The sequence below is a fragment of the Microtus pennsylvanicus genome, chromosome 5 (assembly GCF_037038515.1).
Source record: "Microtus pennsylvanicus isolate mMicPen1 chromosome 5, mMicPen1.hap1, whole genome shotgun sequence".
NCBI classification, from domain to species: domain Eukaryota; kingdom Metazoa; phylum Chordata; class Mammalia; order Rodentia; family Cricetidae; genus Microtus; species Microtus pennsylvanicus.
This window is the reverse complement of record NC_134583.1, coordinates 89125552-89358916: the sequence shown is the minus strand read 5'-3', so window position 1 is coordinate 89358916 and position 233365 is coordinate 89125552. Positions and strand designations below refer to the sequence as shown.

At 48.9% G+C, this 233365-nt stretch overlaps 16 protein-coding genes across 30 annotated transcripts; 9 read left to right on the top strand and 7 right to left on the bottom strand.

Moving 5' to 3' along the window:
* Positions 1 to 23110: 23110 nt before the first annotated feature.
* Batf2 (basic leucine zipper ATF-like transcription factor 2) lies at positions 23111 to 30564 on the bottom strand. Of its 2 annotated transcripts, none has more exons than XM_075973235.1 (3): positions 30332 to 30564; positions 28112 to 28216; positions 23111 to 24353 (listed from the first exon to the last, which is right to left on the bottom strand). In XM_075973235.1, exons 1-3 carry the CDS (start codon positions 30368 to 30370, stop codon positions 23667 to 23669), a joined length of 831 nt encoding a protein of 276 aa, XP_075829350.1. In that variant the 5' UTR covers positions 30371 to 30564; the 3' UTR covers positions 23111 to 23666. The 2 variants fall into 2 exon arrangements, with proteins under 2 accessions (XP_075829350.1, XP_075829349.1); XM_075973234.1 differs by having other exon boundaries at positions 23111 to 24356; positions 30332 to 30558.
* LOC142850117 (sororin-like) lies at positions 28229 to 120326 on the bottom strand. 2 transcript variants are annotated; one of them, XR_012910654.1, is made up of 7 exons: positions 120203 to 120326; positions 119934 to 120025; positions 119785 to 119850; positions 119665 to 119700; positions 116891 to 117316; positions 116238 to 116733; positions 28229 to 29243 (listed from the first exon to the last, which is right to left on the bottom strand). XR_012910654.1 is itself a non-coding variant. In XM_075973236.1 (6 exons), exons 1-6 carry the CDS (start codon positions 120246 to 120248, stop codon positions 116653 to 116655), a joined length of 747 nt encoding a protein of 248 aa, XP_075829351.1. In that variant the 5' UTR covers positions 120249 to 120326; the 3' UTR covers positions 115589 to 116652. The 2 variants fall into 2 exon arrangements, 1 of the variants encoding a protein (XP_075829351.1); XM_075973236.1 differs by lacking the exon at positions 28229 to 29243 and having other exon boundaries at positions 115589 to 116733.
* Positions 46578 to 53861, top strand: Arl2 (ARF like GTPase 2). The gene is made up of 5 exons (XM_075973232.1): positions 46578 to 47102; positions 50414 to 50524; positions 50718 to 50880; positions 52275 to 52355; positions 53438 to 53861. Exons 1-5 carry the CDS (start codon positions 47038 to 47040, stop codon positions 53570 to 53572), a joined length of 555 nt encoding a protein of 184 aa, XP_075829347.1. The 5' UTR covers positions 46578 to 47037; the 3' UTR covers positions 53573 to 53861.
* Positions 63758 to 74833, top strand: Snx15 (sorting nexin 15). The gene is made up of 8 exons (XM_075973230.1): positions 63758 to 63991; positions 68288 to 68323; positions 68511 to 68631; positions 70427 to 70542; positions 70647 to 70794; positions 71044 to 71187; positions 73408 to 73665; positions 74295 to 74833. Exons 1-8 carry the CDS (start codon positions 63893 to 63895, stop codon positions 74384 to 74386), a joined length of 1014 nt encoding a protein of 337 aa, XP_075829345.1. The 5' UTR covers positions 63758 to 63892; the 3' UTR covers positions 74387 to 74833.
* On the top strand, positions 75259 to 78593 carry Sac3d1 (SAC3 domain containing 1). The gene is made up of 2 exons (XM_075973231.1): positions 75259 to 76050; positions 78006 to 78593. Exons 1-2 carry the CDS (start codon positions 75285 to 75287, stop codon positions 78500 to 78502), a joined length of 1263 nt encoding a protein of 420 aa, XP_075829346.1. The 5' UTR covers positions 75259 to 75284; the 3' UTR covers positions 78503 to 78593.
* Positions 78658 to 90984, bottom strand: Naaladl1 (N-acetylated alpha-linked acidic dipeptidase like 1). Its single transcript, XM_075973229.1, has 18 exons — positions 90785 to 90984; positions 90533 to 90705; positions 90335 to 90456; positions 89895 to 90017; positions 84963 to 85246; positions 84776 to 84880; positions 84211 to 84296; positions 83970 to 84089; positions 81933 to 82018; positions 81787 to 81850; positions 81637 to 81704; positions 81416 to 81507; positions 81239 to 81329; positions 79874 to 79955; positions 79622 to 79795; positions 79458 to 79545; positions 79267 to 79359; positions 78658 to 79051 (listed from the first exon to the last, which is right to left on the bottom strand). The coding sequence occupies exons 1-18, from the start codon at positions 90982 to 90984 to the stop codon at positions 78865 to 78867; spliced, it is 2238 nt and encodes a 745-aa protein (XP_075829344.1). The 3' UTR covers positions 78658 to 78864.
* Positions 120327 to 120466: 140 nt separating the features above from the next.
* Zfpl1 (zinc finger protein like 1) lies at positions 120467 to 125173 on the top strand. Of its 4 annotated transcripts, none has more exons than XM_075973223.1 (8): positions 120467 to 120620; positions 120931 to 121040; positions 121257 to 121368; positions 122961 to 123154; positions 123269 to 123341; positions 123415 to 123561; positions 124172 to 124289; positions 124724 to 125173. In XM_075973223.1, exons 2-8 carry the CDS (start codon positions 120939 to 120941, stop codon positions 124908 to 124910), a joined length of 933 nt encoding a protein of 310 aa, XP_075829338.1. In that variant the 5' UTR covers positions 120467 to 120620; positions 120931 to 120938; the 3' UTR covers positions 124911 to 125173. The 4 variants fall into 4 exon arrangements, with proteins under 4 accessions (XP_075829338.1, XP_075829339.1, XP_075829340.1 ...); XM_075973224.1 differs by having other exon boundaries at positions 120475 to 120609; positions 124724 to 125172; XM_075973225.1 differs by lacking the exon at positions 120467 to 120620 and adding an exon at positions 120697 to 120775 and having other exon boundaries at positions 124724 to 125059.
* Catsperh (catsper channel auxiliary subunit eta) lies at positions 125173 to 125784 on the bottom strand. Of its 2 annotated transcripts, none has more exons than XM_075973227.1 (3): positions 125611 to 125784; positions 125415 to 125514; positions 125173 to 125310 (listed from the first exon to the last, which is right to left on the bottom strand). In XM_075973227.1, exons 1-3 carry the CDS (start codon positions 125782 to 125784, stop codon positions 125234 to 125236), a joined length of 351 nt encoding a protein of 116 aa, XP_075829342.1. In that variant the 3' UTR covers positions 125173 to 125233. The 2 variants fall into 2 exon arrangements, with proteins under 2 accessions (XP_075829342.1, XP_075829343.1); XM_075973228.1 differs by having other exon boundaries at positions 125447 to 125514.
* Positions 125785 to 130060: 4276 nt separating this feature from the next.
* On the top strand, positions 130061 to 140646 carry Vps51 (VPS51 subunit of GARP complex). The gene is made up of 10 exons (XM_075973219.1): positions 130061 to 130356; positions 130822 to 130951; positions 136920 to 137066; positions 137142 to 137361; positions 137471 to 138188; positions 138540 to 138755; positions 138909 to 139127; positions 139463 to 139584; positions 139670 to 139757; positions 140266 to 140646. The coding sequence occupies exons 1-10, from the start codon at positions 130141 to 130143 to the stop codon at positions 140524 to 140526; spliced, it is 2337 nt and encodes a 778-aa protein (XP_075829334.1). The 5' UTR covers positions 130061 to 130140; the 3' UTR covers positions 140527 to 140646.
* A 103-nt stretch (positions 140647 to 140749) lies between these two features.
* Tm7sf2 (transmembrane 7 superfamily member 2) lies at positions 140750 to 145149 on the top strand. The gene is made up of 10 exons (XM_075973222.1): positions 140750 to 140971; positions 141321 to 141517; positions 141612 to 141666; positions 141958 to 142152; positions 142231 to 142334; positions 143800 to 143919; positions 144006 to 144174; positions 144373 to 144453; positions 144538 to 144660; positions 144828 to 145149. The coding sequence occupies exons 1-10, from the start codon at positions 140920 to 140922 to the stop codon at positions 144986 to 144988; spliced, it is 1257 nt and encodes a 418-aa protein (XP_075829337.1). The 5' UTR covers positions 140750 to 140919; the 3' UTR covers positions 144989 to 145149.
* Positions 145150 to 145674: 525 nt separating this feature from the next.
* On the bottom strand, positions 145675 to 146999 carry Znhit2 (zinc finger HIT-type containing 2). Its single transcript, XM_075973221.1, has one exon. It carries the CDS (start codon positions 146918 to 146920, stop codon positions 145721 to 145723), a length of 1200 nt encoding a protein of 399 aa, XP_075829336.1. The 5' UTR covers positions 146921 to 146999; the 3' UTR covers positions 145675 to 145720.
* Positions 147000 to 148390: 1391 nt separating this feature from the next.
* Positions 148391 to 150045, bottom strand: Fau (FAU ubiquitin like and ribosomal protein S30 fusion). 2 transcript variants are annotated; one of them, XM_075973217.1, is made up of 5 exons: positions 149914 to 150045; positions 149590 to 149672; positions 149345 to 149489; positions 148725 to 148780; positions 148391 to 148563 (listed from the first exon to the last, which is right to left on the bottom strand). In XM_075973217.1, exons 2-5 carry the CDS (start codon positions 149662 to 149664, stop codon positions 148438 to 148440), a joined length of 402 nt encoding a protein of 133 aa, XP_075829332.1. In that variant the 5' UTR covers positions 149665 to 149672; positions 149914 to 150045; the 3' UTR covers positions 148391 to 148437. The 2 variants fall into 2 exon arrangements, with proteins under 2 accessions (XP_075829332.1, XP_075829333.1); XM_075973218.1 differs by having other exon boundaries at positions 149847 to 149975.
* Positions 150046 to 150116: 71 nt separating this feature from the next.
* Positions 150117 to 153668, top strand: Mrpl49 (mitochondrial ribosomal protein L49). Its single transcript, XM_075973216.1, has 4 exons — positions 150117 to 150257; positions 150817 to 150967; positions 152457 to 152581; positions 152670 to 153668. The coding sequence occupies exons 1-4, from the start codon at positions 150153 to 150155 to the stop codon at positions 152814 to 152816; spliced, it is 528 nt and encodes a 175-aa protein (XP_075829331.1). The 5' UTR covers positions 150117 to 150152; the 3' UTR covers positions 152817 to 153668.
* Syvn1 (synoviolin 1) lies at positions 153571 to 161323 on the bottom strand. Of its 2 annotated transcripts, none has more exons than XM_075973215.1 (16): positions 160222 to 161323; positions 159257 to 159405; positions 158946 to 159038; positions 158708 to 158860; positions 158567 to 158615; positions 158073 to 158176; positions 157387 to 157513; positions 157197 to 157296; positions 157041 to 157106; positions 156831 to 156947; positions 156591 to 156754; positions 156199 to 156327; positions 155956 to 156111; positions 155685 to 155871; positions 154801 to 154946; positions 153571 to 154729 (listed from the first exon to the last, which is right to left on the bottom strand). In XM_075973215.1, the coding sequence occupies exons 2-16, from the start codon at positions 159386 to 159388 to the stop codon at positions 154620 to 154622; spliced, it is 1833 nt and encodes a 610-aa protein (XP_075829330.1). In that variant the 5' UTR covers positions 159389 to 159405; positions 160222 to 161323; the 3' UTR covers positions 153571 to 154619. The 2 variants fall into 2 exon arrangements, with proteins under 2 accessions (XP_075829330.1, XP_075829329.1); XM_075973214.1 differs by having other exon boundaries at positions 161009 to 161112.
* A 24724-nt stretch (positions 161324 to 186047) lies between these two features.
* Capn1 (calpain 1) lies at positions 186048 to 210880 on the top strand. 7 transcript variants are annotated; one of them, XM_075973212.1, is made up of 22 exons: positions 186048 to 186136; positions 187373 to 187640; positions 187773 to 187842; positions 188115 to 188233; positions 190053 to 190186; positions 190285 to 190453; positions 192026 to 192109; positions 192434 to 192519; positions 193093 to 193167; positions 193252 to 193412; positions 201763 to 201938; positions 203114 to 203125; positions 204964 to 205172; positions 205268 to 205307; positions 205824 to 205889; positions 205979 to 206036; positions 207449 to 207513; positions 207903 to 207971; positions 208197 to 208275; positions 209130 to 209246; positions 209544 to 209602; positions 210125 to 210302. In XM_075973212.1, the coding sequence occupies exons 2-22, from the start codon at positions 187374 to 187376 to the stop codon at positions 210149 to 210151; spliced, it is 2142 nt and encodes a 713-aa protein (XP_075829327.1). In that variant the 5' UTR covers positions 186048 to 186136; position 187373; the 3' UTR covers positions 210152 to 210302. The 7 variants fall into 7 exon arrangements, 4 of the variants coding, with proteins under 4 accessions (XP_075829327.1, XP_075829326.1, XP_075829325.1 ...); XM_075973211.1 differs by having other exon boundaries at positions 186107 to 186511; XM_075973210.1 differs by lacking the exon at positions 186048 to 186136 and adding an exon at positions 186146 to 186221.
* Positions 210881 to 215606: 4726 nt separating this feature from the next.
* Positions 215607 to 229297, top strand: LOC142851064 (solute carrier family 22 member 20). The gene is made up of 10 exons (XM_075974960.1): positions 215607 to 215981; positions 216060 to 216163; positions 216842 to 216996; positions 218779 to 218947; positions 220123 to 220246; positions 221535 to 221650; positions 226963 to 227177; positions 228247 to 228355; positions 228469 to 228675; positions 229201 to 229297. Exons 1-10 carry the CDS (start codon positions 215607 to 215609, stop codon positions 229295 to 229297), a joined length of 1671 nt encoding a protein of 556 aa, XP_075831075.1.
* Positions 229298 to 233365: the final 4068 nt, after the last annotated feature.

The window sequence follows — 233365 nt, the reverse complement described above, 5'->3', positions numbered from 1 at the left end:
CAACTAAAGAAATGCTTCCTTCAGATTGACCTGTGGGCAAGTCTGTGGGGCATTGTCTTGATTAGTGACTGCTGTGGGAGGACCCAGCCCACTGTGGGAAGTACTACCCCTCCTCAGGTGGCCCTGGGTTGTATGGGAAAGTAGGCTGACCAAGCCAGGGGAGCAATGGTCTCTGCTTCAGTTCCTGCCTTGGCTTTCCCCGATGATGGACTGTAACTCCTCAGCCAAATAGATCCCTTCATCTCCAACTTGCAGTGGTCATGGAGACTTACTGCACTAAGAGAAAGAAAACCAAGACAGCTCACATTTGGCATGAGCTCAGGGATAAAATCAAGGACACTATGATTCCCTAAATTACTAGGGTTTTTCTGTGCCTCCCTTCATTTTATAGTAGAGATAATAAATACTTCAGTCCCTTGGCCTTAATATGTAGAACTCTAAATGATAAGTAGGCCCACAGTTTCCAAGGATCAAGGTTTCCTATATACAACTCCTAGACATTGATTTTAGAAGAAGCAACTGAGATGTAATAAACAGGATAGGCAAAAAAGAGAATTTTTAATCTCAGCCTTAATGTCCCTACTTGGTTTCTGAATGTCTGTCTCTCCTCTCTTCTCTCCATCTTTCCTTTTCCTCTTTAATAGGAAAATTTTCAGACAAGTTCTTACTTTGTAACCCAGGCTGGCTTGAAACAATGTAGCCTATGCTACCTTCAGACTCATGGTAATCCTCCAGCCTCAAGCTTGAGCCTTAGTTTTCTTACAGAGTAACAACTGTTGTTTTTGCTTTTTGAACATTGAGTCCTTTGTAGTTCAGGATGGCCTTCTATACCCTATGTGTCCACCCTGAGACCACCTAAGGATGACCTCGAACTGATCTCAGCCCTCTAACTCCCAAGGGCTGGGACAATAAGAGTTTTTGTTGTTGTTGTATTTGTTTTGAAAATGGGTCTTGGTATGTTACCCGGTCTGGCCCTGTCTTAGTCAGGGTTTCTATTGCTGTGACAAAACACCATGACCAAAAACACAAGTTGGGGAGGAAAGGGTTAATTAGGCTTATACTTAGCATTGCTGTTCATCACTGAAGGGAGTTAGGGCAGGATCCTGGAGGCAGGAGCTGATGCACAGGCCACGGAGGGGTTTGATTACTGCCTTGCTTCCCATGGCTTGTTCAGCCTTTTTTCTTATAGAAACCAGGACTAGCAGCCCAGGAATGACACCACCCACCATGGGCTGGGCCCTCCCCCATTGATCACTAAATGAGAAAATGCCTTACAGGTGGATCTCAAGGAGGCATTTCCTCAGCTGAGGCTCCTTCCTATATGACTCTATAGTTTGTGTCAAACTGACACACAAAACCACATACTAGCAGCCTAGATCTCAAGGGATCTTCCTGCTTCAGCCTTCTGAATAGTTGGGGCTACAGGGTATGTCACATGACCAACTAACAATTACTTTTGCTACACTCTATTCTAAATGCTTAATATGTATTTATCTCACTTGCTACAAGCCTATGCAACAAGTAGTATAAACCTAACATACTAGGAAACTGAAACACTATTGAAGGAGTGTATGTCCATCAACCACTCTGTTAGCCCAACTTATCAAGATAATAAGCATATCTTTTTTTTTTTTTGGTTTTTCGAGACAGGGTTTCTCTGTGGCTTTGGAGCCTGTCCTGGAACTAGCTCTATAGACCAGGCTGGTCTCGAACTCACAGAGATTCGCCTGCCTCTGCCTCCCGAGTGCTGGGCATAAAATCATTTTGTAAGTAGTAAAATATCATATAGATAGTCATAAAAAGAATTTTCTTTTTTCTTATTTTCTCTTTTGGTTATTTGTTCTTTTTTTTAAGATTTATTTATTATGACAACTTTCTGCCTCCATTTATACTCACATGCCAGAGGAGGGCGCCAGATCTCTTTACAGATGGTTTGGAGCCACCATGTGGTTGCTGGGAATTGAACTTAGGACCTCTGGAAGAGCAGACAGTGCTCTTAACCACTGAGCCATCTCTCCAGCCCCTTTTGGTTATTTGAAACAGGATTTCTCTATGCATCACAGAAAAGCCTTGAGCTCATCATTAATCTGGCTAATTAGCCCAGACTTGCCTCTCATTCACAGCAATCCTCCTGCCTCAGTATCCCAGAGTGCTGGAATTACAGGTATGTACCACCACATTCTGTATTATTTTCATTATTTTTTCCTCTATATCATCTTATACCATTTCTATTCATCAGCAGAAAATCTTATATGGCAGAATTATAAAAGCTATGTGCCAAAAGAAAAGGAATTTTCTGAAATTTCCAAAGTTCAAGTTTGAGCTGTCAGTAAGGAGATATTCCAGTGTCTGATCCTGGCTATTTGGGAACAGAATGAGAGGTGGTTGGAACAGGGACTATTTAGACAGAATTTCAGTCAAAACTGAAAAGCAATGGTTGCTATGTGTAGAGTTATCCAAGGGATATGCTATGCATGAGGGGAAAAGCAGTGAACGACCCTTGGACAAGGCACGGCAGGAATCCCAGGTAAAGCTGATCAGTCTGGGTTCCAGGTGATTTTTCTAAGTAGGTAGGGAGGCTTAGGCTGCTGCCTAGGAACTCAGTTATTCAGAGTTGTAGATGCAGCAACTTCCCCACAACCTAAGACATGGGGGCACCTGAGCAAAAGAAAGGACGTTTGCTAAAAATGACTATCCAAAGAGGAACCTTCTTATGCTGCACCACAGCTGGCTGAGAAAAGAAAAACAACTCCCTTCTCGCTGAGGCCTGTTCACCTATTAGTTGCTGGCTGCCTGCTTCAGATACAAACACCACACTAATTACCTCATCTGAAAATGAAGATTAGATAGCATTGTCCTAAACAACCACAGGCAGTAGCGGCTCAGGGGTTCACAGGGCTGTTTTCCACCTCTGACTACTGCAGTCATGGTGACACTAGGTGACAGTAACTATTTTAAGTTGACGGACCCTCACAGAGTAAAGGTTAGACTCTCAGCCCATTTGTAGGTGACTACAAGTCATGATGGAAGAAAGCAAAGAAAAATTACAGGAAGCAAGGCATTGTGCAGAAGACATAAGAGATGAGATCAGGAAACCATAGCTTGAGTTGTTTTTTTCTTTCCCAAATAGGGTCTCACTATGTAGCCCATTCTGGCCTGGAGTTCAGAATCCTCCTGCCACCCAAAGAAAAACATATAGGCATCCTCCTGAATATTAACCTTCATCAGGCGATGAAAGGAGACAGAGACAGAGTCCCACATTGGAGCACCAGACAGAAATCTCAAGGTCCAAATCAGGAGCAGAAGGAGAGGGAGCACGAGCAAGGAACTCAGGACAGCGAGGGGGTGCACCCACACACTGAGACAATGGGGATGTTCTATCGGGAATTCACCAAGGCCAGCTGGCCTGGGTCTGAAAAGGCCTGGGATAAAACCGGACTCGCTGAACATAGCGGACAATGAGGACTACTGAGAACTCAAGAACAATGGCAATGGGTTTTTGATCCTACTGCATGTACTGGCTTTGTGGGAGCCTAGGCAGTTTGGATGCTCACCTTACTAGACCTGGATGGAGGTGGGTGGTCCTTGGACTTCCCACAGGGCAGGGAACCCTGATTGCTCTTTGGGCAGACGAGGGAGGGGGACGGAAATGGGAGGCGGTGGCAGGGAAGAGACAGAAATCTTTAATAAAGAAAGAAAGAAAAACCAAATAAATAAATAAATAAAAAACAAAATCCTTCTGCCTTGGCCTCCCAAATGCTTTAGCAGACTTCTGCTTCATAGAAACCATTAGGCCCTGAGAACTGTAACTCAGCCTCTTCATTTCTTAGTTTCTACCACAGATACAGCGATGATCCTACTTACTCCTAGAATTGCAGGATTAAGTGAAATACTGTTATAAATAACCACCTCATAAACCCCAAGATTTTATACAAGCATCAGCTATTAATGATGGATTTTTTTGTGTATGTGTGTATAGTATACACGAGTGTGTGAGTGGATGCTCCTATCTGTGCAATGTGGAAGCCAGAGCTGGACATGAATCTCTGCCTTCTGCCTCCAGACCAGGTTTCTCACTAACCAGTGATCTCCTGGCATCCTCCTGTCCCAAACCTTCAATGCTGGGGTTACAGGCAAGTGCAGCCTGCCTGGCTTTTTATGTGGGTGTTGAAGATTCAAACTCACACCCCATGACTGCAGAGCAAACACTATTCTCCACTGTCCCCATCCAGACCCTCACTATTGAAGAGGTTTTCTCTTAATGCTTTACAAAAAAAGCAAATTTAAGAGAGCAAAACTGAGGGACTGGAGAGATGGCTCAGTGGTTAAGAGTATTGCCTGCTCTTCCAAAGGTCCTGAGTTCAATTCCCAGCAACCACATGGTGGCTCTCAACCATCTGTAAAGAGGTCTGGCGCCCTCTTCTGGCCTTCAGGCATACAGACAGAATATTGTGTACATAATAAACAAACAAACAAATAAATAAATAAAGCAAAACTGGGTCTGGGTGACGTCTTTAATCCCAGCACTTGGGAGGCAGAGACAGGTGGATCTCTGTGAGTTTGAGGCCAGCCTGATCTATAGAGTGAGTTCCAGGACAGTTAGGGCTGTTACACAGAGAAACCTTGTTTTGAAAAACCACAAAAAAAAGGAAGCAAAAACAAAACAACCCTGCTTAGATTTAACACAGACACACCATCTGACATGAGCTTCCCAAATATTAGATTTAAATGACATCTAAGAAAGATTTTTCAAGGTTTGAATAATTTGTTTAACACAAACATCTGGGTCACTGCACAGAATCTGATGTAGGACTGAAGGCAAATGAGGACAGGAAAAAGTCACCTGGAAGACAACAGTAAGGATGTGCAGTCACTACACACAGCTGGAGGAAAAACGCCTACAACATGAGAGAATAAAGAAGGCCTACATTTATTCAGCACATCTACACAGCAAGCTAACGTGGCAGGCCGCTGCGACCACGAATGAATGTGGACGACAATGTAGCAGAATGTACTAATGTACAAATCCAGCTTTCAGGACTGAGATCAAGGGTTTATGACCACTTCCTCCTCCTTACAAAGTCCTTGGTAGGAGACTCAGAATCTCTGAAAGCCTGTATTTTCAACTAGAGCAGTGGTTCTCAACTGCGGTCACAACCCCTCTGGGAACAGAACAACCCTTTCACAGTGGTCGCATATCATATAATCAAATATTCACATTATGACTCATAACAGTATCAAAATTATACAGTAGCAATGAAAATGATTTTATGGTTGGGAGTCTGTAGCAATTTTTTTTTTTGGTTTTTCAGACAGGGTTTCCCTGTGTAACAGTCCTAGCTGTCCTGGAACTAGCTCTTGTAGACCAGGCTGGCCTCGAACTCACAGAGATCCGCCTGCCTCTGCCTCCTGCGTGCTGGGATTTAAGGCGTGTGCCACCACTGCCTGGCTTTTCATTTGTATTTTTAATAAATAAAGCTTGCCTGAAGTTAAGAGAGTAAAACAGTCACATTGATCAGCCTTACACACCAGGCAGTAATGACACACACCTTTAATTTCAGTAGCCACATTAGTTTGACACAAAAACTGGGCAGGAGTAGTTAGTGCATGCCTTTAATCCCAGCCTTAGAGAGGAATTTAAGATGGGAGGAGACAGCTCTCAGACAAGTCTCATTCTGAGATTCCTAGAGGCAGTATTGCTGTTTCGGACTGAGGTAGGGGTAAGAGCCAGTGGCTGTTTTGCTTTTCTGACATTCAGGTTAAACCCCAATTTCTGTCTCTGGGTTTTTATGAATCGTGCTATAGAGGTCACCACGACAAGAGGACTGTATTAAAGAGTCGTGGCATGAGGAAGGTAGAAAACCACTACCTTCTGCACACAGGACACTTACAGTTCAAAGTATGTAATTTCAGAGGGCATTGGAGGGAAGCAACTTCACCAATGGAGGAAATCTTTCATGGTCACATAGTTCTGTATGGAAACAGGCTGAGGCATGACTGCCAAGAGTAAGATTCCTTTGGTTCACGAAATGTTCGCTACAGCCTACATCTTTCAGTCATTTCATTAAATTATATCCCTGGGCATTTTCTTGAGTCAGGTAATTCTAGGCAAATTCATTCTGGTTCAAATCATCAAGCCAAAATATAAACTTTTCTGATTAGTGCTTATTAAAATTATAATTTGGGGTATGAAGTGTTAAATCGTATTTCTCTTCAAGATGCACTTTCATGAGCTGGGCATGGTGAGTGGTGTTTATCTTTAATCTCAACAGACGCAAGATGATCTCTAGAAGTTTGAGTCCAGGCTTATCTACATAGTGAGTTCCAGGACAGCTAGGGCTACACAGAAAAACCTGTCTAGACAAAACAAAACAAAAACAAGAAGTGTTAAATTGTGTGGTGGTGATGCACTCCTTTAATCCCAACTCTCCAGAGGCAGAGGCAGAGGCAGGTGGATCTCTGAGTTCCAGGTCAGCCTGGTCTACATAGCAAGACCCTGTTTCAAGAAAAAAAAATGTGAGCTGGGCGGTGGTGGCGCACGCCTGTAATCCCAGCACTCGGGAGGCAGAGGCAGGAGGATCTCTGTGAGTTCGAGGCCAGCCTGGTCTACAAAGGGAGTTCCAGGACAGGCTCCAAAGCTACAGAGAAACCCCGTTTCTAAAAACCAAAAAAAAAAAAAAAAAGAAAAGAAAAGAAAGAAAAGAAAAAAAATGTGTTCAGATATAGAACAGGAAAAGACTGATGACCTGGTCCAGATTTCTGGAAATTTCCACATTATTGAGATTATTCTGTTCTTTCACCTGTTTATTCCCACTCTTTCTAGTAAACACAGCCTTTAACATTGGCCTGTGTGATAAAAGTCTTGCCTTTAGAGCTGTGCCAGATTTGGTTTTATTTAGTAGAAAAGGGGAACCTTAACAGTTGCAAAGATATCCTGAAAATCAAATTAAAAGACTTTGGTGGACAACCCTACAAGCCAGGAGTCAAAGTTAAACTCTTTTTTTTTTTTTTTTTTTTTTAAAGTGGCTGGAGAGACAGCCGTGGGTGCTGGGAACCGAACTCTTTATATTTATGGTTGTGAGCCTAGCCTTTAACGGCTGAGCCATCTCTCCAGCCCAAAGTTAAACTCTTAAATTCCTCATTGCACCTGAGTGCATCTTCCACATCTCCCTTAGCCGTACTGAGCGCTAATAGAGACTGGCTCTGCTCAACAGATCCAGGACTGTGTTCCTATTCTGGAAAACACTATTTTCTCATCTCTCTGCCCTGCCCAATGTCAGGCCCCAAAGAGCCGGAACAAATGGCTAACTGTGGTGCCTATTCGCACACCAAAGCGCATGCTGGCATCCTGGCTCCTCTCAGTTCCTCACCCTGCCCTAATCGTCTCCAGCTCATGGGTTTCTCTTTCCCATATAACCCTTCCACTTCGGCCATGCCCTCTCTTGGTCCTTTTGATCCTCTTGCTCTCCCCACCCTCTTCTCTCCTCTCATAGCCTGGTTCAGTCTACTGGTCACGTCTAGTCTACTTTCTCTCCCTGCTCTGGCCTCTTCCAGATGCCTGTGGCTGTACTCTCCCTTACAGCCACAATAAAAGCCTTCCCCTCGACCAGTCATGTCCTCATTTTACACCCCTAGTTCTGAAACCTGTAAGGGTCGCAGATGAGCTCCCTTCCAAGGGGCTTGGCCTCTCCTAACTGAACCAAGCTGCTGATGTGACTCTTCCGATGTATGTACGTGTGGAGCATTTGTTTCTGCTGGCTTCTGCCACCCACCACTGGTGGCCTGTGACATGATGAACAACCTGAGTTAGCACTCTATTGCACTGATTCTCTGCAGCACTCAAGATTCTACCTGTCCCAGGAACCTAAAATCATTTGGATGGAAACTACAGGTAATAGGAGACGCTTTATTTTTGATTATACCAACCGGGCCCACTGCTTAAAGCTACAAACTAGGACATTACAAAAGAACGTGAGGCAGAGTCTGTTGTTTCCAGAGAGCAAGATTGCAAGAGAAAGCTTCTGTTACAATGCTGGGCTATAGGCCCTGTGTCTCTGAGATATATAACTCAAGGGTCTTAGAGGCGGAAGACAGGAAAAAGGAAGTGTGAAAGAAAGCTCCTAAAATATACATCTTTGTTCTTGGCAAGAAACAATGGTAGACTCTGAGGAAATTAAATTAATATGAAAACTGAAGCTGGGTGTGGTGCCTCCTGACTGCAATTCTAGCACTGAGGAAGCTGAAGTAGAAGGCCTGTTGTAAATTCAAAGTCAGCTGGGCTACACAGCAAAACTCTGTCTTAACAAAGAAAAGACAATGAAAGAGAAACTTTTTATATAAGAAAAGAAAATTTCACTCAGGGAATCTGAAATATTTCGGTGAGATTTGGGATATAATAATTGTACTCACAAAGTTTATGAAGATAGATTTGAAAAGGCTTATAGGAAATATAGGCCTATAATCTCGGCTACTCTAGAGGCTGACACAGGTTCCAAGTTCAAGACCTGATGGGGATATAGACTGAGTTCAAGGTCAACCCAGGCAATTTAGTGAAATGTGATCTCAAATTGTAAGTGTATGGAAACAAAGGCTCAGTTGTAGAGGACTTGCTTAGCATGCATAAAACCCCAGGTTCTATTTCTACTACACACACAAAGACAAAAATAGTGGGTCTGCCATGAGGTCATCTGATTTGAACAAAGTTAAGACTAGGCAAGCAGCCATGTATAGTGACACACACTTTTAATCTCACAGTGTTTGTGTTTTGAAAATTTTGTTTGTGGGTGTACATGTGCCACAGCAAACACACTGAGGTCAGAGGTCAGCTCTGCTGAGTGGAACCCCTAGATGAAACTTAGTTATCAGGGTTGGCAGAAGGCACTTTACCCACTGAACTATCTCACTGGCCCTGCTTTAGGGATTTTGGTATCTGGCTGCTAAGATGAAAAGGACGAAACACAAGCGCAGAAGCCGAGCAGCCAGTCAGAATGCTGCTGCCACTCCAGCAGAAAGCTCTGCAGTCCGCAGTGAATAACTGGACTGGAGAAAGGCTTTACCTTCTCGGAAGGGCTGGAAATGGGAATCAGGAATGGCTTTTGGAAACTGGGTAAGCAATGGTGCTTCCTCTTTCCTGAGGACTCTGGAGAAGGGTTCTGTGGTTGTGCTGAAGAGGTAGTGTTCTCCTGTGCAAAGATGGAAATGTAATGGCAGGCATCAGTGTTTCAGTGGCACTTGAAGCTGTCAGGAGGGGGGAGATCATCAGGAAGGACAGAGAAGGGACGAGGGCCTTCCTTATGAAGATGGTTATGGATCATAGAGCCTATGCTAAGTCAGAAAGAAAGCATTGAAGGGCATCATAAAAAACTCTGGCTTCTGCACACACATGTGCCTGCACATCTGTGCACACCCTCATATTAACATGTATAACACACACATACATGATGGTTGATTTTTGCTTTGCTTTGTTGTTTTGACACAGACTCTCTAGTAGCCCTGGCTGGCCTTTATCTGAACCTAAGGATGATCTTGAACTCCTGATTCTCTTGCCTCTACCTTGCAAGTTCTGGAATTACTTCTGTACAGTTTACTGGTTGTAATGTTGGGGAAAAAAAAACTTGTATGGTGTGGTGGTTTGAATGAGAATGGCCTCTATAGGCTCATATATTTGAAGGCTTGATCTGCAGTTGGCAAATTGTTTGAGAAGGTTAAGAAGAATTAGGACATGCAGCCTTACTGGAGTAGGTGTGGCCTTGGAGTAATTGTGTTGTTGTGGGTGGGCTTTGAGATTTCAAAAGCCAACAGTAGGCCCAGTGTATCTTTCTTGGCCTGCTGCCTGTAGATCAGGATGTAGCTCTCTGCTACTTCTCCAGCATCATGCCTGTCTGCCACCATGCTCCCCATCATGAAATTGGACTAACCCTCTGAAAATGTAAGCAAATCCCCAATTAAATGCTTTCCTTTCTAAGAGTTGCCTTGGTCATGGTGTCTCTTCACAGCAATAGAACAGTGATTAAGACAACCTGGAACATAGAAAATGAAAAGGATCAGATTAAGGAGACATCTGTAGTTCCAGACAGAAGTTAATGATCTTTGTGATAAAAATAGCTGAGGCTGAGTGGTGGTGGTTCATGCCTTTAATCCTAGTACTGGGGAGGCAGAGGCAGGTGAATCTCTGAGTTCGAGGCCAGCCTGGTGTACAGAATGAGTTTCAAGACATCTAGGGCTATACAGAGAAACCCTGTCTCAAAAAACAAAACAAACAAACAAACAAACAAAAAAAACCCAACACAGACCTGAAATGTAGAGTGACTTGAAAAATACCCATTCGTGGTTGGTGACCTGACAACGTGAAGGAAATGGAGCAGTCAGGATGACCCCCATGGTCATGTGTCATGTTTCACACCTGCAGCCCAAACACTCACGAGAATGAAGGAGAACTATTAAGTTTGATGGCTGCTTGGGCTCAAGAGTCAGACTCTGTTCTCAAAACAGGAAAGAGCTGAGGAGATGGCTCATGGGTTAAAGTGTTTGCCAAGCAAGTATGAGGACCAGAGTTAGAGTCTCCAGAACCCACGTAAATGCCAGCGGCTTGTAATTCCAGCCTCAGAAGGCGGAGACCGGGGCGCTCAGGTGCAAGCTGACTAGAAAGACTAATTGTATTGACAAGCTCTGTGTTTGCCTGAGACTCCGCCTCAATTAATGAGGTGAAGAGTAATGGAGGTTAATTCCGACATCAATCTCACACCTATTGCACAAGTGAATACACACGCACACCACATACACATGAAAATGGAAAGAGAAAAATAATTGTTAAAAAAAAAAAAAGCAAAGCCGGGCAATGGTGGCGCACGCCTTTAATCCCAGCACTCGGGAGGCAGAGGCAGGTGGATCTCTGTGAGTTCGAGACCAGCCTGGTCTACAGAGCTAGTTCCAGGACAGGCTCCAAAGCCACAGAGAAACCCTGTCTCGAAAAAGCAAAAAAAAAAAAAGCAAACCAAGAGAGATGCCCAGTTACTTGAACACCTAACTGAAGATATAGACATGCCCTCCCTGGGGAAAACAGGGGTCTTGGAAAAGAAGCTCTTTGTTTTTTTCTTTAAATATTATTCTTTTTGCTATCATTTTATTACTTTGTGTGTATGGGTGTTTTGCCTCTGTGTATTTCTCTGCAGCACACTGAGCTTGGTGCCCACAGAGGCCAGAAGAGGACATCAGATCCCCTGGAACTGGAGTTACTAATAGCTGTGACCCTCCCCCAACGGTACTCAGAACCAAACCTGGGGTCCTCTGGAAGAACAGTCTCTGCTCTTAATTGCTGAGCCATCTCTCCAGCCCCAGAGAATAAGTCAGTAGCTCACACTTCTCATCCTACTACTTAGGGGGTAGAGGCAGGAGAATCATTAAGTTCAAGGTCATCCTTAGCTATATGATGAGTTTCAGGCCAATTAGAGCTATAGGAGACCCTGTTCTCCATGAGACTCCAAAACGCAAATGCGTAAAAAAAAAAAACCCAAAATATGTGACTAAGGAAAAGAACAACACCAACAACAAAAAATATGTTGTGACAGGAAGAAGTCTTGTGGATTTTTTTTTCATGGCAATTGATAAACCTGAATTAGGGAGTGGTTATGAACTAGGATGAACACTTTGATTATCTGGAAATTTTTGTGTAGAAGGGTTGCCTGCGGGGAAGCTGGGGACCCTGAAAAGCTGAACAGGTGTCAAGGGCCACATGGCGCGGCCTTAGGAGTGCCAGGGTAGAACAGTCCTCAGTAGCCCTGAAGACAAAGGTTCTCGTCATCTCTGAGCTGGCCACCCTCTGGAGTCAGGGGACCTGGAGGCTGGCTGAGGTGGCGGGAGGCTATTGCTCAAGGCCGCCATTTCCCCCTCACTGCAGCCCAGCCCCCCCCTACCCGCGCCTCCACTTGGAGGCCGGACAGTAGCACAGCCCACTCGACGACACGCACGGGACAGTCTTCAAGCCGCGCAGAGAAGGTGACCTCACGGAGAAGGGATCGCTACAAAGGCTGAGGAGTGGGGCCGGGGCCCAGAAACTTCCCTCAAAGCCGCGCTCCAGGGAGCCCCGACAACGGGGCTGTTACCTCAGCTTGAAGTGCCCAGCTCAGCCACACTTTGTCACTCGCACACCTCAGAAAAGTGGCCACGCTTGAGTTCCCGCTCAGAAACCTTTTCTCAGAGATAGCGCCGATCCCAGACTTCAGACTACGGACTATGCTCTAGTCCATCTCTGAACTCGGCCTCGAGACAAATCGTCTGCGCAAGCGCAGCCTCAGAACTTTCCCGCCAGATCTTCTGCGCATGCGCAGGTTTGAGGCGATTCCACAAAATCTAAAAGCTGTGCAAGCACACACAATTTCCGGGCCTTACATGCAGCCTTATGATCGATCAGAGCATTTATAGTCTCTGAGGTGGCTGCAGGGTGCTGTGAAGGGCTCTTTTTTGGTGTGTGTGTGTGTGTGTGTGTGGGTGTGTGTGGGTGTGTGTGTGTGTGAGGCATTTCTCTTCCTTCCACTATGTGGGTTCTGGGAAGTGAACTCAGGCCATCAGGGTTAGCCTGCGAGTGCCTCTACTGAGCTAGGTCGCAGTCTGCCTTGCTTAGTTTTTACAGGACCACACAAGTCCATAATGGGCCGGACGCCCAGATACGTTTTACTCTGAGGTTTATTCATTAATTACTCCCCCGCCCACCTACTCCATGCTGGGCACGGTCCAGCCAGGTCCACGCCACTTTATGGCATCTACTGTGTGCCGGCGTTGTGCAGAGCGCTGCGGTACACTTTCTTTTAATCCTCGCCATACCCTAAGGCAGGTCTTCCACGTTCCGATTTTAAAGCGCCCAGGGGATGGAAGGATTTACGGAGGCATTTCCTGTTGCCCAGGTTTTGGGTTGTGAATCATTAGGTAATCGGGCATCCACGTGTACGCAGGGCATGCTGGATTGGTGACGACGGGCCTGCCTCTGTGGGAGATGACCCCTGGCCTCATGCTGTCCAAACTCTACATTTCTCTGTTTAATCTGCCATTCTCTGCAGGAAAACCCCCCTCGTTTATTCCACGAATCTCATTTTTGTATTCAGAGCAATTAAGCAGCTACTGGTTTAGGGAACAGGAACTGTTTCATCTACAGAGGACATCAAGGCCTGGGACGTGGCTCAGCTGGTAGAGTGCTTGCCCGCCATGTACAAGGCTCCAGCAGTGCGCACGTGTCCTGAGCTGGAGCTCCCCTGTAATCCTGGCATTCAGCAGTGAAGGGGCAGAAGTTCAAGGTCATCCTCAGGAATTTGAGGACAGCCTGGGTACAGGAGACCCTGCCTCTACAACAACAAACAGAACCAGAAGGCTGGTCATGGTGGTGCACCTCTAACCCCAGAGAGAGAAGCCGATACAGGTAGATCTGAATTCAAGACCAGCCTGCTAGCCCGTCTCTTTGAAGCCTGACCCCAGACTGGTTGGTTCTTTGCTCACAGAGACTCCTGTCCATGGAAAGGGAGAAAGGGCGAAACACCCTGAAGACTTGGGATCCTCTTGGAAGGGGAAGGGTCAAGACAGGGCATGTCTCCTTTAAGAACCCCTGCTGCCTATATAGCTCTTGGGTTCCTAGAGCTGAGGGAGGGGCTACTTAATCAATAGCTTTACTTCCAACCACAACCCTTCCCAGTCCCTCCCCATCTCCCTTTGAGCTTCCCAGGGTCCATTCCTTGCCCAACAACAGCCTTCAGCTCAGGGAAGCCAGTAGGCCAGACTGGAGCCTGGTAGGGTCACTGGGAACAAAGCTGGCTGGCTCGGACAGGCAGTCCTGGGTATGGGGCAAAGCGTCTCCAAGGACAGAGACTGCTATCTCTCTGTGTCAGACTATCTGGGTCACTGTACGTGGGTAAAACCTGCTGGGCACCCAGGTGTGTGATGTAGGGCTTAGAGAAGGGATGGTATGGCCTCCAGCTGATCTGAGGCCCTCTCCAGGTCCTGGCTGCCTTTGTGGGTAGTTGAGTAGTGGAACTGGTTACTGCAGGTGGTGGCTGCATAGAACAGAAGGCAAAAATCCCAGGCAGAATGTGAAATTCCTAAAAAGATGAGCAACGGCCCAGAAATACACACACGCACACACACGCACACACACACAAACACCGCCGCTCACCACCCCATACCAGGAGAAAGCTCTTTGGAAGACTGCTCCTTGCAACAGCTCAGACGTGCCCATGGCACATAGGGCCAGGAGTCTGGCTATACTTGAGCTTCTAAGAAATTTGGGTGTCTCTGCCATGTTCTTCCATGCCAGATAAACACAAGCCTGTGATGGACAGGAAGAAAAGTCTCCGACTGGGGACAGCCACTGGATCTGTGCGACCCAGGGAGACTTCAGCATTCACAGGTTTAAAAAGACAAGGGGCTGTAGACCCTTTACCCGGAAAATCTGCACATAGACTACACGGACACAGTCCTCGGGAATCCTCTTCTGGCTGCTGGACTGGAATTACCCAAAAAGCACAGACAAGCCCTCATCCAGAGGCAGGTCCGAATAGTCTTTCCTGACGTGAGACACCTCTGTGAGACCTGAAACCCCTTCTCCCTCAGCCCTCGTCAGGGGTCCTTTAAGGGCAGCCTCAGCTCTGTCCATGGTTCTGATGGTTAATGACGTCAACCTGGCAGCAAGATGCTCCGTGCTTCTCTCCCCCAAGCCCTTCACTCTTCTATTTTTTTCCTTCCCTTCCTTCCTCTTTGCATGCCTTTTGTTCATGGTGCACATGCTAGGCAAGCATTCTGCCACTGAGTTTGTTTTGAGAGAAGACCTTGTGCAGTAGCCCAGGCTGCTGGCCTCCACCTCCCAAATACAACTGGGCTCATGCTACTGCAATCTTTTCCTTCTCTTTCTTCTTTCTTTGTGTGGATGTTTACATGAATGTGTTTGATTGCCTTTTAAATAAACAAACAAACAAAAAACCCAGAATCTTACATAGCCCATCCTGGTCTCAAACTCATGACTCTTCTGCCTCACCTCCTGTATTACAGAATTATAGCCACATTCTACTCCTAGATCTGGGGAGGGGAGGAATAGACAGATTGTCACTATATAGACCAGGCTAGCTTAGAATTCACAGCAATCCTCCTGCCTCTGCCTCCCAAGTGCCACGAACCACCAAGCCTGGCTTCATTCTTTCTTAAGAGTTAGCATTTAGGCCAGGCAGTGATGGTAGCACACACCTTTAATCCCAGCACTCAGGAGGCCAAGGTGGGCAGAGTTTTGAGTTAGAGGCCAGCCCGATCAACAGAGCGAGTTCCAGGACAGCCAGGGCTACACAGAGAAACCCTGTTTGAAAAAACAAACAACTGAAAGAGAGAGAGAGAGAGAGAGAGAGAGAGAGAGAGAGAGAGAAAGAGAGAGAGAGAGAGAGAGAATAGGAAGGATGAGGAAAATGGGGGGGGGTGCAGGAAAGGAGCCCCCTTCCCAGAGTCTGAACGAAGCTTCTCACCAGCTGAGAAACAAACTTTAGTACAATTAGCATTTCTGTAAGAGCTGCAGAAATAAAGACACCAGGCCTCTGCTTATAGATATTTTCCATTAAAAAAGCAAAGAGTTAAGGCCTGCAAGGTATATGACCTTGGCTGGGCTTTGTTTCTTTTTTTTTTAGACATGTTCTGGGGATCCCAAACAAGGCTATAAGCTTGGTTTACAGTAATGGTACCTTTACATTTTGGTCTTTTAACAATTTATGGGTTTTTGTTTTATTTGTATGGGGTTTATCTTCATGCCTGGTACTCCTGAAGGTCAGAGAGGGTGTCAAATCCCCTGGAATTGAATTTACAGATGGTTGTGACCTACCGTGTGGGTGCTGGGATTCAAACTTGTGTTCTCTGGAATCACCTCTCCAACTGCTTGGTTCCCTTTGTTAACAGTATTGATTTGTCATCCTGTCAGAAACCCTGGGGTCTCATTTGGAGTGCAGAATAGCTCTTTGGAGGTAATAGCTTCAAACACAACCAAAATCCTATGTGTGGTCATCATGAAGACAGTGAAGAGAGCTGCTTTGTGAAGACCGCACCATACTCCGGGGTGGGTCCCTCTTTCTGAATGCCTCTTTCTCCTAGTCCTCACCCTTAAATATGTATTAAAATATCCTTAACACACCTCATTTGGCTTTGTACTAGCTAGTCCTGAAGTTCTTTTCCACAGAGGAGCCAAGGATCAGTCCAACTTTACCTGTTCTGAGGTCTCCAAGAGCTAAGGGAACTCTTGGGCTGTTGACTGGAAACCGGAGCTGTCACTCACAGCCCCTGCTTGTGTTGACATTTGTGACGTTTATCGCATGGTCCTAGACAGCTGTGTACCTTACTCACTCCCACAGTTGTATAGTGTGGCCCACGTAAAATATTCTAGCTTATTCATTTTTAGTTGATAGGGGTTAGGTATTTGGGTTGTTTCCAGTTTTCTTCCATTATGAATATTACTGATTCCCAGCACTCAGGAGGCAGAGGCAGGCGGATCTCTGTGAGTTCGAGACCAGCCTGGTCTACAGAGCTAGTTTCAGGACAGGCTCCAAAGCCACAGAGAAACCCTGTTTTGAAAAAACCGAAAAAAAAAAGGTATTACTGATGCAAGCATTTTTGGTATTTTTGTTATTGTTATTTCCTTTTAGAAACAAACTGGCTTCAAACCCCCTTTACTCTCTATGTAGCTGAGTCTGGCTTTGAACTCCTGATCCTCCTGCCTCTACCTTCTGTCACACCTAAATCTACTTTTATTTTGGGGGTGGTGGTGAACATATATTTCTTATTTTTTTTAAAGATTTATTTATTAATTATATATACGGCATTCTGCTTGCACGTGTCCCTGTAGGCCAGAAGAGGGCACCAGATCTTATTACAGATGGTTGGTAGCCACCATGTGGTTGCTGGGAATTGAACTCAGAACCTCTGGAAGAACAGTCAGTGCTCTTAACCTACCTCTGAGCCATCTTTCCAGCCCTATTTCTTATAGATTTCTATTTTACATATGCAAATATTTATGTTTGCTATATACATATAAACAAAATGGGTTGTAAATGGCTACTTTTTCTTTTTATTTCTATTTTACAGATTTAAAACAAAACGGAACAGAACGAAAACACCTGAATCTGGAATGAGTTGGACCAGAAGCATGAAGACCTATGTTTGGATCCCAGAATCCATATAAACACCCAAGAGCAGTGGTGTGTCAGCCCAGAACTAGCAGTTGGAGAGTGGGAGACAGGCGAATCCCTGAGGCTCATTGGCTAGCTCACTGCAAGGCCTGTCTCAGGATAGACATAGAGAGTGATTGAGCAGATACATGTGCACACACACACGCACAATTAAGCCAGGAAATAGTCAAGCCAAGACTTAACCCCACTCCTGTTTGGCATGGGGCCTGAGCTCTCTGGTAATTATGGTGGATTACCTCCTATAGCAAGGGCTGTTGACAAGTGTCCATGGGACCAGGAATTTAGTTAGAAGGTGCAAAGCAGGCCCTGGGCTCCATCTCAGTACACACACACACACACACACACGATAGTATTTGTGGAATACCATACTTGTGGCTGGCATTGCTGGAGACAAGAAGATGAGAAAACAAGGTGACACATAGGAAGGAAAGCCATAGGTGCTGTTGACAGGCTTTAGAAACCCTAGTCTTGGCTGGGTGGTGGTGGTGCACACCTTTAATCCAAGCACTCAGGAGGCAGGCGGAACTTGGTGAGTTTGAGGCCAGCCTGGTCTACAGAGCAGGTACCAGGACAGGCTCCAAACCTACACAGAGAAACCCTGTCTTGAGAAACAAAAAAAGAAAAAAGAAAAAGAAAAAGAAACCCTACTCTTCTGGGATCAAAGCCCTGAGTCACCAAGTCTGCATTAAACACTTTATTTTGAATTGCAGATTCCCCTACGCTGACACTCCTGATCCTTCTTCTCTTACCCCCTCACCTCTGCCCTCATCTCACCAAGATGCAAGATTCATGTAGACAGACATTTGCAGGTATTTTGTTCTTATTTTTAGTGCCTTGAATAGTACTTGAATAGCATGCAGTAGCAATCAATTCATAACTGTTCTGGTGTTTTGTTTTGGAGATAGAAGACAGACAGAAGGAAGGAAGGAAGGAAGGAAGGAAGGAAGGAAGGAAGGAAGGAAGGAAGGAAGGAAGGAAGGAAGGAAGGAGGAGAGTACACACATGTGCAAGATGTGCATGCTGAGAGACAGACATGTGAGCTGTGCGTGTGTGCTGGTGCCCATGCGCCACAGATCGCATGTGGAGGTCAGAGGACAGCTTTGAAGTAGTTAGTTCTCTTTCCACCTCAGAACTGGGGACTGATGTAGGCCTGTCATGCTTGCACAGCAGATCATGGCAAACGCTTTACCCACCTGCTCACCTTGCCCCACTTTTGTTGCTGAGACACTTTCACAGGTAGCATAAGCTGGCCTTCAACTTATGTAGTAGACCAGGCTGGCCTTGAACTGAACTTGTGGTGATCCTCCTACCTCTGTCTCTCAAGTTCTGGGATTCTAGGCATGTCAACTAATGGATTTTTTAAAAATTAATTTATTTTATCTTATGTGTGAGAAAAAGAAGAGAGAGCAGGTTGGACTATGAGGTGAAACATATACGGAGCTCGGAGGTCAGCTCCTGGGAGGGGTTCTCTCTTGTCCTCTTTTGAGATCTGGGGAAACCCAACTCAGATTATTAGTTTTGGTCATTACTGCCTCTGCCTACTGAGTTAACTCGCTGACCTTCAAGAAATTGTTCTAAGGTTTTCACTATTTTGTGAGACACAAAATAGTGGCACACACCTCAAATCTCAGCAGTTGGGAGGAATAGGCAGGAGGATCAGAAGATCAAAGCTAGCCTTGGTACATAGAGAGTTTGAGGCCAGATTAAACTACAAGGCCCTCTCTCAAACAAACGTGTGTGTGTGTGTGTGTGTGTGTGTGTGTGTGTGTGTGTGTGTGCGCATGTTAAACCACCTCCACAAACAAGACAACTTACAGTGTTCCGGGGTCTGCTCACTCATCCCATATTATTTCCTCTGTGGGCTGCACAGTCTCATGGCCCACGCTCCAGCTTCATGCTGGTCTTTCCCCTCATTGATGGGACTCTGGTCACATCAGTCTTCTTTCTTGTCTTCAGACACAGTTAACTTGTTCCAACCAAGAATCTTTGCTCATTGCCTGTCCTCTGCTTAGGGCATCCCTAGCCCAAGTTTCTACATAACCAACTCCCTACTACCCAGGACTTGGCCATGAATGTTACCTCCCTAGAGATTCTATTCCTTTAACTCTGATTTTTTTCTTTCCTTTTCTTTTCTCTCTCTCACTTTTTTTTTTGAGGCAGAATCTCATTATGTAGCCCAGGCTGTCTGGAACTTGCTCTGTACACCAGGCTGCCCTCGAACTCACAGAAATCTGCCTGCCTCTGCCTCCCTAGTGCTGCAATTGAAGGCGTGTGCCACTATTACCTGGTCATTCTTAGCTATCTAATTCTACTTTCTGAATTTTTTTGTGAATTGGTGCAGGAGACTGAACCAAAGGGTTCACACATGCTAAGCAGGCACCCTACCGCTAAACTATATCAACAGTTTACTTCCTAGATTTTTGTGTGTATGTTTATGTGTGTGGATATACAGGCATGCACAAATGTGTGTACATGAGTGTGCTTATGTTTGTGGAAGCCAGCGGATAACCTTGGGTATCATTCCTCAAGTACCATGTATCTCCTTCTCTTCCTCCCTTTTCTTCTCCCCCTCCTTCTTTTTCAGAATCTCTGGCTGGTCTGAAATTCACCAAATAGCCTAGGCTAGCTGAAAGCAAGTCCCAGGGATCTGCCAGTCTCTGTCTCCAGGACTGAGATTACAAGCATGTTCTATAATGCACCATTTTTTTTGTTTGTTTAAGGTGATTTCTGCAGATTGAATTTAGGCATTCATGCTTGCAAAGCAAACATTTTACTAACTAATCTATCTTCCCAGACCAATGTTTACTTAAGTTTTTGCAATATTAAGGATGAACCAATGCTTCATGTATGCTAGGCAAGCACTCTGTCATTAAGCCACATCCCCATCCCTTTAATATTTTTAAAAGGTTTATTTTAATTATGTGTATATGTCTGTGGAATATGCACATATAAAGGAAGGTGGCCAAGGAGTTCAGAAGAGGGCATCGGATCCCACTGAGCTGGAATTAACAGGTGGCTATGAGCTGTCTGACATGCTGGAAACCAAACTTGGGTCCTTTGCAAGAACAGTATGGGCTCTTTTTTGTTTTGTTTTGGTTTTTGGAGACAGGGTTTCTCTGTGTAGTTTTGGAGCCTGTCATGGAACTTGCTCTGTAGACCAGGCTGGCCTTGAACTCACAGAGATTCACCTGCCTCTGCCTCTCAGTGCTGGGATTAAAGGCATGCACCACCACTGCCCGGCCCCTTTTTGTATTTTTGATACAACGTTTTGTTATATATTCCCTGACTGGCCTAGAGTTGTCCATGTAGACCAATCTGACTTCAAACTCAGAGATCCACCTAACTTTGCCTCCCCAAGGTCTGGAACTAAAGGTGTGTGTCAGCTTTCCCAATCTGACTTCAAACTCAGAGATCCACCTAACTCTGCCTCCCCCAAGGTCTGGAACTAAAGGTGTGTGTCAGCTTTCCCAATCTGACTTCAAACTCAGAGATCCACCTAACTCTGCCTCCCCCAAGGTCTGGAACTAAAGGTGTGTGTCAGCTTTCCCAATCTGACTTCAAACTCAGAGATCCACCTAATTCTGCCTCCCCCAAGGTCTGGAACTAAAGGTGTGTGTCAGCTTTCCCAATCTGACTTCAAACTCAGAGATCCACCTAACTCTGCCTCCCCCAAGGTCTGGAACTAAAGGTGTGTGTCAGCTTTCCCAGCTCTATAATTTTTTTCTTCAAAAAGTCAAGCGTGGAAGTCGGGTGGGGTGGCGGCGGCACATACCTTTAATCCCAGCACTTACGAGGCAGAGGTAGGTGAGTTTGAGACCAGCGTGGTCTACAGAGCAAGTTCTAGGACAACCAGAAACCCCATTTTGAAAAACCAAAACCAAAACCAAAAAAAAAAAAAAAAAAAAAAAGCAAGCGTTGCTGTAATCCCAGCACTTGGAAGGCAGAAACAGAAAACAGAAAGAGAAAGATTACCTTGAATTCAAGGCCTGTGTGAGCTACAGTATAAGACTGTATCTTTAAAAAAAAACGAAAGGAAGAAGAAAGAGAGGAAGGAGGGAAGGAAGGAAAAAGAACTGTTTGGTGCTACTAAGTTTTGGAGTCATTGTCACATAGCAACAGATCACTAGCACGCCCGTGCTGTCTTCGGAACGTATCACGCCTCCTGGAAAGCTCTGCTAGCTAGCGAGCTGTGTTTGCACATTTGTAGATGCACAGAGAGTGCCTGCTACTCTCAGAGCCCCAGCTTTCCTCCCACTGCTGTGATTCTGTTTATGTTTTTAAGCAAACGTAGGATCAAACTACAATTCAAGTGCTAGATTCTAGTTTTTTTGCTTAAGATGTTGACAACATCGCCTCCTCTCACTTGATCTACAAAGCACTATGGTTCTTCACTGTGTGCAGGGATGATGTGTGGGGTGGGGTGCACCGTGGCACACCTGTAGAGATCCTTGGGATGATGTGTGGGGTGGGGTGCACTGCGGCACACCTGTAGAGACCCTCGGGATGATGTGTGGGGTGGGGTGCGCCATGGCGCACCTGTGGAGACCCAAAGACAACTTTGTGGAGTCAATTCTCTTCTACTTTTATGTGAAGCGCAGCTCATCAGCGCTAAATGGCAAGAAAGTTGTTTTGCCATCTGGCCGGCCCTCCGAAATATTTTCTCTTCTTAGAAACTCTTCATCAGTCACCAAATGAGCAGCAGCCTAAGTGCAGCCCTTTCATATTTGAGCAGAAGATCGAGGGTTGCCCCCTGAGCCCCTTCCAAGCAGCATGTCTGCCCTTCTGCTCAGGGTTTGCAATCAGAGTTCAGGGAAGACGCAGCCATGGTGGCTCATGTCTGTAATCTTAGCGTTTGGGATGCTGAGGCACAGAGACAGATGCGCGTTCAAGGCTAACCTGGACTACATAGTGAATTCCTGGGCAAGTCTGGACCACCCAGTGAGAACCCTGATGACTAACATGCCTGAGCAACTGCATCTCATCTCTACTTTGCTGTCTTGTTTTTGCTTTCAAAGTGTGTGTGTTCACGTGTGTAAGACACACCTTGTTTGAGGCAGATTCTCTTGTTCTCTACTGCGCGTGCGGGGCTAGCTGGCATCACAAGGAGTGCCCGTGGGCTCTCCTGTCTCTGCGTCATTCTGCAGCTGGGGTGACAGGATTACAGCACACGCCCCTGGCCTTGGCTTGAGTACAAGTCTGGAGATTTGAATTGAGTCCTTGGGCTTGTGCCTTACCCCCTGAGCCATCCCCCAGTCACCCATCTTCGTCCCCAGGCCTCTCTTGAGATTCTAGAGCTCTTTCCTTAAAAAAAAAAAAACAAAAAAACCTTATCATGGGCGGAGGACACCTGTGCCACGGCTGATGGAGGACAGCTTTGTAGAATCAACTCTCCTTCCCACCATTCGGGTTCCTGGGCTCCTATCTGATTGCCAGGCTTGCGTGGCAAGCAAGCCTATGCACCGAGCCGTCCATTGGACCTACTCCATCTTTGTGAAGACTCTGAGGTTTCAACAGTTAGTGTGTGGGCTAGAGAGCTGTCTCTGGTTAACCAGAGGTTCCTGCAGAGGATCCAGGTTCAGTGCTGAACGTCCACATGATGATGGCTCACAACCATTTGTAACTCTAGGCCCAGGGAAGCTGATGACCTTTTCTGACCTCCACAGGCACCAAGTGTGTATGTGGTACACAAACATACATGCAGGCAAAACACTCATACACATAATTTTGCTTTCTTTCCTGAGACAGGTTCTCTCCACACAGCCCTGGCTGTCCTGGAACTCAGTATGTAGACCAGGCTGGCCTAAAACTCACAGACTTCCACCTGCCTCTGTCTCCCAGGTATTAGGATTAGAGGAGTATACCACTAGACCCAGTTCACACATATATGTTTCTATATAATATATATTTATATAAAATATATAATCAACAGAGTGTATCCAGTTTCAACAACTCAGAAAAACAGAGGCCTGAGAAACACTTTTTCTCAGCAACACACGCACCAAGATGCGTGTTCTGACCCAGGAGTGAGTCCACTTCCGATACACCGCCCCACTCAGTTCCATGTGTGAAAAACCTGCCGAGCTCGAGGCCCTTTGGAGTGCTGAGAGTGAATGATGGCCCTTTTCAGAGATGATAACCCTGCAGAGCTCCCACCTATGCTCCGAGCTGTCACGGCCAGGTCCCAAGAGTCATGAAGGAGCCACTTTAGGGGAGCCCGAGGGTCACGGGACCTGGTACTGTGCAGGGCTGGGAGAGCCACCAAGGAAAACACAGGTAATATTGCAGCCAGGTTCAAGGCTCTTGCATTTGGCCCTTCCATCGTCTTTTCCTGGAGCCTCTGGTGAGGGAGAGGATGGCTTTGCTTGGTCCACAGGGGTAGGCACTTGGTGACATGAGCAGAAGTGGAGGAGCTGCCTGGGTGCTGAGGCTGTTTCAGGAGCCCAGGGAAGGCAGCCCAGCTCGAGATACAGGCTAGAAATGGACTTTTGCAGAAGAGAGCAGCGGGAAGGCCACGAGGGCGTGTGGGCTTGGGTCCACAGACATCTTCTGCCAATCTGCCAAGGAGCTAGACAGTGCAGGCAAGCGTTCTATGTTCTGTGGACACTCTGGTCCGGGAGCAGTTGGAGTGCTGGAGGAGGATGCCAGACTCCTGTTGGTGGGGTGTTCCAGCCTGAGGGGCTGTGGAGGGACCAGCTGGTCTGGGGGGCTGGGCATGAGAGCATCAAACTTAGAGGAAGACCCCAGCAAGCTGGAGCCACGGGGCGATGCAGACAGTACATGGCTGGGGGATAGCTGGGCTAGAGGAGCCCTCACCATGAGAGGGTCAAAGGGCAGTGAGGGCAGTGGGGAAGGGAGGAGGCCGGGAGCCTCCTGTAAGCATGGACCTGGGGAGAGTTGCTGGGCTGGGGGAGAGGAGCCAGGAGTCTGGAACAGGCCCAACTGTTCCTGGCAGCCACGGTATCCATGGGAGGCAGGTTGTCCTGAGAGTTGCTCAGCCTGGACTGGGCATCCAGAGGGCAGCAGAGCAGGGGAGGAGCCACAGTCCACTTGGCACAGGCGTTCATGCAGATGCAGCGTCCGGCCCCAGCGTGCCAGCTCAGCCTGCAAGACCTGGATCTCCTTCCGAAGGGCGTGGTTGTGCTTCTCCAAGGACTCGTGCTGCTAGAGGAGAAAGGGGGGGGGTGTCAGCATCAGGACCCTGCAGGGTGCTCACTGCTGCAGGCTATGGATAGCCACACAGAACCTCTTGGCTACTCTCTGGCACTCATCATGTCCCCCTATTCCTCATGTCCAGAGCTGGGACCTTGCTCTCTGCCCATTATGGGTCCTCTGAGAAGCACCCCTTCTCATCCAGGATCTCCACCTGGCCTCTCACTAACTGCCCCACTCCCTACTTCCTGTCACTTCATTGGCCCATTCAGGGACTGTGTCTTGTCTGATGGGTTTAAACTGTAGGTTGGGGAGGGGGCACTGTGAGCAAATGAGGTGACAGGAAGACATTGCATATCTTCTATTGTTCTCTGCGCTATATTCCCTTAAGTCTGGATTCTCACCAAACCTGGAGCTGGACATTTTGGTCAGCAGGCTCCTGGGATGTGCCCGTGTCTGCCTCTAGTGCTGCAGTTATGGGCACAGCATTCTAAGACGGCAGTAGAGATTTGAACTTAGGTCCTCATGCTTGCGCAGCAAATGCTCTCACCTAAGTCATATCCTCAGGGCTTTTGAGACAAAGTCTTTCTCTACAGCTCAGGCTAGCCTTGAACTTACTGCAGCCCTCTTTGCCTCAGCCCCCCACATTCTGGAATTACAGGCATGTACCACCACGCTCTCCTATGCCATTAATTATAGATTGAAGTCATTAAAGATTCCCAAGACTCCAGAATCTGCGTGCACTGCTTTGGGCTCAAGGTTTCTCTCTTAATTCCCGTCCTTCTGGAATCTGTGTCTTTCACACAGCTGCTAACTGCTCTGCCTGAACACTTTGACCCCTGCTCCCACGGCACTTTCGATATGGCCTTTACAGGGCAATTTCAGTGCAATTCTTTCCTGGATACAGACAGTCTGCTACAGGCCAGGGCTCAGCCTCCGGGCCCCTGTAAGGCACCAACAAAAGGCTATAAAGTACTCAGAACACCGCTGCATAGGTTGGCAGGTACCCCGAGTCAGCATTTTCTAAGCCCTGTTTGGCTGAGCGATAGGTTCTGAAAACCCACAGGGCAAATCATCAACATGCAACTTTGTTCTGTTCTCAATATAGTTGCATGTAGCCCAGCCTGGCCTTGAACCCTGTGTGTACACATGCCAACGCTGGCCTTGAACTCCTGATCCTCCGGACTCTAGCTTCCAAATCTTAGAATTATAGGCACACACCACCATGCCCAACTCCGCCGTTCTTCTCTTGGATTGGAGACCCATCTGCATAAGTGTGTCATGCAAGGATTGTGCTTCTATTTTTTTTTATCATTTTGGGGGCGTGGCATGTGCCATGACCCAAGTGTGGAGATCAGAGTAAGTGCTCTCTTCCCTCTGCTCAAACTCCCGGGACCAGATTTTTTTACCCACCAAAGCATCTTGCCTCCCTCCTCTCCACATTTGCGCTTCTGAACAGCATTTAAAGTGACAGTAACGGTGAAGACACAGAGAGAATTTGATTTCCATATCTTGTAAGTCCCCCTCGAGGGACACTGTAAAAGGTGCATTTTCAAGGGCATTCTGCAGAATGTGGCATAGGCCATGAACTGGTTCTGAGAGGCCGCAGAGCCACAGCAGCCCCATCTGCACAATGATTTCTACAGATGGGAAGGAGATTTCTTTTTCCCTTTACAGAAATTTAAAGTGCATTTTATTTATGTGTTTGTTTAGTGTGTGTGTGTGTGTGTGTGTGTGTGTGTGTGTGTGTGTGTGTACTTGGGCAGATGCACATCACAGTGCAAGTGTAGGGTCAGAAGACAACTTTCGGGAGGTAGCTCTCTTCCCCCACTGTGTGGGTCTTAGAGATTGAAGTCACGTCCTCTTACCTGTTGAGCCCTCCCTACAGCCCCAGAATGGCTACTTCTATCTAGAGACATATACCAGTCAGTAGAGAGCTCATCTAGCGTAAATGATGTCCTGAGATCACTCCCTCACACCACATAAACTGGGCATGGAGGCCCATGCCCGTAATTCTAGCACCAGAGAGGCAGAGGCAGATCAGTGGTTAAGAGACTGAACTGGTCTTCTAGAGTATCCAAGTTCAGTTGCCAGCACCCATGCCAGGTGGCTTATACCACCTGCAAACCCAGTTCCAGGGTATCTGACATCTCTGTCTCCTGTGGGCACTGCACCTATAAGCACATAGACACATATATACATAATAAAAAATAAATTAAAGCTGGGTGGCGGTGGTGGTGCATGCTTTTAATCCCAGTACTCGGGAGGCAGAGGCAGGCGGATCTCTGAGTTCGAGGCTAGCCTGGTCTACAAGAGCTAGTTCCAGGACAGCTCCAAAGCCACAGAGAAACCCTATCTCGAAAAACCAAAAAAAAAAATTAATTAATTAAAACTAAGTGTGTAGTGCATGTCTTTAATACTAGCACTTGACAAGCAGAAGTAGGCCAGCCTGGTCCACATAGTGAATTCCAGGACAGTCAGGGCTACACAAAGAAACCTTGTCTCTAAATGAATACATGAAATGAAATGAAATGAAAGGTGAGCCAATCCAGTGAGATGGTGCAGCAGGCACAGGCACTTTGTCCACAGCCTAATGGAAGGACAAAACTGACTTCACAAAGTTGTCCTCCGACCTCACATGCAAGCTGTGGTCCATATGCACCCCAAACTCACAAAACAACCAATCAAAATCTAATAAATAAACAAAAGTGGGGGCTGGAGATGTAGCTCAGGGATAGAGAGCAGCTGCCCAGCACCGCATCCTTGATCTGTAGCGGTGCGGCCCAGCATCCAGCTCTCTGGAGAAATGTTGACTGCGTGTGGGTTAAGCCAGTCTGCGGTGCTCCGTCCTCCCACTATGTGCTTCCAGCTCTTTATCCCGATGCTGTCATTTGCTCTACAGTAAACTGTGGAGCCTCCTTTTTTCTGCCTGGCCCTGTCATAGGTGATTGCAAGCAGAATGCAATGGGACAGTTCCCTGTCTGCCTGGCACCTGGACTCAGTGGAGAAGCAATGTGGAGGAGGCAGGGAAGGCTCCCGTGAGGGATAACTGATCTGCTCCCAGGCTAATGACTCAAAGTAACAGTGTGGACAAAGTGTGGCATGGAGGCCGTTGCAAAGGACGGCCTGGTCCGCTCGTGGGCTACTGGGTGATGTTTCTGATATACTCCTTCCTTACCAGGTCATATCCTTACTTTCCCATGACTCCCCAAGAGGTCCCTCCTAGGTGCTGGGCAGATACTGGATCATGTTCTGGACTTTGCAGCCCCCAGAACCAAGAGCTAAATGAAACTCTTCTGGGTCTAGAGCTATGGCTCATTGGTTAAGAGCACTGACTGCTCTTCCAGAGGACCAGGCTCCATTCCCAGCACCTTTATGGGGGCTCACAACCATCTGTAAATCTAATCCTAGGGGATCTGCTGCCCTCTTCTGTCCTCTAGAACATGGCACACATGTGGTGCACAGACATATATGCAGGCAAAATACCCATACCCACACATATAAAATAAAACTAACTCTTAACTAGGTGGTGGTGGTGCACTCCTTTAATCCCAACACTTGGACGGCAGAAGTAGGTGGATCTCTGTGAGTTCGAGGTCAGCCTGGTCTACAGAGTGAGTTCCAGGACAGCCAGGGCTTCACAGAGAAACCTTGTCTTAAAACAAAACAAAACAACAAACAAACAAATAAGATACACTTTTAAAAGAAAGAGAACTCTTTCCTCTGTAAGATACTCAGTCTTTTGAAGCAGAAGAGGGCATCCCTACCTGGTGCAGAGCATCTGCCTTGTCAGTGTGCTTCTGCCGGCTGCGCTGGGCAGCCAGTCGGTTCTTCTGCTTCTTCTTCAGCAGCTTCTGACACTCCTCGGGGTCCTATAAAGCATGAGGCAGAGGGTTCCGGGGTCCTGGCTGCGGCTTGTCTTCTCTACCCTCATCAGCTGTTTGGAAAGCTATCTTTCTCAGGTCTAGTCCTTGAGAATCCTTGTTCTCTCAAAATCTGTTTCCTCCCATGGAAACAACCCCTCTACAATCCCCCTATGACCCCGCTAAAGACACTGCACTCCTTATTGTAAAGCCAACGCTATCCGATGTCCAGCTCACCACTTACATAAATAGGGAGGCTGGGATTCGAACTCAGAACAGAGCAACCTCAAACACACGTTCTCAAAAGCCAGCATTGACTTTTCTGAGTACAATAATCCCAGCAGTACAACAGAGGCACATGGTCCTTCCCCAGCTGTCCACGGAGAGTAGAGGAGAGAAGCTAGGAGTAGACAAACCAGTGAGCTGCCATTTCTATAAGCCAAGGCCAGAGCTCCACAAAGACAGGGTCAGGGCCTGATAAAGTTCCAAGTGCCTGTGCCCACCTCAGTCCCAAAGTGCTGGAATTCACTTACTCAAAAAAGATTTATTTTTAATGTGTGTGTGGTGTGTGTGTATGCAGACAAACGTGTATAGAGAGACCAGAAACACAACCTTAAGTATCATTCATGCTCAGACGTCATCTACTTTAACTTTTAAAATCATATGTGTAAGTGTGTGGTGACAGGTATGTGTGAGAGTGTAGGTACCCGTGGAGGCCAGAAGAGGGCGTTAAATCCCCTGGAGCTGGAGTTACAGGTGGTTTGGTTGTGAGGTGCCCCGTGTAGATTCTGGGAACCAAACTCAGATCTCTCTAAGAGCAGTAGTAAATGCTCCTTGACCGATGAGCCATCTCTTCAACCTCCACTTACTTTTTTTTGTGTGTTTTGTTTTGTTTTTCGAGACAGGGTTTCTCTGGCTTTGGGGCCTGTCCTGGAACTAGCTCTTGTAGACCAGGCTGGTCTCGAACTCACAGAGATCCGCCTGCCTCTGCCTCCCGAGTGCTGGGATTAAAGGCGTGCGCCACCACCGCCCGGCCCTCCACTTACTTTTTGAGGGCGGAGTCTCTCACTGGCCTGGGGTTCACCACCAAGGCTAGGCTACCTGTCATTGCACAGAGATCGGCTGGTGTCACCTTCCCCAGTGCTTGACACCAGACTCTTTAAGTGGATGCTAGGGATCAAACTCAGGTCTTCATGCTTACAAGGCAAGCACTTCATCAACTAAGCCATCTCCCCATCCTTTCAACAAACATTTATTAAGTACCTACTGTGTACCAGGCCCTAAGCTAGGAGGGCACATAAGTGGGAAGAGAAAACCAACCAACCAATAAACAAAGAAAAACAAAACCAGGCAAAATGGCCAGAGGTGGTGGTGCCTGCCTATAATAATAATAATAATATCCCAACAGGAGGATTAGGTCAAGTCCAGGCTGGCTGCAGAGTAAGGCCAGGAAGGCATACATGAGGTCTTTCCTCAAACAAACAATGAAGAAGGTAGGACCTAGCTTAGAAGGGGTCACAGAATTCCATGCTCCCACTGAAATGAGGTGGTTGCCTAGAACGAATGAATGGAGAGTCAGTCTGTCTGGCAGAAAATAGGACTCTAACGACAGCTCTGAGCCTAATCCTGAAGACCATGAAACTTAAGTGGAACTTGAGGCCAAATGCCCTGAGCTGTACCCTGCTCTACCCCAGGCAAGACCCCAGCCACCCTGGCCTAGGACTCCACACGTTCCTTGGTTTGTGGCTACCCAGTGGCTATATCTTCTTCAGGACAAACCGCAGAACCCAGAGGGCCAGAAGAATAGACTAGAGAGGCTGGGGGAAGAGTCTGAGAAAAGAAAGAAGCTGCGATTTGAGGGATTGAGAAGAGAGAAAAAAAAGGTCTGGAAAACAGAGCAGCAAGGTGAGGATAAATGGGACAAGAGAAAGCAGGTCTGCAGAGTCCAGAGAGCCGGGAAGGCTCCGCTCCAACCCCAGGAGGAACTGAACCCGGAGATGGGAGTGTAGAGCCACAGACGTGTGGAGAGGGGACCAGAGCTCCTCACTGCGTCCTCCCTCATCTGTCCCTGGGACCCTTGGCTGTGTCTCTCCAGGTGTTTCTTTCCTAGTCCCCTGTACTCACTGTCCCAGGCAGCAGCGCACCACTCCCACAGAGTTGCATGGCTTAGGCAGGGGGAGCAGATGTTCAGTCGGTCCTGAGTGTCCCCTCAGCAGCTTTGCCCTCCCAATGCCCTCTGGAGGCCCAAGGAAGTGGTGGCTCTTTAAATCCCCAGTGACCACTCCGCCCCCAGCACACCCAGTTTCAGTTTCTCCTAAAGCCACCGGCTGCTCAGAATCCTTGGCTCCTGCTTGCTCACGTGGCTGGAACTTCCTAACATGAACTGCCTTCCGGTTGGCCCCTTCTCTGGAAGAAGGATGGTGGAGGGTAGACAGGAGGAACACCAGGACAGTATCCTGGAAAGGGCTGGCAGGCTACCAGGAGAAACAGGAGGGTGGGGGATGGGGTGTGTGTGTGTGCATGAAGGAGCCCAGGTTCATAGTTCACACAAGAGCTGTGCAGCTTTGAGAAGGTGACTCATCTTCTCTGAACTTCAGTTTCTTCATTTATAAAGGATGTGGTAGGATGGAACACATTCCCAGGCTTGGGGCAGGGTGAGGTCAGCAGGGTGCTTGGGGCAGGGTGTGGTCAGCAGGGTGCTTGCACTACAGAAGCAGGGCCTGACTGTGAGGCCAACCCTGGTTACACAGTAAAAGTCCCCAGGTCCGACAAAGGAGCTTAGGCAGTGCCACCTCTGCAAACTCTCGGAGACCAATGTGGCAGGCATGACTGCAAAAACAGCCAGGACTGGCACAGTGGCGCATACCTTTAAATTCCAGTGCTCAGAAGCAAAGCCAGGAGGGTGTCCGTGAGTTGAAGACTATCTATCAAGTTACAGGGTAGCCAGTACTAAACAACTGAGACCCTGTCTCAATGACGATGGCCAGGCAGTTGTGTCCTACGCCTTTAATCCCAGCACTCGGAGGCAGAGGCAGACAGATCTGAGTTTGAGGCCAGCCTAGTCTACAGAGTGAGTTCCAAGACAGCCAGGGCTACACACAAGAGAAATTCTATCTTAATAAGAAAAAGGAATGATGAAGAAGAATTTTTAATTTTAACTTTATGCCTGTGAATATGTCTGTGTACAACATATGTGCCCAGTATGCTCAGAAGTCCAAAGAGGGCATTAGTTCCCTTTGGCAGTTGTGAGCTGCCAAGAGGGTGTTGGGAATTGGGTCTGGGTCCCCTGGAAAAATAGTCAGTGCTCTTAACCACTGAGACATCTCTAGCCCCCAAAATAAAAATTTCAAAAGAATTCTTAGGTCTAGGTTTTTTTTTTTAAAGGTGCTAAATCTGGGCATGGTGGCAGATGCCGATAATACCAGCAGTCAGGAAATGGAGGCAAGAAGATCAGAAAATCAAGCCCATTTATAGCTACACAGAGAGTCGGAGATTAACCTGAGCTATAAGAGGCAGTGTTTCTTAATAAATAAGTAAATAAATAAAAATAAAAGAGCACTGAAATTGACCAGCAATATCTGCCATGTCATGATTGATTAATGATGTCTGTAATGACCAGGGCTATGGAGCACAACAATCCTTTGTCATCTCTAGAACTGTTTCTGAAGCCAGTCTGGGCTTCATAGTTGGAAGACTTAACTGAGTCCTGGTGCTCTGCCCACCAGGTTTAAGGCCCAGAGATTTTAGTATGCTCATCCCTTTTCTGGAAATGATAAAATAAGTCTTAAACCAGGCGGTGGTGGCACATGCCTTTAATCCCAACATTTGGGAGGCAGAGGCAGGTGGATGGATCTCTGTAGGCAGAAGCTGCTTGTTTGTTGCAGCGATATGCCTCTGTCAATTCTAGAGTTTTGGAAGTTGCTTACAATACACTTCATGTTTACTTAGGTAATATTATATCCTTCTAGAGTCTTTGATGGAGTTGAAGAATATAGTTATAATTATAATTTTCCTTAGTTATGATAAAAGACAAAATAGACATAAATATTATAACTATAATTTTTGCTTGATACCTGTTTTGTTATATGTAATTTTTAATAAATTATTTTAAAATTTAATTTATTATTATTTTATGTTTATTGGTGTGGAACAGGAGTTACGGACAGTTGTGAGCTGCTATGTGAGTGCTGGGAAATGAACTCAGGACCTCTGGAAGAACAGTCAGTGCTCCTAACTGCTGAGCCATCTCTCCAGCCCGTTATATGTAATTTTACTATGTTAAGTTAAAAACTTTCCTTTTTATTTAGACAAAAAAAGGGAGGTGATGTATGCTGTGAATATGTTTTATGGCCTTTGGTTAATAAAGAAGCTGCTTTTGGCCAATGGCTTAACAAAATATAACCAGTCTGGAAAAGGCATATAGAGAGAGTAGGTGAAGTCAGGGAGAAGCCATATAGCTGCCACAGGAGACAGACACCAGACGAAACCTTACCTGTAGGCCATAATCATATGGCAATACACAGATTAATAGAAATGAGTTTAATTTAGGATATAGGAGCTACCCAATAAGAAGCATGAGCTAATAGGCTAAACAGCGTTGTAATAATACAGTTTCTGTGTGATTATTTCTGGTCTGGGTGGCAGGGAACAAACAAGCAGCTTCTGCCAACAGATTTCTGTGAGTTCAAGGCCAACCTGGACTACAGAATAAATTCCAGGACAGGCTCCAAAAGCTACAGAGAGAAATTCTGTCTTGAAAAAAAAAAGACAAAACAACAACAACCACAACAAAAATCTGTCTGAGTTTACAGAGCTATCTGAGGGAAAGAACAGGATGAGGAGAAAGTCCTTCCCCTATCAGAAAGTACTGCCAGGCTAGGTGCAATCCCTCATCTGAGATTTGTAATGAACCTGGAGTCTAAGATCGTTGATGTACGTTCATAATTAAAACTATCTGGGTAGGTGAGATTAGATATGACAGCTGGACCCCGTCACCTTGCTTCTGAGAGCCTTACGTGAGAGGCTGAAATGCGGTACCCCATACAATGAGGCTGCCCATTTCCTGAAATTAGTTTTGTTTCCCAGATATCAGAAGACTAGGGCCGCTAGCTTGAGGCATGCACCTAAGGGACTTATTAAGCCAGTCTGTGAACTTCACTAGGGAACAATCAGGAGGCTCAGGCATGATGTCACACCCCACCCCACCCCACCCCCGCCAAAAAAAAAAAACACCTCTGGGGGAGGCTAGGGCCTAGTGTCCCTACTTCAGCCTCTAGCTCTAACTAGAGTCAGATTCCCTTGACCTTCTAGACCAGCGACTTCTAGTAGAGGGTAGAGTCTGCAAGAGTGTGTCCTCCTGGGAGATAGTACTCCCAGAGGAAGAGGAAAGGAGGTGTTTATGGCTTGATCGCCAGGAAAAGGGAGAGGGTGTGGCAGGCAGGGAGGGGTACGAGGTAATATTTAACCTTAAATGGTCCTGGAAAGCTTCCTTGAGAGGTGAACGGGCTCCCAGGCCAGTGGGGCCACACACTCTGACCCCTCACTCAGAAAGTGCCCTGGTTACCTCACACCAACACAATACTGTAGCCTGAATGGCTTAAGCAATGTTTATTTCCCATAACTTTGGGGGCAGAGAAGTCCAAAGATGCCAGCAGATTTGGCTCCTTCAGAAGGTTGCCGGAGTGTCATTTTGTAGCCCAGGCTAAACTTAAACTAAGGAAAAGCTTTCATCGTAGCCTCCAGAGCACTGGGATTACAGGTGTGTGGCTCCAAATTCCATAGTCCTGTGGTAGTGCTTTTTTGTTTTATTTTGTTTAGCTTTTCTTTTTGTTTCTATTTTTTGAGACAGGGTTTCTCTGTAGCTTTGGAACATGTCCTGGAACTTGCTCTGTAGACCAGGCTGGCCTCAAATTCACAGAAATTCACTGGCCTCTGCCTCCCAAGTGCTGGGATTAAAGGTGTGCACCACCACTGCCCAACAGAAAATCTTGGTTTAAATCTTCCCATTAAATGCACCACTTGGGGGCTGGAAAGATGGCTCAGTGGTTAAGAGCATTGCCTGCTCTTCCAAAGGTCCTGAGTTCAATTCCCGGCAACTACATGGTGGCTCACAACCATCTGTAATGAGGTCTGGTGCCCTCTTCTGGCCTGCAGACATACACACAGACAGAATATTATATACATAATAATAAATAAATAAATAAAAATAATAATAAATGCATCGCTTGTTTAGGCCTGGCCTCCTCAGCCCTTGAAGTGAACAGAAGAGGCCTAACTTCTTTTTTTTATTTTTATTTTTGACTTATTTTTTTAATGATTATTTTTATTTTATATTCATTGGTATTTTGCCTGATGTATGTCTGTGTGGAGGTTTTGGGTCACCTAGAGGTAGAGTTACAGGCAGTTGTACACTGTCATGTAGGTGCTGGGAATTGAACTCAGGACCTCTGAAAGAGAGGCCAGTGCTCTTAACTTCCGAGTCATCTCTCCAGCCTGGGCTGACTTCTCATGAAGAATGAAGGACCTACTGAAAGTGAAGCCACGGCTGCTCACACTCCTGTTCGGGAGGTGGGGGCACAGCTCTGTGGCAGTGCAGCAGGGAAGTTGGTTCTGTGCTTGTCTGGAATCTGTCCTGGACCCATCACCGGACTAAGTTCTGTGTCCCCTCTGGAAAGTGGGCTAATAAGGGTTAGATGAAGTAGGAAGTGTAAAAGCCCTAGAAAATGCACAGCAGACAGTGAGTCAAACTTTCAGGAAATTTTTTTGGGTTTTGCTTTTTTCTAACAGTCTTTTACTTTTTTTGTGGTTATTTTTTTCAGACAGGGTTTCTGTCTAGCCCTGACTGTCCTGAAACTCAATTTGTAGAACTGGCTGGTCTTAAACCAGCCTGCCTCTGCCTCCTGAGTGCTGGGATTAAAGGTGTGTACCAGCACCACCCAGAAGAAAATCATTTTCATATTCTGTGTGTGTGTGAGAGAGATAGACAGAGAGAGACAGAGACAGACAGAGAGACAGAGACAGAGATTCTAGCTAGCCTAAAACTCACTACTTAGAATTTGTGGGTGATCTTCCCACCTTCTGCACAGCCAGAGTTTTTTGGGAGCCACTAGCTCACCAAAAGTGACAGGAGACTTATTAATTATGAAAACTCAGCCTTAGCTTAGACTTATTTTCAACTAGTTTTTATAACTTAAATAAACTTACTTTTTAAATCTACATTCTTCCAAATGCCTGTAACCTCATCTCTATTTTGCCCATGCTGCTTCTTCTACTTCTGGCTAGTGTCCCTGCCTTTCTTCTTCCCAGAGCTCTCTCTGTCCAGAAGTCCTGCCTACCTCCTGCCTGGCTATTGGCCATTTAGCTTTTTATTAAAGCAATCACAGTGACACATCTTCACATAGTGTAAAGGATATTCCACAGCATTTCCCCCTTTTGTCTAAATATAAAGAATATGTTTTAACTCTAACAATAAGAACAATTATCAGGTAAGATTACATTCACAATGTCCAGACCACATGTATTTAGAAAATTTGAAGCCACTATTGTAGCATCTATCCTATCGTAGTGAGTCCAAAGCTATATACTAGTGAAACTGTTTTCTATCATGGTTTGTATTACCAACCTAAAAATATCTTTTTAGACCTTAAAACATTTTCTTAAACAATATATTTCTCAACCTTACAGATTTTACATCTCTTTTGTAGGTTTTTTCCTGAATTTGGAAGAAATGGCTGTAACTATAACTGTCTTGTCTTCAACTCCATTAGAGCCCTGAGAAAGATAAAATATTACTTGAGAGCCGGGTGGCGGTGGTGCACGCCTTTAATCCCAGCACTCGGCCAGCCTGGTCTATAAGAGCTAGTTCCGGGACAGGCACCAAAGCTACAGAGAAATATCTCGAAAAACAAAAACATTATATATATATATATCTTGAATAAAAAGGAAGAGCAGACCAAACAACTTCCAAAACTAAGAACTAAGAAACTACAGAGAAGGCTAACTGTCTCAACATGAAACATCTTATATTATTATAACATTTTAAATGCCATATTCTGTAGGTCTTTGAAGTGTTTGAATATCACCTATCTATCTAATATGTATCTCTGTATGACCTTAAAAACATACCTAAAATGACTATAAGTTTCATTGTTATAAATCACTATTAAACCTGTATTTCTTTATTATCCTAAATAGCTTTCAAGGATTAAACTTTAAAATACATTTTTAAATGAGTGTCATAGATATAATACCTTAAACAAGAGCAGAAACATATATACAGTATAACAGAAATAATTTTAAGTTTGTATCAAATCCATACCAATGTAAAATATTTGAGACTAGTGGTTTGTTTAAAAGTAGACTCAACAATTCACAATTTTATTCTATCATTTCTATACTATATCCCCCTTTCTCCTTTCAGAAATGGATCCCTGAATCTAATCTCATTTGTTTAGCCTTTTCCCTGGCCAGGATCAGTACCACTTTGTAACTAACCACCCTAAAAGATGATAAACATCCATAACCCACTGAATGATCAAAATTCACCCATCATACCTCTTAAGACTTTGGGAATTGTGTTCTCTAGACTGATTCCTGTTGTCTGGGGACAATGGCAACTTTTAGAGATCATGAGAAAATTAGAATCACAGTCAAACCCTGGGAGAGCTAGCTGTAACATTTATTGACCCGTTTCTGTGCAATGGGAAAGCACAAGGTTTATCTGTAGTCCCAGCTAGAACAGGCTTTGAGGCTGGACCATATCAGCCAGCAGCCTTGAAGCTGTTTTGTATGCAGAACTCTGAGAAAACTGCAACAGAGGCTGGAGCACCTGGGTCACCTGTTTTCATTGGTGTCTGATTCCCTTTAGTCCTCTTGTTCTGAAAACACACAAACTTTTAAAGGTAACATACATATCTGCATTAACACAAGTATGGACTATGCACTATACACAAGTCAGCCAAAGATGATATTTTTGTTTATGTTTGAGTAGATAAAATATACATCACTGTCTTGTAGTTTTTCTAGGTTTATTTCCTTATTTCTGTAGCCAGAATTTTCAGGGGATCTCCCTGGATGAAATCTGATTTCTATTAACCTTGAATGAATCCACAACCTTTCATTTCCTATGGAAACAAAAGCATAAAAAACCTCTTCCCCAACGTGAAATATTTTTTACTTCCATTTTGAAGTTAAGACATTTTAAAAATATATAGCTTGGTTTAATTTATCAGTTTCCATAATCCAATGTCTCTAAGCAGCTATTGTTCACTCATCAGCAATCAAAAAATTTAAAGTCAGCCGGGCAGTGGCGCACACCATTAATCTCAGCACCTGGAGGACAGAGGCAGGTGGATCTCTGTGAGTTCAAGGCCAGCCTGGTCTACAAGAGTTAGTTCCAGGACAGGCTCCAAAGCTACAGCAAAACCCTGTCTCGGAAAGAAAAAAAATTTAAGTCAACAAGACACCACACAGGATCCAGACTGTGTATTTTCCATCTTTACAAGGCTTATATCTTTTGTATTATTTTATTCTCTCTTTAAAAAATTCATCTTTTTATTTATAAACTTTTTTTCTATGACTGCCTATAACCATTTTCTTTTCTAAATCTATGAACATTTTTTGAACTCACGATAACCTGTTTAGAGGTTTTTTCCCATCTGGACCTGTCTTTGCTGAACAACTGCAGTGTTCTCTGATCCCATGGGACAAATCTGAAACTGCTATGTTAGCCACCATGCAGGTTAGCTTAGTGCATGGTGCTGGCGCATGGTGCTAGCAGCTGGCTCCAGCTCGCAGCAAGTGCCAAGCCTACCCAAGAGACTGTGGTCACTAAGAAGCCACATTTGACTCTGTTTCAAACTTTTTAAGCTTTCTCAGTCCTTTTGTGGATCTACATGGCCCATGTGTAGTTGGCTTTTCCTTTGGGCTGCCAGCTCACAAAAAAACAGTATGAAGACAGTATTAATTATGAGAACTCGACCTATAGTTTAGGCTTGTTTCTAACTAGCTCTCATAAGTTAAATTAACTCATGCTTTAAAATCTACGTTCTTCCACACACTTGTTTCCTCGTGTCCATTTTGCCCATTTTGTTTCTTCCACGTCCGGCAGGCGACTCTGTCTTTCTTCTTCCCAGATCTCTCTACATCCAAAAGTCCCTGTTATACCTCCTGCCTAGCTATTGGCCAGTTAGCTTTTTATTAAACCAAAAACAATGACACATTTTCACACAGCGTACAGAGATATTCCACAACACTTTTGTCTTTAGTTCTAAGTGATACAGGTTCCCACTATGTTGTCTGTAACTCACTATGTAGGCCAGGCTAGCCTCAGACTCACAGAGATCTGTCTTTCTCTGCTTACTGAGTGCTGAGGCTAAAGGTGTGTACGGCCACATCTAAAACTTAAAAGTGACATCTTTCAACCTACTATAAACAACTTAGTGGTTTACAACTAGGACTAGGGAAGTAGGGGCAGCTGGATCAGAAAGTCAAGGTTATTTTCAGCTACATAGTAAATAAGAATATTTGGCCCTCTTTTTAACATAATTTTTAATTTATCCTTTAGGAACGTCACACCAGACACTCCAGTCCCACTCGTTCTCTAGTCCACTCTTGTAACTCCCCACCCCCTAGAAAAGAAAATAAGTCTAAAAAGCCATCTTGCCAACCCCTCTGGGCCTCCATAGCAGGCTGCCCACAAGAGGCAGCACCTTAGTTGTCCCAGGAAAGGGGAGTCCCCCACATTTTCTCAATAGGTATGACAAACACTTCCAGGCTTTTCTCTCCTTGGTCTGACTTGAGTCTCCTGTTATTACTAATATCCACGAACTGGGCAAGCCAAGGTCCCAAGCTCACTCTGTGCCAGGGGGTGGAGTTAGCCTTTTCTGAACCAAAGGAACTAGGAGTGAGGAAGGGGCAACTCCCAAGACCACCAGGACAATGCTGTCAGAAGAAGGGCTCGTGGATGAGTGGGCCCTGGGTGGGTCCTGCGCTCAGAGCAATCTGTTATGAAGAGTCTAAGCATCTAGGTTGTCTCCCCCCAGTCACTTTGCCAGGGAGGGACAGACTCTGGTTGTTTGAAATGGAGTCTTTTATATACCCCAGGGTAACCACAAATACCCTATATAGCTAAAGATGCCTTGAACTCTTTTTTAAAAAATTTATTATTTTGTTTGCATGTGTATTTTGCTTGCAAATGTATATGTGTACCCTTGCATGCCTGATGCCCAAGAAGGCCAGAAGGAAGCTCCTGGAACTAGGATTACAGATGTTTATGACCCACTGTATGGGTACCGGAAATTTAACCCAGGTCCTCTGGAGGAGCAGCCAGTGCTCTCGGCTACTGAGCTCTATTTCCAGCCCAAGCCTATGAATTCTTGATCCTCCTCCCAAGTGCTGGGAGGCATGTGCCACCTGCCCTTGGGGGGACTTTGATCCCTACCCATCTCTTTCCACTCCTTCCCAGCAGGTATATGGGAAGTAAGGTCTTGAGAGTCACCTATACACAGGAAGGCAAAGGTTTGCCAAAGGGAACCATTCTAGGCCACTGATTGCTACCTGGGACTGGGGAAGCTACTCCTGGGGGACATTACCCAGGAAGAACCACTTTCAGTTTCGGCTTTGTGTGCTAGTGATGAGAACAGGAGGTAGGAATGGGGCAGGAGGCTGGGTCCACGAAGAACAAGACAAGAGCATGTCACAGGCTGGGGACCGCTCAATGCTTGCTGTGCAGACATGGGGACTTGAGTTGGAACCCCACAAGCCACATCTAAAGCAAAACAAAAGTCAAGCAAACAAAAAGCCCCATGGGGCCTGGTTTCACCTATCCAGAAGCCTGCTGGTCACCTAGCTAAGCCTAATGGATGGATTGCAGACTCCAAGAGGACGTCCTAAAAACCAGGTCAAGAGGCTGGAGAGATGGCTCAGGGGCTCCAAGTGTTTACTGCACCTGCAGAGTCCCTGTGCTTGGTTCCCAGCTCCCATGCTGTGTGGCTCACAATCACCTGCAGCCCCAGCTCTAGATCTGAGCCCGCTTCAGGCCTCCACAGGCATCTGCACATACACACACATGGGGAAGGGGGGATGGAGGAGAGACAGAAATCCCAACAAGGTAGAGAGGACTAAGGAAGACACAGAGCTTGACCTCTGTCCTCCACATATAGGACATAGAGGTTCCTAGACACATATAGGAACATGTACACACACACACACACACACACACACACACACACACACACACACACACACAAGAACATGCCGAGACTGACAGAACCTGAGTCTCCTTGGTTTTGCCATTTTGACTTTACTGTCCTCTCCTCTTACTGAGCCTCAGTTTCCCCCAGTTAGAAAGCCAGGAGACTGGATAAACAATTTTTAGAATGCTCTGGTTGTGGTCACCTGTCCACTTGCCTAGCTCTAGTGCTCCCTGGTCCATCTCTACCCTCTTGGCACCATTCAAGGTGCTGGTAGCCAAGGCAGCCTCATGTGTTGGGGCCTGTGAATTGCTGTCCTCTCTGGAATGGGTAGTCTTCGCTCTGCTCCCACCCACCCAACTCTCTGGGTACTTGCTCCTTGACCCTTGATGGCTGCTCTCAAAGGACAAGAGCAAGGGGATGCTGACTTCCTGAGCTCACAAGTGACCACTATCCAGTCGTGATGATAGCACTTGCAAAGGGGGGGTTGGGGGAGGAGTCATTTTATAGACAAGGAAACTGAGGCCCAAAAAAACCAGGCCACAAAGATAATAGGCTTTGGGAGAATCTAGGAGCTGGGGTTCCAACCACCGCCTCCACAGCTGGGTTGTTTACTATTTATACTTCCTGCCCTCCTCCAGAAGTTCACTGCACTTCCTGGACATGTCTGCGGGTAAAGGAAAGCAGAGCTTGGGAGGCAGCAGAGGGCTCTGCAGGGAGGTGATCTTGGGGATGTGTCATCTCTCACTTCCTCTCAACCAGCACCACCCACCACCAGGGAAGGCCTGACGACAGGGGTGAGTGACTCATGGACCTCCAGGTGCAGCCACCTGTCCCTTGGGAGACCTTTTCATTCTGTGGCAATGCTGTACCAAAACTGGATCTCTGGGAGTTCAAGGCCAGCCTGGTCTACAAGAGCTAGTTTCAAGACTGGCTCCATAGCTATAGAGAAACCCTGTCTCGAAAAAAAAAAAAATAAGAAAACAGGCTGGGCACTGGTGGTGCATGCCTTTAATTCCAGCACGTGGGAGGCAGAAGCAGAGGCAGGTGGGTCTCTGTGAGTTTGGGGCCAGTCTGGTTTACAAAGCTAGTTCTAGGACAACCAAGGCCAAACAAAGAAACCTTGTCTTGAAAAAAACAAAAATAAGAACAAAACCAGCAGGTGCTGGAGCGATGCTGCAGCAGTTAAGAAGACTTGCTGCACTTCCAGAGGATGGAGTTTAGTTCCCATCACCGCGCAGGGCAGCTCACAACTGTCTGTAACTCCTGTTCCAGAGGACTCAATACCCTCTTCTGGCTTCCACAGGTACCAGGCATGCACATGGAGCACAGACATACAAAGAGGCAAACACACATAAACACAAGTTCTTAAATTATTATTTATTTTTGTTTTTTTGAGACAGGGTCTATGTGACTCTTGCTATCCTAGAACTCACTCTGTAGACTAAGCTGCTCTCAAACTCACAGAGATCTGTCCGCCTCTGCCTCCCGAGTGCTGGGACTAGAGGTGTGCATCACCACATCCAGTAATTTTTAATGGAGTCATGTTGGGCTTCAAGGTGTTGTGTTTTTGTTTTTTTGTTTTTCGAGACAGGGTTTCTCTGTGGTTTTGGAGCCTGTCCTGGAACTAGCTCTTGTAGACCAGGCTGGTCTCGAACTCACAGAGATCCTCCTGCCTCTGCCTCCCGAGTGCTGGGATTAAAGGCGGGCGCCACCACCGCCCGGCTAAGGTGTTATTATTGTCTTTATTGTTTTTGGATGAGACTGAGTCTCCTGTAGCCTAGACTGTCCTGTCCCTTCCAACTTGCTATGCAGTTGACAATGGCAGAGAACTTATTTATTTTTGGTTTTCTATGCAGCCCAGATTGTTTTGGAACTCAATTGACCCAGACCTCTTGATCTTTCTGCCTGCATTTCCCAACTACTAGAATTAAGGTTTATATCACCATTCCCAACTATTTTAATTAAGATATTGCTAGACTGATTGCTTAACTGTTTATGGTGCTGGAGACTTACCCCTGGGCCCTGTATACACGAGGCAAGCACTCCAAGCTAAAGTCCCAGCCAATATCTACACAAGAACATACAGTTTTAGATATTGGACGGAGAGGCACTGGGAGGCAGGCAGAGGAGGGTAGTGTACTCCAGGCCCAGGTAGGATTAACATGGAGAGAAACAGTAGACCAGGACTGATCCAAGCAACCAAATAGTAAGCACTAGCAGACATGCTTAGGTTCTCAAACTACCAAGGTTAAAAGGAACCTGTGAAGCTGGGCAATCCTGGCACTCAAGTGGCTGTAGCAAGAGGATGGATGGCCAAAGGTCAAGGACAGCCTAGGCTACAAACAAGATCCTGTCTCAAAGAAACAACAGGAGCAGAGGAACCAGCCAGGAGCCGCCCAGCTTTCCAGGTGAACAGAAGCTGTGTGGGTGGAGACTCTCAGGTGGCCAAGTGAGGCCCAGCCAGGCTGGACACCTGAAAACACAGAGCCATTCCCATCACCAGTCATTATGGCCCTTAGGAATCATGAGCAAACAACTGAGACACTGTGACCAAAGTTTTGTTTGTTTCTTTAATAGCTTTCTCTGTTGTTGGGTTTTGATTTTATGATTTCTTTCTCTCCTTCCTTCCTTCCTTCCTTCCTCCTTTTGTTTTTGTTGCTGTTGTGGTTGTTTGGTTTTTCAAGACAGGGTTTCTCTGTGTATCCCTGGCTGTCCTGGAACTCACTCTGTAGACCAGATGTCATTGAACTCAAAAGTGCCAAGATTAGCTGGGAGGTGGTGGCACATGCCCTTAATCCCAGCACTCGAGAGGCAGAGGCTGGTGGATCTCGATGAGTTCGAGGCCAGCCTGGTCTCCAGAGTGAGTTCTAGGACAGCCAAAGCTACACAGAGAAACCCTGTCTCGAAAAACAAAAACAAAACAAAACAAAAAAAGAGTGCTAAAATTAAAAGCACGCACTGCCACCACCCTGGTGTTCTGTTTGTTTGTTTAAAGACAGAGTCTATGTAGCCGTGCCTGTCTTGAAACTCCCTATGTAGACTGGACTGACCTCAAACTCACGGAGATCTGCCTAACTCTGCCTCTCCAGTGCTGGGCCTAAAGACTGGGGCCACCATACCCAGCATGCTTTGTTTGAGACAGGGTCTCACTCTATGTAGTCTAACTTAAGCTGGAACTCACTATGTAGCTCAAGCTGGCCTCAGACTGGTGTCAATCCTCCTGCCTCACTCCTTAGTGCTGGGATTACAGGTATGAGGGTTGTGCGGGATACTGCCCCTCTACCGTCCTGTTCTAAAGGAAGCCACGGGCAACAGATGAAGTGAGCAGGAAAATGGCTGCTGGCCATGTGAGTCTGCGTACGTCCCAACACCTAAGGTCCCTGTGAGGCCTGAGGATGGCATATGCTCACCAGTGACTGGCTGCGGGAGAATAATCACTCCTTGCATCACCTGCAAATGGGACAGGCTGCTGCTTGTGTCGCCCACATGAGGCAGCTGGGCCAAGACCTGTAATGAAGACATCTGAGTGCTCTGACCTGTCTTCTGAAGCACTTGACAGAGTCCTGCGTGGGGCACACGCCCACTGAACAGTCAGGAGCAAACACTGAGGACAGGGTTTGTCTTGGCCATTGGAGACTCCCTCCGAGATGAGCGAGAGTCTTCAAGCAGGCCGGGGCAGAACTAGTCTGTACGCAGTTACCACTTCAATTTTAGGCTGCACATTCTACTTTCCGAGTCTCTGCTATTCAGTGGACAAATGTATATTTGAGTATGCTGCCACCAAGTGCTGGTTGGTGCCTCTGTTATGGGCACGGGACATGGAAAGTAAGACTAGCATCTTGGCCTTACAGAGAGTTCCAAGTTGGCCATGTGGGTGCTGGGAATTGAACTTGGGTCCTCTGGCAGAGCAGACAGTACTCTTACCCACCGAGCCATCTGTCTAGCCCAGCGATTTTCAGTTAAACAGATGTTCTTGAGTCCTAGCAGTTTTCATTTTTGTTCCAGAATAAAAAGTTTGGTTATGGTCACTTGAAGGTGACAGGGGAGTAGAGCGGCTCTTTGGAAGGTGACACCTGCTTTCTTTCTTTCTTTCTTTATTTATTTGTTTATTTATTGTTTTTGGGAAGAAGTCTCACTCTGTCATCCTGCCAGTCCTGGAGTCCTGGTTCAAGCGAGGACTAGCCTCAGCAGGCCAAGTCACTCCCGGCTCAGCAAGCACCAGCCATCGCCTGCAGCACAGGTCACGCTCAGCTGTTTCATTCGCATAAATGGAGCCCTCCCTGCCCAGAGACGCAGAAGTCAGCTTAGGTCACAGTCCACTTCAGGAGCCCCCTCTCTTCAAAGGCAGCTTTCCCAACTGTCGGCATTTGGTTAAATTGTTTTGTCTCGTGTTTTGAGACTAAGTCTAGGATAGCTCTTCACTCTCTAAGTAGCTGAAGATGGACCTTGATCCTGATCCTGCACCCACCTCCATAGTGCCAGGACTGGAGGCATGCATTGCCCACATTCAGCTTGGCTGTAACAATTTGAACGTTTTAATTTCACTATTGTTTTGTTTTTCGAGACAGGGTTTCTCTGTGGCTTTGGAGCCTGTCCTGGAACTAGCTCTTGTAGACCAGACTGGGCTCGAACTCACAGAGATCTGCCTGCCTCTGCCTCCCAAGTGCTGGAAGTGTAGCTCAGTTGGTAGAATGATTCCCTAGTATTCGTGAGGCCCTGTATTCGCTCCCCAGCACTCAATAGGCCTTTACTGGTAGTGGTAAACACTTGCAATCCCAGATTTGGGAAGTAAAGACAAGAGGATCAGGGAGCTCAAGGCCAGCATGGACTACAGGAGGCCTTGTCCCACAAAGCAACAACAAAGGGGGCTGGAGAGATGGTGCATCAGCTAACAGCACTTACTGCTCCATTCCCAGCACCTGCATGGCAGCTGAGGGCTGACCATAATTCCAGATCCAGGGGCTCCCTCTTCTGACCCCCAGGGGCACCAGGCACTCATGCTGCCCAGACAAGCATGGAAGCAAACTTTTATAGACATATAAATGGAACAGCAAATGTAAACAAAAACAAAACAAACCCACAAACAATGGGCAGGACTTAGTGGACCAGTCTATAATCTCGGCACTTGGGAAGTGGGAGGAGGATCCAGAGTTCATCACTTTCCTCAGCTACACAGAAAGTTTAAGGCCAGCCTTGGCTGCCTGAGACCCTGTTTCAACAACTCAAAAAAGATAAGAATGGCCTCAAGGGAAGAGCTGAGAAGAGGCTGACTCTCTGAGCCACTGAGCCAGTTCAGCAGGGAAAAGCACTTGCTGAGAAAGTCTGTGATGAGCTTGCTGCCCGGAACCCACGTGAAGTGAGGAGAGTAAGCTCCACAAAGTTGTCCTCTGACCTCCAGCTGTATGTGCACCCTCCCACACACACAATTTACACACAATAATATTATTTTTTTGGTTTTTCGAGACAATAATATTTTTTTGAGTCAAGAGTCTCACTATATGTAGCCCTGGCTGTCCTGGAACTCCATATACTAACTAGGCTGGCCTCATCTACTTGCCTCTGTTTCCCACAGGCTAGGATTAAAAGTGTGTGCCACCAACTAAGTGGCGGTGCACGCATTTAATCCTAGCACTCAGGAGGCAGTCAGGTGTATTTCTGTGAGTTCGAGACCAGCCTGATCCACAGAGGGAGTTTCAGGACAGCCAAGACTATACACTATAGAACCCTGTCTCAATACAAAAACAAAAAACTAACTCTTCGGCAAGGCCACCTGCTCCATGCCAGCAAGGGGGCTTCAAGTTCTTGTTTTTGTTTGTTTTGTTTTTAATCTGCTTGCTTATTTATTTGGAGACAGGGTCTCTCTACATAGCACTGGCTGTCCTGGAACAAATACAGAGATCCACCCGTCTCTGCCTCCCTGGTGCTGGGATTAAAAGCGTGTGCTATCACCGCCCGGCTAGCCCGTCCAGATCCAAAACAGAGCTTCTTAACCTGATGGCTTCCTAGCCGGGCAATCCTTTGTGCGGGTCTGATCGCTGCACTGCAGGAAGTTTAGAGTTTTAAATGACTGTGACTGTTGTGTCACTGAAACCCAAAGGAGCCCTTACTGCCCGCTCATTTCCAAACGGCCCCTAGAGGGCATCATCACCCTCGACTGAACGCACAATCAGCCATTTCCGACAGAGTCCCAGACCAGGATCAATCCGTTCTCCGTCACTGGCAGAGGAGGATAAAGCAAGTCACAAGAAACGCGGAAACCAGGCCATAGCACGATCCGCGGATGATTCGTCAGACCCTTGTGAAGGAGGTTCGGACACCTGGCTCAGAATCCCTTCGCGGGTTCTCCCTACCCACAGGAGATACTGCTCGAGATGTCAGCTTCGCGTCCCGGCCGAGGCCTCGGAGTCTGAGGCATAGGGGACTTTGCCCTAGTCCCCCCCAACCCTCAGCCATCCGGAAGCGAAGAGTTAACCCAGCAGGCAGCAAGTTCGCCGCCGCGCCGCTAGGGGGCAACGCCCCGCACTCCGACGGTCACGTGGTGTCGAGGGCGGAACCAAGCACCAGACTGGCCAATAGGAACCGGGAGCGGGGTCCCGGGCCTAGAAGAAACGGCAGCCGGGAGGGGGCTACGAGATCATGGGGCTTCTGACCATTCTGAAGAAGATGAAGCAGAAAGAACGAGAACTGCGGCTGCTCATGCTGTATCCTCAGAGCGACCCAGCGGCCGCGAGGGTAGCGGGACCCGCCGGGTGGGCGGGGCCGGGCGCGGGGGCGCGGCCGCCGCGGGTACCCACTGCCGGTGGTGCGTCACGCACGCGGCGCTACCACTGCTCGGCGCGGGGCAGGGGCGGGCCGTACCACTCTGCGGGGCGGGGGGTTGCGTGCTAACGTCCGCCGTTGAGCCTGAAGGCCGGGCCTGGACCGGGGTCTCCAGTGTCATGGGGAGGCGCGGCGTGGTGGTGGTGACTCGGACGTCACGGTCTCTCGGGCTGGCTCGACGTGGGTCCTGCTCCTCCCCAACGCTGACCCCCCTTCCCTTCGTGTGGGCCCGGCTGTTCCCTCCGGGTTGGAATCTCAGGGGCGTGAGGACCGCCCAGGCCTGCGGGTAGGCGTGGACTTGGCCACAGGTCTAACTGTCACTCAGGGCCCCTGCCGACCTTGTGTTGCATCAACTGGCACCTGCATCACCCGCTTTGCGCTTTGCGTTGTGCCTGTCTGCCTGAGCATCTGTGATCCACAAACTGGCAGGGAGAGAAGAAGGAAATTAATGTGCCCTTAGAACTTTACCACTCTTGTCCATTTTAGACAGTTCTGGGAAAGACAGTCATTAGGTTACTATTTATTGATCACCTTCTGTGATTAGGGAAACGAAAAAGCCTTCGTTATGGATGACAGGAGAAAAAAAACAATAAAGCAAATAAAAAGTGTAGTTTGGGTTGAGAAGAATGCAGTCCAGAATGGTCAAAGAGCACATCAAGACAGTAGCTATTGGGCAGAGACTTGAGAGGGTAGAGCCTGGAAAACTTAGCGGACCTGCAAGTGCGAAGGCTCTAGGAGAGGATGAGCCTGGCGTGTTCAAGAGAAGAAGGGGAGAGTGGCTGGAAAGAGGCAGAGCCCATGGGCTGGGAGCACGATGGAGGAAGTGAGGTCATGGAAGTGGGAGGAAATGATAGTAGTGCTGGTAGGACCTGCTGCAGGATTGGAGGAGAATGTGAGGGGGGAACTGAAGCCCCAGTCTCTGGTCTCTGGCCAGAGTAATCAGAACAAGGAGACACTTGCTAAGCTAGAAGGGGAAGGTCCCTGGGAAGACACCAGCCCCGGCTCTGTTTGGGCAGGTGGGTGACAATCGTCAGCATAGAAACGACTCTGGGAACCACCTGGGGAGCCCTGAGAACCAGATGTTCAGACACTCGTGGGAGGTCAGATGAGTAGCAGGGATCCAGATGACGTAAAAGTGGCAGTGCTTGGGTGGTGCACAAGATGGCCACCTAGCCACTGGGGAGCAGTAAGGATGAGGGACCCACCTAGCCACTGGGGAGCAGTAAGGATGAGGGACTCACCTAGCCACTGGGGAGCAGTAAGGATGAGGGACCCACCTAGCCACTGGGGAGCAGTAAGGATGAGGGACCCACCTGGCGAGATGAGGCTTGGGAAGCGTCAGGGGAAGAGTAGATGGGCCACTTAGCCACTGGGGAGCAGTAAGGATGAGGGACCCACCTGGTGAGATGAGGCTTGGGAAGCATCAGGGGAAAAGTAGATGCTCAGTAGCTAAGAGCACTTGCTCTCATAGAGAGCAGAGGTTCCGTTCCCAGTATCCACTTGGTGCCTCAGAGCCATGGGTGACCAGTCCAAGGGTCCTCTTCTGGCTTCTGTGGGCACTTCACTCATTTGTTGCATATATATGCATGCAGGCAAAACAATTATACTTAAAACAAGTCGGGCGATGGTGGCGCACGCCTTTAATTCCAGCACTCGGGAGGTAGAGGCAGGTGGATCTCTGTGAGTTCGAGACCAGCCTGGTTTACAGAGCTAGTTCCAGGACAGGCTCCAAAGCCACAGAGAAACCCTGTCTCAAAAAACCAAATAAATAAATAAAAATAAAATACTTAAAACAAAAACAGGCGTGGTACCACACACCTTTAATCCCAGCACTTGGGAGGCAGAGGCAGGCAAATACTGAGGCCAGCCTGGTCTACATAGTGAGTTCTAGGCCAGCCAGGGCTACACAGAGAGAGACCTTGTCTCAAAAACAAAACAGCGGGAAAGGACCAACATAATGTTACATGCCTGTAATTCTAGCACTCAGGAGGCGGAGGCATAGTCTGGAGAATCACCACAAGTTTGATAGCAGTCTCTTTACATAGAGTTACAGATCAGATAGTAAGGCCCTGTCTTTGAAGAAAAGCAGGAGGATAGAGGTTGGTGCAGCCGCATGTAAACACCGGTTCCCAGGAACCGCACCTGAATCACTAGATGGGAGAGGGTGGACATGGGGTGCTGGTGCAGGAGAGATGAGAGTTTGCTAATGAGGAAGACACGGAGAGAGGGACCCATGAGAGGTGGAATGACGTGGGAAAGCACAGGATGACAGCGACCAGCTTCCCAAGCTAAGGTGTGGCCGCAGATGATGAGAGGTACTCTGCTCCCCTCTCACAGATGGGGGTCCCAGGACCTGCATCAGGTGAGCAGGGAGAGGTTCCAAACACAAAGCCTGTTCCTTCCCTCACCCCTCCATTCAGACTGTGGTCACCCCAACTTCTCACCTGCTGTTGAGCTTACCCAATGGTTTGTTTTCTGCAGCAGAGGCTGCGGATCTTTCCAGAAACAGATGAAGGTGGGTCCCACCTCTAGGTGGTGGTTCCTATCTAGAAAGTGGGTCCCACTTCACTTGGTCCTTCAGAAGACTGGGCCCGTCTATTTTGGGCCTCAAGACCACACAGAACCTTATCTGGTACCTAAGGGGAAAGTCACTCCTTTCAGGAATGTCTCTCACTGGTCTCAGGAACCCCAGGTACTCAACTTTCTCCTCTCCTGCTTTACTTAGTCTTTAATTTTTTTAGACTTTTTTCTGTGAGTATTTTACCTATATGTATGTATGTGCATTATGTGATGTGCCTGGTGTCCATAGAGGTCAGTGTTTGGTTGTGAATCACCATGTGGGTGTTGGGAACTGGACCCAGGTCTTCTGCAAGAGCAGCTAGTGCTCTTTACTGATGGCCGTCTCTCCAGCCCCATTGTTTGGTTTCTTTTGCTAGTGTTTAAGTGCATCAGGGCAGAGACTTTTTCCATCAACAACTGAGGGGCTTGACACATAATAGGCACTTAATATTTGTTGCATAAATTATGTTACTTTGAGTAACATAATTATCTTCCACATTTATCTCAAGCCAAGTATGGGCCAGGCATGTGCTCAACTTGCTTCAGTATACAGTAGGAAAATACTAGTCCCTAAGAGGTGTGATGACATCCTCCAGCAGAGCTCAGGGACTTCTCCTTAGCCTATGTGCCCCAGTGGCTTGGACAATGCTGGCAAAACAACCATCCTTAAGAAGTTCAACGGGGAAGATGTGGATACCATCTCCCCAACGCTGGGCTTCAACATCAAAACCCTAGAACACCGGGGGTGAGTAGGGTCACCTGGGAGTGAGTAGGGTCGCTGAGGGCCACGTGGGGCTGGGGGAAGAGACCAGGGGTAAGTAGGGTTGCTGAAGGCCATGTGGGGCTGGGGGTGAATAGGGTCACTGGGGGCCACGTGGGGCTGGGGGAAGGCAGTGGGGACAGGACCAACCTGACCTTCATTGCTCCTTCCTTCCCAGATTCAAACTGAACATCTGGGATGTGGGTGGCCAGAAGTCTCTGCGCTCCTACTGGCGGAACTACTTTGAGAGCACAGATGGCCTCATCTGGGTGGTGGACAGTGCTGACCGCCAGCGCATGCAGGACTGTCAGCGTGAGCTGCAGAGCCTGCTGGTGGAGGAGGTGCGCCCTGGGCTTCCACCTGCAGCCAGGCCAAATATCTGCCACATGGGCTGTGATTCGCCAGATAGTGAAGCGGGTGATCTTTCACTGGGCCCTAGGCAAAGACCTGGACTCCTGTCTCTTTGGTTTTACCCATCATCACCCTGAATTTCAGTCCCATGACTGCAGAAGCTGCCTCAAGACCAGGGCAGGGGCGAAGCTCAGGAAGCCAGTGAAATTTGCATAGAATCTAACCTTGCTATGTGGCTTTGAGAAGACACAACCTCTTTGAGCCTCAGCTGCCACATTCCTCAGATCATAATTAGGCTAATCTTGACATTTGTTGTCTGGACCAAAATACCTTTTTTGTTTTGTTGACACAGGGTTTTACTCTGTGTCTCAGGCTGGCCTCAGCTGGCTGAGGCTGGCCTTGAACTCCTGATCCCCTGACCTCCACTTCCCAAAAAATGGGATTACTGGAGTGTGCTGCCACATCCCATTATTAGCTATTTATTTTGGCAGGGTTGATTTTGGGGGAGCTGGGGTCAGGTTTCCCTAGTAGCCCAGGCTGGCTTCAAATTCTGTATCCTTCTGCCTTAGCCTCCTGAGTGTGAAGATTACAGTTGGGCACCACTAAGCCATGCTCAGGAATTGCCATAAGCTCCAAGTTTTGTTTGGATACTGCCAACTTGAATCATGTTCCCACATTTCAGTTAGTTGAGGCCAAGGCACTTTTGAGAGGGTAAGAGGGAGCTGCTAATGCCTGTGCAGAAACCAACAGGAATGCATAGGAAGGCCAGGCTAACAGACACACGCCACCAGTATGCATGCAACCCCTTCTGGAATAGTGAACAGGTCAGGAGAAGTCACTGTTGTTGAAGGCCCAGCAGGACGAGTTCCAGAAGTTAGATTTCTCTTTGCATCTGGGGAGTTTCAAGTTGCAAGCACACCAAGAAGAAGTAGAGAAAAAGGCCAACAGAGCAGTCTACTGGGAGTACAACTTAAGGATCCACGAACTGAGAGGAGGGGCAGGTGGTCATGTCCCAACATCCTCAGGGCAGCCTCCAGCATGCTTATACTTTCTGCACATGGCCAGAGCTACAGAGGGCTCGGATCCTGTGAACACCACCCTCCCCCTGATTATGGAAGAGGAACCTGAGACATGGAGGGGAGAGATGCTCACTGGGTGGTAGGAACCTGAGACATGGAGGGGAGAGATGCTCACTGGGTGGTAGGAACCTGAGACATGGAGGGGAGAGATGCTCACTGGGTGGTAGCTAGCATCAGCAGCTCTGTCAACTTTGCCTACCCCACCTGGGGCTCCCTGCCCCTGACCCTGCATGCTGACCGCTTGTAGAGAAGGGATCAGGCTGTACTCTAAGCCTCCCGAGTCCCAACCTGTTCTGTTTCCCCAGCGCCTGGCTGGAGCGACCCTTCTCATCTTTGCAAACAAGCAGGACCTGCCTGGAGCCCTGTCCTCTACTGCTATTCAGGAGGTGAGTGGGGCCCTGGTACATGTTCACTGAGTAAAACTGAAAGGTCATTAGTACTTTATTATCTTTAATTTTATTTAGTTTTGGTTTTTTGAAACTGGGTTTCAGCAGCCCTAGCAGGCCTGAGACTTACTAGGAAGGCAAGGACACCCTGAACTGTTGGTCTCCTGCCTCCGCACCGAGAGTACGTAGGATTGAGGTGTGCATGGCAGTGTCAGTGCCTGCAGTGCTGGTCGTTGTTCCCAGAGCCGCGTGCTGCTGGGCGAGCACTTTACTAACTGAGCCACATCCCCAGGCCCGGCCTTTTTTTTATTTACTTCTGAGACAGCGTTTCTGTAGCCTAGGCGGGCCTAGAACATATTATGTAGCCCAGGCTGGTCTCAAACGCAATAGCTGGAACTTCAAGCATACACCTCCATGCCTGGCTAAGACCGAGGCAGGGCACCCAGCATTGCATGAGTAATAAATAGAGTGCAGGGTCCCAGGAGCCAGCCTGCGCAAGTGCTTCCCATTGCGGTGCTCTCTGTGTGGAGGCATTCTTTGTTTATACGACAGTCTCATGAGGGAAAATGCCTATCACCGTGCAAAGGGTGCAGAAGACACAGAAGGTTGAGTCACATAGTGGGTAAATGAACCAGGATTGCGCCTCATGCTGACCTGGCCCTGGGGCCTTAGCTGCACCTTAGCCATTACTCTTAAGGCTTAGAATCTCGATTTTTTGTTTGTTTGAGATGGGTTTCATGTGACACCTCCTGGCTCCACCACCCATGTGCACCACTATCTCTGCTTTAGAATCTTTCTGTCACCTTTTAACCAGCTGTGTGATGTGGAAGGCTATGGAGCCTCTGAGTTTGGATTCCTTCCTTGGTAAAATGGACCACATCATCCCTGGATCAGGAGGCCTTAGCAAGAGACCAATGACCTCTAGTCCTTCCAAAATGCCTGGCTCTGGCAGACACTCAGCAGCCCGTGTTCATTTTATGTCACTGAGGGGTGGCACTGGTGTGCAGCTAGAGTCTCCCATTGTGTGACTGGGAAAGGACAGGCTAAGGCCTGCTGGTTCCACCAGTCCCTTCTGTCCCCAGGCTCTGGACCTGGCCTCCATCCGCAGCCACCACTGGCGCATCCAGGGCTGCAGTGCCGTCACCGGGGAGGACCTGCTGCCTGGTATCGACTGGCTCCTTGATGACATTTCCAGTCGTGTCTTTACTGCCGACTGAGCTTCTCCAGTATCCCCAGCTCACTGTCCAGGCCCCTACCTTCATCAGACACCTGCTTGGGGGGACAGGCACCAACCGGCAAGACTAACACTCCCAACCCTGCCGTGATCTGCTGCTGCTACTGCTGCTCCCCCCGCCCCCAGGCGAAGGCTGTCACCCTGGCTCCCAGAGTGGCCTGCAGCTGCCATGCCAAGAGGAAAGGCTGGACTGGGAGGGATTACTTGCTGCTACCAAGGTCCTGGGTGTCGCCTCTGTCCAGCAGTGAGAATAAAGCACTCCTTTCCCAGTTCTTGGCTGAGCCGTTGTGTATCACCGACTTCAGCCCTCACCTGGAATGCTGGAGTCCAGAGGGACAGAGCAGAGCAGAGGTGTAACTGGTTTAGCAAGGAACGTGCAGACGTGGAAGCTCAAGACAGGCTAGCTGGTTCCATCTGCAAGAGACCAAGCAGGCTTCCTGGAGGTAACATTAAAACAGGGAAGCAAGGAGGAAGAGAAAGGTTTGAGAAGAAGGAGTTGGCAGTTCCCTAGAAGAACACCTGCCTTCAGTATAAATTACAAAAAAACTACTTGTTCCCAGTCCCAGCCTGAGGCTCATGGATAGTTTAAATTCAGTTTCTAGTTTGCCAGTGCAAGCAGAAAAATGTGCAATGGGCAACTTGCACAGCTATAGGAGGACGGGTCAGGCAGAAATTCCTAATAGATTGGGGTCTTCAGAGAATGGGTAGATAAGCATCCCTTCCATGGGGCAAGCTGAGCCTCTGGCAAGGTAAGTGTCTGGCTTAAAGCCTCCTTTCTGGGACCTGAACTCAGCCACCTGGCACCTGCTTCCTGCCACCTCTTGTTTAAGGCCAGATATTGTCATCTTCTGTTGTTGCTCATGCTTGAAATTGAAATGCCTAGGGCAGGAACTGGCTTGTTTGTCCCAGGATCCTGTCTCTCAGGGTCCTGATGCCACCAAGCCCAGTAGACTGTGTCCTTGGGTGTAGGGCAGTTACCTAAAGGAAAGCAATGGATACACTGAACTTGAGCCCCACCCATGCCGCCTGGAGAGACCTGGGTCCTCAGGAAGGAGGAAACACAGGCATCAGAACAGAAATTGGCCTCCAGAATCTGTCTGTCCTTTCTAGACAGACCTTGGGTGGAACTGCTGAATTTGAACAGCTGTCCTCATCCAGGCTAAGCTCTCTCGAGACAGACCCACCTCCTTTTTCCCTTCTCCTCCATCTTCCAAAAATTTTTTTTCTTATTTTAGATGGAGTCTCTCTCTGTAACCCAGCTAGCCTGGAACTCATGATCTTTCTCAGTCTCCCCAATGCTGGGATTTCAAGTTTGTGCCACCATGCTAAGCACAGTTCTCTCAGTGGTGATTAAATTGCACACCATGACATCTAGGAACACACTCTTGGCTCAGGCTCTGGAGACAATCACCCCAGGAGTGATGATAGCCAGAGCGTGGAAAGGAATTGGTCATGATACAACAACAGCAAACAGTCTTATTTGGGTCCGTTTTCTTTTAGATTAGCATGCTCACTGTCCTTAGCCAGAGCAACGTCTGAAAACCTCACCCCCTCCTGTCAAAAACCACAGGAAAAGTTTATGGTAAGTGACAATAAGGGTAGTAAGTCCCTGCTTTCCAAGCTGGCTTGTTATTTAAAAAAGCACTCTGCCCCCAACCTCTGCAGTGTGTGTTTGGGTGTTGAGATAAGGCCTTCAGCTTTATCAGGTGGCAGCCTCTGGCCTTTTCTCCATAACCTGAGGTCTGCACCTTCTAAACCCCATCATGAACAAACACACCCAGGCCCCAGAGACACCCATGGCTCTGCTGCACACTCGGTAATGCTGACAGCACTGCCTGACCCATCTGGACTCTATCTGAGGGAGGTAATGTCAGCACCTGCTAAAATAGGAATAAACCGGTGTCGGGGCATCGTGAGCATTAGGTAAGGTTCAAGTATGGCTGTGATTGGAAGCAATGAGAACGTAAGCATTTAGGCACTAGTGCAATGAAGTCACATGAAGCATGAGTAATAAAAACTCAGAGACAGATATTGGGGTTCAACTTGAAGACAAGAAAAGCAAAGCAGCCAGCTGCTGTCTCTTACCTTGACTTCAGTCCGAAAATGGTGATCCTGCCTCCAGGAAACTCAAAATGAGGCTGAGAGCTGTCTCCTCCCGTTTTACAATCCTCTCTAGTTCTGGGATTAAGGAATTTAAGAAATTAAAAAACCAGCCAGGCAGTGGTGGCACATGCCTTTAATCTCAGCACTCAGGAGGCAGAGGCAGGTAGATCTTTTGTGAGTTCAAGGCCAGCCTGGTCTACAAGAGCTAGTTCCAGGATAGTCACCAAAGTTACAGAGAAATCTTGTCTCTATAAAGAGAAAGAAAGAAAGAAAGAAAGAAAGAAAGAAAGAAAGAAAGAAAGAAAGAAAGAAAGAAAGAAAGAAAGAAAGAAGACACTACTGACTGGTTTCTGTGATAAGCTAGTGTCATTAATGGTATGGGATTAAAGGTGTGTGTCACCACTGCCTGGTCTGTAAGGTTGACCAGTGTGGCTGTTTTACTTTTCTGATCCTCAGACAAGCTTTACTTATTAAAATACAAATGAAATGCCACTACAGTCACCCCAGTGCCAGCCTTCTTGGGCCTTGAGCAAGCAGGGAGAAGTGAATTAGACATAGAGACCAGAAAACAGCAAGGTTATAGTCATCGAGGGACTGAGCAGAGATCAAGTGCTGAAGTAGAACCCACACCTCATAGCCAATGGCAGGAAACATGGGGCACGAAGCAGCTACCACCTTTTCCTGGGGCTTCTGCTGGCATCTGGTGCACCTAGAAGTCTGAACAGGGCCAGAATTACACTGCTGTAGACAAGAGCTTAGCGAGGACAGGGAGAAGACAAGAGCTTCACGCTAGGTGTAGTGGTACACACATGTAATCCTAGCATGTGGGAGTAGAGGCAGGAGGACAGCTACAGAGCCTGAGGCCAGCTGGGGTTAGGTGAGGTCCTCCGTGGGGTGTGTGTGTGTTTAGCATCCTAATTTTATTGTGCTTAGGCCCAAACTCAGAGCTTTGTGCCTGCTAAGCTACTAATCTTTTTTTTTTTTTTCTTGTTTTTCGAGACAGGTTTCTCTAGCTTTTTGGTTCCTGTCCTGGAACTAGCTCTTGTAGACCAGGCTGGCCTCAAACTCACAGAGATCCACCTGCCTCTGCCTCCTGAGTGCTGGGATTAAAGGCGTGCGCCACCACCGCCTGGCTAAGCTACTAATCTTCCATCACCAATTAAAGAAGAGGAGGAAGAACAAAGAAAACAAGAAAATGTGGGAGCCGCTGGGCCCACATTGTGAATCCTGGAGATGAATTCAGGCAGTCAGGCTTTGTAGCAAGCATGCGCTTTCACTGCTGAGGCATCTCACCTGACTCTGTTTGGTTTGGTTGGAGGCAGGAGTGTTGTTTCTGGGGTTTTTGTTAGTTTGAAGATAAAGTCTCAACCAGGTAGTGTGGCACATGCCTTAAATCCCAGCACTTGGGAGGCAGAGGCAGGCAGACTTCTGTGAGTTTGAAGTCAGACTGATCTACAAAGAGAGTTCCAGGACAGCCAGTATTGTTACACAGAGAAACCCTGTCTCAAAAAAATAATCATCATCATCATCATCATCATCATCATCATCATTATTATTGGGTAATAATTACATTCACAATATTTAGTCCATATGTATGTGGCAAATTCAGAGAAAGTACTGTTTATTGAGTTCAAAGTTTTATACCTAAACCATTTTCTGTAATAACTTGTATTTCCTTCCTAAAAATGTCTTTTATACCTAAAAACATCTTTTTTTTCTTACAGAATACAGTATATTTTATTTGACCTAAATTTGCATATTTGAAAGTCCTTTCTTTCTCTTAATCCATATTTTGTTTAAATTTAAAAGTATTCTAAAGGCTGGAGCTATTCACTTAGTGTTAGGGTGCCTTTCTAGCATGCACAGATGTGGGTTTGAACCCCAGCACAACAAGAAAGCAAACAAATATTCTTTAACTTATATTGATCTTATTTTAAATCCAGACTTGCAGAGGGCTCTTTTGACTGCTTCTTATGTGTGGTGAAAATTGTTCTTTTCTTCTGGCAGTTCCTGGGCTCTATTAGCGCCATCTATTAGCGTCTGAAAAAGCCTGGGATAAAACTGGACTCGCTGAACATAGCGGACAATGAGGACTGCTGAGAAGTCAAGAACAATGGCACTGGGTTTTGATCCTACTGCATGTACTGGCTTTGTGGGAGCCTAGGCTGTTTGGATGTTCACCTTACTAGACCTGGAAGGAGGTGGGAGGTCCTTGGACTCCCCACAGGGCAGGGAACCCTGACTGCTCTTCAGGCTGACAGGGGGGAGTTAATTAGGGGAGAGGGAGGGAAATGGGATGGGAGGCAGTTGCAGGGAGGAGACAGAAATCTTTAATAAATAAATAATAATAATAAAAGAAAACCTGATAGCCTTACATTAGAAATAAAAACATCCAGGCTCCAAAGCTACAGAGAAACCCTGTCTCGAAAAAACCAAAAAAAAAAAAAAGAAAGAAAAAAGAAAAAAAAAAAGAAAGAAAGAAATAAAAACATCTTCTTAAACAACTTAAGCTTTTATGTTTTTCAACCTTATAAACTTTATCTCTTATGTAAGTTTTTTTCTGAATTTGGTAACAAGAAATATCATCTAGTCTTCACTCCCCATCAGAGATCCAAGAAGGATATAATATTACCTGAGTAAACAGGAATGCAGCGCAAGCAACTGCTATGAACTATAAAACTATAGAAATGACAGAGACAGTGAGACTGCATGGACAGTCACCCAGGTAACGTTGGGGCATCCATGTCTGGCCTACAGGCCTAGAATATCTGACAAACTTTTTTGTGAAGCAGGGATTTTGTTGTCTTGGCAACGTTCAGCAGTTGCTTATACAATTAGGACAGCACACTGTCAGCAGTCAAAGCAAGAGCAGTTTCTTGCCCAGTGCCTAGCTTTGCCACAATAAAAGCAAACTCCATATGGAGGTTCTTCAATGCCCATTTTTTTTTCCAAGACAGGGTTTCTCTATGTAACAGTCCTAACTGTCCTGGAGCTAGCTCTTGTAGACTAGGCTGGCCTCAACTCACAGAGACCCGCCTGCCTCTGCTTCCTGAGTGGTGGGATTAAAGGTGTGTGCACCACTGCCTGATCCCATCCTCGTATTTTGAAGTAGATTGGTACTGCCAGGAACAGAAGCATCTCACTGTCATGAAAAGCCTTGTTATTAAAATATCATAAATGCCACATTCAGTAGGTCTCTGAAGTATTTGAAGACTATCTAAAATATATCTCTGGGGGCTGGAGAGATGGCTCAGTGGTTATGAGCATTGCCTGCTCTTCCAAAGGTCCTGAGTTCAATTCCCAGCAGCCACATGATGGCTCACAACCATCTGTAGTGATGTCTGGTGCCCTTTTCTGGCCTCCAGGCATACACACAGACAAAAACATTGTATACATAATAAATAAATAAATATTTTTTAAAAAGGTTTTTAAAAAAATAAAATATATCTCTGTGTGAACTTTGAAAACATACCTAATATGACTACAAGTTTGATTGTTATAGATGAACAACTACTAACCTGATTTTCTTAATTATCCTAAAAGGTTCATAATAATAGCTTTCAAGGACTAGAATTTTACATTACATTTTTTTAATGAGCTGCATAGGTACAATATTTTAAACAAGAATAGAAACATACACAGTACAACAAAAACAAACTTGTATTATTATACAAAAATACATGCCAATGTTAATAAAATATTTGAGATTAATAGTTGCTTCTTAGTTAAAAGTAGATTCAATAATCTACCCTTTTAGTCTTTCATTGCTATACCCCCTTTTTCTTTTCAGAAAGAGATCCTTGAATCCAACCTCCCTTGCATAGTTTCCTCCCTTACCATGACCAGTAATAATTTGTAACCAACCCTCCCTAAATGATGACAAACATCCATAACCCACCAAATGACCAAAACCACCCACTCCATCTCTTGGAAATGTGGACATTGTGTTATCTAGACTGCTTCCTATTGTCTGGGGATGACAGCATCTTTAAGGGACCCTGAGAAAATTTGCATAATCGTCAAGTCCTGGGAGAGCTAACTGTATTATTTTTTTGTTTAGTCTTTGTGTGATGGGAAACTATAGAATCGATATGAAGTCCTGGCTGGAATAGTGGATGAAGCTAGACCATTTCAGCTAGAACTTTGAAGTAGTTCTGGATGCAGAATTTTGAGGAAATTGCAAGAGAGTCATTCTGAGGTTGGATCACTGGGCTACTTGTTTTCATTGCTGTCTGGTCCTTTTTTTCTGAAAACACAAACTTTTAAAGGTAACATAAACTTCTGCATTAATACAAGTATAGAATGTGCAATGTGCACAAGTCAGAGAAAGATGATTGTTGTTCTATGTGTGAGCAGGTAAAAGGCATCCGTCAACTTTAGAAGTCCTTTAGGACTGTATAACCAAACCTCTGTCCATGCAATATGAAAGGATGTCATGCAGTAATAAATCATGACAACTCTGTAGCCAACAAGATTTATCATGTCTCATGACATCTCAGAGCTGTTCCCACGTAGAGGGATCAGTATGTATGTCACCTATCCTGTGGTCTTTCTTGTTTTTTTTTATGTCTGTAGTCAAGCTTTTCAGGTCTCCCCCAATCAAATCTGATCTTCATTAATTTTGAAGGGAACCACAACTTTTTGTTTCCTATGGAAACATAGTCATAACTTCTCCCCTAATGCAACATACATTCTGACTTAAATTTTAAAGTTAAGACATTTAAAAAATAAATAGGTAGGTTTAATTTAGCAGTTTCCATAATCCAATGTCTCTCAGCAGCTATTGTTTTTTGTATGCTAACATTTTAAAAATTCAAAGTCGCTGGGTGGTGGCACACGCCTTTAATCCCAGCACTTGGGAGGCAGAGGCAGGCAGATCTCTGTGAGTTCAATACCAGCCTGGTCTTCAAGAGCTAGTTCCAGGACAGGCTCCAAAGCTACAGAGAAACCCTGTCTCAAAAAAACAAAAATAAAAAATTCAAAGTCAACAAAGTTGACAGGGTTGAGGCACCCTGTGTATTTCCCACCTGTGGCTTTTTTATATTAATTTACTCTTCCTTAAAAACTTTATTATTTTTTAACTATTTATTTATTTTTAAATATTTATTTATTTATTATGTATACAATAGTCTGTCTGTGTGTATGTCTGCAGGCCAGAAGAGGGCACCAGACCTCATTACAGATGGTTGTGAGCCACCATGTGGTTGCTGGGAATTGAACTCAGGACCCTTGGAAGAGCAGGCAGTGCTCTTAACCACTGAGCCATCACTCCAGCCCTAACTATTTATTTTTATGACTGTCTATACCCATTTTTTACTGTGTCTGTTTAAAGGTTTTCTAGGTCTGGACCACTTTACTGTGTGCCCGCAGCATTGTCTAACTGCAAGACAAACCTTAAATGGCCACCCAGCCGCCATGCAGCTCTGGTGCCTTGCTCTGCCTGCCCCCCCCCCCCCAGAGCCTCACCTTACCACCCCAGCTCAAGGGCTCTGCTGCACAGCAGGGCCTCCTCTGCTGGCTCAGGCCCTGTGTTATTCTTTTTTAAAAAATGCTGCAAGATCCCCGCGGCAGCAGGCAGCAGAAATGCTGTAGGTCCCAAATGGTGGTAGCCGGCCATGTGGTGGCAGGCAGCGGGCTCTGGGAGCAGCCAGTCCCAGGCAGAAATGGCTGCTGGTCCCAGAGCAGTGGTGGCGGGCCATGTGGCAGCAGGCAGCCGCCCCAGGCAGAGACGGCTGCTGGTCCCCAGCAATGGCTGGTCCCAGGCAGGGAGACACATGGTGGGCGGGCAGAAGACAGAAACATGGATAGGCACAACATGCATGCTAAACTGCCTCTCCGAGAGGAAGCTGAAGATCAGCCTGCCTCAGATGATGGGGAGGGGAATGGGTGTGGCTTGTCTCTTAAAGGGACCAAACCATAACGTTCCCAGGTCTTCCTTATAATAAAAAGCACATCAAGGAAGCAGAAAAGGAAGGGCCCAAGATAGAGGTGGGCAGGTCAGAGGTAATGGGAGTGGGCGTGGCTTGTCCCTTAAAGCGACAGGAAAGCACAACACCCTGTGTGGCTATTCAAGCCCTACACTGGGCACGATATATTGTACTCAGATTTCCTTCTGTCAGCCACCTCACAAATGACCACACAGAGACTTCTTATTAATTATGAAAGCTCACCCTGTAACTTAAGCTTATTCCTAACTAGCTTTTTTTTTTTTCCGAGAAAGGGTTTCTCTGTGCAACAGCCCTAGCTGTCCTGGAATTCGCTTGAATTCCTTCTGTAGCCCAGGCCGGCCTTGAACTCAGAGAGATCCGCCTGGCCTCTGCCTCTGCCTCCCAAGTGCTGGGATTAAAGGCGTGCTCAACCACCGCCCGGCTCACCACCCAGCTTCTAATTTGCTCTTATAACTTAAATTAACCCGTTTATGTTAATCTACATTCTATCAAGCAGTGTTACTCTCTCTTCCATCTTCACCTCCTGTTTCCTCTCCATGCCTCTGGCATCTCCTGCACGTGTGCCTAGATTCTTCCTCCTCTTCCTGTCTCTCCCCAGGAATCCCACCTATACCAACTGCCTAGCTATTGGACATTCAGCCTTTCATTACACCAATCACAGCAATACACCTACACACAGTGTAGAAATATCCTATAACAAGCTGGGCGGTGGTGGCGCACGCCTTTAATCCCAGCACTCGGGAGGCAGAGGCAGGCGGATCTCTGTGAGTTCGAGACCAGCCTGGTCTACAAGAGCTAGTTCCAGGACAGGCTCCAAAAAACCACAGAGAAACCCTGTCTCGAAAAACCAAAAAAAAAAAAAAAAAAAAAAAAAAAAAAAAAAAAAAAGAAGAAGAAGAAGAAAAAATATCCTATAACAGATGCTTGCCAGATCTCAGCATTTGGGAGGTAGAAGGAGAATTAGAAATTCAAGGTTAGGGCTAGAGAGATGGCTCAGTGGTTAAGAGCATTGCCTGTTCTTCCAAAGGTCCTGAGTTCAATTCCCAGCAACCACATGGTGGCTCACAACCATCTGTAAAGAGGTCTGGTGCCCTCTTCTGGCCTTCAGGCATACAGACAAAATATTGTATACATAATAAATAGATAAATATTTTAAAAAAAAAAGAAAAGAAATTCAAGGTTATCCTCAATTACATAGTGAGTTTGAGGCCAACCTGGGTACCTCCCACCTTCCCCAAATATAAAGCAGTTATGGGGAATCCAAACAGCTCTAAACATTGTGACTTCAGTGCCTCTGTCATGATCCAACTTTTTTTTTTAAAGATTTATTTATTATATATACAAGTTCCTTCCATGTGTGCCTGCAGGCCAAAAGAGGGCATGAGATCTCATTATAGATGGTTGTGAGTCACCATGTGGTTGCTGGGAATTGAACTCAGGACCTCTGGAAGAGCAGCCAGTGCTCTTAACCACTGAGCCATCTCTCCAGCCCATGATCCAACTTTTTCAGCATCAGAAAATGTCAATCACCCAGCCAATTGCTCACAGGGATGCAGGGAATTTAACTTGGCTCTTCTGGCACACTTTGAACGCAATGAAAATTGGGTGAGTTAGGCTCTATGGCTGGAACCTGTAGTTCCAGATACTCAGGAGGCTGAGGCAGGAGGATGTTTTCAGGCCAAAAGTTCAGTCTTGGCAACACAGTGGAGACCGTGGCTCAAAATAATTCATAAAATAGCTAGGAGGTGGCTCAAGCCTTTAATCCCAGCACACAGGGAGCAGGAAGCAGAAACAGGCCGAGGTCTGTGAGTTCAAGGCCAGCCTGGTCTACTGAGTGAGTTCCAGGACAGCCAAGGCTACACAGAGAAACCCTATTTCGAAAGGAAAAAAAAAAGAGGCTTAAATGAATGTAAAGAAGAGGAACGGGGCAGAAGTTTCGGAGATCTGTAAGTAGGGTTTATGTTGGGGTGAGGTGGGTTCAATTACACACCAAGATGAGGTCTGCTGGTAAAACCTCCCCAAACAACCAGCCAATTATTCTCTACCTAGATCTGCGCTTTACCAATGACCTAGAACTTGTCAGACACTCCCTTAACCACGCCCCCAGGCCAAGAACAGCTGTGTCACTTGCGACAAGGTCCCTGGACCTGAAGAAGGGCGCAGGCCCGAGCCGGGCCGTGGCAGCTGGCCGAACACACGGAGCGGGGACAGGACGACGCGCAGGAGGAGGAGCTTGCCGCGAGCTCGCTGTCATGTCGCGCCAGGCAAAGGATGACTTCCTGCGGCACTACACCGTCTCAGACCCCAGGACCCACCCCAAAGGCTACACGGAGTACAAAGTAACCGCGCAGGTGAGGTGGGACTCAGCGGGAGACCTCGCCCTTTTAAGCAGCCCAGACCCGTGTGGTGCCTTAAAGGCAAAGAGCTGTAGGGAGGTCGCAGTTGGGCCTGCAAAAATGGGTTTCCCCTTTAAGAGCAGCCTGAGGCAGGAGACGTAAGGTTCCTCACCACCTGGGGCGGGGCTGAGGTCACTTTTAAAGCCGGTGGACGTGGACGTGTACCCCTTGCCGGGCCAGGCTGGCGTCCCCGCCCTACTGCTAAAGCTATCTGGACGCGGTCCTTCCCTAATCACTTGGAGTAACTTTTGGTTATTAGCTCTGTTAGATACATAAAAGCCCCCCCCCTTTTCTTTTCTTTTCTTTTTCCTTTTCTTTCTTTCTTTCTTTCTTTCTTTCTTTCTTTCTTTCTTTCTTTCTTTTTTTTTTTTTTGAGACAGAGTCTCTCTACACAGCCCTGGCTGTCCTGGAACTCACTATGTAGAATAGGGTGGCGTCGAAGACACAGAGAGTGCTGGGATTAGAGGCTCAACCGCTATGCCCGACTATAAAAGCCCTTTCCAAGCGTTCTTTTTTTCATTGAAAAATATGTGTTTGTGTGGTTTAAAAAAGCTCACGCAATCCAAAAGGACTGAAAAAGTCTCCATCTCCACGACTGTCTCAGGAAGTAAATAAAAGCAGAAGTTCGTGTTTGTAACTAATACTTAAAATGAGCACATAGAGAGGGGCATGGTGGAAACTGTAAAAATAAATCATCATGAAAGAATGCCTTTAGAATTTTACCGGGCCTGTAACCATGGAGGCCTCCGGCGGGAGAAGCCGGTGTTCGCTTTCTTGTGCCTCCTTCCAGCTAGGCAACTGTTTTGATTAGTGCACTGGTCAGCTGTTAGGAGGCAAACACATAAAAACTCCCAAGGCGATCTAAGTCAGAATCCTGGGTGTCTGGGGATTGCGCTTCTGCCCAAGAACTTCTTTTTCCTCATGCCAAAAAAAAAAAAAAAAAAAAAAAAACCAAAGTAATTGTCCCTAGGAAGATGTCTGGAGGGAGGAAGGATTCCAAAGCATTTATAACCCTTTCTCACACGTCTCCCCTTAGCTTTTTAGACCTGGTCACAGTGCATTACACATGCATATATTTTTTTCCTTTTTTCAGTGCTAGGGATTGAACCCTGATGCCAGACAAATGTACCATGCGTACCCCTCTCAACTTACCGTGTGGCTGAAGATGATCTGGGCCACACTCTGTGCTGGGATCCTGTGTGCCACCACGCCCTGTTCCTCCTTGTCTTTTGAAGATTTATTTACTTAAATATTTTTCTTTCTTTCTTTTCAAGACAGGATTTCTCTGTGTAACAGTCCTGGCTGTCCTGGAACCCACTTTGTAGACCAGGCCTGCCTCTGCTTCCCGAGTGCTGGGATTAAAAAGCAGATAACATCTGGCTTATTTACTTAAATTTTTAAAAATCTTTTAGTTTTTTTAGTTATATTTTACATATATGGGTGTTTTATCTGCGTGTATATCTGTGCCCTGTGCATGCAGTGCCTGAGGACAGAGAGGGTAGTGGATCCCTGTGGATTGGAATTACAGGCCATTGTGTACCTCCCCCCATGTTGGTGCTGGGAATAAAATTTAGGTCCTTTGGAGAAGCAGCCAGTGTCCTAACCTCTGAGCCATCTCTCCAGCTCCAGATTTATTTATTTACCTTTATTTTCTTTTTTTTTTTTTTTTTTTTTTGGTTTTTTTTTTGGGGGGGGGGTTTCGAGACAGGGTTTCTCTGTGGTTTTGGAGCCTGTCCTGGAACTAGCTCTTGTAGACCAGGCTGGTCTCTGCCTCCTGAGTGCTGGGATTAAAGGCGTGCGCCACCACCGCCCCCTTTATTTTCTATGTATTAGTGTTTTGCCTGCATGTATGTATGTGCACCAAGTACATGTCTGGTGAGCTCAAAGTTTCTAAAGGTATAGACTCTCCTGGAGTTGGAGTTAGAAATGACTTTGATCTGCCATGTGAGTGCTGGGAACCAAACTCAGACCCTCTGCTGGAGCAGCAAATGCATTTAACTGCTGGATCATCTAGCCTGCCCCTTTTCTTTTTTTTCTTAATTGATGCGTATGTTTGTTGAATGCATATCAGAACTCTGTGTGGTTGGCTGTGGAGGTCAGAAGGCACATCAGATCCCGTGGGTGCTCTTCTGGGCACTAAACTCTGGTCCTTGCAAGATCAGGATGTGCTCGTACCTACTGAGCCATCGCTCCAGTCCCCATCCTTAGCCTTTAAATAGGCATCTTAATCATGTCTGACTTGCTGAGGTCTAGAAAACAGAAAGGATGTTTTGAAAACTTATCGATTTCAAACTGTACATTTGCTGTACAACTTCCAGAAACATAACAGTGCACACCAAGTGTTCCTTCTGTCTCAGGCCAATTCACTCTGCCAGAGTGCCCAGCCTAGTGTTGCTTCTGTCTTCATGGGTATGTGACCTCGGGGCTGCTCCCTGAACAAAGAACTGGACCCCAGGACAGACTCTTGTTTCTTTAGAGAAGTGGGGAGCTCTTTGTTTTCTGAATACCAGGACTTGGCCCCAGGAAGGAACTGGAATGGAAGCAGAGAGCTACAGCAGGCTGTCTTGGACTGCCAGCCCCCGAATCATGACACAGAAACTTATTATTAATTACAAAAGCTTGGCCTATAGCTTAGGCTTGTTTCTAACTAGCTCTTAAGACTTAAATTAACCCATTTAGTCGGACGGTAGTGGCACATGCCTTTAATCCCAGTACTCAGGAGGCAGAAGCAGGTGGATCTCTGTGAGTTTGAGGCCAGTCTGGGCTATAGAACAAGTTCCAGGACAGCTAGGGCTGTTATACAGAGAAATCCTGTCTCGAAAAAACAAAAACAAAAAATTTAACCCATTTATATTAATCTATGAGCAGCTGTCACATAGCTTGTGACTTTTACCTCTCCTCTTGCTTGTCCTGGTTCCTCTGCATCCAGTTGGCAACTCCCACTTTCTTTTTTCCAGAGCTCTTTCTGTTCAGAAGTCCCACCTATAACTCCTGCCTCGTATTGGCTGGTTAGCTTTTTATTAAACTAATCACAGTGACACATCCGTAGACAGTGACACATCTGTTCACAGTGTAATCAAATATCTCACTATAGAGAGCCAGGCCTGGTGGCACATGACTTACTCCCAAGCGTTCAAGAGGCAGAAACAGGCAAATCTCCGTGAGTTTGAAGACAACCAAATCTACATAGCAAGTTCAAGGCCTGCCAGACTTACATAGGGAGACTTTGCCCCCCCTTCCAAAAAAGACCAACTTAAAAAAACATAAATTTGGTGGGTGATGGTGGTAGCGAATGCCTTTAAGTCCAGCACTTGGGAGGCAGAGGCAAGTGGATCTCTGAGTTCTAGCCTGGTTGGCAGACTTAGTTCTAAGACACCCACGGGTACACAGGGAAACCCTGACTCAAAAAAAAGAAAAACATAAAGTATGGGGCTATCTAAACAGATGTTGTTTTGTTGTTTTTGGTTTGGTTTTTGGTTTTTTTCGAGACAGGGTTTCTCTGTGTAACAGTTCTGGCTGTCCTAGAACTGGTTTTGTAGACCAGGATGGTCTCGAACTCACATAGATCCATATGCCTCTGCCTCCCAAGTGCTGGGATTAAAGATGTGCACCACCATAGCCCAGCTCCTAGACAGAAATCTAGTATCCTCACATTTCCCAGATGAAGATACAGGTGTATAACAGAAATTTTTCTCAAGAAGCTGAGCATGTAACTCAATGGAAGAGTGCTAACCTAGGTCTCAAGAAATCCTGAGTTCAATCCTTAGTACCAAAAATAAATAATAAAATATCTGAATCTAGTGGTGTAGACCTATAGTCCTGGCACCTAGGAAGCAGTGGTAAAAGTGTTAGGAATATAAGGCCATCCTCTGTTACACAGCCAATGTGAGGCCAGCCTGGGCTACAGGAGACCGTATGTCCAGAAACCAAAAAGAAAACTTACTCAAAACCTTAAATCCAGCTGGACGGTGGTGGCGCACGCCTTTAATCCCAGCACTCGGGAGGCAGAGGCGGGCAGATCTCTGTGAATTCGAGGCCAGCCTGGTCTACAAGAGCTAGTTCCAGGACAGGAACCAAAAAGCTACAGAGAAACCCTGTCTTGAAAATAAAAAAAATAAACAAATAAAAAAAAACACCTTAAATCCAGGATCTCCAGGATTCGGAGGTCTCAGGGCTCCCTCAACTTGGAGGGTAACGCAGGACTGGGTGTCAGGCTCCAGTCTCACCTGGCTCTCGCCTTTCTTTTTTCAGTTCATCTCAAAGAAGGACCCAGAGGACATCAAAGAGGTAAGGCTCCTGGGTATACAGATCCAGCATCACTCAGGGACAGTTGGTAAATTCAAGGACCTGCCTTCTTCCCTGGCCTGTGCTGGAGAGGGTGTGTGCTGTCCTTCTCAGCCCCTAGGACACACTGCGCATGGGAAGGTTACTTTCCATCCATGCTGGCCCAGGTCAAGTCTCACATACCTTACAGGTTGTAGTCTGGAAGCGATACAGTGACTTCCGTAAGCTGCATGGGGACTTGGCCTATACTCACCGCAACCTCTTCCGGCGGCTAGAAGAGTTTCCGGCTTTCCCCCGTGCTCAGGTGTTTGGTGAGTATTGTATCTGAACCCCTGACCCCAGTATGCAGGCAGATTTAGGCAAAGGGGACCTGGACTGGTGGAGGCTGGTGAGTGTGGTCCGCTACCCTGAACAGACTTTTGGAAAACTGGATGGGCTTACTGAGATAATCTTACTGAGATATGGGGAAACTGAGGTCAGAGCAACCTCCCGCTTTTATGTGTTGGGTTGTTAACAATTTCCATGAAGATGAGGCTCAGCGAGGTAGAGGGCTTTTGTCTGAGCCTTAGCCCGTTTTCTGTGCAGTAACAATACCACAGACTGGATGCCTTATTTATACAGAATGGGGGCTTATTTTGATTTATGGCTCTGGTCCAAGGTTCAGAGGCCACATCTGCTGATGGCTCTGTGGCTGGCACAGCCTCAGGGTGTATCACATGGAGAGAGTCAGGGGAGAACACGAGTGCCAGAACCAAGCTAGTTTTTATAGCAAAGAACCAGGAGTTCTTTAACCCATTAATCACCAGAGTTCTCAGACTCATGTGGGTGCTCCTATGCAATGAAGTGAAAAGTTATTGGCAGGTCATGCCAGGCCGAGGAGACCATCATGAGGACTGAGGTGGTGCAGGCCGTGCTCCCAGCACACTGACTGTGGGAGTTAGATTTCTCGGGCTGTAGCTTTTGGGTTTTGTTGTTTTCTTTTGGGTTTTGGTTGTTTGTTTGGTTGGTTGGTTTTTTTGAGACAGGGTTTCTCTTTGTAGCCCTGGCTGTCATGTAACTCCTACTGGGATCAAAGGCCCCACAACACCCAGCTTTTTTTTTCCTGCTTTTTTGAAGCAAGTTCTCAAATGTTGTCCAGGCTAGCCTTGACCTTCTGATGGTCCTCCCATCTCAGCCTCCCAAGTACAGGGTTGACAGGTGTGTGGTCAGTATGCCCAGCAGTGAAACAGCCTTTTGCTTTGTAAGCTTAGGCAAGTTGCCTCCCTTCTCTGAACTTTTCATTTCTCCTGATTACATCTAAGCCTCCTCAAATGATCTATTTTTGTTTGTTTTTTTGCTTGTTTTTGTTTTTCTTTTTTTAAAATATTTATTTATTATGTATACAATATTCTGTCGGTATGCCTGAAGGCCAGAAGAGGGCGCCAGACCTCTTTACAGATGGCTGTGAGCCACCATGAACTCAGGACCTTTGGAAGAGCAGGCAATGCTCTTAACCACTGAGCCATCTCTCCAGCCCCTTGTTTTTGTTTTTCAAAGACTGGGTTTCTCTGTAGCTCTGGAGCCTATCCTGGCACTTGCTCTGTAGACCAGGCTGGTCTCGAACTCACAGAGATTCACCTGTCTCTGCCTCCCGAGTGCTGGGATTAAAGGTGTGCGCCACCACTACCTGGCTCAAAAGGCCTTTCTTGCCAGACATAATAGCACATGCCTTTAATCCCAGCACACAGAAGGCAGCAGTAGGTAGATCTCTGAGTTTGAGGTCTGCATAGCAAGTTCCAGGCTAGCCAGAAGCCAGAGCTATTTAATGAGACATTGTCATTAAAAACAGACAAACTTGCATGCCTTGCCTCCTTGTCTGTGGTATGATACCCTTGAGAACAGGGAATTTGTTTCTCTTGCTAACCTGAAGCCAGCAGAAAGCAAGTGCTCATTACACATCTGGAGAAAGAGTGAACAGGGAGGGTGATGCCTGCAGGAGGAGCGAGAGATTAGTGGGAGAATGGGGAGTCCAGCAGGCTGCTTAGTACTTCTCAGGCAGAGCCAGGACATTGGGCTTCTCCCCAGAAGCCCCATGGTCACTGCTGCTCTCTTGTCCGGGATCTGCAGGGCGGTTTGAAGCCTCCGTGATTGAAGAGAGGCGCAAGGGTGCAGAGGACCTGCTGCGCTTCACAGTACCCATCCCTGCACTCAACAACAGCCCCCAGCTCAAGGAGTTTTTCCGGGTAAATCCATCTGCTCTCCCCACTTCCCTAGCGCCTGCCTGTTCCGCTTCCCTCCCTGGCTGCACCCCTGACTCTTCACCCCTGCTGGACTTTGTCTCCTGCAGGGTGGAGAGGTAACGCGGCCCTCTGAGGTGTCCAGGGACCTGCGCATCCTGCCACCCCCTCTCATCCCCACACCACCTCCTGATGAGCCCCGGCTCCTCCAGCCACTGCCTGCAGAAAGGAGGGGCCAGGAGGAGCTGGATGTACCAGGTATACATCAGGTCCTCCCCATGAGGGAGAAGTATAGGGTGGGCAGTTCTACCACTCTCCTGGGGACACCTCTGGACAGGTCATTTTTTTTTTTGAATTGTGGTTTGCTAATCTGTCAAATACACCCAAACCTAATAGTGGCCTGTCTGTACCCTTGGTTGCTACAAGGATTACTCAAGACAGAGATTCTGTTTTGAGAGCTGAGAAGCAGTAGGTGCAGGCATTAATGTTCCCCTGGTTTCTCCTCAGTGGATCCCCTGCCGTCTAGTCCTGCCCAGGAGGCCTTGGATCTTCTCTTCAGCTGTGGCAGCACTGAGGAAGCATCCAGCTCCCCAGCCCGAGGTCCCCTCTCTGACGCCGAACTTGCCCTTTTTGACCCTTACTCCAAAGAGGGTAAGGAGCAGGTGTTGGGTGTGAGAAGCTAAGGGGCAGGAAGGGAGTACATGCCATCTCTGTAAGCCCCTTGGCATGGCTGCCCTGAAGCCAGGTGGCAGCCTCCATGTCCATGAAAAATATTGAGCAGCTGTGGAGAAAAGAGCTGATCCCTCCTCTCTGAGCAGAACCTGGGTAGCACAGCATCATAGTGTCCTTGCTCATGGGCCTGCTGCGGCTGGCCATGGTAGCACACGCCCTGAATCCCAGCATGCGAGAGACAGAAGCAGAGGCAGGAGGATCTCTATGAATTCGAAGCTGGCACGGTCCACATCACAGTTCAGGTCAGGGAGGGTTACATAGTCTCAACAAGCAAACTAAACACACAGAAAATGGGACCTTGCCCCAGTAAGGTCCTGAAAGGCAGTAGGCACTAGAATTCCCATGGTGACCTGGGGACCATCAGAGTCAGGGTACTGAGCTCCTACTCCAAATCCTAGCAAAGAGACAATGAAGCTTTCCTTACCCTGAAACTCACCCACTTCACGCTGTGACCACAGCGGGGTGTTAGGACGCGACTCAGCTGATAGAGTGCTTGGCTGGCGTGCATGGAGTCCTGGACTCAATGTCTAGTGCACTTTACAGGTCTCTCTGTGTAGCCCAGGCTGTCCTGGGACTCACTCTGTAGACCAGGCTGGCCTGGAGCTCACTCTGTAGACCAGGCTGTCCTGGGACTCACTCTGTAGACCAGGCTGGCCTGGAGCTCACTCTGTAGACCAGGCTGGCCTGGAACTCACTCTGTAGACCAGGCTGGCCTGGAGCTCACTCTGTAGCCCAGGCTGTCCTGGGACTCACTCTGTAGACCAGGCTGGCCTGGAGCTCACTCTGTAGACCAGGCTGGCCTGGGACTCACTCTGTAGCCCAGGCTGGCCTGGAACTCACTCTGTAGACCTGGCTGGCCTGGAGCTCACTCTGTAGACCAGGCTGGCTTCAAATTCAGAGATCCATCTGCCTCTGCCTCCTGAGTGCTGGGATCAAAGGCGCCACCACCACCCAGCTTTTATTTCAAACAAGGGCCTTTAAAATGGCTCTGTGGATAAAGATACGAGCCAACATGCCTAACGACTTGGACTCATGTGGTGAAAGGACAGAACAGATTCCAGTAAGTTGCCCTCCAACCTACACACACATACACACACACACACACACACACACACACACATAAGTGTAATATTTTCTTTAAACATTTCTTTTTTTTACATTTATTTATTTATTTATTTATTTTATGTATGTGAGTATTCTATTGACTTTATGCCAGAAGAGATCAGATCCCATTATAGGTGGTTGTGAGCCACCATGCGGTTGCTGGGAATTGAACTCAGGACCTCTGGAAGAGCAGCCAGTGCTCTTAACTGTTGAGTTATCTCTCCAGCACCATGTAATACTTTTTTTCAATAAAAAAGCTGGCTATGGTGGCACATACCTTTGATCCCAACATTCAGGGAGTTAAAGATAGGCAGATATGTGAACTGAAGATCAGCCTAGTTGCCGGGCGATGGTGGCGCACGCCTTTAATCCCAGCACTCAGGAGGCAGAGGAAGGTGGATCTCTGTGAGTTCGAGGCCAGTCTGGTCTACAAGAGCTAGTTCCAGGACAGGAACCAAAAAGCTACGGAGAAACCCTGTCTCGAAAAATCCCAAAAAAAAAAAAAAAGATCAGCCTAGTCTACATAGCAAATTACAGAAAAGCCAGGCCCACATAGTGAGACCTTGTCTTTAATAAAACAAATAAAAGAGGTGAAGTGGCACATGGCTGGATCCCAGCACTAGACAGGCAGAGGCAGAAAGACCAGAAGCTCAAGGCCATGGGTCAGTAAGTCTCGGGTTGAGAGCACTTGTCTCATGAGCCTGGCAACCTGAGTTCCATCCCCAGAATCCACTTAGGGTGAAAAAAAAAACCCTCCCAAAACTTGTTCCCTGGCCTCTACATGGGTGCCACAGCACACTCATGCCTGCGCTTGCTCGTGTGTGCAACAGCAATGATAAACCAGCCTTTCCAAAAGCTCCTCAGCCAGACCAAGCAAACAGAACGCAACTGGTTTGCTCTACTCAAGTGAATTCTGTATTTCCAGGCTCTGGTCACCTCCAGTGGGGACAGTTTGGTAAACTAATGAACAAAATAAGCTTGGGCTGGACCCTGGGAAAGGCCTGTCTGGCTTGAATCCTTCCTGTTTTATTATAGAGAGTACAGGCACTAGCCCCACCCACACCAGTGAGCTAGCAGCCATGGAGGTACAGTCCAAAAGGCTGGACCAGGAACCCTGGGAGCCAGGAGGACAGGAGAAGGGAGAGGCTGAAGATGGAGAACCTGCCCCAGCTTATCTGAGCCAGGCCACAGAGCTCATCACTCAAGCGCTGCGGAAAGAGAAGGCTGGCGCCTATGCCGCTGCACTCCAAAACTACCAAGATGGGGTGCACATCCTGCTCCAGGGCGTCTCGGGTGAGTATGGCGGTAAGGAAGACGGGGACTGTTGGGAAGATGGCACAGTGGGTAGAGTGCTTGTCGTGCCAGCATGAGGGACTGAATTAGAGTGCCCAGAACCCACACAGAGGCATGCGACAGCATGCTCAGGGACCATGTGTTCCTATGGCAAGGTGGCAGGCAAAGACAGAAACAGCGCTAGTGAGCCTAGCATGTGCAGCAGAGAACAGACATGATGGAAGGAGACCTACATCTGAGGTTCACCACTGACCTCACACATACAAAGTATTTTAAGAAAACAAAGAAGGTCCAGGAGCCTTCATTTCTCACAGAGACCTTGGGCAGAATTTTCTTTCCCTTTTTTTTTTTAAAATATTTATTTATTTATTTATTACGTTTACAATATTCTGTCTGTGCGTATGCCTGCAGGCCAGAAGAGGGCACCAGACCCCATTACAGATGGTTGTGAGCCACCAAGTGGTTGCTGGGAATTGAACTCAGGACCTTTGGAAGAGCAAGCAATGCTCTTAACCTCTGAGCCATCTCTCCAGCCCTTTTCTTTCCCTTTTTAACAGCCACATAAAATGGGAAAGAGCCAGGGCAGGGGGAGGTACATTCTGAAGGGACTGGGCCTTCTGCTCTCTCAGGTGACCCATCCCCTGCCCGCCGGGAAGGTGTGAAGAAGAAGGCAGCTGAGTACCTGAGGCGGGCCGAGACCCTCCAAGCGCACTTGCCTTGAGGGCACCCTTCCTGGGATGTCAACTCCAGCACTGCCAGCCTTCCCTTCTTTCCTTGGGACCCGGTCTTGTTTCCCTGCTCTTGTAACCCAGGGTCGGTATTAACTGGATCAAGTATGAGAAAAGCAAAGACTTCTCAGCTTTGACCTGCCTGCCTCCTTGGAATCAGACTTGAACTTCCGGTCCCGCCAGTCTCTGCTTTATGTGAGTGGCATCTGGGCCACAAATCTGTCAGCTCACCCACCTAGAGCCAGGGTCTGCAGCCTGCAGTCTGCGCCAGACCTGGCCCACTGCCTTTTTTTGTAAGGCCGTCAAGCTACAAGGGTTTTTCCTTTTGTTTTTGTTTTTTTGGTTTTGTTTTTTTGTTAATGGTTGGTTAGAAGGAAAAGGATTCTTGGACCAATTTATAAAATTTAAATGTGTGTGAATAAAAATGAGTCAGAACATGACCAGGTCCCTTTGCTTATACTGTCTATGGTTGAGTTTACATTGTACCAACTGAGTTGAGTAAATTGTGTCTAGAAAATCATGTCTGAGTGTTGTGGTCCACGCCTTTAATCCTGGTACTCGGAAGGTAAGGGCAGGCAGATCTCTACTGAATTCAATCAAAGTCAGTCAGCACGGGCTACAAAGTGAGACCCAGTCTCAAAACAACACGCTTAGCGAGGATATCGCCAGGGAAACAATAAAGACTGACAGGCCCATGGCACTAGTTTGGGTGTTAAAGAGATAATGGAGAGATACGCAAAGCAGGGTTACCTATTTCGAGTGCCCCAAGTCCCAAAAGCTTAAGTTCACTGAATTGCAGATCTGAGGAGGTGTGGCCTCATCACTGGACTGGTGCATCATGGGACGACTTAAGGAGGGGGGCGTGAATGCGAAGGCCAGGCGCGGTGGATTATGGGAGGCGTTACTGAACCCCGCCGAAGCGGGAGAGTTCGTTCGCTGCCAGGCCCGGGAAACCTGGATGAGCGGGGACAGGCCAGCCCCTCTGTGCCCGGCGCGTGTTCCCTGAGCCCACGGCAGCATGCCGCGCCCCGCGTCCGCCGGCCCCGAGATGCTGAGCGTGCGTCGTCTCCCCACAGCCCTGCCATGTCTGGCTGCGAGCTGCCGAGGGGCCTGTGCCCGGACATGTGCCCGGCCTCCGAGCGCGTCCGACGCGAGCGCGAGCGCCGCCTGCACCGGCTGGAGGTGGAGCCGGGAAGCCGTGGGAGCGCGCCCCGAGCCGACCCGCGGCGCGCCGTGAAGGAGTACTGCCGGCCGGCGGCAGGCAAGCCCCGGCCCCCGCCCGGCCTGCTGCGGCCGCCCCCGGTGCTCCTAGCCACCGTGCACTACCTGGCCGCCGAGGTGGCCGGCCGCGCCGACGCGTCGTGCGCGGAGGTGGTGGGCTTCGTGGCCGACCGTCTGCGCGCTGTGCGGCTGGATCTGTCGCTGCAGGGCGTGGGCGACGCGGAAGCGGCGGCGGTGCTGGAGGCCGCGCTGGCCACGCTGCTGGCCGTGGTGGCGCGGCTGCGGCCGGAAGAGGCGCGCGGAGCCGCGGACCCGGTGCTGCTGCAGACGCAGGTCCAGGAGAGCTTCGGCTCGCTGCGGCGCTGCTACGCGAGGGGCGACGCCCCGCACCCCCGCCAGGCCACCTTCCAGGGCCTCTTTCTGCTCTACAATTTGGGTGAGTTGGGGATCCGAGGATTTGGGGGGGGGGAGAAGAGTTCTAGCATCAGTGGCGAGGTGTAGCTTAGGACCGTGGCTGCTTGCATCACTCAGCAATAGCTCCTCCTTGGGAAAGTCAGGTCGGAAGAGCCCTCGAGTCCCGACTTGGGACATCCGACTTGTCAGTCCCAAATTGGGCTATTTCCTCCGTGATAGAGCTGAAGGGAGGTGGACTAGTAATGAGAGAGTTGGCCTAGAAAGCACTTTGAAAACATAAAAACTACTCAGTGGGCTGGCCCATGAATGGATCTGACAGAAGTTGCTAAAAGTCTTTTCTGTGGATGAATTATTTATTAAAAGAAAATCATTTATTAAAGGGCCTGGTGGCAGGCGCCTTTAATCCCAACTCGGAGGCAGGCAGATTCTTTGATTTTATATGTGAATTCAGTATGTTTGGATCATACACACACAGTGACTTTTCTTTTAATATTTATCTATTATGTATATAATGTTCTGTCTGTGTGTATGCCTGCAGGCCAGGAGAGAGCACCAGACTTCATTACAGATGGTTGTGAGCCACCATGTGGTTGCTGGGAATTGAACTCAGGACCTTTGGAAGAGCAGGCAATGCTCTTAACCACTGAGCCACCTCTCCAGCCCCACACAGTGACTTTTTAAAGATTTATTTGTCATGCATAACAGTATGTATACAGTGCACTGCCTGCATTCTGCCTGCAGGCCAGAAGAGGGCGCTAAATCTTATTACAGATGGTTGTGAGCCACTATATGGTTCCTGGGAATTGAACTCAGGACCTCTGGAAGAACAGCCAATGCTCTTAACCACTGAACCATCTCTCCAATCCCCAGGATGGCTCTTAAACTCACTAATTTACAAAAGTGGCCCAAGGTACCAGTGGGCATAATTTCCTGGAAATGAAGAGAGTTGTCTAAAAAAAAAAATGACCTTTCCAGATAGAGAAATGTAACAGCAGCACTCAAAACCCTTCTGATACTACAGCCTAGACAGTGGAAACTAAGGCAGAAAGCTTAGGCTTGGGTCTAGCAGGGTCAGCCTGAGCTCTAGTACAGCCTCAAGTAAGCCTTTATTTTGGCCCTTGCACTGACTGGTTTTGTGTGTCAACTTGACACAGCTAGAGTCATCAGAGAGGAAGGAGCCTCAGTTGAGGAAATGCCTCCATGAGATCAGCTGTAAGGCATTTTCTCATTTAGTGATCAGTGCAGGAGGGCCCAGCTCATTGTGGGTGATGCCCTACCTAGACTGGAGGTCCTGGGTTCTATAAGAAAGCAGGCTGAGCGGCCAGGGGCCCACACCTTTAATTTCCACCACACACGGGAGGCAGAGGTAGGTAGATCGCTGGGAGTATGAGGCTGGTCTGGTCTACAAAGAGAGTTTCAGGACAGCCAGGGCTACACACAGAGAAGCCCTATCTTGAAAAACAGGGAATCTTCAGCTTCAAAATACTGGGGAAGAAAAAAAAAACAAAAAAGAAAGCGGGCTGAGCAGGCCAGTAAGAGCATCGCTACATGGCCTCTGCATCCATCCGCTCCTGCTTGCAAGATCCTGCCCTGGTTTCCTTCAGTGATGAACAGCTATTTGGAAGTATAATCCAAATAAGCCCTCTCCTCCCCATCTTGCGATTGGTCATGGTGTTTTGTCTCAGTAATAGGAACCCTGAAGACAGCCTGTGTCCCCATCTGGAATGTAAAACACTGCCCACTTCCCCTCTGTAAGGATTGCAGCTGAAAGAGGTCTCTTCTTTGAGAGAAGGGTCAGGTGGCTGCATCTCTGTTGGGAGCAGAGAGGAAGTAGGTTAACGTCTCCAGGAGACGTGACTGGAGTTGACAAGTGGGCAGAACCAAGATCTAGAAACGAGCTGGAGGGGGTGGGACGTGAGGTAGGCCTGATCTAGAAAATATTAAGTCTTCTTGTTCCTTTCTGCTTCTTGCTCTCAGGCTCTGTGGAAGCCCTGCAGGAGGTTCTACAGCTGCCTGCCACCCTTCGTGCCTGCCGACCCCTTCAAACTGCCCTGGCTGTTGACGCTGCCTTCCGTGAAGGCAACCATGCCCGGCTGTTTCGCCTGCTTCGCACCTTGCCCTACCTACAGAGCTGCGCGGTGCAGGGACACATTGGCTATTGCCGCCGCAAAGCGCTGGCCCGCCTGTCCCGTGCCCTGAGCACTCCTAAAGGACAGACCTTGCCTTTGGACTTCATAGTACACCTTCTGGCCCTGGATGGACTCCACGAAGCAGAGGATCTGTGTCGGGCCCATGGACTGACCTTAGATAAGGACAGAGTTGTGTTCCTGAGGGGGCGCTACTCTGAGGAGGGACTCCCACCCCCTGGTACCTGCCACACATTAGTGGGAAGCAAGCTGCAGGGGTGCACCCTGGAGGAGGTGGTCATGGCAGAGGAAGACAGGGACGTGCAGAGATCTGGACCTCCAGCTTGAGAGGGTTGGATCTCCACCAAGGATTGGACCAGAGCACCTGGGGCTCTTCTTCATGATTCCCAAACAATAAAAGGATGGCGTTTTACATGAACTTTTTAGACTTCTTTTATTTGAGGGTTGAGAAGGGAGATAGAACATGGAAGAGCAGGGCAAAAAGAAAGGTTAGGCAGTGGCCTCTACACGCTGCTTTGGGCCCGAGTTTCACCCACTACCATGAGCAGGTGTGTTTATCTACAAGAACCCTGGCTGTTGCCCCAAAAGCTTGAGAGTGTTTCCTGACCTCATCAAAGACTGGGACATAATCTAGGTAAACAGGTGTGAGAGGTGCAAGATAAGAGGAGCCCCAAGACACAGGGCTAGGGTCAGAGGTCCTCCACGGGTTTCAGGGTGGCTGCTGCTCCCTCCAGTGCCGTTACTACAATGCTAAGCTGCCTGTGTACTTCAGCCCACGCTTCAGATCCAGAGTTGGTGTCCTGGGCCCTAGCACAGGCGTTGGCCAGGCCTGGGAATGTGGCAGCAGAGGCTGTGTTGGGTGCCCAGAGCACATGGCTGAGGAGAAACAGCAAGCTGACGGTCAGTAGGGTTGGCCTGGAACTGCACTATCAGCAGGCAATCATAAAAGCCCCCACCTGCTGTCTAAAAGCAGTGCAGGGAGGGCCTCATCTCAGCATCAGTGAGTGGATTGTTTGTGAGTGAAGCAGGAAGCCTCTTTGGGTGGGATCACTGCTCCACCCCACCTCCCAGGAGCTTTGGCATTGACTCACCTATAGTATGGATTCTCTGGGAAAGCCCTTGGGTTCAGGAACGCCCGTTCCAAGAGCATTAGCTGATCGTTGACCATCCGTACCTGCAAGGGGCTGGAGGGCATGTCGGTCACCCTGCAAGCCAGCAGTCTAGCTGCTAGCTTTATGTGCGTATGCCCCCTCCCAGACACGTGTCCCCTGCTCATGCTCACTCAGGGCTGCTGTTCTGCAGTGCTGAGATGCGCCTGACCAAGGCCGCAGCTGCTGTTTCAAACTCCTTCACTGCGGTCACCAGGGGATCTGTGTGGGGAACATGTGGTTTAGCCCTGTCTAAGGATAGAGGGTTCTCTGAACTTCCGTGTCGGGGTGCGCTTACCCAGGCTGATACCGTGCTGCTCCAGTAGGGTGCCGAGATCCCTCTGAGCAGCATTCAGGAAGCTGTGCAGCGTTTCACTATAGTCACTGACATGGAGGGGCAGGAAGAGGCTGTCACTGAGCCGAAGAAGCACACTAGCAGCAGTCCGGCCCACGGCTTGGTGGCTGCTGAAATCTGGAGGAGACACAAGGCTAGGACTGCATCTTTAGCACCCATCTTTCTTTCCTCAGAATGTCCCCGTCCCCTCCTCACCAGGGTCCAGAAACTTCTTCACGTATTCAAACGTGTCAAAAGCCGTATGGTAGGTAGGGTAGATCCTGGCTGAGGTCTTGCTCTAGAGGAGTAAGGAAGAGGGACCAGGCTGGGGGTGCACCCACATAGGAACGAGGAGGAGCTTGGGGCTGTGAGTCAGATATGGGGATCCCAGCTCCACCACCCAAAGGCCACATAGCCAGGGGGAGAAAGGGCCTTAGTGCATCCACTCGAGCTGCAGGCCAGAGGCACTGCAGCCTCCACCGCAGTCCCCACAATGGGATTCCTTAGTTCCCTAACATGACCTGAGTAGTGCCAGTACTCACGAAAGCTTTCTAAACTCAATTCCGCTAGTCACTGCCATCCTACAACTAGCTGGCAGCAGTGCTTTCTTCCTCCTGAGTAGGACATACCATGACATGGCAGGGCTTTGCAGATGAGGAAGATGGAGCATGTCTGCATCAGTGCAGTCTGATGGGTGGAAACATGCTCAGAGAACCCAAGAAAGTCGGTGTGATGTTGGAATGTAGTTGGCCCCCATAGACTCATATAGAGAGTGGCGCTATTAGGAGGTGTGGCTTTGCTGGAGTAGGTTTAGCCTCACTGAAGGAAGTGTGTCACTGTGGGGGTGAGCCCAACCTACAGTGACACAGTTCACTTCCTGTTGCCTGGAGATCAAGACATAGAACTCTCAGCTCCTTCTCCAGCACCATGTCTGCCTGCGTGCTACCATGCTTCCCACCACGATGACAACAGACTAGACCCTCCCTGAAACTGTAAGCCGCCCCAATCAGATATTTTCCTTTATAAGAATTGCTGTGGCCATGGTGTCTCTTCACAACAATAGGAACCAACTAAGACAGCTGACCTGTGTTGACCAGTATTAATGACTAGTTTTAATGGTCAACTTGACACCATCCGGAATCACCTGGGAAGAGACTAAGGGATTGTCTAGATCAGGAGGGCTTCTGGGCAAGTCTGTGAGTCTTATCTTGATCGCATCCATTGAGATGGGAGGACCTCAAAGGATTACTACCCGTCGAGGTGGGTTATCTCAACGGTAACACCATTCCCTAGGTCAGGGCAGAGAACTGAACTGAGCACCGGTAACCTGCTTGCACTCTTGCTTTCTGCCCTTCCCTGGGAACGAGATGCGCTCCCTGCAGCTCCTGCTGCTGTGGCTTCCTGCTGTAAATGACTGTGACCTAGACTCGGGAGCTGAAATAAACCCTTCCTCCTCAAAGTTGCTTCTGTCGGGGTGTCAGTCATAGAAACAGGAAACAGACTGAGCCAGTCTGTACCAAACCTTCCCCTGAGGTTTGATGCATCTGTACTGGGAGGGAAGTGGTGTTGAAGACTGCTCACCCGGTCATAGGTGTAGGCCAGGTCCATGGAAGAGATGCCCAGGAAGTGGATGAATGAGGCGTAGTCGCTGCCTGCACCCAGTGTACCTAGACTAGAGGAGGGAAGAGAATAGCGTTTGGCGGGTGCTGGGTGGACATGCTGGGCCTATGGTCCTGCTTTTCTGGTTTCTGGGCTCACCTGGGAACCAGCCCATACACTGTACTGCTGCGGTTGGTATATTGGATCCAGTTGTCATAGATACTGAGGCCGCTGCGACCTGGTGCGCTGATCTGGTACAGAGAGAAACATCTGGTGGCTCAGGAAGCCCAGCCACTCTGCCAGACCCCAATCCCCAGATTGACTGTGATCTGGGCTCCAGTCCTGCCCACCCCACATAGATCCACCAACACCCCTTGTACCTCTTTGGTGGCAGAGAAGATGACGCTTTGTACAGGGGGTGTCCCCTGTGCCCGGAGGGTAGCATTGGCTGTGGAAGGAAGCAAGGAGATCCGTTCAGACCTAGCTCCTTCCTGCTCCAGGCCACTCACAGCTGGCAGAGCCTCCCATACCGAACACAGAGATATCCACGTTGATGTAGGCCACCGTGCGCTCCTGCAGCTTGCTGAGGAACTCCTACAGGGTGGGGGAACACCTCGGTCTGTCATGGCCACAACCAAAGACCCCTTCCACCCATTCCTTTGTAGGACTTACTCACCTCTGTGAATTCCGTAGAGCCAATGAGCCCGAATTCCTCTGCCCCCCAGCTGGCGAAGATGATGGATCTACGGGGTCGCCAGGTGCCTGGAGAGAAGAGACCATGAGGAGTCAAAGGTCAGGGAGTAGCTGGGAACATGGAAGGAAGGGAGGAGCTAGAAAATGTGTGCACCCTTCTCTCACCCTTCCAGGAGACAGTCCCCTTTCTAGCCTCCCCCTCTCAACATATTGCCCAAGGTCATAGCCTGTAAGCAGCAGAGCCATGTTCAAATCCAGACAGCTGGCTCTAGAGCCCTGTGGTTTATCCAGTGCCCCACCCTGCCTCCCACAGTCCCCAGCCACCCAGAGACTCCATGCTTGCCCCGCATGGACTCAGCATTCCCTCAGCTCCACGTGCTCCCTGTTTTGTTATTACCTCTGGCTGCAATGGGATTATTTGATCATTATTGTTTGAGTCTTACTTTGTTATTTTCTGAAACAGGGTCATGCTATATAGTTCAGGTGGGCCTAGAACTACTCATGGAGCACAAGTTGGTCTTAAACTCACCATCCCCCTGCCTCCGCCTCCCCAGTGTTAAGATCACTGTTTCTCTGAGGTTGACGTTGAACTTCTAATCCTCCTGCCTCCACTAGAATCAAATCCAGGGCCTCTTGGATGCTAGGCAAGCAGTTTTGCAACTGACCTGCAACCCCAACCCTTATTTATTCATTTACTTATTTCCTTTTGAGATAGGGTCTCACTCTGTGGCCCTGGATGGTCTGAAACCCACTCTGTAGACCAGGCTGGCCTGGAGCTCCCGGCATTCCTGCCTAGGTCTTAAGAGATCTGAGCTTGGGGGCTGGAGAGATGGCTCAGTGGTTAAGAGCACTGACTGCTCTTCCCAGAGGACCCGGGTTCAATTCCCAGCACCCACATGGCAGCTCACAACTGTCTGAAGATCAGTTCAGTTCCAGGGGATCTGACACTTCACACCAATAAATTTAAATAAAGTTAAATAAACCATAAAAATATTTTTTAAAAAAAGAGATCTGAACTTACAGACATAAGCCACCATACCTAACACTCAGCTTTTGGCTTACGGGAAAAAATGGTTATATACACTATGATTACATGTTTGCGGCTACAAATCCCCACACTTTTCCTTGCCAGAGATGTAGAACCTGACTGTAATCAGGCTAGCCCAGACAAGAGCAGCTAAGGGGCTGCTAGAAACGAAGGACCCCAGTGAGACAGGCACAGTGTGGTCCTGGGTCAGACTCCCGAGGTTCTGTGGGTGCCAGTGGGTGTGTGTGCAGTCCAGACGTTAGGGGTGTTGATTGTTTTCTCATTTTCAGAAAGCACGTATCTCCATACTATGTATTAGTGTTCCCTGACAATCTACAGGTGAATCCATTATTTAGATTCTGCTACTTTGAGATATTAAATTATAATCAGTGCATAAGGAAAAGATTAGCCATGCTGAAGTAACCCCTTGGTTTTTTGAGATGAGGTCTCCATGGTAGGGAACTCATCAAGCAGGCTAGACTGGCTGGCCACAGAGCTCCCTGAATCTACCTGTCTCCAGCTCACCACCTGGCCTCAGCTGGTCTCGGCAGTGCTAACAACTCCCCAGTTCATGTCACAAGTGCCTTTTCCAACCTGGACACCCTCAACCTCCTTCCTGCCCTTTCCTCTGATAGCCACTGTCCCTGGCTGCTCAGCTTTCTCCCTTCCTGAGGGATGCTGGTGCTGGAATGTCACCAGAACAGTCAGACTTTCCTTAAAAGGCATGACACCTCCATGGGCAGAGCATAGACGGACCATGTTTACAGCCTGGGGGGCCTGGCTCTACTAGGAGGCTCCTGAAGATGGCTGCATAGATCAGTTATCTGATCCTTGAGCCCTGAGGCTCCCAAGGCCAGGGCTGGTACCCAGGTAATTATGCCCCAGGGTTCATGGCCTGGCTCAGGTGAGCCCTGGAGTTGGGAGGAAACAGAAGTGGGCTGGAAATGACTCTGGGGTTTCTGGAGGAGTTACCAGGAGAAAGGATAGCCTCACCCTTCTTTAGCAAGGTCCCCAGGACTCGGGAGATCTCCAGGAGGACGGCGGTACCAGTGCTGGGGTCCACGGCTCCGTGTACCCAGCTGTCCCGATGGTTTCCATAGATCACATAACGATCTGAGGGGAGGACCAGAGTAGGAGGGGCAGAGAAGGGACAGCAGAGGGCAGGCAGACCAAGGTGGGCTGCAACCACGGCAGGCCCCAGGGGAGCGGCAGGGCTTGGTGCAAACAGGCTCACCAGGCTCCACTGCCCCCCGGATGATGCCCAGGACGTTGGAGGAGTTTCTCAGCTCCAGGCTGTTGTGAACTCTCACTTTCACCTCGCTAGGGGTGGGATAAAGGATATGATTAGAATTTAAGCACTCCCCTGTCCCCCTATCAAATTTAGGAGAAAGTGAGGCCAAGAGAAAGGTGACAGACACCACCAGTCATTTGCCCAGTAGAGACCCAGAAAAGCAGTAAGTAAAGCTGTCCCTCTTTTGGTTGGAAGTATCCTTGGCTTGGGAAGAGGGGACAGACACCTGGTGGCAGGAATGCTCAGATGGGGACATTGGCCAGGAGTGTACTGGCCAGTCAGGGTTCAAAGGGGGCAGTGGCTGGAGTGGGAAGTGGTGGGAGGGGCAGGGAGAACTCATGGGATTTGGTGGGCCACAGTTCTTTCAGTGAGCTTCCCCCAAAGACCAAGCTGTTCTGGAGAGTGCTGGGAGATGGTCATGGAGAGGGAGGAAAGAAAGTCAGGGAAGAGGATGTCAGGGAAGAAGGGAGTTGGGGGTACTGAAGGGAAGAGGGAAACTCCGCCTTACCTGCCTGCTGGGAAGCTCCCGTCCTGCTTGAAGCCAGGCCCCAGATTGTAGTCACAGCCCAGGGCTCCCTTCCAGGAGGCACTGGCAGGGGGTCCAGTGAGGTTGCTGGGGAGGAGAGAATGCCATGAGGGTAAGTTTGGCATCTGCAGGTGTCTGGGGAAGGGCAGAGGACTGGTCACAGGCTCACCAGAGCAGGTCTCTTGCATCCTCAAAGCCAATGGGCTGTGCAGGAATTGGGGGAATTCCCGAGATGTTGTTAATATCCAGGCGGAAAGAAGAGGGGTGAGCTGGAAGGTAGGGAGTCAGAGGGTCCCCAAAATACTCATAGTAGGAGCCTCGCTCCACACCTGAGGGAGGCAGTCCCCAGGAGTTGGGGAAGGTTTCGCTGGGCAAGGTCTTCCCATCATTGATGTCCCCAGGGTCGGTGTATACCAGCACTCCAACCACTCCGTGTTTGGCAGCATTAATGGCCTGCAGAAGGCAGAGGAGACTGTGTGTAAGTGACAGATGGGGACAGGCATGCCCTATGCCGCCTCCTCGATTCTCTACATGGAAATCAGAATTGCTTTGTCTTCCCATGAGCAAGAAAATGCTGGCCCAAGACATTTATGGTAGAACTACTTAGGCTACTGGCGATGTCTGGATGAGAAAATGGGAGCAATCCTTGGATGGAATACTATAAAGAAAGGAATGAGATGTAGCCGGGTGATGGTGGTGCACGCCTTTAATCCCAGCACTCGGGAGGCAGAGGCAGACGGATCTCTGTGAGTTTGAGGCCAGCCTGGTCTACAAGAGCTAGTTCCAGGACAGCCAGGGCTGTTACACAGAGAAACCCCGTATCAAAAAACGAAAAAATAAAAGAAAAGAAAGAATGAGATGTAAGTCATTTTGTGGTGGCAAATGCCTGCAATCCCCGCACTCCAGAAGCATAAACAGGATTGTTGTGCAGTTGAGGCTAGCCTGGACTACAGAATGCAACTCCGTTTCAAGCAGAAAAAAAGAAAAAAAAAGTGTGTACCCTTCATAAGCAGCAGCATTCCCCACATCTAAAATGTGAGCCAAGGAGAGTGTCCATCAGCGTCCACATGAGGAAGAGGTGGTATATAGACTTGGAGACAAGGTCTTATGCAACCCATGCTGACCTCAAACTCTATCCAAGGATGACCTCGAACTTCTGGTCCTGCCTTCACCCCCATCCCTCCAGTGCTGATATTATAGGTTTGTGCTACAGCATTCAGTTCTCTGGGCTGCTGGGAATCCAATTTAGGGCCTTGTGCATGCTCAGCAACCAATTGTACCAACTGAACGGCATCCCAGTCCAACTGTGCGTGTTATTTGGAACCTTGAAACTGGTAGGCTAGGTGAAATAACTCAGTCTGATACAAAAGGCCACGTATTGTAAGTAAGGTGCCTTACAGTACCCAGGAGGCTGAGATAGGCAAATCTCCCTGAGTTCAAGGTCAGCCACTTCTACACAGAGTTCCAGGACAGTCAGGGCTACGTAGAGAAACCCTGCCTCAAAAAAAAAAAAAAAGAAAAAGAAAGAAAGAAATGAAATGTACAATTTTTAATTTTTTAAAATTTGTTTGTGTGTGTGTTTATTTATTCATTTGTTTGTTTGTTTTTGTCTTTTCAAGACAAGGTCTCTGTGTAGCCCTGGCTGTCCCAGAACTCCTCTGTTGACCAGGCTGGCCTTAAACTCAGAGTTCCTTCCTCCTGCCTCTGCTCCCCAGGCCTGGGATTAAAGGCGGGTGTCGACACCACCGCCACTTGTAACTCCGTCACAATGGGATCACGTGCCCTCTTCTAGCCACAGAAGGCACCCACACAACATGAACATACAGGCACTGAGACACAAAAACAAAGAAACGTCTGAAATCCTTTTTCATTAAAAAAAATAAAGAAGTTGGCAGGGCTAGAGAGAGCACTAGCTGCACCAGGCAAAGGAGGCGCAGACCTTTAATCCCCCGGAGACAGAGGCTGGTGGATCTCCTTGAGTTCAAGGCCAGCCTGCTAAACAAAGCAAGATCCAGGACAGCCAAGACTACACAGAGAAACCTTGCCTCAAAAAACAGCAAAAATCAATCAAACAAAAAGACCACTGACTGCTCTTCCAGAGGACCTGGGTTCAGTTTCCAGCACATACATGGTGGTTTATAAACATCTAGAACTCCAGTTTCAGGGGATCTGATGCCCTCTCTGCATTTACATGGGGGGCAAAACACTCATGCGCATCAATTAAAACCAGAAAAGAACTTGGAGTTGAGGCTATCAGAGACCTGAGGAGCAGCGGGAGAAGACATTGTTAAATGGAAGTTCAGTTTCAATAAACAAAAACAAAACAGGCGTGAAGGCGCACTCAGATCTCTGTGAGTTTGAGGCCAGACTGTCTACAAATTTGGTTCCAGGACAGCCAGGGCTGTTACACAGAAAAACCCTGCCCCCTCCCCGCAAAATAAGAGGAAAGATTTATTCTTTGTTTAAATTATGTGTGTGTGTATGTCTGTATTGCACGAGTGCCCGTACCTGAGGAGGCCAGAGGTGCCTGATCCCCCTGGAGCTGAAGTTTCAGATAGTTGTGAGCCCCCTGACTGGGATCTGGGAACTGCACTCAGGCCCTCTGCAAGAGCAGTATGACTTTTAGTAGACAAGTCAGCTCTACAGCCCCTGGAATGTTGGTTGCATTAATGCTAAGGCGCTAAACCTGGACAGCAATGATGGTGCATATTGCCAATGTTCTGAACACACTATAGACTTTAAAATGGTGACAGCCAAACCAGGCGTGGAGGCTCACAACTCTAACCCTAGCACTCAGAAGGCTGAAGCAGGAGGATCACCTTGAGTTGGAGGTAAGCCTGGGCTACATAGTGAGTTCTAGGCTAGCCTGTGCTGTAGCATAAGCTCAATCTTCCCACACATCATTAAAAAAAAAGGGTGAGCGTCGAAGTGAGCATGGTGGTGCACACTTGCAAGCCCAGAACTCGGGAAGCTGAGGCAGAAGGATCGGGAGTTCAAGATTAACCTGAGACACACAGTGAGTTTGAAACTAGATTTGGCTGCGTAGTAAGACTCCAAAACAATGAAAAAGACAAACAAGCAAACAAACAAAAAGGAGACTAACTGTGAGATAACTTGGTTGATAGCCGGCTGCTCCACACCTGTGATACCAGCACTTGGTAGGTGGAGACGGCAGGGTCAGAAGCTCAGGGTTCAAGGCCAGCCCCTGCCACACCAGAAAAAGAAATACTTTCCTCCCCAAGGTGCTTTAGTCCTGGTGTTTATTACAACAGAAACCCTAACTAAGCCTAAGCCTACTAAGCCTAAGCACTTGGGAGACAGAGGCAGGAGGATCTCTGTGAGTTCAAGTCCAGCCTGGTCTATAGAGTGGGTTCCAGGACTAGCTGGGCGGTGGTGGCACACGCCTTTAATCCCAGCACTCCAGAGGCTGAGGCAGGCGAATCTCTGTGAGTTTGAGACCAGCCTGGTCTACAAGAGCTAGTTCCAGGACAGGCTCCAAAGCTACAGAGAAACCCTGTCATGAAGAAAACCACCCCCCCCCCAAAAAAAAAAGAAAGAAAGAAAAAGGAAAAAAGAAAGAACCCCTGACTAGGATAGAATACCTTCCTGAATCACCTGGGGAAGGGGAAAAACAGCAGCTACCCCAGCCTTTTCTTTCTTTCCTTTTTGTTTTTGTGTTCTGGGCGCACGCACACACACATGATCACTTTCTACCTTATTCGTTTGTTTGTTTAGGTTGCTGGCTTTGTTTTGTTTATGTAGTTCTAGCTGTCTTGGAATTCCTACATAGACCAGGTTTGTCTCAAAAGTCGTGCAGATCCTCTGTCTTTGCTGGGATTAAAGGTTCGTGCAGTGCGTGCCACCACACGGGGTTTGTTTGTTTGTTTTTCTGGCCTGGAACTCTCAGAGGTCTTTCTACCTCTGCCTCCCTCCTCAGGGAGTTCAGGCATGTTCCACTTTCACCTCATCTTTTGAGACAGCCTCTCTCTCTGAAACCTAGAGCTCCCCAATTTGACAAGACAACTGCCATCCGGATCCTTTGTGCTGCAGAAAGAAGCCTTCGGATGTGTTGTTAGTGGTCCGTTTTTGTCTAGTTAGCCCTGCCCCCAGACCCAAGAGTACACAGTTGGTAGCAAACACTAACTAGACTCAGGGCCTGAGCTCAGCACCCAGAGAAGGAGCAGACAGTGTAATAGATGAAAAGGAGAGAGCCACAAACATTGCAAGCCTGGAGGTATGGCTGGCCCTGAGCAGGGCGGCCTGACCCTGCTCCAGAATGCCTGCCTGCCTGCCTTTGTCTCTCCTCCCTTCTGGCTGGGGAGGAAATGCCAGTTTTTAAGATGTCTGTCTGCTGCTTTTGCAGGTCACCAGGTCTCTGAATAAAAAACTTAAAGATTCAATTCCTGGGCTGGTAAGAAGGCACAGCACGCAAAAGGTGCTTGCCGCCAAGCCTGATGACCTGAGTTCAAGCCCTGGGGCAAACATAGTGTGTTGGAGAGAACTGACTGCTGCAAGCTGTCTGTTCCCACACACAGGACATTATTCTCTTCAACAAACAAATGTTTTAAAAGGGTTTTTATTTATTTATTTTTGTTTTTTTCGAGACAGGGTTTCTCTGTGGTTTTGGAACCTGTCCTGGAACTAGCTCTTGTAGACCAGGCTGGTCTCGAACTCACAGAGATCCGCCTGCCTCTGCCTCCCGAGTGCTGGGATTAAAGGCGCGCGCCACCACCTCCCGGCTTTAAAAGGGTTTTTAAAATATTTTTTTGACCTTTCTTTTAAAATTTGCCAATTAGCTGGGCAGTGGTGGTACACATTTCATTCCAGCACTTGGGAGGCAGAGGCAGGCAGATCTCTGAGTTCTAGCCCAGCCTGGTCTACAGAGCGAGTTCCAGGACAGCCAGGGCTACACAGAGACCCTGTTGGCCCTTGTGGTGCCAGGCAGCACAGCCCAGGTGTTCAGGGACACCAGTCCACATATGCTCCCGGCTCATCCTCTTTCCTCTCCCAGCACTGCTTCCTCTCTGCCCTTTTCCCCTTGGTGCTCTGTCTGCCCCTGGCCCTTCTCCACCCGGGCGTCTACATGGCGAATGCTACTTACCTTGGCGCCACGCCCCACGCCCCCATAGCGAGTCAGGGCGATGGTGCCTTCAAGCTTGATTCCCTTAGTCTCTAGCTCCTTGAAGTCCTCTTCAGAGCCTTGGTTGGCATAGACGAGGAGGCCCTAATCCCAAGAGAAGAGATCTGTAAGGCCAGCTTGGCCAAAGTCGGGTACATAGGGAGACAAAGATTGAGTAACAATAGCAAGAAATTTTGTTCTCCCCACTCCTCTTATGTACCCCAAAGATGGCTGCCTTCTCTGTCTAGGTGACCTGTTCAAAGTTTTGAGCAGGGACCACTAACTGGCATTTACTGAACGACTGACTGACAGATGGAGGGTAGGGGTAACAGCCGCAGGTGTGAGATCAGTGAAGGGGTTTGGGCTCTGCTTGAAATGCTTCTCAACTGCCTCAGCTTCAGAGTGGGGGGTTCCAGGCTCACCTGTGGGGTACCAGCGGGTGCATAGGCAGCATAAGGTTGCAACACATTGGGCTCCCCCTGCTCCCCGGTCAGATTTTTCTCTCGGGGTACGAAGGAGTGGAGGATGGTTCCATCCGGGCCCACTGTGTGAGAAGGCCTGGTTATAGCTGGGCCCAGCAGCAGCCCTCTCCACCCCGGCATTCCTGGACAGGACCTCACCGACTTCCACGACATTCGGCTGATCCCGGTTGGGGAAGGAGAGCAGGACGTTATACTCATAGGACTTGGCGGAGTCCAAGCCAGTTGCCGTATCCTGCCAGCGCTCCAGCAGCAGGCGCACCAGGGCCTCATCCCGAGGGCTGGAGGCCACATGCGGCTCCTTGGAGAGTTCTCTGCAGGGTGAGCAGGGGAGGGGGAGGGTGTCAGGGGAGGCTTCCAGCTAACAGGGGTTTGGGTGGGCCCACTGCTCACCGAAGGTTCTCTTGGATCCTGCCGGTATCAAGTTGTTCCATTACAAGGTTAAGGATCTCCAGGTCCAAGTCCTGGGAGTCTGAAGTGCTGGGGGCTGGAGGGTCAGTTGCTTTGGGGATAGCAAAGTGGCCCAGAATGATCCCCAGCCCCAAGAGGGCAGCAGCCCCGACAACCGCCCCCAGTATTTTTGCCCAGTGCATCCTGTGGAAACAGCCCAGCAAGCCCTGACTGGGCTTTTTATATGTGGGATGTCGGGCTGGTTAACTATTACTCATGGGTGGTGCTGTTCTTTTGCCCCTGTGAAGAGCCAGGGAACATCCTGCAGTGACAGCCAGAAGCTGACACCCGAATCACATTTTGAATTGTTTACCTGTAAAGGCTCTCGGAAGGAATCAGGACAATGCGGGAACACCACAGCTGACAAAGGGAATGATCCTTCCGAGGTCTCCTTGTGACACAGCACAGCAGGTCTGGGACACACACACACAGGGCCCTGCTGACTGCCCCACTGTGAACCCTGTGACCCTTGTGCCATTCAGCCTCTGACACTGGTGCCTTGATGGCCTGAGCAGACTTTTTAGTTTAAATGATGTCATTTTGCTAGACAAGCCGTGTCATGTTAGACATTCACTTAGCTTCCCTGAGCCCATTTTCCTTGCTAGAAAACGGTGCTGTTGTCTTCATGAAGCAAGACACCATCTGGAGAGATGTTAACAACCCACTGTCAGAGCACAAATGCAGGGAAAGGCTGGCGGGATTTCCAGTTTCTTCCTCTCAGAAGTTCCAGTTTGTGGAAGTGGGACTTGTGAAGGCGAGCCTGTTGCCGAACCTAAACCAGGAAGCCCATATTACTTCAGCAAAACAAAGTTCTCCATCCACAGATGTGGAATTTACACATCATCCTTTTTTTTTTTTCCCCAAAGACAGAATCTCATTCTATAGCCCTAGGAGGCCCACAACTCTCTAGATCAGGCTACTCTCAAATTCACAGACATCTGCCAGCCTCTCCCACTTCTACAAGATTAGAGGCTGCACCACAGGGCTTGCCCTCACTCATCTATCTGCCCCTCCCACCCTTATCTACTCCTCTTACTGCCCCACAGCCCCACCACTTGTCCATCCTTCCCTCCCACCACTTGCCTTCCTCTTCCATCCTTCTTCCCCACTGACCCTTATCTGCCTCTCAACACCCATTTTCCTATCTATTTCCTCCTAGGTTTTTTCAGCTCTAAGCCAGCTTCATGGCAGGTCCTGAGGAAGCAAAGTCCAGCAGGAGAGACAGACAGGCTTGATGACTATCAAGGCCAAGACTGTGGCCTTGGTCTTATCAGAAGATTGTCAATTTGGGGGAACTGGAGGACAGTTGCTTAATTATCTGATAAACTGAATGCCAGAGATTCAGATGACTCCCAGGGTACAGCCACACCCTGTTCTGAAGGATTTAGTTCTTGGAACTTTTGAAGCCACGGGTGGGACACCTAGTCCATAGTGAGTATGCAGCTGTGTTTGAGTCTCAGAGCTTGGTGAACAACATTTCTTTGTGCGACATTTGAGAAATCAACTCAAGCCAGGCATGATGGTACCAGCAATCACAGCCCTCTGGGGTGGAAGCAGGAGGATCAGGAGTTCAAGACCACCCTAGGAAATAGTGAGTTTGAGGCCAGCCCCATGAGACCCTACCAAAAAAACGTTGGTGAAGGAGGTCCTTCTGTCTATGTGTTGCTTTCATTGGTTAATAAAGGACTGCTTTGAGCCTATAGCAGAGCTATAGGGAAACAGAGCTAGACGGGGAAAACTAAACGAAATGTTGGGAAGAAGAGGTAGAGAGAGAAGCCATGGATCTTCCGCCTGAGACAGACACCAGTTAGAATCTTTGCCAGTAAGCCACTGCCACGTGGCAATATACAAATTAATAAAAATGGGTTAAATTAATATGAGTTAGCCAATAAGAAGCTACAGCTAATGGGCCAAGCAATGTTTTAATTAATACAATTTCTGTGTGATTATTTTGGTTCTGGGTGGCCAGGATGAACAAACGGGCCCTCCTCCTACAAATTGGTGCTCCAATGTGTGCTAGCTAAATCCACATAAAACCTGAGAAAGCTTGAAGAGGAATTCTAGTCCAAAAAAGAAAAAAATACAGAGTTTAACACAGCTTCTTGCTGTTTGCTGGTGGCTTGCCGCAGCTCCATTAAGAGAGACTTCCTGATCCAGCCATAGCAGGAAAAAAGCCACAACCATTTTAAAACATGGCTTCCTGGGTTGTGCCATCAGTGCCAACTCTGGCTATGAAGCATTTCAATGGCATTTGTTGGCCCGGGTGTTTGTGTGCCCACTCGGTGTCATCAGGAAAGTAGCAGAGACTATGCCCACTGCTCAGCGTTCCCCACTTGGGCAGGCAGCAGGATCAGGTCTACTAGGCTTGCACAGGTGGGAGAGCAGGGCAGATTCCTGCAGCCATAAACAGAGATGTTTCCAGGCTGCACAGTGCTCTTGCATTGCAGATTTGGCTGTTACTCAGATAAAAAAGGTTTATGTGCTGCACACTCATGCTGCGCGTGGCTCCTGCCTGGCAGCCCCAGAGCTAACACTAGTGGTGCTTCCACCATTTTAAAAGTGGAGAGAGGTGGAGCCAGCATCCAGAGCCACTCCAACCAAGCTGGTTACCATTTAAAAAGCTCTTCATGATAGTAAAGAATTACAGATCATGCAATAAGGACAGATTCAGACATAAAAGAACTCTAAATGGGTCACAGTGTTGGATAAATGTATGTAGGCTTGGAAGAGAGAAGAAAAAGAACATAGAGAGTCATAAAATAAAGTTAATGCTTTTAAAAAGGGGGTAAAGTCTTTAAAGAGACAGAGTACAGATAGTCATAGATTAAAAGGAATAAAGAAAAATAAGCCACATAAAAAATAAAAAATTCACAGAGAGTCTGGATTATGTGTATTATTGTGTTTTCTTTGAATTTTTTGACTATGAAGGAGCTAAGTACAGAGAGGCTTTTCATTGTATGGGCTGCTACGCTAAACCAGCATGGATATTATAAAGGTATCATGACTTTCAAATTTGGGGCTAAGGATATGTTGCTTTGGAAAAGTTCTTCTCTTGTTTCCACAGAAGATGAGAATCTGTGCATTGCTTCCAGACCAAAATGGTTTTATGGACCAAGACCTCCTGAAAGGTTGCCTTGAACACCTTCAAAAATACACCCCTCAAAAAATTACTTCACCCAATAAACAGTAGGAAAAGGTTTGGACAGGACTGTGCCCATATTCCCAAATATTGTTTGTAAATGTTTGTTTACATTTAAAGGTAGATATGCTATAGAGATAAATAATTTGCTTTGGTATGGATCTTGGCTTATTGATACATATTTAAGGTCAATTTTGTTATATGTATTTCTGCTCTAATTAAGGTACTGTGATTGTGTAGCTCATTTAAAAATATAATGTATAATTAAGAAATAAAAGTTAATAGATAATCATCTATAATTGTCAAGCTTGTAGTCGTGTTATTTAGGTTTTCTAGATGTGTAGAGATATATTTCAGTTACATAGGTATTACTCATATCTTTCAGAGACCTTCAGAATATGGCATTTAAATGTTTTAAAAATTTAGGACTTTTCATGACAATGAGACACATCTACTCCTGGCAGCAGCAGGCTACTTCAAGAGGAAAATAGGGATCAAAGAGGCTCCTCATGGAGTTGGTTTGCCATTTGGGCAAGAAACTGCTCTTGCCTGGACTGCTTAGCTGAACATACAGTATCCACAGAGAAATAACTGCTGAAGTTGCCTAAAGATAAGATAATCCTTTGGGATTCCTGCTTCATGAAAGAGTCTGTGAGACATTTTGCGGGATAAAGAAGAAAATGACTGAACTGACTTTGAAATTTCCTGTTTCAGCTGGGCGGTGGTGGCGCACACCTTTAATCCCAGCACTCTGGAGCCAGAGGCAGGCAGATCTCTGTGAGTTTGAGGCCAGCCTGGTCACAGAACAGGCACCAATGCTACAGAGAAACCCTGACTCAAAAAAACAAAAACAAAAACAAAACAAAATTTCCTGCTTCCTGAAAAAAAGTCTGCTGGATACTATGGGCCAGTAGGCTGAAGATGGATGCCCCAACAGTACAGAAGAACTTTGGGTGACTGTCCAGGTAGTGAAATATCTCTGTCAATTCTAGAGTTTTGGAAGTTGCTTGCAACGAACTTCCTGTTTAGTTAGGTAATATTCTATCCTTTTGGAGTCTTTGATGGACTTGAAGAATAGATAGTTGGGGGCTGGAGAGATGGCTCAGCGGTTAAGAGCATTGCCTGCTCTTCCAAAGGTCCTGAGTTCAATTCCCAGCAACCACATGGTGGCTCACAACCATCTGTAATGAGGTCTGGTGCCCTCTTCTGGCCTTCAGGCATACACGCAGAAAGAATATAATAAATAAATAAATAAATAAATATTTAAAAAAAGATAGTTATAGTTATAGTTTTCCTTAATTATGATAAAAGATAAAGTAGATATAAATATTGTAACTGTAGTACTTGCTTGATATCTGTCTTGTTTTATGTAGTTTTGTTATGTTAAAGTTAAAGCCTTCTTTTTTGTTTAAACAGAAAAGGGGAAATGGTGTAAGAGGTCCTTCTGTCTATGTGTTGCTTTTATTGGTTAATAAAGGAACTGCTTTGGGCCTGTGGCAGAGCCGTAGGAGAACAGAGCTAGGTGGGGAAAACTAAACAGAATGCTGGGAGAAAGAAGGCAGAGTCAGGGAGATGCCATGGATCCACGGTCGAAGGTAGATGTGCAGAAATTTTGCTGGTAGGCCATGACCTCATGGTGATATACAGATTAATAGAAAGATATTAAATTAAGATATAAGATTAAATTAAGATATAAGAGTTAGCCGGGCGATGGTGGCGCACACCTTTAATCCCAGCACTCGGGAGGCAGAGGCAGGCGAATCTCTGTGAGTTCGAGACCAGCCTGGTCTACAGAGCTAGTTCCAGGACAGGCTCCAAAGCCACAGAGAAACCCTGTCTCGAAAAACAAAAAAATAACAACAACAAAAAGATGTAAGAGTTAGCCAATAAGAAGCTAGAGCTAATAGCCAAGCAGTGATTTAATTAATACAGTTTCTGTGTTTGGGGGCTCAGCTAGCCAGGCGGCCAGGATGAACAAGCGGGCCCTTCTCCTACAAAAAGTGTTGGGAAGAAGGCTTAGTCAATCAAATGCTTCCATGCAAGTATGAGAACCTGAGTTCATCCCCAGTGTCTCTGTACAAGGCTGGCATGGAGGCGTTTGTTTCTAACCCCAACAGCAGAGTTGGAGGAACAGAGAAGGAATCCTCAGGGTCTGATGGCCAGTCAAGATACCCAAACCGGGGAGTTCCAGCGTCAGTGAAAGACCCTGTCTCAAAGAATAAGATGGGGGTGGGCTGAAGAGTGATTCAGCTTGTAGAGGGCCAGTGAGGTTCAGTTCCTAGAACCAAGTGGCTCACAAGCAGTCAGTCCTAACTCCAGTTCCAGAGGATCTGGTGCCCTCTTCTGGCCTCTGCAGACACCAGCAATCACACGGTGCACAGACATGCAAGCAGGCAAAACATCCACACAAATAAAATAAACCTTCTGTTTTGTTTTTCAAGACAGAGTCTCACTCTAGCTGTCCTGGAACTACCTCTGTAGACTAGGCTGGCCTCCAACTCAGCGATCCCCATGCCTGCCTGCCCCTGCCTCCCAAATGCAGGACTAAAGGCCACCACTGCCCATAAAATGAATAGGTCTTAGCGGGGCAGTGGTGGCGCACGCCTTTAATCCCAGCACTCAGGAGGCAGAGGCAGGCTGATCTCTGTGAGTTCGAGACCAGCCTGGTCTACAAGAGGTAGCTACAGGACAGGCTCCAAAGCCACAGAGAAACCCTGTCTCGACAAACCAAAAAAAAAAAAAAAAAAAAAAGAAAGAAAGAAAAGAAAAGAAAAAGAAAAACCAAAATAAATAAATAGGTCTTTAAAAATAAAGGCAGAGTTGGGCCTTTAATCCCAGCACTTGGAGCTAGAAGCAAGTAGCTCCAAGCTCCAGTTCAGCCTGGTCTACAGAGAGAGATCCAGGCCAGCCAGAGCAGTTGTACAAAGAAACCCTGTCTCGAAAAAACAAACAAACAAATAAATAAATAAAAGTGGTGAGGGATAAGGGAAGATACTGACATTGACCTCTGACCTCTGCACACACATGCGCAAATGTACACAAACACCCGCTGATGCGTCTACAATTCACCACAGGCAAACAAACGGAAAAAACCAGCTCAGGCTGTGGGAATTGTTTAGCATCCACACTTCCATAGATGTTCAGACACCTTGGCACCACAAACCCGGCTCTGAGCATTCTAGACTGTGGGCACTGGTGGAATTTGGCTTTTCCCCCTCCCTTCATCACTGTGGGAGGAGAACCACTGATCGCCTTTCCACCCACGGTGCTCGCTCCTGGCCCAGCCAGGGATCCTTTGTCCTCTTTGCTTCAGCCACCAACAGTGGAAAACAAAACAAACCAAAAAACATCCTGGTTACACTCAGTGCCCGTGTTGTAATGTCACGTGACCTGGGTGAGGATCAGACACAGCAAGTATGACACAGTCTCGAGTTTGGAAATGTCCTTTTAGACCTTAGCAAGCAGCAGGGCTGAGTGGTGAGATCTTATTTGTATAGGTAAAGCTTGCCTGAAGACCCCAGGGTGGAGCTAGCCACTAGCTAACCATTGAGGTCTGGAGGTCTGTACAGACAGACACAGGAAGTGATATGACTGGGCAGAGAGAGGAAGTGATAGGGCGGGAGGAGACAGGAACTCAGTCTCTTTTCGGCTGGGAATTTGAATAACTAAGGTGGCTCTGGTTTTACTTCTTCGTCTCTCTGCTCTCTCAGCATTTCCTCCTATATCTGACTCTGGGCTTTTATTATTAGAACTTGTGCCTTAGGAAGTTATTATTACAAGGGAGAGCAACCTCGACAAAAATACCACTTGGCCAGGGTGGGGCGTGGGGATCAGAACCTATTACAGTTGAACTTGAAGTCATATTAGGTATGTTTTCAAAGTCAAAAATATATTTTAGATAGGTTGTCTTTAAATACTTCAGACATATAAAGAATGTGGCATTTAAACTGTTTTGATAACATAGTTGTTTTTTTTTAATGACAATGAGACATGTCTGCTCCTGGCAGCACCAATCTACTTCAGAGAAGATGATGGGCATTGAAGAAACTCCTCATGTGTGATGAGCCCACAAGGATGAATACAGTAGATGTAGAGCTGACCAATCTGTTGGACTACCTATGGGAAGTATATACAGACACTCCACCTGGAGTAACCCACTTAGAGATACAGGGACACCTGTCCTTTGGATAAGTCACTGTCAGTTCTGTAGAAATCCTGTGGAATCATGGCTTTTCTCCCTTCTATAGTATCCCAGCAGTGTATATAAACCTGACTTTTCCTGTAGGGCAACTGAATACCTCCCCTGACACACACCATGAAGCCATGGTGTGAAAAGAATTCAGTCAAGTCCTCGTTCTTATAGCCAAAAATCTACATAAAAATAGTCCCCCACAAACTTTCTTTATTGACAGTCACTGATAAGAAAGGAGCCTCATACAGGAGGCAATATGTCTCTCTAACAGCAGACTCAGGAAGATGTTATCTACTGGTCTTCTGCTCTGACTTAACAGGCTACTAATATTCTGTATTACCCTTTACCTTGGTTTCTACTAATGTAGGCTCAGGAAATTGAACTGTTTATACAGGAAAATGGCTGTCACTAAAACTAGCTCCAGAGAGAAAAATTCTCACTTGGACAACTTGCTGGAGTCAAGAGCAGGGTCCCCAGAAGAGATTCCTTTTAACTCAACCAGTTAGATGCTAATGCAAATCAAGCCCTTGTAACAGTGCAGATGCATGCTTGATACATTGTTACCACCTATGGGATTGTCTGTGTGTGTGGAAACGGAAAGCGTTGTGGAGAGCACTCTTCTTAGCCTTAGGCTTTGCCTTTACCCTTATGCTTCTATGCATCTTCTCCATTTTTTAAAAAAGTTTCCCCCAAGGAATAAAGATACAGGCAGGAAATTGTGCCTAAGTCAGTCAATTCATTCTAGCCCTCAGATCCCATTCACAAGCTAATTTTCGCTTGTGGTAGAAGCCCTGGTCTGAACCCTGTGCGAGTGCTGAGGCTGGTACTCAGTAGCTTCCCATACACATGTGTTTACTTTCTTTGTTGCAAAGTTTAGCCACTAGGTAAGAAAGTGATAGCTGGGCAGTGGTGGCACATGCCTTTAATCCCAGCACTTGGGAGGCAGAGGCAGGTGGATCTCTGTGAGTTCAAGACCAGACTGGTCTACAAAAGCTAGTTCCAGGAGGCTCCAAAGCTACAGAGAAACCCTATTTCAAAAAACAAAAAAAAAGAAAGTGCTCTTGCCTTGACTGCTGACAGTATGCTGTACAAATTGGACAAGCAGAACATAAAAGAACTGCCAAACTTTGCCAAGACAAGGTGGGACAGCACTTCAGAATATCCTGCTTCACAGAAAAGTCTGTCAGAGCTGGGCAGTGGTGGCGCATGCCTTTAATCCCAGCACTTGGGAGGCAGAGGCAGGCGGATCTCTGTGAGTTCGAGACCAGCCTGATCTACAAGAGCTAGTTCCAGGACAGGCTCCAAAGCCACAGAGAAACCCTGTCTCGAAAAAAAAAAAAGTCTGTCAGATACCCAAACCTATAGATCATAGATGGATACCCCAATGTTGCAGAGGAACCCTGCTTGACTATCGAGACAGCCATCTGTTTCTTTTTTGTTGTTGTTGTTTGTTTTTGTTTTTCGAGACAGGGTTTCTCTGTAGCTTTGGTGTCCGTCCCGGAACTAGCTCTTGTAGATCGGGCTGGCCTTGAACTCCCAGAGATCCACCTGCCTCAGTCTCCAGAGTGCTGGGATTAAAGGCATGTACCACCACCGCCCGGCTTGTTTCTGTTATTTTTCATATTTTTTGGAAGTTGCTTGCTCATACTTTCTATTTACTCAGTTAATATTATTTCCTTCATGGGTCTTTGAGGGAGTTGACTTTATAGTTATAGTTTTTCTAGTTAACAAATTCAGAAAGGAAATGCACTAAAGAAATGTATATAAGGCTGAAAGACATAAAAAGATAGTTTTGGTAATGTAAGTTAGAATAGAAAGTGAATTAGGTACAACTTTTGGACTCACCAAGATAGGATAGATACAGAGTATTTTCTCTGAATTTGTCAGTTGTTAAAGGACTAGACATTGCTGATGTATTTATTGCCTGTATATATTGTATATAATTATTGCTCTTATTGTATATAGTTTTTCTCAGTTATAACCTTTAATTTTTAGACAAAAAGGGAGAAATATGGTGACACCTTGTTTGTACAAATAAAGCTTGCCTGAGGACCTGAGGGTGGAGTTAGTCACTAGTTAACCATAGAGGTCTGGAGGTCTGTACAGATAGACAGGAAGTGATATGACTGGGCAGAGAGAGGAAGTGATAAAGCAGAAGGAGACCGGAACTCAGTCTCTTTGGCTGTGAAGTTGAGTGGGTGAGGTGGCTCTGGTTTGGCTCCTTTGTCTCTCTGACCTCTCAGCATTTTCTCCTATATCTGACTCCGGCCTTTATTATTAAGACCTATTGGGGCTGGAGAGATGGCTCAGAGGTTAAGAGCATTGACTGTTCTTCCAAAGGTCCTGAGTTCAATTCCTAGTAACCACATGGTGGCTCATAACCATCTGTAATGAGATCTGGTGCCCTCTTCTGGTCTGCAGGCATACACACAGACAGAATATTGTATACATAATAAATATAAAAAAGTAAAAAAAAAAAAAAAGACCTATTAGAACTCTTGCTACAGGGCTGGACCGAGCTCCACTTCCCAGTGATTTCTCTGAGCACAATCAGCAAACCATCTTAAGCTTGTGAGGGTCTTCATCAAATCCTTAAAAGTCCTCCCACTGCCCTGGATGGGCCCACAGTTCTTAGACCTTTTCTTTTCTGCTTTTTTTTTTTTTTTTTGAGACAGGTTTCTCTATGGTTTTGGAGCCTGTCCTGAAACTAGCTCTTGTAGACCAGGCTGGTCTCAAACTCACAGAGATCCGCCTGCCTCTGCCTCCCGAGTGCTGGGATTAAAGGCGTGCGCCACCACCGCCCGGCTTGCTTTTAAAATATTAGTTATGGAGCTGGAGAGATGGATCAGCAGTTAAGAGCACTGGCTGCTCTTCCAGAGGATCTGCGTTCAATTCCCAGCAACCACACAGGAGTTCACAACTGTCTTTAACACCAGTTTCAGGGACCCAGCCAGGACAAGCTCATTAGAGCCTGAGTCTCTGTCGTTTACCCTGAGGCAGTTCCTTGCTCCCATAAAGACCATAGACAGACTACCCAGGTACCACCCAGAAACAGACCATCCAAAGGAAATTCCTAATGTTCCAATCAATGTAGATAGGATCACCTGCCAGTACACACCTGCTAATGTAACTTTCCTGGTTTTTGCCTTTAAATAATGCCCTCTAGGAGGGCGAGTACCTCCTCTTGCCAGCATCACTTGCTTTGAGGAGGTCCCTGCCAGCTTTTATTGTGCCCAAAATAAACCTTGCTTTTGCATTTCAATGAGTCTGTCTCCCTGGTAGTTTTCTTGGGTCCCCATGGACTGGGCATAACAACACAAACATTCATGCAGGCAAAAGACCAATGCACATAAAATAAAAATAAATTTTTTTTTTTTTTTGGTTTTTCGAGACAGGGTTTCTCTGTAGCTTTGGAGCCTGTCCTGGCACTCGCTCTGTAGACCAGGCTGGCCTCAAACTCACAGAGATCCGCCTGCCCCTGTCTCCCAAGTGCTGGGATTAAAGGCGTGTGCCACCACCGCCCAGCAATAAAAATAAATTTTTAAAAAAGCAAATAAGCATGTTTTTAAAAAATAAAATACTAGTTATGTGGATGGAGTGTGTAGACGTACACCTTTAGTTCTAGCACTCAGGACGCAGAGGCAGGCAGGTCTCTGTGAGTTCTAGGACAGCCAGAGAAACCCTGCCTCAAAAAATGAAGACAAAAGCACCACCAACAAAAGCCTAGTTATTTATATTCATGTGTCCATATTACAGCAGAAATACAGAGGTCGGAGTATGGCTTGGTACCGAATCCATTACCCACTGAGCCTTGTTGACAGCTCTCTCTTCTCTTAAACCCATATACCTTCTCCTCATGCAGCATTCAGCTGACGACCTTACTTCCTGTGGGGCCCAGAGTAGCTTGGCCACACTGAGATTCAGTTTGCTGGCAGGCATCACTGAGTTCCGGGAAAAGCTATAAAATGGCACCTCCCAGGCCAGTATCTAAGTACCTGGCATTCCAAACACCCCAATCATCACATGAGATTAGATAAGATCATCAGACGTCCTTGACCCCAGCAGGCACCTATCCCCACCTCTCCCCAAGACACCCCTAGACAAATGTCAGCCAATCAAGGTTTTGAATTCTGAAAATCTTCTCACCTTCAACCTCTCCTATGATATAAACCCTACCCCGCCCGGGCTGGACACTCTCAACTGCTGTGCCGGACAGATGGAGAGTCCAAGCTGGAACTTGAGTAAAGGCTCTTTAATTTTGCATACAGATTCGGTCTTTGTGGGGCGGGGTTTCCTGGGATCTGAGCATAACACTTCCTGGGTCACTGCTCCGCCACTCAATCTCCTAGCCCTGGCCCATCCCCTTGTCCTGTCCTCCGAGTACCGTGACAGAACAAGCAGTCCATGTCCCCATCTGAGGTCAGCCTCCCCACTTAGGCCTGGACCACAGTCCCTCATAACTCAAGGGTGACTCAGCAAGGCTTACTCCCTTCTACAACATATAGGAGGGAGTGTGCACAAACACCTACACATATTTGTCCACACATTTGTGTATATGTATCCAAGCAAACCACATGCACACCCTATGCTTACACACACAGAAAAACAAGCAGAGGCAGATACTCACCCAGAATTCACTAGGATACATCACACGAATCCTCTGACCCCAACAGGAGCCTCTGAAGTGTGCTCTGGCATCAGCTCTGCTACAGATGAAGGGCGTCCAGTCATGGTCCCACAGCCGCAGGAGCCTCAGCTGTGATGGGACCAGAAAGCAGGGGTGAGGCTGCAGCGCCACACTCGCCACAGCACTCTCCCCCGGAGCTGGCACCAGAGGGAGTTCTGTCAGCTCAGTGTCTTCTGGAGGACCAAGAAGTATGGAGGACTGGACATGGTGTTCTGATCTGGGGAAGCCAGTAGGAACTGAGAGGCCCTTGTAAGGCCAGCATGGCTTCCCTGGGTGACTTGGATTTGAAAGAGACTATTAAGATGGTAATGCCTGATGGTGTCAACAGGAGTGGCCATGGGGACATAGTTGAGAACAGCACAAGCTGAAGCAAAGAACCTTAGGGCCAGGAGGACTAGAGACACCTAGACTCCTGTGACTGAGAGCCAGCTGGGGTTCTGTAATTGACTTGATGCCTGGCAGCCTCGGTAGTAACTACGAGCCTGCTTTCCTGGGTTCTCAGGCCTGAGGCCTGTCAAAGGGACCAGGTAAGTCAGGTTACAATGATGTCTACTCTTGATGGAAGTCCTTGGGGTACTCCTTCCCTAGAACCCCTCAAGCTTTCCAATGTTTGTCTTAGTCTATGCACTCCTTGAAAGAGAAAGTCAGGCACAGCCCTCAGGCTGGACTGTTCCTAAATTTCCTCCTGTCCCTTACTAAGCCAGGAAAGGAACTTTTGTCTGCACAACACGACAGTCCGGTTGTGAATTTCTGGAGTTTAGTCCCCGCCCAGAAGGAGACTGAGATATGTTAATAACAGTCATTACAAAAATGAAGTTTTGGTCAGTAAAAGAGGCTTGTTGGGGCTGGAGAGATGGCTCGATGGTTAAGAGCACCACCTCCTCTTCTAAAGGTCCTGAGTTCAATTCCCAGCAACCACATGGTGGCTCACAACCATCTATATTGAGATCTGGTGCCCTCTTCTGGCCTGCAGGCAGAGCACTGAGAATACTGTGTACATAATAAATAAATCAATCTTTTTTTTTAAAAAAAAAAAAGAGGCTTGTTTACATAAACGAGTGATAGAACCCTCAGTTGTTGCTGCAGTGAAATCCTGAGGAAATGCCCTGTGGACCCCTCCTGACCAGCCTGGCAAGAACTTGAAATCACCTCTGGAGACAAACATATTTCTTTTATATCGGAAACTGGTTCCGAGCCGCACAAGCTTGGTTACCCGTGACCCCGTGAAGCGGAAGAGAGAACTCTCCACAGAGGTGTCCTCTGACCTCCACAAGTGTTGTGGCATGTGTGGTGCTCCCCCCTTGTTATTAACTATAATTTAAAAGTTTGCTTCCTTATTAATGCCAATCTAAGGGTCCAGAAGGCATTGGAGCATTTTATTATCTTGCCCAGAATCTGGAGTGTTTAGTCCTCAGTCCTATCAGGCTATACTTCAAGATTAAGATAATCTAAATTGAAAAAATGTTGTGGACACAAGGGAGGTGGGAATAAGTTTTATTACGATAATTGTTTGATTGGAACCTCCATCTCATCCCTTCATGGGCCAGAAAATCCCTTCCTTTTCTCTCTGTCTCCAAACCCCGCCTGCTCAGAGAGCCTCCAAATAAAGGAAAGGTGTCCACATTCCTGGCGACTTCTGCAATTCTCTCCCCTGATGCCACCAGCAACCCAAATTCCCTGCCTAACTGCTTAGCTTTTGACCACACTTGGGCACAAACACAGCTGGTGGCAGACACTTTATCACCCCTTGCCTACAACCTATAAAGTCTCCCTGCTTTTGTTCAGGGGATGCAGCTTCTCTGACCTCCATCTCTGGGACTAGAAAACGTGCCTGGTAGTGGCTTTGCTCAAATAAACTTGTCTTTATATGACGTGGGATTCCCCTCCGTATGCTGTGAATATCATTGGTTAATAAAGGAACTGCATTGGGCCTATAGCAGAGCTATAGGGAAACAGCTCGGCAGGGAAAACTAAACAGAATGCTGGGAGAAAGGAGACTTTCAGAAAGAAGCCATGTAGGGCCACCGGAGCCAGACAGAACTTTAGCTGGTAAGACAGCCATGTGGCAAAATACAGATAAATAGAAATGGGTTAAATTAATATGTAAGAGTTACCCAATAAGAAGCTAGAGCTAATGGGCTAAGCAGTGCTATTTAATTAATACGGTTTTTGTGTACTTATTTTGGGGCTAAGCGGCTGGGAACTAACAAACATCTCTCCTCCAACAAATTGGCACACCAACGTGGCCAACTAAATCCATATATTCCCAAATATTGTTTACATTTAAAGGGGGATATGCTATAGAGATTTGCATTGGTATGGCTCTTGCTTTATGCACACAAATTTAAGGTCAACTTTGTTATACTGTGTATATTGATTTTTGCTCTTGATTAAGGTATTGTGTTTGTGCAGCTCATTTAAAAATGTAATGTATAATTAAGAAATATAGGTTAATAGGTAATCATCTATTTTCTAGATGTACAGAGACGTATTTCAGATAGGTATTCTTCAAATCTTTGAAAGACCACAGAATATGGCATTTAAAATGTTTTAAGAACTTAGGACTTTTCATGACAATGAGACACGTCTGCTCTTGGCAGCACTAATTACTTCAAAAGGAAGATGGGCATCAAAGAGGCTCCTTATGGAGTTTGCTAGCCATTTGGGCAAGAAATTGCTCTTGCCTAGACTGCTTGGTGAACCCACAGAGAAATGACTGCTAAATTTGTCTGTAGGTGAAACCGTCCTTCGGGGTTCCTGCTTCATAAAAGAGTCTACTAGACATTCTTTAGGACACAGAAAAAAGTGACTGACAAAGAGCCAATATAGGCAGTGGGTGCCCAGCCTGGGGTACGCTGCAGGGGTGCCAGGAGCTTTGGCACCAAGACACGGAACAATAACAACAATACCACAGATCGGCCTCCAAGGCAGGAATGGGGGTCTGTCCCAGCTCAGGTGACCTGTTGTACTTACGGACCCCTGTGAGGATTCGGGGACGACTTCTGTGGCTAGCACTGCTGATCCCCTAGCCAGACAGGTTGCCCACTGCCTTAGAGATTCAGAATGCCCTAATTTTCACCAGGGCGTTTTTAGGTTTGATGTGTAGACCTCCTTTTATAAGAACAGTCGGAGCATGCGGTTGGCTGCTCCCTTTCCTTTCATGACATTTGCTCCACGCCCATGCCAGTCCAGCCACTCCCATACGGCCCAGGCTTGCTGAACAGCTGGCCTTAGGAACTCCTGTAGCCGGAGGGTTTCTGTTGCTCTGCCTCTCCAACAGGCGTCAGCGGCAGCAGTGATGTAATATCACTATTTTCCCAAGAAAGTGGGCTTCCTCTAAGAGCAGTATGGGTTAGCAGGCTACGGAAAGACCAGTGAGCTAGAGACAGGTAAGACAGGAGCCTGTCATGTGCTTCTGCACCCCAAGACAGGCCTGGTCTAATTATATTGAAAAGAGGGAGCTGTTGGGGGCTGCACACCCCTGGCCCCTTGACTTTCTTTGCCTGCCTCAGACCCTTTGCCTGCTGGAGTGAACTGAGCAAAATAACTTGTTTACCTGTGCCTGCAGCTGCTCTGAGCACGAGACCTTGATGGCAGGAGAGTGGTTTCTGGTGGGCCGGCAACTGAAAGACCCTGAGAGCTGGAGCGTGGCCAGAGCCTATGTAAACTGCCCCTGAGCACAATAAAGTTGGCGTTCTTGTATCAAGGGTGGCCCGTGGCCCCTGTGTCTGTCTCTGTCTGTGTGTCTTTGTGTTTTTAAGTCTCCAGCCCTTTTCCCAGCTCGCAGACTGACCTGTAGTGGCACGGGTACTACACTTCTGCCTCCTGAGTGCTGGGATTAAAGCTGTGCAACACCACTGCCCCTTCCCTTACAGAAAGCCCTGATCAGGTCCAGTATGCTGGCTGTGTTCAGTTTACTTCTTTCTCCCTGCTGTAGACTCTTGCTGATGTCTCTGGCTGTTTTCTCTCTCTCATCTCCAGTAAAAACCTCTCCTTTAGCTGGGCGGTGGTGGTGCACACCTTTAATCCCAGTGCTCGGGAGGCAGAGGCAGGTAGATCTCTGTAAATTCAAGGCCAGCCTGGTCTACAAAGTGAGTTCCAGGACAGCTAGGGCTGCTACTCAGAGAAATCCTGTCTCGGAAAAAGAAAAAAAAAAGAAAAACAAACAAAAATCTTACAAAACCTTCTCCCTTAACCATGCCATGGAGCAGTCATGGTGTGAGTTTATACAGGTTATCTTTGTTATTTTCCCACCACACAGGCCAGGTTAGCTAGCCTGTGAGCTTCTGGGTTCTTCTGTCTCCACCTCCCACTTCTCCTCAGTGCTGGGAGTATAGCCACTCATGTTATACATCCCACTGTTATGTGGATTCTGGGGATTCAGAACTTGGGTACTCCCGCTTGTGTGACAAGAGTGTCACTCTGAGATTGAGTCCCATCCTATCCCCAGTCCAGCATTGGAGACTGGGAGGTCACATGTGCGCGCGCACACACACACAAACACCTCTCCCTTTAGAGATGGTGGTGGCCCAGGCTGGACAAATACTGAGGCAAAGCCCTCTAGCAGACAGAGCCCAGATCTAAATGCACCTCCAGGCTCTGGGGAGTTTCCACCATCTTTCTGCTTCCTCCCCATGACCTACAGGAGTGGTGGCGTGTTGAAGGGGGAGGTCACAGGTGGGAAGAAGCCCTTCCCAATCTTAGTGTGTGGTGTCTGTCCTCTCAGGATGAAGTAGAGCTCTTCCCTGAACCTACCCCACAACACTCCTTGAGTGAGTCTGAAGGCAGGACTGTTGGGGTTAACAAGGTCCAGAGACCCAGCTCTCTTTGGAGTGCTGGATTCTACCCAGCCAAGTGCCAGGCCTATGGATGCTTGGTTCTGCAACTCAGTGGGGCTCTTTATTGCTGGGGCTTAGAGAGGGGCTGACAACAGACTCCCGAGGAAGAATCCATTCTCTGGCTTCAGGGCTGGCCAGGGCTGGTTGCTGTTGCTGTGAGACACTATCTTCTGGGAACAGGGTAGCTGCTGGCAACGATACGGGAGGTTCAAGGGAGAAGCGCTGGACAGAAGCCCTCTTCAGTTGTTTAAGAGCCAAGGTGTCCTTCTGGGTGTCCTCTGCCTCCTCCCTGGTGACCCCTGTTTCCTCCTGGGTGACCCCTGCTTCCTCTTGGATGTCCTCTGCTTCCTCTTGGGTGTCCTCTGCTTCCTTTTGAGAGACTTCAGCTGTCTCCTGGGAGAGTCTAAAGTCCTTCAGAGTGAGCAGAGTTCCCTCCAGGTTCTTGTACAATGAGGAAGGCTGAGACAAAGGGTTGCAGGGCCTGAGGTGAGTGGCTGGCCAGCAGGACTACCTTCAGCCCCAGGAGCAAAGGGGTGAGACTGAGGGCAGGGAGGAGCCAAGGCAAAAGTCTGGCTCTGGGGCTGAGGGGCTCACCAGGTTTTGTAGCTTCTCTTCAAGGGCCAGGTTGTCCTTTTGGTTAGCGTTCAATGCCTCCTGAAGCCTAGGGTAAAGGACAGGCTCCCTGAGCTCCAAGTTCTTTTCCCAGTCAACCCTTCCATACACAGACTTCCTGCATCAGCTCCGTTAGCTGGAGCCTCCTTAGGAGGCTAAGCTTACCCACATCACTGTCGCAGAAGGAACTGTTCCTTTCATATATCATGTATTAGCTGCCTTGTAGACCAGGCTGGCCTCGAAATCACAGAGATCCGCCTGCCTCTGCCTCTCGAGTGCTGGGATTAAAGGCGTGTGCCACCAACACTCGGCTCTTTCTTTCTTTTTTTGTTTGTTTTCGGTTTTATCTTTTTTTGGTTGTTGTAGAGACAAGGTCTCATTATGTAGCCCTGGCTGGCCTAGAACTCACAAGACTCAAACACACAGAGAACTGCCTGCCTCGGCCTCCTGGTGCTGGGATGGAAAAGTATGGGCCACCATGCCCAGCATTCTCGTTTATTTATTTACTTTAAAAAATGTATGTGCACTGGTATTGAGGGTGTCACATCCCCTGGAAGTTACGTCCTCTGGAAGAGCAGTCAGTAGTACTCTTTTTTTAAATATTTATTTATTTATTATGCATACAATGTTCTGTCTGCATGTATGCCTGAAGGCCAGAAGAGGGCACCAGACCTCACTACAGATGGCTGTGAGCCACCATGTGGTTGCTGGGAATTGAACTCAGGACCTTTGGAAGAGCAGGCAATGCTCATAACCACTGAGCCATCTCTCCAGCCCTAGTCAGTCGTACTCTTAACCACTGAGCCATCCCTTACACCACCCAGCACTTTCTATAAGATCTATTTATTTCTACTGGGCGGTGGTGGCTCAGGCCTTTAATCTCAGCACTCAGGAGGTGGAGGCAGGTGGATCTCTATGAGTTCCAGGATAACCAAGGCTACAGAATGAAACCCTGTCTCAACCCCCCGCCAATTTATTTTTGCTTTTGCTCATTTCTAGTTTATAATTATGAATGTTTTGCCTGCTCCTGTGCCTGGGGCCCTCAGAGACCAGAAGAAGTCGTTATGATGACCCTCTGGGACTAGAGTCATATACAGTTGTGAGCGTCTGTGTGGATGCTGGAATCTACACCTGGGTTCTATTTATTTAGAGACAGGGTTTCTCTGTGTAACAGTTGTAGCTGCCCTGGAACTCACTTTGTAGACCAGGCTGGCCTTGAACTCACTGAGATCCACCTGCCTCTGCCTCCCAAGTGGTAGGATTAAAGGTGTGTGCCACCACCGGCCGGCAATTATTTTTATTTCATTTTAAGTAATTAATTTTGAGCCAGACTCTCACATCACCAGGCTAGCCACCAGCTTACTGTAGAGACAAGGATGACCTTGAACTCTTGACCTTCTACTTCCACCCCACCTGCTGAGATCAGGGCTCGCACCACCACCTTTAGTTTAAAGGATACTAGCTTCCTGAAAGGCAAAAGCTCAACCAGCTTAGCTACATCCTCAACCCTTATTTGTTATTTATTCCTACATGGTCTCATGTAGCCCAGGCTACATCTTCTAGAAGGAATGATGTTGAACCCCTGGTCTTCTTGCTTCCACCTCCAAATGCTGGGGTTGCAGTTGTGTGCCCACACCCAACTCTTCTTTAGCAAGAGACAGGCTGCTCATCACCTAGGCTGGGCCATGAGTCCTCAGGTCTCCATGGGGCAGAGCAGAAGACTGGCCATCTCTTTGAGCTGTGTCAGGGCTGGTTCAGGACTCTATGGCAGCGGGTTGGTGAGTTTATGGATCAGTCCTGCCTAAGAGCTTGGTGCCAGCAGCGTGTGAGTGGGAACCTGGATTGCTCGGATCCATGGTTAAAGAAAGGCAGGAAGCCCTGGAGGAGAGGCATCACTTATACCCACTCCGTTACCAGGCAGAAGTGAGCAGCCCCCAGGCTCCGCTGCCTGACATCACAGAACGGAACCCTCCACAGTCAGCTACCTATATCATTCCTTGACAGCTAAAGGTAAGAATCCTCAACATACTAGACTCCTGCCTCACAGCCAAAGCTGTGGTCAGTAACCAGCGGGACAGATCCTGATCCTGTAGGATACTTTTGCTTGGGAGGTGAGGGCCCTGCTGGCAAGCAAGTTATCTAGAGTGGGACAGAATAAAGACAAAAGAGAACACAGGCAGGGGCTTCAGGGCAAGGGAAGACCCGAAGCCACAGTACCAGCCCAAACCAGAGCTGGCTTCACAGTCCTGTCCTGCAAACTTCACCCCACATGTCCCTGAAGCTCACCTATCGCAGTCCTTCTGCAAATCTTGTATCTCCTTTGAAGTCCTCTTAGGGCCCCAGTCTTCCTCACTCATGAACAGGCTCTCCAGGGTCTCAGTGTCCCTGGGGAGGTGAGAGCAGCCCTCAGGGCCTGAAGGTCAGTTGTTAGTTCCCAGTCTGAGACCCAGCTCCATCAGTCACGTGTGGGCCCTTCCTGTGGTTCAGCCCAAAGCTTAAACCTGGCACAGGTGTGAGAGGGTGTGGCGGTGGGGGGAAGGGGTTGTTCTCCCCCTCCCCCAGGTAATACCCACCCACTCACAGAAACACACCCATGCAGGCAGCCTTACGATGATTCAGCATCTTTGGGCTCAGGAGTGTTGAGGAGTGTGAACAGGAATGTGACAGTGGGTTCCGACTGCAGGTCCATCCTTGACTCCAGAGACGGCTTTGCAGAGAAGGTGACTTGGTGACTGAAGTGACATGAGGCTTCCAACCCACAGGTCTAGTCCTCCCTCCCCTCCTTGCCCTTCCCATCTCTCTGCTTTATAGGGATTTGGTCTCTGTGCCCCTCAGCTTATGGGGAGGAAGCAGTGGAAAGGACAAGGCAAATGAGAATTTTTCTCCTAGGAGGCCCTCTGGCTGGAGAAGAACCCAAGATGGTCCAGCAGCTAGAGGCTGCAGCAAGAGGGAGGAACTTGAGGATCGGGACTACAGGTCTTGGCCCAGGCTAAGAAAGAATTTCTGTAGCCCACCTCTCTCCCTTGCCTTCTGTCTTAGGATCAGCAGTAAATGAGGGAGCCCCCAGGGCTTGCTGTCACCTCCACGCTGGGCTCCCTGGAGTCCCCAGGTTCTTCTAGCTGTGGCTCTGGCTCTGGCTCAGCAGGCTGCATTGCTGCTCTCAAGGCCTGCTTGGGATGGGCACTCAATTTGCCTGTGGAAGACTGAGGGAGACAGACCTGCTTGGTGACCCGCTTACCCCAGAACCCCCAGGCTAGTGTTGTTAGACCATGGTCCAGCCAAGATGGTAAAACCCTCAGCAAATACAATACAGGATGCCCAGTGTTGATGGTTAATATTGTCACCTTGACGATCTAGAATCACCTAGGAGACACAACTCCTGGCATATTGCTGAAGAAATTCCTACGTTGGGTAAATTGAGGAAGACCCACCCTAGATATGGCTGTCACCATTCCAGGGGCTGCTGGGGTCCTAGTCAGGATGAAAAGCAGAAAGAGAACTGAGCACTGGCACTCATCTGGCCCTGCAGCGCCAGGCACCGTGCAAAGGCACCGTGCCCAGACTCCTTAAGCTCCTGTTGCCATGACCTCCCCACCATGTTGGACCACATCCTCAAGCTGTGAGCCAAGATGGCCCTTCCTTATTTGAACTGTGTTTGTTAGGTGTCTTGTTGCACGCGGAGAAAAGTGATCAACACATACAGTTTTCAGTTTTTTAAAAAGTTTATTGCCACTGTGCATCTGTGCACGGTCCTCATGTGGAGGTCAGCAGATGGCTCTCAGGAGCCAGTTCTTCTACCTTTGATGTTAAGGAACAAGCCTGGGTTGCCAGCCTTGTCTAGCAGAGGTTTGTACCCACAGTCATCTCAGGATCCCACAGCCTGGCCATCTGCAGGATGTAAATCCAATTACAACCCCAAAGTGAATACTTTAGGCACAGGTGTAGTCTTAGTACATAGTGGGCAGAGGCAGCTGGGTCAAAAATTTAAGACCAGCCAGGCAGTGGTGGTGCATGACTTTAATCCCAGCACTCAGGAGGTGGAGGCAAGAGACAGAGGTAGATGGATTGCTGGGATCGCCACTAAGTCCACCATTGGTTTTGCTTTTGCTCACCTGCAGCTATGGTAAAATCGCCAGGTGAGAAACAGGACATATGAATTTCAGGTACTGAATTTTTATCATGTAAGTGGTACTGGAGATCAAACCCAAGGGTCCACGTGTGCTAGGCAAGCACTCTATCACATCCCAAACACGACAGCATTGCAGGGAATTCACTTACATAAAACTGTGTGTTTGCTCTTGTCTTTGGGAGTCTGCTGTAGCCCAGGCTGATCTCAACTCATCACACATGGAGCATGGCTCCTGTTCCTCCCACCTCTACCTCCAAGCAGGGACTTCACGTGTACAGCTGGCTGATACCTTGTTTTCTACCCCCACCTCATTTCCTCACTCAGAACTATAGGGGTTATTTCTTTTTAACAGAATTGCAAACCTGTCCCCACTGCCATGTGTTGTAGTGGGGTGAACATTAGAATGAACAGATGTTTTCTAGAAATACTTTGACCTTGGAGAAATCCTTGCAGAAAACAGTGGCTATTTTCCATGATTTGTATGTAGAAGTTTTGCTGAAGGAGATTGACACCATCCTATGACTTTGGTCACAAGACACTGATGTGGGATGTCCTTCTGTATATGTGTTGCTTTTATTGGTGGATGAACAAAGCCGTTTGGTCCAATGAGTTAACAGAGTAAAGCCAAGCAAGAAATCAAAACAGAGCTAGAGAGTAGGTAGAGTCAGGAAGATGATTCTGGAACCTTAGTGGTAGGCCTCATCCTCGTGGTGATACAGATTAGTAGAAATGGGTTAATTTAAGATGTAAGAGTTGGTTAATAAGAAGCCTGAGCTAATGTCAGGAGCCAATTTCCTCCTAAAATTATTGCAGGAACCATCACCATGGGGAGTCTGCAGAGAACCCCACACCCATAATTGTGTTAAGAATCGTTCTATTGACAGAGCCTACCCCACACCCAAATTGGCTGTTAATGGAGAGCTATCTGTTAGCGGAACCCACCCCACATTCCAAACTATCTAGAGAACTAGGTGTGTCAACTCGTGACTTCCTGGCCTAGGTGACCTGACCGAAGGTAACCTCCTGGACCATGTGACCAACATCAACCACGTGGCAAGAGCCCAGGCCCCTGTGCCCATCCCCCAACTCCTTACCCTATATAAGCTGTACCCCATCTCTAATAAACGGAGGCTCTGACAAACCTAGCATGGCCTCCTTCCTCTCTCTCAGCTCATATCTTCCAGATAGTGCCTCTCCGGGACCCTGGAATAACTGACTGCAGGGTGGGTTACAACCCCTAGACTGAGTAGCCCACCCAAAGGCAATCAACAAGCTAATAGGAATACGCCTAAACTACTGGCCAAACACTGCTGTAATTAATATAGTTTGTGTGATTATTCAGGTCTCGGTGCCCGGGAAACTAAAGCAGTCTCCATCTACAAGGCACCTGGGGTGAGGCTCCTGTATCTGTGTATTACAAACGATACATAATAAAGGACTAGAGTCATGGGGGCATGGGACACCCCCTTCAGTAAGACATGTGAATTAGATGAGGAACCTTGGCATGAGGAAATACTTTGTGTAGTTTTCAATACACTTTTGTACAGTTGTTTAGGGTTCAGTTCAGAGACTAGACCTTCCTGCTGCCATACAGGCCTTTAGATTTCATCTTGGAGTTCCTTCTTTCTCCAGCCATCCCCAGCTACATAATGCACCCTGACAGTTGTGCTCTTACCCATGAGTGTTCCTACAAGTTCCTCATCCACTGCCAACTTGTTCTGCCCACTTTTCCTGCTGAGCAAGCATCCCTCTCAGGACCCTGTTCATGGTGGTACTGGTGGGCTTACTCTGAGGGTGTTTCTTACTCAGTGTAGCATGAGATGTCCCATCTATTGGGATGGAAGCAGCAGCATTTCCCCAACTTTTCCCCCTCAGCATTAAGTCTGAAGTTACCTGCCACCCCTGTCTCTTTCTTTACTGCCATAATGGTACCCATGAAATGTATTGGCTGATCTCTCAAGAGCATTAACAGTAAAGAAAACCAATGTCAGGTCCTTACATGCTCCAACTGTTTTGTTTTTTGTTCCACCACCACCACCACCTAGTCAGGGTTTTTCTGTATAGCTTTCACTGTCCTGAAACTCCCTCTCTAGACAAGGCTGTCTATCTCTATCTCTACCTCCCGAGTGCTAGGATTAAAGGCATACACCACCACACCTGGCTTTTTTTTTTTTTCCGAGACTGGGTTTCTCTGTACCTTTGAAACCTGTCCTGGAACTAGCTCCTGTAGACCAGGCTGACCTCAAAATCACAGAGATCCGCCTGCCTGTGCCTCCCGAGTGCTGGGATTAAAGGCTGCACCACCACAGCCCAGCTGTTTTTTTTAGATAGGATTTCCCTAGCTCTATTTGTCCTGGAACTCAGTATGTAACACCAGCTGGTCTCAGACTCAGAGATCTGCCTGCCTTTGCCTTTGTAGTGCTAGGATTAAAGCTGTGTGCTACACAGGTGGCCAGTCTTAAATTACAATATGAAGACACACGGTGAGTCTGCAGCATGATGGTGTGGGCAAAGGAGAGGACCCAGTGCATAGTGCTTGCTGTGCGAGCACGAGGACCTGAGTTCAGACTCCAGCACACACCTTAAAATCAGATGCAGTGGCCTGTATCTGCAACCCTAGAACCAGGGAAGTGCTGGGAGAGGTGGATTGGGGTCTTGTTGGCCAGTTAGTTGAACTGAGATGGTATAGAGAAAATGTAATGGCCTATATTTCACCAGAGGATGAGCTGGAATACTCACACTGCACAACAGCCTTAGCAATCACATCTTTGGTCTGCTGCTCAGAGGTGATCAAAGCCCAGCTGCTGGGCAGCATCTTGGAGGGGCTGTTATATCTGAGCCACAGGCTCCTATGCTGGATGGAACTTTCAGAAAAGAGGAACAGGGCTGGAGTGTGGCCAATTCCATATACCTCCCCTGGGAAAGAGGACTTAGCAGCCCTACCAGATCCAAGTCTTCCCTCCTGGGATAGGGGGGCTTGGGCCTTCATTCCAAGAAGCCCAAGCTCAGAGGAACAGGGATCAGTCAGTCATTAGAGGAAAGTCAGGCTGGTAGAGGAGCAGCCCTGGCATTCAGGGCTTCACACCAGCAGCTCTGTCTTCGACTAAATAGGACAGTTTACAAACAGGTAAAAACTATTTAAAAGTTTATTTACATTAAACCTTTCTCCTTGGGCTGCACATTAGTTCCGCAAAGGCCAGACGGGTTTGTAGTAATGGCAGCAATCAGCAGGGTCCAGCTCAGGGTCCACAGGAACCAGCGAGGACAAATTCTTCAGGTGTGCTCCACCCAAAACCATCCTGGTGTAAGAGTGTGCTTGCTTGCAGTTCTCATTCCCCACAGTTTCTCCTCCCATGAACTTGCAAAAATCCAATGGCGTTTGAAACCGTATCTTCTACCAGAGAGGAGTGGTAGGCAGGAGACACTTCCGCAGAGAGACCACAAGACACGCATTTTAACTCCCAGCAACCCCCTCGGAATGGTCTCATGTGAGAGTGTAATAGTCAAGCTCACGGCCTCCAGTGATGCAGCTGTCTGGATCATGGGCAGTAGCAGTAACACCCAGAGCTTTCTAAGTGTAGTTGCAGAGAACCACATCCTCGAGCTGAGACTGTGGCTCATTAGAAGAAAGAGATGTGGGTGAGGAAAGGATGGTCAAAGAGAGACCACAAACCCTGACTTGGTGGCATCTGGAGCCCACACCATGAAGTATGTCCACTGTGCCCCAAGCATCGGTACCTCATTCATCAATGTGTTAACAACAGAACACAGACACGAACAGTTCCTATGTAATAGTCACATGTGTTTAAAAAAAAAAAAACAAAAAAACACCCAACTATGACTCCCTCTGCCTTTTTCATAACCCAGACTCCATGTCCAGCTCCCCAGCCTGTGAGTTCCCTATCAGACTCTATCTATAGAACGCCTTTACTGGTTGGTGGCCAGACTCCAAGCCACCAGAGGGCAACACCAGAGATAGCCCACAGCTGAACCTGTTTCTGACAGTGCGGGCTCAGAGCAGAATGGCTTCTCATCTCCAACACTGTGGAGGTAGACCATCCAGGGTAACTATAGTTACAATATGACAGGGGGCCAGCAACACCTTTCTGGATAACAAGGCCAATAAAGAGGACCTTACAAGTCCTTTCTACTCAAGGGCAATATGCACAAGGAGAGAGAGGTGAGAGCATGGCCGGGGGTACCCCCACTCTATCTCATTCAATCAGAAGATCAAACTTTTCAGCAGCTTCAAACTCAGCATTCATGGCCATAGCCCACTCATCCAGCTCCGATTTCTGGTGGAAAGAAATGAGGGCACATGAGCAGGGAAGGCAGTCATGTCAGCTAGAGCATGTAACTTAGCCACACCCTCAGGGGCCAGAGCTGATCCTGGCCCCAAACATTCCCTGCCTGTACAGTGCACCTGCAGGAGAGACCCTGCCCCTTACTCACCAGGATCTCTGGCACCTTCTTCTTTCGCTTCTCTTTCACAGCTGGAGGAGAGATACCAGGAAGGGTTGTGTCTGGAACCCAGGGCTTCACAGGTACCTTTGGGACTTCAGTTAACTTTGAACACACAACAGGTGAGACTCCAGGCAAGTCTTCAGGTCCCTCAAAGCCAAAGAAGGACCGGCGACCAGGAGTGGAGGTTGAGGCAGAACTGAGGCTCTCCAGCCGACTGTATGATCGTCTGACTTTCTGGGACATTTCCAAGTCTCTGGTGTCTAGCTCTCCCTCCCCAGAGTTAGAGTCAACATTCTGACCGTACAGCACTGGGGTGCTGGTGGGGGTAACAGGGACACTGCAAGTCTTGAAGAGGTCCTCCTTAGTAGGGACCTTGAGAGGAGGGCTGTTTTCTTTTTCCAAGATAAAAGAGATCTGTATCGGGACAGGAGAGAGAACCCCTGTCAGCTAGGGGATTCAGGAAGGGAAAGACTGCGCAGAAGACAGTTCTGTTTCTTGTGTATTTTATGGGGTTGGGGATGGGACACAGGGTCTTGTGTATGTAAGGCAACTGCTGTGCTGAGGAGCTCCACCCCTAGTCCAGGACAGTTTTCCCCCCCTAAGACAGGGTTTCTCTGTGAAACAGTCCTAGCTGTCCTAGAACTCACTTTGTAGACCAGGCTGGCCTCAAACACAGAGATCCGCCTGCCTCTGCCTCGAAAGTGCTGGGATTAAAGGCGTGCGCCGCTGCCGCCCAGCTCAGGACAGATTTTGAGCAATGAATAGTCATGCAGCACATGCTCATAATGCACAAACCCTGGGGTCTACTCCATTGCTGAGAAGAGAAGCATTACCGCTCCTGAGAAGCCGCACACAAGATTCATTACATTCGCTACACTTGCTGCCACAGTCAATGTACCTGGCATAGAGCCACCTACCTCTCCAGCTGACAAAATCCCAGCATACAGGCTTGATGGCCTCCTGTTTTGCCTGCATCCACGCATCTAATCTCACTCACCCTCTATGGGTCAACACCACATAGCTTCTAAAGCGTTTTCCAAAATGTTCACCTCTATACTGGTGACCTGCCCTACACCAGGGAATGTTTTGGGCACTGGGAATCTATCAGGGAAAACGAAAGCAGCATTGGCATCAGTGCCGCCACTGCCTACTGAAAACACAAGACAGAAAACCAGGGGTAGGCATGTTTAAAAAGCAAAACAAGCCGGGTGCTGGTGGTGCACACCTTTAATCCTAACTGACTAAGGTACACTGCAATACCGTCTCTGTACACACAGGCTACCGTGAAGGCTTTGACCCAAGGCCAATGGAGCCATAGCAAAGCTGGTCAGCAAAAACTTAACCTGACAATGTACTTGAGGCTCATGTGTTTGTCACTATACCCCCACTTTCAGTTTAAACAGGTCCTCCTCAGGGAGGCTGTCCTTCACCTGGGATTCAGATTAGCCCAGACTTTCATTTGTAGCTATTCTGCTATAATACCCTTTTTAATTTCTAGTACAGCAATATCGCTATCTATATTATATAGTAACAGGGGCCTGTTACTAGTTAACTCAGTCATGCCACCCAGATGGGGGAAGTTTCTTGAGGATCGGGGTCACCAGCTGACTAGCTAACTGTGTCAATGCCCAGGGTACAGCAGAACCTTGCACACTGGAGGGTCACTGAACTAATGGACACGAACGTGGCACCTAGTTTTCTGGAGGCCACGACCTAGTAAAAGGACAAATCCAACAACACTCATGCTCTAATACAAGGAAGGAGAGTCCCCAAGGAACATTTCAGCTGGCTGTGGTGGCACATGCCTTCAACTCAGCACTTGAAAGCAGAGGCAGGCGATCTCTGTGAACTGAGGCCAGTTTGGTCTAGAGTGAGTTCCTGAACAGCCAGAGCTACATAGAGAAAGTTAACTCGAAAACAAAGAAGCAGGACCGCCCCGACTATTGAATCCCCATTGTCTGCATCCACAAAGCTACCCAGATTGTATTTTTTGAGGCAGGGTCTCTCTATGTAGACCAGGCTGGCCTTGAATTCAGAAGTCCCCACTTTCACAGTACTTATGTTTAGAGAGGGGAAGATGTCAAATGTGTAAACGAGTATCCTATCAGATGTTGATAAAGATACTTCTAGAGAAATGTGTGAGTGAATTAGTAGTCAGGAAGCTCTCTGGGAAGAGTGTGAGAGGACATTTATACAGTCATTATCTTAGTCGGGGCCCTGCCATCTTAACTCACTTTGTAGACCAGGCTGGCCTCAAACCTGCCTCTGCTTCCCAAGTGCTGAGATTAAAGGCGTGCACCACCACCGCCTGGCTCATTTTTAGAGCATTTTCACTATTTTCCTTAAAAGTTGAGTCATAGCTCAGTGGTGGTGGCCAATGCCTTTAATCCCAGCACTCGGGAGGCAGAGGCAGGCAGAGCTCTTAGGACCAGCCTGGTTTATAGCAACTTCCAGTTCAGGACAACAGGTTATGCAGCGAGACCTAAGGTGAAAATTTATGAAGGTCTCAAGAGGCAAACTGTTCTCAGCTGCCTGGGTACAAGTAGTGCTTAATATGTAGCATATCTAACCTTTCTTTCTTTTTGAGACAGGGTTTCTCTGTGTAGCTTTGGAGCCTGTCCTGGAACTCGCTCTGTAGACCAGACTGACCTCTGCTTCCCAAGTGCTGGGGATTAATGGCGTGCACCGCCACCACCTGGCTGTACCCTTATTTCTAACGTGAACTGGATCCCACACAAATAAGGAGATAGAACTGAACTCACCCTAGGACTCCTTCGAAGCGTGTGGGCAGATGGGACCTGTAGGGATAACATCAAGCCGTCAATCAATAGCTATGCCCAGTTTTGACATCTCACTCCCAAATCCCTCTCTCAGTTCCTCACCTCTACTGCGTGAGCCACGATCTTCTTCAAGACGATGGGCTTTCTGACCGGAGCCACATGAGGTGTCTGAAAAGGGGACGAGAGATTACCATAAGCTTTCCATTAATTCAAAGCCCTCTTGGTCAGAACCTGAGGAATTCGGATCGTACCTTCGGCCAAATTTCAGGAAAGATGTTTGGAAGATCTGAGCCAGATTTCCGCTGGAACTTCTTAGAAGACTTAGTAAGTGGGGTCCTGACTCCTGGAAAGGAAACATGTTTAAGGATAAGCAAAAAAACTTGGTTCGAGTTAAAATAAGACAACAATCAAACGAAGCAAGATGTTTGACGAGTTCGGGAAAGCGGGCGTCTTCCAAGGGGAGCTAAGCTTCGTTCCCCAAACGACGCGGCCCTACCGCTCTCGCGCGCCCTCCGCTCACCCGACCGCTGGGCGGCCCCTCCGGACCGAGTTCGCCGCTCCGACATGCCCACGATCCGGCTCAGTCTCCGCCGCAGTTGCCAACCTACGCTCGCGCCGACCGGGAAGCTTGTGTCCACAAACGTTCAAATTACCCGCCTAAAGAGGAAGGAAGCGGAAGTGACGCAAGAAGGCAGGCCCTTGGACAACCTCTTTGTCGTCAAACGTTTACGCCTTGCGTAAGGCCGAGGCGTGGCCTGGAGGCGCTGTGGCGTCATCAGCGTGCGCCGCACCCGGAAGAGACGTGGCAGCGGAGGGATAATCAGAGCGGCCGGAGCCGAAGGGAGCAGCGATTCAGCTACCGGAGTGGGTCAACACAGTCTCCGACCTTCCACGCTTCCCACCACCCTACGCAACTCGTCGCGACCGGTATCGCGGAGGTTCTCTGAGACCCAGAATGGGGTCTGCCTGATGGGGGCGGGGCCAAGAGGGGGTGGGGTCTTGGGGGCGGGGTTGGTGATTTTGGAGTTCTTGATGGAGAAATCGTCCGCCTAGGGGTTGGGTCGTGATGGAATGAGGGGTCGCCTGTGGTAAGGTCTGTGTAGGGGGCGTGGCTTTCCTCGTACTGAAGCCGTTTGGACTGGTGTGGAACTGGTCTGGGGGATTTAAAAAAGAAACCAACTGGGTTGGTGAGAACAAAGTGGCAGTCATCAGAACCTGGTTTCCTGCTAACTCAGACCGTCTCCCTAGGATCAATCATGGGACTTTGCAAGTGTCCCAAGAGGAAGGTGACAAACCTGTTTTGCTTCGAACACCGAGTCAACGTCTGCGAGCACTGTCTGGTAGCCAATCACGCCAAGGTGGGTCGTTTGGAGCAGTGGCTGAGCAGGGCACTGGGTGGGCAGGCAAGATGGGCTCCTTCCAAATCCATGAGGTACTCTCGCTAGGTTGTAAGCTAACCAAGGGCAAGTTCTCTCTGCTGGGCCTTCATAGGTGTTCAGTTCATGCTCACTGGCTAAACAGAAAAACAAGGCAGGAGCCTGGACACCAGTTGTGCCATCTCTCTCCCACTCCAGTGCATCGTGCAGTCCTACTTGCAGTGGCTACAAGATAGTGACTACAACCCCAACTGCCGCCTGTGCAGCACTCCCCTGGCCAGTCGAGAGACAACCCGTCTTGTCTGCTATGGTGAGGCTTGGGCACTGGGAAGGGGTCTGGGCAGCTCCGGGGTCCAGCTTAGGCACTGGTCTGCTAGCACCCTTCTAGCAGTAAGACAGTGAGTCTCTCAAGCCTGGAGGCTAGAGCCTCAGATCCCGATCCTGTTAGGTGCTTCCCTGCTTTGTAAGCCTAGGCAAGCCTTTTCCTTTCTCCTCTTCCTGCTCTGCCAGTCTTTGAGAGCTGGAGATGACTGTGAGCAAGATTCACTGTTCAGGAACGTTACTGACTCCAAGACTGAACAGAGAGGAAGCGCCTCCCACGTTACAGTTAGAGGGAGTCAGTAGCCACAGCCAAGTGTAAAAGCCTCAGCTTAAGTCTTTCAAGATGCTGGTGCAAAGGGGGAAGCTTTTTACCTTGTTTTCCCATGAAACTGTGTGTATACCCATACAAAGGTGCACTTTAATACTCATGGGAGAGATAGTGGTAACGAGTGTATATGAACACATGTACTGTAGAGTGCATGGTGACATGAATGTATATGAACACGTGTACTGTAGAGTGCATGATGACATGAGTGTATATGAACACGTGTACCGTAGAGTGCATGGTGACATGAATGTATATGAACACATGTACTGTAGAGTGCATGGTGACATGAATGTATATGAACACGTGTACTGTAGAGTGCATGATGACATGAGTGTATATGAACACGTGTACCGTAGAGTGCATGATGACATGAGTGTATATGAACACGTGTACCGTAGAGTGCATGGTGACATGAATGTATATGAACACGTGTACCGTAGAGTGCATGGTGACATGAATGTATATGAACACGTGTACCGTAGAGTACATGGTGACATGAATGTATATGAACACGTGTACTGTAGAGTGCATGATGACATGAATGTATATGAACACGTGTACTGTAGAGTGCATGGTGACATGAATGTATATGAACACGTGTACTGTAGAGTGCATGATGACATGAGGGTGATGGATTCTGAGTATCAGCTGACATGAATGTACAGATGTGTATACCTTACATGAGTGACATCCAGTGTAGGTTGAGGGAATTGTTCTTGGGTTTGCTTATATTTTTATGAGTATGTATATATTTGTGCCTCTGGATATATGTATGAATCTGTGCGTATGTCTGGAAGCTTTCCTGAAAGTATTCTTGTACGTAGTGTTCTCTTTCTTTCTTTCTTTCTTTCTTTCTTTCTTTTTTATCTCACGGGGATGACCTTGACCTCTTGATCCTCCTGCCTTCAACTCCCAAGTGCTAGGTTTATTAGCCCAAGGAGTGTGATGAGTTCAGGCCCAGAGAAGACTCTTTGATATGGTAGATGGCATTTTCTTCCCAGCCACACCTTCTCCTTATGGACTGACCAAGTCTAATCTACTGTGATTTAGTACAATGATATTCACAAGAAGGCTGAATGAAGTCTTAGAGACCAGGGGTGAGGAGAAAAAAGAATGGCCCTGGGTATCCACATATATGCCCATTCATTCCTGCAATGAGCTGGCAGGGGCAGGGCAGGGGGCGTTGTAGGCCTAGGCTAAGAGCCCAGAGTTGTCTTTATCTTTATTTTCCTTCTTATTTCATGGGTCCTAAGATCTCTTCCACTGGGCCTGCATCAATGAACGTGCTGCTCAGCTACCACGAAACACGGCTCCTGCGGGTTACCAGTGCCCCAGCTGTAATGGCCCCATTTTCCCCCCAGCCAACCTAGCTGGCCCTGTGGCTTCAGCGCTGAGAGAAAAGCTAGCCACGGTCAACTGGGCCCGGGCAGGACTGGGCCTTCCTCTGGTGAGAGTTCCTCTGCCTGTCTGGTCATCTGTTTGCCCTGACCCCCACCTGAGCCAGATTGGATGGGTGAGCAGCAGAAGTAGCCAGGCTGCTAACTTAGATTCCTTTCTCCAGATCGATGAGGCGATAAGCCCAGAGCCTGAGCCCCTCAATTCCTCAGACTTCTCTGACTGGTCCAGCTTTAATGGTAAGTGGTGAACTCCATCTGCTATCTGGGCCTTGCCTCCCTGCTCCACTGACAGTTCTTTCTCCATCCACAGCTACCAACCCCCCCGTGCAAGAAGAGATAGACAGCACGTCTGTTGCTCCAGCTTTCTACAGCCAGGTTCCCCACTCCCCTTCTTCCCCAAGCCACCCCGAGCAGCACACCGTCATACACATGGGTGGTACTGAGGCCCCGACACACGGTGAGCTGGGGAATTTCCGCAGTCAGAGAATGGAAAAGTATGGGTGATTTGTGTGGGGAGAGCTCAGGAGCCCCAAGTGGAATGGCTCTTCCTCACTCCAAGGACAGATATTGCCTCCTCACAATTTCCAAGATTGTTGGCTGAGGTTTTCTGTCTCACCAAGTCCCACATCCGTTTAGTCCAAAGAAACACACAGAGGTCTACATTAATGATAAACTGATTAGCCTATTAGGTCAGGCTTCTTATTAATTTCTATAAGTTATATTAGTCTATAATATTTGTCTGTGTTAGCCACGTGGCTTGGCACCTTTTTTGGCAAGGCAGTCACATCTTGCTTGCTCTGTGTCTGGCTTCCTTTCTGGGTGACGACTGCAGACTGAAACTTCCATCTTCCCAGAATTCTCATTGCCCTACCTATACTTCCTGCCTGGCTATTGGCCAATCAGCATTTTATTAAAAATAATATAAGTGACAGGATAAAAGACTATTGTCCCACAGCACAAGATGCTCTGTTAGGTTGGGAGGGCAGGAGATTCTTTATCCCACCTCCACGCATGCCACAGGGCCAGTTTGTCTGAGCCTGTTCATGTTGGTGTTTCTATCCCTATAGCCCCAAGGAAGGTATATGACACACGGGATGATGACCGAACAGCAGGACTCCATGGAGATTGTGATGACGACAAATATCGCCGCCGGCCTGCTCTGGGCTGGCTGGCCCAACTTCTCAGGTACATGGAGACATGCAGGATGAGTGTCAGAAAGGAGAGGCCCCATGGTGGACAATTTACTGACAGTAGGCTTGTTCTGGGCACTGGCAGGATCCAGTGCCAGGGCCACAATGAGGTCCTGGCTGGCAGGCAGGCTTACTATGCATGTCCTTTTCAGGGGCTGTGCCCTTTGAAATTGGACTCTGAGGCCCCGTCCTGCTGTGATGTCACCTGATTTTTATTAGTCTCCTTCATGTTCAAGTTTCCAGGACAATTTGTGTGTTACTGGCTCAAGTTTCATAATAACCCCAGATGATGGCCAGTGCAGGGGAACAGGGGTGATCACTCCCAGTGCACAGATAAGGAAATTAAGGCCTAAAGATAGTGGCTAAGACTTCTCTCTGTGCCAGGGCAGGGTCCTAGGGCCTCACCTGACTTTTGCTCATTCTTCTCAGGAGCAGGGCCGGGTCCCGGAAGCGGCCACTGACTCTGCTCCAGCGGGCAGGGCTCTTGCTCCTGCTGGGGCTGCTGGGCTTCCTGGCACTCCTTGCCCTTATGTCTCGCCTTGGCCGGGCTGCAGCTGACAGTGATCCCAATCTGGACCCACTCATGAACCCTCACATCCGTGTAGGTCCTTCCTGAGCATGTGCTTGTCTGGGCCAGCTTAGGACCCGAAGTCCTGGGGAGAGAAGGTCGGGGAGGCCTGGGGGCTTTTCTCTCTACTCCTTTTCCTCAGTCCTGAGACACTACAATCCCCTGGACCAAGTCAGCTGGAGGCTGAGGCTGCAGGCCAGGTCTGTAGCCCTGTTGGTCGTTTTGGTCTTCACTTGCTGGTTCCTGGGTCTCCAGCCTCCTACTTAACCCTCAACGGAGCAGACAGGTGCAAATAAACAACAGACTTTATTAAAACACCTGAAGCAGCTTTTTCCATCTCCCTTCTCAGCCCTGTCCCCAATCCCCAGGCCTCAGTGGTTCTCCTCTCGGTAATTGATGGCCAGAAACTCCAGGGACATGCGGTTGAAGAACATGACTCCATTGAGTACTGGGTGGAGGAGAGAGCCCATCAGCTCAACAGTTTTATCCCCTCCTTGACACTTCTCAGGGTTTCAAAACTCCCCCTCCTTGTAAGCACACCTCCCCACTCACTCAGGATGATCAGAGCAAAGCAGCGAAGAAACTTGTCACTAGTCATCTCTGCGTAGAGTGACCCCATGGCAGCCCAGCAGATGCTGATCACCTGGGAGAACTGGGAGAGGGGTCCAGTGGGAGAGCGGCCCCTAACGTAGACACTTTCATCAGCCCCTTTGCTTTCCCCAGCCCTCGAGCCCCTCCCCAGACCTACTATCAGGACAACCGTGTATCGGAAGCTCATGCGGTCGTAGTGGTGGCTGACACAGAAGTTGTGAACATCACTAGCAAATACACCCATGTGTAGGAAGAAGAGCATTAATGCAGCTACGGTGAGCATCATGCCTGGAGGGAAGAAGAATACGGCTATTCGGTCCCGCCATCTCATCCTGGTGACAGCCTAGACTCAAGTCAGGCTCAGGAACTGGAGCAAGTGGTTAGTGTCCAGAGACAGCAAAGTCCTGCCATTCTAGGGTATTCTGGCAGAAACAGTAGTGTATTCCAGAGTGAGGGAGGCATTGAAGAGGACAAGGTTCTAGAACATAGCCTGATTCCAACAAACAGAAGAATGTTTCTGAGTATTGAGATGTTCCCTTGTGGAGTGGCAGGCAGAATGAGCTGAACAGCAGGAGCCTGTGGTGTAGGCAAGGGGCAGCAGCCCACACCATTCTGTCCTCCGTACTTCCTGGCAGCTCAGTATTTCCACAGGGGACGTTGTACAGGGGACAGGCAAGGGCTCAGAAAGGTGGAGGAGCACGTCCTAGCTCCACAACAAGGCTTTTGGCTTTGTTTGGTTTTTGGTTTTGTTTTATTTTGTTTTGTTTTAAACACAGGATTTCTTTGCATAGCCCTGACTATCCTGGATTTTGCTCTGTAGACCAGGCTAGCCTCAGAGATCCTCGTGTCTTTAAAATAGCGCTATCTTAAAGGTGCGAGCCACCATGCCGAGCTCGTCCACAGCAGGCTTTAGACAGGTGAGTGGTTAGTGCGTAGATGAGTAGCTAAATGCTTTCCCAATGGAGGGAAGGCTTTGGCCAAATCCCAAGCTTTGGCTCTCTAAACTGAAACACTGGAGTTCATGTCCCTTGTCACCACAGATTTCAATAAGCAGAGACAGGAAATGAATCTAAACTGCCCTTTCTTCAGAGAATCTTCTGGATTGCTACAGACTGATCCACAAATCTGCCTCCCCCCTCCCAGTTCTGGCTACCAGATTTCATAGGGAACCAGAAACAGCAAAATGTAGTCGTCCCTCTGATTGGGTAGTTGGCCTTGTGTCTAAGTTCCACAGTATCTGTACTACTTTTCCTGTCACCTGTGTGCTGTGCTTTGCCTTCCTTGTCTCTGTGCAGTGCTGGTTTGAGCCCTTCCAAGGCCTGTGTATTTTTTTTTGTTTGTTTGTTTTTTGTTTTTCGAGACAGGGTTTCTCTGTGGCTTTGGAGCCTGTCCTGGAACTAGCTCTGTAGACCAGGCTGGTCTTGAACTCACAGAGATCCGCCTGCCTCTGCCTCCCGAGTGCTGGGATTAAAGGGCGTGCGCCACCATCGCCCGGCTAGGCCTGTGTATTTTTATAGCATTAAGTACAAGTAATCTTCTAAAGATTTCATTACTTTTAGTTAATGCTAATTAACTTAGAGTTGATTTTGTTTGTTTGAAACAAGGTCTCAGGGCTGGAGAGATGGCTCAGTGGTTAAGAGCACTGCCTGTTCTTCCAAAGGTCCTGAGTTCAATTCCCAGCAACCACATGGTGGCTCACAACCATCTCTAATGGGGTCTGGTGCCCTCTTCTGGCCTGCAGGCATACACACAGACAGAATATTGTATACATAATAAATAAATAAATAAATAAATAAATAAATATTTTTTTGAGAAAGAAACTAGGTCTCACTAGGCATCTCTGGTTTACTCTGGAACTCATTGTATAGACCAAGATGGCTTCAAACTCACAGAGATCCACCTGCTTGGACCACAGGTGTGTGCCCCTATGCCCCGCCGCATTTATTTCAGTGTATGGTAGGTGGATTTAGAGTGCTCGCATGGCATAGTGCATATAGGACAATTTTCAGGAATCCAGTCTTGAATGCTGAGCCATCTTGACAGCCCTTTTTGTTATTTATTCAGTTTTTGAGACAGTTTTTATATAGGCTAGGTTGGCCTCAAAATTACTATAAGGATGATTTTGACCCCCTCCTAATCTTTGCTCTTGAATGCTGGGACTCTAGGTAGGAACACACCACCGTGCCTGGTGTTTTTCTTTTCTTCATTTTTAAATTTATTTTATTTTTTCTGGATGTATGAGCATTTTGTCTGCATACACATGTGTTCCTGGCTCCCCATGGAGGCCAGAAGAGGACATTGGATCCCCCAGGATTGGAGTTACAGACAGTTGTGAGCCTGGGAACATGGGTCATCAGATAGAGCAAGTACTTTTAATTGCTAAGCCATCACTCCAGCTTAAATTCACCTTCATAAACTATAGCTTCATAGGCTGAAATCTTCATATATACAGTTTCTAAATAACCCAGTGAATAAGAAGTAAAGATACTTTTGGTCCAAGATCTTGTGAATAAATAAATGCTTTGGGGGCTTGTGGGCCATTTAGACTGTGACAAGAGGAGCCATAAATGATAGGTAAAGAAATGGGCACTGGGGCTGGAGAGATGGCTCAGTGGTTAAGAGCACTGGAAGTCCTGAGTTCAATTCCCAGCAACCACATGGTGGCTTACAACCATCTGTAATGAGATCTGGCGCCCTCTTCTGGTGTGCGGGCATACATGGAGGCAGAATGTTGTAAACATCTTTTTTTTTTTTTTAAAGAAATGGGCAGTGAGCACACTCGGGAGGTAGACAGATCTCTGTGAGTTCGAGGCCAGCCTAGTCCTCAGAGTGAGTTCCAGGACAGGCTCCAAAGCTACGCAGAGAAACCCTGTCTCAAAAAACCAAACAACCAAACAAAAAGCGAAAGAAAGTGGTGAAGACTAGGTATTGCTCTTGCAGTTTGGCCCCAGCATTCATGTTGGGAAGCTTACACAAGCTGTGACTACAGCTCCTAGGTATCAGACACACCCTCTTCCGGCCTCCTCAGGCACCTGCATACACATAACTAAAGACAATATGTATTGAGACTGGACAGATCAGATGTCACATAAATTTTAATATTATTTAAAATTTGTGTATTTTGGAGACAGGGTTTCTCTGTGTAGCTCTGGCTTCCTGGTACTTGATCTGTATGTAGACCAGTCTGGCCTCAAACTCAAGAGATCCAAGTGCTGCCTCCCAAGCGCTGGAGTTAAGGGTGTGTGCCACCACCACCGGCTATTACTTTTTTTTTTTTTGATTTTTGAGGCAGGGTTTCTCTGTAGTTTTTGGTTCCTGTCCTGGAACTAGCTCTTGTAGACCAGGCTGGCCTCGAACTCACAGAAATCCACCTGCCTCTGCCTCCCGAGTGCTGGGATTAAAGGTGTACACCACCACCGCCCGGCGGCTATTACTATTTTTGAGACAGGGTTTCTCTAGCTTTGGAGCCTGTCCCGGAACTTGCTCTATAGACCAGGCTGGTCCCAACTCAAAGATCTACTTGCCTCTGCCTCCCAGTGCTGGAATCAATAGCGTGGCATGGCTATTGTTTTTTTTATCTTTTCTTTTCTTTCTTTTTTTTTTAAATATTTATTTATTTATTATGTATACAACATTCTGTCTGTGTGTATGCCTGCAGGCCAGAAGAGGGCACCAGACCCCATACAGATGGTTGTGAGCCACCATGTGGTTGCTGGGAATTGAACTCAGGACCTTTGGAAGAGCAGGCAGTGCTCTTAACCTCTGAGCCATCTCTCCAGCCCCCTCTTTTTTTTTTTTTAATTTTCGAGACAGGGTTTCTCTGTGGCTTTGGACCCTGTCCTGGAACTAGCTCTGTAGACCAGGCTGGCCTCGAACTCACAGAGATCCGCCTGCCTCTGCCTCCCAAGTGCTGGGATTAAAGGCGTGCGCCACCACCGCCCGGCTGGCTATTATTTTTTTAATCGTGGTTTACAGATTAAAATAGATGGTAGTCAGCGTTTGGTCTACAGGACTCCCGGCAGACCACCACCCTATCAGCCCATCCTCGGTAACGTTTACATACATCACTGGTAAAGTCTCATTTTCTTCTATTTAATTCAGCATATTCCAATCTGACCTCGTTCTCTCCTCTCTTGAGAGCTTCGCCTCTGTGAATGCCCGAGTCTTTTGTCTAAATCAGAAATTGAGGAATTATCAATCTCAGCTCCTCACTCAGCACATCTCCCCAGCCACTTCAGGTTTGCAGGGTCTGTTATGAAAGCACCATAGAACAGAGGTTCTCATATTGAGTGTGAGCAGAAACCCCGCAGGACCTTGGGAAACAGTGCCCTAGAGCCACAGTATAGACTACTGAGTGGACACTTCAGATCTTTGCAGACCTCCTGTGAAGCATATTCCCTAATTTTAATGCCCATTCAGTTAATCTAGGCACATATTCCATGAGTCTTTCCTGTCGGGATGCAGGAGTGGGACGCCACGACTTATAGCCGTACACATTCACAGGAGCTAAAAGCTCAGCGAAACCTCTGCACTCCAGAAGCGCAAGGCGGAACTTTAGTCTCACACGTCCTATAACTGCAGAGGAACGTTTCACCTAAAGGACCGCCTGGTTTCAACTACGGTATGGCTCCCGGAAGTGTTTCCCTTCCCCTCCCCAACTTTATCGCCTTTTGCTGCGGTTGGAGCTATGGCGGCAGCGGCAGCTGTGGGGCCCGGGCCCGGGGACTCCCCAGAAGGACCCGAGGCGGACGCTCCGGGGCGTCGGCGGAAGACTCACGGGATGCTGAAGCTTTACTACGGCCTCTCGGAAGGGGAAGCAGCGGGGTATTCTGCGGGGCCCGACTCTCTAGACCCGACAGATCTCAATGGGGCGCACTTCGACCCGGAAGTTTATCTGGACAAGGTGTGTGTGTGCGAAGTGGGGCGGGTCCAGACCCCCAATATACTACTGGACCCTAGGTTATGCCCCGCAGTTAGTTGATGTGGTGAGGGGAGCGAGAGTTCGTAAAAGGAGGACGGCCCTTACTGGGCAATAGGGGCAGATCTGGAGCTAAGCGAGCACTGAACCGGTTAGGACTGACGGGAGGGGGATACAGGGTCTGTGGTCTCGATGCTGACGTTCTGATAGGCCCGGGTCGTGGGCGTGGCCATGTCCTGACAGGCGCTAGACTGGACCTGGTTTAAGATGAGCCTGAAGAGTTTGAAAGCTGACAAATTCCAAACTGGGTCTAATCTAGTAACCCCTGAAGTTTGTCACTTATAGGTTCTATATCTGGGATTCCTAATAAAGGTGGAATCACTGTTGCTAAGGCAAGGCAGGGGGCCATGAATGAACACTAACACTGACTGTTCCTAACTGCTTCTCTAGCTGCGTAGAGAATGTCCTCTGGCCCAGCTGATGGATAGTGAGACGGACATGGTGCGACAGATCCGGGCTCTAGACAGCGACATGCAGACCCTGGTCTATGAGAACTACAACAAGTTCATCTCGGCTACAGGTGATCCCGCTGGGAGACACTCCTTCCAGCCCTTACCTTTCCCCTTTGCTGAGAAAAACGGATCAAAGGAAAGAGACCCAGATCATAATCTTTCCCAACGTCAATCCGCTGTCACCCCCATCCTGGTCTGTGGTTAGACTCTTATGCAAGCAACGGTTACTATGGGAGGGTTGTCCTAATGACCAGAGGAAGGGAGGAAGGATAAAATGAAGTGAGTTTATCAGAAGTGTTTAGGAAGCACTGAGGACTTTCAGTAAATTTTAGTTTTTGCCTTTTTACATTTATTTATCTTGGATATGTGTGTATCAGCTTCCAGGAGTCAGTTCTCTCCAGCATGTGGGTCCCAGGGATTGAACTCAGGTCATCAGGCTTGATGACAGGCACATTTACCTGCTGCTAAACCATCTCACAGGCAATTAATTTTTTTTTTAATTTTATGAGTAGTATCTTTTGTTTCTGGTCAGTCTGCCTCGAGGGTAAACTTGTCGCTCCCGTCCTTTCACTGTCCTCATTCCTTATGATTTAGTAGTGTTTAATTATGTGTGTGGATATGTACGTGTGAGGGCAGGTGTCCTTGGAGGCCAGAGACCAGAGGTGTCAGGTCCCCTGGAGCTGGGTTCCAGTCTCTTGTGAGCTGACTGACATGGGCACTCAGCACTGAACTCAGGTCCTCTCTAAGAGCAGTACACTCCCAGCTGTTGAACTGTCTCTCCAGCCCTAGTGCCTGACTGCTCAGGTCTCCTCCCATTGCCTTCTAGCTTCATTTCAGAAGATACTCTTGAGGTTTGTGTAATAACACTAAAGCGCACTCGGGAAGCAGGCCACAGAGCATGTCACGTCTGGGGGCATGTGTCTTTACAGGTAGTACTGCTCTCCCAGTGTCACAGTGGCGGCTAAGTGACACATCCTCGCTGCTCCTTTATCTGATTTCAAGCAGGTTGATCGAGTAGGTGCTTGTCTGTTAATGCTAGCCTCAAGATGAAGAGAGACAGTGATTTCTGTGCTGAGGAATTTTCCACAGGAATTTTGCCAGTATTACATTTTTTCATTTGTTAGAGTATGTATAGTGTTTGACCTTTATCTGTTGCTTAATAGAGATGACTTGAGTATTTTTTTTAACTTTTTTCTAAGGAAGGGAAAAATCATAAAGTGAGCGTTAGGAGAGCTGAGATGGCTAACCCACAAAGACTGGGCTTGGCAAGATGGCAGAGTTTTACATTTCCTCAAGAAATACACTGGCACTGGCGACTGATGTCTGTGATGCCAGCATTTCAGAGCTGAGGGAGAAGGTTAGCATGAGTCCAAGGCCAGACTGAGCTACAGAGCAGTGGATTTGAAATAGCAGAAGAGCTGGCTGTGGTGAGAGACAGAAGGGTCTATGTGAATGTGATGCCAGCCTGGTCTACCTCTGACTGTGAGGCCAGCCAGAGCTGTGACACAGCTCTTTAAGAAAAGCCCCCCCCCCCCAAAAAAAAAAGAAGGAAAGAAAGAAAGAAAAAGAAACCAGAAGGATGAGCAAACTTGAAGATAGGTCAGTTGAGATGATGTAGTATGAAGGGTAGGAAGTAAAAAAATAAAGTTGAGGGCTGGAGAGATGACTCAGAGGTTAAGAGCACTGGCTGCTCTTCCAGAGGTCCTGAGTTCAATTCACAGCAACCAGATGGTGGCTCACAACCATCTGTAATGAGATCTGGTGCCCTCTTCTGGCCTGCAGGCAGAATGCAGGCAGAACACTGTATACATAATGAATGAAAGAATAAAGAAAAAAAGTTGAACAAAGTGGGCACAACGGAACACCCGCATAATTCAAACAATGAAGAGGTAGAAACAGGAAATTTAAGGCCAGTCTGAGCTTTAAGAGACTCTGTCTCACAACAAAACAAAAATTTCAATAAGTTGTGTGTGGATATGTACCAGAATATCGACTGGAGGTGTACCTCAAGAGTTTGCCCAACATGCAGAAAGTCCTGCATTTGGCTCCCTGTTTTTGCTGTTTCAAGTACCCAGTGGGGATCACTCAGCAGGTAAAGATGCTTGTTGCCATGCCTGACAAGCTGAGTTCAGTCCTTGGGACCCATGTGGCTGAGTAAGAGAACCAACTCCGAAAGGTTGTCCTCCGACCTCCACATGAGAAATGTGGAGTGCACAGCTGCTCACATGTGCACAGCACGCTCTTCCCATTACATAATCACATGAATGAAAAATAAGCTCATGGAAAGATGTTCCATATTGTTATTGATTAAGGACGTGTGGCTTCTCTGCACACCCACTAGTATTGCCATAATTACATAAATAATAATGTTGGTTGGGATGTGGAAGATACAGAGCCCTGATAAAGTAGCAGTGGAAATACAGAGTTGTACCCCCAGTGTAGAAAAGCTTGGCCAGTCCTCAAAAAGCCCACAAAAAAAACAAAACAAAAAAATCTTGGGCAGTAAATCCTATTGAAAATTAATAGACTTCCAAGCCAACAAGGGCTACATAATGAAACCCTGTCTCACAGACAAAACAAAAAGCAAAAGATTGAGACTTTTGGAATATACTCATAATATGGATGCCACAAAGGGAACACGTCCACATAGTCAGTAGCCAGATCAGAAAGCAGCATGCCAATGGCTGGGATGGAGCTCAGTGGTAGAAGACTTGTCTAGCACGTGTGAGACCCAGCCTTGCCAAAGGAGTCTTTTTGTTGTTGTTTCGTTTTTCAAGACAGGGTTTAGAGCTTGTCTTGGAACTCGTTCTGTAGACCAGGCTGGCCTTGAACTCACAGAGACCAGCCTTTGCCTCCTCTGAGTGCTGGGATTAAAGGCATGGGCCACCACCATCCAGCCAAAGGAGTCTTTCTTACCAAACACTGGTCACTTTGTGTTTGTTTGGACAGGGGACAGCTTTTGTTTTCAGTCTGAAGGTTCTATGGCTGTGAAGTCAGCAGCAATGATGGTATCTCAATTTGGTCTCCTTCCTTCCTTCTTTCCTTCCTTTCTTCCTTTTTTCTTTTTGGTCTTTCGAGACAGGGTTTCTCTGTTATAGTCTTGGCTTTCCTGAAACTTTCTCTATAAACCAGGCTGGGCTCAAATTCACAGAGATCGGCCTGCCCCTGCCCCCCCAGTGCTGGGACTAAGGGCGTGTGCCACCACTGCCTGGCTGTGTTGTTGCATTTACACATTGTCTTACTATGTAGTCCTGACCAACCTGAGACTTTAACTGGTAACTTGTCAGGTTGGTGCTGCAGGGCTGGGTTGTCTTAGGACAGCCCTGCTCCCCGCGCTGTTGCTCATGTGTAACTTCTATCTTGCATCTTTATTTTACCACTACCTTCCTTGCTATGGCACCATGAACTCAATAAGAATGGGAAGGACTAGGAAGGTGGAACAGACTAGAGCACGAGCCTGGCATGTGAGAGGCCCTATGGGGGGGGGCAGTGTGAATGCTGTGGTTTGATGGATTGTGTGACTGATGTAAAGAGTTTCCTTTGCTATTGGTGCCAACTTCTTTTTGCAAAAAATTACAAAATCTCTTAATTGCATTATGATTGTTAGCTTTCTGAGTTTTGGTTTTGTTCTTTCTTTTGTTTATTTAAAAAAATATTTTTTTTGTGTGTTTGTGCATGTGTTCTTGTGTGTGTGTGTGTGTGTGTGTGTGTGTGTGTGTGTGTGTGTGTGTGCTCGCGCGCGCGTGCCTGAGTGTATGTCCATGTACCATATGCATGTAGTGTTAGCAGGGGCCAGAAGAGGGCATCAGATTCCTTGGGACTGGAGTTACAGCTGGATGTGAGTTACCGTGTGGGTGCTGGAAATTAAAACCAGGTCCTTTTTAAGAGCCATAGGTGCTTTTATCTGCTAAACCATCTCTCTGGCCCCATGTGTAGACAGATGTTTCTGTCCCACCCAGTCCCACAGCCATTCAGTCCCAAATAAATACACAGAACCTTATATTAATTATAAACTGTTTGGCTTACTGCTCAGGTTTATTACTAATTAGCTCTTACAGCTTAAATTCACCCATAATTCTTGTCTATGTTTAGCCATGTGGCTTGGTACCTTTTCTCACTAAGGCATTCTCATTTTGCTTCCTCTGCATCTGACTGGAGACTGACTCTCTGCCTTTCCTCTTCCTAGAATTCTCTTAGTCTGGTTGTCCCACCTATACTTTCTGCATGGCTACTGGCCAATCAGTGTTTTATTAAACTAATATGAGTGACAAATCTTTATAGGGTACAAGAACATTATTCCACAGCACCATGTTCTTCATGTTTTTAAAGTAAAAAATAGTTGTGAAGGCCAGCAGTAGTGGCTTATGCCTTTAATTTCAGCAGTAAGGGGATCTCTGTGAGTTCGAGGCCAGCCTGGTCTACATAGTGCATTCCAGGTCAGAACTACATATTGAGGCCCTGTCTCAAAACAAACAAACAAACAAACAAAAAGAATAGGTGTTAAACTGGATGTGGTGCTTGAATATAATTCTGGCACTTGGGAGACAAACACAGGCAGATCACAGTACATTGGAGACTTGCTTGGTCTACATAGCAAGTTGCATACCAGCCAGGGCTACGTAGGGAAACCATGTCTCAAAAAGCCAGAATAGAAGTAAATGTTAAGCTTGGGTTAGGGTTGTAGATAGACTGGGTGGTGGGATATAGGAGGTAAGACTTGAGGCTGAGGTTTTAGATAGAGCAGTGTCTGGTGATGGTCAAGAGACGTGGACCAGAGGAGGCAGAGGTAAGAATAGGTGGAGGTAAGTGACCAGTCACTAGGCCAAAGGCACATCTGATTGTCAGTGTCCAGGCTGTGTTCGGAAGACTAGAGCAAGAGGAGACCAAGAGGTGTGACAGTAAGTTTGGCAGCAGAAAGGTGAGATGTGGTCTTCTAAGATGGGATTTGAAGAGGGAGGCACAGACGATCTAGAAGCATTAAGGGCCGAGGGGAAAGGGGTAAAGGGGAAAGAACTTTGGAGAAGATATACCATGTTCTAGAAGTCCAGTGAAAATCTGGGCCATTTGGGAAGGAGGTCTGAGTGGGCAAGCTTCCTGCCTGTCATGCTGCCTGCAGAGGGTGTCCCAGAAGGGAGCAGACAGGTGCTCCCTGCTTTTGCAGAGCCTTTTGTTTTTATTTTATTTTTCAAGATAGGGTCTCTCTGTGTAGCCCTGGCTGTCCTAGAACTCACTCTGTAGACCAGGCTGGCCTCAAACTCACAGAGATGCACCTGCCTCTGCCTCCCGAGTGCTGGGATTAAAGATGTGCACCACCATCGCCTGGCTCAGAGCTTGTGTTCTATTGAATCACAAGAAGTTCCAGCTGGTGTGAAGTGTCTCTTGGCTGTTGTTGGGACGGGAGACATTGGTACCAGAATCCTGTTCCTGGGTTTACTTCTACGGGTCTTCAAAGAGTAGTTCTGTGCATCCGTCATCCTGAGTGGATCAGGGCAGTAAGGTGAAGTGGGAGTTTCTTCTCCATTTGGAGTCCTAGTCAATAATAGCTCCAGGATTATATATATATATATATATATATATATATATATATATATATATATGGAAGGACAAAGGTAGGGAGCCAAGAGGAGCATGCAGCAACCTCTGTCAGTTAAGGGGGTCCTGGAACCCTGAGGTTCACACATGCAGGCTCAGGTCTGGTGGGTACTGATGGTGCCAGGGATCAGTTCCCTTCTAGAACAAAATGGGACCGAAAAGAAAAAAATGGAGAGCAAGTTTGGACAAAACGGAATCAGGGTAGTGAATGGGTGTTTTTAGTTATTTAATTTATTTTTCAACATTTTCCCTCCGATTTTAAGGGGTCTCCCCTTTGCATCAGGGATAGAGGTAAGCAGAGCTTGCTGCACCATCATAATCCTCTTGCTCATACATGCTGTGGCCAAGACCCAAGCCATTTCAGGCAAATCGCTGGTATCAGTGAGAGCCGCACTTTCTGCCTTGGTCATTTCTGTATTTCCGTCTTGGCACTTACCCTTCTAGACACCATTCGGAAGATGAAGAATGATTTCCGGAAGATGGAAGACGAGATGGACCGGCTGGCTACCAACATGGCAGTGATCACCAACTTCAGTGCACGCATCAGCGCCACGCTACAGGACCGCCACGAGCGCATCACCAAGCTAGCAGGTGGGCTCTGGACCCGCCCGACCTGCAGTTTGCTACCCTGAGCTCTGCCGCTCACACACCCTTCCTGTCCCCTAGGGGTGCATGCTCTGCTGCGGAAGCTTCAGTTTCTTTTTGAGCTGCCGTCGCGCCTCACCAAGTGCGTGGAGCTGGGTGCTTACGGGCAGGCTGTGCGTTACCAGGGTCGCGCCAGGGCCGTGCTGCAGCAGTACCAGCACCTTCCCTCCTTCCGTGCCATCCAGGATGACTGCCAGGTCATCACAGCCCGCTTGGCCCAGCAACTGCGGCAGCGCTTCAGGTGTGGTTTCCAGGCCTGGTTCTTGTTCTCCAATCACAACAAGAGTTTCCCCACATTTTGTCTCCCTTGCACCCCACCAGCTGTCTTCATTGCATCTCTGTCCCCACAGGGAAGGTTGCTCGGGTGCCCCGGAGCAGGCTGAGTGTGTGGAGCTGCTGCTGGCCCTGGGTGAGCCGGCTGAGGAGCTGTGCGAGGAGTTCCTGGCCCACGCTCGGGGACGGCTGGAGGAAGAACTGAGGAGCCTGGAGACTGACCTGGGGCCCTCCCCTCCAGCGCCCGACGTGTTAGAGTTCACCGACCGCGGTGGCAATGGCTTTGTGGGTGGCCTCTGCCAGGTGGCAGCGACCTACCAGGAGCTGTTTGCAGCTCAGGGCCCTGCCGGTGCAGAAAAGCTGGCAGCCTTCGCACGGGAGTTGGGTGGCCGCTATTTTGTACTGGTGGAGCGGCGGCTGGCACAGGAGCAGGGCGGCAGTGACAACTCACTGCTGGTACGGGCACTCGATCGCTTCCACCGGCGCCTGCAAGCACCGGGAGCCCTGCTGGCTGCTGCAGGCCTTTCAGAATCTGCCACCGAGATTGTGGAGCGCGTGGCCCGAGAGCGCCTGAGCCACCATCTGCAGGGTCTGAAGGCTGCTTTCCTGAGCTGCCTGACAGATGTTCGCCAGGCCCTGGCGGCACCTCGCCTGGCTGGGAAGGAGGGCCCCAGCCTGGCTGAGTTGCTGGCCAATGTGGCCAGCTCCATCCTGAGCCCCATCAAGGCCTCTCTGGCTTCTGTGCATCTGTTTACCGCCAAGGAAGTGTCCTTCTCCAACAAGCCCTACTTCCGGGTATGTCTCTCTCTAGTCTTTGGTTATTCTTTCTGCAGACTGGCCCTCCCGCACCCTTCTACTAGTGCTTGGGAACTGAGGACAAGTCACAGCCCCACACAGTCCTTTCCCGGCACTCTGGATGTGGATGTAGGTCCACAGGAGAAAATGCCACGCAGCTGGGCTAAAGATAAAAGGGTGCCAGGGACCTGACTCCTGCCAGCCCGACCACCTGCAAGGCAGGGAAGCAGGATGAGGCTATCCTTTGGAGAAGGGTTAGGGCAAAGGGCCAGGAATTGCTCCATGCTCTGGCCTTGCTGAGTCTCCTGCCTAGAGAAAGGACTGGTTATGGATCTGGCCCTCCTTTCACAGGGCGAGTTCTGCAGCCAGGGAGTCCGTGAGGGCCTCATCGTGGGTTTCATCCGCTCCATGTGCCAGACGGCCCAGAGCTTTTGTGACAGCCCTGGAGAAAAGGGAGGTGCCACGCCCCCTGCCCTGCTGCTGCTGCTCTCTCGCCTCTGCCTGGATTATGAGACGGCTACCATCTCCTATATCCTCACGCTCACCGATGAGCAGTTTCTGGTGCAGGTGAAACGGCGCGGGAGCTAATACTGGGAACGCAGGAGGCGGGATAGTCTCTTGTTGCCAGAGCCAGACTGGCAGTCTGCGTCTTCCCAGGATTTGCTCGCTCACCTCCTAACTCCCTAGCACCTATACCATTGTCTTCTGCTCTCCTGGTAGGATCAGTCTCCAGTTACCCCTGTGAGTACCCTGTGTGCAGAGGCCAGAGAGACAGCTCGGCGACTGCTGACGCACTACGTGAAGGTGCAAGGCCTCGTCATATCACAGATGCTCCGCAAGAGTGTGGAGACACGGGACTGGCTCAGCACTCTGGAGCCCCGGAACGTGCGCGCGGTCATGAAGCGCGTGGTAGAGGACACTACAGCTATTGACGTGCAGGTGCTGCTTCAGGCTTGCTGCTGGAGCCCGCATGCATGCAGGGCCCTGGATAGCAGCTCTCTAAGGGCCAAGCAAAGGGGGTCTGACTGTATCTATATTGTGCCACCAGAACCCCCATTTCATACCTATGGGAATGTGGTGGCCCAGAGTCACCCAGAAAGTTGTAGCAGGGATGGACTGAAATTGGGCTTCAGACTAATTTTTGCCCTGCCCTTGTTCCACTCCCCTGATTGTGTAAGTGGTGACCATACCTATGATTCTTCAACTAGTGGGTAAGGGAATTTGCTGCTGCTTGTATCCGATGCTCGCCTTGCAGCGCCTCTTTTCACCACTAGGTGGGGCTCCTGTATGAAGAGGGTGTCCGCAAAGCCCAGAGTAGCGACTCCAGCAAAAGGACCTTCTCTGTATACAGCAGCTCTCGGCAGCAGAGTCGCTATGCGCCTAGCTACACACCCAGGTCAGGCTGGGAGGACTCCTCCCCGAGATAGACAAAAGAGGGAGGGTGTGCAAAATGGGCTCTGACTTCTTCCCTCACCTTCCAGTGCTCCGATGGACACAAACCTCCTGAGCAATATTCAGAAGCTGTTCTCGGAACGCATCGATGTGTTCAGCCCTGTGGAATTCAACAAGGTCTGAACTACCTTCTCGCCTAGATCCCAGGGGGAAGCTTGGCTCCCATAACAGTCCAGAGAGCCCTCATCTGAGCTAACCTGCCACCCTGACCATCTAGTCTCTGTCTCTAGGGCTTCTAGGCAGTCCAGAGCAAAACCACCTTGCCGCTCCAGCCTGGATGCTGACTTCAAGTCTTCTTTGTCTTGTCTCCAAAATAGTCCTGAGTCTTCAGGGGTTCCCCATCACATACTGATCTCTGCCCCACTGTGGCCCAAGCTCAGGGCTATCTTCCTCCATTTTCACTTTGTAGTCAGTGGAGACTGCTGCCCCATCCCTGATCCGACCCCTGTGGCCTATCTGCCCCTGCCCCTCCTGGTGGCAACATTGGATTCTCCCCTGTTCACCTAGGCCCTGGAAATTTCTGTCTTACTTTGTTATTTCCCTAATCTCTGCTCAGAAGTTAGGTGTATGCCCCTCCCCCAAAGTCTGCAGTTACTGAGCTACATCCCTGTGTGCCCACTTGCAGGTGTCGGTGTTGACTGGCATCATTAAGATTAGCCTGAAAACTCTCCTGGAGTGTGTGCGGCTGCGCACCTTTGGGCGCTTCGGGCTGCAGCAGGTGCAGGTGGACTGCCACTTCCTACAGCTCTACTTGTGGCGCTTTGTGGCTGATGAGGAGCTAGTGCACCTGCTGCTAGATGAAGTGGTAGCCTCAGCTGCCCTGCGCTGTCCGGACCCAGTGCCCATGGAACCCAGTGTTGTCGAGGTCATCTGCGAGCGCGGCTAGGCCCTGCCGATGCCGTCACGAGGCAGCCCCATCGTCCTATCCTGTCCTCCCAGCCTGTACCCGGTCCTCACCCCGCTGGCGGGTGTCTGGACCGGTCTAATAAACTTGTGTGTCCTCCTCCTCCCTCTTGCCTGAAGGGGCGGGGCCTGCCAGGGGTGGGGTTTTGACGCCGAAGTTTCTGAGACGACAGCGAGGTCCCGCCTCCCAGCGCTGATTGGCTGCTGTGCTGGGCCCAGGATGGGCAGGGGGCGCGTCCATTTAAATATTGCTGGAAAAGCGCTGTAGCTGTCTCACCTCAGTGTCCTGACAGAAGCTTAACCAGGCCATCAGGATGGGGCCGGATATGTTTCCTTGATCGTTTGTGAACCATCGCTTCCCGACAAAGCAGAGATCATGACTCCTCGTGAGGCCTCCCAGGCCCCACTGGAATTCGGGGGACCATTGGGTAAACGGGAAGATTGGGGGTGGAGGCTGAACCGATGCTACTTAACGAGAGCGGGGTAGGATACGAGCTAGAAAGCTTTTGGGAAATCTGGAGGCAGAAGGGCGGGGTGCGCAGGTGGCAGAATGTCTGCAGAAGAGGATGGGCCGGTGCTGGCAGCCGTATAGCAGGGCGTTGGTGGAATGGGAGACATTTGGAAGAAAAAGCAGGATGGTCTTTGGGAGGACTAATATGAAAATCAAGGTTGGAGTATGGCGTTAGGAACCTGCTAAGCAGGCAGGAGACCCAAAGCGCCTGTGGACTTGGGAGTGCTCTGGGGAGCGATCACGCGACACAGTGGCCCTCTCCTCAGGCGTCACGGCGATGCTGCTCCTGCTACCTGCCACCATGTTCCATCTGCTCCTGGCGGCCCGGTCGGGCCCTGCGCGGCTCCTGGGCCCACCTGCTTACCTGCCTGGGCTGGAGGAGCTGTGGAGCCCACGGGTTTTGCTGCTATTGTTCATCTGGCTCGGTCTGCAGGTGGCGCTCTACCTGCTCCCGGCGCGCAAGGTGTGCGCTCTAACACCGGGGAGGAGGGGACAGGGAGGGCTCTACCAGGGAGAAGCCTTCCCCAACCCTTATACAACCTTCCCTATACCCATAGGTGGCCGAAGGGCTGGAATTAAAGGACAAGAGTCGTCTGCGCTACCCTATTAATGGTGCCTGGGGCTTCCCCATCCCGTCCCTGAGACTGAGTGATACGGGTTGGGGTGGGTTCCGAGTCTAGCCGGAGGTGCTCTGATGACACGCTTCCCTGTGGGAATCTCGCGTTGCTACTCTGCTCCAGGGCACGTCTGTGTGCAGTGTGTGTTGTCTGTGGAATTATGGTGCTACTCTATTTCTGTGTGTGTGCGCGTGTGGTCTGTGGAAGGATGCAACTCCAGGGTTTACTCTGTGCTGTGGTAGCTGTGGACGTATGCAATCCCAGGACTCACTCTGCTGTGGTTCAGGCTTCCAGGCTCTGGTGCTAACAGCCGTGTTGGTGGGGCTGGGGGTGTCAGCCGGGCTGCCCCTGGGAGCACTCCCTGGAATGCTCCTGCCCATGGCTTTTGCGACCACTCTCACCAGCTTCATCTTCAGCCTCCTTCTCTATGCGAAGGCTTTGGCAGCTCCTGTCTCTGCCCTGGCCCCTGGAGGAAACTCAGGTGAGTAGGGTCCAGGTGAGGTAGGGGTGAGAGAGATGAGATTCAGACCAGCCCTTCACTCTCCGTTATTTCCCCCAGGAAATCACATTTATGATTTCTTTCTGGGACGGGAGCTGAACCCTCGCCTTGGTTCCTTTGACTTCAAGTATTTCTGTGAGCTGAGGCCTGGCCTCATCGGCTGGGTATGCTGGGCATGCTGGGTTTAATATGCTGGTCTTGGGCCAGAAGGGCAGGGTGGGCTAGCATTGTTGGGTGGACGGCAATCAACAATATGTTGTTCTGCCATGAAGTCACAGTTTTGCTTTAGTATTAAGACCAAGAGGGGTTTTAATACTAAATCTTAAAAAAAAAAAGCCACTTGGCTACCACACAAAGTCCCTAAACCACAAAACTAAATATATACAGCATGCCAGCGATGACAGATTCTGGGGGGAGGAGGCTGGGAGAGCATGTGGAGCTTTGAATGCCATGGTCAAATACAAACTGACTTCAAAGGCAATGACCAAGGGCTGCTTGAAGGCCAAGGCAGCTAGGTACCTCCAGGGGCTTGTCAGAGTTAACAACTTGTCACTGGTAGCCTTGACAGCACAGCAGCTGTTCTTGGGGTAAGATCATACATCCATGGCCGGTTGGTAGAGAGTCCCAAAGGGACTCAGGCAAGGCCCTGCTTTCACCTGGGAGATCTTACACAGAGGCAGGAGTGCCAAGTACCCTCTATGAATCTGAGTTTGAGTTTGGTCTGGTTTTGAAACAGTTCTCACTAGGATAGCCTAGGCTAGTCTCGAAATCAGGCTGTCCTCTGCTTCTCTCAGCTACTCATGAAACTAGGATTACACCAGGCCTGGTCCACCATGGATCTGGGGATTGACCTGCCCACATACCAGACTCTAAGGTTATTTTCTCACTGGAGAAACAGGATGGAATGAAGTTTTCTTCTAAAATTACTATGAGGACTAGGTGGTGGTGCACACCTTTAATTCCAGCACTCAGGAGGCAGAAGCAGGCAGATCTCTGTGACTTCCAGGCCAGCCTAGTGTACAGTTCCAGGCCAACCAAGGCTACTTATTGAGGCCCCCCTTTTTTTAAATTAGAGGTACCCTTAATGAGAGTACCACGCCAGTATAACCGAAGAAGTTACAGTTACAGTACCCAGTCCACTGAAGCTGCTAAAACAAGGGTGCAAAGGACAGGGTCACGACAAGCAAATCTTAGCTCTGTAAGCATTGTGCTGTTCTTTATTTTTTTTAAATATTTATTTATTTATTATGTATACAATATTCTGTCTGCGTGTATGCCTGCAGGCCAGAAGAGAGCACCAGACCTCATTACAGATGGTTGTGAGCCACCATGTGGTTGCTGGGAATTGAACTCAGGACCTTTGGAAGAGCAGGCAAAGCTCTTAACCTCTGAGCCATCTCTCCAGCCCCCTGTGCTGTTCTTTAAAAAGCAACTCAAGGCAGGCCTATCCCCATTTTCACACGGCAGTGGCAGAGTGAGCTTTAGCAAGGCTGTGTCCTCTGCCCAAGTGCAGTATAGGCAGAGCTTCTGCCTGGATCCCTGTGAGCCGACAGCTGAGAAGGGGAGAGGTTGACACTGTACTCTGATGCTCCCACCCAGAGACAATGGCCCTGTCCCCACCTCCCTCAGGTCATCATTAACCTGGCCCTGCTGATGCAGGAGGCAGAGCTGCGGGGGAGTCCTTCACTGGCCATGTGCCTGGTCAATGGTTTCCAGTTGCTGTATGTGGGGGACGCCCTCTGGTATGAGGTGAGGTGGATTGGGCAGGGGAGGCGAACGGGATCCTGAGCATGTCAACTGGACCAAGCCAGTGTGTCTGGGTCCTGTCCCTGCAGGAGTCTGTCCTTACCACCATGGACATAATACATGATGGATTTGGCTTCATGCTGGCCTTTGGAGACCTAGCCTGGGTACCCTTCACCTACAGCTTGCAGGCCCAGTTCCTGCTCTACCATCCACAGCCTCTGGGGTTGCCCATGGCCTTGCTCATCTGCTTCATTAAGGGTCAGTAGGAGGCCTTCGATCCCCTCCCTCTCATCCTTTATTCACTACTGTTAGGTAGGTCCAGGCGCTGATGTTCCTCTGAAGTGGGAGCCAGCTCCTGGGTATCATAACACAGCCTGGGATTTGGACAGGCTTGTGGTCAGGGCTAGGCAGAAGACTTAGACTTCCACCTCACTTCCTGATCTTACTTTCCCTCAGCTATTGGCTACTACATTTTCCGTGGTGCTAACTCCCAGAAGAACACATTCCGAAAGAATCCGTCTGACCCCAGTGTGGCTGGTGAGCTGGGTCTCCTGGGGATGACAGGTAAGATGAAGCGGCAGGGCTCTGTGGCTCCCTGCTTCATTAGCTGTCTTTCTCCAGGTCTGGAAACCATCCCTACTGCCACAGGGCGGCAGCTGCTGGTGTCTGGATGGTGGGGTATGGTTCGTCACCCCAACTACCTGGGAGACCTCATCATGGCTCTGGCCTGGTCCCTGCCCTGTGGTGAGTGGGTTTGGGACTGGATCAGGTGTGGTGACAGAGGCTGTCTGGTGTACCTAGCAGAGGGATGATCAGGGGCTGGAGATGAACCCTGCCACCCTGTGCGCCATTAGATGTGAAGGCCTGTACAACCTGGGTGCTGGGTCTGATCGTGCAGCCCCTCCCTACAGGGGTATCCCACCTGCTACCCTACTTCTACCTCCTCTACTTTACGGCGCTGCTGGTGCACCGCGAGGCCCGAGATGAGCAGCAGTGCCTCCGCAAGTACGGCCGGGCCTGGCAGGAGTACTGCAAGCGCGTGCCTTACCGAATCCTACCCTACGTCTACTGAAGCAGACCCACCTAGGCAGCAGGCCTGAACACACCTCAAGGGAAGGGCGTGCCCCCCATTCTGCTCCACAGGGGTGACTAGCCTCAGAAGAGGTTTGAAGCAAGGAACCACTGCTTCCACACAGAAATACTTTGACTTGTTGGATAAATGTTTTCAACTTTGTTGTGTTTTTCTTCTATCCTGGGGTCAGAGGTGGAAGACCAGCTGACTAGGGAAAGCTGAAAAGCGGTTTGTGGGTCCAGAGCCTGAGTGGGTGGAAGAACTGGCTTCTCTGAAGTGGACACTTCAGGGGGATGTAGCTCAGTTTCAGAGAGTGGCTTAGTATGCACGAAGCTTCTGGTCGTCAACACTGCAGAGTGACTAACACCTGTAATCCTAGCACAGTCAAGGTGGAGGCAAGCTCAGAAGTTCAAGATCACCCTCAGCTACACAGTAACTCCACGGGAGCCTAGGATAGGGCAGTCTTTGAAGAAAAGAAAGGTACTGCCGCAGGGCGATGGTGGCGCACGCCTTTAATCCCAGCACTCGGGAGGCAGAGGCAGGCGGATCTCTGTGAGTTCGAGACCAGCCTGGTCTACAGAGCTAGTTCCAGGACAGGCTCCAAAAAGCCACAGAGAAACCCTGTCTCGAAAAATCCAAAAAAAAAAAAAAAAAGAAAAAGAAAAAGAAAGGAGGTACTGCCAACATTTGGGCAGACCGGTGACATCTTTATTAATAACACAGACATCCATCTCAGCCAGGGAGCTCCTCAATTAGAGTCCTTGGAGCAGGTGGCACAGGGCCTCCCCAAAGCCGTTCCAGCTCCCCAGTAAGGGTTGCCATCTCCTCAGCTGTGACAGCATGCTCTCGGTGGGCCCTGGCACAGTCTAGAGCCAGTGGTGTGAGGGCAGCTTCATTTTCGTTGGTCCAGGCCAGCAGGAACTGGCACTTCTTCCGAGCCCGGTAAAGGCGATTTCGCTCCTCGCTACCCACAGCCTGTTTTCGGGCACGGCCCAGGGTCTGCGCCAGGTGCCCCAGCGCTCTCAGCGTGTAGCCTTTCTGGTTGACAGGACCCTCGCCCAGCAGAATGCGAGCAACCTCTTGCATAGCACCCCGCGTACCCAGAGGTCCAGGTGGGTGTTCGCCCGCTTCCAGCACGTGGGCCGCAGCCTGCAGAGCTTCCTCCGTAGAGTTAAAGACTTGCTGGGCGCCCAGGGCTCCAGAAACATCGAGGAGCGTGGCACAGAAATCAGAGAGCAGAGCGTCGTCGTCCCCTCCGTGATACAGGGCGAGAGTGTGAGCATAGGCGAACAGCACATTGGGCAGCAGGAAGCGCACGAGCGGCGAGGCCGGGCTGCGGCTCAGACTGGCTAGTGCTGGGATATGGGCGGGCACCGAGGGCGGCCCAGCGGCCGCGGGGTCTTCAGCAAGTGGCACCGCGGTGCCGGCATCATCCGCAGATTCGGGCACGGTGCTCGCAGGGGCGGGCTCCGGCTCCGAAAGATCCCTGCCCGGGGCACGGTCCAACTCCTCCAGAAAACGCGGGCCAACCCCGCGGCCCCACCACCAGGGCCGCCAAGGAGGCAAAAGGCGTCCAGCTTCGCCACGGCTCAGCAGTCGCTCGAACGCCGCCTTCTCAGCCGGCGCCAAGCCTTCCCAGAGTCCAGAAAGGCCGCTCGGCCGCGGGCCGGGCCTCAGGCCTAGTTCCTCGGGCTCATCCTCGGTCTCGCGTTGTTCGCGCAGCCGGCGCAGCGCGCCCGCCAGACGGCTGGGAGAGGCGCTCCGGCCGCGGAGCTCCCGCAGCACCTGGTCGCGGTAGAAGTTCTCGGCGCAGGAGCCATGCGTCCGGTAGCAGCGCAGCGAGCAGTAGGGAGCGTTGCAGCGCGGGCAGGTATAGCGCGCCGGCAGCGCTTCTCCGTCTGGGCAGAAGCCGCAGAGCCCTACGGGCTCCATGGCAACTGGCGCCGCGTGCCGGACACCACACAGCCGCCGCAGTCCCGCCACTTCCGGCGCTTCTTCGGTTATTTCCGCCTTTGTGCGTGGGGCGACGTAGTCGCCTTTCAGCACATTCCCGAGGCTTCTCGGTAACTTCCGGCTCCCGAGTAACCCTTTGGGCATGTGCAGAAGCCGGTCAAGCGCTTCCCAGCACGGTGGCTCGCAGTTATGTCGTTAAACGTTATGTCCAGCTTGTTTCCCGTGATTTTACCAAATTGTGCAAAAATAAAATATCTTTTAAACAAAACCAACCAGCCAACAACAAAAACTCAGGGTCGCCCGGCGGTGGTGGTGCACGTCTTTAATCCCAGTACTCTGGAGGCAGAGGCAGGCGGATCTTTGTGAGTTCGAGGCCAGCCTGGTCTACAAGAACTAGTTCCAGGACACTGAGGGCTGCTACACAGAAAAATCCTGTATCGAAACAAAACAAAACCAAAAAGCAACCCAGAGTTATAGCCGTGAATAGGGACACACGCTCTTTATCCCAGCATCAGGTCACTAGAGGCAGGCTGATTTCTTTGCGTTTGAGGACTACATAGTGAGTTCCGGGATAGTCAGAGCTACATAGTGAGAAAAAAAAAAACCCAAATAATAAAACTCCCCAAGAATTAAATCATAAGCCACTTGGTAACGGATCTGGAGAGAAGATACACACCACATCAACAAATTGAGGCCAGTCTGGGGCTACATGAGACCCTGTCTTAAAAACAATGGGCAACCCGTCCCCAAAGATGTGCTGAAATTTAATCCCCCCCCCTTTTTTTTTTGCTTTCCGGGACAGGGTGTCTCCGTGTTAACAGCCTTGGCTGTAGACCAGGGTGGCCTTGAATTTAGAGGCCTGTCTCTTTCTCCCAAATACTGGGATTAAAGGTGTGTGCGACCACCATCCGGCTTGTTTTTTTTTCCTTCCTGAGACAAAGTTTGTGTAGTCTCGGCTGTCACGGAACTAGACCGTGTTAGCACTTGGAGGCAAAGACAGGCAGATCTGTGAGTTCAAGGTCAGCCTGGTCTACAGAGCAAGTAGCAGAACAGGCCCCAAAGCTACAGAGAAACCATCTTAAAAACCACCACCAAAAACAAAATTTAAATGGAATGGGGAATCCCGCAAGGCAACCTTACTCCAAAGTGGGGTCTGGGTGAACTGGAAGCCCATTGCTCGGGTGGCTGCCAAGCCCCAGCTGTGACTAGGTGATAGGTAAGATCAGGATGTCAATCTAATCAGGAAACACCAATTTGCAAAGCTGAGGGTTCACAGGCTTCTTGTGCTTTGGATTTTATTGATACTACTGCTGGTCCTAAATTCAGTTAAAACCGACTCATCTTCTCCCAAAGCCCTTCCCTCCACAAAACAACAGGATCAAGATGCACTTCCCTAGCCAAAGAGGTCTATTTCTTCCTAAGGCCTTGCAAATGAAGAAAGCAGTAACATGTTTGGACAAAGGGACTTTATTAGACTGCCAGGATCACAATAGGACTTAGGAATTAGCATTGGGGCCCTTCTTCTTGCCAAAGGTGGGCACAACGTTGACAAAGCGACGGTTGTACTGCATCCGTCGCTTGGCCCGGCCTGTCTTCTTCTTCTTCTTCTCCTGCTTGGCTACCTGGGAAAGGGAAGGACTTGTAAGACTCTGGTTGACCTCTCCCATGCCTGGCACCCTTCCCACCAGCTCCTCTCCATCAAAGAATGCAAACAGACAAATCAAAGGCCTTGACTTTGCTGCAACAGGAAAAACAAAGTCCATACACCAACTCTGGCACGCACCTTGGGAGTTTGACCTCTCACTTTTCCAGCACGGGCCAGGGAACCATGAACTTTACCTGTGTAAGGAGAAACGCAGCAGGTAAGAAGCAACGCCCTGCCCAGAACAACTTGCTTACTTACTCTTAGGCTTCTAATGACAAATCTGGGGCCCCAACAAGAAATGAAACCAAGCTGCAGAGGCTGGAGATGGGGTCACAGAACAGCTAACCCAGGTTGGTTCCCATCTCAATGTCACTGTGGCCAGTTTACTTAGTGCTGAGGGTTTGATACTAAAGCAAGGACTCTGTATCCTTAGCTAACATCTACATACAAACAAAGACCAGAGCACTCTGAGAGCCTCATAATCCCGAGTTTGATTATTACTGTCTTTCCTTCTGACACGGTTTCTCTGTACAGCCTTGGCTGTCCTGCCTGTCTCTGCCTCCCAAGATTAAAGGCGTACACGCCTACCACACAACTGGATTCTGATTTTAGTGGGGACACTGAGAACCAGTATGATTAGAGACTGAAATACCTTTTAGAACCAAACCATAGAAGACACAAGTGTACTGCCACAGAAATGAGCTGTCCCATGCTTTAGTTACACGCATCCCATTAGTTCACAGGGAAAAAGCAGTTACCTCCCAGCATGCGGCCAGCTACTTCCAAAGTGGTCAGAGCTTCCACGCCACACTGGCCTAGGGTGGCCTCATCCTCCAGCGGCGAGCCAGCCAGAAGCAGGACTTGATCCTCCGGGGCAATGCCTTCCAGTGAGGTCACATGAGCCTACAGACAAAAACCGAACGATTCAAAGTAGACAAGTTTTAGCTGAGGACCTGGGGATAAAAGAGCAGTTAGGTCGAGTCAAAGGGCTTTATATACTTACTTTGATCTGGGCGACCGTTTCTTGGCCGGTCACCTCGAGGGTGTGTAGTTTCTGGGCGCGTACGAAGAGCTGCATGTTGGCGACTGAAAAAAGAAAGGTTTCTGAGAGAAGGGAATTGGCGTCCCGGAAGGCAGGCGGACGGGAAGCGGTGCGGGCAAGCGCGCCGTCTCACATGCGTTAGGCCGGGCTCGCCAGGGACCTGAACGCGATCGGAGACAAGGCCGCGGAACAGCCCTTGTCCTCTGACTTCCCCGCACCTCTGAGGCCGCAGACGGCCCGCTCCCGAGCGCAACAGGGACAGCTGCCCCCCCCCCCGAGTCTCACCTAACCCGCGGACGCCGAGGCTGCTGCCGCGAAGATGGAGTCAAGAAAGAGGAAGAAGCAGGAGCGCGCACGTCCTCACCGCCTGCTGCGTGGCACGTCACTGGTGCGCGACCGCGCTGTTGCTAGTATTGGTACCGCCCACCGCCGACCTAGCCGGCCCACTTACGCATTACACAGGCGTCTTGCTCTGTGGGCGGAGCGCGCGGGAGGGGGCGGGGCCGAGCCGGTTGCGCGCGCAGATGGCACGCACAGTGGGTCAATCAAAGATGGCAGCGACTGTGTTCCGACCCGCTCTGCGAGACTGGGGGTGCTGCCTCCGGTGGAGCTACGCGCTTCGGCAACTGGTGAGAGTTCGGAGCGGAGGGCAAAAGGCTGCGTGTGAGCCTGTTGCTCATGACAACTCTGATCTCCGCATGCCCTACGAGGCCTAGGTTTTCCTGTATACTCGGGTTGTCTCGAGGGTATGTGCAGTGAGGAGAGGGCCGGTGGCAGAGCCTGGGTAGTCCGGGTTTTGGAATAGGGCTGCTGCATACCTCGAGTTGGTTAGGACCGAGAGCAGCTGCCCGTCCCGGCTCGGTGCCCGATCGGCTCAAGCACCTTATTCGGAGTTAGAGAGTTCCAACACCAACAGAACAAATTGCTGAAGAATACTATATTGATTGATCTTATGATTAATTAGCTTTTCTAAATATGCTGTTTGCTATCTGAGTCCTCTAGAAATCTTGGGATCAGACGTTTGAGCTATTTCTCCAGTCCCTCCCGATACCTTGCACTCTGGAAAAATGTCTGGTGCTTTCCCAGCGCAGGTCTTTTACATACGTTGTTCCTTTTGCCTGTTTCTTTACCTTCTAAAGACCTTCCGTGTTGTGTGAACTAATGGAAAGATGGTTTGTTTTGCTTTAGAGCCAAACCCAGGGGCATCCTGATAACCCCAGCTTTGTGGAGTCTGTGGATGAATACCAGTTTGTGGAGCGTCTGTTCCCCCCCACCAAAATCCCAGAGCCACCAAAGCATAAACATTATCCCACTCCCAGTGGCTGGCAGCCTCCCAGAGGTAAGCTGAGTGATGGGAGGAGTTTGAAGGCTGTAGACCAGGAAGGTCCTTTGCCCCAGCTGAGTCTTTGGACTTCACAGTGGATTTAGGAGTGCTGTTCAGATGTAGGTGGATTAGTATTGTCTCATCCTCAGGGAAGGGCCCAAGAGTAGAAGAACTCTATTTTACTGGGGTGAAGTCTTCCCTTGTAATGAGAAAGCATAGAGAAAGAAGACCTGTGTGTTTGGATTTCTCTTCTTCCAGACCAACTGACCATGTACAATAGAGAATGCAGTTTAGCAAAAGGTAGTCTGTTTGAATTCGGCTTTGCCCTTCATTGTTGGTTTGACTTTAATAGTCATTTAGCTTCTTCTAACCTCAAATTCAACAAAATGAGTGTAATCTGCTCAGCATATAAAACCTTTTCTACAAACTCCAGTGTGTGATTATGCTTATAAAATCCCACTGCCACTTCAAGGTGTAGGCCGGCTGGAGGTGGCGCACGTCTTTAGTCTTTAATCCCAGCACTCGCGAGTCAGAGACATACCAATCTCTGTGAGTTCGAGGCCAGCCCGATCTAGAGAAACCCTGTCTCAAAAAACCAAAACAACAAAAACCCTAGCAAACCAAACCAAAAGAACCCCTTTAATTCCCATCTCTCTGTTACATAATTATTAACCTCATTGGGTTAATAGAAGAGAGTAGTCCTCTAGAGGGAGTTTCCCCTAGGATCAGGGAATAAATACTTTTTTTGTTGTTTTTCTTTTTTCGAGACAGGATTTCTCTGTTGTAGCCTTGGCTGACCTGGAACTCGCTCTGTAGACCAGGCGGGTCTCGATCTCACAGAGATTCATCTGTCTCTGCCTCCTGAGTGCTGGGATTAAAGGTGTGGGCCCCAAACTCAAAGATCCACCACCTTCCCTCTGCTGGGATTAAAGAAATGTGCTACCATATCTGATTTTTTTACCCCCTGAGATAGGGTTTCCCTGTGTAACAGCCTTGGCCGTCCTATAACTCCATTTGTTGACCAGGCTGGCCTTAACTACAGAGATTTACCTACTTCTGCCTCCCGAATGATGGAATTAAAGGCGTGCACCACTTTACCTGGCTTCTGATTTTTCTTTTTGAGACAGTGTCTAATGTGGCCCAGACTAACCTTGAACTACCTGTATATTCTAGGCATGAACAGTCATGCCCAGCGCTTCACTTTTTGAGATTTAAATGGTAGCAGACCTGGGTGGGATTTTAAAGCACTAAGGGGAATATTCCATCCTGGCTATAAACTGAAGGACAGAGGAGATGCCCTGAAGTCAGAAGTAGTTTTCTCCAATAGGACTTAACAACCCTCCGTAGTCAGGTACAGCAGACCTTGTCTGTCTCAAAGCAGACACCACCACCACCACCCCCACCCCCACCCCCCGCCGCCATAACCCTTTGTAGTTTTTGTGAGGGGAAGGGCCTTGGCTTAAGCCTAGGATAAGCTGGCTTCCTATACCGTACTCCTTTACAGATCCCCCTCCCAACTTGCCCTACTTTGTTCGACGATCCCGGATGCATAACATCCCTGTCTACAAGGACATTACACATGGCAACCGACAGATGACCGTGATCCGGAAGGTGGAGGGGAACATCTGGGTAAGTGACTTGGGTCTGTCCTGATCCTTCCAGGCTGGAGGGAAGGAGCCCTGGAATTGGAAACTGTTAACTGGAGTTCTTTCCCCAGGCTCTACAGAAGGACGTGGAAGAGTTTCTGAGCCCACAGCTGGGAAGAACACCCATCACCCAGGTTAATGAGGTGACAGGGACTCTTCGAATCAAGGGCTACTTTGATGAGCAGCTTAAAGCCTGGCTTCTTGAGAAAGGCTTCTGAGATATGCTGATAGCCCCATGGCAGTTCCTCCACAGACTGGCATTCATGGAAGTGGATTTGGAGTCTCTGGAATGGGATTCAAAAGTACCTAAAGAGCTTTGAGATCAGTCCTTGCTTCATAAAGAAGAAAAAGACCTTGGTGTTTACATGTCCACTTGGGGAGAGCTATTCAATGTGGGAGTCCATAAGACACAGTCAAGCTAGCGAGAGACATCAACTGCTGTCTCTTTAAACACTGTGGTGCACTTCTTAAGTGAGCCACTCTGGAGACAGCCACCCAACCCTGTTCTGGGGACATGCATCCTTCATTTTCTGGAGCTTTTGCTGTAAGCCAGACTAGTCTTGGTAGCAAATGTGGAAAACACACAGACAACACAGGACAATGACATGGACTGCAACGGACAAGACAGACAAAAGAATATCTTAGGTTCTGAGTGTGTATAATAGGGTTGGGGACATCACCCTGCTGTCCTGGAATCAGCTTTATAGAAGTTTGAAGACAAGAAAATGAAGTCTTTTCATCCTGCTGTCTCATCTAATATCAGCCATTTGTCCAACTTCACCATTTAATTGGTTAAGCAGCATTCAGATCCTGGCTGCCCTGCTTGAGACTTCAGACCTAAGGTTCTCCATGTGGAAGACGGATGTCTAGTTCCTCAGTGACTTTGGCATCCTCATTCTAGGAGACCACAGATCAGTCATGAGTCTACAGGCTGGGCACGGAAAAGGAGCCTCGCCCTAAGTTACAAGCCCCACCAGTCATTAATGCAAGTTTTTATTTGGCTGTATATACAATTTAAGCTATTAAAATTTGTACAATATTTACAAATTAAATAATCATCTGAAACTGTCTCCAGAAACTCCTGTAACACATAACCAAAAGGAAGAAAGACAGAAGCAGCTAGGCCTTGGCTCCATGGTCCCTGCATGGCCCAGAGCCTGTTCTAAACAGGAAAGTTCAGGTACCAAGCCTCACACCTGCTCTTCCTTCCTGGGGTCAAGCATTCAAATCAAAAAGACAAAAGTAAGCCCAAATCCACTAGGTACAGAAATAGTTCCAATCCTGAACTCGAGTCCCACGGGTTGGAGGTGGCCTGCCTTGGATTGTGGGGAGCAGTGGTTAAGGAGCAGCACACACCCTCAGCCAGGCCCACCAGGCAGTGGCTGCTGGGTGAGATGGGGGGGGGAAAGAGCCTGGGGAGGGGCAGGACAGGGTCCCTCAGTGCTGCCCGCTTGTCCCCCACCCCCAGGCACTCCTTTCCCTGAGTTGTGTGGTTGCCAGTAAGACATGGAAATGCCACAGGGCTTAGGGGGCACAGCCACCACCACAAAGGGGCTTCTGAGATTGGGGTAGAGGAAGGAGACCGGTGTCCATCTAGGCAGGAGGGCAGGGCAGGTTCTGGTCTGTCTTCAGCCCCTCGGATGTACACACTTGAGAACAAGTAATACTGTTCGGCACGGCAGCATGGTCCCACACTCACAAGCAGAGCTTGGAGGGGCTTCACCTTCTTCCCGAAAGCAGAGAGGAGCTTCCCACTGGTTGAGCCTCTACTTCCAAGCCCCCAGCAGAACACAGCACAAGTGATAGAGGAAGGTTAGAGCTGACCAACATCTCCACCTGGCTGCCAGGGCCATCAGGACGGATCAACTATGAACCCAGCCACTTTTACTTGGCCTCAGAGATCCTGCCACTTCTTTCTCAGCTGGGGGTTACTCCCCGGTACAGACAGAGGGAGCTGGCACTTGGTGGCAGGATGTGTTCCAGAGAGGGCCACTCGAGAGCAGGGCCAGGTCTGGGCAGTGTCAGTGGGCAACAGGGGACTCCAGCTTTTGCAGGCGACGCCGGCGGAGTTCTGCAGCGTCAGGCTCTCCGTCCTCAGGAAGCTCCTCTGCAGCGCCCACCAACTCAGGAGCTGGACAGATAGGTCACAAGTGGAACCCAGAGAGTCCTTTATCCTCACCCCTCAAGGTTAACCACACCTACCCGGAGGCTTCTCAGCTTCAGGGGCTGGTGAGGAGGCTCCAGGGGATAGGGCCTCAGAGCTGGGGACGCTGGTGGAGGGGGCAGCAGATACCACTGCAGAGGCAGCCTCTTCAGTGGGGTTGACTGAAGTAGCTGGCCTGGGGGGCCTGGCAAGAGAAGGGACAAAAGAGGCCTTGACCTTGGCATCCTGGGTTAGACAGATCTTCCCACCACCAAACACCACCACCACCATGAGCCTTGCAGGACAAGCTCTAAGGCAAGCTGTCTTTGAATTCTTGTGAAAAGCGGACCTAAATGAACACATGTGGGTTCGAGTCTCAGGTGACTTAGCCCCATGGATTGTAAATCACTTGCCGGCAGAGACAGCTGACCTGTGTCATGTTCTCCTCCGTCTCCACCTAGGGAGCTGGGCACCTTAGAGGGTGTTTAGTGGGTAAGTCGGAGTGCTCAAGCCTTGGACTACAGCTACCTACCAGCCCTTTGCACATGTCACCTATGACTGGGAATTTGGTTTCTCTTCCACCCCTATTCCAACATAAAGCAAGCAAGCAGTGAGATTAGCACTTGAACATGGAAGAGGCTGGCCTGAAGTGACTTTCCACTATCTGCTTCCTGAGGTGATGAGCTGTAGCAGCTAATGTCAGGAATAACCGGAGTTTAGAAAAACGGGACTAAATTCCAAAGTCAGCTCACTAATAAACATCGGCTCTATACAGCTGTGCATGCAAGTCTTTGAAGGAAAGCGCTAGGCATGACCAAGAGCTCCCAGACGCGCCTGTAGATAGGTGGCCCAAGGCAGCAGAATGTATCGCACGGTACAGGGAAGACAAATGTCACAAACTACAGGACCTTTTTTGAGCTCTACTAGAATCTGGCATGCATACCCCAAGGAGGCCAGCACAGTGAGGTACTGGTTGATTTGCAGCATGGCAGCATCCAGTAGCGTGTGTATGTTGCGCAGACTCTGCAGCCGGGCCTCCAGGTGCTGCCGTTCATGGCCCTCCAGCGCCCGCAGCTCCTCTGGGGTCAGGCCGGCAAAGCCCGCAGGGGGCACAGGCATTGGGGGGAAGGCTGGCAGGAGGCAGAGGTTAGTTAGTCTGAGCTACCTGGGCCTGACCTCATTACCCTGAACATCCCAGAGAGTAGCCAACTTACCAAAAGGTGGGGGCAGGGGCATACCCATCCAAGGAGGAGGGAAGGGGAAGCCAGGGGCAGGGGCAGCCTCTGGGCTAGGGGCAGAACCAGATGCTGGGGCAGAGGTACTGGTACCAGCAGCTGTGGTGGTGGCTGTTCCACTGGGCCGAGAAACAGCTGACAAAGCACAAAACAAAAATCAGTCTCCAGGTCTCCAGATGTGGCTCTGCCACTCCCAGCTGCCTTAGCATGCAAAAGGCTCACCTGCACTGGTGGACGGAGGAGCTGCAGCCTCTCCTGAGCTTGGGGGAGGTGGGACTGGTGGAAAGGGACCCATTGGGGGCCACAGTGGGAACATGCCTGGAGGGAAAGGAGGCAGGAGGCCCTGGGGGACTGCGGAGAAAACGGCAGTGAGAAGAGGAGTGAGCGGGAGTTCCTACTCCCAAGCATGATGTGCGGCTAGGAGCTGACTTCCACGCCTACAGGCCCCCAGCTTACCACTGGCCATTTATCTATTTCTCATCTTCTCACCCCTTCCTGCCCAGAATGAGCTTCTGGAGGGCAGACATTTGGGATTCCCCAGCTTTGTCAATACCCAGCCCAAGGCAAGTACCTGAAGGCAGGGAAGGTCATCTGAGGGCAAATGAACTACTTACAGTTGGGAGGCTGTGGCAGCAGTGGTGGAGGATGAGGAGCAGGGGGTGCTCCTTGGTCAGCAGGCTCAGGGGGTGGCGGGGACTGGGCTGGCAAAGATGCCCGCAGAACATCCATACGGCAGGTCGGGCAGGTCTGCTGCCGCTGGAACCAGGAGCGCAGGCAGCTGGGAGCAAGATCAGGCAGTGATGAGCAGGTCCCCATGAGCCTGTGCATATGCAGTCCCCCAGACCCTGTCCCACCTTGTATGGAAGATGTGGTTGCAGGGCAGTCTCTTAGCGCCTGTCACCATTTCCTCTCGGCAGATGATGCAGACGTTGTCCATTGCCTGCAGCTCCTCGGGGGTGGCATCTGGGTACCTGGATAACATGTCAGAGCACATGTCAGGACCAGAACCTGGAGCAAAGTGATCAGGGTGAGTTTGGGAGAGTCGTCAGGATGAGCCCACTTACAGTGTGTTCATGTTGCGGATGGCTCGGCGAGACATGATGGCGTCTGTCACAGCTTTCTTGAACTGCCTGAAGAGACAAGTCCGTGAGTGCAGGCAGGCAGGTGGGGAGAGCAGTCTGGGACAGGGAAGGGACAGGGACGGGACAGGCTGGACCCACCTCATAGCCAGGTACATGGGCCGAATGGCGAAGAGTGGGAAGGTGTGCACCTTGATCATGATGGTCATGAAGGCCATGTACAGCAGGACTTTGATGAAGCCTGGGGAGGAAAGGGAGAGCACGGCTGGCCACAGAGCTGCAGGCACGCAGGATGCTGGCGTGGATCAGGAGAGGCCCCAGCCCCTGTCACCTGTGAACAGCTCCGTGTAGAGCATGTATACAGCCTTATTGTCCCAGGGGTTCTCGCTCTGGAGGTCCACGGAGTGCAGCACATACTTGATGAAGATGGTGAGCACCATGGTCATCAGAATGGCATACTGGAGGGAGGACACGAGGCGCATGTAAGCTCCAGCATCCCCTTGCTCTAGCCATGTACAGCAGGTACCAGTGGTGCCAACACAGGCTTTGGACACAGGTGGGGTCCTCCCAGCCTATGACTAAAGCAACTGGCTCAACCTCTGTTTGCTCATTTGTAAAACAAAGCATCAACTGTCACCTACAACACAGTTCTGTTGATTAGGAAACAGAACTCATGCATACAGTTCAAGGCCTGGCACGTGGTAAGTCCCCAGCAAATGTGAGCTGGGACGCATCTCCTGGGGGATTTACCCAGCAATTTTCTCCTATCTACCCATAGCCAGCTGTGGCACCAGCCTCCGGGAAGGCTTGATAAGGTGCCCAGATCAGCCTTTTTTTGTGCCCTTCTGCAATCATTTAGGAGTGTATGAGGGCAGGAGGAAAAAGATGGCTGCTCCCTGGTGGCCATTATGGGGGTGGAGACACCACAGGTGCTCAGGAAGCCCTTGAAGGGCTGATCACAGTACATGCGGTCCCACCTCAACTTTGCCCCCTCCCAACCTCTCAAACAAGTTTTACCTCAAAGCCAAACACCAGCTGCACAGAAGCCCCCCGGGTGAGGATGCTATGGTAAGCGTGGCTGACGAAGAGGAAGTCCAGGATACCCAGGAGGAACAGAAGAGCTGTGGAGACCCCCAAATGGAGGGAAGTGAGGTTAGCACTTCCTGCTCTAGGAGAGCCCCACCCTCACATCCACCATGGCCACAGGCCCAGCCGTCTACTGAGATGTGTACACCCAAGTGGAATCAGCCCTCTGGGAGCTACTTTTGCCCAGGCAGGGTGTTGGGGCAACCCAGGCCCAGGGGAGAAGGCAGAGAGATGAGGGCCCAGGCAGTTTAGAAGCCCTGGAGTGGAACTGGGTAGAGATTATGCAAATTAACTTCTTAAATTATCTTTCCTGTCCAGCTGTCCCAAAGGGCGACAGGGTTCTGGGGTGCTGGCTCACAGGTTTGGCCTTCTCAGTGGCACCATGCCCCTCCAGCAGCCCCTTCCTCTTCATGAGTCTCACTTACAGACAATGCGGCAGTGGAAAAGCCAGGAGATGTTGGGGCTGCGCTCCATCTGCAGCAGAGCAGAGAGGGACACCGTCAAGATGCTTGGGGTCACCCTATGCCCCCGTCCACCAGCATGGCCCTCAGCCACTCCCAACTCACAAAGTCCACACGGTCCTCAGCCAACCAATGGAAACACTTGAGGAAGAGGAGGAGAGTAAAGAGTGCCACGAAACGAGGACTGAAGTCATCCCGAAAAACAGTGAAGGCCAAACAGGTTTCGGTGACAGCGTACCAGGACCGCTCCAGAAGGTGCTATGGGTTGAGATGGGACGATATGGAACCCAGTCATTCTTTGCCTGGCTCTGGACCCTGTCCTTTGGGGCCACCAACATATTACCTCCATCTCGGCTGCCCTCAGCTGCCCAAAGAACACCTTGCCCATCACTTTGCCCAAGAGGAAGACAAGGACAAAGGCCTGGATGTACAGGACCTAGGAGTGGGGGAAAGCCATAGTTCGAGGTTGTTTTCTGCTTTCTTCAGCCTGGGGCTCATCATTCTGACATGCTCTCAAGTCTCGTCATAGATTATTCCAAGTTAGGCAGCCAATGGCTATGTCTCCCCTACTATGACATATAGCCCTGTCTCTGACCCACACAGACATTGCCTTCCCACCCTGGGCAATCCTCCCTCACTGAGCCCAGAACTCACTGCCATGCTGGGGCTGGACTTGGTCAAATACACCACAGTGGGGTAGAACTGGTGTTTGAGGTAGTAGGCATGAGCCACCACTGCCCCAGTCAGTGCCAGGCTGGCCGCCATCATCACTGCGGTGCGGAACATTGCCCTGGCCCAGAGACCTGCACAAGGAAAATTATATTTGTCATGTCCATGCTGTGCAAACCTAGCACAGTCCCTGGCCGAGTGTCAGAAGTAGGGGTAAACTCTCATTTCGGCCTGACAGCCATTAGATTCAGAACAGGATATACTCCCGATTTCACAAGCAAGAAACAGGGACTCAAGGGTTAAAGGCTCGCACTGATGCAAGGCCTGGAACTTGGGTCAGTCTCATTTCAAATCTAGGGCTCTTTCCACGCTGCCTGCCAAGCCGCCTCCTCTAGGGAGTCAAAGAGGCAAAGCAGCAATGTTGGGAGGAGGGGGGCTCCTGCAGACGACCCTCTGTGGGAGCTGGGATGATAGATAGGCTTTAGAGGCGGGAACGCTGGGCCTGGCTGGGAGAAGGCAAGACGCAGAAGGCGCAGCCTGGGAGGCGGAACCGTCCGTGACAGCTGTGTCAGGGTGGTCAGCGTAGACGCGCGCCCTGCGGGGTACGTCAGTCTGGAACCCTGGCACCCCCCTCCCAGCCCCCCGAGCAGTGTCCACTCCGAGCACCGGAGAAACGGCCGACCAGCAGGGTGCAGCGGCGGGACCGAGAACCACCCGGTCGCCTCGAAGCCGCGCACCTGTGAGCGCTAGGAGTTGCAAACGACTCAGGCGGAGCCCGGCCTCTGGAACAGTGGCCGCGCCGCCGCCTGAGGTCTACAGCCATCTGACAGGCCGAAAACTAGCGGCGGAACGCTGGGGGACGGGCTGATCTCAGTGACCCCAAAGGGCAAGGTCCTGGTCCCCGACCCCCCACCCCAACCACAGCCTGGACCAGACTTCGGCCCACTCACCAGGAGCCCAGCGCCGCGAGCCCGCTCAATCACCGCGACTGCGGCAGCCGCTCCGGTTAACAACACTCCCCACCCCCTGCGAACCGGAACTTCGAGGGTAAGACACCTCACTTCCGGCGGCGCGGGGCGCGGCGGAGTGGACTGTACCAAGTGAGCTTTGCACGTAGCGATCTCGCCGGTGCTTCCGGGCCCGCGCGCACGCAGCCGGGACGAGCAAGAGATGGGGCGCGTGGTCGCGACCAAAAGCCCTGCAGGAAAGGGCTGTCCCCGCCCCCGACACTCTTGTTAGTCACCGTAGTAGGATCACCCTAAAGCCCGGCAAGACTCCAGCTGTCAAAGTGTCTGGAAGCTGGGGTATTCTGCGGGCCGAGCCATTTGGAGGGGGGAGGAGAGCGAGCAAGAACCAGGCTTTACGTCAGGCATAAAAGAAATAAAATGTGTCAGCGCCTCACTCCAGGGACAGGTACGACACGGTGAGCAGTAAAGTGCTTCCTGGGAAAACTGGATGCAGAAAACAGACGTGTCTTCCTAGGTCACCTCCCCAGTGCAGTTTGGGTAGGCGTTGGGTCCCGTGGCTACCGCTGATAGGTTTTGATAAAGTAACGCGGACCAATGAGAAAAAGAATGAAAAAATTCTGGCCTATAGAAAGAGAACAGCAGGTGAGTGGTTGCTAGGGTCCGTAGACTGGGTTGCTCTGGGCTCGGTCCCACCGCAGCCAGCGGCCGACGACGGAGAAAGCGCAGACCATAGGTAGAGGGTCCCTATCCTGCCTGGGGGAACGCTTACCGCGCCCACAAAGGGAGCCGCGCTCGGGTGTGTCCGGACTGACAAGAATCAGAGCTCCAGTTCTTCCGAGGCTTGGATGGAGAGTTCTGTGCGGAGAAGTTGACTTCAGCATCCCAAGCGCTCAATCAGCACGCGTGTTCCTTCCTGGATAGTAGCCACGACCCTCGGTTCTGAGCAGTCCGCTGTTTCAGTCGCAACTTAGGGCTCAGGCAATCACTGTAGTCGCGAACAGAATGGAGACCTAAAGTGTCTACCTTGTGTCCTGAATTATTAACCCATAAAGTCGCTCGTCACCCAAGTTTATCATCTGTGTGTGTGTGTGTGTGTGTGTGTGTGTGTTTGTACACCTCCCGTTTTTAAGGCGGACTCACTGCAGACTCAGAGGCTTAACAAAGCCAATCCTAGGAGTCTTTAGGGTCTGTCTGCCCCTATGTCCCTGTGCTCTTGGTCTCTGCCAGCTTCGCCACCACCCGCTGGTCTTATCGCAGTGTCCTCAACCTTCCTGATGCTATGACCCTTTAATACAGCTCCTCATGTAGTGGTAAACCCAACCATAAAATTATTTCGATACTACTTCATAGCTATAATTTTGCTGTTATGAATCGTAATGTAAATATATGATATGTGACGCTCCATAAGGGTCTCCAGCAACAGGTTGAGAGCCTCTTGCTTACCAATTTAATTTGTAACTAGTCCTAAGTTAGCTCACCCCCCCATACGCCTATCTGTGGCCTTCTATTGGCTCCCTCCAATCCTACAGACTCAGCCCCCCCCATTCTTTTAAATTTTTTGTTTTGTTTGTTTTTGTTTTTCAAGACAGGGTTCCTCTGTGAAGCCCTGGCTGTCCTGGAACTTTTTAGACCAGGCTGGTCTCAAATTCACAGAGAGATCCGTCTGCTTCTGCCTCCTGAGTGCTGGGATTAAAGTCGTGCACCACCACCACCCAGCAACTCCCCTATTCTTTTTTTTTTCAACTCCCCTATTCTTGAAAATCTCCTAAGTTTTTGTGACGACCCCCATATATATATATATATGTGTGTGTGTGTGTGTGTGTGTGTGTGTGTGTATGTATATATATATATATATGTATATATATCTTCCTCTGCCCATCTTTTTATTTAAATGCTGTATCCATGTTGGCCTCTTTTCCAGTGCTCCTATGGATTCAACTTTTTGGGCTCCAATACGGTGAGGTCTCCCATGTTTGGCCTCCAGCTCAGGTCTCTTCAACTTTTGAAATAATTCAGTGAGCAGAGCATCATGGCCAACTCTTATAATCCCAGAAATTGGGGCTAAGGCAGGAAGATCACTAAGTTTGAGGCCAGCCTGGAACTATAGAGTGAGAGCCTATCTCAGAAATAAGTGAGGGCCATCGAGATGGCTGGAGGGTTAAAGCACTTGCTACGCAGACTTGGAGAAGAGACCTGGTCAGTTGTCCTCATCAACTTAGACCATGGAACCCAATATGGACAAGTTCAGCAGAACCGCCATATACGAGCCACCCATGTTTCAGCATTGCCAAGGCATAAATTTCAATATTTCAGTCTAATGACTGGAGCCCAATCCCCAGGACCCATACAATAAAAGAATGGACTCCCTACGTTGTTCTCTGACCTCTACAGCCTTTTAAACTAGCTGCTAATAGTTTGTCCGCTAGGGGGCGCGCTACCCATGTGTATGAGCAAACACATACATACACGTACCTGTAATTCTAGAACAGTGCCAGGAAAGCCATCCAGCCTGTAATTCCAGCTCCCCTTAGAAGCAGAAGCAGGACAGTCAAATGTTCAACGCCTGCCTGAGCAACCTAACGTTAGTGAATTACCTAAACACTGGGAGGTAAGAAATGCTACCGTTACCTAGCATTTGGGAGGAAGAGGCAGGCAATCCCTTGAGTTCAAGGCTAGCCTTGAGTGAGTAGTTCCAGGACAGTCAGGGCTACACAGAGAAACCCTGTTTTGTTTTGTTTTTTTTATCCCAAGTGCTGGGATTAAAGGTGTGCGCCACCACCGCCCGGCTATTTTTTTGTGGGGGAAAGTATATATATTTTTATATTTATTTATTTATTATGTATACAATATTCTGTCTACATGTGTGTCTGCAGGCCAGAAGAGGGCACCAGACCTCATTACAGATGGTTGTGAGCCACCATGTGGTTGCTGGGAATTGAACTCAGGACCTTTGGAAGAGCAGGCAATGCTCTTAACCGCTGAGCCATCTCTCCAGCCCCAAGTATATATTTTTTAAAGGTAAAAATGTACTGGGTGGTGGAAGCAGAGGCAGGGGGATCTCTGTGAGTTTAAGGCCAGTCTGGTCTACAGAGTTAGTTCCAGGACACTCAGGGCTACATAGAGAAACCCTGTCTGGAAAAAACAAAACCAAAACAAAATTAAAAAAATAAGAATGTCAGGTAATCACTAAAACAACAATCCAAAATATTCACTGAAAAACAGCTTCAAACTCCACAAAAGCAAAATGTGACTGAAATCTCAGGTAAAACATACCAATCTACAAGAGTCAAATGTCTCCATGGTCCTTTCCCAATGATAGAGAAAGCAAATAGAACCAAGCAAGGCTTTATTAGGTCCCTGGAACACGAGCAACCTGGTAGGCACAACTGACGTTTATACCATGCTCCAGCCAACAGCAGACTTTATGATTTTGTTGTTTGGTTTTTCAAGGCAGGGTTTCCCTGTAGCTGTGGAGCCTGTCCTGGAACTAGCTCTTGTAGACCAGGCTGGCCTCGAACTTACAGAGATCCACCTGCCTTTGCCTTCCAAGTGCTGGGATTAAAAGCATGCGCCACCACCGCCTGGCGACTCGGCCTTCTTTCTTCAGCTACACACAGGACAGAATACAGGTTTGTATCCAGGACAGTCATATGGTGAGACCCTGTTTAATAAAATAAAAGGCAAAAGAGAGAGAAAATGCTCCACAGCTCAGATGGAGGCATTTTTCCACGTTATGTTATCGTGTGTGTGTGACAGAGAACGACAGACAACCGGTAGACGTCAGCTGTCTCCTGTCACCCGAGTCATAGGATCTGGCTCAGGTCTTCAGACTTGGCTGTGGGCTCCTTCACTGGCTGAGTTTCTGGTTGACTTTGGAGTCATTTTCTCAACTGAGGCTCTCTCTTCCCAAATGACCCTTGACAAAAATCTAAGCACCACAAAAACTGCCCACCAGAACTAGGTAAGACTGTACTGCTACAGATACTGAGTCCCTTGGTTGCACGACGTGGAGAGATCGAGCTGCATCTGAGCTGGAAGTTTCTTCTGCGCTGGTCAGCTCTCGGTCTCAGAACGTGCTGCACATTGCTTGGGCGTAAACCTGTGAACTCCAAGACCAATCAGCCATGCAGGATGTGTGCAGTTGTATAATAGTGGCTTTACTGGTACGGGGTAGCCCATCCGGTCACACTCTGATTGGATTTGAAGTTCACTCTACAGGAGACAGTCTATGCCTGTCATGTAAATATGACCAAAACCCCATAGCAGGGGAAGTCATAGGCCCTGCAGAAACAGGATACTGTTTAGCTAAACTGGGGGCGGGGGATGCAGCAGCATCCACCTGAAATCCCAGCCCACCTACAGTGAGCTGGGAGGCAGAGATGGGAAAATCGTCCATGGCAGAAATAGCAAGAGAGACCTTGTTTAATAAGGTGGGTAATGAATTGCCTGGAGTCTGACACAATCAGGAAGCAGAGGTCAGTAGCTTTCTGGAGGATGAGGAGAATGTCCGCTGGGATTGTCAGTTTCCTGGGCAGAGGTCTCGCCAGGTCTGCTAGAGTTGCTCGGGGGTTGCGCGGCACAGGTGGAGCACAGCTGGCTGTTCTAGAGAAAACAAGAACTAAGCCGGGGTGGTGTAACCTCAACACTCAGGGGGCCGAGACAGAAAGAAACGGAGTCTGAGGCTGGCCTGGGCTACAGAGCAAAACAACACACTCAAACATTCTCGGCAGTACAAGAATCTGGAGCCCCATAGTACAGAGCTGCCAGAGAACCACGTTGGCTCCATCAGAACCACACCCACAGCAGTGGAAGGTGTGAGTCTCACCTAACTGAGGCTGGCTGAGATGTAGAGTCAGGGTTTTAACTCCTTCAGCTGTCCAGGACAGAGCTGGGAGAAGCTGGGACACATGCTGCCCTAACAGGCCTCTGTGACTGGCCAGGAGGAGTCCTGCGTGGCCTGCTCCCAGCTTCCCCTGTCCTCAGGCATGCTCTTTGTATTAACTCTAGCTTGTCCACATCCCCAAACCCCACTTCCCCTTCAGTCTGGTTGTCTTCTCTTAGCCCCTCCCTACCCAAAGTACAGTAACTTGCCTGCCTTCTTCCACTGGCCTGGAAAAACCTTCCTGTACAGCTTCGGGCATTTCCAGCAACGGAGTGAATCCATCCATGTGCTCGGCATTTGACCCAGTGGAAACACAGGCCTGAATGACCAGAAAAACCACTCTGTGTGTGGCCTCCCAGGACAGAGCTCAGAACAACAAAAAATCACCTTCCACGTGCTGTACACAGGAGGATCACAGATTGCCCTGTTGTAGTCAGACTGCGGGCCAGGCACAGTTTTAATCCTCACACCAATCTCATGAGCCAGGTGCTGTTATCAGGCCTGTTTCATAGGCGAGGAAACTAAGGCACGGAAATTCAGCAGTTTGCCCAGGGTTGCCCAGCTAACAGGGAATGGGGTGAGACTCAGTGGCACAGCACTGGCCTAGCATGTGCAAGAGCCTGGATCAGTTCCCGGCACCACAAAGGCAATAATGACAATAAAGCTGGGAGTGGGGACTGCAGAGATGGCTCCTCCACTAAGGGCGCTTAGCTGCTCTTCCAGAGGACCTGGGTGTGGCTCCCTGCACACATAGAACGGCCCACAACCATCCATAACTCCAGTTCCAGAACTGCCCACTTCTGACCTCCAAAGGTGCCAGGCATGTCCATGGTGCACAGACATATAGACGGGCAAAACATTGATACCCAAGAAAGATAAATGAATTTTAAATTTTAGAGCCTAAAAATAACAAGGGTTGTAGATATAGCTGGATTGATGGAGTGCTTGACCAGCATACATGAAGGCCTGGGTTCAGTTCCTAGTGTAGCATAAACCAGCTGTAGTGTGAGAGTACATGCTAGTAATGCCAGCACTCAGAAAGTGGGGCCTAGAGGGTCAGAGTTCAAAGTCATCCTCAGAGAAAAAGAGAGGTCAATGCCAGTCTGTAATCATCAAGATCCTGAAAAACTAGACCAGGCCATGGCAGCGCACGCCTTCAATCCCAGGACTCGGGAAGCAGAAGCAGGTGAATCTCTGTGAGTTCGAGGCCAACCTGGTCTACAGAGTGAGTTCCAGGGCAGTCAGGACTGTCCCGCAGAGAAACCCTGTCTCAAAAAAAACAGAGAGAGAATGAATGAATGAATGAATGAATGAATGAATGAATGAGCAACCTAAGAAATAGCTTCATGACAGATGGTGGTGGTGCACACCTTTAATCCCAGCACTTGGGAGGCAGAAGCAGGTGGTTCTCTGTGAATTTGAGGCCAGCCTAGTCTACACAGTGAGTTCAAGGATAGCAGGGCTGTTTCATAGAGAAACCCTGTCTCGAATACCCCTACCCTAGCAAAAAAACAAAAACAAAACAACAACAACAACAACAAAAAAAAACCTTAGCAGGACTGGAGAGATGGCTCAGTGGTTAAGAAGGGTTGTTCTTCTAGAGGACCCAGGTTCAAGTCCCAGCACCCACATGGGAGCTCACAACTGTCTATAATTCCTGTTCCAAGAGATCTGACATCCTCACACAAACATACTGCATGTATGACAGAACACCATCGTACATAAAATACAAATAAAAACTATTTAAAGGGGACTGGAGAGATGGCTCAGAGCTTCAAAGCACTGACTGATCTTCCAGAGGTCCTGAGTTCAATTCCCAGTGAAAACATGGTGGCTCACAACCACCTGTAATGAGATATGGTGCCCTCTTCTGGCCTGCAGACATACAGGCAGAGAGAACACTGTATACATAATAAATAAATAAATATTTTAAAAAATAGCTTAGCAAATAAAGGGTATTTGCCACCAAGGCGGACAAGCTTTTTGACTCTTGGGACCCACATGGTAGAAGGAGAGAGAGAGAACTAACTCCCCCAAGTTATCCTCCGACCTCCACATGAGACACACACCAAATAAATAAATGTAATAAGTTTTATAAATAAAAAACATAAAGACATAGCAAAGATAAAAATGTAGGACCAGGGAGATGGCTCAGCAGGGTAGGTGCTTGCTGGCCAGGCCGACTCACGGTGGGAGGAGAAAACCCGCTCCATGTCCACCCACCCAGGCCCACCATAGCCAAGCATGTATATACGCAAACACAAATAGAAAAATGTAATAAAAACAAAGCTAATAAAAATATAATAAGCTGGGTGTGGTGTCACACACCTGTAGTTTGAACCCTCAGGCAGCACAAGTGGAAGGGTCAGTTCTAGCTCATCCATAGCTCTCCATGATCTTGAGGCCAGTGTTAGCTGTATAAAACCTGTCTCCCTACCAAAAAAAGAAAAAAAGACAGTAAAAAAGAATAAAAAGATAGGGTGTGTGTAGTTCGGTGGGAGATGACTTTCCTAGCGTACGACAGGATCTGGGCTCAACCTCCAGTACCACAGACATAAGTAAATCCATGCAGGGTGGCCCCGTTCTCACCTCTGCCCTTTGCCACATGACTGCTTTCTCCATCCAAGGACAGACTGCCATTTTATTGATGAGAAAACAGATACTCAGAGACACTAAGAAGCTTAGCTCATTCTCTCTTGTGCCGGAGAGCCGTGGAACTGGGAGACTGTCTAGTTTCTGGTGCCTCAGGGACCTCAGTCAGGGCCCCTGCAAGTTCCTCTCAGACCTGTGGAGAATCTTGGGGCTAAATCATCCCCAGAAGTTTCTGGGCAGAGCTAGGAGACAGTCATTTCAGGCACTCAGCAGTTTGCCTGCGCTAGAGGTTATCAGGCCTGAGTTCCCTTGGGCAGCAGGACAGGGCAGGAAGCTCGTGTGTTTCCCCTGTGTAGCAGACAAGTAGCCCAGCTAGCCAAGCAGGTCTGACCTCTGTGACAGGAAGCAGAATATAGTGGATGCACAGGAACAGGGATTGTGGTATGCCAGACAGGGACAGAAGACGGGAGGGGGGGGGAGCATGACACAGGCCGAGCAGGAAGACACCTTCTGCCTCACCTTCTGCCTCATACATGAGACTATTTGGGGGGGGGGGGTTGTTTGTTTGGTTGGTTAGTTTTTCAAGACAGGGTTTCTCTTGTGTAGCTCCTAGTGAACTGGAATTCAATTTTTTAGACCAGGCTAGCCTCTTATAGGACATTCTTACCTGTATAAGATATTTGAACCTTGCTGGGCTGTAGCGATGCACGCCTTTAATCCTAGCACTCAGGTGGCAGAGGCAGACAGATCTCTGTGAGGTCGAGGCGAGCCTGGTCTACAGAGTGAGTTTCAGGACAGGCTCCAAAGCTAGGACCTCATACATCTGGCCCTCTTATGTAAGAATTCTTCCTTCTTTCTGAATGGGCAGTTTCTCTTTTCCCATTCATTCCCTGGTTCATTCACCTAACCGTCATTCACAAAGTTCCCATAGTACCCTGGACTTTGCTAGTAAGTAGAAAAACAAAACAAACAAAAAATCTGCCTCAGAGCTGGAGAGATGGCTTGGAGGTTAAAAGCACTTACTCCTTCCCCTTCCAGAGGACCCCAGTGAGGCTCCCAGCACCCATATGGTGGCTCGTAACCATCTGTTATAACTCCAGTTCCAGGGGAGCTGACCCCTCTTCTGACCTCTGCAGGCACCGCACACATGTGATATAAAGGCATATGAGCGGACCAACTCATACACATAAAATCAAGTAATAACCATAAACCTGGCCTCCATGGAATTTATGGTCTATAAAAGATAAACAAAGAAATCAGCCGGGAAATACACAGAACAGCAATGACTAAATGCTAAGGGCAGAGAAGCTGAGCTGGGCTGGGAGGGACCAGAAGCAAGGAAAGAAAAGCAGGGCTGGGTAAGGCGGTGTGTGCCTTCAGTGCCAGCATTTGGGAGGTCTCTGTGAGTTGGGCCAGCCTGGTCTACATAGTGAGTTCTAGAACAGACAGGAAACCCCGTCTCAGAAACCAAACCAACAAATGAAGGGAAGCACTTCCATCTCAGCGGCAGGGAAGACAGAAGATAGAGTGTAAACACAGGCAGGGAAAAGCCGTGAGACGCTGATGACAGGAGAACTGGGGATCATTTGCCCCAGACAGCAGGAGTACCGGGCTGGGGATGTAGCCCATTTGGGACATGCGGTGCTTGCTTAGCAGGCACAAAGCCAGGAGTTAATCCTCAGCGTTACATAATTTGGGTGTGGCGGTACATGCACTTAGGAGGTGGACACAGGAGACTCAGGAGACATCCTTGGCTACATAGCAAGTTTGAGGCTAACCTGAGCAACATATAAAACAAAACAAACACTAGGCCCAGAGGAGGAGCAGTTACAACCAACCCACTGATCACATAAATAGTCCTGGTTAAGCTGAAAGACTGTAATGTGTATGTATGGGGTGCTCAGGGGTCAAAGGACAACTCTTGCGGAATAATCATTTTGTGCACTGTGAAGATGTGTTTCTCTCATCTGTTTAATAAAGAGCTAAATGGCAGATAGCTGGACAGAAAGGGGTTAGGCAGGACTTGCAGACAGGGAGAGAGCTCTGTGGGATGAGGGAGGGAGGAGTTGTGGGGAGACACAGGGAGAAGCAAGATAAATTTACCATGCAGATGAAAGGTACCAAGCCATAGATAAAAATTATGGGCTGATTTAAGTTGTAACAGCCAGTTAGGAACAAACCTAAGCTATTGGCCGGCATTTGTAATTTATAAAAAGTCTCTTATGGTCATTTGGGAGCTGGCAGGCGGGACAGGAAAGTCCACTTACAGACAACTTCTAAGAGTATTCTCTTCTTCTCCTAAGTGGGATCCAGGTAGCAAACTTAGGTTGCCAGGTTGGTACCAGGCGCCCTTACCTGATGAGAGTTTTTTTTCTTTTTAATAAACATATCTGTTTGGGGGTAGAAAGATGGATCAGTAGTCAAGCACTGCCTGCTCTTCCAGAGAACTCAGGTTTGATTCCCAGCACCTGCATGGGAGCTCACAACTGTAATTCCAGTCTGAGCAGATCCAGCATCCTGTTCTGGCCTCCAAGGGCACCAAGTGTGCATGTGGTGCACATACATAGATGCAGGCAAAACACTCATACATACAGAATAAAATAGTAATACGTACATACATTCATACATACATACAGAATAAAATAATAATACATACATTCATTTATATATACACACAGAATAAAATAATAATATATACATACATACAGAATAAAATAATAATAATACATACATTCATACATACAGAATAAAATAATAATAATTCATACAAACAGAATGAAATAATAATACAAAAGATTGGTTTATATTTTTATATGATATCTGCATGTGTGTGTGTGCACCATGTGAAGCTAGAAGAGGTCCCCTGGGACTGAATTGGAGCTTGGGTGCTGGGAATCTTCTGTGGGAGCAGCCAGTGCTCTTAGCCACTGAGCCATCTCTCCAGCCCCTCTCCAAAGTCTTCTAATGCTAGTATCTTATATACACAGGGCAATTATCAAAACCAAGTTCTTTACTTTGATTTAAAAAATTAGTCAGGGGAATAGAGAGATGATTCAGGTTAAGAGCTAGTTCCAGGACAGGCCCCAAAGCTACAGAGAAACTCTATCTCGAAAAACAAAACACAACAAAACAAAAAGACCACTGGCTGCTCTTTCAGGGAGCAGGGGTTCGATTCCCAGAACCCGTAAATGTATCCCTCATCCTTCTGGAGGCCAGAAGTCCAGAATCTAGATGTCAACAAGGTCACATGCTTTCTTTTATAGTCTTCTCCCACCCTTGGCTTGCTGCTGTGTAGCACTGGTCTCCTCCTTGTTGGTAACTCAGGAGGTTTTCGTGTGTGCTGTTATCTTTACTCAGTCTTCTCTTAGTGTGTTTATCCCTATCTATTCTTTTCCTGAAGGACTCCATATTGGATTCTGACCTGTTCTGCGCAGGCCCAAGACAGTTTTCTTTATTAGCCAATGGTATTCACAGCATACAGAGGGGAATTCCACATCACTGACCCAAACTTATTAAGATGAATATGAGAAAGAGAAGGGAGAAAAGGATGAATAAAGCCAAGTGTGGCGGTCCATTCCTTTAAACCAAGCACTCAGGAAGCAGAGGCAAAAGGATCTCTGAGTTCCAGTTTGAAGCCATCCTGGTCTACATATCAAGTTATAGGCCAGCCAGTCAAGGTTACATGATGAAACCCTGTCTCAAAAAAATAAAAAAATAAAAAACAATGATTGTGTTTTAATTTGATTGACATGATGTTCATAGTCATCAGTATAAGGACTTCAACACATTGTCCAGGGGGCAGAATTAACCAGCAATAGACAGAAGAAGTTCACAAACTGGTAGTTCTGGATTCTACTTGTAATCCCAGCCTTTAGGAAGCTGGAGCAGGTGAATTGCCATGAGCTCACGACCAGCCTGAACTACATAAGGAGTCCCAAGCTAGTCTGGACTATAGGATGAGCCCGTCACCAAAAAACCAAATTAAGCCAAGTGTGGTGGTGCATGCCTTCAATCCCAGCATTCAGAGAGCAGCCTGGTCTACAAAGTAAGTTCCAGGATAGCCAGGACTATTACACAGAGAAACTCTGTCTCAGGGAGAAAAAATTAAACCAAAACAACACAACAAAACCCACGTTCAATATCATTATCCAACAGAAAAAAGTCTTCTACTGTGTTGGTTTTAGAGATAAGCTCTGCTCTTGAGGCTTGATGACTATTGCCTTAACCTGCTCAGCACCTCGCTGGCCCTATTCATTTATTTATCCTATTCATTTATTTATTTATTTTGTTTGTTTGTTTAGGCAAGATCTTACTGTGTAGCTCAGGCTGACCTTCAAATCAGAATTCTCCTGCCTCAGCTTCCCAAGTGCTAAGATTACAGGTATTACCGCAATTTTCTTTTCTTTTCTTTTTAAAGATTTATTTATTTATATGTAAACAGTGTTCTGTCTATCTGTATGTTTGCTGGCCAGAAGAGGACACCAGATCTCATTACAGATGGTTGTTACTGGGAATTGAACTCGGGACCTCTGGAAGAACAGTTAGTGCTCTTAACCTCTGAGCCATCTCTCCAGCCCCATTACCTCAATTTTCAATACTAAGATTCTTTTTTGCTTGTTTGTTTTGTTTTTCAAGACAAGGTTTTTCTGCGTAGTCCTGACTGTCCTGGAACTCTGTCTGTACACCAGGCTGGCCTCAAACTCACAGAGATCTACCTGCCTCTGCCTTCCAAGTGCTGGGATCAAAGACGTATGCCACCACTGCCTGACTTACCGCTAAGATTCTTGAAATGACAAGATTGGGAAGATGAATGGTTTGAGGCAGGCATAGATGCTCATGTGTCTCTACAGGAGTTTCTTTGGAGGTGATGATTGTCTTGATTGAAATGATGGTTACAGAGATCTATGCAATAAGAAAAATCACAGAAGTAGGCCTGGCATGGTGACATACACCTGTAATCACAGCACTAGAGAGGAAGATGCAGGAGGACTGAGAGTTGGAGGCTAGCCTGAGCTACACAGTGAGACCCTACTCAAAAACAAGCTGGATGCTTGTGCCTTTAATCCCAGTACTCGGGAGGCAGAGGTAGGTGGATCTCTGTGAGTTTGAGGCCAGCCTGGTCTACAAGAGCTAGTTCCAGGACAGGCTCCAAAGCTACAGAGAAACTCTGTCTAGGGGAAGAAAAAAAAACCAGTTGGGAGGGATGGCACACACCTTTATCCAAGATTTTGGGATGCAGAGGCAGGCAGATCTTTATTAGTTACAGGCTTGCCTCTGCTCCTGAGTGTATTAAAGGCTGCACCACTATGCCAGCCGACCCTGTACTAAACAAAAAGTCGGGGGGGGGGGCAGATGGTGGAGAGAAGCAACCCCCACCAAACTAATTTAAATATGTAATTCACAGTGATTCTGGTATTGGCCTGCACCAACAGAAAGAGGCTGTTGTGTGCTGTGGCCCGCCAGGCTTGTGGAGAGGCTTGCTGTTTCCTACCCATAGTGTATAGCAACAGAAAGAGGCTGTTGTGTGCTGTGTGTTGTGTGCTGTGTGTTGTGTGCTGTGTGTTGTGTGCTGTGGCCTGCCAGGCTTGTGGAGAGGCTTGCTGTTTCCTACCCATAGTGTATAGCAAGACACAGGTGAACACAGATGATGGGGGCTCACTGACTCAGCACCTTCCCTGTGTCAGGCTCTTCTATTAAATGTGTGTATACATATACACATGTACCATGGTGTGTGTGCATGTGCGCACTAACACATATGACCCATGGTGTGTATGAGGAGGTCAGAGAGTAACTTGCAGGAGTCAGTTCTGTCCTCCTACCACGTGGGTCCTGGGGATTGAACTCAGGATGTTGGACTTGGCAGCCAGTGCCTTTACCTGCTGAAACTGAAGCTATAGGCCCTATACCAGGCTTTGTTGTGAAATATTAGTTGAAGATGTCTTACATTTGTTTATGCTGTGGAACATTTGTTTAGTGATGCAAAGATGTGTTGCATTCTTTTATGTTGCATTTGTTTAACTCCTTCAACCTGTGTTACTTTGCCTGCCTACAACACCTGATTGGTCTAATAAAGAGCTGAATGACCAATAGCTAGGCAGGAGAAAGGGTAGACGTGGTTGGCAGGCAGAAATCTGGTAAGAGAGAATTGGGAAGCCGGAAAAGGGAGAGAAGAGGACATCAGGGACTAGCCAGCCAGCTACACTGCAAGCCACAGAGTAAGAAGTAAAGGTATACAGAAATAGAAAAAGATAAAAAGGGGCTGGAGAGATGGCTCAGTGGTTAAGAGCATTGCCTGCTCTTCCAAAGGTCCTGAGTTCAATTCCCGGCAACCACATGGTGGCTCACAGCCATCTGTAATGAGGTCTGGCGCCCTCTTCTGGCCTGCAGACATACAGACAGAATATTGTATACATAATAAATAAATATTTAAAAAAGAAAAAGATAAAAACCCAGAAGCAGGGCTGGAGAGATGGCTCAGTGGTTAAGAGCATTGCCTGCTCTTCCAAAGGTCCTGAGTTCAATTCCCGGCAACCACATGGTGGCTCACAACCATCTGTAATGAGGTCTGGTGCCCTCTTCTGGCCTGCAGGCATACACACAGATAAAATACTGTATACATAATAAATAAATATTTGAAAAAAAACCCAGAAGCAAAAGGTAGATGAGATAATTCAAGTTAAGAAAAACTGGCAAGAAAAAAGCCAAGCTAAGACTGGGCGTTCACAAATAAGAAGGAGCCTCCGTGTGTGTGTTTATTTAGGAGCCGGGTGGCAGGCCCTCAAAGAGCCAAAAGAATAAAAACACAACCAACAAGACTTTGTCTAGAAACATCCTTGGATTAGACAACCAGACCCCAGCCAGGATCACCAGGATCCTCTGTGGAGGCTGGGCCTGACAGCCAGGTAGACAGTTGGTTCTCTGTTTGCTGGCTATGTGGTTAGCGGAAAGTTGCTTAACCTCTATGGTTAAAAAAAATTATACTATTGAGTCTTAAGTGGTCCGCCCTAAATGAGACATCTATATAACCCCTTCTAAAACTCAGGGAACGTGGAGGAGGAGAGAGTTGAAAGAATGTCAGGATCCAAAGGACGGGAGTGTAGTGAATGCTGTTCAGGACATGGCGTGGCCGTTACACAGGAACCCAAGGCAGCAGTGGTTGCTTGCACAAGACTGGACCCATTAATGTTTCATCATGGGGCCTGGAGAGACAGCTTAGCAGTTAGAAGCACTTGTTGTTCTTTCAGAAGATCCATAGCTCCAGTTCTGTGGGATCCAACCCCTCCCTCCTGACCTCCGCAGGCACATGGCTAACACGTGGTGCACACACATGCACAAAACACTCAGACACACAAAAGGAAAGTTGCAAAAAAATGATTTTAGTTTCATCATGGATGGGGGAGAGGTTCGTGAGGCCCCACCCATCTCCGTGAAACTGGCAATGGTTAGAGATGGTTAGCAATGGTTAGCAACTGCTGGGGACCATAATCCTCAGTGGCGCAGCTCTAGGAAGCTGCCTTTACTCGGGTAAATAACTCCTCATCCACCCTCAAGCAAGCAACCTGGGGTAAGTAAAATGGGCCACGCACAAAAGACATAAAAGATGGAACAGGGATTGCTGGGAACAAGGGGGCTTGTGGGATAGAGCAGGGGGATCTTCCAGGGGCCCAAGTTTGATTCCTAGGACCCACACTGTGGCTCACAATCATCTGTAATTTCACTGCCAGCGACTCAGCCATCACCTTTTCTAGGCACGGCACACATATGGTGCAAAACACTCATACATAAAATCAAAAGAACAATAATAAAAACGAGGACTGGGTGAGAGAACAATTTGCCTTGCACGCTATCCAAGGCTCTGCAGTCCACTCAGCTTCTTCACTGCACCAAGAGCAAGGAGAGAGAGAGAGACAGAGACAGACAGAGACAGAGACAGAGAGAATATTTCTTGGATCCAGATGGAAAGAACTAGAGATTCAGGAAGGAGGCCCATAGTGATCCAGAAACTCAGAAGAATCTGCACAGACAGAGAGACAGAGGAACCCAAAGATCTAGTGAGCTCAAGACTGCTCCAAAGCATCTCGGTGAACCAAAACACACCCACCAGCCAAAGCCAGGCCTCATGAGGGAGCTCAGTATCAATACTGCACCAGAAAAGGGGTCTCAGCTCCCTGCAAATCCAATGGCATTTCAGGCTTGAGGACCCCCCCTGGTTGGCTTGCCTTCAGCCTCTCTTATGAGCCTGGAAGGCTTTTATGATTATAATTAATTAACTAATTAAGTTTTTTTTCAAGACAGGACCTCCCTACATAGCCTTGCCTGTTCTGGAACTCATTATTAGACCAGGCTGACCTGGAACTCAGGGATTTGCCTGCCTCTGCTTCCCAAGTGTTAGGATTAAAACTGTGCCACCACGCTCAGCTGGTTTTCCTTTCTCTAAGACCATCTCAAGTAAGTGGAGGGAACAGGAAGTTTTGAGAAGCTCCTGGCTAGTCAATTGTAAGGCAGGAAGGTGACTGGGTTCCTGGTAAGGGGGCAAAGTTATCGGGAATGTTAAGCCACATCCCCTTAACCCCTCCATCCCCACCTACCCCCACCTCACCACCTTCCTCTGGAAGGACCCTGGTTGGTCTAAAGGCAGGTGGATCCACACTAAGGTTTTTTAAAATTGCTAGCCTGGGCCCCAGAGGGGAAGGTTAAGGATCTATGTAGTAAGGCCAGAGATGGAGGAGATTAGGCTATCTGTGTGATTAGGAGGTTAGGCTTCCTTCGGAGGATGGGGCAAGGCTTAGCAAAGCAGCTTGCATGTCTGGGGAAGCCCCTTGGCTTGCTCTAAATCTAAGTATTTGGGGTTTGGGATGTACCTCAGTGGCAGAGTGCTAATTTACCAAGTGCAAGACTCTGGATTCCATTCCCAGCCTCACAAGGGCATGGAGGCTGGGAACTAAATATTAGATACCATTTATTTATTGCGGTCAGAGCAAGGGTTTGCCAACGTGCAAGGGTGAAGGTCAGGGGCCACCTTTAAGGAGTTGCTTCTCTCTTCCCACCCTCTAGGTCCTGTGAACATCAGGCTGCCTGACTGGCCTATGCTGAGTGTGTAAAATTGTTCTCTCTGGTCCTTAGGTTGTGGGGTTTTTTTTAGTTGTTTTTTGCTTTTTTAATTTTTTTTGTCTAAATCTGTCCTTACTGCACCTCTGTCTTTTCTAACCACTAAGTCTTTAAACTGCTAAACAACGTGGCTATGACCAAAGCAACAGTTTTGGCGACTGGCTCTGCCCCGTTACTTGGTTCCTTGAGAGGCTTGTCTTATGGTAGAGGTATGTTTACCGCCAGCCCTAGGAACAATGTTTATAGCTCCAACTCTGTGAAGTTTCTGGATTCATGCCACCACTGAGTAGTATACTACCAGCTGCTCATAGAGTGTTGGCAGCAGGGCCTCCTTACCTCCCCCCTCCCCCAGAGCTGTGTAACAACGCTGGCTGTCCTGGAACTCACTTTATAGACCAGGCTGGCCTCAAACTCATGGAGATCCGTCTGCCTTCCAGTGCTGGGATTAAAGGCATGTGCCACCACCTGGGAGCAGAGCCTCTTGAAAGAGTCATAATGCTGAGTCAGGAAGCCCTCTCTTAAAGGAGCCACACCTCTGCTCACTCCCAGCAAACAGAGCCCGCTAGAGAAAAAGTGGTTGCCAAGGAGCCCAGTTTGACTCTGTTTTTGTGTGTTTAGAATCCTTTTTTAAGTTTGTGATCTTATGTGGAAATTCCGGCTCCATATTGAAGTGCCATATACAGGCGGAAGCTTCCTGTCTTGGATCCACTTGGCCCCAAATGCCCAGCAGCTACTTCCCAAATTACCACACAGATTCTTATATTAATAACAAATGCTCAACCAATAGTTCAGGCTTATTACTAACTAGCTCTTACATCTTGGGTTAACCCATATTCCTTATTTACGCTCTGCCACACGGCAGTACCTTTACAAGCATGGCATGTTCATCTCCTGCTTCCATGGCATCTGGCTGGCATCTCCTGGCTCTGCCCTTCATGTCATCCTGAGTCTGGTTGCCGCCTATGCTTCCTGTCTGGCTACTGGCCAATCAGCATTTTATCAAACCAGCTTGAGGGACAAATCTTTCCAGTGTTCAGAGATTGTCCCACAGCACTCTACTGGCCTCCGGCTCAGATCTGCACACACAGCTCTCCTCAAACCCACACATGTGCTGTGTTGTGCAATTTGTCCTTCACAGAAGCCCTTGAGTTATTCAGGAAGCAAGCATGTGGAATCCATGCTAATAAGGTGACAGGGTCAGGCTCCTCGTTAGAAAGACCCACGTGGGACTGGAGAGAGACCTCAGCAGTTAAAGCGCACTTGCCCAGAAATTGTGAGGACCAGAGTTCGAGTTCTCAAAATCCACATAAATGGTGAGTGGACCTGCTGACTTGCCTGTAATTCCAGCTTCGGAACATGGGGTGGGATCCCCAAAGTAAGTTACCTAGCAAGACTAGCCAACCATTTGGTGAGTTCTGGGTTTGATGGAGAGATGCTGCCTCAATGGGCAAGATGGAAGATTGAGAATGATTCTTTATATCAACCTCGGGCCTACACATGCACACACATATACATACACACACATACATATATACACACTTACACACATGTATATGCTTGCAAACATGCATACCACACCTGTATGAGAATGTGAAAAGATCCATCTAGAGGGTAGGCACTCAGGGGTCTGAAAACACGAATATATATATATGTACGTATATATATATCTGAATACATATATGCCTAAAGGCAGAGCCAGCCAGTCTAGGGCCAGTGAGTCCTGTGGCGTTTGGAGCCCAGGTGCTTCTGGAGCTAGGGTAAGAGCTGGAGACTGTTGTAGAGAGGCAACAACAGGAAAGTCCCAAACTCCCTCAGAGGGTTGGGGAGAAAAGAAAAGAAAACCTAGCTGGTGGGGTGGTGACTCTGGCGGGAGCCTCTGCGAGCAGCTCCAGCGAAAGCCACAGGCGAGCGACTTTTTCGTGAATGTGTGCTCTCCGCTAACTCTGAAAGTTAATGGCGGAACAGCCGCGCCGCTAAAACAGTTTTACATCCACTTACTGTGTGTGCATCACACGTGTGCACCGACACACATGTGGATGTCAGATCCACTAACTGTGCTTCACATATATGCCCAACACAAATGTGTTTACCTCCACTTAGTGTGTGCATCACACGTGTGCACCGACACACATGTGGATGTCAGATCCACTAACTGTGCTTCACATATATGCCCAACACAAATGTGTTTACCTCCACTTACTGTGTACATCACACGTGTGCATGGACACACATGTGGATGTCAGATCCACTAACTGTGCTTCACATATATGCCCAACACAAATGTGTTTACCTCCACTTACTGTGTGCATCACACATGTGCACTGACACACATGTGGATGTCAGATCCACTAACTGTGCTTCACATATATGCCCAACACAAATGTGTTTACCTCCACTTACTGTGTGCATCACACGTGTGCACCGACACACATGTGGATGTCAGATCCACTAACTGTGCTTCACATATATGCCCAACACAAATGTGTTTACCTCCACTTAGTGTGTGCATCACACGTGTGCACTGACACACATGTGTTTATATCCACTTACTGTATATGCATTACACATGTGGATGCCAGATCTATTTGTGTATGGGTCACACATGTGCCACCGACACGCATGTGGAGGTCAGAGGACAGCCGGTAGGAGTCGGTTCTCCCCTTCTACTACGTGTGCCAGGGATCAAATGAGGTTGCTAGTCTTGGTAGCAAGTGCCTTTACTCATTGAGCCTTCTCACAGTTTCACACTCTCTCCTAACACAGCCCAGACATCACCACTGAGGTAGCACAAACTGCTAATCCCAGCATTTGGAGGTGGAGCTAAGAGGATCCGAAGTTCAAGGTCAAACTGAGCTACTAGAAACCTCCCCTCAGAGGAGGAGTTTGGGGACTAAATAGAGGGCTCAGCAGTTAAGAGCACTCACTGGTTGCTCTTCCAGAGGATCCTGGTTAGAATCCCATACCCACATAGCAGCTCATTAACTATCTGTAGCCACAGTTGGGGAACTCAATGCCCTTGTTCCGGTCTCCTCAGGCACCAGGCACGTAAGTGATAGACATATATGAAGGCAAAATATCAAAACATATAAAAAATAGAGTATATTTTATTTGTTTTGTTTTTTTGAGACAGAGTTTCTCTGTGTAGCCCTGACTGTCCTGAAACTAACTCTGTAGACCAGGCTGGTCATCCAATTTAGAGATCCACCTGCCTCTACCTCCCAAGTGTTGGGATTAAAGGTGTGTGCCACCACTTCCTGGCTCAGAAAAAAAGCTGGGCAGTAGTGGTGCAGCACTCAGGAGGCAGTAGCAGGTAGCTCTCTGAGTTCAAGGCCAGCCCTGACTACAGAGCAAGTTCCAGGACATGCTGGACTTCACAGAAAGGACTTGTGTCAAACAAGGTCAAACAATAAAAACCTATCACGTGGCCCCCCACCCTTAAGAGGAGTTCAAAGGAGAGCAGGTGAGACCCAGTTCTCTCCTACCATGTGAATTCCAGGAATTGAACTCAGGGTGTCAGGCCTGGTGGCAGGTACCATTACCCACATAGCTATCTTCCTGCCACCACCTCCCTTTGAGACAGGGTCTTATGCATTCCAGGCTGGATATGAACTCCTTGTATAGCCAGGACAACTTTGAGCTCACAATCCTCCTGCCTCCATCTCTGGTGCTCAGGTAACAACAAGTGTGTACCATTGTAGCCAGCTACCAGAGCATCCTCCAACCATGGCCTCTGATGTCCCCCAGCTTAGCACATCTTCATCTCATTAGCCCACTCAGAGGCGTAAGCTGCACCCCATAGTCTAGAGTTGCATTTGGTACCTTGCCATCTTCCAAGAGCCCAATCTGCCAGGAAGTTCCTGTAGGTCTTCTTAACAGTTTTATTGAGATATCACTGACCCATAACAAACCACATAGATTTAAATGAATAATTTGTTTCAACATGTCATATATCTTGAAACCAACATTATAATCAGGAGAATGAACATGTCACCCCCCACCCACAAACAAACAAACAAACAAACAAAAAAGACGTTTCCTCAAGGCCCTTGATAATGTCTCCCTCTCATTCTTTTCAACCCAATAGTTACCACACCGTGCAATACTCAAGTAGTGTGAATTTTCTAGAATTTTCTCCTGCTGCCTCATGGTTGTTTGAATGAGGATGGTGCCCAGCCATATATGTTTGAATAGTTGGTCCCCAGTTGGTAGAACGGTTTGGGAAGGGTTAGGGGGTGTGGCCTTGTTGGAGGAGGTATGCCACTAGAATGGACTTTGAGGTTTCAAAAGCTCATGGTTTCTCAGCTACTGCGCCTGTGCTATGCTCCCACCATGGTGGTCGTTGACTCACTCTCTAAAACCGTAGCCCTACAAACTGCCCCTTGTCTAAGTTGGTTTGGCCGTGGTGTCTTAGCACGCAATAGAAAAGCCACTAAGACATCTGTCCCTGTTTCCTCCCTCCCTCTCTTCCTTCTGGGGATCAAACCCAAGGCCTCATCTATAGTAGGCTTCTTTTTCTGAGACAGGATCCTGATGCTTCAGACTTGCTATGTAGCTGCAGATGACCTGAATTCCTGATCCTCCTGCCTCCACCTCCCAGGCGGTGGAACACAAGGGACACACCGGTGACCAAGCAGTTTAAATAGTTCTGGGCAGTGACTGGAGCTTCCTGTACCCTCATTGAGCTGCATCCCCAGTCCCATTTATGTAAAGCTTTGTTTTCATTTTATGTGTATGACTGTTTGCATATATGTATGTATGGGCACCATTTGGAGCAGTGCCCACAGAGGCCAGAAGAGGATTTTGGAATCTTGGAACCGGAGTTACAGATGGTTGCAAGTATTCATGTGGGTGCTGGGAACTGAATCACAGTCTTGCAGCCCTTGCGGGTGGACCATGGATTCAAGAAGAATTTGAGTTACATAACAAGATTGTATCTTTTTTTTCCCTAGGGGAGATTTCTAGTGATTTAATCCCAAACTCAGTGTTTGAAAATCTCACTAGTTTGTGGTAAAGATGAGAAAATCAAGGACAAAAGAGTGAGAGGTATCAGAAACTCAATTTTTTTTGAGACAGGGTTTCTCTGTAGCTTTGGAGCCTGTCCTGGAACTCCCTTTGTAGACCAGGCAGGCCTCGAACTCACAGAGATCCGCCTGCCTCTGCCTCCCGAGTGCTGGGATTAAAGGCGTGCACCACCACCGCCCCAGAAACTCAATTTATGCAGACTAAAAGTTTATGCTTATTCTTTTTTCCTACATTTTTAAATTTTATTTATTTTTTATTGTTTTTATTGAGCTATATTTTTTTCTCTGCTCCCCTCCTTCCCCGCCTTTTACCCTCTCCCATGAACCCAATTTATTCCCGAGAGCCTGTCTTTTTCTACTTCCTATGTAGATTAGAAAGACTGTATCTTAAAAACAAAACCCACGATGTTATATTACTGTGCTCAGTTTGTTACAATTGTTGGAGCAATAGATACAATGTTATTAGCTGAAGCCCACAGTTCACCGTCAGGTTCCTCGTGTGGCTGGTTTGTGGGTTTACAGAATCTGTCATCACGCTGTCATGTATCCACCATGACATTGGAATGACATCAGAGAGAGTTGCTTTCCAGCCCTGAAAATGCCGTGTGAGCCACCCAGTCACCCTTCTGTTCCTCCCTTTTGGTAACAACTGATGTCTTTATTTTGTCCCCCCCCCTTTTCCAGGTGTCTAAGATCCCGAATCATTGAAGGTACCATTTTCTAAAGGAGGTCTGCAAGATGGCTCAGTGGATAAAGGCGCTCAATGCCAAGCTTGACAACCTGAGTCTGACCTGGAACACATATGGTGGGAAGGAAAGAACTGACTCCCAAAAGTTGCTGTTTTACACGTGAACACTAATTTCACACACACACACACACACACACACACACACACACACACACACACACACACACACAAGATCACTTTCACATTCGTTTCTTTCACTGGAAGATTTATCCAAGATGTGATAACATCCTCATAGTTCACTTCTTCCTTCCTTTCATTCTTTTTCTCTCTCTCTCTCTCTTTTCTGTCCTGGGCATTGAATCTGGAGCTTGAATGCTAGACAAAGTGGCTGAGCATTGACCTACAGTTCTTTTTGGTTACTTTTTAGACACAGTCTCACTTTATAGCCCTGGCTGGCCTGGAACTTGATAAGTAGACAAGGTTGGCCTTGAACTCTGCCTCTACACCTGAGTATTGGTGGTAAAGGAATGTGTCACTATGTCCAGCCATAGCTTTTTCAGGCAGGGTCTAGCTAAGTTACTCAGTTACTGAATTTCCTCTGTAGCCCATGCAGGCCTCGAACTTGTGATCCTCCAGTTTCAGCTCCCTAAGTGCTGGGAGGATAGGTAACTGATGACATCGTGCCAAGAGCGCCTTCCCTTCTAGTACTGAATTAAAAAAAAAAACCTGAGGATTCCACTGATGCATTAACCACACTGAAGAAATCGAGGGGTGGAGCCAAAAGGCTCTCACCTTTGTTCCTGCGCTGATTCCCCATGTGTGTGACAGTCATGGGTCTTGAAATTGGAACTTCCTTAAGATGGATAGCAACGCCTCAAGTGCCACCAATACCTCGGCCCCTGTAGAGGCCATCCATGTCACCTCGGCATTGAGAAGAGCTTCATGATCACAGTCCCTGTCATTGCTACCACCCAGGAGACTATGAGAACCTGCCTGGGAAACTGCTCTGTGGTGGCCATCACCCTGCACAGCTGACACTGTCAAGGTCACAGTAAAGGTCATTCCTGAATGGAATGAATGCCCTTCCTGTGCCCAACCACAATATCTAGGATCCTACCTGCTGTCAAGAAAAAGTCACAGAGTACAGTGACATCAAGAAGGTGATAAAGAGCCAGGTATGGTGGTACACACCTTCAATCCAGCACTCAGGAGAAGAGGCAGGCAGGTGAGTCTCTGAATTTGAAGACAGCCTGGTCTACAGAGTGAGTTCCAGAACAGCCAGGGCTACATAAAGTGAAACCTTGTCTAAAAAAAAGAAAAGATGGTGAAGCTGTCTTTGGAGATCCCTGAAGGGATTCTGTGCTACCTGGGGACCAGTTTGTCCCCTGCAACTCTTTATTCCAGCTTTCATTCTGAAGCTGGCGTTACCTTCAATGACCACTTTGTCAAGTTCATTTCCTGGTAGGACAATGAATGTGGGTAGAGCACCAAGGTGGTGGCACTTATGGTCCATGTGGCTTCCTATGACTAAGAGTCTCCGGGCCACCAGGTCAAGCAGTATCAGGAGACAAAGATCAACCTTGATCTGCTGGAGAATCCCTGATCCTACTGAGCCACCCAACACACAGAAAATCCCCTTCCTTATCTTACTATACCAAGAATCATTAATAAAGTTCCCTCTCTCCAAAAAGAAAACCCACCACCAGCCAGGCAGTGATAGCACATGCCTTTAATCCCAGCATTTGGGAGGCAGAGGTAGGTGGATCTTTGTGAGTTGGAGACTAGCCTGGTCTACAAGAGTGACTGCCAGGACAGGTTCCAAAGCTACACAGAGAAACTGTCTCAAAAAACAAACAAACAAAAAACAACAAAGAAAGAAAGAAAGAAAGAAAGAAAGAAAGAAAGAAAGAAAGAAAGAAAAAAGACCCCACCACCTCTTTGGTTTGAGCCATACTCTTCTGTCCCTGGATATTTACAGAATTCTTTTACCTGGTTGCCACTTCTTCTCTTGTTCCCTCTAACCCACTCTTTTTTTTTTTTTTTGGATTTTTTGAGACAGGGTTTCTCTGTAGCTTTTGGTTCCTGTCCTGGAAGTAGCTCTTGTAGACCAGGCTGGCCTCGAACTCACAGAGAGATCCGCCTGCCTCTGCCTCCCCTCCCGAGTGCTGGGTCTTTTGTTTTGTTTTTGTTTTTTTGTTTTGTTTTTTTGTTTGTTTTTCAAGACAGGGTTTCTCTGTAGCTTTGGAGCCTGTCCTGGAACCTCTGGTAGAATGAAGTCTAAACTAGCAGAACGTAGTGATAGATCCTATAACACAGCAGTTGGGAGGTGGAGGTGGGATGATTGGGAGCTCAAGGCCAGCCTCAGCTACATGGAATACAAAGCTAGCCTAGGCTACCTGAGACCTCGTGCGGGAGAGATGACTCAACAGTTAAGTGTAATTGCTGCTCTCCTAGACCATCCGAGTTCCCAGCATCCATGTTAGGTCACTCATGACTGCCTGTTTATCATTCCAGCTCCAGAGTCTGAATCCCTTTTTGCCCTCTAGTGGCTATTTGCGTGTATGTGCGCGCACACACACACACAAATAAAAAATATTTTTATTAAATAAAACAAAAAAAAATCTAAGCCCCTGATACTGCCTAGTCCTGCTGTTCTCCCCTCTTTTTTTCCCTGCCTAAACAACACCTGGTGCATCTCAGTTCCTCCACCTGCCTAGGCTTCCTTTTAGGCACACATATACACGTGGGCACATACAACACCCACTTCTGCCATATTCCCCGTGTCTGGTTAGAACCGCTACAGACACCTGCATTAAGTCAGGCTTCAGTCAGAAACGTGTTATGGAGCAACTCCCAATTAACTATGAAGACAGAAGCCCTGCCTCTTCACCATCTTAGGCCCTGTTGAGCACGACGCCCAGATACTGAGTGCCCGTTTAGGGAAAGTCAGATGCAGTCAGCTCTTAACTTTTGGAGTATCATGGAGCCTAGATTCCGGGGAGAGGTAGGCACCGTTTATTCAATGAGTACTTATCCTTACATCTTAGGTAGCCTGCGTCGGCCATGCTGTGACCTCCATAACTAGTAAGAGCCCTGAGCCTGGGGACCGCCCCAGTCCCTCCGCATCCTTGTTTCTCCAACCTTTAGTAGGGCACCAGGTGGAATCTGCGGGCCCCAGGCGGGCCTGCAGTGGTGCTCAGGGTTTCTGCTGCTCTCTCCCAGGTCAGGCAACCCCCATAAAGGCCACACTCCCAGGTGGGTAGACCAAGAGCTTGGGAGAGAATGCCAGAATGCTCACATCTCTCAGCTTCTGGATTCAAGAAACTTCAGGACGCCGCTACACAAAGATTGGCGGCAGTCATTGTCCCTCTTATTCTGCTGCACGGTTGGGGAAATTAAGGGACGGATTTACCTACGGCCATGCAGGGAATGCGCAAAGACCGCTAGGACGGAGTTCTAGACCTGCAGGACTGCGTCTTAAGGTGCGGGGGTGGGGAGCTGGCCCAAGGACAGGCCCGGGGTGGGGCTGCCGTTTGCTTTGCGTCCGGTAGAGGTCCGCTCGCACCCAGCACGGGCGGCTCCAGAGAGCAGCTGCGGCGGCCGGAGGTAATCTCTGCGTCGCGTGGATCGCAGACTGGGCAGGAGGATCGACAGCTGCGACCCAGGAGGCGCGCCGGGGCGCAGGAGGCGGGTCGGTGCTGCGGGGAGTGTGCCACAACCCGGACCGTCCCCAGTACCTTCCCGGAGGGCGACGTGGGGTGGGGCCGGCGGCCCTGCAACTCGAGCTGCGGCCCCAGTTAAAAATACCCCTTGCCCTCCCCTCCCTCTGGCTGGCCGTGCCCTTCTGTCCCAGCCCAACCCTCATCACCCGGACAGGCGCCCGGCTCCTCCCGGGGGACAACTCTGCCTTTTACCAATTTGTCCTCACGCAGAGTTGGCTCAAAGCCTGCCGAGGAAGGGAGGGACCGAGAGACACCCTGAGTAAGAGATAGTAAAAAATGTTGTGTGAGAGATAAGAGAGAGCGTAGAGAGAGCGGGGTAAAAGCCTCAGGAGTAGGTGGAGGACCAAAGAGGGAGGAACCAGGGCCGAGGGGCGGTGGAGGAGGGCGGGGAGGAGCCCTCTTCCTGGTTGGGCCCTGCCCTGAGCTGCCACCAAGGAAGCCAGCAGCAGGGACCGCAGCAATCTCCCAAACTCCCCTCCCCCAGGTAAGGAGTTGGGTGCCCAGACTGCGATTGTCTGACCCAGGCCACTGCTTCTGAGGCTAGGGTGCTGTCGCTGATCGACCCCTGTTCCAGGTCCTCTCGGTGCCTGCCTGAGGGGTTGGGGTCAGGAAGCAGCTCAGCGCAGGCGCTCACCCTGTCGCCAGGAGCTGGGCCGGCGTCCAGTGCTCTGATGTTCAGCCGGTCTCAGGAGCCTGTGGAGGGGCATCAGTGCCTGGAGTATTCAGTTCCTAAGACGCCAAAAAAGGCAAATGAAGTAGATGCTTGGCAACTTTGTGGAGGGGGCTTACAGGCAGAAAACAAGGTCGGAGATTCTACCTGCAGTGGTGATGTGGGCTGGCTTCGCCCTACCTGGATGGCTGGCAAAGAACTGTCAAACCTGGATAATGGGAATAAGGGAAAGGAGAGATGGTGGCCGGGTACATAGAAACTGAGCACCCTTTTCCAGATTTGGGGAGCCTGACAAGGTGGCTGAGAGTCCCAGGATTTGTAAATGGGGCAGTGAAGCAGAGAAACCGTGTCTGGGGAGGAATGGACAGGTCCAGGAAAGCACTAGCAGGCAGGAGTTACATTCTATTTCTGGGAAGGCCTGGGTTTCTAGCAGGCCCATGTGTCCCCCAGGATGGCAGAGGAGTTCATCACACCTGTGTACTGCACCGGGGTATCAGCCCAAGTGCAAAAACAGCGGGCCAAGGACCTGGGCCTGGGCAGCCATGAAAAAGCCATCAAGTACCTGGGCCAGGATTATGAAAAGCTGCGGGCAAGATGCCTGCAGAGTGGGGTCCTCTTCCAAGACGAGGCCTTCCCTCCGGTGACTCACAGCCTGGGCTTCAAAGAATTGGGTCCCAATTCCTCTAAAGCCTACGGCATCAAATGGAAGCGTCCTACGGTAAGAAGGCCACGCTGGGTGGAACTTGGCTCTGCTGATGGTGAGGAGTGGGACCGGGGCCCGTTATTAGTGGTGGTTGGGTGCCAGTTTCTAGGAGGGACTGGCACATGAACAGGACTGTGGGTCTTGTAGGAGCTGCTGTCAAACCCCCAATTCATCGTGGATGGAGCCACCCGAACAGACATCTGCCAGGGAGCACTGGGTAGGCCCCCCGGGCGGGGTTCTGGGTGTTTTTCCCATTGTGGTTCCCCATTCCCGCTCCATTGGGCACTGCCCCAGCTCCTCCCTCCTGCAGGCTCAGACAGGCTCTGGCTATCAGCACGGGTGCTGGTTTGCCCAGATTCCTGGGTCTTTTCTGTAAGCCGAGGGAGATGAAGGGTTCCTCGCCCAGGGAATCCCGGGTTGTCCCCAGCACCCCACCCTCCCCTGAGCAGACCCACAGGGCAAGTCTAATAAGGGTCTTTCTTATCCCAGGGGACTGTTGGCTCCTGGCTGCCATTGCCTCCCTCACCCTCAACGAGACCATTCTACACCGAGTGGTTCCCTACGGCCAGAGCTTTCAGGATGGATATGCTGGCATCTTCCATTTCCAGGTGAAGGGCCCTGCACCCTTCCTGGGGTGGAGGCATAGTTGGTGTTAGGGCCATGTACAGCGATGGCCCACACACTCTGAAGTCGGGATGGCCAGTGCCACACCCCGTGGGGGCAGCCCTCCCTCTGGAAGGTATTTGACCGCTCAATGCCACCTCTGGTCGGTCATGAGTGAATGGTCAGGCAGGTATTTCAGCTGGCTGTCTTCCTAGGTGAGGCCGTGCTTAGGGAAGAGAATGTGTGGAGGAGAAAGGCTGTGCTTTGGCTCACAAAGCGATCTTTTGTTTCACCCAAGCCTCAGTTTCCCCAGATAAAGATGGAATATTCTGCTGGGGAAACCCAAGGGCATCTCCGCGGGTCACTTCTCTCTTTCCCAACCTCCCAACTTTGGCAAGCTCTGACAGAGTCTAGGAGAAAAGAGAGACTTGGGATTTAAAACTCCTTCTCCTGATGTTTCCAACATGGCCTACTTTTCAACTTACATGAACGAATTCTCCAGGAGCCGGTGCTGAGAGAAGTACACCCCAAAAGTCTTAATGGAGGTCTTCCAGCCATGATGACCCCGCCATGCCTGGAGACTCTGTTCCTTCCTTCTGCCTAGTCAGGGCCCCTACCTCACTCTGCCCTGGCCGAGAAGAAATGGCGGGTGTTACTCACTGTGCTGAGATCCCCACACCTCCCCTGCTCTAGCCTACAGGGGCGTAGTCTCCCCACCCTTTTCCCCACCCCCTATCCTTAATTCTCCAGTCTTCTCTCCAGCTTTTGATGGGCCCCCTCAGTACCTCCTCCCAAATCCTTCAAGGGGCTTCTTCTTACCTCACTATTGTAGGCTTCTCCCTGTGACAATTATTGGAGCTCCCGGAAGCTTCTGTTCCTAGACAGTCTGGGTCTGCACCTCACTCTTCTACCCGGGTCCTTCGGCATCTCTGGGGCAAATCCAGTGACCTAGTGAACCAGCCCCGCCCACCTGCGGCGGAGGGTCTGGGCACAACATTTTCAGCCTACATCTCCCTCTGATGCCCATAATCAGGCTTAGACTAGGGAGGCAAGAAGGGGGCAGGGCCTAGGGGCTGTCTTGAAGAACTTCTTGCCCTCGCTCTCTCCATATCCGAAGGGGAGCCTTGTTCAATTTCAGTCTCGAGTTGTCTTAGTTTCTATTGCTCCTTTTCCTGGGTAAGAAAACTGAGGCTCAGACCTAAGGCCATGTAATCATCTCACCATCTCACTATTGTCTAGGAACTATCAAGAAACCAGTCTGTACTTGTTCATTTAAGAATTTTAATTACTTATTATTTTTGCGAGTGTTTGCATGTGTGCACACACGTGTGCCTGTGGTGTGCATGTGTGTTAATGAGGAGTGACGGTGTATATGTATATATGTCTGGTGTGTAAAGGTCAGTTCTCTCATTCCACCATGTGGATCCTGGAACTGAACTCAAATTCTCAGGCTTAGTAGCAAGCACCTTTATTTCCAGAACCATCTCCATGGTCCAAATATGTCTATGTGGAATTGTTGTTTTGTTTTTGAGATCCAGTCTTACTATGTAGCCCTGGCTGTCCTGGAGCTTACTGTGTAGATCAGGTTGTCCTTGAACTCACCTTCTGAGTGCGGAGATTAAAGGTGTGTGTAGTTGTGGCACCTGGGGCTGAGGAGGGCTGACTGACTATATACTCCAGTAGACAAAAGCATGCTTCTACGAATGCATGTGTGTTACACACACACCTGGCATGTGGATCTAGACTCATGCATTTAGTAAGCCCAGCTGGAGCTGAAGCCTGGGGGACCCCAGAGCAGGTGCTCACCTTGCCCCTCCCCCACAGCTGTGGCAGTTTGGGGAGTGGGTGGACGTGGTCGTGGATGACTTGCTGCCCACCAAGGACGGGAAGTTGGTGTTCGTGCACTCTGCCCAGGGCAACGAGTTCTGGAGCGCCCTGCTTGAGAAGGCCTATGCAAAGTGAGTAGGAACCCCAGGGCGCACCATCAGTCTCCAGGGGTGGAAGGGTTGCTCCTGGCTCTCATACCTGGTCTTACCTGCCCCGGAACTGCCCACAGGGTGAATGGCAGCTATGAGGCCCTCTCAGGAGGCTGCACCTCAGAGGCCTTTGAGGATTTTACTGGTGGGGTCACCGAGTGGTACGATCTGCACAAGGCACCCAGCGACCTCTACCAGATCATTCTGAAGGCCCTGGACCGAGGCTCCTTGCTTGGCTGCTCCATTGATGTGAGTGATGTCCATGTTCCTCTGCACAGCCCTGACCTCATCCTCAGCCCAGGCTCAGCCTGAGACACACACCCCTCACCTCACTGTAGGTTGTGGATGCAAAATCAGCTCTACCCACCACCTCCTTCCTATCTTCCACCTTCAAACCTCCGACCTCAGTTGTGCCCCAGACTAGTTCCCTGCTTCCTTCTGCTCCCTTTCCTTATCAGTTTTTTGTTTGTTTGTTTGCTTGCTTGCTTATTTTTTTTGAGACAAGATTTCTATGTAGCTTTGGAGCCCTTTCTGGAACTCAGTCTGTAGACCAGGCTGGCCTCGAACTCACAGAGATCTACTTGCCTCTGCCTCCTCAGTGCTGGGATTAAAGGCCTATGCCACCACCGCCCAACTCAGTTTTTTTATGAATTATTTATTTGCATTTTATATGTATTGTTTTGCCTGTATGTATGTCTATGTGAAGAAGTCAGATTCCCTGGAATTAGAGTTATAGACAGTTGTGAGCCTCCATGTGGGTGCTGGGAATTGAACCCAGGTCCTCTGGATAAGCAGCCAATGCTCTTAACCATTGAACCATCTCTCTAGGCAGAACATACATTAAAATTGGAATGATACAGAGAAGATTAACAAGGCCCTTTTTCATTCTTATTACCTTCTCATGTTCAGAGGCCTTCACAGCCCGAGTGCTTCTGATCTCTGATGAGACCTCTTTCCTACTCTCAGACTTCACCCACTCCTAGCTCCACCCTCTCCTTTCTCCTTGCTTCCCCTCACCAGCCCCACAACTGTTTCCAGACCTCCCTAGTCTGCCCCTGATCACTCCACATCATGGGAAGACTGCATCGTGCAGTCTTCCAGGCCGTCCTTGGCCAAATGCTGCTGTGTGGCCTAACACGAAATCTCGAAAACTTACTTAAAACACTGAGATCTGAAACTCTGGCGTGACTGAGCTATTGCCACGTGTGAACTTTGTGGATGACAACGCCACACTACAATGTCTGAAAGGTTAGCTATGGGGCTGGAGAGATGGCTCAGTGGCTAAGAGCACAGACTGCTCTTAGAGAAGTCCCAAGCTCAGTTCCCAGCACCCACATCAAATAACTCACAACCTCCTTGCGGCTCCCCTCGGGCTCTGAAGCCACTGCCCACTGAAGGTATCTTCACTTGTAAGTGCACGTACCGATGCACAGCCACAACAGAGGAAACTTTCTTTTAAGGGCTGTATGAGTCTGCAAGTTTAGCCCCATTTGAGTCTGTCCTTTTCTTCCCCCCTTGCTTGCCAGCACACTGAGTTCCTCTTAGGGGTGGGCTTGATTCTAAGTGTGTGTATGTGCACACTCACAATGTTGCCAGCCCTAACCCGTAGCGGCATAGTGACGGCCTCGAGGTGGATTGGCCCTGCTCCCCAGGAGGTACAGTGGTCCTGTACTACAATGGAGTGGGCGGGACAGGAGTCCCGGGTAGCTTTTCCCACCAGCCTTTGTGTGGGTGATGTGCCAGGAGGACTGGGTGTGCCTCGTGACCGCTCCAAGCAGGAATGGCGCCTCATCTGATCACAGCGCATGTTTCCTTCTGCAGATCTCCAATATCCGGGATTTGGAGGCTATTACCTTTAAGAACCTGGTGAGGGGCCATGCGTATTCTGTGACGGCTGCCAAGCAGGTATTTCCTGGGTGGGGCCTGCCCTGAGGGTGGTTCCCACTCCCATGCCTTCTTGGCATCTGACCAGGGTTGTGGGAGGTGGTTTCTCCCTTTTGACCTCCTGGGATAACCATTGTGTGGTATACATTGATGCTTATCCCAGTGACTCTAGTTCAATGTACAGCTGCCTCGCAGGGCTGTAAATCCCTAGAGGACTGGCTTTAGGGTATATTGGCTGTTTGGCCCTGGTATGCTGCTGGGTACTAAGCGGGGTGAGGTGGTGAAGAATGTGGCCCAGGAAGAGGTGTCAAAGGGCATAGCAGTGATGTGTACTCTGGGAAACAGGTGAATTACCAGGGCCAGCGGGTGAGCCTAATCCGAATGCGGAACCCCTGGGGCGAAGTGGAATGGAAAGGACCCTGGTGTGATAGGTAAGGGACAGGACAATGGGCACTGGTTGGAGAGATGTGGGGACATCTGGAGAAGTCCCTGACATGTCTGCCTGGACCGCAGCTGGCTGGAAATGGACTCAGGGTTGAGTAGAGGGGTCCCATCTTGTGTACTTCTTTAGGATTTTGCTCTGACAGACCCACCCAGGCTGTGGGAGCTGAGGCAGCCTATGGATATAGCAGGGCATCTGATCTGACCTTGATAAGAGCACCCTGGCTGGCCACGGTGATTTCTGCTTGTAATTCTTGTGCTCAGGAAGCTGAGGCAGGAGGATCACTACAAAGTTGAGGCCAGCCTGGGTTGCACAGAGTGAGTTCCAGCTCAACCTAGGCTCCATGGTCTTTAAGAGGGGAGAAATATGGTACTACATAGTGAGAGCGGTCTCAAAAAGAAGAGGGGGCCCTTGAGTAGGACCTACAAAGACCTCAAGAGGGCTGGTTCTAGAGAAAGGCCCTGACCCGGGCTCTGGAAAACACACCAGGTTGGACAGGACCCAGGGACAGAAGTTAGCTAAGTCAGTGGGGTCCAGCCCTGGCCGTGCCTGCTTCCCACAGCTCCTCAGAGTGGAACAAAGTGGACCCCTATGAGCGAGAGCAGCTGAGGATCAAGATGGAGGATGGGGAGTTCTGGTAAGCAACCCTTTTCTCTACTTGCTCCCCTAAAACCCAGTTCATGATGGGGAACTGTGGTTCACCTCTGCCTTGGGCCCGCAGGATGTCATTCCAAGACTTCATACGTGAGTTCACCAGGCTGGAGATCTGCAACCTCACACCGGATGCTCTTAAGAGCAGTACCCTCCGGAACTGGAATACGACACTATATGAGGGCACCTGGCGCAGAGGGAGCACGGCTGGTGGCTGCAGGAACTTCCCAGGTGACCTGAGCCTGTTCTGTGCCTTGAGGGGTACATCCTTAAATGTCCTTAAGGTACTAAAGGACCCTGCTGAATGCTTAGGGCCTGGGTAAGAACATCTTGTTGTTATCCAGACATCTGCTGGTCACTCCCCTCATTCCCAGCACCCTCCCTCCTGACCCACTGACTTCCTGTCCTCTCACCTTTCCCTCTAACAAGTGGGTGACTGTAGCACGTGGTCAATTGCATTGTCCCGTGCCCCCTCCCTCGGCTCCAGCTCCGCCTGCTCACCACAGAGCATCATGGGCCTTGCCATTCACTACTCAGCCCAGTCTGGGAATACATCTGCCGCTGCACAGGCCTCACTCTCTTGGAATTGACTGATCTTGCGGACTCCCATTTGAATTACTCTACTCTATCATTTTGCACACGCTGTCTGTCTGTCTGTTTCTCTCTCTCTCTCTCTCTCTCTCTCTCTCTCTCTTTCTCTCTCTCATTTTTGGCTTGTTTTGATTTTTTTTTTCTGTGTCAGGGTTTCAGGTAACCCAAGCTAACCTTGAGCTTGCTCTGTAGTCAAGGATGGTCTTGAACTTCTGACCCTCCTGTCTCTACTTCCAGAATGCTGGGATTATAGGTGGCATTACAACACCTGGCTTATGTGGTATTGGGGATGGAACCCAGGCTTTGTGAATGAGAGACAAGCCCTCTACCAATTGAGACACCGCCCAGTCCCCTTACCCAGATATGAATCATCATCTTAATACATAGATTACTTGTTTGTTTCCTAAGACAGGGTTTCTCTGTGTAGCCCTGGCTGTCTGGAATGCACTCTGTAGACCAGGCTAGATTCAAATTTGAAGATTTGCCAGCCTCTGCCTCCTGAGTTTTGGGGCTAAAGCTACAACCACCTGGCTCATTTTAATATATTTTAGAATATTACAATTATTTATTTTATGAGGGTACGTGTGTGCATGTAGAGGGTCAGCTTGCAGGGCTGGTTCTTGCCTTCCATCATGTGGGTCCCGGAGATCTGACTCAGGTAGCCAGACTTGATAACTGCCTTTATCCACTGAGCCGTTCTGCCTGCCCTTGCTGTTTTCATCTTGACCTTGCAAGCATCTAGTTCCCCGCCCTTTCCCTCTCTCTGCTCCTGTCACCCCAGCACAACCACAATCCCAGTTGAACCAAGCTTTCTACTGAGTCGGAACCACAAAATGTGGCTGGAAAAAAACACAAGTAAGGCTGTTTTCCTTGTAAATTCGTAACCACAAGCCTCTAATAAGCAGTTTGCATGGTCCGCACATCCCACTGGGAACTCTCTACTCTCCTTCTCCTCCATCTTCTTTTATTGTCCTCTAGAGACCTGGCATGTCATTGAAGAGACCCCGTCCCCTGTGGCAACTCATTCTTGTTCATTCCAGTGCTTGGGAGGTAGAGACAGAAGGATCAGCAGTTCAAAGCCAGCTTTGAATGTAGAGCAAGTCTGAGGTCAGCCTGGGTGCGTGAGACCCTGTCAGAAAAGAGAGGAAGAGATTGCCCAGCGGCGGTGGCACACACCTTTAATGCCAGCACTCCGCAGACAGGGGCAGGCAGGTCTCCACCCTCTTCTGCTCTGAATTGCCTTGCTGCCATTTCCTTCCTGGCAGCGTTGGCTTCACCAAGTTCATCCCTGTGGTATTCCCTCGAGAAGCTCACCGGTGTTTTTTAGAAGCATTCTTCTCCCCACTTTATTTTTCTTCAAACCTTTAAGCGCTGGTTTCGTGTACCACAGCTGAGCAGCCTGTGCTTTCCTCTGCCAGCCTCTTTATCACCATTGTGCAGTTCCTGTATCTTTTTGGGTATTTCTGGCCCTGGTCCAAGCGTCTGTCAATTACTCACTGATGTAATTGTTATGGATTTATGATATAAATGTTATCAGAAGTCCTGTTATTAGACAAGGTGGATTCCTTCAGGAGTCTCTTTGCTAATTTTTTTAAAGATTTATATTGTAAATTGTATTTATTTTATGTATATGGGTGTTTTGCCTGCATGTATTATCTGTGCACCATATGCATGCTGGTGCCCATGGGCAGAGAGGGCATCAGATGCCTAGAATTGAACTTACAAAAGTTTGTGAGCCACCATGTGGGTGCTGGGACTCTAATTCCATTCTTTGCAAGAGTAGTATGCATATGTAGCTGCTGAGCCATCTCCCTTGCCCCTCCAATCCCAGGACAGAGTCCTGTGACCTAACTTCTCCTAGAACTTCTGAGTCTCCTCCCTTCACCTCTCGGTTTTAATCTTTTTGTTGCTGTTGTTTGTTTTTTTTTAAAGAGAGTTTTTCTGGGCAGGCCTGGCTGAGATGGAAGTCACTCTGTAGACCAGACTGTCCTCACACTCAGAGACCCACCTGCCTCTGTCTCCAAGTGCTGGGACTTACAGAGAATACAGCCACACTTGGTTCTTCTTAAATCTTGCCTTTTGTTTGCTTACAAATTTTAGCATTGGGTTAATAAGTCTTTTTTTTTCTTAAGAAGACTTGAGGGTGCTGGATGGTGGTGGTGCACACCTTTAATCCCACACTCAAGAGGCAGAGGCAGGAGGATCTCTGTGAGTTTGAGGCCAGCCTGGTCTACAAAGCGAGTTCCAGGACAGCTAGGGCTGTTACACAGGGACCCTGTCTCGAAAAAACAAAAAACTTGGGGGCACTGAAGTATAATTCGGTGGTAGAGTGTTTTCTGGAAAGTAAACGGTCCTAGATTCCAGCCCCAGGACTACCTAAAGTAAATAAATGTAATAGTTTATTATTTTTAAGGATTTCTGTTTGGGGCCTTCATGGCCAGCCTCTATCTCATAACTAAAATAAAATTAGATCTTATTTGGAATTCTTATTGGATCTACAGATCAAATTTACATTTTTATATTTTGAGCCTTTCAGTCTCCGAACATGGTATATCTTTACTGTGTGTGTGTATGTGTGTGTGCGCGCGCGCATGTGCGCGCTCGCTCGAGCTCTCATATTTGCAGGCACGCATGTGTGTTCAAATGTTCGCTCATGCGTGTGCAAGTGGAGGTCGGAGGACAGCGTTGGAGGGTCTTCCTCGGCCACCCCCACCTTGTATTTGAGACAGCCTAGGCTGGCTGGCCAGAGAATTCGGAGGTGTCCCTCTGTCCCCTCACCCACTCTGGGAGTAGAAGAGGACAACGCCACACTGGGATTTGTTTCTTTGTTTTCAGTTTTTCAAGATTTTTTTTTTTGAGGCAGGGTTTCAGTGTTTGGCTCTGACTGTCCTAGAACTCGCTGTGTAGACCAGGCTGGCCTCGAACTCACAGAGATCCACCTGTCTCTGCCTCCCCAGTGCTGGGATTAAAGGCGTGCGCCACCACCGCCTGCCATCCTGGGGTTTTTTTAACATGGGTTCTGGAAACTAAACTCATGCTTGCAGGGCAAGAACTTTCCAGATTGAGCTATCTTCCTAGCCCTTTATTATTCTGGCCTTTCATCCCTCTTTGTAGAAGAATATAATTTTTAAAAGGGTGTGTACATCTTTTGAGATCTAGTGCTTGGTGAGCCATCCTTCTACTATAAAAGACTATGTGTGCAGTATCCAACACACTTGTACCAGAAGTGGTTCAGAGTTTATATATTTTTGGCTTTTGACATATTTGTATATGTATATAGTAATATTTTTATTTTTACATTATGCATATGGGTGTTTTGCCTGCATCTATGTCTGTGTACCACATGCATGCCTGGTATATGTGGAGACCAGAAAAGGGCATTGGTTCCCCTGGGACTGGCGTTACAGACAGCTGTGAACTGCCATGTGGGTGCTGGGAATTGAACCCAAATTTCCTAAAAGAACAGCCATCATTTTTAACCACTGCAACAGTTCTCCAGCCCCAAAAATAGCTTTTAAAAATAACATTTATTGAGGCAGGTATTGTGGCGCATGGCTTTAGTCCCAGCACTAGGGAGGCAGAGGTATGAGTTTGAGGCCAGCCTGGTCTACAGAGTGAGTTCCATGACAGCCAAAGCTACACAAAGAAACCCTGTCTCAAAAGAAAAAAAAAAAGCAAAATAAATACATAAACAGATTCTTGCCTCTCAAATGATACTTATGGATACAATAATGCCCAGTTGCCTTTTAAATGTAGTTTGTATCCACACGTCTCTTCTAGATTCTTTGTGGTTTACTAGCTGGTGCCCCACGAATGACAATGCATCTGTGTCATCTTGTCCCACTTTCCCAACTTTCCGTGCGTTTTCCTTCCTTCTACACTGTCTAGAGTAGAGCATATAGGAGCCGCCATTAAGGGATTCCTGATTTGGCTTGTCTTTTCGTTGTTGTTTAATTTTCTAATATTGTATTTACTTTGGCAGGGCGGAGTTCACACACGAGGTCAGAGTACAGCTTGTGGGAGTTGATCTTCTCTTTGCACCCTGTAGGACTTGGGGTGGAAGTCAGACGGTCAGGCTTGGTGGCAGGCACCCGTAGAGGTCTCCCCAGCTCCAGTAATACATATTTGTGCTAGGTGTCACTAGAGCAGACTTGTTGGTGGGGGGCTGGGGAATGAAGGGCTTTGTGGGAGGTTCTGTTGTTGCTCTGTGGTCCTAGAAATCGAATCCAGGGCCTTACACACGCTAAACAAGTGTTCTGCCCAGAACCACATCCCTGCCCCCCCACCACCTTTTTTTTTAAAAGACAGTTTCCATCTTAAAATTCATGGTTGTCCTTTCTCTGCCTCCCAAGTGCGGAAACTGTAAGTCTGCACAGCCATGCGTAGTTTATCAGGTATTGGAGGTGGGACCCAGAGCTTTGTGCCATGGTCCACTAGGAGGCAAGCAGTTTACCAACTAAGCTACATCCCCACCTGATAAAAGGTTTTAGTTTCATATTTTGTGTATGCACGTGGGTGTTTTGCCTGCATGTATGCTTGTGTACTACATGTATACCTGGTGCCGCGGAGGCCAGAATTGGGCAACATATCCTCACAAACTGGAGTTGCAGACATCTGTGAGCCACCTTGTGGAGACACCTTGTGGAGGCTGGGAATCAGACCAGGCCTTTTGGAAGAGCAGCCGGTGCTCTTAACTGCTGAGACATCTCTCCAACCCTTTGAATATTCATGCAACAATTTTCATGAGTGAGCTTTGCCTGTTCATTCTTTGCTCGCCCTGACCACACTGCTGTGGTCCTGCCTTCTCTATTAGAACAGCCTCTTCCTTTGTGTGCTCTAGAAGAGTTTGCATAAGGATAGATGGTTTGTTTGGTAGAAAGTGCAGCTGTTGAACCCGCTTTTTCCTTTTCATGAAAATTAGCTTCTTTAGTTTGCAGTCCTAGGGATGGCAACTTGTGTGTACCGACGAACACTCTGTACTGAGATGCATCCCCAGCAGTCTCCATCCCAATGTTTATGTATTTAACTTCTTCTATCTGCCTATCTATCTATCTATCTATCTATCTATCTATCTATCTATCTATCTATCTATCTATCTGATGTGTGTGAGTATTTTGCTTGCATTTATATCTGTGCACCACATGCATGCCTGGTGCCCTCGGAGGCCAGAATCGAGCAACAGATCCCTTGGAACTGGAGTTACAGACAGTTGTGTGCTTCCAAATGGATGTTGGGAACTGAACCCGGGTCATCTGGAAAAACAGTCAGTGCTCTTAATGAACCTCTCTCCAGCCCCATGGGTGATTTTAAAATAGTCTACTTAATTTTTTCTTTCTTAAAGATTTATTTATTGTACCTTGGGGTTTTGTCTGCATGTATGTCTGTGTGAGGGTGTCAGATCCCCTGGAACTGGAGTTACAGACAGTTGTGAACTGCTATGTGGGTGCTGGCATTAAACCTGGGTCCTTTGGAAGAGCGGCAACTGCTCTTAAACACCTAGCCATCTCTCAGGCACCCCAATTTTTTTAGATTACATTTATTTGTATTTGAAGTGATGGGGTTTCAGGTGTCACTGTGAACACATGAAAGTCAGAGGACAACTTTACGGAGGTCAGTTTTCTCCTTCCACCATGTGTCTCCTAGGGATCAAACTCAGGTCGTCAGACTTGGCAGCCACCACCGTTACCCACGGGCCCATCGCACGGCCTTCGCATGTTAATACTTATCTCCATTCATTTGCTTTATCTTCCCTTCCCTCCTTCCCTCCATTCTTCCTTCCTTCCCTCCCTCCATCCTTCCTTCCCTCCCTCCCTCCCTTCTTTCTTTCTTTCTTTCTTTCTTTCTTTCTTTCTTTCTTTTTTGTTTTTTTTCAGACAGGGTTTCTTTGTGTAGCCTTGGCTGTCCTAGAACTGGCTCTGTAGTCTAGGCTGGCTTTGAATTGACAGAGATCTGTCTGCCTTTGCTTCCTGAGTGCTGGGATTTAAAGGTGTGGGCCACCATCACCCAGCTAGACAGGTTCTTACTTGGTAGTCCAGGTTAGCCTGAAATTCACAGTAACTCTCCTGCCTAGTAAGCTTTTTCCCACTGTGCATTTAAATGTCTCAAGAACATGCCTAATGCATCTTGTTTTGTTTCATTGAGACACAGGGTCTCATGTAACCCAGGACAGCCTTGAGCTGGTTGCGTAGCTGAGGATGCCTTGGACTTTTTCTTTTTTCTTTATTTTGTTTGTTTGTTTTGTTTTGTTTTTTGAGACAGAGTTTCTCTGTGTAGCTTTGGAGCCTGTCCTGGAACTCATTTTGTAGACCAGGCTGGTCTTGAACTCACAGAGATCCGCCTGCCTCTGCCTCCCGAGTGCTGGGATAGAAGGTGATCGCCACCACTGCCCTGAGGGCCTTGGACTTCTTATCTTCCTGACTCTACTTCTAAGTGCTGGAATTACAGCTGCCAGGTTTCGCTTTCCTTTTATGCTTTGTTGCGGTTGTTAGTCTTTTAAATGCTGAGGCTGGCTTCTAGAGGCTCACATAGGTGACACAGTGCTCTGCCACTGAGCCCAGCCCTATCAACACCCTGTGCCCAGCTGCTCTTCTAAACAAGGCAGAGATTTTAGAGCACCTTCCTTGGCTTGCCCTCCCCTCTATGACATGGCATTTTAATGCTAAACCATTTTTGCTTGCCGTAAATTAAATGCTATGGTCACATGAGCTTGGATTGTCTGGGGATAATGATGGTCATCACATTCTCCCCCTGTCATCTGTTCATAGTCTTTACTTAAAATGTCTATTAAAAGTTTTTTCTGGGCTAGGGAGATGGCTCACTGCTCTTCCAGGAGACTCTGTTTGTTTCCCATACCTCCATCAGTGACTCACAATTGTCTGTGCCTCCAACTCGCGGGGATCTAACGCCCTCTTCTGCTGTCTGTGGGTACTGCACTCACATGCACATACTCACCAACACATGCATACAAAACTAAAATCAATCAACAGGGCTGGAGAGCCGGCTCTGTTCTTCCAGAGATCATAAGTTCAATTCCCAGCAACCACATGGTGGCTCAAAACCACCTACAGTGGGATCTGATGCCCTCTTCTGGCATCAAGTGGACATGCAGACAGAGCACTTAAACCTAAAAATATATATATTTGTGTGTGTACCTGTGTGCTACTATGCCCAACTTGGATGGCTGAGTGATCTAAGACTCAACGCTTCTTGTAAAGGCACCAAGGAAGCCAGGCACTGGCTACTCCTTGGAGGCTCAGCTTTGCTGCCACTATCCCAAGCCGATTGCAGCTTGCGTCTCATTTTAGAACCCAGGGCCTTGAGCACACCAGTGTGCACTGAGTTACAATAAATCCTGCAGCTCTTCCAGTTTACTTTCTGAAGCACTGATTAGTCTTACCAACAGAAACCCAGAATCAGATATCAAGGTAAATGTTGAAAGATCAGAGAAGCAAAGGAGAGGCCACAGTCAATTCTTACCTCTTTGGCTCCTCTGACCGAAAGGGACCGAGATCCTGTCTCCCTAGTGCTGGGATCAAAGGTGCGAGCCACCACCTCTCCTGGCTCTGTTTCTCTGTTAGACTGGTTCAATCTCTGTAGCCCAGGGTGACCTTGAACTCCTGATCTTCCTGCTTCCTCTTCCCAAATGCTGGGATTAAAGGTGTGAGCCACCACCGTCTGGTCTACACTATGGTAAACTGGTGGCTAGCTCTGCCCCCTGATCTCCAGACAAGCTTTATTTGTCAGAACACAAACAAAATATCTCACAACACTTTTCTTTGTAGTAATTCTGATAATTCACCCACTTCAGCTTCTGAAAGACAAGCCCTGACAGGCAGAGGCACTGTCCTGCCCATCTCTCCTGTTTTTAAGTCAGGGGCCATGTAGAACCGCAGTGTTGAACAAGTTTATGAGTGAGTAGACACGGAATGTGCGGACGAGGCTTGGGAAGCCATCCGCCCTGCCTGCCTCTGAGCCTCCTCTCTTCCTGCAGCTACCTTCTGGGTGAACCCACAGTTCAAGATCCAGTTGGAGGAGGTGGATGACGAAGATGACTATGACAGGCGCGAGTCGGGCTGCAGCTTCTTGTTGGCGCTCATGCAGAAGAACCGCCGCAGGGAGCGGCGCTTTGGCCGGGACATGGAGACCATTGGTTTTGCTGTGTATGAGGTTAGCCTGAAGGGTGGGCTCACCTCCTCCCACTGCGGGAAGCATCTGCGGAAGTGGTTGGTCCAGGAAAGGAGGGTCACCATTCTTCTAGAATGTGGAGAAGAGGGAGCTGGGCTGATTTTTTGTGTGCCACACCTTCTGGTATCAGACTATGGGCTCAGCTTTTGGAGCTTTCTGTGGAGCAAGGATGCGAGCAGAGGCCTATGGAGTTGGTGGGGAGAGTCTGCTTTACCGGAAGAGGCTATTCTAGGCCCTACTCGGTGCCTCCCCTGCATCTTTTTGTTGCTAGTGTTGTTTTGTTTTTGTTTTTTGGGGCAGGGTTTCTTGCTTAGCCATGGTTGTCCTAGAACTCACTCTGTAAGACAAGCTGGCCTCAAACTCAGAGATCCTCCTGTCTCTGCCTCCTGAGTGTTAGAATTGAAAGTGTGTACCACAGGACAGGCTCAGTGGTTAAGAACACTGTCTGCTCTTCCAGAGGTCCTGAGTTCAATTCCCAATAACCACGTGGTGATTCACAACCATCTATAGTAGGATCTGATGCCCTCTTCTGCCATAAAGGCATGCAGATAGAGCACTCATATACATAAAATAAATTAATTTTCAAAAATGTGTGCACTATCACTGCCCAACTTCCCTTGGTTTTTTGTTTTGCTTTGTTTTGTTTTGTTTTTCTTTTCTTTTCTTTTTGTTGAGACACAGGGTTTCTCTGTGTAACAGTCCTGGCTGTCCTGGAACTTGCTTTGTAGATCAGTCAGTCTGGCCTTGAACTCATTGTCTCCCAAGTGCTGGGATTAAAGGCATATGCCACCACCAGCAGCCTTTCCCTGCTTCTTATTCTGCAGCTCAAGATAGAGATGGAAACTTCTAGATCTTCCTTATCAGGGCAGAGGGAGGCCACAGCGTTGGCCTCCACCCAGAAGCCCTCGCAGCAGATGTCCCTGGGCTTTGTCACACTGAGATTGGTCACCTGGCAGCTGTTTCAAGGAGCAGAGGCCCAGGAGGTCACAGGGACAGAGACTTCTTCCTTGTCCTTCCACTGGGAGGATAGGTCTGAGTCACCACTGGCCTGTTTCCTGTCCTCTAGGCTCCCTCCCTGAGAACTCAGGACCTCTATCAGATATGTCTGCCCTAGCTTCCTGGGCAAATACGCATTATTCTCTCTGTCTCTCTTGCAGGTCCCACGGGAGGTAGGTGTGGCTCTCTTTCTACTTGGTTCATCAGCCTGCCCGAACTCACCAGCCTGATGGGGCCCGGAGGGGAGGAGCAAGGTTGAAGTCAGCCCTACCCACACCCCACATCCAGCTTCTGGAGATATCACCTTGTTTGTCACTGCCTGAAAAATGCTACCCCACCCCCAGTTCTTGTCATCAAGTAGGCCAGTCATTGCACTCCTGGGGGCAGGTAGCAAAGAGTGGATTTGAACCCTGATCCTCAGTCTCCATTCAGCATGCACACAGGCCAAGTTCTCTGTGTCTCGCTGCTCGTACTGAGGAAGTGCTAATCAGGCCTTGGGGTGGGGGGCTAGGAGGTGTGCCACTGGCTGAACAGTTGCTGCAGCCCTGGACCTCGGGTTTTGTATGCAGATGTGGCACTTCCCAGCTGTGCATGGGGGCACACGCCTGTAATTCCAGCACTTGGGAGGTAAAGGCAGGAGAATCAGGAGATCAATGTCACCCTTGATTATAAAGAGATGTCAGGGCCAGCCTAGGCTACATAAGGCCCTATTTTATTATGTGTGTGGAATAGAGAGCATTTCCTCTGGGGCTATCAAGACGGTCAGCAAAGGGCCACTGTCAGGTTTCATGCGAGGCACGACACAGGGAAAGTGCCAATGAGTGACAATGGCGGCAGAACTTACACGGCCTCTTAGGTTTGTCAGTCCTGGATGTGACCCTAGGATCTCACACGTGCTAGGCAAGCACCGAACCGCTGGGCTACATGCCCAGCCTGCATCAGGTTTTAAACTTTTTTATTGTGTGTGTGTGTGTAGAGAGAGGGTGTGTGTGTGCACGAACCACATCATGAGTGTAGAAATAAGAGGAGCTCTTTGTGGAGCTGGGCTCTCCCCTTCATCCTTTCCATAGCATCCCAGGATGGGACTCAGGCCACCAGGCCTGTGCAGCAGGTATCTTTACCTGTGGAGCCATCTCGACATCCTGGCGTCGTAGTATTGTTGAGTCCCTTATCTGCAGTCAAGGGCACTCATATTTTCTTTTTATTGTTTCATTTTATTTATTATTTATTTACTTTTGAGATAGGGTTTTATGTAGCCTAGGCTGGCCTTAAACTTGCTTTGTAGCTGAGGGTGACCTTGAATTCCTGGGATTGCAGGCCCATATCTGATTTAATGCCGTTCTGGAGATCAAAGTCAGAGACTGGAATATCTCAGTAGGTAAAGGCACTTGACCCCAGGCCTGAGGAGCCTAGTTTGATCCCCGAACCTACGTGGTGAGAGGAGAGGACAGACTCCAAGTTTTCCTCTGACCTCCACTCATACGTGGGCGTTCAGGCATCCCCTCCCACAACCACAGTAAATAAATGTAAAGATGCTGGGGAGGTCTTGTACCGCTGGTGCCCTGTACCCCTGGTGCCCTGTACCACTGGTGCCCTGTACCACTGGTCCGCATCTCCAGCTGAGGCACCCAAGTTTTGCAGAGGGTGAGTAACTTATCAGGGTCTCGCAGGCTGGGTACCATGACTTAGCAAGCTGCTTCTCACAGACTGGGCTCTGGACTGCAGGCCTGGACCAGTATCCAAGGGTAGCCTGGGCTCTGGACTGCGGGCCTGGACCAGTATCCAAGGGTAGCCTGGGCTCTGGACTGCGGGCCTGGACCAGTATCCAAGGGTAGCCTGGGCTCTGGACTGCGGGCCTGGACCAGTATCCAAGGGTAGCCTGGGCTCTGGACTGCGGGCCTGGACCAGTATCCAAGGGTAGCCTGGGCTCTGGACTGCGGGCCTGGACCAGTATCCGAGGGCAGCCTGAGCGGGCACTGCAGTCCCCTGCTTGCTTCCTTCCTCCTGCCAGCTGGTGGGTCAGCCTGTGCACTTGAAGCGGGACTTTTTCCTGGCCAACTCCTCTCGGGCCCGGTCAGAGACCTTCATCAACCTCCGAGAGGTCAGCAGCCGCATCCGCCTGCCACCGGGGGAGTATGTGGTCGTGCCCTCCACCTTCGAGCCCAACAAGGAGGGTGACTTTGTGTTGCGTTTCTTCTCAGAGAAGAGAGCTGGGACCCAGTGAGTAGTAGATTCCCATCCCCCCACCTCTCCATTTCCCCATCTCTCCACTGCCTCTGCCCCAGGCCCTCTGACTGACCTTCTCTACTCTGCAGGGAGCTAGATGAGCAGATCCAGGCCAACCTCCCTGATGAGGTATGTGGTCCCCTTATTTCCCCCAGGTTCATGATGGGATTTGGGTTCTGCTGGCAGGGCAGACTCCCTTCTGATAGAAGTCCTTAAAACAATACTAGCTAGTCCCTTGTTTGCCCAGCACTTCACAGTTTGCAAGGAACCTGTAATGATGATAGTAGGCAGTTCTTATGCTACGACTGTGTATCTTGTTTCTTCTCCATAACTACTTCATCTGCGTTCTTCATGATATCACCCTCTGAATGGGAAACACAAGTTCAGAGAGGCTGATGAGTTAGCCTAGTTCACACAGCAGAGACTCCAGCCCAAACTTTTCAGCGCTCACTGACTTGTACCCATCATTTAGGCTACAAGAGTCCTAGACAGAAGGCAGATCCCATTTTACAGGTTAGAAAAGTGAGGCTCAGAGAGGTGGAGTGACTTGTAACTGTGAGGTCCCACCCCACCTCCAGCGGCCATTCCTGCAGGCAAGGGCCAGGCCATACCATCCCTGACCTAGTCTCTCCATTTTGGGTACAGAGAGTGCTCTCTGAAGAGGAGATCGACGACACCTTCAAAACCTTGTTCAGCAAGCTGGCAGGGGAGGTATGTCAGGGCCTGGAAGGGGGTGGTAGGATGGGAACCCGTGTGTGAAGGGGGAGAACCCAGTAGATGCCGTATTTCCTCTTCCCTAGGACATGGAGATCAGCGTCAAGGAGCTGCAGACCATCTTGAACAGGATAATCAGCAAACGTGAGGATGTCCAAATGACTGTCCCCACCCCGTGTCCTCCCCAACTCATCCCAGTCGTCATGGAACTAAACTGCACACCTTGGTCTAGGTGGCTGTCAGGCCTTCCACTGTCTGGCTCCACTCGCTACCATTCCTATCCCAGGCTTCTTACTAACCCTGCTCCGCCCCATCTGCTCCCTTGAGCTTTGTGACTTTAGGGAGGACAGACAGCCCATAGCAGGGCCAGCCACAGGTGCTCAGTGCTGATGGAAAGGCAAGGGTGCAGCCTCCAGGCCAGGCCACAGGTCTTGGAACGAAGAGTAAGACTAAATTCCAGGCTCTGGTGTGTGTGGACAAAAGCAGCGACCCTGACTTGCTCTTCCCTTCTGGCCTTGGCTGCTGCATGTTGGCATGAGCCTGTTCTAGCTGCCCGTGGTTTGCTGTGCCAGGCCTCTGTCTACATACCTCCCTCTGGCCAGCATCTCCCTGGTCCTACCCTGCTGGCAAAGCTTGTTTACCCTCCCAAGCCCACAGTCAGCACCTGCTGGCTCCTCTTCTACCTAATTTCTTGTATGTCTGCCCAGTACTTCCTTCCTTTCATTCGGGGCCAGTTGGTTCCTGAGGCCCAGGAATGCTCTGTGGTTTCTCAGGAGGGCAGCACTGCACCCCATAGTTTGCTGGTCTCAGTGCCCGTGGGCTGGAGCCTCCCTCTCACTGATCAGTGTAGGGCTCCTGGCAGGACCAGTTCTGCAAGACCTCTGAATTGAGCCCTGGGACTGGGTTCTTCTCAATCTCTGTCATCTCTCATGGCAGATAAGGACATCGGGTGCCCTGCTCTATCATTCTCTGTCTGTGCCCTCGAGACAGGGTCCCTCACTGGGCGTAGGACCAGGCTGGCAGCAATTGCAAGCCCTAGCAATCTTCCTCCCTCTGTCCCCAATGGCTCTGGGGTTACATACTCTGTGTCCATCTGTCGCTGTGTGTGTGTGTGTGTGTGTGTGTGTATGAGGAAGGGATATGGGGGTTGTGGGTTTGTAAGTTTTTATTATATATTTTTTATATAAATGTTTGCCTGCACACATGTAAATGAACCGCATCCCCTGATCTGGAGTTACGAGTGGCTGTGGAGCCATCGTGTGGGTGCTGGGACGTAAACCCAGGTCCTCTGCAAGAGCAGCCAGTATGCTTAATCACTAAGCCATCTTTCCAGCCATCTTCTTTTCTCTTCCTTTCTTTTCTTTTTTAGATAGGGTCTATATATCTGAGGCTGGCCTCGAACTCCTTATCCTCTGTTCTCCTTCCAACTGCCATGGTTACAGGCCTGCACCGCCATGCTTGATGTATATGATGGGGATCAAACCCAGGGCTTAACGGCTGCCAGGCAAGCACCCTCCCAACTGAGTGGCATTCTCCGACCTGTTTGTTTGTTTCAGACAAAGACCTGCGGACCGATGGCTTCAGCCTGGAGTCATGTCGCAGCATGGTGAACCTCATGGATGTATCCTTCCATCTGCTCGTGTCTCCTGTGGGGTTTGAGGTTGAGGAAGATGCTGCGTAACTGTCCTAGGAACCGCTGAGAAGCTTGGGTGGAGCTGGAAGGGTGTGGATGTGGTGAGGTCTCGTGCTCAAATACCTTCTTAGATATCTCCAGGAAGGGAGAGTGAGGCACAGGTCTTCTGGGAGATGGAGAAGACCTCAGCCCTAAGGCTGGTACCATCTCTGCACCTCTCTGCATCCCAGTTAACTATACCCAACACATAGAACCCCGGCCACAGGCTGCAGATGGCCGCTCTGTCTCTCCCCTCACGGCCAGGCTCCCTTCTCCCCAGCTACCCCCCTTACACATCTGCTCTAAATTGTACAGTTTCCATCTTAACATCTGTCAAGCGTGATGGCAATGGGAAGCTGGGCCTGGTGGAATTCAACATCCTGTGGAACCGCATCCGAAATTACCTGGTATGTGGTCCCTGGCTGGATTCTCCTGCCCTGCTGTGGCCTCAGTCATGGTGTGGCCAGGCCTGGCAGCAGGCATCCCTCAGACCTCCTTTCCCACCCAAGCCCACCCATCTCAGCGAATGAGACCTTCCTGGCCGTTGCCCTCCTCCCTTCCTTTCCCTGGGCAGCAGGTAGCCCTGAAGAGCTGCTGACTCACCAGGTCCACACCCTTTCCTCTCCACCCAGACCATTTTCCGGAAGTTTGACCTGGACAAGTCCGGCAGCATGAGCGCCTATGAGATGAGGATGGCCATTGAGGCCGCAGGTGAGGGCCGAGGCTGGTGGCCCCGCGCTCCTGAGCCCCAGGGCTGCCTCCTGGGGATGATGCTCTGGTTACCTAACTGGCTACTCCATCTGTCCCTCCTTTACCTCTCCTTACCAAGAACAAGGGGTTTTTAATTAATTGTGCCTGTGCATTTGTTTGTGGTTTGCATTGTTTATTTATGTTCACGTGTGTATGTGCATACATGGAAGCCAGAGGTTGACCTCCATTGCTCTTACTGAGACAGGGTCTCTCGCTGAAACTGGGTCTCGCAGATTAAGCTAGTTCAGTCATCCAACTTTCGTGCAATCTGCCTTCCAAGTGAATGTTGGGATTGCTGGCCGACTACCACACCCCCTGGTTTTTATGTGGATTCTAGGGTCCAAGCTCTGGACCGAGAGTTTTCATGGCAAGTGCTTTATCCGTGGCCACCAAACAGAGCCCTTTCTTACAGCCCCAATGTGAAGAAGTAATTCTCAGAGGGAGAGCGACTGAGTTCAGGACATATAACCAGGCAGGCAGAGAGAGGATGTTGGGTATCAGCTCCAAGCTCCGGGGAGATAGGTGCAGGACTCTCCCACCCTGGCCTGTGTAAAAACAAGTCTAGAGTGTTTTACCCAAATGCGGCCAGATGCCTAGGTCTTTTGCAGCCAGCTCCCGATTTCCTGGAGTGACCTGGTGGTATGCACCCTTCCCTAAGACCTGGTCCTCACTTGCCCAGCCCCTCACCGCTTTACCCAAGAGGTCTTTCCAGAGAGGGATGACCCTGTGTATCCTGCCCAGAACAACTCCTCCACTACCCTCTCTGGCTGCATCTGCTCCGGCCGGCCCTCATTCGCTCTTCTTCCTCTGCCCAGGCTTCAAGCTTAACAAGAAGCTGCATGAACTCATCATCACCCGCTACTCAGAGCCTGACCTGGCTGTGGACTTTGACAACTTCGTGTGTTGCCTCGTACGACTAGAGACCATGTTCCGTGAGTGTCCCTAACTGACCTACTCTCTCACAGTGCCTGCAATGTGTCCTCGTGATCCAGTGGGAGAGATGGGGAGGGGGGCAGATAGGGTGGAGGCTGAGGAGGGAACAGGGACTTATCCATAGGTACTAGGTGTATGAAGTGTGGGCAGAGGAGGGCCTAAGGAGGCCTCTTTGGGCAGGAAGCTTCATGGCTCTAAGGGACAATAGCTTGGGGTACATGGGAGGTAGGAGACAGTCTTGCTGGGTATTAATTGGCTGGTGTTCCAGACTTAACACATCTTTTTCTTGAACACAGGGTTTTTCAAAGCTCTCGACACAGACCTGGATGGTGTTGTGACCTTTGATCTATTTAAGGTGAGATGACTGTTCGTGTTCACCTGTTCCTTCCTGGGCAGGCGTCCATAGCCTTGGAACCAGATCTCAGATATGAGTCCTAGTCCTGGAAGCCTTGGATCAGGGGCCTTGGGGACCAGGGGAGGGATGAAGAACAGGAGGCTAGGCCCCCAGATGTGGGAATCAGCAGACTGGTCTCCTGGACTAGAGAAGTAAGAAAGCTCCCCCTGCTGGGCGTGGTGGTGCACGTCTCTAATCCCTACACTGAGGCAAAGGCACACCTGCCTGAGTTCGAGGCCAGCCTGGCTTACAGAGTTAGTTCCAGGATAGCCAGGGTTACACAGAGAAACCCTGTCTTTAAAAAAGAAAAGAAAAAAAGCACCCCTATCAGCAGAGGGTCCCCCAAAAAGGGGATGAGGTGCGGGTGGTGATGGCTGAGCCCTGGGGCTGGACCCTGGGCTCTGGGAAGGGTGAAGAAGGAAGCTGAAGGAGCCATGCTGCCCTTCTGCGGCTCCTGGTAACCTGTCCATCTGGCCCTTACAGTGGTTACAGCTGACGATGTTTGCATGAAGAGGGATTCGACTCCCATTGCCCGTGTTCTTCCTTTCCTCTTCTGCCAACCCACGCCTTCCTGCCATGCCAGACCAGACCACATCAGCTGCAAGTGCCTTCCTTGGAACAGGAAGCCACCTTTGTCCTCCTGTCCTTTCTCCTCCCCACTACCTCTATTCAACTGCTCTGGGCAGAGTCATGGGCCCCTCCCTACCTCTGTGGCCAAAGGCTCAGAATGGACAACCCTGGACCCTGCTCATGGCTAAGACCAGGAAGGCAGCTCCTTGCTTATTCCTTCCTCTGGGGCAGGAGCAGGCACCCCTGCCCCCACCCACACTAGTGTCTGGATGTGTGTTCTCCCTAATCTGTAGAGGCTATAACCCTTGCCATCCCCTAGACTGCAGACTTTATAACCACTAGCTAGCTCACACGGTCTGCATCTGGGTTCTGAAGACCTCTCCCCACGAGGGAGCTCCACAGCCAGGATCACCTGTGCCTTCCTATGCAACAGCCAAAATCCCCTCTGCAAACCAAACCACTCCTCTCCTGCCCCATTGCCCACCAGGAACTTCCTGGCTTAGCGGGTGCTCAGGCCCTCCCTTCCTCCCCTCCTCCCTTTTTTTATATTGGTCATTTTCAAGGGAACGTTTGAGGGGTTAGTGCACTGATTACGGAGGAGCAGGCACTGAGGGCGGGGTAGGGCGGTCCCTTGTTTCAGTGCAGTGGAAAAATAAAAGTAAGGGTGCACATCCGTCTCTGCGTGTTATCCTCCCAAACCTTGATGGTACCAGCAGGCCAGGGCTTAGAGACAGTCGTTAGCGGCATGCCCACTTTGGCTGGAGACTGGGCAGACGGCTGTGGCTACCCTGAGATGTTGAGAAGGGCTGAGTTACAAAGACGTGGGCTGGCCGGCTCTATTGACAATCCAGTGTGGGCGGCTTTTCTGGTTTTGCGTGCCCTCCTCTTCTGCCAGTGTCAGCAAGGAAACAAAACCTCTACTGAGCACAGAGCTGCCCCACCAGGAAGCTGGGACAGGCATGTTGTCTCCCTCCTGGGCCACACTGGATCAGCCACAGCTTATATAAGCTGTTCTGACTCTGTGTCTCTGCTTGCCAGGAACATGAGTGGGTGGGACTGGAGGATGAAAACGAGTCACCGGCTAGGACAAAGGCTGCAGGCAGCCAGTGGAGCCCGAAGGATCCAGGGCCGTGTATTTGGTAGAGAGTTTGTCTAGATAGAGGTAGGAGAATTAGAAGGTTATTCTCAACTACATAGGGAGTTCCAGGCCACCCTGGGCTATATGAGACCCTGTCTTGAGAAGAGGAAAAGAGAGAGAGAAAGTAAGAAGGCAGGAAACAAGGAAGCAAGGAAGGAGGGACCAGCTGGGTGGTGGTGGCGCACACTTTTAATCCCAGCACTCAGGAAGCAAAGGCAGGAGGATCTTAGTGAGTGTGAGGTCAGCTCGGTCTACAAAGTGAGTTCCAGGGCAGCAAGGACTGTTATACAGAGAAACCCTGTCTCAAAAAAACTAAACAAAACCAAAAAATGTGAGGGACCAGGAAATGAGGACTTCCCACAAGACTGCCATATAGAAATAGAACTGAGACTTTTTCTTAAGATTTATTTATTTATTACGTATACAGTGTTCTGCCTACATGCATGCATGCCAGAAGAGGGCATCAGATTTCATTATAGATGGTTGTGAGCCATCATGTGGTTGATGAAGTGGGTGCTGGTGAATTGAACTCAGGCCCTCTAGATGAGCAAGCAGTGCTCTTAACCTCTGAGCCATCTCTCCGGTCCCAGAGATACTTTTGATAATCAGGACAGTGTCCCGAGCTTGCAGTTTGCCAGTTACCTACTCACACAGAGCCCACAGGCCTAGTCTGTACTGGCCTCCTCTCCAGCAGGGAACTGCTTTGTGAGGAAGGTTCTGGAAGGAGGAGGGGTGGATGATGTCCTGGACTCAACCCTTTGGCCTTCTCTAGAGTAACTTTAATTTGTTGTGGTGATTGGCCAGTGAGTGGGAATCTGAGGGCATCCCGACCCCAAGCAAAGGCTGTACCATGCTTCTTGGTTGCCCTATTTGGATTTGTTTGGTTTTATTTTGTTGTGTTGTATTTGGATTATTTTTTTACTTAAAAAATAAATTTGGCAATCTTTGGATGTCAGTGTGGCGATTTCTCAGAAAATTAGGAAACAACCTTCCTCAAGACCCAGTAATACCACTTTTGGGTATATATCCAAAGGATGCTCAATCATGCCACAAGAACATGTGCTCAACTATGTTCATAACAGCTTTGTTTGTCATAGCCAAAACCTGGAAACAACCTAAATGTTCCTTGACTGAAAAATGGATAAGGAAAACGTGGTACATTTACACAATGGAGTACTACACAGCAGAAGAAAAAAAAAACATCTTGAATTTTGCAGGAAAATGGATGGAGCTAGAAAACATTATTTTGAGTGAGGTAACCCAGTCACAGAAAGACAATTATCACATGTACTCACTCATAGGTGGTTTTTAAACATAAAGCAAAGAAAGCCAGCCTACAAATCACAATCCCAGAGAACTTAGACAACAATGAAGACACTAAGAGAGACTTACATAGATCTAATCTACATGGGAAGTAGAAAAAGACAAGATCTCCTGAGTAAATTGGGACCATGGGGACCTTGGGGGAGGGTTGAAGTGGGGAGGAGAGAGACAGGGAGGGGAGCGGAGAAAAATGTCGAGCTCAGTAAAAATCAATTAAAAGAAAAAAAAAAGAAATTCAAGAGCCAGGTACACACCCTTTAATCCCAGCACATGGGAAACAGAGGCAGGTGGATTTCCGAGTTCCAGGCCAGCCTGGTCTGTAAGAGTTTCAGGACAGCTAGGGCTACACAGAGAAACTGTCTCGAAAAACAAACAAACCAGTGTGTGGTACCAGGGCCATCTTTCTTTTTCTTTTTTTAAAAAAATTTATTTATTTATTAAGGATTTCTGCCTCCTCCCCGCCACCACCTCCCATTTCCTTCCCCCTCCCCCGATCAAGACCCCCTCCCTCATCAGCTCGAAGAGCAATCAGGGTTCCCTGACCTTGGGAAGCCCAAGGACCGCCCACCTCCATCCAGGTCTAGTAAGGTGAGCATCCAAACTGCCTAGGCTCCCCCAAAGCCAGTACGTGCAGTAGGATCAAAAACCCACTGCCATTGTTCTTGAGTTCTCAGTATTCCTCATTGTCCGCTATGTTCAGCTAGTCCGGATTTATCCCATGCTTTTTCAGACCCAGGCCAGCTGTGGGCCATCTTTCTTTTTTTTTTTAATTTTTATTTATTTTTATTTTTCTAAATCTTTTTTTATTGAGAAAATGAGAAAAAAAAATAAGTTTCCACCTCCTCCCAGCCTCCCATTTCCCTCCCCCTCCTCCCACCCTTCTCCCTCTCCCCCCACTCCTTTCCCCCTCCCTCTCCAGTCCAAAGAGCAGTCAGGGTTCCCTGCCCTGTGGTAAGTCCTAGGTCCTCCCCCCTCCGTCCATATCTAGGAAGGTGAACATCCAAACTGGCTAGGCTCCCACAAAGCCAGCACATTACGTAGGATCAAAACCCCTTGCCATTGTCCTTGGCGTCTCATCAGCTCTCATTGTTCGCCATGTTCAGAGAGTCCAGTTTTATCCCACGCTTTTTCAGTCACAGTCCAGCTGGCCTTGGTGAGCTCCCAATAGATCAGCTCCACTGTCTCAGTGGGTGGGTGCACCCCTCGTGGTCCCAACTTCTTTGCTCTTGTTCTCCCTCCTTCTGCTCCTCATTGGGACCTTGGGAGCTCAGTCCAGTGCTCCAGTGTGGGTCTCTGTCTCTATCTCCATCCATCACCAGATGAAGGTTCTATGATGATATGCAAGATATTCGTCAGTATTGCTATAGGATAGGGTCATTTCAGGTTCCCTATCCCCAGCTGCCCAAGGAATTAACTGGGGACCTCGGCTTGGGCACCTGGGAGCCACTCTAGGTTCAAATCTCTTGCCAACCCTAAGGTGGCTCCCTTAACTACGAATTGTACTTCCGTGCTCCCCTATCCAACCTTCCTTTATCCCAATCTTCCTTTTTCCCCAAGTTCCCCCCTTCCTCCCCTTCTCCCTTTTCTCTCCCCATCTCCCCTTACCCCCATCCCACCCCACCCCCAAGATCTCAATTTTCTCCCCGGCAACTTTGTCTACTTCCCATAGCCAAGAGGATATCTATATGTTTTTCCTTTGGTTCACCTTCTTACTTAGCTTCTTTAGGATCACCAGTTGTAGGCTCCGTGTCCCTTATTTATGGCTAGAAACCAATTATGAGTGAGTACATCCCATATTCATCTTTTTGGGTCTGGGTTACCTCACTCAGGATAGTGTTTTCTATTTCCATCCATTTGCATGCAAAATTCGAGAAGTCATTGTTTTTTACCGCAGCATAGTACTCTAATGTGTAGATATTCCACACTTTCTTCATCCATTCTTCCATTGAAGGGCATCTAGGTTGTTTCCAGGTTCTGGCTATTACAAATAATACTGCTATGAACATAGTTGAACAAATGCTCTTGTCATATGATAGGGCATCTCTTGGGTATATTCCCAGGCATGGTATTGCTGGGTCCAGGGGTAGGTTGATCCCAAATTTCCTGAGAAACCGAAACACTGATTTCCAAAGTGGTTGCACAAGATTGCATTCCCACCAGCAATGGATGAGGGTACCCCTTCCTCCACAGCCTCTCCAGCAAAGGCTATCATTGGAGTTTTTTATTTTAGCCATTCTGACAGGTGTAAGATGATATCTCAAAGTTGTTTTGATTTGCATTTCCCTGATCGCTAAGGAGGTTGAGCATGACCTTAAGTGTCTTTTGGCCATTTGAACTTCCTCTGCTGAGAATTCTCTGTTCAGATCAGTGCCCCATTTTTTAATTGGGTTAATTAGCATTTTAAAGTCTAGTTTCCTGAGTTCTCTATATATTTTGGAGATCAGACCTTTGTCTGTTGTGGGGTTGGTGAAGATCTTCTCCCAGTCAGTAGGTTGCCTTTTTGTCTTGGTGACAGTGTCCTTTGCTTTACAGAAGCTTCTCAGTTTTAGTAGGTCCCATTTATTCAATGTTGCCCTTAATGTCTGAGCTGTTGGGGTTACACATAGGAAGTGATCTCCTGTGTGGGCCATCTTTCTTAAGTGGGTTTAAATGCAGGGCTTTATGAGTGTAAGGTAAGTGAGCTTACTTACCCTGACTCAGCCATCGCCCCAGTGCCCAGCCCTTGGTAACAGAGGGAGAAAGGGCCTGGAGGAGGGGCCCGCCTGCAGATGTGGGGACACAGACCTCCTGCGAGGTGTAATTGGATCCCTCTGAGCTGCAGGGTTGAGGGCCTGTGTGGTCCTAACCCCTGGCCTGATCCTCCACCTCCCAGTCCCCTCCCCTGCCTTTTTACATAAGGCCTGGGCACACAGGACCTTGGGTAGAGCCCTTGCCATGGCCTTCACAGACCTGCTGGATGCTCTGGGGGGCGTAGGTCGCTTCCAGTTTGTCTATACAGCCTTGCTGCTGCTTCCCTGCGGGCTGCTGGCCTGCCACACCTTCCTGCAGAACTTCACAGCGGCGGCACCCCCTCACTACTGCCAGCATCTTGCCAACAACACAGAAACTACCACCAATGACTCAGAGGCCTGGCTGAGGGCCACCATACCCCTGAACCAGCATGGGGTTCCTGAGCCATGCCGGCGCTACACAGAGCCCCAGTGGGCCCTTCTGAAGTCCAACACCTCCTCCCACGGAGTGGCCACAGAGGACTGCAAGGATGGTTGGGTCTATGACCGGAGCATCTTCCCCTCTACCATCGTGATGGAGGTCAGAGGTGGGCGGGTGGCCTGGGGCAGGGAGGGTGCTGCCTAGGGTCATAGATTAGCATTATTCTCTCCCTAATAGTGGGACCTGGTATGTGAATCCCGCACCCTCCGTGACCTGGCTCAGTCCATCTACATGTCTGGGGTGCTGGTAGGAGCTGCCTTGTTTGGTGGCCTTGCAGACCGGTGAGTGTTTGGGAGAGATTCTAGTCACCTAGGAAAGCCCTCACATTCATCTGCGTTCCTTTTCTTTCTCTTCTTCCTTTCTTCCCTTTTCTTTTTGTGTGTATATGTGTGTATATAAACATAGTAAGTTTGTGTATGTATCTGTGAGCATTTCTTCCTTCCTCCCTTCCTTTTTTTTTTCTTGTTTTTCAAGACAGGGTGTCTCTGTGTAGCCTGGAAACTCACTCTGTAGACCAGGCTGGCCTTGAACTCACAGACATCCGCCTGCCTCTGCCTATCAAGTGCAGGGATTAAAGGCATGTACCACCACCACTCAGTGAGATTTTTCTTTTAATTTTTTTGAATTTCTGATCTTTCTGCCTCCATTTCCCAATGCTGGGATTACAGGCATAGGCCTCAGGGTCTTTTCAAAATCTCTACCTTTCCCCAACCTGGACTAAATCTCTCAGTCTCTGGTTTTCTTCTACATGTCCCTCTATTCCTGACCAGCCTTGGCCACCAGCATTGGGGTCCTGGCAGTTGTATGAGCTATTTACTAGGGTGGCTTTGACTGGGCATCTCATCTTCCCCTTGATTGCTTTGGTGTTTCTGCCAAGGCAGAAGGGTCAGGCACAGGTTTTGCTCCCTTGGGGTCATCTGGCCAGTTTGGGATTCCCTAATCCCTCTCTTTGGGCTCAGGTTGGGTCGCAAGGCTCCGCTGGTTTGGTCGTACCTGCAGCTGGCAGTTTCCGGGGCTGCCACAGCTTACGTTGGCTCCTTCAGTGCCTATTGTGTCTTCCGGTTCCTAATGGGCATGACCTTCTCTGGCATCATCCTCAACTCCCTCTCCCTGGGTGAGTCCAATTCAGGTGGGACCCAGAGAGGCTGGGGTCAGGAGGAGGGGGAATTGCAGCCATCATAGGACATCTTTGTTAATTTTGGGGGTGAGGGGTAATTCTCATCCAGAAACCTCAACTCAAAACCCCACGCAGGGGCCTGGATTTGGAAGACCTGGGTTGGCAGATTGTGACCATGGTAGCAATGGCAATGGACCCTGGTGGCCTATCTGGTTCTGAGTTTCAGTTTACTAATCCGTGAGCTGCAAGGGTCAGGTTGATTTAATCTGAGTGTTACTCAACAATAACCACTAATTGTCTACAATGTGCCAGGCTTAGGAGGGGTCACACAGGTGACTGGGACACAGGGCCGTGAGATAGGATGATCTCCAAGGGAGCCAGGTATGGTGGCTCACACACGTAATCCTAGCACTTGGGAAATGGAAGCAGGAGGATCAGGAGTTCAAGGTCATCCTCAGTTACACAGCAAGTTTGAGTCTGTAAATAAGTAGGGGTGGGGGTGGGGGTGGGGGGCTCATACAATCAATGATCCTATTCTGGAACCCAAATGCCAACTTTAGGGCAGGGTGCCAAGGTGCATGAATATAATCCCAGCTCTCAGGAGGTAGAGGCAGGAGGATCACACATTTGAGGCTAGCCTGGTCTACAAAGTGAGTTCCAGGCTAATCAAAAAGTACAGAAGGTGAGACCCTGTCTATAATAAAGAAATAGTCAGGCAGTGGTGACGTATGCCTTTAATCCCAGCACTCAAGAGGCAGAGACAAGCAGATCTCTGAGTTCCAAAGATAGCTTGGTCTACAGAGAGAGTCCCAGGATAGTCAAGGCTACACAGAGAAACCCTGTCTCAAAAAACTGGAAAAGGAAGGAAGGAAGGAAAGAAGGAAGGAAGGAAGGAAGGAAGGAAGGAAGGAAGGAAGGAAAGAAGGAAGGAAATGGTTCCGAGGACTACAGAGAGCCCTGAGGCTCTATGGCTTTAGGGAAGGTGGGCTTGCTAGTCTGCAAAGGCTGGTTATTTCTTAGCTCCATGGTAGAGATTTTAACTCCTGGGTGCTAAACAAATAGGAGTGTCCCCCTTCAGTGATAAGTAATAAACTGGAGCCTGTAGGTGGTCCTGGTGGAAGGCATCATGGGAGCCCACCCTGGACACAGAGCTGCCACCAGTGTGTGTCTCTTAGACCACTTGGTTTGCTTCTGAAGGCGTCATCAGCCTCAGGAAGGGCCACTACCTTCACTGTCCATAGACAGATGGGCCTTTGACTTCAGGGAGGGAGGGAGGTCTTGGGCTTAGAGAACCAGGTGTGGAGATCAGGATCCCTTTTCTGCTTCTTTCAGAACAGCATTTGAGTATTGGAAGATGCTAAGCATATATTGGGACCTCAGTAATCCAGTCCCACCCACCTCCTTCTAGAAGGGCAGGTGTACAGTCATGGCTTAGAGCAGGTACCTGGGGTCCTTAAGTCCATTTCATACTAGAATGGCCTCTCTACCACACAAATGTTTGCATTCTCATGTGCACATGCACTTGAACACACACACACACACACGAGGAGGGGACATGCCAATAGAGGTCCCACACTCCGTCTCAGGACCCCCAACCTTACAAGGAAGCCATTGTGGAGTCTGATGTCCTGTAATAACCCACCACAGGCCACTCTTAGAGTATTGTCTAGGTAAATCTTGGTGTGGGGTTTAAGTTGCCGCAGTCTTGAGGAAGGGACAGGTGAACTGAACAGCTGTGTGGCAGATGAGGCACTTAAGTTGGCTGTCTTTCTTCCACAGTTGTAGAGTGGATGCCAACCAGGGGCCGGACGGTGGCTGGCATCTTGCTGGGCTTCTCCTTCACCTTGGGCCAGCTTATCCTGGCTGGCGTGGCCTACCTGATCCGTCCCTGGCGGTGGCTACAGTTTGCTGTTTCTGCTCCTTTCCTGGTCTTTTTCCTCTATTCTTGGTATGTCCATCAGAGAAGGGGATGGGTGGGTATGTGCATCTGTGTGGCTGAACCACAACATGGCTTTTTTTTTTTTTGGTTGTTTGAGACAGTTTTTCTTTTCTTTTTTTTTTTTTTAGTTTTTTTTTTTTTTAGTTTTTCGAGACAGGGTTTCTCTGTAGCTTTGGAGCCTGTCCTGGCACTAGCTCTTGTAGACCAGGCTGGCCTTGAACTCACAGAGATCCACCTGCCTCTGCCTCCGAATGCTGGGATTAAAGGCGTGCGCCACCGCCGCCTGGCCAAGACAGTTTTTCTGTATTGCTTTGGAACCTGTCCTGGAACTTGCTCTATAGACCAGGCTGGCCTCAAACTCACAGAAATCCACCTGCCTTTGCCTCCCAAGTTCTGGGATTAAAGGTATGAGCTACCACCACCGGACTCTGACATGGCTTCTTGATAGGACAGAGTGTGCCGTGTCTGTGATGTACTGGACACAGAGAACAGAGTGTCATGAAGGTCACAGGGGTCCTGGTACTCATGGATAGTAATAAATAAATAAATAAATAAATAGATTTAGGGAATCTTTGGGAAACCTCTGTCCTTGGCATAGAGCTCTGGAACACACAAAATGATCTTGCCTGTATCAGTTCCACTATATTTTATGACACACCCATGACATTTGGTAAGAGCAAAACTGAGGTACAGCCCAGAGAGGGACCATGGTTTTTTTCAAGGTCACACAGTGACCGATATTCAATACCAAGTATATCTTAGTTTTGATAGACTCTTCAGTGATTCTCTGCATGATAACCTTTCTTAAAAATAGGAAAATAGGTGGGCAAGATAGCTTAGCAGGTAAAGGCACTTGTCTTCAAGTTTAACAACCCGAGTACAGTTTCTGGGACCCACCTACATAGTGGAATTTAAAAAAAATATTAAGGAGAGAGTATTGTGTTAGGTGTAGTGGTTGCACACCTGGTTCTCCAGCACTTTGGAGGCAGAGCCTGAAGGACCAGGAGTTTGAGGCCAGCCTGGGCTATCTAGGGAGAACCTGTCTCCAAAACAAAACAACAAAGGGACTTTGGTGGCACATCCTGGGCATGAAGCAGGGGCCATGCCACCTGCCTTTAGGGTCTGGTAGAAGGCAATGAAGGTATGTTGGGACTGCAGGTGGGAATGATCCTTCTGTGTTCCAGGTGGCTTCCAGAGTCATCCCGATGGCTCCTCCTTCATGGCAAGTCTCAACAAGCTGTGCAGAACCTTCGGAAGGTGGCCATGATAAACGGCAGGAAGGAGGAAGGGGAAAGGCTGACTACAGAGGTAAGCAGCTGTGTGGGTGGAAGGCTGGGGTAGGTTTTCATGGTAGTAGCTTCTGGTTACACTGGGACTTGTCAGTTACCCCGGACTTACCTGCCTGCCGTCCCAATGCAGAACCTGGTGAGGCTCAGGGCAGACAGAGAATGAAGTGTTGAGTATGGGGGCTGGGGAGGTGGCTTAGTGGATAAAGTATTTATTGTACAAGCATGAGAACCCCAGCTGAATCCCTAGCATGCTCAGGGGAAAAGAAGTCAGGTATGGTGGTATACCCAGAAGTTAGGTGCTATACCCAGAGCTGAAGTGGGGAGGGGGGGAGCAGGGACTTGCGTGCCAGCTGGCCTAGCTGAAAGGGTAAGTTCCAGGTTCAGTGACAAGACCTTAAACTTTTTTAAAAAAAAAATTTAAGAAATACACACATAGCCGGTCATGGTGGCACTCACCCTTAGTCCCAGCACTTGGGAGGTAGAGGCAGGCAGATCCTTAGTTCAAAGCCACCCTGTCCTACAAAGCGAGTTCCAGGACAGCCAGGGATACATAGTGAAACTCTGCCTCAGGGGAAAAAGAGAAAGAAAGAAATGTACTGTGCACACAAAGCACACACCAGAAGTGGTTGTCAACATTTGCCCTCCCACGCCTCCCACATGTGAGTGCACAAACACATGAACACACTCATACACCACACACATGAGGAGGCGGAGGAAGAGGAGGAAGAAAATCCAGATTGGGGCCAGTGAGACAGCACAGTGGATTAAGTACTTGCTGGTGACCTGAGCTGAAGCCTCAGAACCCACACGAAGGAAGGAGAGACCTGGCTCTCACAGCTGTCCTCTGACCTCCACACATGCTGGTAAACGGAACAAAAAGACTGCAAAAAAGAGAAAGAAATAGACACTGAGATGTGGATAGACCCTGTAATTTGCCTTTGAGCACACGGAGAGTTGTCCTGGAGATGGAAGCTAGGCCTTGCACGTGCTAATCCAGTGCTGAAACAGCTAATTTCAGTCAGCTGCTTTTAACCACTCCATGACCCTATCGTGAAGTTACAGGAATTGAGTGTGTCTCTAGCACCTCAGAACCTCGGGATTGTTGGGGTACATGTTGCAGCCCCCATCTCAAAATCGTGCAAACAGTCTCTAAGGACCATCAGTTCCTCAGTGGAGAGGATAAGGCCAGATATCATCCCAAGAAACACAACTGAAGTTCTGTTTTCCACTGATAAGGTGTCCCCAGCAGGAAAATTGGGGTGCCATAGCCCTCAATGCCCCTCCCTGATCAGACATTCCTCATCCAGGTGGTGAGCTCCTACATCCAGAGTGAGTTCTCAAGTGTCCGTACTTCCAACTCCATCTTGGACCTCTTCCGAACCCCGGCCATCAGAAAGGTCACATGCTGTCTCATGGCTATCTGGTAGGTGATGAGCTCATACCCAAGACTTTGTCCTAAGATGGGAGCACACTTTCTGCTCTCATTGGCAAACAGTCCTGGTACAATGAGCAGGTGAGTGTGTGAATTCAATCTCAAGTCACACCCTTTCAGCACCAGGTCCTCAGGGCTGGGGAGATGACTCAGGGATGAAGAGCACTTGCTCTACAAGTGTGAGGACCTGAGTTCAGATCCCCAGTACCCGTGTGAAAAGCTGAGCATGGCCAGGTGTGCCTGTAACATTGAATATAAGCAGATCCTGAGAACTAGCCTAGCTAAGCTGAGCTTCAGGTTCCGGTCTAAGGGAATAAAGCATCAGAAGATAGAGGAGGGCACCCAGTGACCTCTGGCCTTTATATTTGTACACATGGGTTAGCACATTGGCACAGACAGGTGCATACATAAGCAAAGGACACACACACACAAAGGTCATCCCCAGGGGCTCGAGAGATGGCCCAGCAGTTTAGAGTACTTGCTGTTTTTGCAGAGGACCCTGGCTCAATTGCCAACACCTACATGGTGGCTCAAAACCATCTGTAAATGCAATTCCAGAGGATCTGCCCCTGTGGAATCTCCATGTGAGTTATTTGGGAACTGGTGGGTGGGAAAGGAAAGTCCGCCAACATCTGCCAACCAGACAGATGTGAAGCACATGCGTACATGCCGGCAGGACATCCATACTTAAAAATATTGTTTTAAATTAAGGTTACAGCTGGGTGCTGATGGCACATAGCTTTGATCCCAATACTCAGGAGGCAGGGGCAGATGAATCTCTCTCTCCCTCTCTCTGTGAGCTCCAGGACAGCCAGGGTTACACAGAGAAACCCTGTCTCTGAAGGTTCCACCTAGCACCTGGTACTCTGTGGAAGCACTGACTGGCAGCATAGATGAGACATTACATTGGTCTAGGGTGTCCACATTTGAGCAGAATCTTACCTGCACACATGTGCACATAAACTCACACAGATACACACATACATGCACAAATAAAAGTAAACAAAACTTTAAAAATTAATAAAATAGCAAATAAAAACAAACAATTTAACATATAAATTTGTAATTAATTTTTTTTATAATTTAACAAATAAATTTTCGAAAGGGGGTCTCAGAATGTAGCCCAGTCCTGAGCACTTGCCCAGCATGTACAAGCTGCTAGGGTCAATCCCCAGATGAAACAAAACAACAAGCCAGGCAGTCTCATTTATTACACGAACTGGGAGGGCAAGGCGAAAAAAGATGAATATCTTTGCCCCTCTCCTCCACATTCTCTGGACATTAAATATTTCAAGCTGACATTTATGAGGCGGGGAGATAGACAATGATTGATTTCCAATTGCAGTTTGGTCCTTGTGAGTCTCAAAGTCGAGATATGCCAAGAACTTTCAGTGTTTTTGACCCCTGACTCCTGACATTTTGTTACCTGATTTGGGATGTGTCGCTTGGGCTCTGGGAATGCAGAGGTGTCTCCCACTCTGGAGGTGGAGAGAACTTGATGATCTGACTCTGGGCTGTGAGGGAGACTTGGTGACCCCAAGACCTCCCTGAGGTGTGTTGTGACATCCCCCACATCCCCAGCTGAGCCTGCCCTCTGGTGTCCAGACATTTCCTCACCTTCCTCTTCCTGCCGGAAAGACACAAACTACCAACTCCAAACTCAGAAGTTGAAAACTCTCTTTTAGATCCTTCTAGAGAAAATTAGCAATGGCCCGTTCTTGTTAAGAGGCAGCAATCCACAGCTCAGGCAGAGGTGGGGCCTTGGGTCTTGCTTGCAAGATTCTCCAACCATCCCAACCCCCTTGAAGCCTCCCAGCTTCAATTTATTAATTTCAGTTTATACAGAAAATCTTGGCTGTTTCAGGGCTCTCCTGAAGCCCTGGAGCCTCACTAGGCCACATCTGGGTCCAATTACATCATTTCTGGAGTGTGGAGAGAGGCCCCCTAGGCTCAGCTGGGGCGGGGCAGGACTCCTAGGGTCCCAGGAGGACTGGGAGGATGAAAAGGGAGCTAAGAATTGGTCAGCTTGTGCACACATGTATGCATATACACTTATATTCCTACAAAAATAGATTAACACTCTGTTCTGCTACTAGTTTTTACTTTAAATAACATTTAAAAAATCATATCTGAAATACCTTTTATTGTTAAGCAAAGCCATGGAAAATATGGTAGATTTGTAGTAAATATTTGATAAGCCGTAGAATAACGCGTGAACAAAGGAAGGAACGTGAGAGCTTTGTCAGGTACAGGGACGTCAGACAGAAAGGAAAACGCCTATCTAGTCCGTTCCCGCTGTGCTGGGATCCAGCTTGACGTGACTGCAGCCATCCTGACTGTGGCCCCGTTTGCGGCCACCCCTCCAGTTCCCCAGCGCGCATCTAAACTTAGTGGGGTGAACAAACTTGATTGGGTAGTCAGTCATGCATTTAGTGCCAAGCGCTGAGCCAAGGACTGCTCCTTACCTGACAGTTGATACAAGAATGTTTTTTGAGACTGTCCGAGTACATCCCAATTGGCCCTGATCCATTTTGGCATGGATTAGGGGAAAAAAAGAGAAAACTTAAACTCTTCCTCTTGCCCCTGGGCACCAAGACATGCTTCCATCCGCAGGTCCAGAATAACCTGAAGCCTGCCAATCCTGGACTAGTCTGTCTTTTGGCACCTTCTATTCTTGGTAGCCAATTCTCAAACACCAGGTATTTCCAGAACATTGCCAATATCTGCCCCACCTGGATGGCGCTCCAAGTCTCTGTGGGAAGACCATTTCGAGAACAAAGCCACCCCTTATAGTCCCTGCTAGCTGTGCCAACCACATGCCCTCAGGAACATGAAAATGAACCTGGTGGCTTTTTCCTGGTTGGTCTTTGGCTTTCTCAAAGGCTACTATGACCAGGCTCCACTCACTTCCCCTGCAGGCTGAAGTGCTGGCCCGAGGCCGCTGGGTCCCCACACGGCTCTCACAAGGCTGAGCTGAAGGAGTCTGTCTAGCTCAGCGCTTTGGCAGAGTCTTGGTGGAAGAATTCATTTGACAGAGTTGCGCTCTCTGCAGCTGTAGGCTGGATGTCTCTGCTGACCATCTCAATTCCAAGAGACCACCTACATTCCTGGCCAGGTGACAGTCTCCATTTCAGTGGAGACTCTCACAGCAGATTGCTCTCTGCCTGGGTGAAGAGGCACACCCGTAGACTCAGTGTGGGTGGAAGTGGAAACATAAGAATCAGGGCCTTTGAACAATAAAAAGTTCAAGTCCAGCTTGGGCTATATGAGACCTGATCTCATAAAACTGAAAGAAAAAATGTGTCTTAGGCTCTGGATCTCTAGCTCTCTGCCACTGACCTAGGCCCAGGCTTAAAGGACTTGTGTGATTGGATCACCGCATTATCTTCAAGTCAACTGACATTAGACCCTCATCACACAGGCAAAATCCTTTCAAAACAACTCTTAACATTGGTGTTTGGATGACTAGGAGAGGCTTTGTGTTAACCCTGGCCAGGAATAAGGTGGACCACGTTAGACTTATGCCCATCCAGTCACCATTTTTGTCGTTTTGGTTGGCTGTTTAAGATGGGGGTCTCTCTCTGTAGCCCAGGTAGGCATTGAGCTCTGGATTTTGTTGTCTTGGCCTCTTCGGTGCTGGTATTACAGGTGCATGCCACTCTTGCCTTGCTTTGAAAGCACACACCAAAATGTGCATGGCTTAGCTTGATGGATTTTCATGTTTGATCCGGAAACAGAACACAACTAGGTACTTGGCTCTTGCCTATAATCCCAGAACTTGGGAGGCCGAGGGAGGAAGACTGCTGTGATATTTAAGCCAGCCTGGGCTACACGGTGAGTTCCAGGCCAGCTTGAGCTATGTTTCTAGACCCTGTCAGAGAGAGGAGGGGGAGGGGAGATCCTGTCTCAGAAAACAAGGTGGCAATACTAAATGATAGCTCCACAGGTCAAAACACTCACGCAACAACCTGACATCCATCCTGGCAAACCCAAAGCAGGAGGAGGGAACTGACTCCCCAAAAGCTATCCTCCTGTAGGGATAAGTCCCGCCCCTTAGGGGGCGTGTTCGCCTCGGGCTAATGTTTGCCTATAAATTTGGCAAGCGTGCTCCCAGCTGTCCCTTTCTGCTTTCCTGGTCTCCGCGGGAACAGTGGTTCTGTAAGTCTATTTCGCCATTAAAGCTATATATATTTTTACAATCTGTCTGCATTCGTTTACGCCGGTACATTTTGGCGTCCAACGTGGGCTATTTTGCCCCTGACTCAAGCAGGTAGCCCACTAGCTAACACAGCACCCTCCCGGGTGCTGTTTTTTAGTTCGTGACTCCGGCCCCAGTGCCGAGTCTGAGACATACTCGGCCACACAGGCCCATTCTGCCTGCCTTGGCTAAGTTTGCAGCGGAACCCCACTGCCTGAATTAGCAGAAGCTCAAGTACCGGCGGTTTTGCAACAAAAGCTGCCACAGCGGCAGATTTGGTCTGATACAAAGTGACTTGGCTGGGCAGTGGTGGCGCACGCCTTTGGTACCAGCACTTGGGAGGCAAAGGCAGGCAGACCTCTGTGAGTTTGAGGCCGGCCAGGCAGTGGTAGCGCACGCCTTTATCTCCCACACCTGGAAAGCAGAGGCAGCAAGATCTCTGAGTTAGAGGCCGGCCTAGTCTATGGAGAGAGTTCCAGGACAGCCAGGGCTACACAGAGAAGCCCTGTCTTGAGAAAAAAAGCAAAAAGGGGGAAAAAAGAAAAAAGACTTCATCCTCCGACCTCCACACGTGTACAGATGCACAGACTATAACAAAAATTAATTAATAAAATGAAGACAACAGGGAGAGTGGTTGAGGAAGGTACCACACACAGGAGTACATATGCACACACATGCCACACAGTCACACACACAAACAAACAAAGGTAAGCTTTTGAGACAGGGTCTCCCTGTGTAACCCAGGCTGGCCTTGGCCTTCCGAGTGTTGGGACTACAGGCCTGGGCTGGCCTGAACGATGCTCCTGTGTTATGTAACATGTGCCTGTCTTCTATCTTTATTCTTTAGTACAGTTTTAGTGCCAGCCCTGAAGTTACACTAACAGTGGAAACCAAACTTAGTCCAGAGGTCAGAGCCTGAGCTCAGAGGAGAGGGTGGGGAGAAAGAGATGTAGTGGAAAGTGCCCCAAAGTCAGGCTTAGGGGACCGGAAGATGCTGCTGGAGGTCAGGGGATTTGAGCTCTCCAAGAGGAGGATTCCCGGTCACACAGCCTGCATCTCCTGCCTTGAGTTTCAGCGGAGTGGGCCATTCTGCTGCCTTTCCCAGGTTCTCTAACTCCGTGGCTTACTATGGCCTGGCCATGGACCTGCAGAAGTTTGGGCTCAGCATCTACCTGGTACAGGCCCTGTTTGGGATCATCGACATCCCAGCCATGCTGGTCGCCACTACCACCATGATTTATGTGGGACGCCGGGCCACAGTGGCCTCCTTCCTCATCCTAGCCGGGCTCATGGTCATCGCCAACATGTTTGTGCCTGAGGGTGAGTCATCACGTCTGCCCCATGGGAACCACACAGACACGGACTCCAGGAACAGCGGAAGTCCCTCTGGAGCCTGACCAGCAGCACATCTGTTATTCTAGCCCTTGGAGGGCTGAGGCAGGGGGATCATCAGCTCTAGGCCAGACTGGAACGAAAAGGAAACTTAAGCCACCATGCCAAAGAAGAATTGGTATAGTTGATGGAGCTGGTTTGGGTGTAGGTGATTCAGGTATCCCCACACACACATGATCTCAGGATGCATGCCAGCTAACACCAACCTAAAGCTGGCACCACAGTTTCTTTGAGCACCTAATGTGGGACATTTGAGTCAGGGTTTGCAATTCATAAAAGCGTCAGGACAAACATGCTAATGACATAATAGAAATGCTACATGAGCCGCAAACACTGCACTAGTGACATATGCCCACCCAACAACACATCTGCACAACCGTGCAAAGCAGGCCTAGTATGTCCCTTGCTGGCAGGATAGAGAAGCTGGGAGAAGGGCGGTCACTCTGACTAGGTCACCTACCTGGATCAGGCCTAAGGTCTGAACCAAAGCATGACTTCAAACCTTGTCTTGTCTCCACGGCAGCCACAGTGACAGATGCAAATAAACGAGGAAGCAGAGGTCAGATGGGGCAAAAAAACGGGACTTTGGAATCCCATGCAGAGACCTACCCACCTCTGCCTTCCAAGGACTGGGATTAAAGGCATCAGCTCATGGCTTTTTCTTTCTTTTTTTTAAAAATATTTATTTATTTATTATGTATACGATATTCTGTCTGTATGTCTGCAGGCCAGAAGAGGGCACCAGACCTCATTACAGATGGTTGTGAGCCACCATGTGGTTGCTGGGAATTGAACTCAGGACCTTTGGAAGAGCAGGCAATGCTCTTAACCACTGAGTCATCTCTCCAGCCCCCCATGGCTTTTTCTTGTAGCTCTGCCTTTGCCCTGAGCTTTACCCACTGGTCCTCTTCCCAATCCCAAGGTCCCCCAACCTTCCATCATACCCTTACTCCAGCCTCCGCTCCCCACAGCTCCACCTTCCTCTTTGCCTCTTTAGATCTACAGACCCTGCGGACAGTGCAGGCAGCACTGGGCAAAGGCTGTCTGGCCAGCTCCTTCATCTGCGTGTACCTGTTCACAGGGGAGCTCTATCCCACGGAGATCAGGTGGGTATGAGGAATGGCGCCCAGGCAGGGGTCTACTCTCCTCTCCGACACCCACAAGGTCTGACTTTCTAGGGGCCCAGACCCAGCTGCTGATAGATCTGCACTTCCCACAGGCAGATGGGAATGGGCTTTGCCTCTGTCAATGCCCGCCTTGGAGGCTTGGCAGCTCCCCTGGTCACCACACTTGGTGAGATCAGCCCCGTCCTTCCGCCTGTGTCCTTTGGTGCCACTTCAGTCTTGGCTGGAATGGCCGTTGCCTGCTTCTTGACTGAGACCCGAAACGTGCCGCTGGTGGAAACCATCGCAGCAATGGAAAGAAGGTGAGTGCCCTCCGGCATGGCATAGAGCAGGGTCAGATGGTTACCCTTAACCAGACCCCTGGAAGTCAGAGGAATCTTCTAAGACTGTGCACAAAATCCCACCTCTGCCTCCCTCTACAATGGCTTCCTCCCCACCAGAATAGGTCCAATGATGAAGAAAAAGAGAAAGACTAGAGTTAGACCAGGAGACATAGGAAGAGGGGTTGGAGGGGCTCAGGAGGCAACACAGTGGTAGTTTGCTTGCCCAAAACACAGGAAACCCCAGAATCGCGTAAACCAGGTATGGTAGCACACACCATGAATCCCAGCACTCAGGAGGCAGTCTGGTCTAAATAGTGAATTCCAAGTCAACCACAGATACCTAATGAGACCCTGTTTCAAACAGACAAAACAAAAATTGAAAAAAAAATTGAACATTGAGATTTTTCTAAAAATGAAACCTGTCGGGAAGAGCGGGCAGAGGAATGGGCAAGCGGGCAAGTCAGCAAACGACTGAAACAGAAGTTCCTATTTGCCTTTGAGCAGAGTCAAAGAAGGCCGATCCAAAAGAGACACAGAACGTAAGAGCGAAGAAATTTCTCTTCAGCAGCTGGGGGCTTCTCCCCTCAAAGAAACCATTTAAGCTGCCAAGAGCCTGGCACTGAGCTGGCTAGAGCTCAGCCTGTGCTGGCAGGGAGCGTGAGTGTCCAGGTCCCCCTAGAGGACCCTGGTGCAGAACTCCACACAGAGCCAGAGGACATCATGGACTTTCCTGCAGACCCACACCCAAGCCCAACCAGACCACGGAAGCCGCGTGCGGGGACTGAAGGAAAGCCTGCTGTCTGTCGCAATAAGGGCCACTTTTCAAATCCACCAGAGATGCTGGGTCTTTGCACGGTCACAGTGACATCAGCACTCTGTGGTTTTCCTGGGCAATTTTCTCTACTCCCCTGCAAAATTCCAGAACTGCTTCCCTTCTTTAGAGAGTATGATCAGTCCTTTTGGCTTTATGGGAGAAAAGCTCATTTTTCCTGGGACCGTGGTGGAGGGATGGGTGGTGTCTCCACAGGGTGGGTCTTCATGCCAACAGGGGGCCCTGCAGCTGGTGGACTAGCTGATGAGCCAACAGTGAGGCAAGCGTCAGGAATGCATGGACATTCGCCCGTTATTTACAGCCAGAACAACAGCACTTTGTAGAAGTTAGATCTGGCCCAGTTTCCCAGAAGTCATAAAAGGAAGGGGTTAGCAGATTAGACCAACAAATAAGATTCCTTCCAGGTTCTATGGGTCAGGAACTCATAAGATCCTCATGACACCCTCTGGTTCAGGGACTTCTCTGAGCCTGCTGGCTTCTCATTGACCAGAACTGCTTCATAGTGGCTGCTAACTCCAATTCCTCTGGTGCCCTCTTCTGGCCTCTTCAAACACTGCACTCTGCCTGCCTGTCTGTCTCTGTCTCTGTCTCTGTCTCTCTCTCTCTCTCTCTCTCTCACACACACACACATACACACGCAACTAAAATTTTTAAATCACTCTGGGCGGTGGTGGCGCACGCCTTTAATCCCAGCACTAGGGAGGCAGAGGCAGGTGGATCTCTGTGAGTTTGAGGCCAGCCTGGGCTACTGCAGATCCAGTCTCAAAACTAAAAAAGAAACAGTGTGGAAGCCAGATGTGGTGGTGCATGCTCACAGGCTCCACTGTCTGAGCACACCTGTAATCCCAGCACTTGAGGAGCCTGAGGTACGAGAATTACAGGTTTCAGGCCAACATGGGCTACATAGTGATTTCCTGTGTCAAACATAAAAATAAAGAAATCTGCTGTTTTCCAATTGCTTTTCACCTAGTCAATATGCTAGAAAGGCTTATGCTCAATTTCTTCAGCACATTATACAACACAAGTCATTTTATTTAATCCAACATATTCAGAATATTATCACTTAAACATGTTACCAGTACAAGTTTTTTTGGAGATAGGATCTTTCCATATAAGTCCTGGATGACCTAGAACTTGCCACGTAGAAGAAGCTGGCCTTGAACTCAGAGATCCACCTGCCTCTGCCTCTCAAGTACTGGGATTAAGGACGTGTGCCACAGCCCGGTTTTATTGTTGTTCTTTTGTTACACTCAAAGTCAAGCATGGGTACTATTCCATTTTGATGGAGAGAGTGGCACAGGGGGGTGTGTAGCTGTATCTTTGACTCGTTGGTTCGTTTCATTTTTTGTGGGCACTCTGAGGTCTGCCAGCAGCCTTTACCCTCAATTTCATACTTACCTGACAAACTAAGATACTGACGTGTGGGTCAGATGACCTATCCAGGGTCAGAAAGGACTCAAACCCAATAGAAGGGCAGGGGGTGCAAATCTGTGCCAAGGTGGGGGAGACTCTCCCCTGGCTAGGGGACACTAAGCCAGTTCCCCTGACCAGTCAGCTTCCCCAGCTGGTGTGCAGCTGCTGACGGTCTGGCAGGAACCAGGTGTCAGGGCAGAACAGGGAGTGTTCCGACAGAAAAATACCAGTCCAAATGTGAGCAGGATGCAAGCCCAGTGGGAACGAAGGTGAGGAAGAAGAGGCCTCAGGGCCAGGCGAGATGACCTGGGGAAAATGTTGAGAGATGAGACGGGAAAGGAGGAGCTGGAACATTCCGGGAAGGTACAGGGAGGGACAGCTCGACAGCTGTGGAGAGGGAGAATTGGAGAGGAGCCCACTAGGAGGGTTGGAGCTGATGGGTCACACGTGAATTTGTCAGAGGCTACAGTGGCCTCAACAGGGAGTGAGCTTGTAGGGGCTGGGGACGTGGCTTAGTCACAGTGTGCTCCCTTGGAGTAAAGATGACAGATGCAAAGCCGAGTGGAGAGCATGCTTGGTGACCTCAGCTGCTGCACCCATCCCTCCTAGTTCCTACCTACCTCCAACTCAGGCCTACCTCAGGGCCACAGAGGGTAGGGCCACAAAGTTATGGCTTCCTTCCTTCCTCCTTCTCTCTCTCCCTTCCTCCCTCCCTTGTACTTTTTCCATGTGGTGGAGGCATAGGCCTTTAATCCCAGCACCCAGGAGGCAGAGGCAGGCAGATTCTGTGACTTCTAGGCTGGCCCAGTCTACAGAGCCAGTTCCAGAACATCCAAGGCCACACAAAGGGACCTATGCCAAAAAACCAAACCAAATCAAACAAAATAAAAACAACACACTAAGCCGGGCGGCGGTGGCACACACCTTTAATCCCAGCACTTGGGAGGCAGAGGCAGGTGGATCTCTGGGAGATCGAAGCCAGCCTGGTCTACAAGAGCTAGTTCCGGGACGGGCACCAAAGCTACAGAGAAACCCTGTCTCAAAGAAAAAAAAACCCACACTACTTTTACTAGGCAAGGTGGTGCACAATTTTAATCCCAGCACTTAGGAGGCAGAGGCAAGTGGAGTGGATATCTGAGTTCAAGACCAGCCTGGTCTACAGAGTGAATTCCAGGACAGTCAGAGCTACACAGAGAAACCTTGTTTTGAGGGCTGGAGAGATGGCTCAGTGGTTAAGAGCATTGTCTGCTCTTCCAAAGGTCCTGAGTTCAATTCCCAGCAACCACATGGTGGCTCACAACCATCTGTAATGAGGTCTGGTGCCGTCTTCTGACCTGCAGACATACACACAGAATATTGTATCCATAATGAATAAATAAATATTAAAAAAAAGAAACCTTGTTTTGAAACAAAACAAAACACTACTTTGGGGGCTACAGAGATGGCTCAGCATTTTAAGAGACTTGCTGCTCTTGCAAGGACCCAGGTTCAATTCCCAGCATCTATGTGGTGGCTTGCAACTGTCCTTAACTCCAGCTCCAGTGGAACAAACGCCCCCTTCTGGCCTCCTCAGCATCAGGCATGAACACAGTACACAGACATACATGAAAGCAAAACACTCATATGCATAAAATAATAAGAGTCAAAAGAACCATTTTGTTTATCCATTCATTTTTGAGACAGGGTCTCTTGAAGCCCAGGCTGATGTTGAACTCCTTATGTAGCTAAGGATATCTTCTGGTCCTCCTGCCTTCATTCCCAAGTACTGGGATTACAAATGTGCCAACATCTTTGTTCATCAGATGCTGGGGGTCAAACCCAAGGCTTGCTAAGCAAGCACTCTTCCACTTGAGCTACAACCCTCATCTCTATGAACAACTGCTAATTGGTCCAAGGTTCATGACCTCTCATTATCAAGAAAGACTTGGTGGCAGTGGTTGCTCATGTCTTTAATCCCAGCACTCAGGTGGCAGAGGCAGGTGGATCTCTGTGAGTTCGATGCCAGCCTGGACCATATAGTGACTTCCAGGACAGTAGGACTGTTTTACAGAGAAACCCTATCTCGAAAGAAACAAAAAAGTCTTAAGTCTTAGGTATCAGGTGTGCAGAAGCCCTGGCACTAACCCAGCTGCTGTGCTATCTGCCGCCAGTGCTTTGGCTGCTGGTGTGAACAATCAGTAAGGCTTTGTTTTTCTGTTCAAGTCTTAGACTGTGACCCAGGGTGGCCACAAACTCCTGACAACTACCTGCCTGAGCCTCTCAAATGTGGGGATTGCAGATACGAGCCACCATGCCCAGTTCAGTAAGACTTTTTTTTAAAAGAAGTTTATTTACTTTTGTTTCAAGACAGGGTTTCACTGTGTAGCCCTGGCTGTCCTGGAACTTGCTCTGTAGACCAGGCTGGCCTCAAACCTGGAGATCTAC

Excerpts from the sequence above, each read along its gene's own strand:
- Batf2 (XM_075973234.1), bottom strand. The coding sequence starts at position 30,370 with ATGCAACTCTGTGGGAGTGGTGCGCTGCTGCCTGGGACA. Across the intron at positions 28,217-30,331 it reads GTGCGCTGCTGCCTGGGACA|GACCCCGAGGAGTGTCAGAA; the intron begins GTGAGTACAGGG and ends CATGCTTTATAG. Across the intron at positions 24,357-28,111 it reads AGGCAGATGCTCTGCACCAG|CAGCACGAGTCCTTGGAGAA; the intron begins GTAGGGATGCCC and ends TTTCTCCTCTAG.
- Arl2 (XM_075973232.1), top strand. The coding sequence starts at position 47,038 with ATGGGGCTTCTGACCATTCTGAAGAAGATGAAGCAGAAAGAACGAGAA. Across the intron at positions 50,881-52,274 it reads AGAGCCTGCTGGTGGAGGAG|CGCCTGGCTGGAGCGACCCT; the intron begins GTGCGCCCTGGG and ends CTGTTTCCCCAG. Across the intron at positions 52,356-53,437 it reads CCTCTACTGCTATTCAGGAG|GCTCTGGACCTGGCCTCCAT; the intron begins GTGAGTGGGGCC and ends TTCTGTCCCCAG.
- Snx15 (XM_075973230.1), top strand. The coding sequence starts at position 63,893 with ATGTCGCGCCAGGCAAAGGATGACTTCCTGCGGCACTACACCGTCTCA. Across the intron at positions 68,324-68,510 it reads ACCCAGAGGACATCAAAGAG|GTTGTAGTCTGGAAGCGATA; the intron begins GTAAGGCTCCTG and ends CATACCTTACAG. Across the intron at positions 73,666-74,294 it reads CCTGCTCCAGGGCGTCTCGG|GTGACCCATCCCCTGCCCGC; the intron begins GTGAGTATGGCG and ends CTGCTCTCTCAG.
- Sac3d1 (XM_075973231.1), top strand. The coding sequence starts at position 75,285 with ATGGGAGGCGTTACTGAACCCCGCCGAAGCGGGAGAGTTCGTTCGCTG. Across the intron at positions 76,051-78,005 it reads CTTTCTGCTCTACAATTTGG|GCTCTGTGGAAGCCCTGCAG; the intron begins GTGAGTTGGGGA and ends TCTTGCTCTCAG.
- Naaladl1 (XM_075973229.1), bottom strand. The coding sequence starts at position 90,984 with ATGCACTGGGCAAAAATACTGGGGGCGGTTGTCGGGGCTGCTGCCCTC. Across the intron at positions 90,457-90,532 it reads GCCGAATGTCGTGGAAGTCG|TGGGCCCGGATGGAACCATC; the intron begins GTGAGGTCCTGT and ends CTTCTCACACAG. Across the intron at positions 79,360-79,457 it reads CTGCAGAACAGCAGCCCTGA|CCCCTTGCAGGTACGGATGG; the intron begins GTGAGCATGAGC and ends CATGCCCTCCAG.
- LOC142850117 (XM_075973236.1), bottom strand. The coding sequence starts at position 120,248 with ATGTCGGAGCGGCGAACTCGGTCCGGAGGGGCCGCCCAGCGGTCGG. Across the intron at positions 119,701-119,784 it reads TCGTGGCTCACGCAGTAGAG|GTCCCATCTGCCCACACGCT; the intron begins GTGAGGAACTGA and ends TTATCCCTACAG. Across the intron at positions 117,317-119,664 it reads CGCTTCGAAGGAGTCCTAGG|ATCTCTTTTATCTTGGAAAA; the intron begins GTGAGTTCAGTT and ends GTCCCGATACAG.
- Zfpl1 (XM_075973223.1), top strand. The coding sequence starts at position 120,939 with ATGGGACTTTGCAAGTGTCCCAAGAGGAAGGTGACAAACCTGTTTTGC. Across the intron at positions 121,369-122,960 it reads AACCCGTCTTGTCTGCTATG|ATCTCTTCCACTGGGCCTGC; the intron begins GTGAGGCTTGGG and ends ATGGGTCCTAAG. Across the intron at positions 123,342-123,414 it reads TGACTGGTCCAGCTTTAATG|CTACCAACCCCCCCGTGCAA; the intron begins GTAAGTGGTGAA and ends CTCCATCCACAG.
- Catsperh (XM_075973227.1), bottom strand. The coding sequence starts at position 125,784 with ATGAGATGGCGGGACCGAATAGCCGTATTCTTCTTCCCTCCAGGCATG. Across the intron at positions 125,515-125,610 it reads GATACACGGTTGTCCTGATA|TTCTCCCAGGTGATCAGCAT; the intron begins GTAGGTCTGGGG and ends CCCCTCTCCCAG. Across the intron at positions 125,311-125,414 it reads CTTTGCTCTGATCATCCTGA|TACTCAATGGAGTCATGTTC; the intron begins GTGAGTGGGGAG and ends TCCTCCACCCAG.
- Vps51 (XM_075973219.1), top strand. The coding sequence starts at position 130,141 with ATGGCGGCAGCGGCAGCTGTGGGGCCCGGGCCCGGGGACTCCCCAGAA. Across the intron at positions 130,952-136,919 it reads CAAGTTCATCTCGGCTACAG|ACACCATTCGGAAGATGAAG; the intron begins GTGATCCCGCTG and ends TTACCCTTCTAG. Across the intron at positions 137,067-137,141 it reads GCGCATCACCAAGCTAGCAG|GGGTGCATGCTCTGCTGCGG; the intron begins GTGGGCTCTGGA and ends CCTGTCCCCTAG.
- Tm7sf2 (XM_075973222.1), top strand. The coding sequence starts at position 140,920 with ATGACTCCTCGTGAGGCCTCCCAGGCCCCACTGGAATTCGGGGGACCA. Across the intron at positions 141,518-141,611 it reads ACCTGCTCCCGGCGCGCAAG|GTGGCCGAAGGGCTGGAATT; the intron begins GTGTGCGCTCTA and ends CTATACCCATAG. Across the intron at positions 143,920-144,005 it reads GGGACGCCCTCTGGTATGAG|GAGTCTGTCCTTACCACCAT; the intron begins GTGAGGTGGATT and ends CTGTCCCTGCAG.
- Znhit2 (XM_075973221.1), bottom strand. The coding sequence starts at position 146,920 with ATGGAGCCCGTAGGGCTCTGCGGCTTCTGCCCAGACGGAGAAGCGCTG.
- Fau (XM_075973217.1), bottom strand. The coding sequence starts at position 149,664 with ATGCAGCTCTTCGTACGCGCCCAGAAACTACACACCCTCGAGGTGACC. Across the intron at positions 149,490-149,589 it reads AAACGGTCGCCCAGATCAAA|GCTCATGTGACCTCACTGGA; the intron begins GTAAGTATATAA and ends TTTTGTCTGTAG. Across the intron at positions 148,781-149,344 it reads AGCTGGCCGCATGCTGGGAG|GTAAAGTTCATGGTTCCCTG; the intron begins GTAACTGCTTTT and ends CTCCTTACACAG.
- Mrpl49 (XM_075973216.1), top strand. The coding sequence starts at position 150,153 with ATGGCACGCACAGTGGGTCAATCAAAGATGGCAGCGACTGTGTTCCGA. Across the intron at positions 150,258-150,816 it reads GCTACGCGCTTCGGCAACTG|AGCCAAACCCAGGGGCATCC; the intron begins GTGAGAGTTCGG and ends GTTTTGCTTTAG. Across the intron at positions 150,968-152,456 it reads TGGCTGGCAGCCTCCCAGAG|ATCCCCCTCCCAACTTGCCC; the intron begins GTAAGCTGAGTG and ends ACTCCTTTACAG.
- Syvn1 (XM_075973215.1), bottom strand. The coding sequence starts at position 159,388 with ATGTTCCGCACCGCAGTGATGATGGCGGCCAGCCTGGCACTGACTGGG. Across the intron at positions 157,514-158,072 it reads AGCTGGTGTTTGGCTTTGAG|TATGCCATTCTGATGACCAT; the intron begins GTAAAACTTGTT and ends TCCTCCCTCCAG. Across the intron at positions 157,107-157,196 it reads CCCATGTACCTGGCTATGAG|GCAGTTCAAGAAAGCTGTGA; the intron begins GTGGGTCCAGCC and ends TTGTCTCTTCAG.
- Capn1 (XM_075973212.1), top strand. The coding sequence starts at position 187,374 with ATGGCAGAGGAGTTCATCACACCTGTGTACTGCACCGGGGTATCAGCC. Across the intron at positions 190,187-190,284 it reads CTTGAGAAGGCCTATGCAAA|GGTGAATGGCAGCTATGAGG; the intron begins GTGAGTAGGAAC and ends AACTGCCCACAG. Across the intron at positions 209,247-209,543 it reads ACGACTAGAGACCATGTTCC|GGTTTTTCAAAGCTCTCGAC; the intron begins GTGAGTGTCCCT and ends TCTTGAACACAG.
- LOC142851064 (XM_075974960.1), top strand. The coding sequence starts at position 215,607 with ATGGCCTTCACAGACCTGCTGGATGCTCTGGGGGGCGTAGGTCGCTTC. Across the intron at positions 216,997-218,778 it reads CCTCAACTCCCTCTCCCTGG|TTGTAGAGTGGATGCCAACC; the intron begins GTGAGTCCAATT and ends TTTCTTCCACAG. Across the intron at positions 220,247-221,534 it reads GGGAAAGGCTGACTACAGAG|GTGGTGAGCTCCTACATCCA; the intron begins GTAAGCAGCTGT and ends TTCCTCATCCAG.